The sequence below is a fragment of the Marmota flaviventris genome, chromosome 8, assembly GCF_047511675.1.
Source record: "Marmota flaviventris isolate mMarFla1 chromosome 8, mMarFla1.hap1, whole genome shotgun sequence".
NCBI lineage: Eukaryota > Metazoa > Chordata > Mammalia > Rodentia > Sciuridae > Marmota > Marmota flaviventris.
In genome coordinates, this window is record NC_092505.1 from 26,372,141 (window position 1) to 26,660,498 (window position 288,358).

At 36.1% G+C, this 288,358-nt stretch overlaps 1 protein-coding gene across 7 annotated transcripts; it reads left to right on the plus strand.

Annotated features, from left to right (window-relative positions):
* The first annotated feature begins 24,214 nt into the window (after positions 1-24,214).
* Positions 24,215-180,430, plus strand: Nrip1 (nuclear receptor interacting protein 1). 7 transcript variants are annotated; one of them, XR_011708305.1, is made up of 5 exons: positions 24,215-24,394; positions 41,949-42,030; positions 63,054-63,171; positions 174,066-174,136; positions 180,233-180,430. XR_011708305.1 is itself a non-coding variant. In XM_071615125.1 (5 exons), exon 5 carries the CDS (start codon positions 100,780-100,782, stop codon positions 104,251-104,253), a length of 3,474 nt encoding a protein of 1,157 aa, XP_071471226.1. In that variant the 5' UTR covers positions 24,215-24,394; positions 41,949-42,030; positions 46,414-46,484; positions 63,054-63,171; positions 100,438-100,779; the 3' UTR covers positions 104,254-107,704. The 7 variants fall into 7 exon arrangements, 5 of the variants coding, with proteins under 5 accessions (XP_071471226.1, XP_071471225.1, XP_071471227.1 ...); XM_071615125.1 differs by lacking the exons at positions 174,066-174,136; positions 180,233-180,430 and adding exons at positions 46,414-46,484; positions 100,438-107,704; XM_071615124.1 differs by lacking the exons at positions 174,066-174,136; positions 180,233-180,430 and adding an exon at positions 100,438-107,704.
* The last annotated feature ends 107,928 nt before the right edge of the window (positions 180,431-288,358 follow it).

Consider the following 288,358-nt stretch of genomic DNA (forward strand, 5'->3'; position numbering starts at 1 on the left):
GTAAATATTTGTTTTGTAAAACTTATTCAAATAGGCTTGAGATCAATAATGGATAGTACTGATATTTTAGGACAGCAATTATTCTAATTACTTAATACTATATGTTTATAATGCTTGATGGCTGATAATGTATTTTTAAAGTTGTCATTTTGACAGGTTTTTAAAACTTCATTCATTCAGTTTTGAATGGCTGTAGACTGCCAATCAGCAGACAGAGAGCATCCCATCTTTCTTTCTTTCCCCACCATACAAGCCGTCATATTTCTCAGCTGGATCACAAAATGCCAGGTCCTAAAAATTTCCTGTGAACAGAAAAGAAGCTACATTCTTTCATTTACATTGCTGTTGAAAAAAAAAATCATTCACAAAACTTTAATTTCTGATAACTGTAAATGAAAGACTAGATTAGTTCAAATGGAGTAGAAAATTTTTTTCTTACACACACACACATATACATGCACACATTTAAAGTTAAAACAATATTTATACAACTTTATACATTTGCATTGTTACCCAAGGTAAGATCACTTTTTTTTTTGACTTTCAATACACACATGGCCACCGCTCACTTATTAAGAGATATTAGTGTGCATTAAGAAAATCATAGCTTCTTCAAGGTGAGAAGGGAATTAAACATTGTCCAATTCAATTCCTTTCTCATCTTTTTAGATAAGAAAACCAAGGCCAAAAACAGTGACATGCTCAGATTGTGGCCAAAGATTCTTGAATTTTAATCTACTCTTCCCAAAACAAGCAAACAAAACACTCTTCCAAACAGTTGTGTGTGATCACCCTTTACATTCAATTTGCTACTGAGTCTTAGGTTGGTAATGCCAAGCAGATGCCACATTAGAGAAGCCAGCATGTTTAGGTGAAACAGACACCTCTCTGCATGCTTCTCTAACCAGAGGACCTTCCAGCTATCCAGTCCCCACTGCAACAGACTGAGACAATTTAGTTTGGACAGTAGGTGAATATGATGATGTAAAAGAAAGACATCACTTAAAATCCAATATCTTTCAGAGGGGCTTCTTTAATATTGAAGTCTACTATAAAATTGGTGATTATTGTATGTCATTATAGGACACCAACTTTTATGTGAAAGATCTATTTTGTTGATTAAATGAAATTCTTTCTTGTGTCATTGGGTCACACATAACATATGTCCAGTCAATTATTTTAGGAGTAGTTGAAAATTTCTCTTTTCACTGTAATAGTTTTTTTGGCAATCAATAGGGCTTTGAAGAACCATTTTTCTTGATAATGACCTACATCTTTTCTTTAGAAATTTTTCCCCCCAAGATGGATAGAGCTGGGTCATGGGAAGGGGTGATCAAAAATGCTTTATTGTAATTTTTCCAGAAAGATCAATGGTTTTGCAACCTGAAATGATAGCATAAAACAATAGTTTTTTAATAACTTAGAATGACTAAAAACAAATGTGGGTTTGACTTGACAGATGTCAAATAAAAATATTGATACTGAAGAAATAGCCATTCTTTTTCCAGGAAATTTCATCTCTTTTTATCTTACTAGATCAATAAGATAAATGTAAGCTATATGGTGGTCAATAATCTAGCCAGGTAAAAGACTCAATATTGGATGTTTGAGAATTTAGTTTCAGGTCTAATTCTGATGCACTAATATTCTGTGGAACAATCTTTAACTTTGAATCTCTTCACAAGTGAACTGTTGGCTTTTAGCTACCATTTATATTTTATGAAAAAAATTACCAAAAGAAGTATTTACATTATAGAAGGTTTGTGCCCAAATTAAAATAAATAGTTCAAGAAATGTTTTGATCTCCTCCTCAGTCCATACATGCAATTTACAGTAGTGACACTTTGTTCCCCAAGAGTTGAAGGTCTTACACTAAATGGTTTAACTAGCAGGCCCTTGTTGACATAAAGAATACTATTTACAATTTGGTTAAACACGTCTACCAGTCCTGTTCGAATATCATTGCGTAGGGAACCTTGCTAACCCTAATCTACCTTGGACCTTCCTCCTATTCTTCAAGCAAGTTACTGAAGGTTATAGCTGATCTTCATACTTGGTATGTAGAGACTGTGGCACTAAAAACAAAGTTTAAAGGTTAAAGACTATTGGCTGCAGCCACTCCTAGAATAGAAGTGGTCAAACTAGAATAATGGGCTACTTTGTGTGCATGCTTCTGATCCAAAAGCCACCCAGCTTACTGAGGAAAGGAGCAGTCCAGACCCTGTTTCATACTTCATCACAGCCCAAGTGGAGAAGAGAAGTAAATGTTCTGCATCCCATGGAATTAAAGCTAGAGGGAAGCCACATCCAATTTTGATCCTTGATGCACTTAGAGTCATGAAATAGCTACTTTTGGCAATCATTGATCCAATGGACCCAGCGATTTTTCTAAAGCAAATCAATTCCCAAGTGACTAGGCAATGCAATGGGGAATCCAGTTTGGGAAATATGATAGCACAAACTTACATGGGATCACTCTATGCTGGTGATTTGGCCTCTCACATGAGTGTCTCTTTAGCAAGTATATTAATTTTACATATTCAAAGGCATATAGTAAACTCATGAGATCCCATGTCACTCCTTTTGAAAAGGAAAGATCTGCTCATTTACCACATCTGCCATAATGAAATCCTTACCTATATACTAGGACCAGCTCTATGGTAGTTGGGGTCATTTGGTTCTTTCTGACTCCTGAGTTTTTACCAGCCAAACCCTTGATCTGAGAGAATGACAAATGGATGATAATTTTTCAAACTTTTAAATGCACTGTAATTCAATTAAGTGTTCCAACAGTTGACTCTAAGGATTCTGGACCAAACAGAATCACAAAAGTTGACACCTTTTGTATACATATCACTGAGCTTTCTTCAGGTTCCTGATTGGGACTGTTGAAAACATTCTATAAATAATCTCTGCACTAATATCAATAACACAAATTGAGTAGTTTGGAGGTGGATTTCCTAGAATGGCACAAGTATAACTAACTACTCACAGAAGGGAAGAAGAGTTGAGGGTCTTACAATTTCTGTGGGTTTATAAATATGAACAGTGGTTCACGCCCTACCTTTTTACTCTACAACCCCAGTAAAGATCTCTTCAGGAACTGAGATGGGTAATCTGTTCCAGGGACAAACCTGCAGCATTCCAACAGGTGTAAACTCTGACCCTTATGATGATATCATCTAACCTTCTACTAACACTGCAGCTGATGCTGCAAGAGCATCCTAACAAAAGACATCTCCATGCCCACGTTTCTAGAAACATCCTTCTCTGAAATCAACACTGCTTATAAAATAGGACATTCTAGCAACAGATGCCAAATTTCAGCCAAGTCTCCAGGCAAGTGATGGCAAGACACCTAAACACTGTTGCTTAAGAAACCCGAGGAAAGCAGGATTCTTGTAGATAGGTGAAGGGGTTTCTTTCTTTAAATGCTTCTACCTGCATATTGTCTCACTACTGAGTAATCAGTACCAAGCAGACACCAGGTCACAAAAAACAGCAGGGCCAATGAAACACAAATTTCTCTAAATACTCCTCAGACCTGAGGACCTTCTGCCCAGCCAGACCTTACTGCAACTGACCAGAACAATTCAGTTTGGAAAACATAGAAATGACTGATCACATCAGTGCCTGACCAAGGTACTACTCAGAGTCTTTCCCAGACTTTACAGGATCCTTATTATCTTAGAAAAGTGGCAATGTATCCCAGCAGAACCATTAACAACAGCTCCTTATTCTAGGCATGTCCTGGATTCCTGCCCAAGCCCTGATCTATTGCTCTGCTCTTTGTCTCTCTGGCTCCATTTTCTAGCTCTGGTATCTATAACCCTTATCATTTGGCAACTTTCCTTTTGGCATTTTGGGCCTTAGGTTCATTCTCATTGTAGAAAAATGAGGGAAGGAAACCAAAAGTGAAAATAATCCTACTTTTCCTTTTAGAGATAATAACTGTAAGCATTTCTGTCACATATTCTTCTAGACCTATTCCAGGTCTGTTGGTACACACACACATCCATACACACACAACATCTAATTCTGCGTGTGTGTGTGTAGATGTGTGTGTGTGTGTATGGGATCACACCTGACAGGTGTGTTATAATGACTGGCACACACTAAACATTCAGTAAACATGCTCTGTTGTTATATTTCTGATTGGTAACTTGGTTGCATCACTCAGTAACCTATAATGAATAGCCTCCATGTTGGTAAATATTTTTTATGTCCTTATTTTTAATGGATACATAGGATGTGCCAAAAAGGAACACTTACTTGTTAGATACAAGTTGTTGACATTATTTTGCTGTGGTAAACACAGCTACAATAAACATTACTCTAGTTAAATTTCTATATTGCAGGATAAATTCCTAACAATAAAATTGCTGATTCAAAGAGTTTGTATAGTACAAGTGATAAAGTATATAGAGTGATAAAGAGTATAGAGTTTGATGTAAAGGTGATAAACTCACAATGAGCTTATACCTGTTTACACTCGCCTCAGCTGCCCATCCAGAATATCAATTCATTTATTTATTCCTTTATTTCAGGATTATGAAAAGTGATATCAATATTTTTGGAACAAAACATACAAGATTCTTGCTTTCTTGGATAAGGGGAGAAAACAGATATCCAATCAATAACATAATAATCAATTAAAAAGTTCAAATCGTACCATGACTATAAAAAACAAATTCCTTGGGGCTGGGTTGTAGCTCAGTTAGTAGAGCGCTTGCCTTGCATGGGTTCAATCCTCAGAACCACATAAAAAAACAAATAAGCAAAATAAGGTATATTTTTTTAAAAGTTCCTATTGGATGGATATTGCATATATATCTGCATGTAACAAATTACCCTAAAGCATAGTGACTTAAAACAAAAATTATTTTCTTACCATTTATGTGAATCAGGAATCCGGTGCAACATAGACACATCCTCTGGAAATATATTATATATATATATATATATATATATATATATATATATATATAAAATATGTATATACCATGTAATTCATATATGAATATATATGAATAACATGGTGAGAATTAAGGAAAGATTAAATGTAGATGGAACAGAGATAAAAATCATAAATGATTCTCAGGTTTCAGCAATTGACCACATGCATTATAGACTATTACTGTTTTCTTGGTGTTATTCAAATTCATCAAGCTTTTTTGATAGCTAACAATGATTTCTTATTGGGTTTTAAATTTGTATTTCTTTTCATATGTTTATTATTCAACGGATGTTTTGGTTTAATTATTTTATGTCTACTATCATAGCCACTGTAATGTTATTTTTCCAAATGTTAGAATTCATATTAGAAACTTGGTCTTTGTTAGTAATTTAACCATTAGAAAATCTTAATAAATACTATTATGAGTAGCAGAATACAACAGTTACTAATATGGCATTATGTAAAAATGTGGATGTGTAACCGATGTGATTCTGCAATCTGTATTTGGGGTAAAAATGGGAGTTCATAACCCACTTGAATCTAATGTATGAAATATGATATGTCAAGAGCTTTGTAATGTTTTGAACAACCAGTAAAAAAAAATGAATAAATACTATTATGAAAGTAAGGTATCATAGTGTGCTTATAAGTACATATGTAATAATACATTTATGTTTGTAGATGTACATATATTTGCAAATGCTCTGATTGTTTATAGTAGGATACTTAAGAAACAGGTACATTTTTTCTGTAGATAACTGGGTATCTGGGAGACAGATTTGCTTTTCTTGTATACTTTGTCTATCTTTATATAATATTACATGCAGACATGATGTTTCAAAAACTGTATCTTACTAATAATAGGTATAGATAATGGTTTGTTTAAATGAATGGGACACACTTTATTACCCATTTTATTCTTATCTAATGGCTATTTTATCAAGTGAAAAGCAAAAGTATATTCAAAGGTTTCCAGACGAATTCATTTTAGATCATGCATTTTCAGAACCATGGATTGTTTTAAGAACTGAATATAAAAAGTCATTATTGGTGGATGGTAGCAGGTAACCAGAGACCTTTAGGCAACAACAGCATTTTGCTCTGTGTGTCGGTGTCCTCTGTTTATGTATTGTATATACCCATGTATCAATTATTTAGCACTCACTATTGAGCTTGTGCATTATCTAGACTCTTTGATTCACATCCTTAGCTCCTCTGCCACCTGCCACTTAATCATTTTCCTACTCATTAACAGCTCCAGTGGGCATGGTCATAAAGGGGAGGCAAAACTCAAATAAATTTATTTGTTATTTTTAATTGTGCATATAAAAAATGCCTTATGAAAAGGTTGAGTGTGGTGATAAAAATGAGTTGTTCTAATAAGTATAAGTAATTATTATTCTTTTCATTCTAATTCTTTTACATCAATGCATTCTATTTACTAATAAGAACCGGCTTTTCTCCTTTGCTATCCCGCCAAATTATCATCTGCAAAAAGACTACTTAGATGCTTACTGGCCACTCATTCAACTCTCTAACTTTTATCCTTGAATATGGACAATAAAAAAATGAAGAAACAAATGCAAAAGCAGGTGTTGAAATGTGGTCAGGACTCAGGATGTTAACCAAATAAACCAATGGCATCGAAAAGGCCAGATGTAAGATGACTGCTCAGAAGCAGTTAATCCAAAAGAAAAATAGACACAATTGTTTAACGTGCTTTTTAAGAGAGTTGGAAAGAGAAAGAGAAAATATCCAAAGATATAAAGGAATACAGTGGATAACTGAAATGGTACAACAGTGGGTAACTGTTGTTTAGTAGGTGCTCAATATTTGCTCAACCCATTTTGATTACTGTTTCCTATTTGGATAATATCCTTCATGTCTTCTTATGGTTTCTGTGGAGAAAATGAACCCTGAATGCTGAAGTTGAATGTGACCCAGAACTGGCCTTTTAGAGCATCATATTTTTTCTTTCCTTTCCTGTTTTTTTTTTTTTTTTTTTAATAGGATTTTTATTAGTGTGGGGCAGGTAAGGGGTGAGGCCTAGGGCATCATGGAGGGAGTCTATTTTTTAAGCTCTGTCCTGTAGGCATTCAGGAGAAGGTTGCTTTGAGTTTCTCCTTCACTTTGTTTAGTGCCTTGGAAAACCAGTTCCAGGTCTTGGCAGGAATGTTGCTATTTGATGTGGTCCATGGTGCCTGGGCCTTGTCTTCAGGGTATTTCCAAACTCCTTCAGCTTATCTAGGAAGTGTTCCAAGGTGCTGAAAAAATCGAGGGCAACCTGGGCTGGGGTTGGCCCTTCCAAGACCATGGACAGGACTACCATCAGAAAGGAGGGTGACAGGAATGAGCCTTATGGTGGCCGGAGGGGCACTCTGGTTCTGTGATGGGATGGCTGGGGTGACAGAGCATCACATTTTCCCGCCAACAGGAATCGGTTCCCAGTGAGCTCATGGCACAAGTAGGCCAATCAAAGCTAGTTATACAGATTTTGGAAAATTTCTGTTGAAATTTGAGGAATGAGATTAGCTCTTTTCTGCTGGACTAGGAATTTGGGGACTTTTAAGTTGGACCATGTTTCTTCCATCTTGTCTCTGTGAATGAAGCTGAGAATGAAGCTAACATGATGAAGAGTTGGGTCTTGCCACATGTACCAGAGAGAAGTAAGAATTGCACAACTCTATTTGAGATCTTGATGAAATCAGCCCTACCTGAGCACATTCCTACTCCTGGAATTCTCAGTTACATAAGCTAATTAATTAAAAAAAAATTTTCCCTCCTTTCAGCCAGTTTTGATTGACTTAGGACAGAGAAGAGTCCTAATAAATAGATTTTATTCACAGAAGGCACTGAGAGAAAGAAAGATGGTTTTGTTTTTATCTAACAAACTAGTAGATGCAGATAGGTTAGTGTCTTATGGAGGTCACTTGCCATTCGTTCCCTACACACAGCCTAGCTCTGTTAGGGACATGGGAAGCAGTCCTTTATATTGGGCAATAAATATTAGTGGTTTTACTTTCAACTTTATTTCTTTGGGATCTCTAAAAAATATCTGACACTGACTTATTTAAAATTGGGGGATAGGAAAATATTGACATGTGGAAGAATGTAGATTCTAGACTAAATAAAAAGGTGAATGAAGTTGGGGTAGTGCAATGAGATGTGATAACAAAATTCCTTATAGAAGTGTGGGAAATGCCAAATTATTTCCACCCTTAATATTATTGAAATCTCTGTGCAGGCAGTGTAACTGATGCCTGGACAACATGGTAAATTCCACTGTGACATTGAAACTTGCTGAACTGAAACACTTTGCTTCCATCACACTTTGAAATCACCGTCCTAGACTTGAACTCTTGGGAAAAGTTGAACAAGATCAAAAACTCTGAGTCACTTGTGTGATAACTCAATGCCAGGAAGCGATGACCTTTTCAGAAAAATGGGATGGTGACATCAGTTTGCAATGGGTCACTAAGTATTGCTCAGGGTGGCAAGTTTTTGTGCACTATCCTGTAAGATGCTTCTTACATGAAATATGAGACCTCTAATTTTAACAATGTTATAAACAAACCTGTGCAATTAAGGCCTAGAACATGACTGGAAGCAGAGATAAGCTAATAAGATTATGAACCAACTAAATAGATCCTGAAGCCATATGATGACATCATGAAATTTTAGAAGATACAGCTGGCTTCTAGTGATATTTTTGCCGTTGAAAATATGTAGCATCTGGTGTTTCGCTTATCATTCTTTGCTGAAGTAGTCGTCATCCTAAGTTTCTTTTTATCATGTAGATGTGTTAAGTATAAAAATAATGTTGGAAAATTTTGATAGAGCATGTCATCCAATTTCAAGTAAAAATAAGCAAAAATTAGTTACTGTTTCATTAACAAATTGTTTATAAGGATGGGCAGTACCCTGGGCCCTGGTTTTTGTGTTAACCAGCTTTGTGTCCTGGAAACACCATTAACCTAGAGAATGATTGGCACTTATCAAGTGTGCAGCATTCAGTCATTCATTCTTGTGTGTTCTCAGTATAATGAGGTAATACAATATATGGGTAAAGAACTCTGGCACTGGGTATAGGTTTCTTTGGCTCAAATTCCAATTTCATCAACTACTTGCTATGTAACTTTAAACAAGTTATTCAGTCTCTCAAGTTCAAGTTCACTTATCCATAAAATAGGAATAGTATTAATAATACTATTAAATTATACAATATTTATAAACTATTTTGCACCATGTCTGATATATATAAAATAAACCCCAAGTAAATATTACTTGTTATTAGTCACTCACTTAACAAATGTTTATTGAAGTTTATATGGGTCCTGGGCACCATGTTAATCCCCAGGAATACTTGGCCAAAAGGAAAGAAATAGTCATTTAACAATTAATTGGAGTGTGGGATATTCTCTGACATTTTAAGTGTTTGAGTTCCTGTTCCTCAACTAAATAGATTCATGGGAAATTATTTTTCTAGTTAGGATGAGGACAGATTGATACAAGGAAATAATGTCAAAGTGTAAACTTTAGTAATGCCTCTATGACAGTATAGATAGATATAAACGTATATATGTGTGTGTGTGTGTGTGTGTGTGTGCATATATATATTCTAAAGATACATAATTGCATGCTATAATCCAAAAGTCTATTCTAGAATTTGGCAGTGATGTGGGAGGAGACATGGAAATGAATTCTAGCATCTAAATATGTTCTTAATGCTGGGACCTAAACCAATGTCACTAACTGCTCCTCCGACTCCACTTCTCTTACATCTTCTTTGCTTGATATTCAACACTACCACCTCTACCACGGCCCATCGCATCTCCATTATGACACCTCAAATGTTGCCTTCATTATTTTAGCTTTTTCCGAATCTATCAAAGCCCATGCCTTAGGAGTATAGCAAGTGTTCAAAGTTAGCCTCAGCAACTTAGCAAAGCTTTAAGCAACTTAGCAAGACCCTGTCTCAAAATAAAAAACAAAAAGGGCTGGGATGTGTCTCAGTGCTTAAGCACCCCTAGGTTCAATACCTGGTAGCTAAAAGAAAAAAGAAAAAAAAAAGTTCCTGCCTTCTATGAGCTTACACTCCAACAAAACAAAGGGCATATTAAATGTGACCATATTTAAATCAATATGAACCAGACAAAGAAGTTTAGGAGACATTATACAGAAAGGAAAATCTTATATAGAGATGTTATTTGCACTGACTCTCCAAGTAGAAAAGATCTTTAGAGACAAAGAATAAAAGGAAGACCATCTCAGGCTATGATAATGGCAAAAGCTACTAAATAAGGTCACCACTCTGCTCTTCTTTTAATAGTACAAAAAACCAAAAGCAATGAAGGCTTTCAACATGACACCCTAGCTGCTCTATCTTCTGGAAGGGCAGATGCAGGTCATTTTTTTTTTCATACTTGTTCATGCGAATGAAGCTTTAGTTTTACAGAGTGGCTGAGAAGCTGAAGGTATGGCTTTTTATTTTTGTGTTATTTGTGTATACTAGCTACTTTCCTAAGTTGCTGTGAATGTTGGATATTGGCAAAAAAAGCACTTTGTAATATGTGTGTGTGGGGGGTATGCTATGTATACATACATTGATACACTCAAATACATATACATCATAAACTTTAAACAGTAGCTCGGAAATGAGAACCAATTTGATTTCTAAAACAGTCAAATTTTTTTTTTTTTTTTTTTTTTTTTTTTTTTTTTTTTTTTTTTTTTGCGGGGAGGTACTGGGACTTGAACTCAGGGGCACTCGACTACTGAGCCACATCCCCAGAGCTATTTTGTATTTTCTTTAGAGACAGTTATCACTGAGTTGTTTAACACCTTGCTTTTGCTGAGGCTGGCTTTGACTAGCCATCCTTCTGCCTCAGCCTCTCAGTTGCTGGGATTATAGGCATGTGCATCTGTGCCCAGCTACAACAGTCTAATTTTTACAAAATAATAGCATATTGTGACAGTGTAGGTTATTTCTAATTTCTACTGTTTGTTTTATTTTCCTCAGGGGCTCTCTACTAGCAAGCCACCTCCCCAATCCCTGTTTACTTTTTATCTTGAGACAGGGTCTTGCTAAATTTCCCAGACTGCTCTTGAATTTCTGATCCTCCTGCCTCGGCCTCCTAAGTAGCTGGGATTATAGGCTCTACTAGTACTGTCTACTGGATTTATTTTGTTTCATATCTTAGAAGTATTGTGTTTGTATATGAACTACCACAGGTTAATTCGAAGAGCATTTACACAGTATATGAACATTAATTACTGACGTTTTTGATGACTTGATTAATATCATTAATTGTCATTACTCATCTGAGTCATGGTACCTTTGATCCAGAAGATATTCAGAAACAGGGCATATGGAATAGGACAATGCAGGCTCATGGAATTTAGATATGCCAACAAGAAACCTTAAATACCACGACAATGATGTCACTTATCTCTCTTCACCAGAGTAGAATACAACAACAGATCATGAGAAATGAATATGCCCAGGTTTCAGCAGAGTCCATTACCATATTAGACTTAGTTGTGCTCAGTTAACTCTGAACACTCAAAATACAGGCAAATGATTCGCTGAATGCACTTTATTTCCAAATATTGTCCAAATTAAAGAGATTATTTTAGCAAATGTTTCATTAGTGTTTGACTTAACAGACAAACCACTATTTTCCTTGTGAGCATGTTTTCATCAAAATGGAGAAGGAAACAGATGCTGTTTGATAGTTTTCAAATCTATACTAAAATTTCTCCCACCCTCAAATGCATTTCAAGTCCTTTAAAGGTGATCTTAAGAATGCCTATGCCTAAATTATACAGCTCAGTTCGCTTCAGAGCTTTCTTGCTATTTTATGTCAATTCTTTTTCACACATCATTCAAACAGGATTAAATTATACATGCTTTAAACATACAATGCGTTGAAGTAATAAGAGTCATTTCTGGCTTCCTGGAAAGATTAATTAAGTGTATCAGCTCTTTCCTGGAGAGAAAAAAGTAAATTTGGTTCTTTGATACAGGGTTGAGCTACTCTTTCCAAAATGGGCTGAGAAAAATATTGATCACAGGTAAGCCAATCTTGAAATTAGAATGTCTTGTTCATATTATGTAATTGAGGAAATTTGAAAAAAAAAATGGCTGGCAAGAAATAACCCTTCCATTGTCTCATAGAATGTCTCAGATTTCTACTTTTCAATTCACTCCTTATGAATTTTCTAAGGACTCTTAATAAGGACTCTAACATAATAACTTGAAATTTTTAGCAGGGATTAGTGTATCTGAACCATTGGTATATCTGTTAACCTATAAGAGAGCAAGCTTCTCAAAGAGTAAATGAAAGCAAAGGTTTTAATTTGTTCAAGAAATAAAACAGTTGTAGCAAAGCTTCTTCTATAATATACTGCATTATTGCTCTGGTCAACTAAAAATAATTATATGTTGTTTTTTTTTTTTGTAAATTTGATAACAAGTGAAACAAGGTTCTAGTATCATAAAGTGGTAAAATAAACTAGGATTAAAGAAAAAACATGAGAAAAGTTTGGTTTAGAAAACAAATAGCTGATTTCTGCGCCCCCCCCTCCCCCCCCCGCAAATTGGGAGAAGATAACTATTATTTGATCTTAAAAAGCAGAAAATCTTGAAACATTTATTTAGATCATAGTTTGTGAAGTGTTATATTGCACTTTTCAATAGGTAGGAAGTTGAGAATTGCAATGTAATCTCTTTGAATTTCTAAGACAAATAATGACAAGGATCATACATATCATGAAAGATACTTCATGGTAGAAAGAGGCTGGGTATAAGTAAAATACTCCAGTATTAACAAGTAAAATTCCAGCTTTATACATTAACTTGTGTCTATCACTGGGGCAAGTTACTTACTTTGGGAACATTCAGCACTTCATTTGTAAAATGATAATCAATGCCTGTCTGTCTATCTATCCATCTATCTATCTATCTATCTATCTATCTATCTATCTATCTTACACTATTATAATGAGACTGAAGAGGCATAATGTACACAATGTGCACAATAACACTTTGGAAGTATTATTTGATGTCCCTCTTTGATTCTATGTCACATGTTATTGACTTATCATTTGATTTTTTTTTTTTTTTGATGTTGGTACTAGGATTGAACCCAGAGGTGCTCTATCACCAAGCTACATCCCCTTTTATTTTTTGAGGAAAGATTTCACTAAGTTGTCCAGTATGTCCTACCTCAGTCTCTTGAGTGACTAAAATTATAGGAATGAGCCACCATGTCAGGCTAACATTGTATATTTTAATATCTTTGAAATTGAAATATATATTATCCTCACTGTCTGTTGGTGACATCTCATGTGCATCTACAAAACGTAACCAATGGAGGTCAGAGCTTGGAAAAATTAAAATTCCAGAAAGAACAACAGAGCACTATTAAGAAAGTCTCTACCAACAACATTTTTTTTTTTGATGGAACAAATAATACAATTATGTTTAAAAACAGTAAACATTGATGAGTAAGTCAAAAAGTGGTCCTTAGAAGACAAACTCCATGTGAAAATGTTTTAAGAATACCTTTAAGACTGTCTTTTACTTATATTGTATTTTTACTTATACATCAGAGTGATATAAGATTAAAAATCTCTCTAAGGATAAGTTCAAGTGAACTTTTCAGTAAATATAAAAGTAGAATTATATGTGACAAGAAAATACTGTGTTATTGTTTAAATGATTGCAATCTCCTTTCTTAGGAGTCCATGAAAAAATTGGTGATATGTTAGCAACACAGAAAATTTGGTGCATAAATGTACAATGCTATCATGAAGCCTCTGGGCATCTAAAAGAATGTTGCACTAACAGTGAATTAGAAAAATGTATGTATTGATATTGATGGTAATGTTGGCACATTTCACAGCTTTGTCTAAGACTAATTTTGATACCATTGAAGAGACCATGGACATAACAACAACCACTACTACTAAAAACACCTGGAAAGTTCTGATGTGCATTAAGTCCTTGGGATATTAGAAAATCAGGCTGTAAGCCATAGGAGGGATCTGAATCTGCTTCCTATTGATCAATACCATTCTAGCCCTATATATGAATACACTGAGAACCATGAAACTTCCTGGTGCCGCAGTCTGGCTGGGCACAAAATCACAAGCCACTCACAGCCTTGTAGATTCAAACAGCAATGCTTTATTCTCGAACTCACACCGGCACTCTACAAGCACGTTCTGGGCAAAATCCACACTCTCCACAGGGCTCTGAATCCCAAATATTCTCTGAATCCCGCGAGAACTCAACGGGAACTCAAGGCACCTGAGGCAGCAGGATACGCCCTATTCCCAGCAGGAATCACCTTAAACCTGGAACCGCCCTAAACCCGGATTGCCCTAAACCCCGATCCGCCCTAAACCCTGATCCACCCTAAACCCGGATCCACCCTGGTCCTTGAGCAAGGTCACCTTTCATGCAAAGTCACTGCAAATGACCTGGGTCCACAATGGAGAGTCCTTCCTCTAAGCAACATGGGGTAGGCTGACAAGGAAATTGCCATGTGTTGTACCTACTTAGCTATGGCTCTCAGCATCCTGGAAGGGTAATAACATCTGAAAAATAGGATTTAATAGCAAGATGTTATAATTTGTGTATGAAAACTAATCAGCAATGACCATAAGAAGAAGAGACATGTGGGTAAACTCATCATTCGTGATTTTGTTCAAAAATCATTTACTCAAAGGAAGAAACTTTTCCTAGAATTCCCAAAATGTGAATGATGCTTCCTTTCTCTCTAATACCCATCTTTACTATATCTTCATTAAAAAAATCAAACAAAATATTAGCTGTCTCTACTTGCAGGTTTTTTTTTTTTTAATTTGATATCAAGAGAACTTGACCTGGTGTTTTTAGTAGGCAATTAGTAAATAACTGGTGAAAGAATAGGCATGTTTAATGTATTTTGTATACAAAATCATAAGCCCTAATTTACAAGCTGTTTGTAAATAAGATTAATGATGCTGTTACAGTGTCACAGTTTTTAATTGATGTGGTGTAGAAGGTAATGACTGTACCCGAGACATTAGTTTATTGATCTCCCACACCCATCTTACCCTTCTAGTTTTACTGACCCTATTCACAGACTTGGGAATGTCAATCCTTTGTACTAAGTGAACTTTTCCTCACCTCCAGTGGGATTGCTGATGAGAACAATCTGGACACTTGCCCATAAAATAAGAAGTCCATTGGCTGGGCAAGGTTCAATCAAATTTTCTTTTTCAAGTACTAACCAATAAACAGGGTCTGAGTAAATAAAGAATCAAAGTACATCATTGGTGGAGCACCAGGGTGAAAAGCTATGGTTTCCTAAGTACTGATGGGATAGTATTTCCTTCAGTTCCATGAGTTTTATACCTTAAAAATTATTATTTTCTAAGTAAATTGGCATTAGCCTCACTTTCTTACAACCCAAAGAGCCTATTCCAAGAAAATGTATATTTTTTTTGTACTCCAACAAGATCAATATGTAGTATACTAACAGCGTTAGTCAACTTTCCAAGAGCTAGAATACAATGAAACAAGTTTAATGCAAAATTTACCCAAGTTTAATGGTCCTTAGATGAGTTATTGTTCATATTACAATCTAAAATAATACTTGCTTTGCTTTAGAAACCTTAGATCTTCTTCTCTCTACTGGATACTTGACTTTGCATTCCCCCTTGATTTTGACCCCATGTTTAGCTCCAAATGAAATTTTTCTCTTGCTATCAGACAGTCCTGATCCTCATATATACATACCAGCTCCACTATGGCTCCACACTGTGGTTTACTCCTTAGGTCTCCCCTGGAGAAAGCTTGGAAGAATGGAATGCCCCTTATTAGAATAGAAAAGTATGGGAGTGAACTGAGCGGTTCATTTACCTGCAGGAGGGAATATATATCAAACATTCTTGAAATGTTATTAATGGCTTTAAAATATAAAGGTAAACCAAACAAACTGCAATAACAACAACCCCCTCCACATACACAGAAAATAACAACAACAATAACAACAAAAAGAACGAAATGAATCCTATGTGAAAGGGGAAATATATTGTCAAACTATTTTATGTTATTTATTAATTTTAGTATAAATGTTTTCATGACTTCTTCAAATTTTAGTATATTAATTAAAATGTAATTAAAACTCAGAAATAAACCTTTTGCTACTGTGACAGATACTGCAGAATGACATACTGAACAACTATCAAAACTCTTCTTATCATGCTTTCCTGGTTCTTAGAGGCTGGCAAGCTGAATGTTACATACAAACCTCACACTTAGTTGAAACTAAGATTTTTTTCAGGGAAACTGATTTCCTTCAACCAGAGGCACATACATAAGAGTGTGAGGCAGAATCTATAGTGCTGTTTGTCAAGTAAGATGGTTAAAAGTTTTGGGTTCTATTGAGTTGTAATGCAAGTCTCAGTGTCTGTATCTTCATTAGTTCTAGGTGACACATGGTTGGTGGAGTTTCTACCCTTTCTGTAGCTAGACTTTTCTCCCGTGTTTAGTACAAGCCTGATTGTTGGGTCCCAGCGAAGTTATGTATCTATGATGTTATAATAATCCCATTTCGGTTTTAAACTATCAAGAAGGAATTTTGTTTCTTACAACCAAGAACCATGGCCAATGTAGTAACTGTATCAGAAATGGGATGCTTCATGGTACAAATACCACGGATTTAGCGGAAACAGTTGGGCAGAACATGATGAAGGTCCCACTTTTTATGAGGTAGGTACCTTGAAAAACAGGCTGAAAGATGCTATAATGCTAAGGAAAATAGTAGAAAAAATTTGTAATGTTGGTAGGTGGGAGTTCACATTTGCTATTTTCAGCAGATTCGTATGAGTTAGATGTACTCTTACTATCCTAGAAGCAGAGGTGGAAGGAAGCAAAGATTGGCAAAGGAAGGTATTCTTCCTGCTAACTATTCTGATGGAGAGTCCAGTGATTTGGGCCTTGCAGTGTTAAAAGTTATCTGCTCTGTACCTAAAATTGAAGACATTTTGAGCTGTGGCCATGAAACTGCAGGCTTAGCAGGAGGTAAGACTCTTGCCTTGTCATAAAGCAGCAGTGATATTGCTGGCAGGAGGTGATAAATTGTATTGCCTCCCCCCGAAGTCTATTATTTCAGATGATCTCAAGGTAGCCACCATTAATTTAAGGGCCAGAAGGATGGGCGGAGTACAGAAACTATTAAATAAAAACTGAGAATCTGCAGGCTTTAAAACCATGTCTGGCAAGCCTTGCAACAATGGTAGCTTGTACATGGAATGAAATAGAAACAAACCAAGCTTGTTACATGCTTGAAGATATTGGCTTCTCTGAGAAATCTCAAACTTTGTCTGCAACAGTTGGTTATTGTTAAAACAATCCTGTGTTGCAATATTTCAAAATCCTTGAAGAAAGTTATCCTCTCCTGTGCCTACCTTCAATATGTTTACTGAGTCAAACTGTCAGGTTGAACTTCCCAAGGGCAGATCCAAGAATGACAATGGGAAGGCAAAAAGAAAATATTGAAGAGAAAAAAATCAAGGTCTACCAGTTTGGTCAACCAAAGAAATTCATGCAATGCTAGGACAGAGAGTCCTGGCTGTTCCTGCTTAGTAGGTTTGATAATTATTATGAAATGGTGATTAGTTTCTCCCTTTCCCAAATGGACAGGTTTAATGTAATGATTCTGTTCCTTCTTCACAACTTAAAATCTAAATGTGCTCATGGCTGAAAAAAAGGTAGTTTATTGGTTGCCAGTCTACAAGGAACCTCAATCTGGGCCTCTTGGAGAGGACTGCATAGCACTCAGGAATCTTGGGCAGTAGATTTGATGATATATTGGGAAGAGACTTAGATCTTCTTCCCTTGGAGAGGGCAGTGAACCTCTTCCATGTACAAAAACACCGGTATGTATGTTCATTTGAGAAACCAAAGAGGGAGGACAGAGCACCAAATGCTAATAGTCTTTGTTTTGTTTTGTTGGTAGGGGAGATTGAACTCAGGGGTGCTGTACCATTGTACCACATCTGGAGGCTTTTCTATTTTGAAACAGGGTTTTGCTAAGTTGCTTAGGGACTCACTAAGGTTGCTGAGGCTGACTTTGAACTCAAGATCCTCCTGCTTCAGACTCCCAAGCTGCTGCGATTACAGGTGTGTGCCACCATGCCCAGCTTTTTCATATTCTTCGTGGTATTCATTAAAGCTCAGATGCTTTATGTTTAAGTCAAGTATGCCTATTTTTTTCTTTTGCCACTTGTGCTTTTGGTGTCATATCACAGAAGATTTTGCCCACAAGGTAATGAGGACTTACTGCTATATATTCTTCAAAGAGTTTTCTAGTTCTTATATTTGGATTTCTGCTCCATTTTGAGCAAATGTTTGTACATGGTAGGAAGGACTACGGTGGTTTTGTTCTTTTACATGCATGTAACCAGTTATCCCTGCATCTTTTGTTATAAAGCCTACTCTTTCCCTATTGAATTGTATAAAAGTTAGGGATTGTGAGTGCACAGTTCTGTGTGCTCAAGAATATGTATATGTGTATTGAGGGTAAAGATAATTTTGGCTTGATGTTGTGAAAAGATATGTAAAATTTTTATGTTTCTTAAACAAATCTAAAATAGGTATGTCAGTGTCTCTATTTTTCAGTCAAACAATTTCACAAATAGTAAACATATACATCATCTTTCTCTATAGCTGTCTTCTTTATGGAACTCTGAGTAATTTGGAAATGCAGACATGTACTTTGCTTTAGTTGAAGACTATCTGAAAATAATCTTCAAAAATTAACAGGATCATGCTTTTACTGAATTGATTCATAATATGTATATATGTTGTTGAAATCACACACCAAAAAAACTTTGATATTCATTTTCTATTTTTTTTGTAGGGGGTGTTAATAGGGATTGAACTCAGGGGCACTCAACCACTGAGCCACATCCTCAGCCCTGTTTTGTATTTTATTTAGAGACAGGTTCTCACTGAGTTGCTTAGTGCATCACTTTTACTGAGTTTGACTGAATTCTCCATCCTCCTGCCTCAGCCTCCTGAAGGGCTGGGATTACAGGCATCTGCCACTGTGCCCGGCTTGTATTCATTTATGACAAGACTACTTAATGAGAGCTACATGCCTCATTTCTACATAGAAGGTTAAGGCCCACCTAATATTTATGTTCAGTGGTTTGGACATGTTAAACTGATATGTCATCAGAATTGACAGATTTTCCTTGCTTCATTTGGATTTCTTGGCTTTTTGAACCCCTTACCCATTCTGGATATTTCCTTGTTTTGAGAAGGAATGAGAAGACGTTTGCATTTCATTGAAGTATCTGGTTTTTTAAAAAAAAAAAAAAATTTTTTTTGCAACTTTCAACTGTTCATATGCAATCATTTTCAGACTTTTTTTTTTTTTTTGAGATCTAGTTCTAGTTTTCAGGATTTGTTTTAGTGTGGAAATCGAGTGCCCTGGTTTTGTCAGTCCTTGGCATTCAAATCCTGCTGAAAATAAAAAGGCTCCAATATCCTTAGGGGAAATTGCATAGTAACCTGCAGAGCATGTGTTTAAATATCTTCATTTTAGTTCCTTAGACCTTTCTCAGTACTGAGAGAGCTGCAGCACAGCCTTACTTCTATAGCTTCAGATAGGTGACTGCCTCAAACAAAGGCCGGGGTGTATTTTTGTTGTCCACAATAAGTGGCATGAAGAAATTAAAAAGCAATTCCCTGGGCTTCTACAACTCGAAAGATGCTCAACAGTAACTAGCATAGAGGTAGTTTTGTGTTTTAGGACTTTTTTTTTTTAAAGCTTATTCAACCCAAAATTTATAGCATTTTATTTCTGCCATAAAGACAGTTTACATTTACAGTCCACCACCAGAGTTAATAGAGATGGGAGTAGTTGTAACTACAGTATGGTTAATGAAGACACAGTACATAAAATGTAAACTTTGCTGATTCTCTAATTGGCATAAAAGCCTACATATAGCAGTAGGGCACTCGCCTAGCATGTGTGAGGCCCTGAGTTCGATCCTCAGCGCCACATTAAAAAATAAGTTAGTAAAATAAAGGAATTGTGTCCAATTACAACTAAAAAATAAATATTAAAAAAGTGGGCTTTTAAACATAGTATAGTTAAACACTGGTAATGGACACCAAATTTACTTTATAAGATTCAGATTTCATTTTAAAAAAATTTTGACTATCCCATTTCATATTTCATATATTCTTTATATTATTTGGAGCTGCACTACTCAATATGGTAGTCAGCAAGCACATGTAGCTTCTGAGTACTTGCATACTAGTCTAAATCAAGATGTTCTGAGTACAAAAGACACTGGATTTTGAAGATTTAGTCTTCTAAAGAATAAAATAATGTAAAATATCTAATTAACTATTTGTATGTTATAAACACATTGAAATATTTTGGCTATATTAATTAAAATACACTATTCAGATTAACACTACCTATTTCTTTGGACTTTATAAATGTGGCAATAAGAAAATTTTAAATGATGCATGTAGCTCATACTTGTGGTTCACTTTGTTTTTATTGAGCAGCACTACTCAAGAGACTAATGATAGCATAAGTATTATGGGGTTACTGGGGTTCCATTTGCATACAATCAATTATATACATCTTTTATCCTCAGGTGTCATGGTTCACTCTACAGTGTATAATGTGGGTTCAATCATTTTCAATGCATATTTTTATTTTCTCATACCTTTCTACTGTTCAATGGTCTATTTTCTGTCTAGAGAACCCCTTTTCCACTTTGTTTACTTGGCAAATTCTTACCTTTTAATAGCCAGCTAAAGCGTTATTTTCTCTGTAAAATGTTTTCTGAATTCCTTCTCCCCACATCCATACTCCAAATAGCAATACCCTGTCCTCAGGGCTGACAGCATCTTGGCCAATATCTACTGAATATCTCCTGTTACAGGAATATATGGTTGGAGAGATCCAAAAGTGAATAAGAGAGAAGTGGACCCTGTGCCTGTACTACTCACATTTTAGACTGGGATGGGATACTGACAAGTAAATAGTTTCAAATGGTAAGGAAAATGCCATACAGGAGAGATTTAGAAAACACATCAAAGTATATCTTTCTCAGACTCTTTGTGACAGGCATACTGAACCTGAACTACATAGCATCTGATCTCACAGAAACCACAGGCTTATAACAGTACTCACATATTTAAGTATACAAACTGAATGGCATCTTTTTCACATCATGAATGGTTCAAATGGGAGTTGGTTTCAAAATAAACTACTCTCTAGGCATTCTTATATTACATATATGTCTAAATATCTTTGCAGTGATTTTCTTATGCTGGAAATTTCAAGAACAAAACAGTCTCTACACAATTAACATGATTAAATTAAGATGAACTCTGCAAGGGGTATACAATTTACTTAACACTAATGTACTATCAAAAAGAGCTCAGGATTTCAATGATTGTATTTCTGAGAGGTTGAGAAGATAAATTAATAAGTGAGCAGCTTTGGTAAGCCATCTAACATATGGCAGTGGATTTTTAACACTAATGTTGGAAGGCAGTACCAATACTTGGCTTGGTGGGCAATCTCAATGATCCAAAAGTAGGTTAAGAGACAAGAATGCTCTTAAAATCAACATTTGAGAGTCCAAATAGTCATCCCAATGTCTATGCACCAAGCAAGGTGCATGCACCTTGCTCTTTGGTGAGCACTTCATTCCCTTACATGGAATCCATTCATTTTACTTTAGATAGAATGTGTCAAGTGAGGCTATCTGTATTATCAGAGTAGAAGCTGCCAATGCTAAATGTAACAATATTGTTAACAGAGAAAGGACAGCAGATTGTCAGTCAAGGGGTGGAGATGGGGAAGAACTACAAAAGGCAAAGATCATCAGTAAGTTACAGCATCTTGGAGTTCTTCAGTGCAGCAATTTATAGCTTATATACTGCCTGGGAAAGTCCTTCACACTTGGGAAGAAGCCTGACATAAAACAGGAAATCAAAGTATTTCTTGAGTCCACGATAGCCTTTAATTACTTTTAATGAAATTAACACTGATTTTTCAAGAAAATGCTAAATAAAATCCAATACACTGTGTAAGAAAATGTTAACATTTATAATATATCTTTGTTTAACTGTTAAGCTTTTTTATTTTTTAAAAAAGTTTGAGATCCCCATCCCACAGGGCCGAGTTCTAATAATGCTGATCATTTAATTGGACTAGTTTGCTTTGTATCAATCCTAAATAAATGACACACTATAGAACAGCAGCCTTTACTAATTTGCCTTAAGCAGATTTCGAACTGTGATATATGCAAATATGCTATTATATGAGGTTTAAACTATATTAGATGGCAACAGATTGCATAGTTGAATCACTAGGGTGATGTAAAAAAAAGTGTTTAAAAATGTGCCATCACTATTAAGTAAACTATACCTACCATGTGCCCAGCACTGTGCTAGCTAAGCTAAATTTATGAAGAATCAATTTGAAAAACTGCTTTCATGATTGAGAAAGCATTCCAAAAATCATTCATATTTTTAAAGGTTAAGTAAAATGTTTAATGCACAATACAGCCATTACATAACAGGCATAGAATACAGTTTTATGACTGGATAATTTTTGTTTTTTAAGGGCACTAGCAACTCTTATTTCCGAATGCTACCAAATGCTTAGGGTTATGAACACCTATATATTAAGAATGGAGCGCCTCATCCACTCGTTTGTCTCACCTAGTGTAAAACACAGGCATGCCATTTCAGAGTTTGGGGTGAGACTAAGCCTTACTTTATCGTTTTTGTGTCAAGCAAAAACAATTTCGGCAACGGAACTCATTTCCCCGGGTAATTTTTTTCATGGCGAGCTACCAAATGCTAGATGTTAAAGAGTCAAAAAGAAACCTGACATCTGGGAGGTGCTGGGGGGGGGTGTTAATAGTTGTACTTAGATGTTTGGGGGGCGCTGAGGATACGATTTTTAAAACTGCAATTACAAGGAGAAGAGGAAATTATGGTTTCTTAAGATTCTCTCCTCCCTCCACTTTCTCGCTTCACCAATCCGTAGCCCCCTCCCCCCCAATTTAGAGGCGGGTTCAGCGAGATCAGGCTGCAGGAAACCTAGAGGCTTCTTCGCAGCGCAGACGCCCCGGCCTCGTGATGTAATTGTTATTTCTTACTCGGATACCGAACCGAGGAGAGCTGCTGAAAAAGTAGCAGCCCTGTTCCTTTTGCCTTGTCTAGTTGGGTCAGATCCTTCCCGGGGATGGTGTAGATTGGCTGGCAGACTCCGCTGGAGGTTTCGCAGTGACAAAGCAGCAGAAGATAAACCCTGCTCCTGGGTCCTACGTCCGTCCAGGGAGCTTGAGCGGGCGCTCCTCAGGTCTCCTTCCTAGTTTTCCTCTCCGAGTACTCCACGTTTTTTACTGGGTGCCTACCAGGTGCTGTACGTGGAGACAGAGTGACCTAGCGTTATAGTGCCCGTGTACCCCAAGATTAAAGCAGGACACAGATTACAAGAAGAGGGATTTTTGTGGTGGGTGAAAGGGAGCCAAGAGAACGCGTGCTGTGGGGTGAAATGGGAGGAGGGAGACACTTAAGGCGCCAGCACCCAGGCGGGGAGGGAACCTGGAGCTTCTAGGGAGGCCAGATCCCGTGCCGAGCTCCAAACGCGTGCCTTTGGGCTTGTGTAAGGAGAACGATCGCTGGCCCCCAGGGAGGAGCTGTCCAGGCGGCTGGACAGAGCCAGGACCCAAAGAGGACGGCTCGGGCGCGCCAAGCACCCACCTCTCCCGGCCAACGCGGTCCCCTCGCTGCCTCTGGGCCCTGAAACCATGGCCAGCCATCCGTGGGGCGGGCGAGATAGAGAGGGAGAAAAAAAAAAAAAAAAAAAAGAACAGAAGGGGTTCCCCAGCTCACGCGAGCTGCTGGGACCCGAGAGGCTTCCTCCGGCCTGGGTGACAATGGGAGGGAAGGGAAAAAAAGGGTTAAGAAACTTGGCTGAAGAGCTGAATGGCGTGGAGCGGCGAGGGGAGGGACTGGGCCGCGGCGGACTCAGCGGCGGAGGGAGGAGCGCGGCTGCGGGCGGGCGGCGAGCGAGGCGCTCAAAGTCAGCCTCGCAGACATTGCAGCAGAGCCCCGAACTCGGGAGGCGGCGGCGGCGGAGGCGGAGGCGGAGGCGAAGGAGAAGGAGGAGGAGGAGGAGGAGGAGGCTGCTGCGAAGGCGGAGGGACGACCCGGCCCCACACCCGTCCGCCCGCGCGCACCCGCCAGTGGCCTCGCGTCTGCTGCTGCGCTCGGTAGCGCAGCTAGTCGGAGGGAAGAGCTAGCCGGGCGGCGGGGAAGGACGGGGCGGCGGGGCGTCTTCGTGGAGTGAGCCTGACGGAGCCGGAGGCTTGGAGCCGCGGCGGCCTCGGGTGAGTGGCGACCGCGACCGGGGGGGGACTCGGAGGAGCGGCCGCCGGCGCGGCCGGAAACGGCCTCGGAGCGCGGCCCGCGGCGGCGCTGGCGTTGGCCGGCAGGGCCGCGGGGGCGTCGGGGCGGCGAGGGCAGCGCGGCCCGCGAGGGGACCGAACGCTGGCGGCGGGGAGGGCTCGGCGGCGGCGAGGAATCGTTGGCGGGGAAATCCCGCCTCTCCTCCCGGGCCCTAATCACCCCGGGAACTCGGGGTCCGGGCAGCGGCGCCGCAAGTTGTAGAGTTAGCCCTGGGTTCGCCTGCCCGTGCGTGCCAGCCCTGGGCCGAGGGGCCACCGCCGAGTGTCGTTTGCGCCGTGCGCGGGGACGACTCGGGTGGCCGCGCCACCGGGCTGGGGTCGCGCCCCGCTCTGCTGTCCCTTTGGCCCCAAGTCCGGGCGCTTCTCGCCGCGCGGCTGCCGATCCTGCTGCCCAGCAGCGTCCTGGGTGGCGCCGGGCACAGCTCCCCGCCTTTCGCTCGGGTGCCTCCCTGCCCTGTGCCAGCCGATTCCCGGCCAGGAAAAGTGAATAGGAAAAGGGACATCGCTCTCAGCCTCAGGCCCGGCCTGCCGGCACTTGCTCGTCGCCTCCCGAGGGTGAGGCTCCCTGGACCCGAGGCCTCGGCCCTCGTTCTACCCTGGAGCCAGGAACCGGCTCGCATGTAGGGTGAGCCCGGTGGAAGTCCGGGAGGCTGCTTCTCTCTCTCCGGTGTCCTCGCTACTATTTGAGTATTGTAGTTTTAGGAATGGTTTCATGGAAAGATTCTACAGACTTTCCATCCTTTCCAAAGTAGTTCTTAAATTTTAATCAAGAGTTGGTGTCCAGTCTGAAGGAACAAAGGAATCAACTGTGTTTTAGAGGCGGACAAGCTGGGAGTCTGTGACACATGTTGATCTCTGAAGCATTCCATGAGTTTCTATGTTCTATAATGTTAGTTATTTAATTGGATGCCGAAGGTAGTTAGAAAAAATAAAAGCAGAATTGCAAATGCTTATACGTTAAAAAAAAGTTTTTAATGGGACGTTTTATTTTGGGAAAAATTAAGACTTAGGTTCAAGAACTTTTAACTTGGTGAAACTTGGGTTGACGATTGTCTCCTGTAGTGTAAATAATTAAGTGTGGGATTGTGAGGGAAAAACTTCTAGAGTAAGAGAGGCTATCTATAGGTGTCCAAAGTAAAAATAATTATGGGGTTACAGACACCTATGCTGATATACTTTCTATTTCTTGGGGGAACTTGTGAAGCCAGGGGCTTTGCTAATTCATTATTTATGAATTGCACTGAACCTGCTTATTAGTGAATCATGGGTTTAGCAAGTGGGTGGCATCTTCCAGATGAGATTATTCAATGTTTAATCATCAGTTGCTACCTTTGTTGAAGAGACAGTGAAATGAGTAGACTTTTTAAACAAATGGTGCTTCATCTGACTGGCCCCTAAATATGAGTTGCTGCCTGGAGCTTGTTGAAATGTTTCAACTTCCAAGTCAGTTGTTCTGGTTTTGCCCAGGAGATTTGGTAATGTCCATAGGGTTTATATGTTTTTAGGGAGTAGTGGCTACATCACCAATAGTTAACTTTCTCTGTTTGGACTTAGTTCCTGGAGACAAAGAAGGAGAATCAATCAATGAAGCAGCTACTACCCTTCAGGCTGTAGGATTGGTTACTTGAAGCTGTTTCATACTTTGGTGAAGAAATACTGCTTTCCAAATTTACCCTTAGAAGTGCCCTAGATATGTGTACATGCAGGTCTATATTTTTTAAAAAGGATTTTTCCTTGTTGTTTTTACACAAATGAGTTCTTACAGTGCCTTTGATGTAGTTGAAAGTCAGGCTTAATGCCTATAGGAACACATGACTGACTTAAAACCACTTCTTACATGCATCGTCAAACTCTGTAGAACTTGGATTTTCCTAATTTAAACATCCTAAAACATGTGAGTTCACAATAAAGACATGTGTAGAAGAGGCTAAAGGCCCTTCTGTCTCTTGCAGATAGAAGAGCAAAACAACGTGATAAAAAAATAACCTATACCACCACCTAGAGTCTGTTTGTTAGTTTATTGCTCCTGAAGTTTGTTTAAATTGACACGTCTCTTGTGGTCTGATATAGTAAAAAAATGGTTAGGAAGTGCAGGCTTTCAAAAGGCCATCCAAGAGAACAATTATTTAAGTAATAAATAGCAAGTGCCAATTTGAATTATCCATGCCACCTTTAGAATAGAAAAGTGTGACATACCAAGTTGAGTGGGCTATTCTCCAAAAGATATTAATTCAGAAGAATTTAAAACGGAATTTTCGGCTTGTGCTCCAAGGTAGCTCTGACTGCTCAAAAGATTTTCTGTGTTGTTATCAGGTATTCAAGAAATCTTACAAATTAAATGCCAGTAGGTCTTTCTGAAATCCAGGTAGAACAAAAGCTATGATAAAAATACAGGGGAGCGTTACAGCTACAGAAATTCTGGAAACTCATAAGGTTAGAGAGAATGTAAGCTATAAAGAGTTATGGTTCAGAGATTTAAGAGTGAAATCTGTGTTAAACACTGGAGTTATCTATTTTGCTGGTAGTTGATGTGTAGTTAAGCAGTCCGCTAAATGGAAGACCTCTGGGAGGCAGTTTTGTTGCCCGAGTGTCCAAGGAGGAAGTAATGTTCCTCCTGTAGAGTGTAGTCTCAGAGAAAGATGGCCTCCAAGATCTTTAATTAAATGCCAGTTGAACAGAGAGAACTAGAGCACTGTATTAATTCTGTCAAACATCACTATTTTAGAACATTGAGGACAACTAAAAATGAATTAACTCGTCTCTGAAAGCAGAGTTTTATGAAAGGTGACAGATGAGGCAAAATATGTCAATCTAATGGAACAAATAGGAAGATAAGGAGATATGTCATTCCTTGGCTTGCTAGAAAGATGAGTGGGAAGAATTTTATTATTATTGATTGTGCCGATTCCATGCATATTGGCCTTAAAAGGCCATGATGGACAAATAATTTTAAATTATAGTGGCGTAGGATATATGAATTTAAAGGGATTAGTTTTCTAATTTTAAAACATAAAGATTATTTTGAGTGTTCTGGAAAGAATAATAATTTTGTGTATCAAGTTAAAAAATAATTCTGTTCAAATTAAGTTTAAAACATCTAATTTTTATCAAGAAAATTGTTTAAATTGTGATAGGGTTAGTTTTGCTTTTTAGACTTTAGATTGTTTGACACAGCTTTTAAAGTGTAGGTTCATAGTGAAGAGTTTGGTTTCTTTTACCCCTTCCCTCTCCCACCTTCCCTTAAACAGCTTCTTTGGATGTTTTCTTCACTTTGAAAATTGCCTTAGTGTGTAGCTTTGCTTTTTGTCTATGGTGGAGTGAAGTTTCTTACTCATGTGTTTTTTTCATCTGCCTTTTGAGGTAATTGATACACAATCAAGAGTGGATTTTGTTTTTTAAAAAAGGATTTACTTTTGCATGGGTAATGACCAAAGAAAAAGTATTTGCTATTCTTAATAAAGACCTGTGTACTTATTTCTTCCAACTGGAGAAATGTTTTTATTTAAAAAAATCTTGACTACTATGGAAAAGATAAAATATTTTCAACAGACTACAATAGGGTAAATTTCCGGATGTTGGAATTTTAGTCTGGTTCGAATTGTTCAGGATTCATTTCCTAAAGTTGCAGTCCTTTCAGGGGACAGTGGGGGTGGGAGAGGAGCAAACTCATTCAGTAGGATTTAGATAACACAACAATTAGAAATATAATACCAGGATGGTCACCAAGACTTTAGAAGGTGAAAACCAGGAGTGTCAGATGATGAAGCCTACAGAGCAGTAGAATGGAGCTGAGGATTATGTTGAGAGGTTGGACTGAACAAAAAGTAAATGGAGGAGAGAGATCTTGTTTCCCTATCCTGTTTGCATCTGATGCTGAAGCGGGGACATGAATTGCTGATGGTAATAGATTCCTGCTTATGGGGCCAGCAATAGTATATAAATAATGGTCATTTGAGGGAGAGAAACAAGTACCCCACTAGTGCATAGCACACTCTATTTTCAAATATCTCAAGTACATCCAACGTAGAGGATAAAAAATGGGTACCACAATGAAACCAGGAGTTGGAAAAAGATGAATGAATATTAGATCACCTTTTCTTTGATCTGTTCTTTTAAAATCTGTAGTTTTCCAGGGATCTTTGTCAACATGGAAAACAGTGGAAGTGCTGAGGTTTGGGTAGTAAACTGGATAATTCTTTTATGGGACCTCTGATAGAGATAATTTGATAAACAACTACAGAAAGATCCTTTCTTTAAGAACATTATCTTATTATTATTCAAGGTAGGGGGAAAATTGAGACCTAAGAGACTCGTGGTCTTATTGTGTTTTCTTGAAAATATTTATATCGCTGTACACCTATTTTTTTCTTACTTGAAATTAAATTTTCAGTTTGATGGATACTGAAATATGTAGGGTTTTAAAGATTGGAAGTTTATTTAGAAGTACACTTTCATTTCATTTTGCTACAGCTATGAAAGTTAGTTTTAAGTTTTCTTTCAGGCCCTGAGAAGAGTAGAAAGTTACATTAATTTCTAAAACTTGCTAATAGTAAATATACTCAAGTCATAGAACCTTGAAATTCAAATAGAACTAATGCTTTCTTGCAAATATTACAAGTAAAGTATTCGAAACTTGTGGTATTATGGGTTATCAATACAAATGAAACATAATTTGCCTTAAATTCATAAAACAGAAGAAAAATTTTAAAATGTGATAATATTTTACAATTGCATTAGAATGTTGTTAAAATCAATACCTTGAATTATGCAAAGGATATTTAGCCTAGAACTTTAGCAGTAATATAATAAGAAATAGATTTGAAAAATTTCAAAAGTTGGCAACTCAAAAATGGAGGGAAAAAATCACTCACTGGGGTTATGAAAAACTGGTCCCCACCATATCCATAGTAGTCTTAAATTAAAAAAAAAAAAAAAAAAAAAAAAAAAAAAAAAAAAACTATGCCAGGTTTTAAGATGGTGTGTTCTTGAAGATGATAGTATAGATAATTATTTGTTAAATAAATTAAGATTCATCTTCTTTGTTTGGTTAAAATGATTTTTGGAAGAACATCAGCATATGTTGAAACTTGACTAGAAAAATGATTATGACATTTGTCCATTCATTTATTCTCCCTCTCTCCTTCCCACCCTTACTTCTACTCTCAGTTAACAGAGTTGGGGGGAAAAGGGTTTTGTTAAGACACTGGGAAATAGAAATAAATGCTTCTTTTACAGGATTAATAGTTGTATTTGAAACTACAAGCTTACCATGGTTCACTGTCCCCAGAAAATTTTTAATTTCTTATATCTCAGGGAATAAAAGCTCTGAATTAAAATCCATCTTACCTCTTTAACTTTTGTGTTATTTAGCAAAAATACCTTTAAGGATGAAAGGAAGAGATCCTTATTTGCCTTATATTCTGTGTGACTAAGCCTAGGGTTTCAAGAAATATTAAACTAGAAGCCTACTAGGAATTTGAGTCACCAGCTTAAGATACCATTGGGACAGAACAACTCTGATTGACCTGATGCTGGTGTTTATTCAGAGCTTTGGGGGAAAGGAGTCTCTTACCCTTGGACTTCTAATTAAGAAAGTCATTTCTCAGTCACCTGTTAAATGATAGTCAGGGCTATTCCTTGTTTTCAAACCCGGAATTTTCTTCGCAAGGGATTGAGGGCAACTCAGGAACTAAGGAGTTTAGAACTTATGTTGTTAGTAGTTTGTGTTGGTTATTTTACTTTATATTCTAACTGGCTGTGTGAGGGAACTGGATAAAGGCTGGTGATTAGCTGTAGACAGTAAGAGAATAGCTTAGTTAAGTCACATAGTGGCTAAACTAGCTTATGGTTATATGCTTTTAATTGTTGAATTTGCCTATACATATGTGTAAACATGTTCCATGTTTCTGTATTAAAAAAGCCAGATGCCAATGTAACATGGCAGTAGTAAGATAGGAAGTTATGTTTACAAACAGCCTTAAATGAGAATAGTATTGTAATGTTGTGGTGTTTAATGACCCAGTATGGTTGGATTCTGGCACATCATGGGGCACTACTAAAATTTGAGAATCAGAAGTTCAGAATAAAAATCGGACTTCTGTCTTGAGAAATCTTTCTAGAAATTGAGAGATGAAATGTTTAAGAGATGGTAACTGGATGGTGAAAAGCATACTTCCTTAAGTTCTTTTTCATTCATGAATTTATGAGTTCATCGTGAATCTATAATAGAGGGGTAGACTTACACATTGGGGAAAAAATTAAGGAAAAGAGGGAGGGAGGACAGAAGAAAGTGGAGGATATCAAGAAAACGTATTTGGAAATATATGAAACACTCCAAATGGGAAGTTAGAAATATTCTCAAAGGGAATTAATCCCTGTTGCAGTTTTTCCCCTAAAGGGAATATTTGCACAATGGGTCATGTAGGCTCAGGTTTGATTATTGAAAAACATTTTAAATATAGTTGTTTGTGGGCTGGGATTGGTGTTCAGTGGCAGAGCACTTGCCTAGCATGTGTTAGGCACTGGGTTCAATTCTCAGCACCACATATAAAATAAATAAATAAAGGTTCATTGACAACTGAAAATGTATATATAAAAAATAGTTACTTGTGTTTTGTTATTTCATGATTCTTTTCCTAGTTTAGGTTCTGCTACAAAATCAACATATACATAAAAGGAAAGTCTTTTTATCTCTTTGGGTAATAAATAACATCTGTAGAACGAGAGGGGTAGTTTCCTAGTATCATTTTCTCTAGTTTATAGATAAACCCATTCTGAAAGATCCCAGAGTAACTTGCCTGAGGTCACACAGCTACTTTCATTAATTTGATTTTCTATGAGAATATGCAATCCTTTGAAAAAAACAGTTCACCAACTGATTTTCAGGAAGTCATTAAAAAACTTTGCTTCCCACCTGATAGCCACAAAACTCAGGCATCCCATCCAAGCTTCCCAGCCTGGATTCTCAAAGACCAATTTCACTGGGAAGGCACCTTGTTGCCAATTGATGATTCAGCAGCATTTTAGTTAGTTCTAGCAGAGAGCTGTCCTATCTCCTGTGCCTGTGTATCACTAGAGGAAAACACGGTCACTAAGGGCACCTGTATGGATGTTTTTTCCTTCATTGCTGGCTCTTATAAGGTGTACTACAAAATTATTGCAGTGTTCTTTAAGGCAGTGAAAACAACTATGTTTCTTGATATAATTCATTAAAATAGCTTGCTGTGGTCTTAATTCAGGTGTTCCCAAGGCTAATTAGGTTTGTCCACTTCAAGAAACAGCAATTCAGAGCCATAGTTCTTCTGTTGAAAAGGTGCAACTCTTGACTTTTACCATTGTCAGCATGATTATTTTTTATTGCCCTGTCTTCACCTATAATAATTTTGTTAAAAACTATGCTATCCTAATAAACTAGTCTATACTACAAAGAAGAAATCAATAGTGCATTTGTGAATAGTGAAAGGAAGCACAAATAGAAAACTGAGGAGTAGTTGGCTTTCTTTGGGGAATAGACTGTGATGAGGAAGGAGACATTTGAGTTTAAGGAGGTTAGTGGCACATACTGTATTTTTAAGTACACACCAGGTATGTGTTTTTATTGTTGAGGCCATGAGAAGTGGAGTTATAAACCTCCCCACCTCTTTTTATTTGCCTCATTTAAAATTTATGGAATTTAGAACCCCAAAACCACTCTATTGGAGTGGTTCCCCAGATCCTGAAAAATACAAATTGAAACTATATTGTAGACACAAGTTGAATAAGCAGGTGCACATAAGTAATATTTTCTAATATGCTTTATATTTTGATTTGGCAAGTGCATTTTGGAAAAAAGAAGGATTCATATGAAAGCTGCATAGGAAATGTTTTGCTTCTATCTTTTATTAAGAGAATATATTATATTTTTGCCAAATAAGAAAGAAACTGTCCAAGTGAACAATATAGGGAAAAAGTCTTCTGTTTCAGATATGTATTTAAATGTGTATTTATATTAATTCCCTAGCCAGTACATGCCTTTAAAAAATTTTTTTTAAATAAACTGAATATACGTGATGCCAAACATAAGGGTTGAAATGATAATTTTGATTTACTATCTATCTGGTTCTTTCCCAGTGTCTTTCTGGTTGTTTATTATTAAGGCACAACCAAGGTTGTGCATGGTTCTCTTGGAAAGCTGCTCTCTGGTAATATTTGGTGGATCTGGATCAATGTCACATTTTCTTCATTTCCTTTTTATTAAAAAAAAAAAAACAAACAAACCTTGAACTTATTTTGCTTGAACTTTCATAAATTGAAGTAATTTTATAGAATCTTTTAAATTTTTCCAGTTGGAAGAGAAGTTAATAAAAGCTCTGCGTCTATGAATTTAAGCATACTTGTCTTAGAGGAATCCTGTCCCACTTCCTTATTATCAAACAAGTCATTTTATTGAGCCATCTTGCTTATGGAAAAGTGCCCTTAGTATATATTATAAATCAAATAGTGCTAAAATGCTAAAAAGTACTTAGAACTTAATGCACCATTTTTTTCCCTCTTGATACTCCTTCTTTCTCTATTTTTGTTTCCTTTTTACCCTGTTTTCCCTTAATTTTATAATTTATCACCTGTCTTTTTAAAATTTTTTTTAATTGCCAGGGGAATTCATGTGATATAACTAGGTGAATGATTCATTAAATTATATGCATTTTACAAAGGAGAAAATTAAGTCGTTGAGCTAAACAATTGGGTAGACCCAGGATGGGAATATTTGTTTATTTTGGTTAAGGCTGATTTAGAAAGAAAGGTTTGTGTACCAGGTGTTAAGGAATGGTCAATAACCTTTCTGGTGGATCCAGCAGTAAATCCAAGTTAAGCCCGGGGCAGGAACTGTAATAATTGGTACTGAGTCTTGAGAAGGGGAGTGAGAAGGAGCCTACTACATCACCCCTGTTCTGGTACCTAATTTTCTTCTTCAGGTCTCAAGAAGTCTTAGGATTCATTTCATAATTCTGGTACCTAGAACTGTGATATAATTTCTAGGCTGAGAATTTTAAAGGGGAATTTTATAGTATAGGTGTGTAAATGAATTCTGTTATGTGTTCTGTACATTTTCAGTTCTATTTTGAAAGCAGTGGGGGAACTTCCCATTTATAGATTAATTCAGTCAGGCACTTACAGATTATTGGAGTGACCAGAACACTTGCAGCCAACTCGACTTACTACTGACAAGTAATTTTCTAAAACTATAAATGGAGAGCTTGGTTCTTTTGGTTCAGTTGATAACATAATGCCTGCATTATCTTGTGGAAAGGTATCAATAAGATGAGGGGACACCACTACGTAGCACAGTGGCGATAATATGCCTCGAACCAAGTGTACCTGGGTCCACACCCCTAGGAAGAGAGCAAAAGGAAGGCAACCCAACTGCAGCCTTTTGTATGGGCTACAGACTGGTCATGTGCCTGACCTTGGTGAAGCAAGATGACAGGAATATTATTGCTCATGGGGCAGTGGGCAAGAATTTAGAGGCTTACTACAGTCTCCAATCCTCTTAACAAGATCATGTTTTTCTCTCAGCTTCATGTGCTCCCTGATTGTAACAGTTACAGTTGTATGTTTGATTTCCACAGTAGACTGTAAGCTTGGTGAATAGGAGCTTATTCAGCAGTATAGTGTTAGTGCCCAGTGCCTAGTGGGTACAAGGCTGTCTATAAACATTTGTTGAATTGAACTGTATCAATCCTAATTATTGGTAAAATCTGGCTCAGGGCTAGAACTTTTATATATTTTTATATAATAGCTATTGTTGTTATGTGCAACTTACAAAGGAGCTCTTCTACATTTTTCTTTAGTCTATTTAAATTAATACTTCCAAAAGGAATAATAATGCTTCCTTAAAATTTATCATTGTCTTTCCAGTCATTAAATTTTGAGGAAAAAAGTGAAACTGTTGGTAACATTATAATTAATTGGCACTTGAAATCATTTGTCTTAAAATAAATTTCTTCAAAAGTAAACCAGTTATATTAGATAATATGTTTAGCAAAATCTTTAGGGGCAATATTAATTGATTTATTTTTTTTCTTTTTGGGTAAGAAAATGAAACAAAACATTTCAGAGTCTTCCAAAAAGTTTCCTCAGTTTCACAAGTACCTGTTAGCTTGGTCCATTTAATTGCATTGGATTTTACCACTTGGGAAGGTGGGTGGAGACATCTTAAAATTCTGTGTGGAATTAATTTTGGTGTTCAGTAACCTTAGAAGTTAGAGGGTATCAAGAAGAACTGATGATTCAAAATCTGTTATGTTGTAGGACTTAAAGTAGTATATGAAGCCCGTTAGTTATATTTTGAAATTCAGAATTTGGCCTTCACTAGAGGTGAATTTCCTGTCTGTTAGAATGTCATCAATTTCAACTACATTAAAATATAGTTGGTAGGAGGAGAAAATAAATATATATTGAAATGGAGCTCAGAGATTTCTAGGTGAGATTTCTTTTCAAATGCTAAAAATATAAATTATCTGGATAAATACTTATGGCACTGATTTTAACAAATGCTTTTAAAATAAGTTAGCTTTCTGTTTTGTGAAGACAAAGATTTTCACCAAACATTACCTTATGTGTCTTTGTTTGAAAAACATCTCTCATGGCTCATATTGTTCTATGTATTCACATGCTTATAAGTTATAGCAAAAGAAGAAAAAGCTAATGGACTAATGTTTAAAGTAAAAGGGTAGAAAAGTGAGCACATTCATGTTTTGTGGTGTATTCTACCTTGTGCTTTTACCAGCTCTGGTGCTGAGTACTGGAGCTCCTTTCCCTTCATTGTTCATTAGTGTCTGCTCATATGTTATGAGTACATGAACTTCTGTGTATTAGTGTGATGTTCCGACCATTGGATTCCTCAGCAGGCACTCACATTTAATTTCTATTTTATACAACTAAAACTTATAACTAAGACATGATGTCTCATTAAACTACTTTGTAATGAAAAAGGTGAATGAGACTGAATTTGCGGTTGCCCTTGTACAAGTATTTGTTTAGCTCTGGCCAGTTATCTGTCTGCATCTTTCACATTGTATACATCCTTGTTTTCCTCCTGATAATGCCAGAGAATGCTTTTATTTAAAGGTATCATTCTAATAACATGAATTCATTCACCTTGATTTTAAGCTCCTGTACCCTATCTTTCAGACCCTAGCCACACCAAAAAATGTATTATTTTCTCTCTTTGGACCTATTCGTTATTTTAGCACAATTCTAGATGATCTTGCTTTTGCAAAATTACATGTTCCATATACTGGGTAAGTACCTTAAACCTGTAAGGTTTAGGATTGTTAAAAGAAAAAGCTGACAATATAGGTTAATACTGACAAGAGGTAAAAATGAGCCTTTGAGAAGTCAACAAAAAAGATAAAATTAAAATCTTACTTTAAGTCTTTTGAAAATCTAAACTTAATATGCATTTCCTCACAGCAGCCATATCATCTTTAAATTTTGTGTTATGATTCTTAAGTTGCTTCCTGTGTCATAGTAAGAATGGTAAATTTTTTTTAACTGGTTGTATGAAGTAAATGGAAAGAGAAAAGAATAGCATATGATATTATATCTCTGTGTTAATAACATGTTTTCACTACATTTTATAGTGAATGATAATTATTTTTTTAGTTTTTGTTTTTTTCTATATACAATCCATGTGTATATAGGTGTAAAGAAGACATATCTTGGAAATATGCACCTGTGAATTTGTCCTATGAGAAAATAAGTAACAAGCTGTAATTGCTTTCTGTAGCTTCAGTGAAACACCAGAAAGAAAATAATTCTGTTTGTACATATTGCCTTGTGAATGTTTCAGGATTTAGCAGTTTTTAATGGCTATGGTTATTTATTTATTTTTTAAAATTTTTTTTAGTTGTAGATGGACACAATATCTTTATTTGTATTTATTTATTTTTTCTTTTATGTGGTGCTGAGGATCGAACCCAGGGCCTCACACAAATGAGGCAAGCGCTTCACTACTGAGCTACAGCCCCAGCCTGGCCATGGTTATTTTTAAAAAGGGAAAAAGATGTAGTGTGGGGTAGAAAGTTTTGGTGTGTGGGAAGAGAAAGGAAAATTTACTTGTAAACTGTATTGAAGTCACCATTTATTTTGTTTTAAGCTTATTTGTGTAATGTATTCTAAAGGATGCTGAAAGTTAATAATTTATGGTAAAAATATTAGCTCCTTAATGCTGGGTGGTTGAACTGTTAATCCAGAGATACCATGGAGAATAAAGAATTAGAGCTAGGGATTAGATAGGTTTTAGCATGGCTTTGTTGTGGGAAAGCTATGAAATGGGCAAGTCATTTAATGTTTTCTGGCCTCAGTTTCTTTTGTAGCATAAGGAGGTTGAACTAAAATGACAATTTGGTTCCTCTTAACTTTGTACAAATCAGCATTACTGTAAAACTGAGGGTTTATTTTCTATTGCATTGAGTATCAGAGTGCATAGAACTTAAGGCTGGGAGGATATCCCTTATGATTTTTTGAGCTTGCCATTTAATATTTTACAGCAAAGTTTTTAGTTTAACATAATTGAACTTGTACTAGATAGGGTTAATAGGCTAGAACAAAAGGTCAAAGCATAAGGCATTAGGCTTAATTAAGGGAGAGCAGGAGTGGCAGGAGTGTGTGACAGTTAAATGGGTTTCCCACAGACTAATGTCGGTTACAGTGCAACCATGCCTCAACTTAAGTGGGTTATTTTGTGCAAAGGGCAGCAGTGATTAGCAGTTTGACATGCCAGACACTTCTGGCCAATCCCATCTGTTTTAGAGGTTAAAAAAGCACACCTTTATGAGCTGATGGATTGATTTGTGTGCCCGTCTGGTAAAGATTAGAAGTCCAAGGCCAATGCAGTAAATGTCAGTTATAGAATATTGTTCTTTCTTGGTTGGCTCATTGTTGTAACCGTCGACTGTTTTATAATGGAGGATAACTCCTGTTTATAGAGTTGAATGCAAGACGGGTGGGGGAACAGGTGAGGGAGGAAGAAAAATATTTCCCAGATGAAATTATGCATTAATATACTCTGTCGCAGGTGTTTCAAATTCTGTGGAATCTTTTTGACCAGTTCTTTATAGTTTGTGTCACTTTGTTCTTTTATGTTATCTGAGCAACATTGTCAGTCCAAGATTTAATTTTCTGTACAGAATTAATAAATTTATTTTATTTTATTTTTTGTTACTGAGGGTTGAACTTAGGGTTGTCAAGCTGATGGATACTTTAACTTCATATCCTTACATACATTTAAAAGTTGTAATGTTTTGTTCAGTTACCACCTGGGAAAGGGAAATGAGGAAATGAAGAGAGACTTGCACATACAGGCTCACATGTGTACACACACACACACACACACACACACACACACACACGATTCTGTGTTCTCTGTGGTTAGTCAGGTGCAATCACAAAAGGAGACACAGCGACTCAGAAAAACAAAGTTTATTATAATTTCTGGTCCTAGAAAGTATGCCATACCGTGCCATGCAGGGTGACATGGAAAAGCATTGGTGAGGAGGCACTAGGGAAGAGCCCAGGCTGTATCCTTTTTTGGAATCTCCTGGAAGAGTGAGGCAGTGCAGGGTCATCAAATTTAGGTTTTGACTAGTTTGAATAAGCTATATGTAGATGATAATAGTAATAAAATATTAGTATATAATAATAATACTTTTGAATAACTTACTATTAAACTAATAACTAACAGCTAGGTGTGGTCCATATTTTACTTGGTTCCTGGCCCTTGGATGCTGTGAAGGCAAAGGAATATTGCCCCCTAGGGTGTGTGAGCCAGAAGAAAGAGGTGTGGTTTGGGCTGGTTAGTTTGCATATCAAAGGCATGCTGGGGGCTGAGCCTTTTGCTGAATCTCCAAGAATTGTCTTGCCTCCAAAGGAATAGTCTCTACCCAGCCAGGAAGGTCTTTCAGATGTCAGAACATCATAATATACAGAAAATAAGAAATAAAATATATGAACAACACACATGCATACTTGCTTTCTAGGTGGGATTTCCTATAGTCTCCTGAGATTGAAATGTAGCTGAACCTAAATTTAGGCCTATTTCTTTCTTCATTGGAAGCTGTGTGATGCCATTAAAACAGTTTATTTCAGTTAAAGATTGTAGCCCATTTAAATATACTCAGAGACTTGATTGTGGTTATAAAAAATGACTTCAGATCTCCTGATATGCAAGGGAAAAAAATCATGATATCATGTGGATGAAGTAGAACTTCAGAAATTATCGTAATTGATGAACTCAGGAATATATATAAAGCACTCAGTACCTTGGGGTGGGCAAAGAAGTGCTTGTGAGAAAAAGAATATTATCTTTATCGGAAGAGTGTCTTCAATCTGAGATTTCAGTTCAAATAAAAATGTAAATAGTAACATTGAAACAGCAGAGAAGCTTCTGGTTGGCCCCACAGGTTCTTATCCTTGTCAAAGAATGTGAGCCAGGAGTTTCCTCTTACATAGTTACAAAGTTCCACCATGTCTGATTCTGAATTGCTTCTTATAGAAAGAAAATTAAAATACCTAAAGAAGATGTGGTCACTGAAAGTTGTACATAGATAATAATAGTAACTAGGGCTGGGGATGTGGCTCAAGCGGTAGCGCACTCGCCTGGCATTCGTTCGGCCTGGGTTCGATCCTTAGCACCACATACAAACAAAGATGTTGTGTCCGCCAAAAACTAAAAAATAAATATTAAAAAATTTCTCTCTCTCTCTCCTCTCTATCTTTAAAAAAATAGTAACTAATATTTTATTAACTATATGTATACATTTATTTTGAAACTAAGCTAGTTCGGAGTGTATTGGCTTGGTTTATAGGTAGAAATTGAGAGATTTGGGTTCTAATTTTAAAATGACAAAATAACAAGGTATTGGAGTTTATTTAGGAATATGTTACTTAAATATGTATTCATACTTATTGTTCTCTGGGAAGAAGCATCAATTGAAATGATTTTTGTCTAATACATAGTTACTTGACAAAAGTCTTGCCTTTTCTGTAGGGAGAGAAGATGAAGAAGCATAAGTTTTATAATATCATTGCTTCTCATTGACTAAATCATTTTTAAATTGCAAAAGATTGACTTAATTAATATAAAAGTGTTTGGGTAGTAAATTAAATATGGAAGATGCACCTAATTTAATGGACAGCGCTTCTTCAATGAATCTCCTGGTGATGTTGTATTAAACCTAAAATAAATACTTGAAGTTCTATATTTGTGCTAATACTATAAACATTTTTAAAGTACCGAAGATCATAGATCTTATGCTTTTTTGGTTTCCTTCCTTTTTCTCCAGTTCAAATGCCAGTGATATCTAGTTTGTGTTAGAATTGAATTTTATTAATGGTAACTTTTTATGCGGTTAACTTGTTTTTATGTGTTTTAATATATTTTGAGATTTCGAATGCACATTGTCCTCTGTGACACATCGCAATTTCTGTCAATCTGTTGTATTTCCTTTTTTTACTAAGGTGGTATTATTGGATTTGAGACATGTAAAGTATGCTTCCCTAAGCCAGTTCCTTGAACATAGGATTCTGTAGTCATACAAATGAAAGCAGAAATTCTTAATATGTTTAACATCTTGTGTTTGTAGTGTTTCCCTAAAACTGTAGCCTTATAATCTGAGTTCTAGTTTTTAGAATTTTTTTGTATGACAATGGAAAAAATAATAGCCCTATTTTGTGTTTTGATCTTAAATGCTGTAAGGGCATATTTTTTGCTTCTGTTTAGGCAGATTAATAAGAAAGCCATAATGTATATTACCTACTTATTGAAATATATTCTTAATGTACATGTTTATTCATATCTTCTCAATGTGTATGTAGATTTTTGTGTGTGATATATTTTAAATAGAGATGTCTGCACCTGTTGATTGCATTAAGCATTTGGTATCTTCTAATGAGGGATGGAAAAGGTGCTTCACACTGTGAAGTGGATCATTCCTCCTCCACAAATTGCATACATTCTACTTTTTTGTATTCAGTGACCTTGCAGTCAGTGACTTCAGCCCAGAATAGTTTCAAAGTCATGTAAATGAATGCAATTAAGGTATTGCTTATCATCTTACATAGTTCAGATGGAACCTTATTGGATAGCGAGAGTTGTTTGCTTTATGAGGAAGGTCAAAATAAGGTTAAATTTTATTACATAAAATGATTTGGTAATGTTTTTTATTTAGCTGCTTAAAAAGTAGTGTCCTAATAGGAAATGATAGTGCTTCCCCCCATCCCCCAATCACCTGGATGTCTTTTCAGAGTTTCTTTTTTTTTTTTCCTGTCTTACTAAAGAAGAACTGTGAGTGAGTGGGGACTTATAGGAATGAAGTAATTACAATAAAGACAGTTATTCTTCATTGTTTTTGGTCCACATACTTCCTTCCTTTCCTTTTGTGGTAATTGTTTTTACTTAAGCATGTTCTTTTAATTGAATTTTGCAGACATTTAGTAAGCACCAGCTATATGATTTGTACCACAGTAAGTATTGAGGGAATCAAAGAAGAATAAGGGCTCAATGGTCACAGGGAGAATAACAATCAGCATGATACAGAGCAAGCAATTTAGGTTGAAAAGCCTACTTGGCTGGGATGTTCAGGGAGCATAACTTTTTAAAAAAAATTGGTACCTCTCTGTGATTTCAAGGAGACTAAAGGGCCCTGGTAAAATGAAGTGGTAATAAAAAATAGCTATTTTGGGAGGTTAGATTCAGTTTTATGGTTTATTTAGTCAAAGCTATAGTCCTTGAGAACTGATCATGGGTTATGGGCTAGGAATTTAAGAGTTCTAGCAGAGTAGTTAGTACAAGCTGAAGCAAATGGAGTGTGCTATAGAGAGATCAGGGAGTGAGCATCACACCTTCCTTGTCCCCAGCTAGCTTTGCTGTTCATTGGCCTTTGATCAAGATAAAGTTTCCTCAGCCACCACAATATTAAAGTGTAGACACTGTCTCTGTCTGGACAAAAACTTTCATCCATTCTTTTTTTTCTGAACATGTAAACTTTCTTATATGTCAGTGTCATTCTTTATCTAGGAGGTTCTCATTCTGAGTTTGATATTTTCTTGTTCTTTTTGGTCTAGAGAAGAAATGTGTTTCAAACACTGTGATGACTGTCAGATAATCTGGGGACTCTTTCTCCCAAAATCCTTGAGGGAAATTTCTCTTTATTCTTGACATTAGCTTCTCATATCCTTGAGAATAGGTGACAATTGTTACATTAAGATAAAGACTGTATTTTTATGAATAATTCTTATAATACAGGTTGTTTCATCAGATGTAGTCAATAACTGTGCTTAAGGAAAGCATGTATAAGAATACTTTTTATCTTGAAATACATGTTTTTTAATGTTTTTCGTAAAGATTTGAGTAATTAAATTCCATTTTAAAATGAGCTGTTGAAATTCTTTGAGATAAGATTCACTTGAAGTAATGCATATTTCTCTTCATTTTCAGGGAATGTTTGGATTGTGAACTCTTTCAGAACTTTGTTCTCAGGACCTATTATTTTAACATTTGGGAGAAACACATCCAGAAGGTATTGTATTTTGTCTTATTGCTCCATTTTTAAAAATTCAGTAAAGCCTTTCCAATGATAGGAAAGTAAGACTTTTATGCCATATTGTGTTATTTATTTTTCTTTAGCTTTCAGTTCTGGATAAACTAGTTTGACATTTGTCACAGAGAAGAAGAATGTATTTTAGTCTTGACAAATCTGAATTTTGTGTAAGCAAGTAAAAAATTCTGATTTAGATCAAACCAGTTTTATCTATTTTAATCATCTAAATTGTTCATATTTTACCTACACTGAAAAGTATAGAACTATTTTAAAGAATGCCTTGATTTGAAAATGAAATGTGTTAAGTTCCTTTGTTAAGATAGTATGAAGTATGTATTAAACATTTAGGCAATCTTAAAATCTTCCTGCCCACAGTAGCTCTACCATCTAGTGTAGGGATCAGCTGCTACCTGTATGTCTATAGATCTATGTATGGGATCCATGGACAACTCAACCATGCCACTTGTGTCTGCTTCTGAAGATCCATGTACTAAGTTCTCTCTTTGCATTTTCACCATGTTTAGATTGGTGTAGCCTTATAATTGATCTGTTTGTAGATACTGTATTAGGTGACACGTAACTGGGAAGAAAGGGTATTAGGTGGATTGCTGCTGGGCCCAGTGGCACAAGCCTGTAATACCACCAACTCAGGAGCCTGAGGCAGGAGGATCACAAGTTCAAAGCCAGCTTCAGCAATTTAGCGAGGCCCTAAGCAACATAGACCCTGTCTCAAAATAAAAAATGAAAAGTACTGGTGATGTTACTCGGTGGTTAAGTGCCGCTGGGTTCAATTCCTGGTACCAAAAAAAAAGAAGATTGGTAATCAAGAAACTTACCGCTTTGTGCTTTTGACATTTGTACTTTAATGTGTAGTCAGCTATAACAAAATACCATAGACCTGTGGCTTATATACACTAAAAGTTCATTTCTTACAGTTCTAAGTTTATTTCTTATAGTTTAAGAGGCTGGGAAGTCCAAGATTATAGTGCTAGCAGATTCAGTGTCTGATGAGGGGCCCACATTCTTATAAATACCTGTCTTGTGACTATAACCTCATGTGGCAAAAGGGGCCAGGGACCTCTTGGGGCCTTTTATTTTGCTTTCTTTTGTTTTATAAGGGCACTAATGCCATGAAGGCAGTGCCCTCATGATCTGATTGTCTAGTGTTTTCCTTTTTTAAAAAAATACATTTATTTTTTACTTGTTTATTTATTTTTATGTGGTGCTGAGAATCAAACCCTGGGCCTTGCACATGCTAGGCGAGCGTTCTACTGCTGAGCCACAACCACAGCCCGTGCTTTCCTATACAAAATTACATACAAGAGGAAGTGAGGGGAAAGGGAAAAATAATACAAGGGGGAGAAATGAATGACAGTAGAGGGGGTAGAGAGAGAAGAGGGGAGGGGAGGGGAGGGGAGGGGAGGGGAGATAGTAGAGGATAGGAAAGGCAGCAGAATACAACAGACACTAGTATGGCAATATGTAAATCAATGGATGTGTAACTGATGTGATTCTGCAATCTGTATATGGGGTAAAAATGGGAGTTCATAACCCACTTAAATCAAAGTGTGAAATATGATATATCAAGAACTATGTAATGTTTTGAACAACCAACAGTAAAAATTAAAAAAAAAAAACTTAGGCAAGCTGTCTTGCTTGGAATAGAAATAGATGAAGACAGGAAGCATAAATTTATATAATAAAATAATGTATTTATTAAGGTGGTAGTTTTTACCTTATTACCTGAATATTCATGATTTATATTCACATGAAATAATACAAATCAGTTTTACAAATTTTCTTAATCACTTGCCAAACAGTAAGAATTTCCAGGATTAGATGAACATAGCTTTTCTTTTCTTTCTTTTCTTTTCATCTTCCTCAACATACTGTTTTGAATTTTTAGAATAGAAATTGTCTTTCATGTTCAAGATTTTTCACTATTGGTAAAACAGCACTTTCAAACTCTTAACAGTCATAGGAAAAAGATAAAAATAAGTAAGAAACTAAAATAAGCAAATTAGGACTATAATAGAACTTGTAGATAAACCCCAAATATTAGTTAAATTTCATTTTTACAAACGTACTTGATTTGTAAAGAAATTATATGATCAGAAATGCTGGATTTTGTAGTGTTTAAAGTTGTCTTTTTAAATTGAAGGTAAGTATTTAAAAGGTAAACATTAAAGCTCAGTTATGAAGAAGATTGTTACACTTTTAAATCCAGTGTAAATTATCCATTTATGAGTTTATCATTATCATCTTAGAATTAAGAGTATTAAACAGACAAATTCTCTTGTCTTTAAGTAATTCTTTTGGAAATATAATGTGTAAGACCCTGTAAAAATACTTTAAAAAAAACTTTTATTGAACTGTATGTAACTTTATGTAGTCAAATAGATACTCTTAACTGTATGTAAGTTTCAGTTATCATTTTATTTCAGTATTCCTATACATTTCTACTAAGGATAAAAAGCATCTTACAGCATTTCTTAGAAAGTCACGTATAATTTAAACTTAGTCTGGTGACCACACAATGCTATTTTTCTAGGTTTTAAGCCTTTAAATAGTGTAACCTCTTCTTACCTTGGCTATTGTGAAATGGAGGTATCCTGCTAACTTTCTTCTTCTTCTTCTTCTTCTTCTTCTTCTTCTTCTTCTTCTTCTTCTTCTTCTTCTGCAAATCAAGAATGTAATTTTGTACTTTCTTTCTAAATTTTAAAAATTTCTTCTAATTAGTTATACTTGATGGAATACATTTATGCACTTTGATAAACATAAACGGAGTATAATTTCTCATTTTTTCTGATAATACATGTTGTAGAATTACATTGGTCATGCAGCTTATGTACATAAGGTAGTAATGTCTGTTTCATTCTACTGTCCCTCCTACCCATCCCCCAACTCTCCTCTGTCTAATCTAATGTAACTCTATTCTTCCCTAGCTCCCCCTTCCTTATTGTGAATTAGCATCTGCATATCGGAGAAAACATTTGGACTTTGGGTTTTTGGGGATTAGCTTATTTCACTTAGCATGATATTCTCCAGCTCATCCGTTTACTGGCAAATGCCATAATTTCATTCTTCTTTAAGGCTAAGTAATATGCCATTTATATATTCCATTTATTTATATTATATAATTTATATATACATATATAAGTTTTATATATACATATATATGTATATGTGTGTGTGTGTGTGTATATATATATATATATATATATACATATACATATATATACTTTTTAATTTGTTCATCTGTTGAAGGGCACCTAGGTTGGTTCCATAGTTTAGCTATTGTCAGTTGAGCTGCTTGTAAACATTGATGTGAGGCTGGGGTTCTGGCTCAGTGTTAGAGTGCTTGCCTAGCACATGTGGAAGCACTGGGTTCCTCAACACCACGTAAAAATAAATAAAGGTATTGTGTTCATCTATAATTAAAAATATTTTTTTAAAAATTGATGTGGCTATGTCACTGTAATATGCTCTAAGATTTCATCTCACCCCAATCAGAATGGCTGTTATCAAGTTACAAATAATAAATGTTGGTGAGAATGTGGGAAAAAAGATACACTAATACATAGCTAGTGGGACTGCAAATTGGTGCAACCATTATAGAAAGCAGTATGGAGATTCCTCAGAAAACTTGGAATGGAACCACCATTTGGCCCAGCTATCCCACTTCTCACTTTTTACCGAAAGGTTTTAAAATCAGCATGCTGACTTTCTTTTATAGCATAACTTATGAAATGAATACAATAGTCTCCACCGGGAATATATTTCAAATCCCCGCCTCTGCCCCAGTGCATACCTGAAACTGATCTATGTATATCTTGGGATTTTTTTTTTTTCCTAACATATACAAATTAAATGCCTTTATCTTAACTAAGCAGTTCTCACGCACTGTGGCCATAATTTTTACAGCTTGAGGTGCCATAGCAAACCTGGCATGAATTTCTTTTTCCTTCTTCATGATTTCATGGATAAAAAAATCTGTTCTTACTATGCTTCTTAGCAACCTCAGCATATGATTGTTTTCTTCCTTATTAAGTAGAGAACTTTTTCTTTGTCACTTAAAAAGAATTACTTTATGGTTTCTTTGACATATACAAATTGCTTGCACTTTGGGGCTGCTAATAAGTAAAATAATCATTACTTGAATACAGGTACTGTGATATTTAGTAACTGATCTGATAAATGAGAGGGCAACTGCATGACTAATGAGCAGCTGGTACATACAGAGTGGATACTCTGGAAGAGGGGATGGTTCACATCTCACATGCAACGGAGTGAGATAGATTGAGATTTCATCATGCTACATACAATGACATGCAATTTAAAACATAAATTATTTATTTCTAGAACTTTCCATGTAATATTTTTGGACTTCAGTTGACCTCAGGAAACTGGATCCATGGAAACCAAAGCTTCAGGTAAAGGGAGTTAGTGAGTCACCCCTCATTATCCAAGAGTGTCCCTTCTTTAGAATTTCAGATACTCAAATTCCTCATATAAAATGGCATAGTATTTGCATATGACTTATGTGATTCCTTATATTCTAATTCATCTTTAGATTTCTTATAATACCTATGTAAATGCTTTGTTAAATAGTTGTTACACTCTATTGTTTAGGAATAATGACTAGAATAATGTTCAGAACATACACTTTTTTTCTCAAATATTTTTGATTCAGGGATGGTTAATCTTCAAATGCAAAACTCACAGATTAGAGGGCAGACTAGACTGTTTCAGTCTTTAACTTCTTGTGTAGACACTAAAAGTAGCCACAATGATAGCCACAGTTTAATACAGTTTATGCAAAATGCTGACATGAGAATACTAAGATTATTTGAGCCCTGGATCTCCATATAGACTGTTACCAAATCATTTAACCTAGGCTTCAGTTTCCTGATCTGTAAAATAGCGCACAGCATACGTCTTAGGAATATTATGCTAAAAAAAATAAGGAAATACCCAAAGTATATTATTATCATGGTACTCTTAGATAATGTGTTAATGACAATATTGCTAATTTGAATGCATTTTTAAAAGAATCAAAATAAGTTTTTAAACTCAGTAGCATAATCTTCTGTAAGTTAGGACTTTTTCTTCCACTCATTTTCTGTTTTTCTTTCTTTGCCTCTGCTTTTAAGAATTTTCACAAACCCCTTGTCCATGCTTTCAAATTCAGGTTTGAACCAGTTATGATCTGCCACCTACTGACCCAATTCTCCACTTCCTCCAACTCTTCTCTCCTCCTGTCTACTTGCACGTTATGTTTGTTGGGTGATTAAACTGGTTTTCATTGTATTTTTACAAAGATCTAGATCAGTACAGGGTCAGGAACAATAATTTCTGAGTTTGTTTGCACTACCAAGCAAGGGGGTGCATCAGGGTCAGTAATACTATTCATTCTTTCCCCCAGGGTAAACTGTTTTCAGGGAAAATAATTTGTAAAATATCACACAGACTCATTTTACCTCTCATTGTATGGCAGTTAATAGGTTATAAAAGTGATTTCTACCCACATATTGAGGTTTTAAAAGTTTTTAATATTAAGAGTAAGTTTGGAAGTGACTCAACACATATGGAACTACTTCAAAATGCATGCCCTTAACTACTATTTGAATTTTTATAGGTTTGAAGTTTTGCTGACTGCAAGAAAATAAAATGCCCAGTGCCGGTTCTTGCTGGGTCAAGATTTATTTTGAAGCATCAACATTTCCTCAGCTTTTTGATACTTAAAATGTCCTGAAGATTTTCCTGCAAAAGGTTTTCAAAAGGTTTTCCAGTAAGGAAAATTCACAGTGTTTATGCCCTAGTAGTAACAAAAGTTATGTATTTGGTGAATTTGGCACTAGAAACTGCCAGAGGCTAGACTACCCTAGAAATATATATCTTTATTTAGAGAGTCTAGTGAGGTCAGCAAGGACTTATAATTATATTTGTGTCTTTAGAATAGCCCTAGGCACGGAATATCTGACCAATGATTTATAAAGAGACTGTCCATTTCTCATGAAATGATCAGGAATCTGATTACCAAAGCAATTGGTGTGACACTGTGAAGGCTTTATTGGGTAGTGTTTGTGGAACGTGTTTAAAAAAAACAACAAAAAACACAATGACCTGAATTTGAATCCCAGATCTACCTGCAAATTACTCAACTTCTCTGAGCCTCATCTGTGAAATTGATTACTATCTGATTTATATATATAATGACTTAATGTGATAATGTTTGACTTAGTACTAATATTAATAACTGGTATTTATTTGCATCTACTTTATAAAAGCTAATTATAAAAACTGCAAATAACCTACCGTGTAGTTGTTTTAAAACTTATATTCCATGTTGCATCATCATTAGGGTACAGAAGTATATTTGAGGCCACTTAGTTTTTAGGACACCACATTTGAGTCAAAGCAATGTTATGTGTAAGTGGACTAAAGTTGACAAGGACTGAGACATTGTGGTGTGGTGGTTTTGAACAGACCAGACAGTTAAGGTGTGATCTTAACACTTCCACTTATTTATTATTGATAATAGGCAAGTCACTTTACCTCTCTAAGGGTTCTCCTCCGTAAAATGGGGACAACTTCATAGGATTGTTTGTGAAGTTTCTGGCCCATAGTATGCAGTAGTTTTTAATTATTTTTGTTATTCTCATGTCTTACACATGCATAGCTTTGACTGTTTTCGGGGGGAATGTAGTTATTATTATTATTTTTTGATGTCATGGTTACTGATAAAATGTTGGAATTAAATACTTTTTTTTTTAAAAAAAAAATGAGTAGTGCTTATTCAGTTGGTTTACATTAAGAGAAGGAAATTCAGAGATGTTCAGTTTAATTTTTCAGCTTTCCCTGTGACCCGTTTCTGAATTTCTAGCAGTCACAGAGACCAACTTATATGTTATAAAAAAAGATTTTTAAATCACATATATTTTTGGACATTCTGTGGCTTTACACTGTTAATACAGGCTTAACTTATACATCTTCTGTGCTTCTGCCTTATTTCCTGTATTTGTAGAACCCCAAAGAAGAAGCAAGGAGGAGGTAAGGACCAGGAGAAGGTAAGGCTTACACTTGAGATCAGTATATAGTCAACCTTAAGATGATCAGGTATCCTCTCAGGTAAATTGATCCAATGACTGTGTTTGAAGTTTTACCAACAGAATAATTTTTATTGCTTTCACTTACTGTTGGAGACTATGTAAAATTTCAAAGGAAAATCTTCCTGTGCAGAAGGCACAGAAGATGTATAAGTTAAGCCTGTATTAACACTGTAAAGCCACAGAATGTCCAAAAATATATGTGATGTAAAAATCTCCTTTTAGTAAGTTTTTTTCAGAGCCATAATTCATCCAAATAATTTTTAGAAAATAATAGCAAATAAACATTGATAATTATTTACCATATATTACAGATATTAAGTGTATTCTGTAGTTAAAATTTTTAATATTCTTTATTTTTGTCCTATTATTTCTAGAATATGTTATTCGATGATAGGAACATTTCATTAATAAATTTATAAGAATTTTCAAATTTGTTGGACATTCATGAAAAGGCATTATATCGTGTTAAGTTATACTGGGAACTTGAAGAGTTACAGTTTTAGACATTTACAGTTTTGACTTTGTTACTAGTAGTTTGAGTTAAAAATCAAAACCCTTTGACTCAAACCATCACTGACTCACTAGGACTAGGATTGCTTCAGAGTTGAAGGAGAATGTCTCAAGTGAATGGTATCCCCTAACTGCCTTCTGGAGTGTATACACACACAAAGGGAACATAATTACCTTTGTTTAATTCATCATCCCCTGAGTTTATTAGTCTTATACCCCCTTCCTCCCCTTTACCATCCAGCATTCTTTCTCCCTTCTTCCTCCCTTCTTTTTTTCTTTTTTTGGATAAGTATTTATCATTCTGCAGAGCATTGCTAGGCACATAGTGGTTTGGAACATGGTTTTACTGTTTAAATTATTTTAAACTTCTACACTTGGCTGCATTTGCTTTGGTCATATATTTCACTTCTTCCATTAAGAACAGCCACACTGTTCATAACATTATTACTGTTAGAAAATAGCTCAAAATACCTTGTTTTTATTGTGATATGACATATTCTATAGGCATACAGCATAAAAAAAAAGTGGTGGGCAAGGTAGAAGCACCTGACTTCCATCAGGTGAATGAATCCACCTTCAGTTTAGTTTGACATAACACATTAAAGGAAACAGAATGGTTGAACAGTATTTATATGTTAATTAAAATATAAGTAATAAAAGATGATACTTAAATAGTAAGTAATGTATCATCTTACCTACCAGAAAGTTTAGAGTACAAACAGTTAATTAATTGTCATAATAGTGTTATCAGGACTGACCCACGTGACATTTTCCCTTGTCCTTTGCTTGACAGTGGCACTCTTCATTGTTGCAAGGTGGGCATTTTACCATGCTGTTTTTTTTAAGTGAGGAAAACATTTCCCAGTAAACTTCACTCAACAAAATTATGTCATATACCCATGCCTAAGCCCCTTATGGTTAGAGTAAACATAATTGGTCAAAATGAGTAATTTGACCTAATCAGGATTCACCTCCTGAGGGAGAAGAGTGAATGTTCTGCCAGCAAATAAGAAAAGGGCTGAAAAAGTGTGTCTTTGAGGAGGCCACCACAGTGTCTTCACATAGCTTTGTTAATTGCTGCAAACTCTCTTGTGAGACCATGAAATGTAGTCATGAATGGAGTGCCTGCTGTATTCCAGTTATTCTTCAAGGCCCTGGGAATAAAATACTGAGTAAAAGAGTGATAGAGGAAGCATTGCTGCCCTCCTGGAAGCTTAATTTTATTGGTGAGATAGATACAATAAAGCAGTTCACTTTTATGGTGTCTTATTAATGAGTGCTAATGAAAATGGAAACAGAGAAGGTGGTATGGAAAATCTGTGGTAGGGGTCATGAAATTTTAGATTGTGTTCAGAGAAAGCTTCACCCAGAAGTGAAAACTGAGTTGGTATGGGAGATAGTGATGTAGATGTTTGAGAAAAGGAAGTATTTGAGATCCCTGTGGCTGGTGGGGGATGAGTACGAAAGAGCCATAGGAGATAAGGTTAGAGGGTTTAGGATGCCACTAGACAGTTTTGAGCAGAAGAGAACCCAAAAAGAACCCCTGTGGCAGTTGTATTAAATAGATCAATGGGGCATTAAACATAGAACGAAGAAAACCAATTAGGAGGCTATTTTAATAATCCAGGAAAGATGAAGATGACATGAATAGAGGCAGTAAGAAATAGTTGGATTCCCGATATTTTTAGAAAAAGCCCTGAGAATTTGCTGTCAAATTGGATATGGGGTGTGGCAGTCAGGTTTTTGGCCTGAAAGGAAGACTGGAGTTGATACAATCTGAGATTAGAATAAACAGGGACTCAGTTGTTGATAGGCTACATTTGAGATGCTTTAGACATCCAAATGAAAGTATCAAAGAAATATTTGTTTATATGAAGTATTTTTGATGATAGAACTACTTATTTTCAAAAAGTATGACAATGACCATTAATGATAGAAAATGACTTTTAATAGAATACAAATTAAAAGAATAATAATGAGAATAGAAAATAGATTAAGTGTTACACGGATTGAGTATTTTGTATTCCATTTAACAAATAGGGGAAATACTGAAAGTGATTTTAAAGTGTTCAAAAAAGCATTTATGCTGAATATATATTTAGTGGTTATTTTATTCTAGTCTTAAAATTGCATATTGAATATATTTATTCTATGAATTAATCCCTCAATTCTGAAGTCTTAAAGCTTATAAAAATATAGTAAATAAATACACCATAAAACCAATGGTATGGACTTCATTTTATGTTTGTCTTCACTATGGCATGTTGCTGTCACCCTTCTAAAGGATGCATGCAACTGCCAACTAGATGATCTACCTCACCTAGCTTTCTAATATTTTGCAGCATATTATAGCATTCATGCATATCATTAAATAGGAATCCAAGCCAACAAAATCAATTCAACATTTTTATGTGTGTTTATCAAGAGGAATTGCTTTTCTCTGACCTTTCTTTTTAAATAAGAAGTTTTAACCAGATTATTGTACTTCTTTACATTTGATAAGAATGCAGCATACAGCTAAGATTTTCAATCTGTGTGTAAAGTACCTTTCACGTGCTAGTTACTCATGAAATACTTAAATGGAAAGTAGATATAGAATATCATTAGCATTTCTAGCTATTTTTAATTTTTAAAGATAATTGTTCTGTATTCAGTAATTATTGCTTAATAATATGTCCACTACCTATAAAGCAGGGTTGTTGGTAAAATTGAATTGTAATTGTTTTTTGAGACAAAAGTAGTATATAATAAATATAAGAGATTATATTTATTGAATATAATAAAAGGAAACTGCTCAAGATGATTAGGCATTTCTCATCACACTTTGGCCAGTCATGGTTAGTTTATGATTACTGGCCTGTTTGCTCAGCTAGGAAGAAAAGCCTGTTTAGATTTATAGAATAAATGCAGTTCATTAAGAATCTGAAGCATATTGAATTACTCTAGCATACCTGTTTCTCACCTTAAGGGGTTTTTATGAAATGACCCATTTCCCATGAGACCATTCTAAAATTTGTTGGCAAGAAAAGTAAGCAAGCATTGGCGTTAGTTTTCAGGCCAAAATGATAGTATATAATGAATCCTCATTCTTCTAACAAGCTATATAAGTTTTTATCTGCAAGTCTACTTTCAGCTTATTTTGAGTATATGTCTGTATGTGTTCTCCTTTGTTTCTTATTTTAAAAAAGGAAAATGAAGAAAATGTATTGCCTAGCAGTTAGCATTTGTTCATATATGAAAATTGCTGAGATGCTTACCTAAACAAGATTCTTACCAAGTAAAGCTCCTATTATCATTATTATTATTATGTAACTCTTAGTGTAAACAAGAATATACTTGAGTGTCACCTCTATGAATCTTTAGATTTTGGAGTTTCTTGCATTTTGGACTATTTGCATAAACATTACCCAATTGAGCATTCCTAATCTAGAAATCCAAAATCTGAAACTTTTTAAGCATCATGTCAATGCTCAAAAAGTTGCAGATTTCGGAGTCTTTAAGATTTCAAATTTTCAGATTAAGGATGCTCAACCTGTATTTAAATTGTGAAGCCCAATATTAAATTGACCCCCTAAGAACCAACAGTAAACACAGAATCAGAACTTCACTAATATTGCATCAAATTGTGACTTTTCTTTCGAGTTTGTTTGAACCTGCTGCCCTCACCAGTCTGACCACTTTCTTAAAGTTTATGTTAGTCACTTATTTTCTTAATAATACTTTTTTTTCTTTCACGTGTATATTTGAGTAACATTATTTAATTTTGTGCTTTTAAGTTTTGTGAAAATGGTAGTATTCTGTATATAGTCTCCCAAGATTTGCTTTTTCATTCATGTTGGTTTAAAAATTATTATTTTTTTTCTTTTTGCTGTATGGTTACAGTTAATTTATTTTAATTGCTGGATAATATTTCATTGTGCATTTATTTATTCTTGTTTTAATGGACATATATTTTGTTGTTGTGCTTTTGTTTGTTGTTTTGTTTTTGATTATCTGTATTGATTCATTTATTATACATATATACACGATGTACTTACATTCATATATGTATATATATATATATATATATTTATACATACATTAAGTCAGCATTATTTCATGTGTTCTGCTTCACATGTGCAAGACTGTAGGATATATACCCAAGAAAAGTGTAGAACATATTCAATTATATGACATAATGCTAAATTGTTTTCCAAAATCATTGAACTTATTTACATTTTATTAGTAATATATCAGAAGCTCCTATTTGATATTTCAAATATTTCTCAATTTAATGGTCCCAAATGGCATCTTTTTATGATACTTAATTTGTTACAGGGTGATTAATAATAAAGTCAAACATTTTTTCATGTGTTTTTTTTTCACCACTGGCATTATTCTTTTATGAAATGCTTGTTCGTGTATTTTATCTGTTATGTCCTAAAAACTGTTCATTAAGTACTGTGCATGCAAATATGTAGTTTTATATTTTTAAAAATTTAAAACAGCACATACAGAAAAATTACAAATACAGTACAGAATTTAAAAATTAGAGGGCTTGATCTCCAAACCCTGTACCATACCATCTCTTCCACCATGAACACCTGCTTCATGCTGCTTGAGTCTGACACCTCTTTTAGAGTGACCTTTTGTGCATTTTATCTGCTTTTCAATAAAATGTTATAGAGTACACACATACATACATATATTCTGAATATTAAGGGTTTTGGGGGAATGGCTACTTGTATTGTGGTGTTGTAAATCATCTTTTCATTTTTCTTGTTGATGAATGGAAGTTTTCCATATTAATGCATTTGAATTTATTAATCTCTTGCTTTAAAATTAGCCCTTTTATGTCCTAAGAAAACCTTGCCCTGATATATTCTTGTTGTGCTTGGATGCTATCTCTGTAATGGGCTTTTGCTGCTCCATGGATGTTTTAGAATCAGCTTATAGATCGTCTTGAATTTTGATTGGTATAACTCTAAATGTAGTGTTTCAATTTGGGAATATTGTCCTTTTGTTTTTTATTACTTTATTTAAATTAGATTATATGACAGCAGAATGCATTTTTGATTCATTGTACACAATTGCAGTACAACTTTGAATTTCTGTGGTTGTACACGATGTAGTGTCACACCATATGAGCAGTCACACGTGTTCGTAGGGTAATGATGTTGTCTTTTTATTTTATCAAATATTTGTCATAAGAATGGCATGTCATTCCATTTAAATAGATTGTTTAGGATCCTTTGCTAACATTTTCCAATACATTTTCTTCATATAGAACATGTAATATTTACATATTTTGTTACTTTTGTTCCTTAGTATGTTTTAATGTTGAATTTTTAAATGTTATTATGTTTGTTAATGGTATATTAAAAATGCTTTACTTTTTAAAAAGTTATTTAGCTGCAATTAATTGAATACTTCATAAACTATTGATAAATGTGAAACAAGCTCAAAAACAAATAAGTAAAATCAGAACTCCAGTTTTTTACTCTACAAATTACTTTTTTATTTTTATTTTTATTTATTTTATTTATTTTTTTAGCTTTCGGTGGACACAACATCTTTATTTTATTTTTATGTGGTGCTAGGGATTGAACCCAGTGCCTCACGCATGCTAGGCAAGTGCTCTACCACTGAGCCACAACCCCAGCCCAAACCTTTTTAATAAATGTTTTAATAAATATCAGGTGAATTGTCTTCTTTTTAAAGTTTATTGATATATAATTCATATGTCATAAAATTCATCCATTTAAACTGTTTAGTTCATCATTTCTGGCTTTTATATGCAACCAGCACCATCATCTAACTTTCACAGTGTCTTGATCCTTAGAAGGAACCCTGTGCCCATTAGCCATCAGTCCCCATTCCCATCCTTCCCCATCCCAGTTCTGGGCAACCACTGATCTATCTGTGTTTATTTGCCTGTTCTGTGTGTTCCAAGTAAATCAAATAATGCAATACATGGATGGTTATTGGTAACTGATTTCATTCAGCATAATAGGATTCATCTGTTGTAGCATGTATCAGTACTTCTTTGCTTTTTATGGCCAAATAACACTTTGTTGTGTGAATTTATCTCACTTTGTTTTCTCATCAATTGATAGATACATGTTTGCACCTTTTGATTATTATGAGCATATGAGTTTTTATGTGACATAAATTTTCATTTCCCTACCATATATACTTTAGGATTGAAATGCAATACAATGATTCTGTGTTATTTTTTAAAAACCGCTCAGCTGTTTTCTGTAGCAGCTGTACCAATGTAGTACATTCTACCAACAGTATATGAAAGAGGTGAAGATTCAAGTGTGCAACCATTGTCACAGTCCAGGTTTAGAACATTTTGGTCATTTTAAAGAGTTCTTTCAGGGGCTGGGGTTGTGGCTCAGTGGTAGAGTGCTCACCTAGCACGCATGAGGCACTGGGTTTGATCTTCAGCATCATATTAAAAACATAATAATGTGTTCACCTAAAACTAAAGATACACATAAATAAATAAAAGAGTTCCTTCATACTCATTCACAAGGTCTGCTCCCATCTCCTGCAGATCCTGGAAGTGATCTGCTTTATCCTGCACTTTAGCTTTTCTAGATATTTTATATATAAATGGAATCATACAATATTGAAATGCTTTGTTATTTAGCTTCTTTCACTGAATATTATGTTTCTGATATTTGAGTTTGTTTTTATGAATAGTTTATTCCATTTGTTTTTTGTTTACTTGTTTTTTAGTTGTAGATGGACACAATACCTTTATTTGGCTACCACTTTATGTTCTTTTACTAGTTGGTGGGTATTTGGTTTGTTTACAATTTTGGCTATTGTGATTGATGGAGATATCACTGTCTGCATATAAGTTTGGGGAATGTTTTTATTTCTCTTGTTTAGCTATCCATGTGTGAAATTGTTGGGTCATTATATGTGTGTGTGTGATATATATTATATATGTATATAATAGTATATATAATATATGTATATAATATATATCACACACTCATATATAAAGATATATTTTATTATACATATTATATACATATATATGTGTGTGTATATATGTATGTATGTGTATATATATATATATATATATATATAAATATAATTGCCTAACTGTTTTCCAAAGTGGCTATGCCATTTTATGTACACACCAATATTTAGGAGGGTTTTATTTTCTCCCTGTCCTCCTCAACATTTTTTAAAAATTATAACTTATAGTGGATTCGTAGTGAAATTTCAGTGAGAACTTATTTGTATTTTTCTTAACTGGTAATGATGATGAACATCCATCTCTCTCTCTTTTTTTAATGTGTTGACTCGACATTCATATAATATCTCTTAAATTCTCAGCCCATTTTTTAAAAAGTGGTTAATTTATTCTTGACTTGTAAGGATTATATGTATATGAGTTACAATATTTTCTCCCATTCTGGAGCTTACTTTTCATTTAATGGATATCTTTTGAAGATTTTGATAAAGTTCAATTTTTCTCTTTTTTATGGCTTGTGCTCCTGTTATATTTAAGGATTTGTTCCTAACTTTTTGTTGTTGTTGTTCCTAACTTTAGTTCACAGATTTTCTGTTTGTTATAGAAGCTTTGTTGTTTTTGAGTTATTTCAGTTTTTAAGTTTGTTGCTTCAGATTATGATCCAAACAAATGTTGTTATTTTTGTAACTACATTTGTGAAATAAAGGTTTACACTTAATCATTTATTTACTTTTGCATGTGGATATTCAACTATTCAGCACCATTTATTAGAAAGACCGTTCTTTTTCCATTGAATTGCTATGGTACATTTGTCAAAAATAAAATGACCATGAATGTGAGAGTTTTTTATGGGGATTATTCTGTAGCATTATCTATTTTTCTATCTTTATGTCAGTATTACATGATTTTGGTTTCTCCATAGCTTTATAGTAAGTTTTGACCTTAATCTTTCCCCCTTCTGTTCTGGGGAGAACGTAGGGCTGAGCTCACGCCTGCTAGGCAAGTGCTGTACCACTGAGTTATATTCCCAGCCCCTCTTATTGTCAGATGGAGTATCCCTAAAGAGTGCAGGCTGGCCTCAAACTTGGCAGTCCTCCTGCTCCAGCCTGGAGAGTAGTGGGATTATAGGCATACAGTACCAGGCCTGGCTTAAAACAATTATGATGGATTTTGATAGATGAATTTGGGAAAAATTGACCATCCCTTGCCATGTTTATTTTTCACCTTGAGACAGGGTCTTGTGAAGTTGCCCAGGCTGGCCTCAAATTTGTGTTTTTTTCTGTCTCAGCCTCTGGAGTCGAGTGTGCCACTATTCCTAGCTATCTTGTACTTTAGAGTGTATGAGTTTTGCACATTTGTTAAACTTCAGGTGTTTTTTTGTTTTGTTTTGTTTTGTTTGCTATTATTGTAAGTGAATAAAATCCATTTCTGTTGCTAACATATACATGAAATGCTGTTGAGTTTTTTTGGTTTTGGATCTAACCAACCTTTCTTTCTTAACCTTCTTATTAATTTTAAAAGTTCTTATTTTTTAAAGATTCCTTCAAAGTATCAGCCCACAAGATATTGTCAATCTATATGTCTTTATATTTTTTGCTTTATTATATTGAGTAAGCCTCACCTCAGACATCCATGTCTTTTTTGTGATGTTAGGGGGAAAGCATTAGACTTTCACTGTTAGTGTGATATTAGGTAAAGGCAAATATCTTAGAAGGGAAGGGTTGCTTTAACATGGAAACTATTAATATACATTATTGCTAGAATAAAGGACAAAAACCACATGATCCTGCATCCCAGTAGATGCAGAAAAAGAATTGGGACAAGAGCTAGCACATTTGTAATGAAACCAAATGAATAAATTCCAAAACTAGGTGTAGAAGGGAATGAAAAACTACAGCTACTACCTTAATTATAAGTAAAAGACTGAATATTTCTCCCTAAAATTTGGGTACGATGCAATATACTTAGACCACTTTGATTCAGTACTGGACTAGAAGTTCTAATCCTGTTTTTTTCTTCACTGTAATATTTGTACAACTGAGTTTTGGGATGTGTGGGAAATACTAAGGAACAAAAACAAAACTATTCATCTAGAATTAATCAATTTTTATATTATGTTTTTTTTTTTCTTTTTAGTACTATGTGTATACCTTGGTGTTCAATAACGTACATGTAACATAAAACGGATTTGAGTTCACATTTTATGCTTACTCTAATCTCATTTCTTACCATTTTCTTCCTGGCTCATTGCTACCCACTGAGTCATCTTTCAGTTCTTAGAACAGGCAAGTACCATCCCCCATGTCTTTTGCACATGCTAAACCTTCTATTGGAAGTTTTCTTCACTTAATTTATTTTGTTTTTATGGTTAGGGTTTCAGATATTGAAATATCTTAAATGTTATTTCTTGGAGAAGCTTTCCCGTATCATTTTATGTAAGGTAGCTTCCTTTCTGTGTCTTGTTTAAATGCCTCTATTATTTTCTTAATTTTCTGTCTCCTTGTTTTTGTCTGTTTCTCATGGATGTACACTGAGGGTTTCTTTTTCATGTTGTAATTCCAGCACATAGTGCCTAGGCTTCTAATTTGTTTAACAGTAAACAAAAGTGAATAGTATCTTGATTTTTCAACATCACATTCTGATTGTTTTGCCATATCATTTCTATGATATAAGTATGACAGTGTTATTTAAACATTTTCATTTCATAGACGGGGTTTCTATTGTCATGATTCAAAACACATCTAACACATTCAGTTTCATTGACTTGTATGAGAGATTAAACTTACCCATTTATTAATTTAAGAAACATTGAAGTAATCTGTGAGAGTAGTTTATTCTATATTAACTTACGTTAACTTTTATTACTTAAATATTTGTAAAATTTATATCTTCATGAGGTCATACATTGAGCTTAAAGGCGAGGGGTATAAGAATGCTTTAATAAAGACAACCCATTAAATCCAACAATTCTAGAAAGTAGCAGAATAACAGGCACAAATTGTGAATATTTTTAGAATATTTTTAACTCCTTAGATGGAAAATGTAGACTAATGAGCTTCATCAAATACTGGTATCTAGTGTTTTTTTTTTTTTTATGTACCATGTAAATTGAGACCATTGTATATGCATAGCACTAGAGAAAGTCGGTTATTTGTCTTTCAAATAACTGCTGAGCCTGCTGCTTTTGTTTTTTGTTGCCAAGTAAAATGTTACCAGGGTTTGAATTCTACTTCAGCTCTTACTAGCTTTGTGATTTGGAGTAGCTTAAACTCAATTCCCCCATCTATAAAATGGGATAATAATAGTTCCCTCATAAAAGGCTTATTAGTATTATGTTTGGCACATAGTAACTGCTCAGAAGCGGGTAGTTATCATTAGATAAATTTAATAGTTCTTGGTCCTGGGAGTGTTTAAGAGTAGCAGTTGTAAAGGTTTCTTAGGCTTCAGGGCATTATCTGCAGGCACTGACCAGCTCTTTAATAATAATGTTCCTCTGAAGATGTTGGCAGCATTCTTCATTGAATGTGCCTGTTTACTGACTGGGTTTTTTCTATACCTATACCAAAAACGACCTAGCTGAAAGATAGTGAAGTCTCATTAAGTTAAATCCTACAAGAGGTTACTGTTTGCAGCATTCTTAAATGTAGTCATGTTTACTTTCTTGTTCCAACTTGCATATAGAAGGTAATATAGCCCAGTGAAGTGACAGAGGAATGTGATTCCAGCAGCCTAGAGGCTGAAGCAGGAGGATTGCCAAGTTCTATGCCAGCTTCAGCAAATTAGCAAAAAATTTTAAAAAGGTCTGGGGATATAGCTCAGGGTTAAAATCCCTGGGTTCAGTTCCCAGTACTGCCCCAAGATGATGATGATGATGATGATAATGATGATAATATTTTTCAATAAAGGAGGAAATGTCAGTGAAAATAGAACAATTCTAGAATTTCAGTTGTTTGGTAGATAATGTTGACAAGGGGCTTGCCTGGGGTTTGGCTTCCAAGGTTGGGGATTGGGAATTAAGGAAATTCCCAAGGTCCAGGCACTTTCCAATAGGAGTACTAATATAATTGCAAACTTGGATATTTTTAAGTTCATGTGTGAATCACTTCCTTCTAGGTATAAATAGAAAAGTGATTGTTTTCTACTTCTCTGAGAATTTCTATCAGAATTTTATAGTCAAGGTCCAGTCTGTGTCCAGGATCTTTAGTTTGGGTCCTTGCTTAGTGCCTGTTTCCCTTCTATCAAATGGGATAATGCCTTCTGTGCTTATTTTGCTGAGTGACAAATGTTCCTTGGCAATGGAAAAGCATGTAGCTTATTTAATGATTCCTCCCATTTTTTTTTCTGTTTTCCTGTATATTTTTTAGATCACTGGTGGAGATGGCATGGTAGCCCAGAACTACATCTGTCACGAGTGTTGCCTCTTAGAGGTGTTTGTTTTATACTTGTACGAAAGAGTAGACACTTTTAGATTATTGCTGTTCTCATTCTTTAATTTCTTTTGTTAGAAAACCAATACATGCTTATTGCAAAAGAATTAGAAACTATAAATCAAATGAATGAAAATATTTCTAAATGCATAAATAATCACTGAATTTATTTTGTATAATTTTAAAATAATTTCAACAATGCTGAAACTATATTGTTTCCTATTTTAATCACTTTATGTATATCATTTAATCTAACAATATTCTTCTATGTTTTAATGACTACATAGTATCTCATGATGTAATAATATTCCATGATTTACTTATTTATTAGTTTAATTGTTTTTTACTTTGACATTTAATGATATTTCTGATTTTTTGCGATTAGAAATGCTGTACATAATGAACATCCTTTTTTTTTTTTTTTAAAGAGAGAGAGAGAGAAGAGAGAGAGAATTTTTTTAATATTTATTTTTCAGTTTTCGGTGAACACAACATCTTTATTTTATTTTTATGTGGTGCTGAGGATCGAACCCAGGCGAGCGTGCTAACCCAGCCCCATAATGAACATCCCCAGCCCCATAATGAACATCTTTATAGCTAAATATTTCTACATATTTTCAGTATTATTGTTTTTGTTTGTTTTTGAGGCAGGGTCTCACTCAGTTGCTTAGGACCTCACTGATTTTCTGAGGCTGGTCTCAAACTTGTGGTCCGCCTTCCTCAGCTTCTTGAATCACTGGGATCATAGGTGTGTAATGCTGTAGTAAGCTCTTTTTCTTTTTCTTCTTGTTTTCTTTTATTTGGATAAATGATAGACTTGGAATTGCTTTTGCTATATCAAGGAACATAAAACATTTTAAGGCATTTGATCCATGTTTTTATTGCTTTATTGAGGTGTAATTGACGTACAATAAGCTGCTCATGTTTATGGTATAAAACTGGATAATTTTTGACATATGCACATCCATGAAACCAACACCACAATTTAAAACAGCACATATTTCTGATCCCCCCCCCCTTGTACCTCCCTTCTTCAGGCAAAACCACAGATCTATTTTCTTTTACAATAGATTAATTTGCATTTTCTAGAATTTTATGCAAACAGAATTGCAGAGGGTATGTATCTTCTTGTCTGGTTTCTTGCACTAAGGATAATTACTTTAAGAATCATCCATGTTTTTATTATCATTAATATAGCATAGTATATTGTTGTGGAATAGTAAAATTACATTGTATGGATATGCCATAATTCTTTGCCTATTAGTGGGCATACATATTTCCAATTTTTAGCTATTAAAATACAATAGATTTACTTCAGATATTGGAGTATGTCTTTGTACAGATATAAGGCATAAGGCATTTAATATTTCTAACCAGATTTTGTGTTGGAAAAGGTATACTGTTGGTTATTGATACTTTTCTCTTTTCTTTCTTGGTGGTTTTTTTTTTTTTTTTTTTTTTTTTGACACTGGGTTCCATGCTGTCTCCCAGGCATGTCTGGAATTCTTGGGCTTAATGTGATCCTCCAGCTTCAGCCTCCCAGCTAACTAGCACTGTATACTACCATGCCCTGTTCCATTGCTGGTATTTTGAAACTGAAAAAATATGAGGGAAACTATAGGTCTTTTTTTCTTCCTTTTTTAAAAAAAAATATATATTTATGACGGATTAAGGATTTTTTGAATGTAACAATTGAATTGATTTAACAGAACACTCTTAGAAATTTGAAATTAATCAAGGTTAGTATGCAGAACCTAGGAACTATAAACATTTATTAATTAAGTAAACATGTTATCTGAAAAGCAAGGATCTTTTGCTCTCCTTTGATGAACTAATGTTCATAAGTAATTTATATTTTTCTGTCAAATGGCTCCTTCTGCATTGAACTTGAACAAGAAGAGTTTACTGAACTTCACAAAAGATATTCCTGAATCTGGTGTAGAATAGTTTCCAAACTATCTTTTCCCTCTTCTTAAGATACACAGTTGACTGAAGGAGGACCTGAGAAGGCTCCAGATGACATCAGAGCTGCTTTTCAACAGCCTTCTTGATTTCCTTTCTCAGAAAGCAGAGGCTCAAACCTTGGAGACAAACGGTGAGAGTATTTTTCAAGAGTCCATGGGGCTTAACATTACGACTTTAATATGCTTTACATATTTTTTCCTTAGTTGTACATTAGCTTAAAATCACCAGATATGTGCTTTATCTCTGTGAAGTACTTCACTAGGAAATGTGGTTAAAATCCTACCTTTAAGGAACTTACAAAGAAAGAATAAATGAAAATAAATAAAGGTAATCAAGAGTAAAGGAGGTTAAATGCAATAAAAATATATTCATGAGAATTCAGTGAGTGAATTACTACTGGAGAGAGGGATTTTGGAGCTTGAAAGAAGAAATGGTATTTGTGTTGATGATACTTAATTTGTTTTTACCAAATCCACAGAAGATGGATAGTCAATATAAAACCTGAAATAGAAATCTGGTTTCAGATAAAAAGTTAATTATTGTTTCGAGGAAAAAAGAAACTTGTTTTATTATTGTGGATTCATTGTAGTGTAGGTGTGTGATTACTTTTAGAATTATGTAAAGTGGTTACCTCTTAAAAGGCAGTTCTGGGAAATGATAAAGCAATTGAATTAGCACAAGTAGGTGGGCAGTGAACTAGAGATGAGTGAGTAGTTAATTCTACTCAGATTAACACGCCCGTTTTCTAGTGTAGCTACAACTTAAATAAATTTGTCAGATTTTACATTCTTGAACCTTAATGCTTTTTATTCCTGGGCAGAAGCAATTCATGTCAATCGGGGGAAAAGGGATAGTGGTTGTTTATGTTCCCATAATTACTTGTGCAGAGTTACCTTTTAACCAGCTAACTGAAGACTTTGATCAGAAAAGAGATAACAGTATACAGCATCCTAAAATTCACTGTTTTAGTTGACCATGATGTTTCAAAAAGGGGATGGTAACTTTGAATCCAATTTGTTCTTCACCTGTAGCCATAATATGCTTGTCCAGTGACAAAGCTCCCCTTTTCATTACTATCCTGAACTATCCTGATTAAATTCAGAAAACCCAATAATAAATTTGTGGGTTTTGTTTGTTTTGTTTTGTGGTACCGAGGATTGAATCCAGGAGTGCTTAAGTACTGAGCTACATCCCCAGTCCTTTTTATTTTTTATTTTGAGATGGGGTCTCACTAAATTGCTTAGGGCCTCAATAAGTTGCTGACACTGGCTTTGAACTTGTTATCCTCCTGTCAGCCTCCCAAATTGCTGGGATTATAGGTATGTACCACTATGCCTACCTATGAAGTTATTTTAATTGCTTTCCTTAATGCTTATATCATCTTATAATTTCACCAGAAAAGTTTTTAAAATATTATTTTTAAAAAGACTGCCTAAATCTACTAGTAATTATTTGGTTGGTATTTGCTTTTCACATTTTCCTGTATTTTTTCCTCTAAGTCGGAACTTACATCAACTAGATTTATATTTGTAAATACTACAGGTTCATTGATTGGAGTATAATTATGCATTAATGACTTGCTGATAGTCTGAAATCTGCTTCTCATATATATATATTTTAGTTGTAGTTGGACACAATATCTTTATTTTATTTATTGTTATGTGGTGCTGAGGATTGAACCCAGCGCCTCACACGTGCTAGGCGAGTGTTCTATTGCTGAGTCACAACCCCAGCCCCTGCTTTATATATTTGATGAAACATAGTGAATATTAATCTCCTTTCTTAACTTTAAATTTGTTAAAGTGAACATTATAACAGCATGCATTCCCATGAGTCGATATAATTAGTTTGTTCTTAATTTGTAATTACCTTTGTTTTACCAAATAACCAGAATGGTAACTAACAATCACTTAGTGATGGTTGGATAAATAAATCATAGATAGTCATCCAGGAAAGATATATAGCCAATGAGTTGCTCTTAGAAAATAATCCAATTTAGATATTTCTTCTAGATAAAAAGGATTGTTTAAGACATAAAAATGAATTGATTTTTCTATATGCTTTATGTATATTCAAAATTTTTCAAGATTTTAAAAGCTATGAATATGTCAAGTGTATTTTTTGTAAAACGAATTTTGTTAAACGGTTCCTCATTTTGAATGAGGAGCCCATGTTCAAATAAGCATGGAAGATGTTGGGGCAAATATGTCTTCAGTGGGTTTTTTAATATTCAGTGAACTATGTCCCCAAAAGTAGGATCTGGTAGACTGGTTATGACAAATTGAAGACTTTGAACTAATGTGTTTTATGAGTTTTTTTTATAGTTTATTGTATTGTCACACTCTAAAAACACTCATTTTTAAGAACAGTAATATCCTTTTGAGTGAGAGAACATAGGGGAGGGTTGGGGGGAGAAAAAGAAAAGAATTTGGTTAATGAATATTACAAGCCATATAAAACATGAAGTGTTTACATAGCTTTTGAGTATCATGGGTAGCCAGATTTCCCTTGCTCCTTGTTAGCTCCCCTTGAAAGAAATAGTTACCTGTCTAGTAACTAACAAAATAATTCTACCCTTTATTTTATTTTCATATTTTTTAGTGCTCTCTTTGTTTCAGTGTATAATATTTATTAGCCAATGTTGACAAAAATTAATGACAAAAAAGAAGTGAATATGTTGGGTAGAATTAGATAATTGACCATGAATCAGTTTAGCTGAAACTCTTGAATATAATGATTTTTTTTCCCACTGAAAGGAGTTTTTATGGTTATGTGCCATAAGTTTTCACTGGGAAGAATTCCTTGGGGGGGGGGGGCGGTAATGGAGATTTAACCCAGGGGCACTCTACCACTGAGCTACATCCCCAACCCTTTGTGTTTTATATTTTAAGACAGGGTCTCACTAAGTTGCTTAGGGCCTGGCTAAGTTCCTGAGGCTGGCCTTAAATTTGTGATCCTGAATACAGACATGCACCACCACACGTGGCAGAGAATTCTTTATAATACTTTTTTTTTTTTTTTCCTAGCTTGTTTGTATTGTTGATAACTTTTTTTTTGGTGGGGGGGGGGTGAGGTGGGTACCAGGGATTGAACTCAGGGACACTCAACCATTGAGCCAGATCCCCAGCCCTATTTTGTATTTTATTTAGAGACAGAATCTTACTGAGTTGCTTAATGTCTCATTGTTGCTGAGGCTGGCTTTGATCCTCCTGCCACAGCCTCCCAAACTGCTGGGATTACAGGCGTGCACCGCTGTGCCCAGCCTGTTGATAACTATTTTAACAAATATCTTGAGTGTTAAAACTTATGTTCCACATAGAGTTATCTGTCTATATAAAGATAAAAAATAACCAGTGACTCAACTGGTTTTAACAGTTGTGTTGCCACATTGGTAAAGTCAAGTAAATGAACTCACGGAAATGCTTTCCCCACACTTTAGAAAATATTTCTCAAAGAACATGGGATACAATCCAAGCCCCCACTGGTTGTCTACAGCCACAGATAATACAGCATTCTATACCTATAGTTATGTTTCCTATACATATGTACCTATGATAAATTAGTCACAGTAAGAGGTTAACACTAACAAGAGTAAAATTGACTAGTTATAATAATATACTATATCAAAAGTTACGTGAATGTGTTGAGTCTTTCTCTCAAAATATCTTACTGTTCCGTACTAACAAGGGAATAAAAGTGTGGAAAGAAAACCACTGATAATTGGACAGTGTAAAATTATTTGTTTAAGAAATAGCACTTTTTAGTAAGTATTTAAACTTCTAACTCAAGTTTTCAGGGGGACCATGGTACTAGAGAAATCAAGATCAATCCTTAATCTTATTAAGTCACCTCTGTTGGAATTAATTGCCATAAAGCAAGTTGGCTGTCTCATTGGTGTTTCCCTGGCTTCGTAGACAACCTTGGTAAGAAAATCTGGATGCTTGGCTGAAACCAAGTGTTGTCAGTTTCCAACATTGCTTCCATCCCCTCCTAATTCCCTTTCTCACAGCCAACTGTCTTATTTCACAGCCTTGTGATTTCCTCTTAACTGATGTCCTTGCCCACATCTCACAGCCACCAGATTTTCCTAAAAGTCCAATTTATTTGAGTAACTTCTCTAATCAAAAATGATGTAATGCTTCCAATAGCAAAATGCACATAGACAACAGGCCTTCCTTAAGTCAATCCTAACCTACTGTTACAATGGGAAGCATTAACCTGATTGGCATTTCTTCACAATTTGGTATCTTTAAAGAATGGACTTTCCTTAAGTCTGTTACCTAATATTTAAATTAATCTAACTACTATTTTGGGTAGAAAATCCTTACTATACCTTCATTATCAACTCATGTTTTTTTCTCTTTCATGAATGGTTTCAAATTCAATAATTTAAATAATTAAAAATTTGCTGATCAAACTGACTATTCACTTTCACTTCTTACGTAGATCCTGGTCTTTAACAGTGGTAAACCTGAAAGGAAGGTCCAATTTGTGTTTGCATGTTCTTATTTCATTTCATTATTTTAGTAACTCATTATTTTTAGTAACTTTTAAAAAGTACACTTTTACTGTACTTTTTAAAAAGTACACTTTTACTGTACTTTTTAAAACCCTCTATCTATGACAGATTAGGAATTAAGCAAAAGACATAGAATGTAAGTCCAAATTGTTCATTAAACTCAACAGACATCAAATTACTTTGTCACATTCCATAAAAGTTTCTAATTACTGAAAATTTTAGTCCTGTGAGATTACAAAAAGTTTCAATAGCAAACTATGCTGCCATGCTTCCTCTTATTATTCCCCAATGAATGCTAAAGCTTCTTTTTCAGTTGGTGAAACCTTGATTGTTCCTCCAGTCAATTCACATGCCACCTTTGTACAGTATATACATTAAAAACAGTTTTCTGCCTTGTCTCCTGATGTTTTTCCTAAAAAATTTGTGCTTCATTTGCTTTCTTCATTTTGTTCATGTCTTGGCTTAAGAAGTATATCACTATGTTGTTGATTGTATTTTTTCCTGACAATATTATTAAATCCACTAAATGCTAGTTTATCACTTACCCTTGTAGCTGCTTCTTTTAACAAATTTGTAGATTTGTTATTTCTTGTATGGTAAATTCAGAATAGTGACTGTGCAAAAATGAAAGCTATTTCAAGTTGTCCTTAACCACCTAATCTTTTTGAAAGGTTAGTTGGGCATGGTGGCACATGCCTTTAATAGCAGTGACTCAGAAGGCTGAGGCAGGAGGATTGCAAGTTTGCAGCCAGCCTCAGCAAATTAGGGAACTCCAAGACCCTCAACAATTGAGCAAGATTATGTCAGAGAGTGGGGAGGGGAAGAGTGGGGAGGTAACCTTGATGGTAAAGAGCCCCCAGGTTCAATCCCCATTACCAAAAAAAAAAAAATTATTTCCTCAGCTGGATCCTGGGGACTTTTCTGTATTAAGAGCATTTATTATCTTGCATAGTTATAGTAGAAATTCATGAAATTGACAATTGTTTAAAGACAAACAAAATTATACTTCTTGATTATTAAATAGACCAAGAGCAATTCTTAAACTGTAGTTATGTTTACTTTCTTGTTCCAATTTAATATAGAAGGTAATATAGTGAAGTGACAGAGAAATGTGATTCCAGCAACCCAGAGGCTGAAGCAGGAGGATTGCCAAGTTCTATGCCAGCTTTAGCAAATTAGCAAAAATTTTAAAAAGGTCTGGGGATATAGCTCAGGGTTTTATTCTTAAATCATGGAGGATCCAAGAGCGTTTTTGTTTATGAGAGTCATTACCTGACATTGTTTTAGAAATTTAAACTGAGAAAAAACTTTTAAAAATTCAAGAATGCACAAGGATGCATTTCATTAGCCATCAAAGCTTGACACATTTATAACCTCCGAATGACTGCACTGTACCCTCATGAAAGAAAGATACCAAAAGAGCAGATAACATTTTAGTATTCTAATATTCTATTGTTGACCTCCTATGCCTCCTGAATGGATTGTGGGAATCTTTTGGGGTCCCAGGACCTTACTTTGAGACTTGCTGTTTTATAGCAATTCATTTTTTCTAATTGTCAGCAGAATCTTCTATATTTTTATTTCAATAATCTAGCTTTTATGTATGTAGATTAGTAATATTTTTTAACATCTTCAAGCCTTATCATATTACCCACTTTTCTATTAATGTCTATACATAGAATGTACTGGAACTTATTACTAGTGTTGGTTTTGCTTACTCAAGGAGAAGTCATTTTATTTGTGGATACTCGTAAGGTCATTCCTAGTTATGTTCTGTCAGTAACCCTAGCTTTCAAGTGCTAGCCCTTTTTATGACTTAGGAGCTCTAAATCCTTCTTTTGTGATGAGACTCCTTACTTCAGAGGTTTTGGAGCTTTGGTTATTTTTGTAATGATTTTACATAATGAAGTTGATATTTTCTTTTGGGGGCATGACAGGCTTCCCTTCAAGTCTGCCTTCAACTCTTTTCTTCTCTCCTTTGTGTGACCTTCCCCTCCACTTGCCTCAACCTGATCCCCAATGCTGGCACTCCTTTTCTGAGAGTACAGTCTGCTCTCTGGCAGATATTTACTTGGCCCTAGTGACTCCAGTTCTTTGTCACTCTCTACCCTTTTACCTTGGCTGATACTCTGTTAAATTCTTTGTGAGGTCTTAGCAGGACAGTCAGTCTCTAGGGTATTTAACGACTCTTCAAATTACATGGGTACTGGGTCTTCCCTGAGAGTTCTGGGAATGCATCGTGTACCTGTCAGCGGGATGGGAAAACCAAGATGGCTGCTAGTCAGACTTGATTTACTAACAACTCTTTTTATTCCTTGTCTTTTTATCATGATGATGTCATGGTGTGAGCTGGAATTTCAGGACTTAGTATCATTATAAGTGATAATCTAGCAGCCTGGTGCTCACAAAATGTTGGGAGTTTTTATAATTTAATTCTGTGTCCTAAACATAGTAGGCGCTCAGTAAATGTTTGCTGAATTAATTTTTTTCTCATTAGCATTGGATAAAACTCTTGTCTCTAGTGACTATATTATAACATAAGCCAGGCATCTTGCTGTTATAGCCCAAGGAAATAGCCCTCATACTATTCTGAAAAGGTAAATGTTGCTGTCTTATTAAGAAAACTCTCACTTAATACTTAATGAATATTGATACTTAGGATGTACAGACTTCAGATTTTAAATGAGACATGACTCTGTCTCTGTTAAGTACGTCTACAGTAATATTATTTTTCTTAAAATTTTATATTAAATTATTTTAACCATGTTTTATACATATAGACTTGAGGTAATTGTTTTAATAATTTTCATCTTTCCTTGTTAAATAACACCTCATTTAATAGCACCAACAAATTGCTTCATAAGTATTCAAACAAGCCTTCTTTGTTTCAGAGCTTTTTCTTCAACTTTCCTTCCCTTGCCTTATTTCAAATGTGATTTCTTCTCTGCATTAACTGGTTCACAATTTCTTCTCCTCTCTAAGCCATCAACAACCCCACAGCTTCTGTTTTTATTTTTAATATGCATTTAATCATATCATTACTTATAAGTCGTTCACTGCCCACCAGATAAAGATCAGCTCCTCGGCATGGCCCTGACTCAAAGTCCTTGGTTCCAGTAGTATTTCCAGTCTAATCTGCAGTCACATTGGACAGCCTTCCTTCATCACTCCAGCTCTTTTCTGTCCTGTAAGTGCTATTTCTATAGCTTAGAATAGCTGCCATTCTCTCCTGCCTGGCCAGCTCTTACTCTTCAACCATCACTCACTGCCACCTGAACATACATACATGAACTAAAACCTAGTTAGAGCCTACTGTGTTCCTAGAGCACTTTTTAAATACTCCATTCATAGCAGTTAGCACGATATATACTTCTTGTCCTTTTACTTGGTGACTAAAGAAGAGATCACATGAACTATGCATGCTCATGTATTATGTAGCCACTACGTATTTCTCATGCTACCCCTTTTCCTGTGCCATTTGGGAAAATATGTCCAAATAAATTCAAGTGTGTGAAAGTGATTGAAACTCAACATAATCTTTATTTGTTCTATTTTTTGAAGGGGAATATTTTGTAACCCAGTGAACCTTAATAAATTCCATATCTTACACTAACTACTCTTTAGAACTACTCATGATATACTTTGCCTCTGATGGTAGCAAACTAATATTATAGATGGAGACGCGCTGATTTTAGAATATTGCATTTTAAGTATTATAACTGTTTGTTTCACTGGACTATTTCTGAGAGTTAGGACTGTTTTATTTTAAAACTTCCCAACTGTAGCTACTAAGTTAATTTTTGAGGGCTTGCCAGGGAAGAATCAAACACCCTTGTCTTAGTCTATTTTCTGTTAGTATAACAAAATGCCTAGTGCTGGGTAATTTATAAATAATAGAAGTTTATTTACGCATGATTCTAGAGACCAAAATGTAGAAGCATGGTGCTGGTATTTATTCAGTATCTGCTGAGGGCCTCTTGCAGCATTGTAACATGGTAGAGGGAATCAGGTGGCAAAACAAGCTTGCTAGCCAGTTACTCTTCTTCTTAGGAAGCAACTAATGCCATTATGGGGGCCTCACTCTCCTGACCTTATCTAATCCAAATTATCTCTCTAAGGCCCCACCTGCAAATACCATTAACATGTAAATTTGAGATTAAATTTCTGACTGGTGAATTTTGGGAAAACATATTCAAACCATGACAACTTTAATCTGGCAGTAATACTTTCTCTTGGCCCATGGGTTGGAACTATAAAAACATAATTTCATTCTGATTTTTTTCATAATAAGACTGGGGTTGCTTTACTCTGTGGAGTTTCTGTCTGCTTTTGATATTATGATCATTTTTTCCCTTTATCAACCTTATATATCCATCTCATCAAGAATAGGAAATTTAGTAATTATGTGATATAATTTTACTTGTGATTTTAGTAAATTATATGCAATATGTAGGAAATTCATGATTTTACCAGCTAAAAGCTTATTTTTTAAATGAATTCTAGAAATTAATGTTTATAGGAGTATTTCCTTAGTCTTAACCTGTCACTTTGCTACAGATCTAAAAGATACAAATAGAGCTCTAAGTTTCACATTCACTACTCTAAAATATGGTTAAGAAAAAAATTCAACCTGAATTCTTTAATAAGCATAATGGAAGGGTTGTTTACTTTTGAGAACTAATAGCTGCCTCATCCTTTGTGATTGCTTGCTTACATAATTTGTTATGAAAGAATGCTTCTAGGTAAACCATCTCCCCCAAATGCTTGTAATTTGTTCTGTTCTGCTTGGGAAGGGTTAAGAGGAGACAACATCCTGTCAAAGACCTTGTTTTTAATTTTGCTTCTCACACTGGCACAGATCCTGCTAAGAGCAGCCCAGATTAGTTCGGGAAAACCTTTGAAGAGATTTAAGATGTCCTTCAGCCAGTTTGAAGGTTTTTGTCTTGCAAATCCAGTACAAGGGCGCCTGCAGGCATCTCGACCCTTGCTGTGCTGCTGATGCAGCTCAAGGTCACACTAACCCGCCCTGTGACATTCAACAACAAAAAAAATTATGCAGTGAAACTGCTTCAGCGGTTCAGCCAACCAACAACTTCCCTTAGTGAGGAACTGAGGAAAAAGTCTTTTTTTACCCCTTCCCTCTTTTTCTTTTTTTGGGGGCTTTGTGCATTTTTGCTGTAGGAAATAATCCCGGATTTCTGGTGTGTGTGATGACAAGGTCATTTCTTAATTAGAACACATGTAAAGAACAAAGCTAAATGGCTTCAAAACAGCTTTGTAGTTGATGGAGAGGATTTAAATTATTTAAAGAGATAGTCACCCATGTATGATGGAAACTGAATTCTAAAGGCATTAACTCCTTCATTCCTGTCTGCTTGCCATTTCTTTCATGTATTTATGTCTGACTTTAAAGGGTGGCATTGTAAGCTTAAGACAATTTTTACAAATGCCCGGTTTTTACCAGGGTGAAACATAATTTATAAATCGAATTCTCAGATAAACTTAATGGAGAAGTTTTCTCCCCATAACATTTATCTCCTGAAAATTTAGAATTTACTTAGGAACTAGGAATTACAGACACATTTTCCCCCTGGCAACTGTGATTTATTTATAATGTGTGTGTGGGGGGTGGGGGGGATGATGAGTAAAGTTCTTCTTTATCTCCTCTTCTTCACTTTAACCAGTTGGTGATTTATATGTCTAGTAGACCTGTTTGGCCCAGCCTCATTAGAAATTACATCACATATCATTCAGGTTTCTGAGTTTTCAAAGAATTGGTATAGAAGACAAAGCTTTTTTCCAAGGGGGAAAAAAAGCCATTTTAATTTAAAATAAACTTTTAAGAAAGTTGTTTCTGAACATGTGTGAGTTTCTTGGGCATGATGAAACATGTCCATAAACACTGGATAGCCTTGTGGGCTCACTGTGCTGTGGGGCATGTTGTTCCTCTTGTGGCCTGCTAGTGCTAACTGCCAAATACATTAGTTGGATACAATCCAAGTGAATTGGCTTTCTGTGCTTGAGACATAATGCATATCACCTCTGTAGGACTGGAGCTGAATAATCTGAGAGCTAACTTTAGGGTTCATATTTTCTTTATATAAATTATATGTAAAAACACACTACACTTATTTCTTTATACACAGAATCACATCATGTAGATAAATTTTACCACAACATTTTGATACTAGCTGAAAAATTTTCTCAGAATTCATACCTACTTGTTTTTTCAAGTACATATTTTCTGAAAATGTTATTAAAGTACAATTGGGTCAAGTACTTTATAAAGATGTGTAGTATTTTAAGTTTGATTATTTGATATTTTAAATTCATGAGCCATATTTTAAAAATTTAAGTCTGAAATGATAACATGATGGATTGTCTAAGAACGGTTTACTAGATTTATTATGAGGGATTTTCCTCTTGTCAAGAAACAATTTCTTTAGATCCATGGAAAGAAAAAGGATGCATACATTAAGATATATACTTTTAGATATAGGTATTTTAAAGGTTTTCAGATTTGCAGAAAGGAAATGTTGAAGGGCAAATCTATATGCAAGAAAATGGTTAGTGTGATTCAGTGCATCTTGCCCTTGCCTGGAGTCTGGTATGCCCTAAATGTCATGTATGACCCAAGCTCACCTGCTAGTAATTTCTAATTTACTGTCCTAATTCATCGATTTGTTATCACTAATTGTTCTTCATTTACTTCTGTGTAGTTTCCAGTACCTAAAGGGTTGAAAGGTTGCTGTAATTGGCACCCGCAGCTGCTCTTTCTTTTGACAGGGGATAATTTTGCAGCCTATGCTTTGTGTGACAGCTGCCTAATTGGGCATTCTCCCCTTGTAGCAAGCCTGCCTCCTCCAGCCTCCCTGCTGACAAATGGTGGTGGATTACAGATGAGGACACGCTGACCCATTCGACCTTGCTGAGACAGCGGGGAGGGGCCTCCTGCTACTTGAGGGAAGCTTTAGGTCATTTAGAGGACAAGGTCATGAGCCAGGTGGAGAAATGACATGATATCACATGACAGTAGCCTGATGACATGGTCAGTGTGTCAAGGACAAATACATCAGTATTGATTAAACATTATTGCAATACTTCATTGAATTTCCTAGTATTTCTTAATTGTTCTAACCGATTCTATTTTTGGTTTTTGTTTTTTTTTTTTAGAAAAAGGAAGAGTGCAGAATGAGATGTGTCATTTTAACAGTGGAAAGCAGTTGTTTACATGAAAATAGAGTTGGTCTAGGAAGCCTCCTAATAAGTTTCTTCAGTTAGAATGTTTTTAAATTATTGCTTAGTTTGCAACCTTTTAACTATCAGTACTTTTCAATAGTTTTTAATTTGCCTGTCTTAATTTCCAAAAATGAGATAATGTGTGATGTCAAAAAAATATTTAACTTTTCTCATCACACTACCTAATGATTGACATACCTTTTCATATTTTGAATGGAAGAAAAATAAGCCAAGTGAAATATCTAGTTGAAAGGAACCTCTAGATTTATTAGATCAAATATACCATTGTTACCCTAATTATAAAGTGTTAAAGATGCTTTTAAGATCATTTTAAGACCTGAAAAAAATTTTTAAATAGCATAAAATTACACTTAAATAAAAACTTCAAGATAAATGGAAACCTTTGTGTATTTTTTTTATGAGTAGTAATGAGCGTGCTTTTTTTGAAGTAGACTGAAGCTGTTATAATACACTTTTACACGTGAAGTCATAAGAATACATGCTGAGTCTATTAACCCTATATTCATACTTGAAAGCATAAGTCTATAAGAACTGTATTGAATATTACAATTGATACAAATGTCTTGTTTTAAAAATAGTGAATATTTAATTCAAAGAATCATGATTCTCATTTTTGGAAAAACAATTGTTGTTGAGTACTGTTGGATCTAAGTCTTTAGTTCAACAGGAGGTAATTTTATGCTTCTGAGATAAAAAACAAGGAGTAGTAAAGTGTGATGAATTAGTTCACTGAAGTAGACACATCTGTATTTTCATGGCATGTGTATGTATGTGTTTGTGCCTGTTTAATTTTGACCATGCTGTGCATGTGTTTAGCTGCTCTCAAGACTCAAGCTTGGTGGAGGTTTAATCCTGTGCCCTTGTACACGTATACTTGATTAGTAGTTGTGGTTATCTCAGCAGAAGACACACCGCCCTCCTCCTTGTATTGGTCGGGACCTGGGCATTGGGGAGTCAAGGCAAAGGAGAAAGAAAAGAGCTTTTGCATTAGTATTCTATGAAAGCCTTACTGTCTGCAGAACAAATTGATTGCTCCGGTGTACCTGTGCTTGGCACCACTGCTGTGAAAGAAAGGTAGGGCTGTAATCTGTTTTATTGTATTACATATTGTGACACTCCAGGAATATGTAAGGTGCACTTTTTCTATGGCACGTGCTCTAACTCTAAGTAAAGAAAAAGGAAATAAATGAATGAAAAGTATGTCAGCTGTGGGCTACAGCTTTGTTTACTTTAGTTCATGAGTTCATTTGAATAAGATAATTTTGCTGAAGGCGTCACTGGGAACATAACCTGATTGATAACGAAACCCTATAAAGTGTTCTGAGGCACTAATCTGCTTCCCTGCTTGAAATGTGTCAAACAGAGATGAAATTCATGCTATTATTGTAAGATTTAAACTACAAAATGGGAGATGTCGTGGAGGTGGTTATGGATATAATTAGTTTAGGAAATCATTTCAAATTATTTTTGTCGTATTTTTAAAGGTCGTACGTGGTACAGAGAAAGAAGAGATTTTCATTAAAAAAAGAATAGAGGTGGCCAGTGTACTACTTTATAAACTATATTAAGAAAATTAATAAATGTGTTGTTTACTTTATTTGTTGGTTATTTTGATTTGTATAAACCCTATATATTTGATTCTGTTGCAGTGAAAGAAATTGCATTCTTTTTTTTCATGTAGTTTTTATTTGTTTTTTTTTAATTCTGTGGATGTTTTTCAATCGTGTACAGTTTGGGGTTGCCTATTATGAATTGAATAAATATTTTAACATTTTACACAATAATTAAAATACCCGTTGTTGGAGTTAGACTCTTTACCATTTTTAGGATTTCTTAAAAGGTAATTGTAGCAACACTTTTTAGGTTGCATGTATATCTGTGCTGTGAGGAGAGAAAGAAATTCCTCTTGTCCAAGCAAGCCTCCTACCACATGTGAACTGCAGGTGCCCTTTGCTGCCTGTCCCCATCCTTTGATTACAATCAGAACACTTGATTTAAGAGAAAGAGCAAAATATCTCATATTAATATATTGATGGAATTAATGTTGTTTTCCATTGTTTATTTTTATATTTAAATTAATATATAACTGTAAATTGCTTAGATTAAATTTTGCTTTCATTTAAGCATGCACATGACTATTCGTTATAGAGTAATTATAAAGATAGGATACAGGTTTCACATAAGTTATGGACATTGATCTAGACTTACTCATAGATAACTTTTGTAGAAAATGGGCAAATAGAGGAGCCATTTAAACATTGGTTAATAACAAATACAAATATGCCAACCCTGACATAAAGCAGTGATTATAATTAACTATTTCAGGTCATGTTATCTATAAAGGATCTGGGTGTTTCAAAGAACTTTTGAATTCCAGTGTTTCAAATTGAATATAGATATAAATTTTGTAATGTTTAGATAACTAGTTTTATGAGGTTTTTCCCTTATTGGGGAAAAAGTATCAGAAAATGTGGAGGAAAATAGACCATGGAACTAAGAATCAAAATATTTATTTTATAAATAAAATTATTAAAATCTTTCCAGTTTTGTTTAGTTTTTAATTTTTAAAGTTACCCTAAAATTTTGAAAACCTTAGAATCTTTCAACCTTTCAAAAGAAATACTTGGCATGTGTATTTTGTGTGTATATTTGTGTGTGTGAGGGGTTAATTAACTAGAGAAAATAAAGGATAGAGAAAAATTTATATTTTTTTCTGGCTTTTTTTTTTTTTTTTATTTTGTGGGTGCAATGGGAGATGTTTTTAACAGACAAGGACTTTATTTTGTTTACCAAATTACCTACAATGCTTGACATTATACCTGGCATATAATAGTTGCTCAGTAAATGTTTGTCAAAAAAGTGAATAACAGATGCTCACTCCACTCCCCACATTTCTTTCCCCATTTATAACTTCAGGTTGTGCTGTGTGCATTTAAGTGAATTATGGGCATTGATGGGACAAGAATTCATTTTTTTAAAACCAACCTGAGAACCAGGTGTATAGACTTTATTTTCCAGAATAGTTAAGTGATTGAGCTTGAAATTGTTTTTCCTCCAAAAGTGTACCTTAAGAGTTCTGCACTTTCAATTGCCTCCATTCTTTTTGCTCAGATGCTGATCTATGATGCTGAGTTTTTTGTTTTAAAGCTATGAAATCTGTTTCTTACATTTTCATTTTGTGATGTTCGATCCATTATGCTAACAAATCAATATCAGCAGTTATTATAACCATTCGAGAAAATTGTATGTTAACATTAGTTAGAAAGATCTAGGTAGATTGAGTCTTGGAGAGATAAAACAAATATTTGATACGTTGGCGACTAGTAATCCATGAAGTTAAAGTTACCCATAGATAACAACTCTATGTGGGTGTCACTTTTTAAGCCCACTTAACAAGCAAACTTTTCATTGTTTGTTATTCCACATTAGTTAGGCTTAAACTTGGATCCTTTGAGCAGTAGGAACCTTGAAAATTAGTATCAATAGCTCATTTAACTGATGAGAACACTATATATGTTGATACTTTGCCATTTTTATAAAGCTGGTTAGTACCTGAACCAGAGCAAAAACAGAAACTTCCTGGTTTTAGGGAAACAAAGAAGATTATTTTTTCCCTCATAGTATCAACTCTATTTCATTTAAAACTTCTAAAATAACATTATGTTAACATTACTCAACCAGAACACCTGTAGAATTTGTATACACACACACAGAATTGTGGATTGTTTCCTGTGGATGTGGACTCAGTATTCTTTTGTGCCAAGAATGAGTGACAAAATATTGGATAATATAAAAATTCAAAAGATTTTTATATAGAATTACATTGTCTAAAATAAATTTATGAGTAATGCAGTCACAAATAACTACTTTAGATACTTATATCTTAGGGCAATATTCTCTTTATTAGTTTAGTCATGACTAGACTAAGGAAGGAAGCAGCTAACCATGGGGACCTCCCCCGGGGGGATACCAACTGGGCTGGACCTCTTTCAAAGATAATTAAATGCTGAATTGTGAAATTCAAGAAATATTCAGATTGTCATATAGGTATACAAGGAAGTTGATCCAGAAATCTAGTGCCCAGTTCAAGGGCTGACAAAATTAGTTGAGTGGGTCAAGCCTTCATCCACCTGGGCTGAAATTATGACTAGATTTTATTTCCAGGGAAGAAATGAATAAGGAGCTAGGGATCCTCTTAAAAAACCAAACCGAGCAAACATGGAGGCTGTGGGGAAACTAGTGAACTTTGGAAGTGTGGATTACAGGTGGAGCGTGTCTCATGTTCCACAACTAAGTTTATAAGCTTACAGGTCATAGGGATGGCAGTTAAAACTATTTCTAGCCCTTTCTACCCCATTAGTGAAAAAGATATCTCTAGCCCTGACCCTTTAGTTCAATAGTGGGCCACAGTTTACAAGCAAATTAACATCTCTACAGTGCAGTTTCTCCATATGCAAAATAAGGATGATTGCTATATCTACCTCTTCAGGTTTCTGAGAAGACACATACAGTACCTAGATCTATATGACAATTCTTTGTGGGTTCATGTGTCTGAGTATAAGGTAGCCATCTCCCTCTTCTGATGTGTTATTTTTCCTTTTATTAATAATAGAGGATTTGACTAAGTCACTATAATATGATGTACTAGAGGTGTTTTGGCATTTCAGAATTATTGATACATTCTTTCCATCTTATATTTATTATAGCATGGTAAATAAAATTCTTACTCCTGTTTTGAACCTATTAATTTATTCACAAGGTTTAACCTAACAAATGCTCTGTGGTTAATAATATGACTTTCTCTCCCTTAGTATGTACTATCTTGGTTAGTTATTTAATTTTTATTAATATTGAATTTATTTATATTGATTATAAAAATATGTATCAAACTGCATAATTTTTTTTAAAATTTTTGTTCTGTTTTGTTTGCATTACTGGGGATTGAACCCAGAGGCACTCGACCTCTGCGTTACATCCCATCATTTTTAAACTTTTAATATGAGACAATTGTCTGAAAGTCACCCAGGCTCCAATTGAACTTGTGATCCTCTTGCCCTAGCCTCCTGATTCACTGGGATTACAGAAACATGTCCCTGTACCTGACTCTGCATAATTTTCGTTGTCCACCTTTTCACCTGAAAGAGTAAAATGTCTAAATGAATCATGACTCCTCCTCTAGAATATAGTAATTGATTTGGAAAATGAGAGGCCAGAGCAGATAGGGTAAATTTTAATTTGTTTAAATTTTAGCTAAACTTTTTTAGCTTTCTTCAAGTGTCACTAGTTGTTTCCATATCTTGCTTTTTCCCTTTAATTGTAGAAATTTCTTGGCAATTATTTTTATTATTATTTATTTTTTGTAAATCTTTAGGATACTGGGGTGACCTGACTTCACAGGAGAAAATGTGAAATGGAGTAAAAGCATGATAATCTTTTCTGAAAAGCAGAGGAGGAATATTCAACATACCTTATGATTTGAATTCAGTTTAAACAATGTTTTAACTTTTTCATTAGATAACACTTATAATTTTAAACGAAGTAGTCATTTCTTTTGATATTTATAAGACATTTCTTAAATATAAAGATTTTTCAGTTATACCATATAAGCATTTTTATTTGGTTTACATAATTTATATATATGAATTGTATGTGTGTGTGTATGCCTGCCTGCCACTTGTTTCCCAATTATGTATATAAATAAGTGGTCAGACAAGGAACATGATTAGACATGTTGTTGAGCAAAAAGTTAATGGCTCAGTCATGCTCATAGTGAACAGAATAAAAGTAGTCCTTGTCCTCATGTAATAGGTATTACAGTCTATTGGTGAAAGATAGGTGATAAATATGTTTTTTTAAAAAAAGGAAAGAAAAGCAGGTAAACAAGAAAAAATAATTACTGAACGAGAGAAGTTTTGTGTTCTCTGGGTGCTCTGCAAAGAATGAACAGGAGGCTGGTTTATTAAAGATCATTGGGAAAGGTTTGTCATAAGTGACATTTAAACTGAGTTATGGAAAGAGGCAAAGGAGTCAGTCACAGGAAGAGCCAAGTATATACATAGGCCTGAGAGCACAAAAGCTCCATCCATGTTCTGGGATCAAAGGAAATCTAGGTAGCTAGAGTTGTGCCATTCAGGACAAAAGCCACTGGCCACATGTGGCTTTCCCTACCTGAGCTACTCAGAATAGTAAAATGAATACATGCCAGTGTACAAGAGAAATATAAATCATCATGAAAATTTTATATTGATACCATCACATTTTGGATAAATTGGGTTAAACAAAATATACTTTAATTTTACCTTCTTAATTTTTTTTAAGTGTTGCTACTAAATATTTAAAATTGCACGTAGGTATCTCATTGCATTTCTGCTGGGCATTGCCTGACTAGAAGGGTGTAATAAGCAAGAGACTGAATGCATGAGATAAGGTTGGTCAGATTCAGTAGAGACATTTAATGCCATGCCTTCTAGACCTTAGGCTAGAGAGGAATTCAGACTCGATTCTAAGTGAAAGGGGTTCACCATTACAAATAGCATTGGCTACAATTTGGAGACTGTGTTGGAGGGGAGCCAGTTAGGAAATTGGTACAATAAAAATATAGACACAGCTAAATGAGTGATCGCAGCAGTTGTCAGATAAAGTAGTCTGTCTTTTTTGATAGAATTTCATAAGCCATGGGTATATGCGTTGGTTTGGGTTTATATATATATGTAAGAATTATCTTTTTATCATATTCATGAAATATTAAAATTCTTATAAAACATTAAATCTCTGCCAACCATCTAGAACACTATATTTCATGGAAATAGTAATACTTTAAAAATCATTTATAACTTTAAAGATTTAATTTTAAGAGTTTTGACAAACTACAACAGTTTTTAATGGCTTGGTTCAAGTAATTATTTGGTATTTTGTTGTTTCTTTAACAACAAAATACCAAATAATTGTCATACAGCCCAGCCTCTAATCCTTCCAACTCTTCTCTGCAATAGGGTTTATTTTTATGTTTTATTGAAAAAAGAAAACAAAACAAAACAAAAAAACTTGGAGACTTTTAGAGTAATTAAGCTAAGGTACCACAGTAAATATTTTAAGTACTGATAAACCCTATGCTAAAACTCAAATCGTTCAAGTATATATTAGGATTTCTGCTTATCTGAATGCTTTTCATATTGTATGAATGTATGTATCTGTATATGCATGAATGTGACTTAAATTTGCCATTTTTTTATTTGGATCAGAGGCTGTATTTATAGTACCACCACTTAATTTAAAATTGGAATAACTGTTAAGTCTTCGTTTTTTGTTGTCGTTGTTGTTAATTACACTATTCTGTGATGATACAAGGTTTTGGATTACAGTACTACACCCCAATCCACAGTTTTGCTTTCTGTGTTTTCAGTTACCCAAGGTCACTTATGTTCTGGAAATGTTCCAGAATAATTCATAAGTTTAGATTGCACATTCTTCTTAGTAGTATAATAAAATCTTATTCCATCCCAAGTGGGACACAAGTTGTTTCTTTGTCCAGTGTGTCCACATTGCATACCCTATCCTCCTGTTATTCATTTAATAGCCATCTTATTTATCATATTGTCATTGTGTCACAGTGTTTGTGTCCAAGTAATCCTTATTTTGTTTAATAGTGTCCCCAGAGCACAGTGATGCTAGCAATTTGGGTATGCCAAAGAAGACTTAAAGTGCTTCCTTTAAGTATAAAATTGAAAGTCATTGATTTTAATAAGGAAAGGAAAAAATCATCCTGAGGTTGCTAAGATCCATGGTAAGTTATTATTATAAATAACTTATTATAAATAAGTTATTATTTATAGTGCCTAACTTATATTAAACTTCATCATGGATATTTATTTATAAGAAACTACCAAGGGATAATAAAATATATAACATGGTTCTAATTTAGATATCAAATTAAAACAGTTATATAAATCATTATAGATATTTATCACAGTAGCAAAATGAGGCAAAAAGTGAACTATTTTTCAAGGACCACTGTATTGGTTTTATTTCATCTTTTATTTTTACAACTTCTCTATTAGGCAAGTTGATATTGTACATACTAAACTGAGGTTCAGACAGATTCACCCAGTCACAAAGCAGGGGGATGAGTCCCATTGTTAGGTTTTTAAGTTCCTGTATCTTTTAGAAATGAAAATGTGGGAATTTTTTTATAGTGAAAATTGTTGGAGAGTATAAAATGAAGCTATTTCAAAAGTGAATCGCAGAGAATCTGAATTGTTAGATTTCAATTTTAAATTGTTAAGATTAAAAAAATTGTTCAGATTGACAATTGGTGGATTATAGTGATATCTAGTCCTGTGAGTAACCAATACAGTAAAATAGTTTTATGAAGTCAAGTGTAAGAGTTTTCTCAGCCCCATTTTTTTTGTTGTTATTACTGGTCTTGATTTTGTTATTTCTAATCTTTTGTCTCCAGGCTCATCACTGATAACATAAAGATATAAGTACTTAACAGTGCCAAATACAGAATTCCCCTCTGGAACTGCATAAGTGTTTTTCATATCAACAGTTTTATAATAACTAAAAATTGATTGTTGAACAGAGTTTTTGGTTGTTTTTTTTTAAGGATAGTTAACCATTTTTTTTACTCTTCTCAATTATAATTTTGCCAAGATTTGGCAAGTATCTGCCGCAGTCTAGCTGGGCACAAAATAACCGAGCCACCACACACTTTGTAGATTCAAACAGCAACTCTTTATTCCCGAACTTTCACCGGCACTCTACACGCATGTTCTGGGGAAAAAAATCCACACCTCCACCAGGCTCTGCATCCCAAATACTCTCTGAATCCCGCGAGAACTCAAGGGGAACTCAAGGAGCAGGCACCTGAGGCAGCAGGATACGCCCTATTCCCAGCAGGATCCACCTTAAACCTGCAAGCACCCTATTCCAGCAGGATCCACACCCTAAACCTGGAACCACCCTAAACCCGGATCCACCCTGGTCCTTGAGCAGGGTCACCTTTCTCAAACATTCATGCAATGTCACTGCAAATGATGTAGGTCCAAGGCAAGCCCATTTCCACAATGGAGAGTCCTCCCTCTAAGCAACATTGGGTAGGCTGACAAGGAAATTGCCATGCTTCATTCCTACTTGGTTAGGGCTCTCAGCAAGTATCGGCTATCTGCTGGCCCTTTTTAAAAAATTATATAGTTAAAAGTAGAGATCCAAGGCAAATTTTAATTTATGTGTGTTCTGATCTCATTTTTGTTCTTCCTTTTTTTCTGATTACGTAGAACTCCACTTAAGCCTTTTATTCTGAACAAAGGTTCCAACCAGTTCTACTTCATAATGTTTATGCTATTAAATATATGTGAAAGAAAAATATTGCCAAATTTAGGTACTTCTTTTTAGTATATACTGTAGATATTTTTAACATATCAGGTAGTAGTTTTTTCTCCCCTTTGTGTCATGCTTCCTGTAATACACATACTTTTTTCGAGGGAAGGCACCCTTCTTGATAAATCAACTTTGCTAATTATTTTATGGCAAACCCATGATTATTACTGGGATATTTTTATTGTTGTTTTAGAAAATAGTTAGCTTTTGATTGTGAAAATTTGAATGATACTCTTTTATATAAGTGGAAGGCAGAAACTTATCAACCATTTCAAGCAATAGATTATAAACCACACTCAAACTGAATTTATGGTTATGTTGTTTAAATGATATCCTTACCTCTGTAGTTTATTTTAAAAAATGGGGCTCCTTTAGGCTCTGTAAGACCTTCAGAATAGAGGAGAAAACATAGTCAAAGAAGGGAAAAAAGAAAAAAGTTATTGAAGGAAAAACAACTTTTTAATCCTAGATGTGGTTTCTTACCATCTTAAATGTAAACGGACAATATTTTTATAGTCATCTTCCAGTTTCATATTGGGGGTTATCTTTGTGAATCTTTGTCATATCTGAGCTCTTGGGATGTTGTAGGGTGGGTAAATACAATGGTGAACCCCTTGTCTCCTTTTATTTTCTCCTTTCCATAGAAAAGTATATTACTTTTATAGCCTGTTTACTTTTTGAAAATGTGATTGATTTAATGCATATATTTTAATTGATTTCTTTTCATTATCCATGGTAAAAATTCAAATGCAAACGAATCTGGAGTGACACTTGAAAATGTCTTTCTTTTTGTAGAGAAGAAGGAAATTGAAATAAGACAATCTACAGTGGGGATACATACTTAGTCCTGAAAGGAGCATCAGTCCTAAAAGGTAGAGCAAAGAAAGGCAGAGTGATTAGGTTTAGCTGTACTAGGAATATTCTCAATAAGGTCTTTATAATATGGTGGTAAAATAACTATAATATGGAGGTAAAATTACTGGAGCCCAGGATCATGCAGCAGAATCTTAATGAGGATCTTGCTGGGATGTGTGCATTCAGATGAGTAGAGTAAGGCACAAATAGAAAATCACATGCTTTTTTTTCTTCTTCTTAAAAATCCCTCACAGCTTCAGAGTGCCAAGAGTTGGACCGCATGGCCAGATTTCATCTTTCCTCTGTTGATCCCATCCCCATCCTGTTAATGACAAGAGGAAGGAACTGAGTGAGAAGTAGTTGTAGAACTACAGGAATAGAAACTCCTGCCTTTTTTTTTTCCCTTTATTATTCCACCATAGAATAATTAGTATTTCTGACTCCTTCCTTTAGGCCGTTGTTCAAACATTTTGGGCTAGGGCTATAATGTAGGACCACGATGGCCAGAGTTTAAGAAGAACTGGAGATGTGAAAACGCAGTGGTTTACAACATGAAAAGAAACAATAGAAGCACTAGAGGGCTTGGGTACAGCTGACCTTTCCTGACCCAGGGTCATCTCCTCAACCTCACCGAAAACTTGGATTCTACTCTGATGGCAGGCTGCTTACTATTAGATGCTATGCTCATTTTCTACTAGAATTAGGGGCTAGGGATGGTAGAAGTTAGCTAAATCAAAATCCACTTATCTAATATTTTGCAATCTAGCCCTCTGAGAAAGTACCATCCCGTCTTTGTTTGCTGGCCAACTTCAGCATTCACCCAACCATTATGCTGGGCTTCACTTAGTAATTCATTTCCCATAACTGCCCACATACCAGCTTAAATACTAACGTCTCCCTTAAGATGCAATCACCTCTTGTATGGTTCTTGCTGTTGCTTCCTCTCATAGACCCTTTTCTTCTAATTGGTTGACATAGTACTGAGGTTGTATATTGAGTGAAGGCGTTCTTTCTGAGTTTGCTTTTCTTTCATCCATTCATGCTCAAGGTTCTCTTGAACCCTGTTCAGAGCTGTACAATCTATTGCTGTATGATCAATCAGCTCTGACTCACCGTTGGGCATTTATACTGGTATTGTTTAAGTGCAGTCACACCATCTCACTCCACTGTACCATTCCCAACATAAAGAATTTGGCCTTCCTGACAGAGTCAGGATCCTTTGTAGTTCTGAATACCTGAAGTGTTCATAAGTAAGAGAGGTAGAAGTAATTTAAGCCTTAAGAATTAAAAGATGGAAAAAAGAAGAGGAAGAAATCAGGAAGCAAGAAGGAATAGTAGGGAAAAAATAAGCGCTTATGGGCTGGAGTGGCTCTTAGGCTAGTGGCACTAAAATCATGTTATAGATGTGCATCTGATTCTGATGTATTAAGAAGTATTCTTGAATTTAGTAGTCCATTAGTAGTCAATTAGCAAAATTACGAAGTGGGAGAAGTAAAGAAATAAGGTACCTGTGCTGTTTCACAGCTTATTTTTCCCTTGATTAACAGGAAGACCATTATTTTGTTGTAGATTCCATGTTTTTTTTTTTAACATTTCAGCCAGGTGCAGTGTTACAAGCTTGTAATCCCATCTGCTCAGGAGACTGAGGCAGGAGGGTGGCACATTCAAAGCCAGCCTCAGCTAGAGCGAGGCACTAAGCAATGAGAGAGACCCTGTCTCTAAATAAAATATGAAATAGGTCTGGGGATATGGCTCGTGGTCAAATGCCCCTGAGTTCAATGTAAAAAAAAAAAAATTATATATATATATATATATATATATATATATATATTTTTTTTTTTTTCAGACTTCATCTCCCCAGCACCCACTCGTCCCTATGTGCACACATGCACCCATGCTCAGACCATTTCTGTTCATGTATGTGTAACAACTTCATAATCAGTGATACTGCCGGCTAATATTGGAAATAAAAATTTATCTACATTTAAATTTAATAGAATAGAGGGAAAATAGTACCATAAAGTTCTTCAACAAGTCCTCAGTAAGTTTCACACAGCTGTAGGGATAACTTGACGAAAGGACATGTTCAGCCAGATGGCCTGTGCTGGCCTCCTTCCCATTCCTGCAAAAGATATGTTATTCACTCCCAGGGTAGCTCAGGGAAAGAGCTGATTATGGAATTAAAACAACCAATGTCCAATTAACCCCTGTTTTGGTCAATGTTTCCTACACAGTTTGGATAATTGGCATACTTTAGTTCCATCAAGGGAAGCAGCTGGTTTATTGGTTAGTGCAGGCCCCTGGGAATAAGAAATCTGAAATTCTGTTATCAGCTCTGCCCCTACAAACTTAAGAATGACCTTGGGCATTTTATTTACCTCTTCGAGTTTAGCCTACCTCCTTTGAAATTCAGAGATACATGTTGCTCTTTAACCATGACATGAAGTTTAGTATAGAAAAATTAGAAAAAAGAGCATTGATATTTACAGAGTTCTTTAGGACCATGAATAAAAGGTGCAGTTTAGCATGCATATTGTTAGTACAGAATCATAGTGATGTTGTGATGACATGGTCAGAAGCCCCCGCAAGCAAGCTTAAATACTAGGGGATACAATAGAGGCATGCAGCAGTCCCTTGACAGGCTTGACAGGAACCCAGTGACAGGCTTGCTCTGCACCTCCTCGAAAGCAGTCTTCCCCAATCGCTTGCTGCTCTTCTCTCTTTCATTTGCCCTCTTCATCTCAGCTTCTCACTGCACGCCTGCTTTCTTCTTTCCTCTCAGTATACTGATTCCTCTCTATCCTGCCTATGAAATGTCTCATTATGGCCACCCTTAATGAAGTCTTCTGTCTTTCTCAGAATTTCAGTTCTAAGGAAAAGAAATGACTGGTCTGTTTCAGACAGGTTCGCAAGGTTGATACAGTCCCCTGAGGGTCAGTGAACAGGTTCTTTGAAGTTATTCCATGCTTTAAGTTTTTCTGTCTCATAAGATTATAAAATTAAAGATTTAGCTAGTTTAAGTAAATTATTTCACATGCCCAAATTTTTTTTTAAGTTTTTCACATTATACACAGAGTGTACTAAATACTTAAAGTATCAGGCATAGGAATACAAAGACGAAAATAGTCTTAACCATCAAGGAACATATAGGATGACAAGCAAGCTGAAAAATGTTAAGAAAACTCTTTCGTCTAGTTCTATGTCTATAAATAACAGAATACTTAAATTTCATTAAGTGCTTAGAAAATGCTAGATATTATACATTTCATTTAATAAAATAGGTTTATGGGTAGATACTATTATGCCATTTTTACAGCTAAAGAAATTGAGTCCCAGAATGAAAAGGTAAACTGACCAAAATCATTCATTGGTGATTGAAGTGTCAGGAATCCGGAGGTTGTTCTTGTAACTACTGTACTTTGTGGCCTTTCTAATAAAAACAAGAGACTTAAAATAGCAGAGACAAAATTTTAGAGTATGAAAAGTAATCTAAAATTCTCAAAGTTCTCCAAACGTGTGTGATCTATCAAATGTTTTCAAATCCATTTTTATTATTGTCTGTGGCAATTTAATAGGAAAGACTAAAATTCAGAAGATCATGATTTGGTTTTGGATCAGCTACTTACTGGATGATTAACCAGTCACTTAATTGTTCTGACCATTAATGCCCTTGTTTGGTAATGAGGAGAATAAAAAAAAAAAATTAAAAAAAAAAAAAAAACATGGTATTTCATTTGAGGAAGGGTTAAGGTTTAAAGCACCCATGAAAAGGCAGAGCTTTCTAAGTGCATAGAACATTTAGTAGGAGTCAGCAGTCTATGCAGAGAGCCCCCAAGAGGTTTTATAACCAACAATTTATATCTTTGCAGCACCTACCACAGACTAACCCAGGAACATTTGTCTTCTTTTGTTTGCCCTTTGCTAGGCTCCTGTCAACGATGGGGTTTTACTGTCTTATCTATACCTTATGGTGGTGCGAGAGCCAGTTAGTGGAACACAGCACCTATGTTATAATGTTTGAAAGGCAACTGAAGTATTTGTCTTGTCTCCTAACTCCCCAAAAGGACCAATAATCAGACTAAAGAGACATTGTAGTTCTGTCCAAGAAAGAATTTTATATTGTTACAGTTGTACAAATATAGAGCAAATTCTTTGAATGAGGGACAACCCTTATTAGCACTGTCCTGTGCCCAAGCTGTATAAATATGGTCATATACATTCCCTAGATGGTTGTATGAAATAAGTGTTCATTTTTGTGCACTTATAGATGATAAAAACTTTAAGAGTAATTAACTTGCCCAAGTTAAAGTGATTTAGTCAATAATAGAAAGAGCCAGAAATTGAACCCAGAACCATTTTATCCCAAGAGATAACCACCTTAGAAGACACTTGATGGTCACTATAGGTTTTCAGAAATAAACTGGGCAACCAGAGTTAGCAGATAGGTTATGAAGGGGAAAAAGCATCATTTGAGATAATTGATTAATAAGAGATTGTCTTTTACCTCTCATCTAACCTTTAAATGGTGTGCTTTTGTCATACTTGGAGAATCATTTAGTAAGCCACAATGTTATGAAAATGATAGGTGACTATAGACCCGTTAGAGGAAAATAGATTTCACTCCATAAGAATTAGCTCTTCTACTGGGCATGGTGGGCCACCTGTAATCCCATCGGTTCGGGAGTCTGAGATAGGAGAATCATAAGTTCAAAGTCAGCCTCAGCAACAGCAAGGCACTAAGTAACTCAGTGAGACCCTGTCTCTAAATAAAATACAAAATAGGGCTGGGGATGTGGTTCATCAGCTGAGTACCCTGAATCCAATCTGCAGTACCAAGAAAAAAAAAAATGCCGTTCTTAAATTTTATACAAGTCCTACAAAGTTGTTTATCTGGTATTCTGGAGGATGGGATGTTTGTTTAGCTTTAAAAATGAATTATTAATCCAAGTGAATAAAGTACTTACAAATCCGTTTTATAATGATAGTTAAGGAATATTGATTTGATAGCCAAATGCTTAAAACAAATGCCTAAATAGCTTCTGGAATACAATAAGAAATGTTTTGTTTTTAATACATATTAAAGAGTGTCTTGCTATACATTTTAGAAAACTGAGTTTTCTCAGTCTTATTCATATCAAAAGTTAGATCTCTTCCAAACCCGTATGACTTCTTAGCTTTCTCAGACCTGAGAAACACTAATGTTTAATACCATGACAAGAACTAAGAGTGCACCTGAACTTTAATTTAATACAGGTCAAAGAAGTGATTTCCCTGGTTTTATATTTCTGTTGATGGCAACACGCCAGCATTGTAAGAAGTAGTACAAAAGGCATGGCGATATGTTGACTTGTCCTATGTTAGTGTTCAAGGCAGACCTACATGGATTACACTTGTTTTTGTTGAATTTGGCTTGAGTCTTTCAGGTTTAGTCTTCAAAAGATAATTACAGCTAGGTGTAGTGGCTCACACCTGTAATCTCAACTATTCCAGAGGCTGAGACAGGATTACAAATTTGAGGTGAACTTCAGCAACTTAGTGAGATCCTGTCTCAAAATCAAGAATTTAAAAAAACTGAGGATGTAGCTCAATGGTAAAGTGCCCCTGGGTTCTCAGTCTTTAGTATTTGAGGGAGAAAAGAATAAAAGGTAATTTGATTACTTTTACATATTCTAATTGGATCACTTTAGTTTACGTTTATTTTTATTTAGCCATGAAATGAAAGCTTATACTTGATGTCAGCAACAAATGTGGGTTCAAATGAAAAATAATCATGCTAACAATAGCTTTAACTAGAATTTATCACATAATATAAAGGGTTGAAGATCTTTAGTGCACAATTATTACCTGCTATCAATTGTGGTTAATACAGTTTAAAAAAAAAACAAAAAACTTTATTTCGTAAAGGCTTACATTCCTTGTTTTATTATAATTATTTTTTAAAATATGTTTGGTTTTAGGGAATAATATATTTTGATGTGATATTTAATTTCTTAATATAACTCCATCAAAGGAAATCTTCACAAGGTAATAATATTTCAGTGTTAAATATGTGTTACCTGTCTTCTTTATAGAGGAAGTATATGAAAAACTTAATGGTAACAGTATTTTGAAATATACATACTCATTTTTTAAAAAAAATTTTTATTTGTTTTAATTAGTTACACATGACAGTACAATGACCTTGACATATCATACATTTGAATCAGATGGGATATAAATGTCTGTTTCATTCTACTATCCTTTCTATCCCCCCATCCCCTCTCCTCATCTTGATACCTTCTCTGTGTGTACTAGATCTCACTAACCTTGACTGGGAAAACAGCAATCAAAGGAACTAAATGAATATGATTGATCCTTTATAAACAAATGTTAAAATAAATGTCTCTTACATAAACATATAAAATCCTTTAAAATATGCATTTTTAAAATACAGAAAATCTTTTAAAAATATGTATTTTTAAAATAAATCTTGTGTTTTTCTACCAGAATATTAGGCACTCATGTTTTCTAAATCCATAGAACTTCCTATAGATTAAAAAAGAAACTTTATTACTCTTTAATTTTGTACATTTTTGTTAGTTTTTAGTTAGGAGAAAAACATATCTTAAGTTTAAAAGCCAAACATTAGAAATAACATCATATCAGAGGTAAGTCAGAGGTGGTGGCACATATCTATAATCCCAGCTGCACCCTGAGGCAAGAGGATCACAGGTTTGAGGCCAGCCTGGGCAGCTTAGTGAGACCCTGTCTTAAAATAAAGGGTCTCAGTGGTAGAGCACTTGCCTGTCATGTGTAAAACCCTGGGTTCAATCCCCAGTACCACACACACAGATAATCTTGAGCTACCTTAGGATCACAACCCCTCCCCTCCACACCTCTTTTGTAAACTAAGGCTCCAAGAGGTTGAATTCCTGCATGTTCTACTGGGAATGCTACGTCACCTGTCCTGGGCTGTAAAGATGACAAAGACTTAATTCTTGACCATAAGGAGTTTACTCTGTAGTCAGGAGGTAGGCAGACAAAAACCAAAATGCACTTTTGTAAGTGGAATGATTGAAAGATTCCCTGAATGCTATAGAGGCACAGACAATCTACCCCTAGTCTATAGTTTGGGGAAGGCTTCCTGAAGAGGGGATGTGTCCTTAGCCAAGACTTAAGAAATGAAAAAGACCAAGCAGCTCAGGAGGCTGAGGCCGGAGAAGCGCGAGTTCAAAGCCAGCCTCAGCAATGGTGAAGACACTGAGCAACTCAGTGAGACCCTATCTCTAAAATAAAATACAGAATAGGGCTAAGGATGTGGCTCAGTGGTTGAGTGACCCTGAGTTCAATCCCCGGTACCAAAAACAACAACAACAAAAAAGGATATATCTTAGCTTGATTGTAAGTGAATGGGATTTAATATATCAAATCATGATATATTAAATCATTCTCTAAGCATTTTTTGTTCTGATATATTTCATCAAATGATGATAATGATAGGGATTAGATGGACAAATGGGAGGAAGGCCAGTAAGTAGATGAGTCTACTTCTTCATCTGTATTACCCTGTTTCTCTCGTTTCTTTCTTACATCCTTACTTACCATTAAAATATCTAGATATAAGTCTAGATATTCATTTTATATAAATGCTATAATTGAAAATACAGTAAAGAGCAAACGGCAAAACAAAGTATAAACAGAAAGAAATTGATACAAGGATTTAAATAATTGATATTGAGTTAAACTACTAAGCAGTGTATTGATCAGTATAGTGTATATGTATACTTGCACACACCATCATTCTATCTCAAAAAACTAACCAACCTGGAAAAGTGATGCGAGATTTCTTCAAAGCTAAAGTATTTAGTTCTTTTGTATTAAAATGATTTAACTTTATGAAATTATATGAATAATAGATACTAAGTATTTGTTTTTGATGATTCTAAGTGTTCAAGAAAATGTTGTTCTGAAGTATTTTTGGTCCAGTGAAGTCAGAAAAGCCCTGACCTATGTTACTTAGACTTCTGCTGTTCCTGTTTCTCCTCCAGTTCACTGGAGTCCTCCTCTTAAGCTCCCAACTACCTCATCTGTATCTCTGTGTCGTGGGTGCCATGGCAAGACCTGTGGCAAGCCATCACTGCTGTAGGGAGTGAACATGTCAGACCTGGACACAACAAAGCTGGATCTCTGATTAACAGTTACTTCTTCAGTTAAACTGAGTTTATTACTTCAAACACTTGGTTATATACACAGGTGAGCAAAAGAGAGGTCAGGGGAAAGTGTGCATGGAAATTTCTTAAATATATGTGAAACCATTTAAAGTAATGGCCCAGTGATGGTGTACCAGTAGCTTTATCTTCCTAATTGAAGAGCATATTTTAATGTTATCTGCTAATATTTAAAGATACAGAACTTGTGTGTAGAAGATTATTTGTTTGTGTTTATTAATTATCTGTAGTGGGGTCTTGTCATTTTTATTGACTTTTTCCCTTTACAGATATTGTTGCTTTGCCCATTTGTCTATGGATTATGTCTGTAGACACTTATCTTTCACATCCTGCTGAAAGTTTTGATCTAAAAATCTGTTCTGAGCCAATACTGGCAAGAGTGATGTCACATAATGTTTATCATTTCTGGAAAATCAAAGTACATGGTCCATTCATAGCAAATCAGCATTTTCACCCAGATAGCAGCAAATAAAGAATATTTTTTGTCAATTGATAAGTCATTCCTCTAAAAAAAGAACTTTAATATAGTGTATTTTATAAAGAATTATGTTTGTTTTCAAAAAGAATGTCAATGGAGTTTCTGATCAAAGTTTAATGTACAGATTATCATCCATTTTCCGTAATTTCAGTATACCCACAGTCTACTTCTGCATAGTAAAGGAAGTTTCTTTCTCATGATATTTAATTTGGTAATTTGATTTGATATTTTCCTTTTTATTTTGAGAACATTTACATGTCCATGTATCATAGGTAATTTGCAAATTACGTAAAGTATAGCAGGTGATAGTTGTTTAACAAGGAAAGCTTTTATAGTATAAATTTGCCCCAACAGTATTATTAATCCTTAAAATAGTTTCTTTATATCAGGGGATGCAGCTCAGTAATAGAGCATCTGCCTGGAATGTGTGAGACCCTGGATCCTATCCCCAGAATCATGAGAAAAAAAAAAAAAAGAAAAAAAGGAAATGATTTCTTGATCAGAATGCTTCAGCAAGAACATTTATCATACAGTGCAACTTAAAATAAATTCATTATCTTGTTTGAACACTGCAACAAAGGCATGGTTTTGTTAGCTAATTGAATTCTTCAATGATATATTCAGTTAAAATCACTTATTGCTCTTGATCCCTTGATGATAACTGAAGTTTCTTCCCCTATGTGTATGGTTTGGAAATTGTCATGGAAGACTGTGGATACAGCATAAAACTTTTCTGGTTGAACCAGGACTTTGTAGTTAAATCTGTATGTTTAGGAAGAAGTTGTAACATACTATTACTTTCAACCTCAACTGAAGCAAAGGCTTGAAGATGTGAGAGAGTATGGTCTATATCTTCTACAGATCTATAAATTACATTAATTTCAAAATTACAACATGGCCAAGAGTATTTATTACAAGTGCACAGATATGGATAGCATGCACATATGCATAGCATGCATACATACATATATAGACACACATAAAAATTCAAAATTCTAACAAACACACAGGTCTCTTCTTTTTCTATGATTCAGAACTAGCAGAACTCACATTATAATAAAAAGCAATGAAAATCTTTAAGGTGGGAGGAGTATTTTTAAAACAGAGTGTACCCTATGAGTAAATGAGGAGTGTCTGCTAAGTGTACTAAAAACCCTAGGAGCTTTGATCAAATGCCAGCTGTTACATCAGTCTGCTGGTAATCTTTCTTGATGATCTGTGACCTTGACCTTGGGCTTCTGTCTGTATGTCAAAATCTATTTTAGGGATAGGGAAACCATAGTTGAGGTTAATTGGATTTATTCACCATTCAAAGAATGTCCCTGTATGTATATACTATAAACATTCAAAACAATTCCAATAGAAGAAAGAACCGTTTTCCATTATATTTTTTATTTTAATAGACACTAGAAAATACTATAATTTTGAAACTTCATAGAAAACAGCTGTTAGTTTTAGATTTATACTGTATTTTTCTTTTACATTTATGTACCACCAAAATAATTATTAATTTATATTCTTTCAGAGAAACTATTGTTTAAGAAAAGAAAACAATGAATAGACACTAATGCTAATGATGAATCTCATTTCTCTTCTCTGTAAAAATTAGTTTTTTCCTGGATTTAAAAAAATTATAGTTAAAATTAATTCTTTTAAAGAAACTATAAAGGCAGAATAAAGCAAATAGTATATTTTTTTGAATCTGTTGTGTGTACATAAGCCTTTTGAGACTAATTCAGATCAAAGAAGCCCTCTCCACTTTTATTTTGCTATATCAACTATAAGGATATTTGTTTCTTTCACCAGGACAATTATTCCATCTTTCTTTTGCATTTATCTATGTCCTTAAGGATCCCAATTCTTTACTATTTCCTTGTATTTTATTCAGTATACAGTCCTTATGAAGTAAGCAAAAGTACCAGTTTGACTGTAAGTACATATTTAGCTTTTAAATAAACATGTACTTAAAATTTTATGACCTACTTTAAAAAAATAGTGATGATAAGTAACTTTTGGAGGATTGGGCAGGTAAGGTCTATAGCTATTACAAAACCAGTTGCTTCCTCTAGAATTCACTAAGAACACAACAAAACAGATTGATGAGGGTTCTTTCCACAATTCTGACAGTATATCATCTTTCTGGTTAAAATGCTTGTCATTTTTATAACTACGGTTTGCCAAATTGGAATCATGGGAATAAAATTTTGGAGTTGAAGAGATCCTTATGTGTTTTTGTCCCTTTTTTGAACACTTAAGTCAGTCAAGCAGTAGTGTCTCCTTGTCTTTTTTACTAGGTTGTGAGTGGCACTGTGTTACTCCTGTGGTAGCAGCTGATAAGCAAGTTAAAGCTGATGGACTTGGAAATTTAGGAGCATATTTTCCCCAGGGCAAAAATATGTAAGTCCCTCAGGTTGGGATGGAGAGCAATTGTGTGGCTGCCTTACCTGTTGCAGCATCAATCAGTGGTTTCCATGTTACCTTCTCTGCAGAGTATTTATATACCTAAAATGAGAGCCCCTGGGAGAGGGCAAGGAACTTTCAAAGTCTAATTTCATATTGAGACCCTAAATTGAGCAGAATGTTTATATATTAGTTAGTTGGACACAATACCTTTATTTTATTTATTTATTTATTTTTATATGGTGCTGAGGATGGAACCCAGGGCCTTACACGCGCTAGGCAAGGGCCCGGCCACTGAGCCACAGCCCCAGCCTGAGCAGAAGGTTTTTTTAAATAGATCCATTTTTGTGGTACATTTTACTTTTGATGAAGGTAATACTGCAAAGATAGTTAATACATTGGAATAATTCAAATTCTATCAAAAGACATACTAATTTTGATTTATTTTTTCAAGAAATCAGAAATATATTCTAATAAATGAAATTTCAGTCTTATTCTTTTGCTCATCTGTTGTGAGTCTGTTGAATAAGGAATTCACTGTAGTCTTCACTTTTGGGGGGTGGGGGTAAACAGGGGTTGAACTCAGGGACACTTGACCACAGAGCCACATCCCCAGCCCTGTTTTTTGTATTTTATTTAGAGACAGGGTCTCACTTTAGTTGTTTAGCACCTTGCTTTTTGCTAAGGCTAACCTTGAACTCACAATCTTCCTGTCTCAGCCTCCTTTGGGGATTATAGGCATGAGCCACTGCTCCTGGCAGTCTTCAGAGTCTTTATCTAAAATGTTACTTTTCCTTTCTTCTAAGAAATTGAAGTATTGTTTTTTAGGTATTCTAGTTTTTCATGTCATTTGGTTTGGAAAGCTCATTCTTCCATTTGGGTAAAATGTTTGGTGTTATATCCTGCTGTTAAATTAATCTTGAGTTTGTGTTTCCTGTTCAGATTTTAAAACATCAACACTAGAGAACGCTAAGCATTCTCTAAAGTTTTTACCTGGATCTCTATTATTTAAATAAAAAGTTCAATAATTAGGACTTTGGAATCTACTTTATACTTTAATATTTTCCTACTAATATTAAGTGAAATCTCTCGGTGTCTTTCTTATATATAAAAACATTATATAAAAACCATCCATGAAATAATCCACAGGATAGGTGGGTACTAGGTTTAATGCCAGTACCTACCCCCCGCATACACACACATATAATATGTAATATTGCCCAATAGGAGTTATTATTGAGTGCCACAATTAAGTGACCCTTCTGATTTTTTAGTATTTTAAAACTAAGAATCCAAATGCTCCTGAAGCTGCATTGCTGAAATCCCTTTAAACTTATTATGCAAAGAGATATACTTGATAATGCAGAAAAAAATTGGGGAAGATTTCATAGAAACAATTGGAAGTTGTGAGATATTCCTCAAACATTCCAAGTGACATCCTTTAAATGTGTTTTTAAGGGAGAATTTGATTGCAGGTAAGATTGAATCCAAAAGCAGCTAGAGAAAAACCTTTGTTATTATTTACCTATTCTCAACCAAAACCAATCCCACATATAGTAATTCTAGTAAATGTATCTTTCATTTATCTAAGTAAAATCTCATTCCTTAATAAAATATTTCCAAATAGGAAATAGTTGAACTAGTTTAAAGACTCATAGGGCAACAAACTATTGATATGCAGATTATTTATGGATTTAAAAAATTTTTACACTCCAACCTAATTTCATACTTTTCAAGTGCATATTTTTTATATTTTTAAGTGCAGCTGGGTGGGGTGGCTGGCATTCTCATAATCCCAGCCACTCCAGAGGCTAAGAAAGAAGTATCACAAGTCCAAAGCAAGATAGGCAATTTATAATATCTTGTCTCAAAAAAACTAAAAGGACTTGGGATGTAGGTTAGTCATTGAATGGTTCAAGTACGTACCCCCTGACACACAGAGCACCCCTGTGATAAATACACTCTTGTAATCAAGCTGATTACAGGATGTTTAAGATTTAATTTTTTTAAACTAATCTGTATATTGAACTTAGATTTTCCTAGAATCTGTCTATATATGGTCAAGATTACATAGAATTCTTTTATTATTTGGTTTCTTTAATAAATGTCTCACCAAACATGCTTCATGCTAATAAATCAGTAAAATCTCAGTTTTATCAAATTTAAAAGATTTTTATGCTTATAATTTAAAACTAATAAAAGGATTTAGTTTATAATTTTCATATTGTTAAGTAGTTAGAGATGAATTATCAGGGTTTCTTTGGACCTTGATATTTTAAGAATTTTTAAAAAGAACATTTCTAACTGGTAGGAAAGATCATAATATGTGAATTATTTTCTTTTGAAAAATTGTAGTGAATGTGTTTTTAATAGAATAAAACATTGTATCTTGTTATTACCATATATGTCAGAACATTTTATAATTTGGAGGAACTTTATGGAATTTTAGTGGTCTTATTTTTCTTATCTCTTTAAGCCATTTTAATTTTTTGGGAATCAGTCCATCACTTATTTCCAAGTGCCCTAAAAGAGACAAAAGTAATTGAAGTGTCTACAAAGATGACATAATAGTGAAATAAGTCCTCACTATGATGCCATCTTCAGTGTTCTTTTTGCATATTTTACAATGCTGCATCAACTTTCAAGAATGTAAAAATAATATGGAGGTAAAGTCTAAATTTTGTTTTTATTAAATACAATTGAGTATTCACAATTTTTCATTTTTTGTCCAGAATGTTAGAGAATAAACTTGACATGGGGAGCTGTTTCAAACAGAAGGTGAATGCAAAGAGACTAATAGCACTGTAGACATGAATGATGACACTGCCATTGACTTGTAAAAGCAGCATAGCTAGGTGTTATCTTCATATGACAGTATCCTAAATGGATTTTCTCCAGTTCAAGAATTAGTGAGAGAACAAGATAGGGTTTTTTGTTTGTTTGTTTGTTTGTTGGGTTTTTGGTTTTGTTTTGTTTTGGTTTTGTACCAGGATTGAACCCAGGGGTACTTAACCACTGAGCCACATCCCCAGCCCTTTTTATATTTTATTTAGGAACAGGGTCTTACTAAGTTGCTTAGGGCCTTGCCAAGTTCCTGTGGCTGGCTTTGAACTCATGATCCTCCTGCCTCAGACTCCCCAGTTGCTGGGATTATAGATGTGTGCCACCATGCCCAACCCTGATTGCCCTTTTTAACTTGAATGATGTATGAAATTATTATTTCATCCTTTATGTTGAATACCCAAATTTAAGTGAATCTGTTCATAAGTACAAGTACTGACAGCAGGTGTAAAGAAGATTGTAAAGAGAGAGGTGATATGGAAACAAAATAGTTCTTGGATCTATCACTGTAATTGATGTTCATAAATCTAAAAGTGAAAAATATTTGGCAATTACAGAACAAAGAAGTCTATCCTCTCTTCAATGTAAATTATGATCTCATTTTCAAAAGTAACGTATTTTGAATTTCAAAAGTATAAAAATAAGAAACAGAAAAGCTAGACGCTTTTTGGTATTAAAAATTGGAACAAAATTATGGGGTTGTATAAATAATTATGTAAGTTATTTATAAATAATTATGTAAATTATTTGTACATTGACTTAAGTATTAAGAAAATATCTGTTGGGCCCAGATATTCACTGGTTATGTCTGAATGAGCTTCTTAAGAATCACTCTCTTTAATATTAAAGTCATGGTAAATACTATAAGTATTTAAACTTGTGATTATATTATAATGTTCATGTATATGATTAAGACTGTCATAAGTGCACAGGCCCACAAAATAATCTTCAACTTCTTAATGCTTCCTTCTTTTTTTCTGTTTTTGAACAATTCTAAAAATTAGTTATTCATTGTCTGGTGTGTTTGGGGAATAATGTCAGAAGTGAATGTGTTCTGTTGGCCTCAGCCACTCATCAGACTTATCAGATGAGTCCATATCACATACATCTCTTTCTTTTCCAGCACATTTGCTTTTGTTTCTTCCTAAGTGCATAGTAATGTAAGGACACTAATTCTAGCTCCCTAATGGAGGTATAAAATTTTAAAGGAAACTTAGCATTCATATTACTTTGCAGAAAGGTGCATATGAAAAATCAAAATCTTGGCAGACTTTAGAAGACAGTTATAAAACACTGAAGCATTAATTACTAAAGAAGCAACTATAATGCATATATGTGCATATTATATAGGTATATGTGTACATATAAACTTTTAAATGCTATATTCTTTTCTTATAGGTATTATAGCATGACCTTGTCTTTGCCTCTACTTAATGATTTTTATTTTTATTTTCTTAGACTACTGATATTTGCATTTAATGAAGAACAAAAGATGAAGATGGAAAAGCAATATATTCACTAAGAATTGTCTGCTTGCTTGCTACTATAGACCTGTGTATTGAGTAATTCTGCTTCTTAGAAGTTGATCAACTCTGGAGAGACTGCATTGGAATTTACCTGCCTTTTATCTTGTCATTGCCAGAAGAAATCTTGGTCAGAATGTAACAGTACCTCTCTAGCTGATTGCTATGGAAGGTGATAAACTGATACTCACTTATTAAAGTTGAATCTCACTCACCTACAGAAAATCATCCTTTAAAGTAAATAGAAACCAAGCCCTTGTGAACACTTCTATTGAACATGACTCATGGAGAAGAGCTTGGCTCTGATGTGCATCAGGATTCTATTGTTTTAACTTACCTAGAAGGATTACTAATGCATCAGGCTGCAGGGGGATCAGGTACTGCCGTTGACAAAAAGTCTGCTGGGCACAATGAAGAAGATCAGAACTTTAACATTTCTGGCAGTGCATTTCCCACCTGTCAAAGTAATGGTCCAGTTGTCAATACACACACATACCAGGGATCTGGCATGCTGCATCTCAAAAAAGCCAGACTGTTGCAGTCTTCTGAGGACTGGAATGCAGCAAAGCGGAAGAGGCTGTCTGATTCCATCGTAAATTTAAACGTAAAGAAGGAAGCTTTGCTAGCTGGCATGGTTGACAATGTGCCTAAAGGCAAACAGGACAGCACATTACTGGCCTCTTTGCTTCAGTCATTCAGCTCGAGGCTGCAGACTGTTGCCCTGTCACAACAAATTAGGCAGAGCCTCAAGGAGCAAGGATATGCCCTCAGTCATGATTCTTTAAAAGTAGAGAAGGATTTAAGGTGCTATGGTGTTGCATCAAGTCACTTAAAAACTTTATTGAAAAAAAGTAAAGCTAAAGATCAAAAGCCAGATACCAATCTTCCTGATGTAACTAAAAACCTCATCAGAGACAGGTTTGTAGAGTCGCCTCATCATATTGGACAGAGTGGAACAAAGGTCATGGGTGAGCCCTTGTCATGTGCTGCAAGATTACAGGCTGTTGCAAGCATGGTGGAAAAAAGAGCTAGTCCTGCCACCTCACCTAAACCTAGCGTTGCCTGCAGCCAATTAGCATTACTCCTCTCCAGTGAAGCCCACCTGCAGCAGTATTCTCGGGAACATGCTTTAAAAACACAAAATGCAAATCAAGCAGCAAGCGAAAGACTTGCTGCTATGGCCAGATTACAAGAGAATGGCCAGAAGGATGTAGGCAGTTTCCAGATCTCAAAAGGAATGTCAAGCCATCTCAATGGTCAGGCACGAACATCAAGCAAATTAGTGGCTAGCAAAAGTAACGCTACAACATTTCAAAATCCAATTGGTGTTGTTCCTTCTTCTCCCAAAACTCCAGGCTATAAGAACTCACTGGAAAGAAACAACATAAAACAAACTGCTAACAATAGTTTGCTTTTACATCTTCTTAAAAGCCAGACCATACCTAAGCCAATGAATGGACATAATCAGAATGAGAGGGGAAGCATTTTTGAGGATGGGAGTACTCCCACAACTATTGATGAGTATTCAGACAACAATCCTAGTTTTACAGATGACAGCAGCGGTGATGAAAGTTCTTATTCCAACTGTGTTCCCATAGACTTGTCTTGCAAACACCGCATTGAAAAACCAGAATCGGACCAGCCTGTTTCTCTTGATAATTTAACTCAGTCCTTGCTAAACACTTGGGATCCGAAAGTCCCTGATGTAGACGTCAAAGAGGATCATGATACCTCAAATAATTCTAAGCTAAATTCACACCAGAAAGTAACACTTCTTCAATTGCTACTTGGCCATAAAAATGAAGAAAATGTAGAAAAAATTACCAGCCCTCAGGGAGTACACAGTGATGTGACAAAGTTCAATACTCAGAATTATACAAGGACTTCTGTAATAGAAAGCCCCAGTACAAACAGGACTACTCCAGTGAGTACTCCACCGTTACTTACATCGGCCAAAGCAGAGTCTCCCATCAATCTTTCTCAACACTCTCTGGTCATCAAATGGAATTCTCCACCATATGCCTGCAGTACTCAGTCTGAAAAGATGGCAAATACTACATCTAACCACTTGATGGACCTTACAAAAAGCAAAGAATCACAAGGAGAGAAACCAGCTCAAAATGAAGGTGCGCAAAATTCTGCAACTTTTAGTGCCAGTAAACTATTACAGAATTTGGCACAGTGTGGAATGCAGTCTTCCATGGCAGCGGAAGAGCAGAGACCCAGCAAACAGTTGTTAAGTGTAAACACAGATAAACCTGTGGGTATAATTGATAGATTAAATAGCCCTTTGCTGTCAAATAAAACAAATACAGTTGAGGAAAATATAGCATTCAGTAATCAACCAGCAGTTTCGGAACCAGGACTTTCTGGTTCTGAAATAGAAAATCTGCTAGAAAGACGTACTGTTCTCCAGTTGCTTCTGGGAAATCCCAACAAAGGTAAGAGTGAAAAGAAAGAAAAAATTCCTGTAAGAGATGAAAGTACTCAGGAACATACAGAGAGAGCTTTAAGTGAACAGATATTGATGGTGAAAATAAAATCTGAGCCTTGTGATGACTTACATATTCATAATACAAATGTGCACTTGAGCCATGATGCGAAGAGCAGCCCATTCTTAGGTATGAATCCGACCACGCAGAGAAGCGCAGCTGCCTTACCAATGTCTGAGGACTTTAAATCAGAACCTGTTTCACCTCAGGATTTTTCCTTCTCAAAGAATGGTCTGTTAAGCCGATTGCTGAGACAGAATCAAGAGGGTTATCTGGCAGATGATCTGGACAAGAGTCACAGAAATAGTGAACTGACACCGCTAGAATCAAAGAATCTTTGCATGGTCCCTAAGAAAAGGAAGCTTTATACTGAGCCATTAGAAAGTCCATTTAAAAAGATGAAAAATAACATTGTTGATGCTGCAAATAATCACAGTGCCCCAGAAGTACTTTATGGATCCTTGCTTAACCAGGAGGAGCTGAAATTTAGCAGAAATGATCTTGAATTTAAATATCCTGCTGGTCATGGTTCAGCCAACGAAAGTGAACATAGGAGTTGGGCCAGAGAGAGTAAAAGCTTCAATGTTCTGAAACAGCTGCTTCTCTCAGAAAACTGTGTTCGAGACTTGTCCCCACACAGGAGTAACTCTGTTGTTGACAGTAAAAAGAAAGGACACAAAAACAATGTGACCAATAGCAAACCTGAATTTAGCCTTTCTTCTGTAAATGGACTGATGTACAGTTCCTCTCAGCCCAACAGTTGCATGGACAACAGGACATTTTCATACCCAGGAATGGTAAAATCTCCTGTGAGCCCTCCTTTCCCTGAGCACTTGGGCTGTGTGGGGTCTAGACCAGAATCTGGGCTTTTGAATGGGTGTTCCATGCCCAGTGAGAAGGGACCCATTAAGTGGGTTATCACAGATGCGGATAAGAATGAATATGAAAAAGACTCTCCAAGACTGACCAAAACTAACCCAATACTGTATTACATGCTCCAGAAAGGAGGCAATTCTGTTACCAGCCGAGAAACACAGGACAAGGACATATGGAGGGAACCTTCGTCTGCCGAAAGTGTCTCACAGGTTACAATCAAAGAAGAGTTACTTCCTGCTGCAGAAACTAAAGCTTCTTTCTTTAATTTAAGAAGCCCTTACAATAGCCATATGGGAAATAATGCTTCTCACCCACACAGTGCAAATGGAGAGGTGTATGGACTTCTGGGAAATGTGGTAACAATAAAAAAGGAATCAGAATAAAATGAACCTGCCATCAAGCTTTGGATCTTTTTAAAACTACTTAGTATGAACTTGAGATCTGTATAAATAAGAGCATGATTTGAGAAAAGCATGGTATAATTGAAACTTTTTTTCATTTTGAAAAGTATTGGTTACTGGTGATGTTTAAATATGCATACTAATTTTTGCTTAACATTAGATGTCATGAGGAAGCTATTGAACTAGCAAACTGGTAACACTTCTGTATGCACCAGATAACAACTGTGAGTAGCCTATGAATGAAATTCTTTTATAATCATAAATAAGAGGCATACATTAAAATGTAAAATTCCATCCATAGTGGATTAATGCATTTTGCTGCCTTTTGCCTTCATTAGGGTACTTTATTTTGCATTTCAGAAGTCAGCTTGCATAACACATGTTTTTAAAGTTCAAACTCTTTAAAGGGTAATTATTAAATAAAAAAATAGTGATGATTCACATCTCATATCCAATTCAAAAATAAGTCAGAAAAAATATGCTTAACATTTTTCACTTTTTGCTAAAAAACATATTTATTTTTAAACACTTAGAAAGGGTTTTGTGTCTGCCCCCACCCAGACCTTTTCAATATACATTTCTTTAAACCTTGTACTATTTAGTAAAAATTGATTAAAATTGAGGGAAGTTTGATAGATCCTTTAAAAAAAAAGGCAGATTTCCATTTTTTGTATTTTAACTACTTTACTAAATAAATACTCCTTTTACAGAATTAGGAAAGTTAACATTTATCTTCAGGTGGTTTCCTGAATAGTTGACTATTTAAAAATTTTTTTTAACAGAAGCAAAAAATGGCTTTTCTTTGGACAATTTTCGCCATCTCTTGTAAAAGTTGATTCTCACCATTTCTGTGGTACCTGTGAGTCTTATGACCAGGATTTCTTAAAGCTGGACTCAGAACACCTGCATTAGAATCATCTAGAGCACTTGTTTTAAAATGCAGATCCATAGGCAGCATCTTGGACCTACAAAACAAGGATCTCTGCTGAGTGGACTTGGGATCTTCCATCTGCATCTTAACATGCTCCTTAGATGTTTGAGAACCATTGCTGATGACTTTTCTCAGAACATGAGTCTGTAAAGAAACTATCTGATGCCTATATTTTCCCCAGTAGTCATATGTCAACTCAAAATTTGCAATATTGTAGTTCCTATATTGCCGTTATGTCTTTGGAAATCGGGTTCAGAATACTTTTTATGACACAAAAATTGGGTGGAGGGGACAACTTTCATATCTGGCTCAACATCTCAGGAAAATCTATTATTTATGTGTTCTAATGAGTAACATCTACTTAATTAGCCTTAGGGATGGAATAACAGGGCCACTTACCAAACTCAGGTGATTCCAGGATGATTTGAAAACTTCTCCTGAATACATCCTTATCTTCTATTAAAATCATTGTCCTAAGAACAGTGCTGACAAAGATTAAAACATTTAGTTCAAACCCAAGAAAGGAACTAAACGCAGATTGACTTATTAGCAAAAAAGTACAAAAGGCACATATCCATGAAAATGTATACAATAACTCCATTGGATTTATTTGTTATAAATAGTAATTAAAAGCAGATATCCAAAAGGGTTTTGGAAAGACTTAATATGTAGTTGAGCCAATGGGATGTTAGTCTTAAAACAAGTCTTATTTTTTTTTAAGTTCAGTTTTCATAATCCACAGTTCATTCACCAGGTAATATTTTTTGTTTTCAGTTGTGAGCCAGGTTAGCAACTAACCCATCAAAAATTACTGTATAAAAACTATTAATTAGAAGGAAATGTATTTGAACTTGTTCTACTTGAAATTGTTTCTAAAATTTTTGTATTAAAAAGGTTGTTATTTCCTAATATGTTCTAAAATGCTAAAATGATTATTTTTTTCTCAAAATGATTTGTAAATAGTTACTGGATATATTATACAGTAATAGGAGCAAATACACTGCATCACAAGGAGATGAAGGCATCTGCTTATTCTGACATGAAGATTCCACTGGCCAGTGAATATAGTTAGTCTATTCCGTATCCGTTCTGTGACAATCTCATTGTCTACACTTAGAAACAAACTTTTCAGCAAGTCATTTTTCTCAGGCATTGTGAAAGGTCTGGAACATTAGGTGTATGTCAGAAAAAAATGTTAATATTCTCTCTTAGTTAGGGAGAATGGACTTTTTACAAGGGAGTGACTTTTAGGTCAGGGACGAGCATCCAGAGCCAGCATTGCTGTATTTTTTGTTTGTTTGTTTGTTAGTTCTTTTGTTTGGTTGGTTGGTTGATGGGTTGGTTGTTTCTATTGTTGTTAACAAAGGAATGAGAATATGTAATACAGAAATAAATATGACTACAAAGAACACTGTTCTGATTTACTAGAGAATGTCCCCCAATTTGAGTTTAGAATGATTTTAAAGAAGAGCAGTAAGAAAGGGCATACATCCATAAATTCAATTTATTTATGCATATATAAATACAAGGATGCACATATACACATTTTCAAGGACTATTTTAGTTATCGAGGCAGTTTCTTCCTAATAAAGTCATTTGTGAAAGGGTACTACAGCTCCCGTTGACATCAGTAAGGTAGCATTACCTGTTTATTCTCTACTGCATCTTACAGAAGAGTAAACTGGTGAGAGTATATATTTTATATATATATATATATATGTAATATGTATATATATATATATTGACTTGTTACATGAAGATGTTAAAATTGGTTTTTAAAGGTGATGTAAATAATGATTTCCTTAATGAAAAATACATATTTTGTATTGTTCTAATGCAACAGAAAAGCCTTTTAATCTCTTTGGTTCCTGTATATTCCATGTATAAGTGTAAATATAATCAGACAGGTTTAAAAATTGTGCATGTATGTATACAGTTGCAAGTCTGGACAAATGTATAGAATAAACCTTTTATTTAAGTTGTGATTACCTGCTGCATGAAAAGTGCATGGGGGACCCTGTGCATCTGTGCATTTGGCAAAATGTCTTAACAAGTCAGATCAGATGTTCATCCTAACATGACAGTATTCCATTTCTGGACATGACTTCTGTGGCTTAAGCTTTGTGAAAGAATGTGCTTTGAATCCAAGGGTCTTAAAATTTTTTTTTTAATCGAGTCAACCACTTTTCAACATAAAGAATTCACGCAACTACTTTCATGAATTTTTAAATCCCATTGGAAACATAATATTATACCAGGTGTCTGCCAGTGATTGTTAATACTGGAATACAGGCACATTACCGTTTATGGTAAGAATCTGGGGTTTACACAGCCAGCTTTGATGCAACCTGCTCAGTAATATAATTTGTCATTTTTATTAGAAATTTAATTTCTTCATGTGATGTCATGAAACTGTACATACTGCAGTGTGAATTTTTGTTTTGTTTTTTAATCTTTTAGTGTTTACTCCTGCAGTGAATTTGAATAAATGAGAAAAAAATTCATTGTCTCTGATTTGAAATGATTGTTATTCTGTTGACTTTCTCTGGGTTTTAGCTTTTTCCCTATACAGAAAAGTTCCAGGTCATGAAACTGACAGTAGGTCTTCAAAGATGTTTTGCCCTTTTTAGAAAACTAAGTGGGGAAAAAAGACAGTGACTGGGAGGTTAGGGCATTTAGAAACAGGACAGTTAAAGCACACCTCAAAATGACAATCAGGGGCTGAGGTTGTAGCTCAGTGGCAGAGCACTTGCCTAGCATATGTGAGTCACTGGGTTCGATTATCAGCACCATGTATCAATAAATAAAATAAATGTCCATTGACAACTAAAAAAAAAAATTAAAAAAAAGACAGTCAGCCTATAGCCTCCCATTATCCGATATCTGAATGATCACTAGATATTTTTAACCAGAAAAGAATTTGTACAATATTTAAAAGTAAAGTTGGTTAGACATACTTTGTTTTAAGATAAGATTTTATCAGACGGCTTTTTATCTAATTTTCATAGTGTATAGTTTTTAAGTAGGAGAAATAGTCTGTAATAGTTTTCCAAAATGAGTGTGTGTGTGTGTGTGCGTGCGCGCGCACGTGCATGCCTGAACATAATACACATATATAAGTAATGGAGACTGTTTTATTTAGGGGGAAAAAAAAGCCTGTATACGTGCTCTGATAGCTTAGGACCTTAATATAACAAGAGGAAGATGTCCCAAAGATGAGTTCCATTTCCTGGCATTAAAATAGGCCCGTTATAATCCATGCAGGTTTTCTCAGCAGGTTTATACACATCTAAAATATGATCAAATACACTGGCGCTATGGCTTGGTGGGAAAGCACTTGCCCTACATGTGCAAGGCCCTTGATTTGATCCCTAAGATCTCAAAAAAATAAAATGTCCAAGTAATAGAAATATAGTCCACTGTAATACATTATGAGCATGTTGGAAAATTAGATCCTCCTATATGTACATATGCACCATCAGAATGAGGTGCACAACTATATTTCTTTATATGATAAGGAAAAATGACAAGTACATCAAGTAATGCATTTCCTGTGAGGGATTTTTAAGGAAAGAATTAACAGCAATTTTTGACTATAAAAGTGTTATTGACGTTAATATGCAGAAATTTTAAAAATCAAATCAGATAATTCCTCATGCTATGCAGCCCATTAATCCAATGTGGGGATTTCATCAACAAATACTGTCTTCTATCATTTGGGATCAATAGGTTTGAAGTGCTCACTTTTAGGAGTGGTTTACTGCACAAAGTTTTAAGACAAGGTTTCTAACAATTCTTCACCTTTTAAATATTAATATTAATAGCATTAATTTAATACTCCAGTTCTCTTAATGGTTGGTTCAGTAATTTTCAAGATGCCCTCTTTGTGGTAAGTTTAAGACCCCTGCTTTTAAAAAAAAAATTTGTATACTCTTGTTGATGGCAGAACAATTGGAAATTAAACCCCACAAATTCTGTTGTACTTTTAGGGGCTGGGGATGTGGCTCAAGTGGTAGCACGCTTGCCTGGCATGCGTGCGGCCCGGGTTTGATCCTCAGCACCACATACAAACAAAGATGTTGTGTCCGCCGAAAACTAAAAAAATAAATATTAAAAAATTCTCTCTCTCTCTCCTCTCTCTCTCTTTAAAAAAAAAAAAAAATTCTGTTGTACTTTTAAAGCCATCTCATGCGTGTCTACAATCTTTCTATCAGTAGCTAAAATAGTATAGTTCAATAGAAAAGGATTTTTGATCCATTTTAAAGTATTTTTACAGATTCTGTATTGACAAAAAGACCTAGTTTTTTAAGTTATTTTTCCTCTTATTTTGCCAAACTTAATCACCATGGGCTCCAAACTTTGAGAAAAACGTGTACAATCCCTTTGGACCATATGTTTTGCTCATTTTTGCAGAAAAATGATCACCTCTAAGAATGCATGTGGAAAAGGAAGTGCCTGAGATTGTATATTCCCTTAGTTAATTGATAAGATAATACAAGGGAAGTAGTAAGACCATTTTCTTGTAATTAGAAAACTACAATTTCTCCCACAACTGAAGGGCTGCCTCTGTAGCAAATCAAGCTGAAGTCCTTGGCCAGCCATTGGGTGTGCCAGCCAGCTCTACCTGCCATTTTACCTCTACCTTGATCTAGTAAGTTTTCTTACTACCTTGTTTTATATCCCCAAGTCTCACCTCTGTAAATGCGTTCAGCTAAACCTTGAGGGAATAAGTGGGAGACATCCTTTTTCCTCTTCATAACTTTATAATCCCCTTCAAAATCAAAGTGTAATGATAAGCATTTCCTCTGTTCTAAGCTTTGCTCTTCCCTTTTAATTCCCTTTCTTTTGGGGGAATTGTCATCCATTTAAAAGGTATTGAGAGTGCTGGGATTTAAATGTGAATACAACTGGGCCCTTTGGGACTGAAGAAATAATACCAGTGGGAAGAACGCAGCAACTTATCAATAAGCTCTAGATTTCCAGCTAAGGCCTTCCTCCATCTTTTCTCTAATTGGGTGCTTATTACTATTAAACATTTACCCTCACAATCCCATGCCTTTCCTGCCCCACTTCTACAATGAAGTGTTTCTTTAGAGGTATAGTGGTCTTTTCATACATCCATTAGAATCTGGCCATTAATTCACAAAGACCATCATGAAGATCTTCCAACATGAGCATGCAGGGGAGGCTGTGGAACTGCTTCAACCAGCTCTTTCTATTAAGTCAGGTCCACCTGCCAGAGTAGCTGGCTCCCTGAAAGAGAAATTTCTTGCGGTGGTCCACTCTGATGTGTCTATTTCGGGAGTAGAGATGCTCAACAGTGCTTCAAACTTCCGACCTATCTTAGTGTTTTGCTGGAAGGTATAATAAGAATATAACAATCACTAGAAATTAGAATTGCTCAAAAAATGGGCAAACCTGAGTCAGAATTGGAGCAAGTCCTGCTACTACTTTCCCTTCTGGCCTGGGTAAGTCACAGACATGTGATCTCTTTGGTTTTTACCACCCAATATCTTTGAGTCATATTCATAATGCTACATTCCTATTGTCTCATAACAGGTTCTTTCACCATAACTGTGTTCTGCTATTACAGATCCCTCTTCTTTCAATCAACATCTTTGGCAATACTAGCCTGTCTTCCCACACCCCATACTTTAACTCATATTCCTTCTATTTGTCTAAGTGTCCTTTTAATTGTCCACTTGCGAATATCCATCCTGTCCAACTACAATATCTGAATTTTAACTTGTCCTAATTTTGAATTCAGTACACATTCCCCCCCCCCAATTTACTTCATGTTCTCTTTGTTGGAAGATGCATTCATTTCTAAAAATTTTTGGTCCCCAGCAGACTTTATTATGGTAGCCACTATCATCTGTTGCAAATTTCCAGCTCATCTGTGCCTTCACTCAGAGCTTTATCATACCTCACCTCTGTTCTTGCTCCAGCATCTACTTGGCCCACCTGCCTTTTGTCTCTCTCCTCCCCAATTGTAATAGACACCGTTGCTGGAATAATCATTCTAAAGTACGAGTCTTGTCAAATCTGCCTCAAATTCTCCAGTGACTTTTCATTGCTTATGAAATTCACACTCAGATGTCTTTCGAGCCTGTCAAAGTAGTAAAATGTGTAATACTTCTTTTGGAAAACTCTAGGAAATGATTGATCTACACGGAGGAGCTAAAATTATTCTAATTAAAAAAACAACAACACTGATATGTTATTGATGTCTAATTTGAATTCAGGCAGTTAATTCCATGTTCTCCAAGGTCTTCTTGCTCTGCCTGCATGTTCACATTTTCATCTCATTTCCCACCCTCTAATACCCTTCTGTCCATCATCCTCAATCATGCAAATAAGAACCTTTGAATAAGAACTCACTGTTTTTGTGTACACCTGCATTCTTGGCGTGGGTGCCTTCAGTCATGCAATGTTCTTTGCCTGAAGTGCCTCCTTCCTTTGCCTTCCCTCTTCCCATTCTTGGCTTAGTAAACTTCTATTCACTTTTAAAATCTGACAGGTATTAACTCTTCAAAGAAGTCCTTCATGGCTCACTGCTAGAGAACACAATGCGTTGCTCAGTCCAGAGTTCCATGATGCTTTGTGGAAGTCACTCTTACTACACTCATTAGAATGGCTAACAATTACGGTATTCCTTCTAAAGGCAAAAAGGATGTCTTCTTAATCTCTTTACACTCAAAACCTAGTACATGTCTTGATTCACAGCAGTTTGTAAATGGATGTCCAGAGAATAAAGAAAAGGTGTTGTCTACTCAGTTAAAAAAAAAAAAAAAAATCCCAACTTCTCCTTGGTCTGTGGAAGGAAACAAAGTAACTTATAAGGTCTGGCTTCATCCATTTTCCAGAAACAAGACCAAATCTCCCCAGCTGCCTCTAGTCTGGGCCTTCAAATCTACCTGGGTTAGCACAGGTATTTTCTCTTGCTTTCTCAAATCTCCTGCAGAAATGCAATCGCTACTTAACATTTCTGATGAGAGGTGCTGGTTCTTGAAAGGGGAATGGGAACTTTGGAGATTTTGTCCATAAATATCTAATTACCTACTGTATCATTCTACAAACAATAGCAAGAACATCTTGCATGATTTGCCCTCAGCAGGCAAATACCAACCTTTCCAACCACCATTGTGCTGAGAGGCTGAAGTTAGAATTCAGGGTCACTCTTGACAGTTGGCTTAGGAATATGTCATGTTTGGCAGTACTGCAGTCTCTCAAATGATCAAGAATCAAATTCAGTTAGAATATACTTTCCTGGTGAGCTTGGTAAAACTCATTTCTTGATTGTAAGACCCTCACCATTGTTAGAAGTTGAAATTAGCATTAGGCTATTTCAGGTCTCTAAAGGAAATCTAGGTCCCTGAGGGTATGGAAATCCAAGAAGCCAGTGCCAAATATTAACTAGGTGTCCAGTGTGAGCATTCATTCATTAGAGGGCTTTGAACATATAACTTACCTACTTTGACCAAATCACCAGGTTTTGGTGATTAAATGGATGTGAAAGTGGACACGCATCTGTTTTTTATCTGTGGAGCTGGGCTGACAGATATAATTTTCTTTTATTCTGATGCCATAAATTAATCACAAACATTTGATATTTAAATTATTACATTTTATTTATCTAGGGAAAAAAACTCATTTCTTTTTTTGGGGGGAAGGATTGAACTCAGGAGCACTCACCCACTGAACCCTATTTTTTATTTTGTATTTTATTTAGAGACAGGGTGACAGGGTCTCACTGAGTTGCTTAGTGCCTCGCTTTTGTTGAGGCTGGCTTTGAACTCACGATCTTTTTGTCTCAGCCTCCCAAGCCACTGGGATTACAGGTGTGCACCACCACAACTAGCTAAAATCTCATTTCTTATCCCTATCACCCAAGAGATTGGTTGAAATCACTCTTGTACTCTAAATCTTTTAAAATGGCAATGAAGATTTTAAATCTAGAGCCTTTTCAGGATAAGGAGATTGTTTGACAATGGGGATGAAATAGTGCTTTCCCTAACCAAGTAGTTCTGATAAACATGACTCACTGTGATTTCTACCCGGTATAAGGCTATGGGGAAAAAGGAATTTAGGGCCTTGACTTTATCAAAAAGCAGACATTTTTGGTCTGTGGATATAGTTCAGTCGGTAGAGTGCTTGCCTTACATTCTCAAGGCCCTGAGTTCAATCCCCAACACTACAAAAAAAAAAAAAAAAAAAAAAAGCAGACATTTTCAAGAGGGTATTTATTTAACTAGAGGGTCTGTGAAAACAGCTAGATGTATTTCAGAGGACAGGGAAGTTTGAAGTACAGTGTCTTTATTTTTGCTGAGGGTAAAGGGACTCCTAAACTGTTACATTTCTGTAAGCACCTTTCCAGCTTGAGAAAATCAAGGCATCTAATCTTAACGACATAGAGGGTAATCATACGTTGAGTCTCACAATGACAAGAAGGAGTTTGTGGTGAGCCTAAATATTTCAAATCAGATTTACTTCCAGCATCTCTTCACACTTGGATAAGGGGCAGACTTGCAGAACTGTGATGTGAAACCACAGACTCTATAGGAATAACAGGCTTCAACGCTATAGTTTAGATCTAGAAAGTGTCCAAAGGCCCATGCATGGTTTGGTCACAGGTTGGAACAATTTGGATGTGGCAGAAATTTTAAGAGGTGTGGCCTAATGAGAGGCCTTTAAGTCCTTGGGGTCATACCCTTGAAGGAGACACTGGGTCCCCAGTCTCTTCCTCCTCTCCCTCCCCCGGCCCGCCCCCGGGCAAAAGAGGTATATGGTTTGTCCACCAAATGCTTTCACATGATGAGCTGCCCCAGGCCCAAAGCAATGTGACTGACTGCTCCTGGGCTGAAACCTCAAACTATGAACCAACATAAACCTTTTCTTAGCTTTCCATTGCTGTGACAAAAATGTGCCATAGACTCTCACTTTTTTTTTTGGGGGGGGGGGGCAAAATGAAGTACATTTTTTTCTGATAAAATGTTTCTTCAGTAGCTGTCCGTCCTTAGGAAGTGTCCTCAGTGTTGTTTATTTTTGTTAAATTCTCATCAATTACCTGTTACTCATTGGAATGGATTTGCTGGGCTCCTCACACTCCCAATTTCAGAAGTGAATCTTCCCTGCTTGTCTCATTGCTGATCACCAAATAAGTGTATGCTCAAAGCCACATTCCTCCAGGGCTACCTGCTTAAGCAGTGTTGTGATTTGGCATTATTTTTGTCCATGGACTGGCATATTTCTGGCTTCCTGATCTAAATCACATGCTACTTTTAAAGCCTATTCTGCCTCCATCTTATCACTATGTGAAAGTTCCCTGAATCTTCTGTTCTCCTTTGCTCAGAATTTTGTTCATCTTTTCATTTGCTCTCCTAGATAATATTAGATTCATAACTCTTTGTGCTCATCAAACATTCCACAGCTGAATGCTCCAGATCAACTCTCAATGCAACAACCTACTGGTATTTACATATTCACTTTGAAAATCGTTCTTTATTATTTAGTACAGTGAAAGCATTCTTTTTCTTTGTTCCAGTTTATAGAAAAACTCAGGAGAAAGAGCAAAAATCTCCCATACACTGTTTAGTTACTCTTGTATTATTAATATATGGATTAGTGTGGTGTATTTGTTAAAACTGATGAATCCATATTAATATATATGAATATATTATTAACTAAAGTCCATTTTTTACATTGGGGTTCTCTCTTTATATTATACCTTGTGTGGATTCTGAGGAATGTGTGATGTGTTCCCACTGTTAGAGCATCATATAGCACAGTTTCACTGCCACATAGCCCTGTGTTCCACCCACCTCTGCTCTGACCTACCACAAGTACCTGCCAAACATTGTTCACTCTGCTGTCACCATAGTTTTTTTTTTTTTTTTCTTTTCCAGAGTGTTATATAATTGGACTCCATCAGTTCACTATGTAGCCTTTTTGGAGGAACTTTTTTCCCTTAGTGATATGCATTTAAGTTTTCCCTGTGTCTTTTTGTGGCTTACTAGCTCACTTCTTTTTAATTGCTAAATAATAATCCATTTATGAAACCCATTCACCAAGTGAAAGCCATCTTGGTTGCTTCCAAGTTTGGGCTATTATGAATAAAGCTTCCACAAACATTATTGTGCAGATTTTTGTGTGTATATAAGTGTTCTTTCCTTTGTTTTTATCATTTTCCCCCTATAATTTAGACTTCCCAACACTCTTTTACTCAAGAAAAGCTTAACCATCATTTTCGAACCCATACCTTGCTTTGGCTGCATCCCTCAGGATAGGCTGTTACGTTGCAGTATCACACAGTAAACTCTCAGGGAGAACAACAAGGTTTATTTTATATTCTCAGACCTGTCCATCTTGAGACCCTCTGATCCACCTCATCCTCACTCTGTCATCCAAGAGGGTGGAGACCCCAGTATCTGGACATGTTTATCATTCGAGCGGGGAAAGAGCACTGACTTTTGAAAGACTTAACATTTCTCACATCACATTCATCAATGGAAATGTCATTATGGAGTGTACATGGAGAAGGAAGAATCCAAAATATTGAATAGCATTTAGTATTAGATTCTTGTAATATCTGATTTTATGGCACATAGAATGATGATCTTTTAATCACTAAGTTACACAATTGTTACTTGATTATATTTTAATATTTGCCCTCCCTCCTCAGACTATAGACCATAGGTTAGAATCTAAAATTAACTAGTCTTATTGATTCAAATGATATTTACTAGTCCAGAAGGAAAGGCTTAGTTTGTAAGATAAGCTCTATAGAGTTACTGGAAGGAAAATGAGCAGGAGGTCTAAGTGATTGCTAGGGTTTGGCATTGCTGACGCTGACTGAGGATGAGTTGTTTTCATCTAGGCTCCAGTGTAAGACTATTATAACTGTACATATCCATTTTATTAATTGATTCTATTGTTTTACTTTATTTGATTATTTATTTTAAATTTTATTTCTGAAACAGGATATTCCATTTGAACCTAAATATATCCTGAAGCAAATTAAAACTCAGAAGACAATTTTGGTTGAGATCATTTTGATTCATTTAATTTCTCTTGCATTCTTAAACTAAATGGACACTTTTTCTTCAAGATTTCTCTTCTTCACATACTTTTCTGAATTTCCCATAAATTTTATATACATTTTATATTATAAACAAATATAATTTCTGTGACTGAAAATCCAACCTTCTCAAAATTCTATATTTATGGATGAACAGCTTCTGGAACTAGGTATTCACTCCTTGAATAGTCCATCTTGAGAAACTTCCTTGCTTAAACTGTTGACTGTGAGAAAAATTGTTCTTGCTTCCTTTTTAATTATTTATCTTATCTTAGTGTCACTGTGGTCAACAACCTAGACCCTACCTATACTATTTGAGCCTGTACTCAGCAGGACTCTGAATTGTCCTGGTACTCCTTATATTACTTGATGAGAATTCTCCAAAGTTCCTATCTCATCTTTCTGTATTACTTGTTGTCTGCCTTTCCTTTGAGCCTTTTCAAAGGCGTCTACAGGGCTTTTCATTCTCCCTCTTCTCAACACCTACCTCTGGGGGGAAAAAAAGAGGTGGCATGAAAAGTGAGGAGGAATCCTCTTTCTATGACTGTGGGATGAGGAACAAGATGGCAGAAAAGATTGTCCAATACAGCATGACACACAGTTTCCAACCCATTTTTAAGGAGAAACCATGGAAACTTGAGTACAGTAGAAAACAAGACATTGGAATCGAACTCCTGGCACTTACGGTCTAGAGGCATGAGCTTGTCTGAGTCTCAGTTCTTGGTCTGAGAAAAGAGTTCAATACCCTCATTGACTGGATTGTGGCAGGGATCACATGATGGGTTAAATATGAGAGTGTTTTATAAACTACTATTCACATATCTCTTTTCTAAAAAGTTTGTTTATATTTTTAAACCACAACAACTACATTTGCTCATAAAATTTATGGGAAATTCAGAAAAAACACAGAAAAGGGAATAAAAATGTTCTATAGTTCTAATACCAAACACAAATGTTGTTAGTTATCTTTTTTATTTTTTTTTATTTTACTCCCTCCTTTTTAATATTTATTTTTTAGTTGTAGTTGGACACAATATCTTTATTTTGTTTTTATGTGGTGCTGAGGATCGAACCCAGGGCCTCACACGCTCTAGGCAAGTGCTGTACCGCTGAGCCACAATCCCAGCTCAGTTATGTTTATTTATATAAAATGCTATTACTTCTTCTAATGTTCTAACAATTATTCATTTGTGTTTAACATTGTCAGGATTATGGTCTGTATGTAGTTGTATCTTTATGTGGCAGATTCTATTTTTCAAAAATGGCCACACACTATTTCTAGTGTCAGAATTTTGCCTCTCCATACCAGATCAGGTCTTATTTTTCCCTCCACATATAATTGGTCAGACTTTGTGATTGCCTTGACGAATAGAATGAGGCAAAAGTCACATTGCCAGTCTCCTCCAACTAGGTCATAAAAGGTGATGTGGCTCCTATCTGGCTGTCACTCTTAGGAGACTGACCCCTGGGAACATGGCCTTGGTCACAGCTCAGTCACAATGAGACCCTGTATGTAGATGTTCTTACCAACTGGCATCAGAGGCTGTACATTTGAATGAGCTAGCCTTCAGATGACTCTAGCCTTTAAGCTGCTTTAGGTGATGTCAACTCTAGTAGAAATGAGTGTCTCAAACAAGCCCTGACAAAACTAGATTTATGAGTGAAACAGATATTCCTATTACTTCACTGAGGTGCTATATGCACATTTTTTATGTTTTTAATAATTTTATATCAACAACTTGATCAAATTATGTTATGTGCATGTACGAATATGGCATAATGAATCCATAATGTATAATTATAATCTACAAAAACACAAAGAATAAAAACCTTAATTTTATATCAACTTTATATGTGGGACATCATACGTAGCATAAATTTTTTAATGTTGTTGCATATTCAAGTTCTTTCTTCCCATCACCTTTTATGCTATGGTACATGTTACTAAAAACATCTTTACACACACATTTTGAGTTTTGCACTTCTGATTATTCCCATAGAATAGATCCTTAGAAAACAAAAGTAATGATTTTAGGCTGGGATTGTGGTTCAGTGGTAGAGCTCTTGCCTGGCACATGTGAGGCACTGGGTTCGATCCTCAGCACCACATAAAAATAAGTAAAATAAAGGTATTGTGTTCATCTGTAATTAAAAAAAATTAAAAAGTAAGCGATTTATGTACCTCAATTCCATCTAATGAGCTTCATTTAGTTTTCTAGAGTAAAAATCATCTTAAGTATTATTGTTTCTCTAGAAAAGGGACCTAAAATCCAAACTTGAAACAACTGACTCATAAAATTTAGAACAATTATTTTTCAAGTCCAGGAACGCTCTCCATGTTGCTTTCTGGATCACAAGCTCAGCTTGAGATTTTTATTGAGCATGATTCTTTTTAGCATAGCTTGTGTCTCTCATCTTCGGTTTCCTTTGAGTTGCTGCACTCCAGAAGACGTTTTCTTTCACATGGCCTTCACCATCCACAGTTGACTGTCAAGGCAAAGGTTCACTTTGGTCCAAGTGGACATCCATCTTCTAATCCCTGCAGCCTGTGAATATTACTTAGATGGCAAAAGATAACTAGTAGATGCGATCACATTTAGGATTTTTTAGATGGGGGAGATTCAAATGCAATCATAAGGAAAAAGCAGTGAGTATACAACCAGAGATATGAAAAATTGGCTCTATATGTGTAATATGAACTGTGTAATACATTCTGCTGTCATATATAACAAATTAGAATAAAAAAATTTTTAAAAAAAGAGAAAAGCAGTGAGAAGTTATGCCAGCAACCAACAGAAACTGAAGAAGCAAGGGACAGAGTGTCCTAGAGCCCCTCAAGGAGTGTAACCCTGCTCACACCTTGATTTTGACCAACTGAAACTAACCGAGGAAATCTGTTCTCTAGAACAGTGTAAAAATGAGTTTCTGTTGTTTTAAGCCACAGTAAATTTCTGTTGTTTGTGGCGATGTATTAAAGAGCCCTAGAAATCTAAAATGTTCTCACTACTACGTAGAAAATAAATGAACTACAGAGGAGTCCATTGTAATGCTCCAAATATCTTCCTAGGGTAGGTATAGGCTCTAGGAAACATACACAAAATATATTGGACATATTTTGTCTTTTTTTATGTGTGTGGAAAAATTTGTTAAGTATCAAATGTTTACTGTCCTGTGGAGAATAATAAAGCAAAGATAAGATCCTTGCGCTTGAGGTATTTATATTCTAAATTGGAACACATGCACACATGCCATGCACACACACACACACACACACATCTATATCAACAGCTGGAGCAGAGTACAGAGCCTTGTATTTCCTCAAAAGCCTCCCTGTGAAATGCACTTTGAAATATGCAGGAATTCAGAGCACATACACATGAAAGTATAGTTTGACTCTCCCCCCTTTGGAGGTATAATTGTAGTCATGGAATGGAAAATAACAAGGAGTCACAGATAAGAGAGTCCCAAAGATCCTAAAGAAATAGGTTAATCTCACTGTGGCTCCTGGCATGTCATAAAACATCAGTGTGCACTAGCTTCTCTTTCCCCTCCTTGGTTAAAACTGTCCCTTTATTGTCAAGGTCTAAAAAAAGGCAAGACATAACGAATGAATCTGCAGTGATGTTTGAAAAATATGCCCTGACACATTTGGAACATACCCACTGTTCAAAATCTGCCAGCTAAGAGAAGCTGATTAGAACCCCCGATGGCCTGTGGGGAGCCCCGTCCAGGTGCCTGTTACCTGCTGCTGTCAGCTCTGCCTTGGGCCAGCATGCAGCCAGAATATCCAGTTGCCTCTCATCTTTATGTAAACATCAGACCGGAGGCAGCACTGCTGTGGATATAAGCGTGAAGGGAAGCCTCTGCTGCCTGGACATGACGAGATACTCTCTTGTCCTTGCCTTTAGACTTCAGTTAGGCCTCTTCAGAGATGAAGGCATCCTCATTTCCTTTGGAAAGAGCTTTGATTTTGGTAGTTTTTGTGTATCTCTTCATTTGGAAGCAAAAAAATATCTACTCCGCACCTCCCCCTTGAAGCTTAGAACCAGAAGACACTTTAAATGACCAGCTCTGTCGGTGTGGGAATTTAAAACCAGAAGCACAACTCTAAGGTTGTTATTCTATCACCAAAGGGTGGATTTTAAGTGGATACTCCCATTTCCTTTCTGAGTGTAAAAAGAAAGGGTGGGGGGGAGGAACCTGCCAGATTTCATTTAGCATATATCATTTTTAATACTTCAATACATTCTGAAATAAATCATTAATGTGATTATAAATAATAAAGCATATGAAAAGTTCTCTAGGAATGAAATAAGTCAAAATGAAACAAATGATGTCGTAAACCATAGACAAAGCAGCCATGGTCCGTGGTGTAGAGAAATTCTAGTTAGAGGAAAAGCAATTCATACATATATTCATTCATTGGAGAAAAAAAAAATTATTAGCACCCACTCTATAACAGCATAGTGTAAGGTTCTAGAACTACAAAGAATAAAACAGGTCTGCTAAATGTTCTTAGAATTTAAAATCTGATTTGTTTACAGATAATAGGGAAACTTGGCATGGTGGTACATGCCTACAATTTCAGCTCCTCAGGAAGCTGAGGGAGGAGGACCACCAGATCAAGGCCAGCCTCAGCAATTTAGTGAGACCCTGTCTCAAACAAAACAAAACAAAAACTGGAGGTGTAGCTCAGTAATAAATCATTCCTGGGTTCAATCCCCAGTACCCACCCCACAAGAAAATAGACTAATGGGGAGAGAAACTGCCAATTTGTGCTCTGAAAGGGTGTGGTAAGAAAGCATCTACCACCCAAACCTGAGTGGTAGAGGAAATAATATTTTCCTTAGAATTTTGAGTATGGAAATATTAGCAACCGTTTAGAAGCAAGAGAGAACCTCAAACATTAAAATAACTGAAATCGTATTCACAGTGCCTGAGATATGAGACTATAAAGGTAAAAAGAGACCTCTTGACATGAATCTTGTGGATAAAGACCATGAAAATTATTTGTGTTAGTCAGCTTTTGGTTTCTGGGACAAAAATATCTGAGAAAAACAACTTAGAGGAGGAAAGATTTATTTTGGCTCATGGTTTCAGAGGTTTCAGTCCCAGGTTGGCTGGTTCCAAGGCAGAAACATCATGGTGGAAGGGTGTGGCAGATGAAAGCTACTCTGCTCAGGGCTGCCAGAAACAAGGAATGAGAGGAAGGGACAGGGAGCAAGGCCTATCTTTCCAGGTCGTGCTCCAGTGACCTACTTCCTCCAACTAGGCCTCACTTCCTGTATTTCCACCACGTCCCAACAATACTATGGATATGACCCCTCAAGGGATTAATCCACTGATGGGGTTAGAGCCCTCATGATCCAATTTCTTCCCTAAGCCCCCACTTCTGAACACTGCTGCCTTGGAGACCAAGCCTTCAACCCACAAGTCTTCAGGGGAACACTTCATATCCAAGCAATTACATTATTAAAGGTAGAAAGCAGGTTAGTAGCGTAATCCGATTTATTCAGAATAAAGCTCCTTGTTTATAATGTAGGAGGCAGCTATTGGAACCCGAGATGAGCAGTGGTGGTGGTAATGACAGTGACGGTTAAGGTGCAGACAAGTGGATAATATGGGATACTTAGGAGAGATATTTGTCAGTCTCGATGATTGAGAGGAAAAGTTGTGAAATACGAAAAGGATTATAATAAGGATGGCTCCATGTTTTCCAGATGAATACACTAGGAGGTGAAGTTAATGAGCTCAAGTGGAGACAATTGTTCAAAGCCAGCCTCAGCAATGGTGAGGCTCTAAGCAAATTGGTGGGACCCTGTCTCTAAATAAAATACAAAATAGGGCTGGGGATGTGGCTCAGTGGTCGAGTGCCCCTGAGTTCAATCCCTGGTACAAAAAAAAAAAAAAAAAAAAAGTGTTAAAGAAATGAATTCAATTTTAAAGGTTATATTCACGTTTGGAAAACTATTTCAAATATGAATTAAACTTGAATTTATGAACTGAGTCAATAAACAACATCTCGCAATTTGTAATCGTTCACTTTTTTCAAATAAAACCTCCACTGGTAACATAAAATGACAAAATCAAAATAATTTCTGTTTCTTTGTCTTTACAATCTCTGCACTGTCATTGTTTATTTTGAATCTACTGATTAAACATGGGATGTTTACTGCAGGATTGTATACCACAGGGTTGGAGACAAACTGTGCTCAAAGCCAACTTGAATGACTCTGAATCATTATTAATTTACTTTTGAAATGAACACATGTGGCCAAGTCCCTGTGTGTCTAAGGGTAGACTGTGAATGCAAGTTCCCGAAATTCACTTTCAGGTGTATATTATGTTTATTCAGGGAATAATAATAAAAATGTGCGTACTTGAAATTTACATTTATGTATATACTCACACATACATATGACATACACATATAATAATATTCTTAAAATGCAGCAGTAACTGTAGTGATTGCTTAGAATATTGATCCACAAAAGAGTTTTGGGAAAGAGTTTTTTTATACTCACGTTGGAATTGCTGGTGTATTGCAATCAAAAAAAGATGATCCACTTTGTTAGTTTTTATTATTGCTTTTAAGATATTTACAGACAATGCACCCTGATATTGGCTGCACCCAAGATAGACTGTTCTTGCTGCCCAAACTTTGAGTATAACGATGGTCTAAATGATGAGAAAAATGAAGCCTGAAAATGGCTCACGTAGTCACCAGAATCAGGTCAGCAGTAAGCGCGACCAAGGACCAAGGGCATTGCCGAGAGTGGTGGGGGTACAGCATGTCACCCCCAGAACCAGTGGGCGGATGAGCGGTCCGGACAGAGACTTGCCGCACTAGTCTCAGTTCCTCCTACTCCCAGGTCACCCATTCATCCCCTCCAGCCCTGCTGGTCCCACTCTCTAGGCATAATTTCCCACTCTTCTCCGGGTGCTTCACCAAGACTTCCAATGCTAATGTGCCTTTACAACTTCCATTCCCCTGCTTGGAATTCCTGTCTTGCCTTTCTACCACTTCTCAAGGCCAATGACCCAGCACAGCCTGCCCAGCTCTCCTGGGTGAAGAGACACTGGACCTGCAGTTCTGCATGGGACCTCAGGAAGGCTAAGTGGATTGGCGATGAACCACAGTCACAGGTAGAGTTGGTCGTGAGCAGATGATTAACTAAATCCGAAAAGTCATAAATAACACCATAAGTAATCAACTGTGGTGCTAACTCAGACCTTTAGGTTCCCAGTGCCTTACCTCTGCTGGATTTTCTCCGGCTTCTCCAGCACCAAAACCAGACGGGCATTTTAATTCTGTAGGTGAAAGGAAGCAAGGCCAGGGTTCTGCCAGAGCAGTTTTGTCACCTCAATCTAGAAAATCACGTGAGCTTTAAAGCAGGAGTTATTGTTGCCTTAATCAGTCCTACTTGTCCAGGAAAGGCTCTGCTGGGTTTTCAAAATGAATGAGTCAGTTGTATCTCAGGATTTACATTTGTTTGGGAAAGACTGGAGATTTCAGGATGTAATTTGATATATACCTTTTCCCCTAATACCTAACCTTGCTTTTCCCTATGCTTTGTTACATGGTCAATGACATGTAACCAGGTGGCACTTGACACTCTAAAGAACTCTAAGCAGGTTATTGTTGGCTCCAAAGTCAATTATTTGCCTGAGGTCAGGAAGGGAAAGTGGGTTGTGATTTCATTTCCTAACACTTCAGACTTAGGGCTTTCCTCCCCCTTCTCTCCACCTTCTTAGTTGATGAGTTACTTCATTTGTTAAATTTAAAATGGGACATCTCCGTGTTCAAGCACAGACCATGTGAATTTAGAGTCTGGTCGATAATGGAACTGCTTGAGTCTGGTGTCCCCTAGTTAAACTGGGCTCTTTATTCTGAATATTTGCTTTCAGACTGTACTAGTGGAGCTCCGAGCCTACTTAATCTGACTCACTTTGACGCTAACAAGAGCCATTTAAATATTTGCAGTGCAGTTCTCTTCAATGAGTTCAATTGAATGAATAGTTGAATAAACAGTGAAAGATCAATTTCATTGGAGGAACAGTAATGCTCAATAATATCTTTTTTAAGTATAGCCACCTTTATGACTTTCAAATATTAGAAAATCTTAACAATGTACAGCTGGCAAATGAATGTGCCCTTTTGATAATTGAATATTTTTTTCTAGGGAACAAAGCACTTTATTCAACAGCTGTCCCATCAACAGTGAAAGATACACTCAGCTGTGTAGACATTGACTATTCTTAGCCAAACCCCCATGAGTGTGTTGATACATGTCTGAGCACTCTTCTTTAGCATGGTTTATCCAAACCTTGAATAAATTTTTGTTACTCATTAGCAACTCAGCTAGAGTTGCACACGATAAGGTTAGGATGAAAATAATAGGATCTTGTTATTTGGTGATAAATATTTGGCAAGGGAGGACATTCACTCTAAAATGAAACTTAGAAAATGTACTGATGTAATAGAAAGATCTTGACTCTTCAATCCTGTCTTAGCCATTAACCCTATCACATAGATTTAGAAATCAGTTAACATCTCTGGGCCTCAGTTTCCTCATTGTTATAATGCAAATATTGGGATAGGTCAAAGGTGTTCAACTGCACCCCTGAAAGCCTTAGAGTCTATGGGGAGATATTAAATGACCTGCAGTTTGTCTTCTTGGTGCAGCTTAAATTTTGCAGCTTAAATTTCCTTAAGGGCTGGTATAAAACTTTGCCTCATTTTATTTTACTATGTCATTGATCAATTTGAATTTTGTCTCTATTTGGTGGCGTTGATTTCTCTCTTTTACCCTCACCCTACTTTCAACCCCATGTCCTTCTGACTTGGCTTCCCCAACCCAAGGACAAAGTCAACCTCTTCTGCGACACCTTATATTAACTATCTCAGACTCATTGCTTTTTTTTTCTTTTCTCTGAACTTCAATGCAATAAACACTTCCTATCCTCTTTCATAACATTTTATTTCTCTCTCTGTGTTACTCTTAGCTCAATGAATAGATTGCAAGTTTCACAGTAGAAATTGTCTCCCCACTGTTGTCCCCTTAGGCACAACTTAGTAGAAACCTTGGTCCTGTTTTCATCTGAAATTTGATTCCTGAGTGGTTTAAACCAATATAGGGAATTCTGTTGCCCTTTCTCAGGCTCTTTGTAACTGAGGTTGACCCCTGAGATGGAGTTCCAGTCAGTGAAATTTAAGCCATTTGGAAGTCTGCAGGAGAATTTAAGGGAAAGAAAGTATTTATTTTTTCTTGGGCAAAACCGTCCTTTCTCATTTCTCATTCTTTCTGCCCTGACCACAGATAAGATACCTGGAATAGCAGCAGCCATATTGCAGGTATGAGGCAATGAAGACGAGGGGAAGAACAAGAGAATTTCACAAAATTAGTGACATCAACTTACCTATGGAGTTATGTTTTGTGAAAAATTTTAAGTAATGGTTAGACTTTTAATACGTAATAGGTCATTGTCATTTATTCATTCATCAATAAATATTTATGATGTGCTGTAATATCCCATGTGTAATGCATGAAATATATGAGAAAATCCAAACATAAGAAGTTTCTATCCTCACAGAAGTATACTCAGTAGGGTAGTAAATAAGATAGAAAATTATCACTAGCCTTAAAAAATAAGTAAATTATAAGCAGTATTAGAAAATATGAAATTCTTGGGAGGAAGGAAGAACAGATATAAGGACTAGGAAGTTCAGTTTGGGGACTCAAGTGAAGTTGCAAATTGGAGAGTAAAGTTTGAGAAAGCGACATATGAGCAGAGACTTAAAGGCAGCGAATCACATGGTAATCTAAGGGAAGAACAATTCAGGCACTGGGTGTGACCCCTACAAAGACCTAAGATAGGAGTAATCTAATTTGCCTGAAGGAGACTAGTGTGGTTCAGAAGTGAGCTTGGAGCAAGAGGGAGATGGGTGTGTGTGTGTGTGTGTGTGTGTGTGTGTACACAGTGGATCATGCAGGACCCTGTGGTCAATGTAAGAATTTTGCCTTTCTTTTGGGTGAAATCAGTAACTATTTGCAGGTCTTAAGCAGAATTATTTTGTGGCCTGTCTTAGCATTTAACAAGAATACCTGACTTTCTCTGTTGAAAGTGGACTTATGGGAAAGCACGGAGCAACAGGAGGTCCTTCTGGTAATCCAGTGGGAAGGGATTTTTGGTTGGATCCAGATTGTAGCCATGAGTGTAAGGGAGAAAAGCTTTGTTCTTCTGGAAATATTTTAAAGGCATCAAAAAGATTTCTTCATGGATTTGAGTAGAAGTTATCAAGCCCTATCATTTTAAGATAGTAAACACACATTAAGGACAAAATAGATATCACTAATTTAAGCAAAATCAAGTTCATAAAACTTTAATATTCACATACAGAAGAACATTTCATCTAACACAAAAATGTAATATAGGAAGCAATAACCATATATCAAAACAAATGTTTATTGATTTTTGAGATGTTATCCCATTATCCTCTTTTAATCCTCTCAGAGTCACCTCAAGACAGGGTTGTGGGACTTTGCATGACAAGACTCTATTAAGGCACAATTTGTAAATATGCTAGTATGAAATGAACTCCTGGTTCTCTTTTGCTATTTTCCTAAAACTAATTTGACTGAATCTAAATGATCTTTTAATGGCAATAGCATTTCTTTGAACAAAAGGTGAAGGAAAAAAGGGAGCGCTCATGTTAATAATTCCAGGTTCAAAATATCTGTTAGTCATTTGGATTTGAATTAGAGATTTTACAGAATAACTATGAAGATTTCATAGCATTCCATAAGGGGTTATTTTGAGTTCATAAGATAATGATACTACTAAATGTGTGTACGTATGTGTGCCCAAGTTTAGCATTGGCAAATCAAATTGAAAGAAGTGCTATAAAGTGTAGGTATTGGTGAGACAAGGGTGTCCGTTGAAAAGATAATGCATTAAGTCCAGAGAGCATTTAAATTTTTCATTATATTGCATGAGGTTGGTCTATAAGAGTAAGGACAATGAGGATGTATTTCCTCTGTGTAAAGTGTCTTTATTGCCTACTTTTAGTCTTGAGTGAATATTATGGCTTTGATCTTAAATGTCCCACAAGGCTCATATGCTAAAGGCCTGTTCACCAGCCTGTGATACAATTGGGAGATGGTGATCCTTTAGTAGCACCAAGGGGACCTTGAGGAAGAGAGTGAGGTCATTGTGGGCACACCCGTAAAGAGGATATTGGAATCCCAGCCCTTTCCTCTCTCTCTCTTTTTGTTTCCCAGCGTCCATGTGATGAACACTTGGCCCCACCATGTGCCCTGGCCATGATGTTCTGCCTCACCATAGGCCCAAAGTGATACGGCCACTTGACTGTGGAATCCTGAAACCTCTGAAACCCTGAGCCAAAACCAAATGGTTCCTCCTTTCAACTTGATTATCTCAAGTATGCCGCAGTCTGGCTGGGCACAAAAATAACCGGGAGGTCACGAGCCACCTGTAGGTTCAAACAGGAACTACTTTATTGCCAGAACCCAACGGGAACTCTCTAGAACTCCACGGAAACTCCGCGAGAACCAACGGGAACTCAACAGGAACTCCAGGAGAACTCAAAAGTAGCGGGCACCCAAGGTAGCAGGAGCCGCCCTATTGCCAGACAGCAGAGGTCTACACACACAACTGAACACACAGCTTGTCTCAATTCAGCATCATCCAGCCACAGCAACCAGTCATCATCCCAACAATTACATACAGCTTAACTTAATCACCATCATCCCAATGGCTCGCTGGCTTTACCTCTCAACCACTCCTTCTGGCAAAATGCCAGGCGCCATCCTGACTTGGTTGTGGCTCCCAACACAAGTATTTTTGTCACAATGATAGAAACGTGATTAATACAATGACTTAAAAAAAAAAGTTTCAGAGACAGAAAGGTTTTGCAAGCTTTTTGAAATTAAATGTTTGAGAGGAAAAAGGGATGATTATCAGATCTTTCTCTGAAAATGTATAAGCTATGAGATAAAATACTTCTACTATTCCCCCACTTAGTGATCAAAATGTGGAACTTTTTTCTGAGAAGATTTTTTTACAGTTAAATATTAATATGACATTTAAACATTAATTTTACATTTCTGACGACTTAATGAATATTATTTTGAAACCACCTACTAAGTGCTAATTTCTGTGTATGCAATAGTGCATAAGTTGGATATGGTCCCTACATTCCTGAAGGTTTTTGTTTTGTACCGGAGACTGAACTCAGGGTCACTCAACCACTGAACCACCTCCCCAGCCCTATTTTGTGTTTTACTTAGAAACAGGGTCTCAGTGAGTTGCTTAGCATGGTGCTGTTGCTGAGGCTGGCTTTGAACTCATGATCCTCCTGTCTCAGCCTCCAGAGCTGCTGGGATTACAGGTGTTCAGGTGTTCGTCACTGCGCTGGCTTTTTTTTTTTTTTTTTTTTTTTTTTAATTCTATTAGTGTTTATAGAATTTATAGAAATATTGACACAGGACACATTATCAGCATTTTAGATCTGGAAGAAATCCCTAGTTTTCAGATGATGACGCTGAGGCACAGAATGGTTAAATGATTTGGCCTAGGTCATATTGTAGCAGAGCCAGGGAAAGAGTCCAGGCTTTTCAAACTTCTGTGTGTCATAGTTAACCAAAAAGTCCCAGTTGGTTGGAAAGAGAAAGTAGCGATGTAGCAGGGAGTATGCATGTGTGCAAGGGTGCTCTTAAGTTAATTAGCTAATTTTCTAGCATGACAGATACGATTTTAAAGATTGAATCTAATGAATACATAAAAATTTAAATGCATCTTGGAATAGACCCACCTTACTTTGAGAACCAGTTTTAATGGTGTAACCTAGCATAAATAATGTGGATCCTGACCAGGCATGTCCCACTGTCACAGAACTGTCCTCACCCTTCCTCAGAAGCAAAGTACAGATCCTCCATCTGGCAGCTACTGTGACACCGAAGTGGCTCCTATTGTGGGAAAAGCCCAGTCTTGATTCTCATCTTTTAGTTAGAGGAATAAATTAGAGGATGTGTTTCTGTCATTTCACAATCTTGCTGAGAAGCAGTTCAGCACACTGAGCTATTACAGTACACTGGGCATGAGTTAGACCCTGAGGCCACCTTCTGAGTTTAAAATTTGACTTTCCACTTACTAGTTGTGTGAACTTGAACAAGTGACTTAACCTCTCTCTGATCCTTAGTTTCATGGCATACAAAAATTGATCATAATAGGGTCATTGTAAAGCCTGTGTTAATATACTTAAGTCACTTCAAATAGCATCTGATGTATAGTCAGATCCAAATAATTGCTCTGCTTTAGAGCTATCACCAGAATTTGTGCAATATAGATTTGGGCTGCAAATAGACGCTTAGGAGGCATCGTTGTGTTGTGCGAGTTTGATTGTGTGTGTCTGTGTGTCTGTGCATGACACATTCAATGTCTGAGATGAAGCAAAGCCCTATAAAAGAGAAGTGCTTGAGTGCATTCATTTCTTTCTCAGTTTAACCCTCTCACCTTTCTATTAGATCTTAAAAAAACAAACCTTTACTGTGTGCAATTGGTCTACTCCCACACATTAGTGGGCCCCATCTAGAGTTTCAGCTTTCCTTTTCTACACAGCAAGAGGTCTCAATGTCTGGGATTGTTTGAGATATAATGCTGAATCCCCCAGTCAGTCCCTGGGGCTACCAAAGAGAAATCACACGTCCAGGTCTCTATGTTATGTTAGACAGTGCCACCCCCTATGTGCCCTTATTCTCTGAAGGAATTGTTTTCTATATTTTAAATGTTTTGGCACAAGAAAAGGGGGGATCTTGCTGGAAGCATCCATTAATAAGTCTGTTCCTAATCTTACCTGTTTTTTTTCCTCTTAAAGACTGGATTCAATATATGATGAATCTTCTGTTACAGGGTTTTCTGTGAACTGTCTGATTAAACCAAGAATTTGCCTCACTTATGCAAACTCTGTATTCTGTTTTATTTAAATAACGTAAAGCTTTCCCAGAAGAGAAAAATCTAGAATTGAGCATTAGATTGATTTCATTGACACATTCGTAGCAAGACACCACCAATCTCTTCAATTTCTTATATGAAATCCACTGCAGAGCTTTTGTTCTTATTCCATTTGGATTTAGTGAAAAATAATGCAAACCTGATACACAGGAGGAAAATACCTTGCCATTCACATTGTAGGTGAATAGTCAGTCAGTCAACAGTTAAATTTACTAAAATATCCCTAATGGTCTGAAGTTAACTTCAAAAGCATAAATCTGTGAAATAGTAACCATCTCTCAAACCTTTAAAAAAATTTCTCTAAATTATGTCATTGAGCAGAAAACAAAAAACAAGGAAAACTAGATCTAGGTAAAATGCTTGAATAGTATCTCTGAGTACCCTAGATGTCCAGTTTTTCTTTCAAGTCCACCCTTGTGGCGTGACACTTGATTGGACAAATTGAAAAATACAAGCTAGTTTTGTCTATGGCTGCATATTTGATATGCTGCAAATGAAATTACTTGTGATTTTCCTTTGCTGAACTTGTGTGTGTTTGTGTGTGCATGTGTGTGTGAATGAACTCAAGAGAAAACTAGTTTCTGCATAATAGGATACATGTCTTATCCAGGGAAATGCTTTTCAGTCTGGAGATTATACTAGAATGTGTGGACTGAACAAAATCTGGATGATTGTGTGAGTAATGAATGGAACGGGTGCTTTATAGAGGCTTTTCAACTGCATTTTGGTAGAGCCACTGATTAAACTTGATCAGCTTGAGGAGGGTTAAAGATCGGGTAGATCTAATAATCTCCTGTAGCATCAGAGAATTGTGAGTTGTCAGGGAATCCTTGGCATTATTTTACAATATATATTGTAAAATAATACACTAATAGACAAATAGCTAGAAAACATTTCAGCAGAGATAGTGCATTCTTGGCAGAAAATGACCACATTTGGCATCAACCTCAAAAGCATAAGCGAAAGAATGAAAGCATGATCCTTTCAAATTACTATGTTTTTCTAAGATCCAGTTTTTGAACATTGTGATTTAGATGCTATCAATAATTTTCTTCTAATACCCTTAAATTTTTATCACCCTTTAAAAAATTATATTGTTCTATTGCTCTTTAGGCCTAATTAGTACCCACTAACCAAATAGGGTAAGAATCTCTCACTTTCCATTTCTTCTTCTTCACTAAGTTTACCACATCTCAGAGTGAGTTGAACTGCAAGTTTTGTTCCCAGTGCTATTTATTTTTGGCTGTGTATTGCATATTGACAATCAATCATGTGGGTCCTCCACATCCATGGGTTTCATTTGAAAATGAAACAAAACAAAACAAAAACAAAAACAAACTGCTACCTTTTTTCAATATTCCCTAAGCAGTACAGTCTAACAATCATTTCCATGGCATTAAGCATTATAAATAATCTAGAGATAATTTAACCATGTTGGAGAATGTGTGTAGGTTACATGCAAACACTATGCCATTTTATTTAAGAGACCTGAGCATCCGCAGATTTGGGTGTCTACAGGGGATCCTGGCACCGATCTTCTGCAGAGACTGTCTTGGGTGCTACTGTGAATCTGCTTGCTACTCTTTTGTATACTTCCTACAGAATGATGCCCTTTCTTGGAGTGTTGCATATTTGTTGGTATCCGTCTGTTAACAATGGTCCGCTTCACCTTGCTGCTTATCTTAAAAGGACGGATTTTTCTATTTTCTCTTTTCCCTCTTCCCCTCCCTAACTTGCAGGGAGGGGAACAAGATTTCCTAGAGTTATTAGTCCTCCACAGGAAGGAGATGTCACCAGAAGGACAAGGAAGTGACTATCTCTCAAATTAACAAGTGAATTTTACACAAGATCAGGGCACACCTGGAACCCCCAGTCGGGGCACACCTGGAACCCCCAGTCGGGGCACACCTGGAATGTAGCCTTTCAATACCTTCCTCAAAAGCCCTCTGTTTTTCCGGATGGGTGGAATCACAGCCTCTGTGACTTGTGATTCCTTTTCTGCTAGCAAAGCAATAAATCTTCTTTTCCTTTTTCTCAAATCAGTGTCCTCATTATTAAATTGGCGTGAATTGGCAGCAGGGACAAGGACGGAGCTTTCAGTAACACATCCTCAGGAAAGTCTTTCAGGGATTGCTTAGCTTGGTAAACACTGTGAAGCTTTGCTTGTCTGAATATGTATTTATATTCTCTTTCACTTGAATGCCAGTTTGGTTGAGTATAGAATTACAGGAGTTTCTTGATGTACATTTCACGTCACTTAACTCTATGCTTATATTTTCTCTCCTCCTTTGGTCCATATGTTTCAGCTCAATATTTTAACCAACTCACTACAAAGCATTATTATTACCCAAGTATTGCCATTCTCGTATCTATCTTTATATATTTATGTATTTATTTAATTCTAAGAGCTCTAGGAGATACATTTATGTAAGGAAATCTCTTTCAACTCTTTCAAGTACAACTAAACATATCATGACTTTTGGTTAACTTCATTTATTCTTTCCTCCTCCACAGGAAGGAGATGTCACCTGAAGGGCTACAAAGTAACTGGTGAGGGGATTCATTCTTTTTGCCTAGCTTCCATATTATTGATTCTTGTAAAATGTTGAAGTCTTCTTGGACATCTACAGCTTTGATATTTGAGACTCACCCTTCATGTGCCCTTGGTGTTAGCATAAGCTACCTCCAAAGAATGGGGGAAATATTTGGAATGGAAGCTTCTCTTCCAAATGGGAGAGTTTTCACCTCTCTTCCAAGTGGGCACTGTGAGTCTTCTCCACCTTCAATACTCTACTGTAGTTGTTAAGCCTTTATAGCACCAAGATAAAGGAAGAAATAGACTGGGCTACTTCTCCAAAAGGAACTTTCCAGTGCATGCCTCTCTAAATGTTTTGGGGGTTGCTCTTCACTCCTGGAATTGTGGACTTAGAGACTTTAAAAGCTCTTGCCTCAAAAACAGGCTTCTTCTGCAGGTGTTTTAGCGTATAATTTCATCCAGTTTTATCTTGCTGAACACGTGATTATATGAGATCACTCTCTGAAATTCCACAAAATATGTTGTACATTGATTCCACTTTTTATAGGCACAAACTATTTTGTTACTTTGTATGATTTGGAGCAAGATGGAAGATATAAATATACACTCAGTGTATCTTATTATAAAATTCACCCTTATGAAAAGAATTTACAAAAGTGAATTACCCCCATCAAGTCTGGGGGAAATACTGTAATTCAAAAGCTATTTAGCCTTCAGTATAGGACTTTACAAATATGGGCATGGTAAATCATATACCACAAGCAATCTTGGACCACATTTTTTTTTTAATGTCTTATTGTGAGATAATTGTGAAGAGAAGGTGCCTTCAGTTTTTTGGTTTTTTTTTTGACCTTATACCCCAGCTATTTTGGGATGTTTCTTCCTAGCAATGTTCTCATTATAATAAAGTTTAACCACAATAAAAGCAAAATATCCTTCCAGTTTATTGTAATTGGTTAAGATATTAATTTTTAATGGAGTTCTCATGAGGACAAGGATACATCCTCTGGGATCATGTGGTAGTTTTATCCTTAGAGAAGATGAAGTCATTTCGAGTATAGAGAGAGCATCCCTTCACATGCTTAATGGGATCATTGACCAAGAACTTTCTATCAGTGACCTGACTTGACTCCAATGCTGAGTTGTCTGAAATATATGCACGACTGTGACATTTAATTACAACACAGTTTTCAGAAATAGCATCATTACATGTTAGCACTGGATCTTGTAGTTTTGGCAGTGGATATGGGCTAATTTCAACAGTGTAAACTTCTTTGTTTAAACCACAGTAATAGAGAGCGCACAGGAACTCTCTGCCCAATCTACATGGCTATACCTCTAGGATAATGAATGTGAAGCTGATACCTACCGCCGGTTATGGGTGAGGAGTCCTGCTTTCCCACATGTTGAAGTTTGAACATTAGAGAAGCAGGCCAAGACAAGCATATAAAGCAGGGTTTATTTAAAAAGGGGTAACATAGACTTCTCCAGGGAGGGAGAAGGGGGCCATAGATGATATCCTGGTATCCCCAGAGGCGAGGTGTTCTGCCCTTTTTTTGTGTATCCTAGGCTTCCTTTGTTCTCCTGCCTCTTCCCTTTATCTGTCTCCTTCCTGAGTAAGTGACTAGGCCCGGGAAATGCTGGGTGGGGTGGCCAAAAAGTGGGAAACAGATTTGCTGAAGGGGGAAGGGCAGGATAGTGCAGCCCCAGACACATTAATTAACAACCTTAGAGCTCCCTTGTAGGGAGAGGCAACTCCTGGGACAGGTTACCTTAGCAACAGGTTGGAGCAGGGGCAGGTTTTCGATAAGGGTGGAGGAAGGGCTCTGAAGGAATTAACATTTCAATCCTTCAAGGGACAATCTCCAACTTCCAGACTGGCTCAACATTGGCCTCCTAGATCCAACCTTTCCCTATCTATGCTGACTGCCTGTATAATTCTGGCTTTAAGGCCATTGAAAGTGGTTGAGAAAGTAATGCTGCTAGCTCCACAGCCCTCTCCTTCCCTTCTCTCCCTCCCCGTCCACCTTTCTTGGCAGCTAAACCACAGATGTTGTGAGTTTACATGCTTTCTGTCTTTCAGTATCTTACTGCATTAAAGCATCACATTTTTCAAGATTCCGGAGGTCACTAGGAAATTGCAAAAGTAAAATCATTTTCAGGAATCCCTATGTTTTTTTTAAGTGGTGTTACTATCCTGTCTAATAAATAAGACCTACACAATACTTTTTTATTTATGAGGAAATTGGCCTATAGTAGAAAAATGAAACTTTGATGATTTAACAATTGATTCAACAGTTTTGGATTAAAAAACACCCAATAATAGAAAGAAGCCTAAAAGTAATATTTGATTTTCCTGTCAAATTTGACTGACCTTCATATCCATAAACGAGAACATATGTGCTGCTCCTACATGCATTCTAGCTGTTTAGTTTTAGATTATTCCTTAATACACATGGGAGTAGTGATTTTTATTTTATTTCACTGATAAGATGGAAGAGTTCAATGAGGTCCCTCAGGTAGTACAACCAAGACATTCAAAGGTCCATGGCTAAAATTCAGGCAACCTGGCAGAAATGCGAAGAGAACTCTCAAAGACTCAAAAGTATAGTATATTTATACATAAATAAACAAAAGAGGGTTGGGGCCATGGCTCAGTGGTAGAGCGCTCCCCTAGCATGCATGAGGCACTGGGTCCAATCCTCAGCACCACATAAAAATAAAATAATAAAATAAAGATATTGTGCCTATAACTAAAAAATAAATATTTTTTTAAAAAAATAAATAAATAAATAAAAGAGATATCCCACGGTTCAGAAATATGGAGACTAAATAAAAATCACAAAGAAATATTCAGAGTAACACTGATGCTGAATTACCCAACACCATTGAAAAGGAATTTCTGATTCCATTCTCACATCATTTGAAGCCAGAAGTGAACTGATTATAACTAAACAAGAAAAAAATCTCCAAACACAAGTTGGTTACAGTCTAAGATTAATGTAGCTCAACACTCTTGCACTCAGAAGACAGGGCATAACAGGGCTTTTTTTGGTGTGTGGAAAAATGTTGTTTTATTCTAGTCATTATTGTTCCTTTTTACATCATACAATAAAAAGTTACTAGACAAGTGATTAAAGACAAAAATATAAGCCATGTTAAAGAGAAGACAGAGTCAATAGAAGCAAATACAGATGTTTCCAAAGTGTCAGAATTATCAAACAGGAAATTTAATATGATCAATATGTGGAAAAGTTAGGTAATAGATAATATAGGGAGAATTTTATTAGAGACAAACATTTTACAAAAGTAGAATGCAAATTATAGAAATGAAATACATGATATGAGAAATGAATTCATTCAGTGTGTTTATTGATGACTGAACTAAATAGAGGAAGGAATTGGTATTCTTAAAGACTAAACAATAGAAATTATCCAAAGTCAAACACAGAGGGTATGATTAGGGTATGTAAGACCTAAGGGACAAAAATCGAATGATCTAAAATGTATGCAATTGGAATCCCAGGGGAGGAAAGAATGAGGTAGAAGAAATATTGAAAATAAAATTGGTGAAAAATTTCCAAAGTCAGTGAAAGACACTGACATGCAACCAATCCTCCCTACGTAGAGTTTATGAAAAGAAATATCTACCTAGTTATAACATAGCCAAACTGCTGTAAATAAAAATGTTTTAAAATCTTAAAAATAGACAAAAAGAGACAATTACTCTAGGGGAACAATGATAAGAATAATGACTGCTTTCTTATCAGAAGCAATGAAGTCTAGAAAAATTGTCAGCCTATAATTTTATGTCTTGTAAAGATATTCTTCAAAAACGAAGATGTAATAATTTCAGAGGAAAGAGTTTGAGAGACTTTGCCTGCAGCAGCTCTATGCCACAAGAAATATCAAAAGAAGTTCTTTGGACTAAAGAGAAATCATACCACATGGAATCTAAGATCTACAGGAAAGAAAAAAAAAGCATAAGAAAGGGAACATCCATGAGTAATACATGTTGTTGCATGTATTCAACATTGTTACTGAAGAATTGCTGGTGAAATGAGGCTAGAGAAAGAAATTGGAGGCATAAAATTTTAAAGAAACACATGAAAGTGTTATTATTCAATGGGGTCATATTTGTGTGCATAAAAAAATCCATGTACTCCACAGGCATACAGTAATAACTACTGGAATTAATAAGTGAATTTAGCAAGGCCTCGGGATATAGGATATTTCAAAATTAATTCTATTTCTAATTGCTAATAATGAACAACTGAAAAATGCAATTTAAAAAACTACTACTTATAATAGCACCACAGACTCTTAACTCCTTAGAAATAAATCTAACAAAGATGAACAAACATTTCTAAGTGAGATTTTTTACTGAGACTTATGAAACATTACTGATAGAAATTTCAAAATACTTAAACAAGTATCATATTCACAGGTTGGAAAGCTCAATATTATTAAAGTTCTATTTTCCCCCAAAATTATTTATAGATTTGATGCACTCCCAATGAAAATCTTAGAAGCATTTTTTTTTTAATTTTTAACAGTGAATCTAAAAATGCAAAGCATCACCCAAACAGTTGCTAATAAAGAAGAACAAAGTTGGACTGGTGTTGTAGTTCAGTGGTAGAGTGCTTGCCTAACCTGTGTGAAGCACGGGGTTCAATTCTGAGCACCACATATAAAAAAATAAAATAAAGGTCCTTTGACAACTAAAAAAATATTTTTTTAAAAAAGAAGAAAAACAAAGTTGATGGATTTATACTACTTGATTTCAAGACTTAATATAATGCTATAGAAACAAAGTCAGTGTAGATTGGGCATAATAATCAGAATACAAAACCCAGAAATAGTCACCTAGAAGTATATATAATATATGCATATACATATATGATATACACACATATATGACATACACATACACAGATTTATTGATAACTGACTAAAGAGGCAAATTAAATGAATGGGGAACAGTAGTAGAGTAAGCTTGCCCAGCATGCAAAAGGCCTTGGGTTTGATCCCTAACATGCAAAAAATAACTAATTAATGGAAAAGAAATCCGTTTAAACAAATGATGCAGAAGAAACTAGATGTCCATTTAGAGGAAAAAAAATTGAACTTTGACCCTATCTTACCTGATACACAAAAATTATTTGGAGATAAATTATAAAGTTAAATATAAAGTCTACAATCAAAGCTATTAGAAGAAAATAAACAAGACTGTCTTTGAGACCCCAGGGTAGGCAAGGATTAGACAGAATTGAATAGAAACCACCTATAAAGAATATTTGAAGTTCATCAAAATCAAAAATTTCTGCTTATCAAAAGAGAATGAGTAGGGCTGGGGATATAGCTCAGTCTGTAGAGTGCTTGCCTCACATGCATAAGGCCCTGGGTTCAATCCCCAGCACCACAAAAGAGAGAGAGAGAGAGAGAGAGAGAGAGAGAGAGAGAGAGAGAGAGAGAGAATGAGTAGGCAAGCTACAGATTGTGAAAATATTCTTATGACTTATATTTCATTAATAAGTCATATCCAGAAGATATACAAAAAGTTTTGCAAGTTGACAATAAAAAGACAACCAGCCCAATAGCAGAAAAAGAAAAAGAAAAAAAAGCTAAAATCTTGAACAAACACTTATCAAAAGAACATTTGAGAATAAGACATCCTACACAGGATGAGGCCAATGAGCACATGGAAAGCTACGGAACATCTTAAGCCATTGGGGAGATGCAATTTAAAATGATGACCAGACAGCATTTCACACCCAGTGGAATGGCTGAGAGACTGACAATACCAAATACTGACAAGGCTGTGCAGGAACATAAATATTGACACCGTTGCTAGATAACATGCTACCACTATTTTGTAGAAATATTGTCCTACTTTAAAGACTATGTATATTTCCAAGTGATTTGAAAGCATATCTCTATACAGAGCTTGTGTAAGAATGTTCAGAGAAAATCTGGTAACAACCTTAATGTTCATATCCAGAAAGGTGGATAAGCAAACTGAGGTATATTCAGACAAATCAATATTACTCTGCAACAAAAGTGACTACATGACCAATATGATTCTGCAACATGTACACTCAGAAAAATGAAATTATATCCCATCTATGTACGATATATCAAAGTGCATAAATGCATTCCACTGTCATATATAGCTAAAACAAATAAATTTTTTTTAAAAAAGGAATGAGCTAGTGATACATGCAAAAACATAACCAAATTTCTAAAATATATGGAGAACAAAGGAAGCCAGACATAAAAGAATATATATAGTATATTATGTTCAAAGAAGACAGTAATATACGGGATGGAAATCAGAACATGGAGTTTGATTGGAAAGGAGTATGAAGGAAATTTCTGGAGTGCTTGAAATGTTTTAGAGTTTATTTGGGTGATGTTACATTGGTGAATTTTAAAATCATACAGTTTTAAAAAGTATAGAAGGAAAAAAAGAAAGTACAATATTTTCAGGCACTGTGATATGAAATGTTATCTACACTTGGATTTCATCGAACTGTGTTTTAAAGCCACACTCTGATGGGGAGTGCAGGATTTGCAGGGCTCTCTGTGGCAGAAGGGTTGGGTCAGCACCCCCTGTTTCTGGCACTCTCCTGACCAGACACCAGATTGCCTGCTGGCTCATTCCAGCTTTTCTGAGCGAAGAGAAAGCGTCAACAATACCAGGGAGCCTTATGCTTACAAGATGGACACCATATGTTTTCTCTACGGTTTCGTAGCTGTTCTCATCTGTCTATTTCCTTTGTCCTTTTAGCATCTGAAGTCTGGTGACCTCAAGAAACTTATTGTAAGAAGCCACCATGAGTGAGAAGTTAATATTTTGCATCAAACACAAAAAGAAGACTTAATATGTTTGTACTTAGGCTCTTCAGTTGTCCAGTAGCTGTTACTTATCAACTTACCATCAAAATCTTCAAATTATGTCTTAAAATGAATGTCTATGTTTTACAAGGATATTTGTGGAAACAGACTAAAACTGCTGCACATATTATTTGAAAATGCCACTTACACATGATAGAAGTTATAAATAAAATATGTTAAATTTCAGGAAATAGCAACATGTGGCAGAATTTTCAGAAAAAGAAACAAATTAGTATGCGATACGTTGACACTGGAAAATTGCATTTTTAAGGTAGGATTATGGTGGATTATTGACCCATGTCTTTAATTCTCCAAAACCAACAAATTTGGGTTAATCACAAAATGATTTACATATAAGTTGAGATTTCAAAGATTTCAAAGAAAAATTTCTTTTTGTTCCATTTGTGCATTCCGGAAAATTGATCAGCAAAACACAATGCTCTTGGTGGCCATAGGAGTCTCTTTGCAATTTCTTAACCTGGAGCTATTTGAAGCATCCAGAGGAAGAGGCTGGAAAGGTTTTTGTGTGAAGGGTGATAGGGAGTAAGGATGGGCACAGGATTGCAAAATTGGAAGGCTGGTTTGTGCAGGCGGGAGTGGAGCATGTTTTGGAATTTAATTCTAAATGAAGCCCCAAATGACATTATCCTGTGGGCTCCATATGTTCTTTCAAACTGCCCTGAACTGCCCCCTTGTTGGTGAAGCTAATTTCTTCCCAGCTACTAAAGGTTATTGCTCGCGTTTTGAGCTGTGCTTTGTAGTAATAAACAATGTAATTTACTTAGGAACAGAAAAGCTTTAATACCTTTAACACCTCAGTGAATGCCTAGTTTCAGAAGTTACCAGAAAAAATAAAGAAATAATCTATATCCAGCTTTCCAATCTACTGCCCCCTTTAGTGTGGGAACTTCATCTCCCCCAAAGCCTTAAGAAATAGCTTCTCTCTCCTACTTTAGACATAAAAATTACTTCTTTTCCTCATTATTTTATCATTTTATCCTATCTCCTACTCTAACTCCTACTTTCCTTTCAACCCACTCTTACTTTCAACTTTTTGATGTGTGTGATTATAACTATTTATAATGTGCAGCTTTGGATCAGTGTGTTCTTAGGTGGTTACAAAATATGCCACATCCAAGAATAATTAGTAAAAAAAAAAAGGGGGGGGGGGAAGGTGGGTAATGCCACATGAAAATAAATACTAGCTGGAAAATAAATATCAGGTCAGTGAAAAAAGGTTTTCAGGTCTCCACTGCAGATAAGATGGGATTGTGATTCAAATGAATTAGAGTAAAAAACCTAAGCAGCTGGGGAGCATGTGGGTAGTACCATCTCTTAGGTGTCATGCCTCTCCAACAGCTGGTTTGCAAAAGTCATCCTGTGCCATGTAGTTTGCTTTCACTCACACTCTATTACCATATTCCTAATCTTTGACAAAGCAGGATACCCCTTTTGCCACTTTCTCCAGGAGTATACAGTTTGCCAGGATTCACACATGTAGACAACTTTGGTCATTATGGGGCCAATTTTCCATTCTCAAGGCCCCATAAACTTTGACCCCTTTAGTATGTGTGTAAAGGTGTATTTGTTAAATGTTGAGAGTAGAAAAACTGGTTTTACACTTGGAAAGCTGGAGTGAGTTTATCTGTACTTGGTCTCAGCATGATTATCATCTTTATTATTTATTACTTGCAAGCATCAAGCATATGTATGAGTTTTGAAACTCATTGGTTGCTTATTTGGTTGACAGGGAAATTGGAAGGCAACTATGGGTTCCTTTATTCATTTTTTTTTAATTTTTATTTTTTTCCCCTTTTTTTTTATTGGTTGTTCAAAACATTACAAAGCTCTTGACATATCATATTTCATACATTAGATTCAAGTGGGTTATGAACTCCCATTTTTACCCCAAATACAGATTGCAGAATCAGAGTTTGTTTATTATTCAAGATTTTCCTTGCTCTGGAATTAGTTTTATATTCCATAAAGACTATACTTCTTGGAGTGAAATTTGAAGTTCAACTGTTTTGTCAGTTGTCTACTAAAAGCTATGCCTGATCAAAAATAGATCTGAAACTTCTGCTGGCCCTAAATACAGTCAGCCTGGTTCTCAGAGCACTTGAGGTATTACTATGTGCTTACTGGGTTAATTTGGATTTGTGCTTCTTGCAAATGTTATTTGACTAGTGATGCTTTAGCCGCCTGGAAGGAGTGCCTCCGAAGTCTGATTGAATGTTTCTTGCTTTGCCTTGGCTCATAATAATCCATAAGTATTTTGAGTGCTACTTCCCCCATGGTAATTCTGACCCACTTATCCAACAGCAACTTTTGTTGCTGTGAACTGCTGCAAATATACTTTGGGATGTACTTTACAAAGTTAGTAAATGCTATATTTGGCCATATTAAATTTTTTATTTTCTATAATCAGTACATTTTTCTTCTTGTGAATATTTCAGGCAACTGTAGGGATATGGTTTAAAAGAAACAGGGACATACTGGATAAGAATTTATATTACATAAATTGGGATATATTGCCTTGACCTTAAACTACTTGTACTAAAACTAAAATAATGTGACTAATAAATGACAATGATGTAAACCCCCTTCTTTAACACCACTGTCAGAAACATTCTAAAGATTGGTATGGTTATGTTCAAGTAGTAATTCTCAACTAAGTAAGAGGGATGGTGGTTTGAGGGGGAGTTTTTGTCCCCCAGGCCACATTTGGGTATGTCTAAAAAAGTTTGTGATTATCACAGTTTGGAGGAGGGATGTTAGTGTTATCAAGTAGGCAAAGACCCAAGGTGGGATGCCACTAGACATCTTACAGTTCATAGCACAGAGCTGCTCCCCATAACTCTACATGTAAGCAAAGAATTATCCAGCTTCACTTTCAACAATGCTGAATAGAGAAACACTGTTTTAAAGATTATTTACCAGAGAAATGACTACCTTGTATTTCTTTTGGGAAAAATAGCTACATTAAATACAAGAAAGAAAGAAAGAAAACTTGCCCCATAGTGCTTTTTCTTATTGCAACCGTGTCTATTTCTATGCTAACAATTGACCCCTTATTGCATATTTTTATCTTATAATAATCGTAGTATCTCTACAACTTTGGACTTTGACTTTCAAAACATATACTCTATATTTTAAAAAACAAATTGAAAAAATATGAGACTCAAATATGTACATAATAAAGTTGAAAATGTTGCTAGTCATGCATCTCTTTCTTTGGAACCTTTATAGGCAAAGGCTGATAGGTGCTCTACCAGTGGTATGCTTGCAAGCACGCACATGTGGAATTTAGAAGGGACACTTCTTTTGTAACTAGATCAACATAATATTGTGAAGTCTTGGAAACATCCTTAGGTATTGATTCTGGAAAAGGGTGTGGTACTGATTCAGACCTCATGGAAGCAATGGAGCCAGATGATCCAGTTTGTGTTGAAGATATCAACATCTTTCTTCAAATGAGCAGAATTATGCATCTGAAAATAGTATATAAGTCTCACATTGATAGCCTGATGAAAGAATGGAATCAAAAGATTTTGGATTTTGGAGTAGAGATTTTTCTCTCCTTTGAAAGTAATAATCTGAAAATATTCTAATTGCTTACTTTAGAAAATATTTTCCTCTTTGTAGTAACAATTGAGGATTATAGAACACACATGCTATTTTCTAAAATAATTTTTTCTTTCGGGAAAAGGAATCATCCCTTTTCCAATGCCCCTCTCTCCTTCTATGTCTATTGTGATCTTACTTCATTCAAGCTTCTAGCTCCCTTTCTTCTCTTTTAGCTACCATTTTGCAAGTCTTCTGTTCTACTGGGTCTCTCCTGGTTCACCTCACTATTTGGTAGCACACTTGGAATCAGTGGGCCAACTCGGATCTTCAATCAGAAAATTATTTTTCTTCACTTCAAAATTTTTGCATTGTATATACTATGCATAATACCAAATGATCTAAAATTACATTGTTTTAAAAAATATATCTCTACACACACACACACACAGACACACACACACACACAGAGAGAGAGAGAGAGAGAGAGAGAGAGAGAGAGAGAGAGAATATTACTCAGTCTTAAAGAAGAATGAAATTATGGCATTTGCAGGTAAATAGATGGAGGTGAAAAATATCATGATAAGTGAAATAAGCCAAACCCCCAAAATCAAAGGCCAAATGTTTTATCTGATAAGTGGAAGCTGATCCATAATGGGGAGGTGGGGCTAGGGAAGAATGGAACTTTGGATTGGGCATTGGGGAGTGAGGGGACGGATGGGAATGTGGGGGTGAGAAGGATAATGGAATGAGATGGACATTATTACCCTAAATCCATGTATGATGGCATGGCCAGTGTGACTCTGCATCATGTACAGCCAGAGGAATGAGAAGTTGTGCTCCATTTGTGTGTCAAAATGCATTCCGCTGTCATGTATAACTAATTAGAACAAATAAAATAATGATAATTTTAAAATTACATTCTTCAAATACATTATATTCTTGCAGCCCATCTTTTTAATACACAAAATCTACTAATTCTTTTAATGGAGTTCATGACTGGTGATTATTCTGCCATTTTTGTTCTTTCTTTCCATTCAAGCCTATTTCATTTGTTTGACAAGGTGGAAACTTTCTGTTCTCCATATTTCCTGTGAATTACATCACATGTCATTTAACCTAGTCAGTCTGAAGTTTTACCTTTAGTTCAGCACATTTTCATTCACATTTTTGGCAAGGTAGGAAGAACCCTGATGTTCGTCTTACTGAAAATACAAAAGACTAAAGGTGACTCTGTATCTCATTTTTATTAACTAATGTAGTCTGGTGTTCAAACAGAGCAAATGAGAACAGCTTTTGGGATTCAGCAATCCTCCCAGACATGTATTTACATGTATTATTTGCATCTGGAGAAGGGAGGAGAAAGAAGAAAGGAGGAAGTTTTTTTTTTTCTTTTTTTTTTTTTCTGTCTGAAGGCCTGCAGGAAATGAGAACATAGGAAATGCTGAGAATAATATGTTGTCTCCATCCTGAATGGGGTGAGGGCAAATAATTGTTCTGAGCCCTACAAACTGAGTAATTTTTATATTTTCCCCATTTCTGAGCAGAATCTAGTGTGTTCCTTGCATGGAAAAAAAGATAGTGTCATGAGGGTGCCTCTGTGCTGTGTAGTGCTGGGGACACAGGAGCTTTCCTAGATAAGATAACATTCTCCTTAAAGATCCATGGCCTAACACAGCCAGACACCTGATGCCCCATGGATTGTGGCAAAAAAACAAAGAGTGCCTGAACCAGCAGGACCAGCTGGCTTCTCAATACTAAAGGCACTCTCTAGAAAATGCCACAATTTCCTGGGGGTGGGAGAAACTCCTCAGGTCCTAAGGCTCTTGATGAGCAGGTGATGGTGGGGGGCTTTAATTTCACTTGCATATATTAAAGTGCAGATAGGCCTAAGAATATTGGCGTTCCATAGTTAAGGAAAGAAGGAGATAGGTCTGGAGGTGTAGAACAGTGGCAGAGCACTTGCCTAGCATGCTTGAAGCTCTGGCTTTGAACTCCAGCATGAAAATGACAATAGTGTTGGGTCCATTGCAAGAGGAAAGAGTCTGAGAAAATCATATCAATCTACAAAAAGTCCACAGAAACACATTGCATATCCACTTGTCCCAGTTTGAAATTGGATTTCAATTTCTTGATCCAATTTTTTAATAGTTCTAAATTTTCAAGGATTTTTTTTTTTTGTAACTTCTACAGGTTGACTTTTTGGCGGGTCAAATTTGATGTGTTGTAGGAAAAGTATAGATTTAATTGGGTTCTGTTAATATATATAATCATTAAGCAAGACATAAGCACCCATTTTTTACTGTAGCATAAATTTCTTAACCTGCTCAACCTTTGGGGAGTTTTGTTTTGGAGTTGTTTATTTTTATTTTTTACTTTTTTGGATAATTTTGTTGTTGTTTTGTTTGTATCCCAGTGAGAAACTTTACAACCTATTGGTCAAACTGTTTAGTTGAATCTCAGTAGAAGAAGTATTCCAAAAATAGAGCTACCAGAGTTCTGTTTTCTACAAGTAATGAGGTCACAAAAAGATCACTTAAATCTCACTTCCTTTTAGCCTGTCTCATGGCACTCTTAAGAGGTCCTTGGTTCTCACTCAGACACTCCAGGTATAAATAAGGTCTCCTCACCAAGCATGTATTCTGGCAATTTTTCTTAATGAGATCTTCCAGGAGCAAAGAACAGTAAGCCACTGGGAGCAGAGTTAGGGTGGCTTCTTCCTGAAGTGACTCATCCTGTTTGGTCTTGTTCCAAGTATTCCTGGGATAAAGGTTTGGGTGTCCTACAGAAAACTGCCACTTCAGATTACCTACTTCATGTGACTGAGATGTGCAGAATGCACCATACACACCCCTTGGCAAACAAAACAAACACAACACCCACCAGCCCAGAGTACCAGGGGTTAACTTTCAAACATCAGAGCCCCTAAACTGTTTCAACAAAGCACAGAAAGAAAATCACCCAGCAGTTTGATCAACTATGTGGAACAAAATTATGCTCAACTTTGTCCTTGCATTGTGAACATAAAACAAACAGATAGCTATTTTTTAAATACTTTCTCAATGTTTTTTTGTGCCTTGTACAAATGCTAATTTTGCTAAGTACACAGAAAATCTCCTTAACATTAACAAAATAGTTTTTTTTTTTAAATATTTTAACTGTTAAATCAAAACATTTTCTTCAAAGTTCCAGAAAGCATTCCAATACTCTTAGTCTGGTTGATAACAATTTAAAATTCTTGAATTTTAAAATTTGAATTGGGTAGAAACTCACAAGAACTGTACATCAATCTTTTCTCTTGCAATTCTTGTGAAAGTATGTGAGCCCTTTTAGGGTAACAAAATAGCTAAAATGACTTTTAAAAATAACTTCTAAACCAATATTTATGTTATCCAAAGATAGGAAAATGTGAATGTTGACAAAATACAATGGAAAACAGAATATTACTCTAAAAAGTCTTTGAATTGGGCTCTTTTAGTCAGAAGGAATAGAAATAGCTCTAAGTAATTTGAGAGAAAAGAGGACCACAGAAATTGAGATGAAACTGAACACCAAACCCACAGGCTAGGATCAACCCTTCTTTCATAACTGACTTCTCCTCTTCCAAATTGTCTCGCTTTTCAGGACCATGATTTTTAGACTTTGCTTCCTAATTTGCCTTTTTTTTCCCCTCATAATTTGCTTTTATTCCAACCCTTTATCCCAACTGGCTGCTTCTGCTTTATTCATTATTCACAGGACCCAGATGGCTGCTCCCACCCTTATTTTGCCTGGCCTCAGGCTCCAGTGCTAACAGCTCTTTGGCCACAGTTCTCTGAATCTTTTAGAATTAATTCCTAAGAGGGAGAATCTGATTGGCCAGGCCACAAGAGTGAGGAATTGCTGTCTGTCTACAGATGAGCTGTGCTGTTGGTCATGTGTTTCCCTCATGACCAATCATCTATGGTCAGGGTGTGATGTCAGTCACATTTCACAGATTATAGATATTTGGATTCCAGTGCATGTAGGCACAAGTGCCTTAAAGATATCAGATGTTTTAAGGATCTGGCCTCTACTAGCAATTGTTAGGTTTTCATTCATTGATTCATTAGTCAAATATGTACTGAAAAAATATAATGTTTTAGGCACTATGCTAAGTACTTCTGAATAAGTAATCTGTTGTGATAGGATGGTATCCATCCTCCCCCATGCTCCCCCAGATTTTGCGTGTATCGTCATGACCTTAAGCTTTTATGAAAACTCACTATTTCTCCACACTGCCCTCTCCTTGTTAAAAATATTGTAGAAATGGTTTTCTGCCTTTGGAGAAAGAAGTTAAACACATTTTCCCCTTCAAGTGACTGACACACACTAGATAACAGTCAATACAGAGGAGCGCCAGGTGCCATGGTACATGCCTGTAATCCCAGCGATTTGGGAGGCTGAGGCAAGAGGATTGTAAATTCAAAGCTAGCCTCAGCAATTTAGCGAGGCCATGAGCAACTCAGCAAGGCCATGAGCAACTTAGCGAGACCTTGTCTTAAAATAAGAAATAAAACAAGCTGGGGATGTATCTTGGTGGTTAAATGCCCCTGGGTTCAATCCCTGGTTGAAGAAGAAGAAAGAAGAAAGAAGAAAGAAGAAAGAAGAAAGAAGAAAGAAGAAAGAAGAAAGAAGAAGGAGAAGGAGAAGGAGAAGGAGAAGAAGAAGGCCTGTACAGCGGCTCACGCCTGTAATCCCAGTGACAGCAAAATACAAAATAGGGCTGGGGATGTGTCTCAGTGGTTGAGTGCCTCTGAGTTCAATCCCTGGTACCCAAAATAATGTGAGGGATAGGAACTAGGGTTCTTCTATTTCCAATTTCATTTCTGTCCTATTAAAATAACTTTCTGTTGTCCTTCTCACAAGTTATCCATCTTTTCCCAGGATGCTCCATTTCTGCTCAGAGGGATGCCACTGTCATAGAAGCCCCAGGAAGCTCCCAGCAGTGCTGCTGGCACAGGGGCACTGATTAAGAGTAGAATCCCAGTCATTGGTTACATTTTACCATCTGCTTGGTGACTTTTGTATTGCTAAGGTAAGGCCAGAAATGGGGCATGCATATTAGAAATTGCAAATATCCCTCTAAAATCTTGACTTAAATAGTTTTCCGAACCAGGTTTTGAAGATGAATTTTGTTTTTCTTCCTCTTGACAGTTACATTTTGAGGCTATTTCCAAGACATAATTCTTTCCCCCTCTACTTTCTGAAGTATTAGCAATTTAAATATTTTGCAAAACTCCGATGGTACAGGTTTTTAATTTTTAGCTCATTTTGAAATCAAAAAGAAAAAAATGTTGGGGATTTAGAACTATTAAAAAGAAATAGACTTTGAAGACTGGGATTCCTCCAAAGAAATGAAAGACACAGAAGATTTGTATCATGGACACAGTGATAACTTGGATTATTGGTGTTGCAGACCTGGCATCTGTAAAAGAATTTGACAACTGACTGAAGCAATTCTTAATCTTGAATGATAAGACTCCATTCTTCAATTCATTCTGTAAATTGCAAAGTTACAGATGCATGGTCTTACCAACAAGCATTGAGTCTGATAAGGTGCCATATTCTGAGATGAGTGCTTTATATGCAGTATTTCATTTAATTCTCATAGCCTTCCTATAAGATATATGCTATTATTTCCTTTTTATAGATGAAGGAAATGATATGTACAGAGATTTAAAAATGCAATTGAGGCAAGAACTAAAGTCAAGCTCAGATATGAACAGAGGCAGCCTATTTCTGATTTCCAGTCCAGTATATTTCCTGATGTACCAAAGACCCTTACTGGTTGGAATTTCCTAGAAACAAAGAACTGCTCTTATCCGAGTCTATTTCATGGGATTTTATAGCTTTTGGAGTCATTCAAAAGAACTACAGAGATTATTGGTATTTAACGGGGAAAATGTTGATATTTGCAAGATTTCTTTGGCATCAATTTTAAGTTACTGTACTAAATTTGTTCTAGTCATTCTTCTTGAAAATTGTTCTTGTTGTTTTCTTTGAAAATCCCAAAGAGCAGCACACATTATACTTAGGAAGTTGATAGAAAAAAAAAATCTCCCAAGATGAGAATTTTGATTGTACAAAAGAAAAAAAATAAAACATTTGTGACCTAATTGTGAGTAATTGAAACCAGGGTGTTATCATGGAAATTCTAGAAAGTATTCATCTCTGATGTAATTGTTACTTCTTGCATTATGATGTACTATTGCCATTTTTAATAGATTCAATTGTAAACTATAAACTTGTGGGCAATCTAGCCCTACTAAGTAGTTTTGTGGGTCAAGTCTCCAAGACTACCAATGTTATTTGGAAAACAGGTTGAAATGAAATATATGTAAAAATAATACAGTATTATATCTGAAATCTGGCTCTGAAATTAGGCCAAATTCTGTTCACTTTCAGAAGAGTTTATTCTAGTCATGGAAATATTATGGTGATTTTTTTTGTATTATACACAGCATTAAGAGTAATGTTGAGAAGTTCATTGCACATAATATTTCTCCAAAACCTCCAAAGTTCTTCCTGAATATTTACTCTTTATTATGAGGAGTCCTCTCTGTGGAAGAGCAAGTGTAAAATGGTATAGATAGGCTCCAACTGCAGAGTATAAAGTTCTGAGGCTCAGTGCTAAAATTATCTATCAAGCAATCAAGTTATAGTTTCAGCCACTGCTGAAATTATTTATTCATAAAGTACATGTGGAGCATCTATTCAGTCCTCAGCACTGTTCAGAGGATATAGCACTGCTTAATAAGCTCCTCATGGAGCTTACCTCGTAGAAGATGAAATTCCAAAGCTTTTCAGAAAAATGCATGATATATTTTGACAGCTATTCCAAAATCAGATTTATTTTTTTTATAAAACCAAGCACTAATCCTCTTATTCATGTTCAATGTCCAATCTGTCTTTTAAAAATTATGTAGATTTTTATTCATCTCTCATATTGATGAACATCTATTTTTGTTTACTAAGTCCTATATACTCTTTTAAGAAATGCAGCTTTAATATGGTTCAAAGAAAATCCATATCCAATTATGGTATTTGTGTTGGTTTTCAACTTCTATTCTCATACTTCACTAAAACTTGGAAGCCAAGAGTAAAGAAGATGAATATTAACTTTCCTTAAAATTAGATCCTGTATTTCTTTGACATATATTTTTATTTTTATGTTTTAGATTTGGAGTGTAATCTTCTCTTCATCCCTGAAAAAAAAATGAAATATACTCAGAATCTTATAGATTAAAAAAAAAAAAAAAGTGTCTTGTGTTGTTGGTACCCAATGTTCTCTGTCATCTAGATTTTAAAAAAAATTTACCTCTGCCTTCTTGGGTGATGCTGGATCTTCTGTTCAGCTCAGTGTCTCCAGTGACCTTTTGTGGTGTCTGTTCCTCCAGAGCTTTTGTGATGGTAACGTACCGTATGCTGTGTTCCGTGTCATGTCAGTCATTACTCTCTTTGACTTTACTTGTGTTCTCAAGTCAATATGTTCCAGATTAATGAGGCATTTGTTCTTAATCAAGAAACTATTTAAGAATACACTTTTAATTTTAATGACTTGTTTATGATTAATTGTTTCGACATGCTCTCTCATTCTTGAGAATGCTTCCAAGCTGCAACCTTTTCCCTGAACAGTTCCCCAACCTCCAAGTACTGGTAGTTGCCATGACCCAGGGATCTCAAGGGACTGAGGCGAGTTATTGATTTCCTTGAGAAAATCATTCAGGCAATTCCCTTAAACTAAAAATCACTTTGAATAATAATAGTAAAAGCAGCTCTTAAGCAAAAATTGAGTGGTTACACATTATATATTTTTAATGTCCCCTTTAAATGTATATGTATCTAATGTGGTCTCATTGTTTTAAGAGGAACAATCTTAGAAATAATTTGTGAAGTAAACACATTTTCCCAACTGATCTATACCATGCCATTAGCAGATTTAATTAAAACTCATTCTGTTGATTTATGTTTTCTTTTTTATTTAAATAACCAGCTGTGTGTGTGTGTGTGTGTGTGTGTGTGTGTGTGTATGCTTTATTTGAAGCTACAAAACCAAGTGATCCATGACCTCATAATCGTAACAGCTAACATTTATTGAGTACTTATTATATTCTAGGTTTTGTTCCAAGTCCTCTAAAACTATTAAGGCATTTACCCTTCACAACTACAACTTGTGGGGATACTCTTTTCATTCATATCTTGCCAACCATGAACCTGGAGGCTAAGTAACTTGTCCATGGTCACCTAGATGGTAAGTGAAAGATCAGAGTCCAGAAAGGTAGCCATCTGCAGGAATCCAACACTGTGCTCCACCACCAGTATACACTAAGAAGCTCCTGGCACCAAGATCCTTTTTTAGAAACCTTAGTTACTTTGTACTACCAGAAAGATATTTTTAAATCTCATTTTTTTTTTTTTCCTGGGAAGATGATGTTAGCTACTTTGTTTCTTAATCCTTCTCTTACCGGAATGAAAAGTGGAACAGATGAGTTACATCCTTATAGTTGTTTATTTGCTACATATATGTTCCCTTTTAAGAGCAGATAGTTGCAGGTTGAGGATTATAGAAAATTCAGGTGAGAAATGGAACCCAAGACTGGTAGAACTCATTCTGGGGCTGTCTTTTGTGCCTCTATAATGGACTTGAGCTTCTGAAATAGTAATATTGACCTAATCATGTTGGACTCACCCAAGTAACTGACCTCCATTTAGGTTTTTCATAACATATTTTCTCCATTCCAAAAGACTGTAGGAGAAATATGGCTCCTTTAGCTTTTAGAGTGAGCACTCAGTGTAACTGTCTCCCCACTGCCCCCCCCCCCCTTTTTGGTCTTTTTTGAAACCGAGGGTCGAACCCAGGGCTTTTCGAATGCAAGGCAGATGCTTCGCCACCAAGCTACATCCCAGCCCAATAACTGTGCTCTCGAGTCCACTCAGGATTCCATGTGTAAAGATCACTTCAGGCTCATTACTTTCCTAGTATAAAGTCTAATGGGAATGGTGCGTTTGATCCTTTTTGTCATTGATGATAATAGCATAGAAATAAAATTAACCAGATTCTTTCACAGGTAACTGGTTAGCATTTGTTTTGTAAGTTACTTTGTACATATTACTGATCTTTTTGAGACTTAGCCTTGCAATGAGTTAGTTTAGATGGTAGAAATTTTGTTCATTAGGATTCATTGGCTAATGTGCAGTGGAATCCACATAAACTAATTTAAGCAAACTTTTTAAAGCAAAGTCAAGAATTTAGAAGGCCCAAGGCTAGAAATGTAACTGGACTTGAGGTACAACTTGAACGAGAGGCCTGGCACTTTTCCTTTTGACTGCTTGCTTCCACACATTAGGCATGGATGCTGCTGTTTTTCTCTCATGTCTATTTTCTGAATACATGAATATTTTTCTTATTTCCTCCCCATTTCTACTCCATATGACTGGAAATGAGGTTACCAATAATTAATTTCTTAGTTTTACAATTACAGTTCAGACATCTAAAGAGTGGTTGTCAGTTCAAAATGCAATATTCCCAAGATTGGATTCCACTTTTCCCCTTTGTACCAGGACTGAACCTATAAACTTAGGCTAGGAAATGGAATCCGGGGAAGGAATTATAGAGGTCTTCTTGGATCCAGTGTCTCCTCTTGCACCAATCAACAGTGACTGCAGAATAGCTTCTATGATAACCACATAAATATAATGAGGAAAACAAGTGATTTCCAGATGAAAACTTTGGAAAGATATCTTCATATGTGTTCCGGATAGTTAGCTCCTTGCCTAAGCATAATAATAGGCTGTTTTCTTTCTTTAACCCTATATATATATATATATATATATATATATATATATATATATATATATATATATATATGACTTAAAGAAAATAAAGATTTACAAGAAAAAGAAAATTATTCCATTGAATACATATTTTGGAATTTATATTATTTTATGTGCTTAGTTAGAATTGGGTTGGATACAATCTGATGAGCATAAAACATAACTTTTAGCTCCAAATTTATTGTGTCTATATGGATCCTTTTATAAAGCATCTTTGTATTTTTTTCTGTAAATGGTTATATCTTTGTTAATTGACTAAAATTTGTTTCTTGGGGTCTATGCATGATAACAAGAACATCATAAAAGGGATAAAAATTGAAGGGAAAGCAGTTTAAATTGTGGGTTATTGTTAAGATAGCAAAATAATAAATTAGAAGACTTGGAGCCAGGTGTGGTAGCTCTAGGGACTCAGAGGCAGTGGCAGAGGATCACAAATTGGAGGCTAGCCTCAGCATTAGCAGACCCTGTGAAGCTTATTCTCTTCACTACCTGCCCTGTACTGTAGGATTCTGATTTCTGCAACAACATCTCCCAGGCTCCCTACCTGGGTGGCTTCTGTTTGGGTTTTACTGATTGGAGACTGACAACTCTCCTGCCAGGAGATTAGAAAGCAGGAGAGAGAGGTCATAGTCTTTCTGGCTCTCTCCCAGCTTCATGGCTCCATTTCCGGAGGTAGCTGTGACCCGAGTTTCTGTGATGTTCCACTCAAGTCTCCAGTTTTCACTGGGCTGTGACATAAATCTTTCCTGCCCTTGCTGGGTCCCATCTAGGAGTAGTAATGGTTCCCCTCTGTTGCTAGCAGCTGGTCCTTCACTTTCTTTTCTTTGTTTCCTTAACCCTGTTGACACTCCTATCCATTATTCCTTCATTAAAGAATATTCATTTGAAATCTTGGGAGTAGATTATTTTTGCTGTTGGAACCTTATCATTTACAAGTGAAGGAACCAAGGGAAGTGTGTGAGTGTGTGTGTGTGTGTGTGTGTGTGTGTGTGTGTAGATAGAAAGAGAAGATATAGATTTATGTTGATAATTGTCTTATGTGATTGTGGGGCTGGTAAATCCAAAATCTGCAAAGCAGGAAAGATAGCAGGCTTGAAATTCTTGGGCAGGAGCTGATGTTTCAGTCTTGGGGCAGAATTTTTTTCTAAGGGAAACTTCAGTCTTCCTCTTAAAACTTTGAATGAGGCCCACTAACACTGATGAGGACAATCTCCTTTATTTAATGTCAGTTATTGTAAATGTTAATCACTTCTACAAAATAGCTGGTGGGTAATGGGAAAGAGAGATCCCTTTTAAAACAATTTATGATATCTAAGATGCAGAATGCAGGATGATTATTTTCAAGTAATTATCTGTCCAGAGATGAGGTAACTATATCAAAACTTCATACTTTTGGGCTGGGGATATAGCTCAGTTGGTAGAGTGCTTACTTCATATGCACAAGGCCCTGGCTTCTAATCCCCAGCACCACCAAAAAACAAACAAACAAACAAAAAGACTTTATGCTTTTTCCAGTGGGGCTTTATGACACTCAAGGATATGTTAGGACTTTAAAGGAGAAAATCTAATAGGAAATTTTGATACCTGCTAATTCCCTGGTGGCAGGAGAATCCATGGGAAATCCATGTCATCCTGCACTTGACACTTCATTGTACCCTGCTCTCAAAAAGTTTTTATAATTTTGGGAAGGAGACCATACATAACTCACAGAGGATCTAAGGACAAGGCTGCAGTGTGGGCAGTTTTTGTTCTGGAATTTTCCATTAGTTCAGCATCATCTGGTGTCTGTCCAAGTTTGTGTTTGTTTGGTTTTTTTTTTTTTTACTCTTTCTTGACATAGGGGTCATGTGTTGTAATTTGGACTTTGGTGTACAGTTCATGATATATCATGCACTGTAAATTCAGTCAACAACTCCTGATTGAACAGAAAGCACTTTGAGCAATGTGCGAAGAACTCTGAACCAAGTATTTTAATTGGGAAGGATCACTGATTAGTGGAATAGCTCTAATCTTTATGGGCTCCAGATTGCTCTCTCTGCCAAGAGTTGTGTAGAAGGAGGTTGTAGATCAAGGCCTGGGAAGGTTTCAGACAAAACTTGTTCCAGAGTTTCTGATCAACAGACATTTAGAATTCTAGGTAAGCAACACAGATGAAGGAAAAGAAACTGAGCCAGAAGAATCAGGAAACACACACACACACACACACACACACACACACACACACACACACATTGATAGACGTCAGCTAGAAAATTACATTCAAGAACCAGGAAATAGAGAACAAGGGGACCCTCCAGTTTCAGGGCTGATGACTTTGGTGGAGTCTGGAACTGAGGTCAGCATGACTCTTTTGAGGTCCTGGAGGAGATAAGACCTCTTAGTTTGCCTGGGGACTCAGGGGTATGGAACAGATTCCATCCTTAAGTTCCCTTTACAACTCTCCAGGCTCCCTCTCAGTTCTCATGTTGTATTCAGAATATTTTAGATAAGCTTTGTTAGAAATTCATTTGAACTCTGACCAGGGTTGATACATTGTCCTACCCCTTAGAGCATTTTTCTTTCTGAAACAGGAGGTATTTCTGAACCATCACTTACAGTTGCAGAATAATTGAGATAATGGTTGCAAATACTATGCAACGTACTGCCATGTAGTAAATACTCAATAAATGTTAGTGATGATTATCACATGATCACACAATCATGTGGTTACTGCTTCTTTTTTATGCTTGCACTCACACTGTCAGTCACATGAGAGTCAATTGTTTGTGGCTCACACATTCCTTCTCATTATTTTAAAAGCGCAGATGAATTGCATTTTTCTCAAACACCATATTTCAGGTAATTTCTTCTCATTGGCCTAAGTATACAATGTAAATGATTCAAATTTCTTATAGACAGTTTTAGATCCAAGAAATCATTTGTTTCTTAATTCTCAAATCTTTTGAAAAGGCAAATTCATGATGCTTCTCTACACTGTTATTATCAATAATGGAGATGGAAATCTCCATTCCTGCAGAGTTGATGGAAGTGTTGTCAAGTTTCAATCTCCAGATTGTATTTAGTATTGGATTCAATAGTTTGGGTTTTTTCTTTGTGTGTGTCTTTTTTTTTTTTACCCAAGCAGCAATATCCAAGTCAAAGTTCATTGTCTGAATTCCTGGGATCTTTTTTGTTTTCCTTAAAAAGAAAAACAAACAAAAAATAGGCACTGTTATAAATGGGACAATCTTCACAAACCTGTATTTCACTACACAATTGTCATAGATTTTTATGCCAAACTCTTTGGTAATAAGGTGAAGTGCAACCATTATATGAAGTTTTCAAAAAAAAATTGTGCTGTATTAGGTCAAATCCATGTATTACTAAACTTTCTTTGGTGCAATTTTAGTGTACAGGAAATACTTGTGAATGTATGCTAATTGTGATGGCGATAATTATGCTGTGAACTATGGCTATTTTACAGGTAGTCTAGGTCCTCATCAATTTCTGCTATTTCATACCTTATTTCCTTAAGAGCACCCAGTTAAGTGCCTTCTGGCCTGAGAACTTTATTACACTTAGTTTCCTTCTATTGCAGCAATGTCTTCTTCATTGGAAACTCTAGTATCAGTTTTTCTTATGAAAAGTGTTCTCAGAAAGTAGAATTTCCTCATCACTTCCTGGAGTCTAGGGATGCCAAAGAACCAAACAAAAACCCTCACTGGGCTTTCATCCCTCTAAATTTCTTATTCCCTCCTGGGACCCACATCACCCTATAGTTCCTATTCATGAGTCTATTCTCTGGCCAAGCTGGATTTCTATTCTAGATGTCTTTTATTCACAAATGTTTTATTATCTTCTAGTCTTTCATTTGTCCACTTAGATTATTTTCTGTGAGATAGTTGGGTCTCTGTCCCCCTGGTTGTCCACTTTAATGAACAACCAGTTAATTTGTTGGATTGGTATTTGGGGCAAGAAGAAGTTGAAGATATTTAAAGTGTGTTTTGGCCCCAGGAGGCTGATTCCCTCCTCACCCCACCCCCCCATTACTGAAATTAAACTCAGGGGCACTTTACCACTGAGCTACATTCACAATCCTTTCTTTCTTTCTTTCTTTTAATGCTGAGGCTGGCCTTGAACTTGCTGTCCTCCTGCCTCAGTTTTCTGAGTCCCTGAGATTACAGTCATGTGCCACCACACCGGCTGAGGCTATGATTCTGTAACTTCTCAGTTGACATCCTTTTATTACTTCTTTCCAAATAGTTTTGGTTAAATAGGAATAACACCACTGGTAATTTTATATTACAATGCTAGTTTATCATATCAGCCACGCTGCTTCTTAGCAGCATGCTACTGGTTGAATTGTTTAAATTTAGTTTCTTTGTTTGTACAATAATACAATTTTCTTCCGGGATGTTGTGATAATTTATATACATTTTACAGTATAAATTAATCAAAATATGCTTTGGAGGTGCCTGACATGTGTAGCAACTCTTTTTTTTTTTTGGTACTGGGGATTGAACTCAGGGTCACTTGACTACTGAGCCACATCCCAAGCCCATTTTTGTATGTTATTTAGGGACAAGGTCTCACTGAGTTGCTTAGCACCTCGCCGTTGCTGAGGCTTGGCTTCTATTTCAGCTTCCCAAGCCGCTGGGATTACAGGTGTGCACCACGGTGCCCAGTGAATGTAGTAACTCTTATATTCTGTTATTACCCTTGAGTCAGAGGATTTTAGATTAGTTACAATATCAAGTACTACATCTTACCTGTCTTCAGTGAGCCTAGAACTATGTCCCGGTGATGAAGAAAAGGTGCTGTATACAAATGTCAGTAGGAGATTAGGTATATCTCACAATATTGCCCACATGGGCTATGGTCTAAGAAAATGTGGGAGAGAAAGCATGGGAAAGTCATTTATCATACTGATAGTGAGTTCTTAAATATGTTTACCTCATACAACTTCTTAATATTTTCATCATTGAAAATATATACACTTACGTCTTTTTATTGCATAAAATCAAATTATGGAACACTTTTGAAATGATGCTCATAGTTACATATGAATATTAAACACAAGTTTATTTATATAAATTAAATTACTTTTAATTATTACAATTATCTGACATATGGTGACCTGATGAAATATTGAGATTTTTATCTCAAATGATAATTTTAATATACAATATGCTGTATTTTAAGATTTCAAATATTGGACTACTTAATTATAAAATATGATGACACTTTTGATTACTAATTTGTTGCCAAAGGATTATTAAAAACAAAAAATGTGGGCCATAGAACAATGAGGCAGTGCTAGACAAATTTTAGTCTTGCAGTGCCTTAACTGTTAGCATTCTGGCTCCAGTGTATTAATTAGGGTTAATGGACTTAATTTTAGTATTCAGATGATCTAAATTTTTATATTTTGGAGAAATGCAGTCAAATTTTTTTTTTCAGGGCTAGAGCTATAGCTCAGTGGTAGAGTGCTTGCCTCACACTTGTGAGGCACTCGATTTGATCCTCAGCACCACATAAAAATAAATAAATAAAATAAAGATATCATGTCCATCTACAACTAAAAATATATTAAAAATTTTTTAAAAAAAATAGTGTTTGGGGTAATTTCATAATCTTCTACTCATTCTATATAACTCTCTAATAAAAGTCTATGCTTTTCTTTTTTCCATGAAAAAAAAAAAAGAAAATATATACACTTAAAATTAGATATATACTTAAATATTTGGATGAATTGAAAATAATTTTCTTCTGGACTGCTAAGCATGTCATTCTACTCTGTAATTCTTTCTGATAAGACCGATAGAACTTATTGGCACCAAATCAAGAATTTTGCCCCGTGGTTGCGTGGAAGCTCATGGAAAGAAGTCATACATAGCCACCTGTGTCTACTTTTGACCCCTTCTCCTTTGATATAGGATCTCCGGTTACGTGGAGGCTTGTGTCCTCAGTCTTGAAGGTTGGTCTTGTTCCAGCATGGAGTGAGAGAGCAAAGTTTTGAGATAGTGTAGCTGTCCCACATGGATCATTAGAGTCTTGAAACTAGATGAGACAACCATTATGAGGATGATCCATGTATTCTGATTCATAAAATATGTATAAACCAGTCAAATATACACTATCAAATGCATATAATATAAAATATATAATCACAAAATGTAAAACTAAGGTTGCCAGTTTGGTCCATAGGTCTAGGATAATTTCTAAATTAGCTTAGGTTTCTGGCTAAGGTTCTGATATACTGTGAGCAATCTTATGATGAGAGATGAACTAAGTTGGGCTGCCCAGTCTTGCCCCAAAGCTGACATAGTGAACTCTCTTCCCTGTAGTTGAGATAGAAAGGCCGATAACTTTTGAGGCAATCTCCCCAACTCTTTCCAGGTTCATTGTCTAATATGAAAACTCATATTTAATTGAGGAGTGAATTAGATTGTATTCATTTTTGGTTAAAATATAACTTGAATGATTGCTTATTAAAGTTGTTATCTATGTAAAGTACACAGTTTCTCTTCCTTGAGTTAGTTTTTCTTTCTTTGGTTAATAACAAGAGGTGACTGCATTATTCAGCTTGGGCTTCTGTAACAAAACAACCATAGACAGGGTGGTGTAAGCAGCAGCCATCTCTTTTCCATAGTTTTGGAGGCTGGGGAGTCCCAGATCAAGGTGCCAGCAGATTTGGATCTTTGAGAAAGTCCTCTTCCTGGCTTGCAAAAGGCTGTTTTATGTCTACATTCTCACATAGCAGAAGGAGGAAACTCTGGTGTCTCTTCCTCTCCTTATGAGGGCTGACCTCTCAGGACCACATCTAAACTTGATCTCTGCCTTGTTTCTGAATATGTTGGAAAGTCAATCCCCAGTATAACAGTGTAGAGTCATAAGACACGTGAATATGATTAGATCAGGAGAGTAAAGGAATTATTGCCTTTATCTCAGGAGTGGGTTTGTTACTGAATGAGTCCTTTTAAAGGAGGGATTCAGTATCCCACATTCACTGGACAAGATGATCATGTATGACACAGATGTTGGCTCCTCAATGTGGAGACTCCAGGACCATGAGCTTAAATAAATTTCTGTTCTTCATCAGTTGCCCAGTCTCTGTTTTGTTCTGGCAGCACTGTATGAAATAAAATAGTCTCTCTTAATACATTAGGTATTAAGGCTTCAATATATGAATTTTGGGGGAATGTAAACATAAACATCCATAAAAGCAACTGCAAATATTTAATATTTAGTTGTGTCAAAGATCTTGAAATCTTTTGCAGTGCCAACTCTGAAGCTTTTATATTGAGAATCATGGATATTTGTCTTCTCAACCCTTTTGTGAGCATTTGACCAGTATTAATATTTTAATTAAACATAGTATTTTGGACTTGCATTGATGTCTAAACATCACTAGAGTAGACTTTCTCTTTGCAATGTTTAGAAAGGATACCACCTGGTCTCTCAGGCCATGGGGAGACACATTTGTAAATACAATTGCTCAAATAGTCCGGACAATCAGTTACCAGGTGGATAATCACAGAGTTATGTAGGGCCACAGGTTCTTTCCATCTTCTTGCTCAGCTCCATTTGGGGTATTCTCATTTGCATGGTTAAAGGTGGGGAATACCATCTCCACCTAACCATGGGTCTAGATGAAACTCTACCACCATAAAAAGGAAGAATCCCTTTGTAAAAAAAAAAAAAAAACCTAGGCACCCAAATGTGAATTTGTTTTTTTCCTGTAGTGAAAATTCTCAATTGCAACTTCTATTATTTTAGAAGTACAGATTAACTTTCCCAGCAAAACAACTGCAATGTCCTAGTTGACCCTCTAACAGGATTAAAATTTGGCTATTTGAGGAACCCGTTGTATTAATTAGTAACCAACTTACCTTGGACAAGGAAAAGCAGGAAAAAGTTTTATATTCAGATGCCTAGAAGAGAAGAGGTAGGAAACAACAAAGATGAGGGCATTGGTTTCCCCCAGTGAGCCTACAGGGCTGCATTGACGCTGCAGTTGAGGAAGGAGTTTACGTACACAGCTGAAGGAGCTGTATATGCCAATGAACAACCAAACTGTTAGCAGTGAGAAGGGTGAAGATGAAAATAGTATCTATACTATCTGCTGAGTGCTGACCAACTCCTGATATGTGGCTCCGCACCTGATAATATGATGCAGTATTCCATTAAATCCTTAGAAGATTTTTATAGGGATAGATACATTTCCATCATATTAAAAAGTTAAAAAAATAGAAATCCAGGTTCAGAGAAGTTTTGTATGTTGCTGAAAGTCAAAGAAATAATAAATGGGAGAGACAAAGTCAGAATCCAGACCTGATTTTCCACCCAAATTTAAAGCACCGGGTTAAAATGTTCTGGGACACTAACAACTAAGCACAGCTCAGAAGCTGTAGGAGGGTCTTTCTTTTCTGTGTTTTTTTAACATCCTTTCTTCTCCAACTCCCATTCTTTTCTCCTATTTACCTCCTTAAAAAAAAAAAAATACCTGAATCAGCCTTGGAGTTAGAGTCATCCACAGGATGGGAACACACAGGGAACCAAAGTAGGGACTTGGCAAGCTAGGGCCCTTGAGGAAGAGACCGGGGACAACTGGGCACACATGTCTTTTCTGAGCACACATGTCTTTCCTCCTGAGATTTCCTGGAGCTAGAGAAGACATTAAGAAGGTCCCAAGTTACTGGATGATTTGGGTATGAAGGCTAATGTGGCTTTATTAGTCAACTGGTGCTGCTGAGGCCCAAAATCATCCATCTGGTTAGAATGGTAATGTCCATAGACTGTGCATTCTCCAAACTTTCCTCAGGTGCTTCCAGATTTGTGAAATGGTAGGGATGGGATGGGATGGGATGGTCCGGTCCATATGGTGGTCTTTCTAGCTCTAACAAACTATGAATTCATAATTCATTTTCAAGCTCCAGTTGAAACCCTCCCTAATTGGAAAGGATGAGCAAATACTTTTATACTGATGTGATTCTGTGAAGAAGAATCCAAGGCCAGTATGAGGGGAGGAAAGAACAAAAGGAAGATGATGTGGCTTAGGGCTAAGCAAACAATTAGAAAGGTAGCATTTTTTTTTTTTTTTGTACTGAGGATTGAACTCAGGGGCACTCGACCACTGAGCCAGACCCCCAGCCCTGTTTTGTATTTTACTTAGAGACAGGGTCTTACTGAGTTGCTTAGCATCTCACCATTGCTGAACTCACGGTCCTCCTGTCTCAGCCTCCCGAGATACTGGGATTACAGGCATGTGCCACTGCTCCCAGCTACGAAAGGTAGCATTTAAAACTTTTAAAACACAACATGACTAGAATGGTTTGCTTCTATTTATTTAGAAAATCCTAATACAACCAAAGAAATTATGATGGTAATCATTTTTCCTGGGGCCACTTGTCCTGGTCTGGTGTCTCTGATGGCCTGTAATTGGTTTCCAATCTCTGAAAGATACTATATGAAAGACATTTAAGAAAGTTGTTGTTCTACTTCTTTAGAGTGGAATACCATGAATCCTATAGATATTAGATAGTTTATATATTCATCTTTCTGTTCATTCCACCATCAATACATTCAGTAGCCATTCGCATGGAATAATGTGGTACTGGGAAAAAAGAGTCCAGGAAAAAAAATAATTTTTTTTTGCCCTTGAAACTTAAAAAAGTACTGTGTAACTATTAAATAGTACTTAAGTAGTAATATTAAAAGAGTTACTAAAAAGTTCTATGTAAGTATTATCATTGGAATATTTGTGTCTCCTAAAAATTCATTCATAGGTTGAAATCTTGATTCCCAAATGATGGTGTTAGGAGATGGGATCTTTGGAAAGTGACTAAATCACAAATGTGGAATCCTCATGAATGGGATGTATGTTCTTAAAAACAGTCCTGCAAGAGATTCCCTTGCCCTTTCTACCAGGTGAGGACTCAGTGAGAAATTGCCCCTGAATCAGGAAAGCAGTCCTTAACAGATACAAAATTTAATGAGTCAAATCTCACCTCACTAGTGGGAGAAGGGAGATCAGTGCAGATGGTGGGTAAGAATGTTTTCTTACACTTTGGTCTGAACTTCCCAGGCTCCAGAATTCTAAGGGATAAATTTCTATTGTTCCAAGCTACCCAGTTTATGGTATTTTTGTTGTAGCAGCCTGAATGGACTGAGACAGTCAGTAGCTTCAATGTACAGTTGGTTACAAACTGAGTGGTAAACCAAGTTGTGTGTATCACAGAAAAAAAAAGTATTTTTTAAAATCAGTGGGATAAAGAAAAGCATCCCAAAGAAGGACAAGTCTGAATTGGGAGTATGAATTACCAAGCAGACACATAAATAGGTATGGGGAAAGATTTGTATGGAACACTTGCCTCTAGCAAGCAGTTCCACATGACTCAAACACACAAGATATTAACGAGGAAGAAGAAAATGCTGGGGCCATTTTACAAAGAGGATGGCATAGTGTGTCAAGACATTTGCTTTTATTGTGAGGGAGCGGTTGAATCAATTCAGATGGGAGAGTCATTTATTCTGCATGAGAATTATGAAAAGTGAGAGGTCCTTAAACTGGTAGGCCATTTTTGAATCCAAATGCCAATGTTGACTTTGAGTAGTCATTTCCATTTAACAGCATCTTCCGATACACTGGTTCTCTTCCTGCAGTTCTCATCATCCCCACTATCCCCTGGAAGCATTAAAAAACCTTAATGACCTCACTCTATCACAGTTGAATTAATTCAAAATTTCTAGAGCTGAGACGTAGACATCAAAGATATTTTAAGGTGCCAGGTTATACCAACAAGTTGAGAAGTGCATTCTGGCAGGACTCTGTGAAACCTCTTTGTCATGTGCCCAGTTGGGTCTCAGATCTCTTTTCCTATTTCATAAAGTATCCACTAAATCCCTTTCTTGTCACGTTTCATTCTTTGTTTCTAAGGAAGGTCTTCCCAGGGAATTGCATGACAATACTCTCCCTCAATTTGATCACAATTTATTGTTGGAGGAAGAAAAAAATTAACTAAACATTACAACAGAGTAGGATACTCTGTTATTACTCCTTAGACAGTTGCTGGAAGAGACAGAGAGGAAGAGGGATGGAGAAGGAAAGAGAGGTGAAGTATGAAGGAAGAGTTCAGGGTCCCAGGGATCAAGGACAAGAGGGTTATTCCAGGAAGACATGGCAAGGACTCAGGCTCTCATGGCCCTTCATTCAGAGGTCTTGTCGTTCTTTCCCCACATTGTTGTATGCAGTTCATTGTTTGGAGGTCTAGTCCTATTTCTATCCAATGGGGACACTAAGGGTAAGTATGCCTAGAATACAACATAGTCCTCACCATATAATAGCTTCACATAAACGCAAGTGGTTTGCAGGAAAAGAAAAATAAATCATAGAGAATTCAGCCAGAAGGTTGGAAACATCTAGTTCACAAAGAATATAGTGACTTAAAATTTAAAAAGGAAGGAACACAAATATTCATGGATAAATATTCAGAAGATGAATTGAGACCAGAAGTTATTCTCATGTAACACCAGCTTAAGTGTTTAAGTAGCATCCAAATTCCAGTCACCTCTTTATTAATCTACTTTAATACTGGGTTTTCCCTGAACCCTCTTGGATGGAGTGACTTCCTGTTGGTCAACATCCTAATCAATAAGATCATGTTTCTCACATTTTATCCCATACTTTGAAATCACACTTTGACTCATAAGGAATTTCCATCCTTCCTTACAGCTGTTCAGGGGAGTCCTAACAAGAGGAAACAGCCCTGTGCTCTCCCCATGCTTCTTTCCTGGTTGTGTCATTCCTGGGTCTCGGTCATCCAGCTGCATCAAGGAATCCCAGAGGATGTGATCATTACTCACAGTGGAAATGGATTGTGGAAATGGATATAGGACACGGCTTCTTTAGAGCTACATCTTCTAGCTTTGATTTGTGTTAAAATGAACTGACACTGTCAAAACTGACTTGTGTAGAAAGTATTATGAATGTATTTACAAAGATTCTCTCTGATCTCTCATTTCATTTTTAAAGTTCTTCCCATTTGCTGTGGTTGAGTATTCTTATGAACCTATATAAAAATTACTAACATGGGAAGCAGGTATTATTGCCCTCTGTTCTCATTAAGATAGTAAGTTGTGACAAAAACTTTCTTGAAAATTTTTGGAAACAAATGTTGATTCACAGGTAGAGCATTTTTTTTTTTTTTTCTTGCCACTGGAAGAATGCCCACGATATATTGAAAAAAAAAAAAAAAAAGGACAGATGTGTCACTTTACTGGAAGAGGACTCGGTTAACTTTCAGTTAGTTGATGGCTTTCCTACACTTCTCACATTTGCTATTATCACTTCAAGAAAAGTAGCTTTGTCACTATTAAATACCTATTTAGAGTTCTGTGGTGTTTTCTTGGCTTCATGTTCGAGCTTTAATTTTTGGAAGGTTTCAAGTATGATCTATTTCTTCATTGAGCTCATGCATTCATTTTTTAATGTTCTCTGCATCCCCCACCATTTTCAACAAACACTGGTTAATTCCACAGTACTTTTCATTTCTCTGATTTAGGTCACATTTTGTGGTTCTTGAACTCTCCTGTGATCAAAATAAATAAACATGAATGGTGTAGGATTCTTTGTAGAAATTGCCTTAAGGTAAGACTGTAAACACAACTATTTAAATTTATCTCTAGTTTATCTTTTCTAAGTAGGCCAATCTCAAGGCAGAAGTAGGTGAGGAGAGAGCTAATGGTGATGGCTCTTTCTCTGAGATTCAAAAAATAAGAAAACAAATTCTGATGTTCAATTCTAAGGCAAGTGATAAAGATCAAAGACTCATTTTATTACAATATTTTCATTTTTATTGAACAGATTCACTTTGGACTTTGGCTCGCATTTGGAATGTTTACCTTTTAATAAGTGATCTGTTTAAATGAGGATCAGAGAACAAGGGTTTCTGTTTTACAGTTCAACTTTTGACCTTGGGGGATGAATGGGTGGAGGGTGAGAGGAAAAGTCCACTGTGTTTCTACTGAACTTTTTACCCTAAAAAAAAAAAAAAAAAGAGCAAGTTTAAAGTTCACATAGTGCACAAGAGGTCTCCACTGGGGATTTCTGGTATTATTAACTTCCTGACCTCAGATAATTAAAAAGGAAGAGCAGAGCCACCTCAGACTGTGACTCAACTTTGAACTTTTAACCTCCCAAGTAAAGTATTTAAATTGTAAATGGTAGACTGTGGAAGCTTTCTTATTGCTATTAACTTCCTTCATCTCTGGTCACCAAGTTCTGATCTGGACTGAAAGCATAGCCTGATCTTTCCTTTTTATTTACTTAACCTCTTTTAGCAGAAAGGACTGAGAACACTATTTACCTAGAAATGACAGGTATTCTGGTGAAAGAAGTTAAGCTTCAAGGGTCATTGAATTTTGAAGCTAGAAGTAACCATAGATTACCTGTCCAGCTCCCTCACCTTGGAAAGAGCATACTGAGAACCAGTAAGTTGAGTGACTTCCTTAAGGTCAGATGATTCACAGGAGAACAAAAGAGTTTCTCTCATACATTGGCTGCTTTTGTTGCAGTGGAGAGGGATTTAAGAATGATTGAGGGTAAGAAATAATTCCTTACCAAGCACAGGGGTTTGAGGATCTGTGCTTTCTATTTTTATATTAAATTTCATAAAGGGGAAAAGATCACTGGATGGGGTCAGGAGATCTGAGTCCTAAGTGCACCCTCTACCTTGTTGGTTGTATAACCTTAGTGATTCAGTTAACTTTTCTAACTTGTGATTTGTTTGATTCTGAGATGGAATGTGACTGAGAGGAAGTAATAACCATCTAAGACCCTTTGCTTTTTGGGGGTCAATGGTATTTTTGTCTCAAGAATCCCCCACCCCAGTGCTGGGGATTGAAGCCAGGGCTATGCACATGCTAGGCAAGTCCTCTACCACTGACCTACATCCCAGCCTACCCCAAGAATCCTTGCAGGTGTTCCCAATTAAGCATTGTACAGATAGACAATTCTAGGCAACACAATAATATGGAGGATAAAACTAGACGGCAGTGATTTTAGGGTAATTGGCTACGTCGCGCTGGGCTTGACATTGACGAGGAAGCTCTCCTTATTCTAAGAAAAAAATAATCGCAAAGGAAAAGGGGAATGTGATGTTTGGAGGCATGAAGGACAGAAAGAATGACCAAGAGAAATGGCATCAGTCAGAGGTGACACAGAGACGATGGCCTCTCAGTTGGATAGGGACCCTGCCAAGGCTTATGACGCTGACAAAGCCGGTGGGTACGTTGTGAATCTGCCTCAGCCACATGCTGCTAATACCGGGGCTTAGGGAGGCAGCTCTCGCTGGCGCTGGTACAGCACGCAGCACGTAGGACAGCCAGTCTGCGGGCCGCTCTGCCCTCTTGCTAGTTGATAACACCTTTATTGCCTCCAGTTAGTTACTCACACCAGCCTCATTCCCATCTGTCGAGGAGAGTTCCCTTCCAACATTCTGTCCTCCTTTTTATACACAAAAGAAACCCTCTCGGTGTGGCTGTGAAGGTGGAGAGATACTGGGCTCTGAAATGAGGCAAATTTGGAGAGGGATTAGCAAAGATTCTCTCTGATCTCTTGGTCCCAAGAAGCAGGGGGATGGGCCTATGGGAGGCTGTGTGGGACCCTTATGCAGAGACAGCTGGACAGGGAAGGGCAGCAGGCGGCTGGCTGCAGGCCTGTCTGCATTGCCCTCAAAGTAGGGCATCCCAGGTCACTGCCTAGCAAGGTGGCAAACATCTGTTTTGGCTTCTCTCACATCACAGATGTTTACCCACCTATCCGGCAACCATTCTCAACTGCTCTAAGCTAGGTTGCTTCAACTTTACAGACTTTTGCCCCACTCCCCTGAGAGCTCATCCATGGCAAGTGACTTCTATTTGAGCAAGGGACTGTACGAATATGAATATGTTTGATCAGGCAATTGAAGTTGCAGACCAGTGGGCTGTAAATAACTGTTAATTGGGGTTTTTGGTGGGCACAATTACCTGGCTATTTTCTCTGCCGGGTAAACTGTATTCATTCACTAGATTCCTCCCACAGTTTCTGGCCTTAAATACATTCCTTTCAGTGCAGAGGTCCAGAACACAGTAACATTAACCTCTGGATCCCTTGAGGAGCGAGGTCAGGGGTCACCAAGTAGAGCATAACTATCCTCATGAAACAAGTCATATTGTCTCAGGGCACTTACCTTCAGAAAATCTAGAAAGAAAAAAAACAAGCTCTGAACTTTGTCTGCCAGCTACCCCTAGCATGGAAGACATCACAATGTAAATTTGTTATACTTGTGAAATTAAAAAAAGAAACTAAAAGTTTTTATGCCACTATTCTCAGTGATGGGCTAATGCAAATTCCAGGTGGCTCAGCTTAGAACCATGATGATGATTCTATTGATTTTATTTACTTATTTGGCTTTTTAAAGAATTTATACCTTAAGGCAATGAAAGAACAAAGTGTTAAGCACAACTTAGCTAGTGCCAATAATTTAGTATGTGAATTGTCCTCAGTGAAGACTCTGCTAAAGCTGCGCCCAATAATCCTCCCTGCAGGTGGGGGAGTCTGAGGGCTGGGAAGGGCAGCCAAGTGCCTCATCCAGTTTCTGAGCTGCTCCAACCCTGTCCAAGGGAAGTGGAAATGCAAAATGCAATAAGGAGCCTTTGCTGACTCTACCTAAATGCACCCCCAGATTGGGACAGGGGTACAACCCCAACTCAGCTATGAAGCCAAGACCTTGCTTCTAGAAGCAGCCAAGGATTGATGGATTCTCTGCAGTTGCCTATTGTCCCTGGCAATATTACCTCTTTTGGCATGAATATTTGAATTGACGGTAAAACCGAAATTTTTTTTTGCAAAATCACACCAGCAAAAAGCCCCTCTTCTCTGTTTCCTTCCTCCATACACTTAGATAAAACAGATCCCCTTATATTTATCTGATATTACTTCTTTGGTTTGATGCATCCAGCTGGCAATAATAAGTCATCTTTGGGGATTACATTTAGTAGAGTATCCACGCAAGTGCCAGGAGCTCCAGAGCCCTTAATGGAACTCTGGCAAGCACAGCAGCAATAATTGTACAGCAGGTACAATGGAAGTGGGAGGCTGGTGCTGTGAGGAGCTGTAATCTTCTCTCTTCTTTTTCTCAGCAGTTCTGAAAGTGAACTAGTATCTAAATTAGGTGTTATTTTATATTACAACTTGTCACACTTAATAGAAGTGACATGATCAAGCTGGCACATGCCATTTGGAAATGTGTTGGTATCTAGGGATGGCAATTGTTGGCTCCTTTATTCATTCAATCTGTCATTAAAATAACAGGTATCATGCCCATCAGAGGGAAGTGTCAGTCTCTGGACATAGGAATCTCTTGGTGATTTCTGAGACGTAAAAGAACGAGTTAAGAATTACCCCTGCCAAATGCCTGTTTATCTAGTACTGCTAGACAGAGGGCATGGCCCAGAGAAACTGATGTTTTGTGAAGTATTGCTCCATACCCCAAAGCCTTCATTTAAAAACCAAATTTTATTCTCATGGAAGATCAAAGAGACTAGCCCACTTTACTCTTGAGCGGAAACCAAGGAGACTTCCTGCAGATTTTTGGTAGCTCTATAGACAGACCTCTCCCTTTTACCTCCCCTGGACCATGTTTAGTTGAGGCAGGTCCTGACTCACATATTAAATGTCTACCAATACAAGGAATAATATGGAATAAAAATGAATTAAATGTGAACTTTCTTGACTTAGAGAAAAACCTTTTTACACATAATTGCAACATAAGGGTAATTCTGATTATTACTATATGAGAAAACAGTTTATGATAAATTATTCAATAAGAATCCCATAGAGGTAATCCCAATGGCAGGGGGATTGTGAGTTCAAAGCCAGATTCAGCAACTTAGCAAGGTGCTGAACAACTCAGCAAGACCCAGTCTGTAAATAAAATATAAAAAAGAGCTGGAGGTGTAGCTCAGTAGTTAAGCACTCCTTGGTTCAATCCCCGGACCAAAAAAAAAAAAAAAAAAAAAAAAGCAAAAAGAATCACATCAAGAAAGATTATTTCAGGAACATAAAAGTCGTATTTAAAGATATATTAAAATAGTAATAATACTATTACTAATATAAATTTAAAAAGCAGGCACTGCTTTATAAACACTGGAAGCCAATTGAGACAAGAATGTTAAAAATTGCTTCTTGAGGAAGCAAGATGGACTAATATAGCAAATAATAATTCCTTAGACCCTTGAAAAATGATAATGTTTGAGTTTTTATTTAATTTTTTCTTTTTGTTGAAGATTCCAGGAAGCCAGAGACTTCTGGGTAATGTTTTAATCATTGGGAATTGATCTGACATTTAATGGCGAACATTGACTCTCTAATGCCGAAACAAGGTCAACAGGTTAGGAGACTTCCATTACCTAACTTAGCTGACCTCTTTCCATGGCATATCAGAATATTGATCAAAGTTGTTATGCAGGATTGGGCAGAAAGTTCTGTACCCTTCTTTTAGTATTCTTTAAAAAATGGGTCTAGATAACATATTTTGCTGTGATCTGCATTTCTCTCTGATCCCAATGAAGAGGTCTTATTTATCCTCCTTTCTTAGGGATGAGGGCCTCACTCCTACACAAAACTTCTCTTAATCTGAACACTGTGTATCCAGGGTCCACTCACTGAAGGTGGCTGCCCCACCACATTTTACCTTCAAGTTTCATTGATTTCCAAACTTCAGGGTTGGTACCAAAGTGGTAGTCGTTGCAGTGTTTTGAGTTGTAGCTCTGAATAATCAAAAGAAATGAGCTGTCTATGTTGTTAAATCTGCCTTTATTTTTGTGACTCTTTATCAACAAAGGGGTGCCAGCTTAACTGTGACATGAATTCTGTTCTACATTATATATTTTCTCTTTTTTTCCTATTGAAGTGTTGATTGCTTTCTCTATTTACCTATTATCGTTATCTTTTATTTGATTATGAAAATGTCAGGCCTAGCTTTCTATGTTCAAATTATTTTTTTTTCTTAGATTTGAACACTGAAGGAATCATTCAATTTAATTTCTAACACTACAGAAATATGTAGTGCTTTTAGCTTTTCTAATCAGCTTTCCTATGTTTTACCATTTTTTCCTCTCAATGCTTCTGTGATAAGACATAGAAAATCACTCATAAGGGATCCTTAACTCTTCATCAAGCAACTGCAATGTATTTCCATTACAGTTGACTAATATAAGCCATAGGAATATCTTGTTCTACAAGGGAGTCAGGACAACTGATCCTTGAGCCTTTATCTCACCTTCATGTTCTTAAGGTGAGAAGTGCTTTATGGTGAAAGGTGTTTAGAGGGTAAATTTGCATCCTACTTCTTCTGTTGGAAGATTGAATTGTGACGGGGCAAAGCTACCAGCTGCAGACTATATTTTCCTGCTTCCTTTGCAGCCAGTTTTGATCATAAGACAAAGGTATCTCCTGTGAAGTGTGAGCAAAGGTGATGGATGCCATTCAACCTGGCCTTGAAAACTTGCAGCCTCACTTCAGCTTTTTCTACCTTCCCAAGGGCTAAAGTGGTGACAAGAAGATCACATGGTGATGGTGGTACTACCCTCATTCTGGGTTTCCCAATAGCTGAGTGGAGCAGTAGAGCTTCCTCTCAGGTGCATGCGTGCTCGTACACACACATGCACACACACACACACACACACACACACTGACCTGAACCTCCATTTAACCTTGAACTGTGACTTGAGAGATAATGCTGCTTCTCTTTTATCTGAGCTATTACATTTTGGTCAATATTTGCTTCAGTAGTTCAGCATACCTAATTATGATGATTTACTCGGGGTGGGGTATCCCTCAAGAGCTTTCAGCTAAAGGTGGAGAGGAGAATGAAATTTACAAAGCTTTGGAGAAAAGGGGAAAAAATAAAAGAGGGGTAGGTCGAGGATCATCATGGCTCTGTGGAGGTGGGAGGTGTCCCACAAAGATGTTCACACTTCCCAGAAATGAATGTGGAATGAAAACACTTAAAAAATGGAAACAGCACTTCCCCCCTCCATTTTTTTTTTTTTTTTTAGCCTCTTTAAAATCCCTTATTGACTATTCCAAATTCATTGATTCTTGTCAGGTAATGAGTGCTAACTCCTTGCTTCTTACCTTTATTCACTGCAATGGACAGAACAGTTTTCTTTTTTCTTTTTCTTTTTCTTTTTCTTTTTAAATAGTGAATCCAACACAAGAGTGAACAAGGATTCTAAGATAAAAATTAGAGAAGAGTCACCTTGTACACATAGGGCAGGAGGTGACCTCATTTGTTTCTTCTTGATTCCTTTCCAAATAAATTGTGTGTTTTAAAGATACTTGTCTCTTAGATATTTATCTTAGTAGGCCATCTCAGAGAAATACAGAGATATGCATCAGCAACATCTATCAGTGAAACAATCACTTAATATCCTCCAGAGGTGCTCACACATGCAAATGCACATGTAAGCAGACTGGATGGAGACTTTAAGGGATCTCATAGGAGGAACCACAGGGATGGTATGCTCAGTAACCCACAGTCATCCCTGCCTTAACAGTGTCTGATCTGAACCTGGAATAGTTTCAGAAAAAGCCATGCATTCAGGCTAAATCAAGAAGGAGTAAAAAAGGACAACTTGCTTTCTTCTAACGTGGTAAATAGGGCATGAAGGTTTTATAGTTGCTAGTAGAACCAGTATTACGAGTTCTTTACTCACCCATGGGGCCAGCCTTAAGGAGGAAATGTTTTTAATTCAAAAAGGATCTGAAGACCTATAGTAGAATGTTTGAATTTGATGTGTAGAAGTAAGAACTGACTGAGATTAGAGTTGTACATGTGATGTATGAGGACCAAGTTGGAAAGTGGAACTATTGTATTTTAAAAGATTTTCATGAGTGCTATACTTTTCACTTCTGTTTTTGGCATGAGGAAGTGATAAAAGACAGTGTTCTACTTTTTAACCTGTTCCTGTGTTCCCTTCTTATTAAGTTTTGGGTGATTTCTCATATTTATTCACATTGTTTCCTCGGATTATTTGAGTGTTGAGAAATGATCATCGATTGAGTGGTTCCAGGTCTTCTCTCTTCAGTTTGGACAGGAAATAGCTATGGCTTTAAAGTAGGAAATCCCCACAAGTTGTCAATATGAATAACTTGTTTAGGTGAGAGTGTGTGTGTGTGTGAGAGAGAAGCAGACAGCTAAAATCAGAGACTGTGACACAGAGAGAAGGCAGGTAACCATGATGTCTTAAGGTACTAAAATGATTTGCAAAGTTACCGAACAATAGTAGGGTATTTGCACATTTTAGATCCCCTTACCTTTCAAGTTTCAGTGTCTCTCAACAGAGTCAAAGTGGTTTCTCAATGTGGCTGCTACTGCACACACAAAAGAGAAGAAAAGTAATGTAGGTATCAAAGTTTGTAGGTTGAGTTCACCTGCTTTATTCCCTCTCCTAGGCCAGTTAGTGGCAAGTATTCTGATACTGTTGCTTTCATTTAGCAACTTGTCTACTTTGATAAAGACAAATCAACTTCAACTTTTTGTGGCCCTTAGGGAAATATTCTAGTGAAGCTGAAATATTCTAGTGGTGAAGCTGATTGATTTTATTATAGCCACTGTGCAATCTCTGCTGAAGGAAGAATATTATATTTTTCTTCACTGAAGATTGAATAAGAGAAAATAGTCTGAATAAATATTATATGCTATATTCAATTTGAAAATTCATAAATGGATAGGGTGTAGAGATTGCCTTTAAACTTCTGTTTGGAAATATATATATTTTACATGATTGGAATTTGGATAAAGTTATTTGGACTTAACTGAGTGGTTTTTTTTAAAGAGAGAGAGAGAGAGAGAAATTTAATATTTATTTTTTAGTTTTTTCTGCAGACACAACATCGTTGTTTGTATGGGTGCTGAGGATCGAACCCGGGCCGCACACATGCCAGGTGAGCGCGCTACCGTTTGAGCCACATCCCCAGCCCTAACTGAGTGTTTTTACCTATTCACAAATTAAAGTTTTCAGTACATTTGAACAACTCCTTACAAGCCAAGAACAGAGTCTTCCCTCCCTCCGTCCTTCCTCTCTTCTTTCCTCCCTCCATCCCTCTCTCCTTCTTTCTCTGCCTTCCTTCCTTCTTCCATCATTTGAGATACTCCAGTAAGTTCCCATTCTTAAGTTTTTGTCTTAAAAGTCTGGCTGTGCACTTTATAATTGGCTTAAAAAGATACCCTCACATCCTCTTCCCCAAGAACCTCTGATGTTTGAAGCCAATCTTATGTAGAAGTTTTGAAGTTCTTTAACAATCAAAGTTTTTTTTTTTTTTTTTTTTTGTAATGGTTTTGCAGGACTGTGAGAACTAAGGTGTGCCAGAGGTGTTTGAAAGGAACAAGAAGTACAAGTAGTAGCTTTGTTCCATTCAGATTAGCTCTACTGCTTTTTTTCTGTCCCCCACTAGTAAAACCTGCTTCTCTAAGTTTTTTCTATCCCCCAAACTCTGGCAAAAATATGTGATAATTCTGTCCCAAACAACTCACATTTTGTGTAAGTAAATGGAGAAACATAAAATTGATTTTTTTTTTTTATTACTGAAAATAGACTGTTGTCAGTATAAGTGACCTAGTGTGTGAGAAGGATAAATTCAGCCTGTGGCCACATCATTCAAGGGGGGTCTGCCAGCATAAAGGTTAAGGGGAGTCTAGTTGAAAATGAAGGTTCATTCCTTTCTCTTTGGTACTCAACTCTTCTATCAACCTCTGCTGGAAAGGAGAATGTGCTTTTCCTTCTGAGCAAAGAGCAGCAGGGGTCATCTTTTCTTGGACAAGCTAAAATCTGTCTCCTTGTCAGAGGAGACAGACCAGGTCAGAGAGGACTCTGCCTCCAGCAAAAAGAGTGCAGAAGCCATGATGCTGGATCCTGACAAGAATGAGGGGTGCTTGGGGAGAAAGCAGGTGCATCAGTCTTGCAGCACCATGAACTGCAGCACTAATTTAGAAATGATACATGTGACTTTTTGAGTCATGCCAAGAACACTTCTCATATTTTAGTGTCACTAATGGTTAGTATGCTATGTGTGACAATTTTTTCAGAGCCACAAATCTATGCAAAAAATAGATCATAATATGGTCATGTAGGGACACCACTGCTTGAAAAGTAAAAGGGCAGGTGTATGAAACAGCAGAGATTAAGAAGAGTCAATCATCTGAAGCAGAATGAACGTGATTGGGTGTTTTTGTATGTTTCTTTCTCCCAACTTTTTATTTGAAAAATTCCAGATTTATAGAAAACTGCAATCATAATACAATAAGAGAGTTCATCTGCCCCTCATGCAGATTTATGCCGATAGGGTAGTCACTACCCACATGTGGCTGTTGGCCACTTGGAAAGTAGCAGGTTCAAATTGAAATGTGCCTTGTTCTGAAATATAACTAGTTTCCTCATTTTTTTCTGAAAATTGAATAGACACTTTGGTCCTAATCCAAGCACATAAAAATTGAGTACAAGAATAAAACAGATGTAACTGCACACACACGTTTATATACATGCATGTGTGTATCCACAAGTCTAGTTTTCAGTTTCAATAAATCATGCAGGAAAAAAGTGGGATTCAGGGTTAGGTAGGTATCCAGTTTTTAAAACATTTTGATCTTTCTTCTCTAGTATGGTAAGGAGTAGATCCAGGCCTGATGACAAATTTATGTATTCTCATTTTAAATATTTAGTAAATTAGGAATACCAGAATCTCTTAATTTTCATAAAATAAGTAACAAGTTAAAAATGGAAATCTTGAATGCTAAGATATTTCTTCTTGGTGACTGATTTACAAGCCAGCTTGGATCTCAAACTAATCTGTTTGAAAATTTCATTGTTCCTCTACCTACTCCAACGAAAACGTAAGTATAAAAATAGAATTGTCAATAGTCTAAAAATAGGATTGTCAATAATTATTTGGGATTAATTCCTATCAAATAATCAATATTCAAAAGTTCACCATTCGTAAAACAGTGAAATAATTTTTTAAAAAGTTTAAGAGCCAGCAATCGGTGACTTTGAGTCTCTTTCAGTCTCCTCCTGTGTAATGAGATGGGACTGTTTAATAAGTAAACAGAACTTATCCCAATGGCTTATCTCCCATCTGTCATGAATGGTTTTTGATCGTTAGCCTATTCCTATTAGTATCCATAGCAGTGATATGTCATGCACCTTGGTAAGTGGATATGAGTTTTCACAATGACAAACTTGTTTAAAACTAAGTGGAACATTCAGATTGATCAAAATACCAGCTCAGGCTACTATAACATGTTATCAACTGAGAGGCTTAAACAATAGAAATCACTTCGAAATTCTGGAGGCTAGATGGAGGTTCTGATGAGGGAGGGTTCCTTCTGAGGGCTTGCAGCTTGTCTGAAGCAGCCTTCTCAATGTGAGCTCACATGACCTCTTTGAGTGTTTTTTTCTAAGGACACTAAACCTATCATTTCAGAGCCTAATTGTTTCTGTGAACCCCTATCTCCGAATTGGTGCTTTGGGGGTTAAGGTTGCAACATATGAATTTGGGAAGGACACAATTCAGTCCATAGAACTAACTTGAACTTTTGACCCAAGAAAAGGCACTGATTAGGAAGAACAGTGATAGCATTATACATATGTGTGTTTATGGCTTAGATAAGCTCTGATGAGAGTTTCAAATATATTTTATGGCTTCCCAGTACTGTTTGAAGTATGTTAATCAATTTTTTTCTTTTCTTTTTTTAAACAAAGTAACATTTGCTTTGAAGAAAATTTCTAAAGTGACAAAAGAATAAAGAAAATAAAAATTATCCTATTAGTCTTCCTTCAGTATCCATGAGATATTGGTTCCAGATATTGGCCCCTTAGCCTCATGTCAAAATCTACAGATACTCAGGTCCCTTATATTAAAAGGCATAGTAGTTGCAGAATAGCCTTTGCATTTTAAATAATCACTAGATTCTTTAAAATTTATAACATAATGTTATTTATTTATTTTTTTTTGGTACCAGGAATTAAACTTAGGGGCACTTGACCATTGATCCACATCCCCAGCCCTATTTTTGTTGTTGTTGTATATTATTTGGAGACAGGGTCTCATTGAGTTGCTCAGCACCTCGCCAGCTGCTGAGGCTAGCTTTGAACTTGCAATCCTCCTGCCTCAGCCTCTGGAACGGCTGGGATTACAGGCATGCACCACCGCACCTGGCCTAAATGTTTTAGAAATAACTGTTAAAGTGGTTTATTTAGGGAACAATGGCAAGAAAAAGTCCATATACATTCATTATAGATGCAATTTTCAAAAGGTATTTTCCGTCTGTTGTTGGTTGAATCTGCTGATAAAAGACCCACAGATATGAAGGGCTGACAGTACTATTAAAATTTTCTGAGTGTCCATTTCCTAGTCACATTTCTCTCTGTCTTCTACAAACTTGGAATCATATATCTGAATTGGTATTCTTCATCTTACTATTTTCCACTTAAATTTGTATCATGAGAGTTTTCCAGATGACTAAATAATTTATGAAAACCTTCCCTGCTGAGGAATTTTTGTGGTTTTCACTTTTCACCACTGAACATAGGCCATGACTTTGTTCTTGCTTTTATTTATTCTTTGCACATAAATTGTTAGTGTGGGTAGGATTATTTTCTCATGATAATTCCCAGGGAGTAAATTACTGGGTCAAAAGGTATTAATAAGTTCTAGATCCTTGATTCATATTGCTGACTTGCTCTCCAGTAAAATTGTATTAAACAAAACTTTCACATGATTCTTGAGAGGGACAAGTCCGCTAGCCAACACTTGTCATTCTAAAAACATCTTTCTCAATTTACAAAGCAATCTGCATCTGGTTTTTATTTTGCAAGTGAGAATTGACTGTTTTGTTTTGTTCTTCATTTTCTTATTCATCTTTTTCTTCTTGTATTGTCCTTGCTTATCCTTGGCTTACTTTTTTTTTCTTTCTTTCTTTCATTCTTTTTTTTTTTCTTTAAGGGGGGGAGGTGTCCAAGTTTTCTTACTGATTTGTTTTCCTCTGGATTCTTTTTTATTCAATCCTTCCTCATATAATATAGTAATTTTTAAAAATCAGGAGTTTTTTGACTTTTGATTATGTATATTTTTATAGGAATTTACACACTTTGCCTTAAATCTATTACTATTATCCTTCCTGGTAGTGATTTTAAATGTAATGTACATCAGAGTCTCGTGGTGTGTTCATTAAAAATCAGGTTCTAAGATCCCACCATCAGAACATATTATTTAGTACTGTTTTGGAGTGGCTTTGGCAACTGTTTTTTAGCAAGTTTCCCAGATAATTCTATTATTATTATTATTATTATTATTATTATTATTATTATTAAAGAGAGAGAGAGAGAGAGAGAAAGAGAATTTTTTTTTAATATTTATTTTTTTCAGTTCTCGGCGGACATACCATCCTTGTTTGTATGTGGTGCTGAGGATCGAACCCTGGCCGCACACATGCCAGGCAAGCGTGCTACCACTTGAGCCACATCCCCAGCCCCCCAGATAATTCTAAATGAAATAGTTAACTACACTTTTAAATACAGTTAGTTCTCTATATTGATGGATTCCATGTATGTGCATTCAACTAACCATGCATCAAAAATATTCCAGAAAAAAAATAATTGCACCTGCATTGAATATGCACAGAATTTTTTTTGCCATTGCTTCCTAAATAATAAATATTATTCATACAACATTTATATTGTATTAGTTATTATAAGTAATCTAGAGATCAAAAAGCATACCAGAGCATGAATGTAGGTTATATGCACACACTAAGCCATTTTATATAGGGGACTGAGCAATCACAGATTGTGGTGTCTGCATGGGTCCTGGAACCAATTCCCTATGGATTCTGCTTTTTGTTTCTTACTTTCAATTATTAATTCAGCTAGAATTTATTTTACTATATATTTTATTCTAAAACACAGAACCATTTTCCTAGCACAACTGAATGAACACCAACATGTTTCCCTGATAATTTACAATTCCAACTTCATAGTTCACTGCGACTTTATAAATATTTGAGTCTACTGCTAAGTTTGTTTTTCTTTTTCATTGTTTTGTCTATTCCAGTATCTTAGAGTAATAGCTGTATCTTTTGAATATATCTGGTACTATGAACAAAGTCCCCTCCCTATTATTATTCCTACTGAAAAATATTTTGGCAATTCTCACTTGTATAATAAAAATAAATTTTATTAAAATAGTTCATTAATTTTTTTATTGAAATTGTATTTAATCTCTAAAATAATTTGAGGAGACTTCTCATGTGCCATGTTGTGGCTTCTCACACTAAAATATCACATTCTTCTATTTATTTATATCTTCTTTTGTGGTTTTCTTTAAAAAATTCTAATTATTTTCATGTAGGTGTTACATATTTCCTAAGTTTACTTTGGGTATTGTGTGATCAAAACATTTCTATTATAAATGATAAATAGAATATTTCCTGTATTGTTTATAAAGGACAATTTCTAGTGTATAAGAAAGCTTTTCATGCTTCTTAATTTACTCATAATCGGGCAACTTTTCATCTCTTGTATTTTCAGTTTCTAGGTCGAATTCTTTAGAGATTAAAAAGAAACCCAGTCATATATTATGTGTATATAATGTTAAATTGTCTTTTCCTTTCTGAAGTTGCATTTTTCTTTTCTTGCCTTATCAAATTGGCAAAAACTCTCATAGTATCAAAAAATGATGATACTAGCAAGCATATTTATCTTGTTCCTTACTTGAATTTTACTGCCTTAAACATTTTAATATTTAATCAGAGTTAAGTACCTTTTTGGCTGTTGATGTGAGATAAACATTCTTCATTATGTTAAGGAAGGCTTCTGCTTCTTGATTTCTTCATATTTGATTAGAGATAGTAAATCATTTTTAAATATTAACCTTACTTTGTCACTGCATTTTTTCTTCATTATTGTTTTAGAATTTATCAAAGTGGTCAGATGGTATTTCTCCTCTAGTCTATTGATGTGATAAAAATTCTATTTATCTAACCAGGCGCAGTGGCACAAATCTCAGTGGCTCTGGGAGGCTAAGACAAGAGGATCACAAGTTCAAAGCCAGCCTGAGCAAAAGTGAGGCACCAAACAACTCAGTGAAACCCTATCTCTAAAAAAATACAAAATAGGGCTGAGAATGTGGCTCAGTGGTTGAGTTGCCCCTGAGTTCAATTCCCTGTACACTCCCCCAATTGTATTTACCTATATTAAAATTACTTCAAAAAATAAAATTAAGTCTTGCAATGATTTGTTATTTGTTAATATAGTAGTTTTTACTCTCGTGTTGGTATGTTTTATATTATACCCTGTCATAAAATATTGCAATAATTGCAAATAATTTTTAAATGTTAAAAGCTCAGCTTTCCTGATTGTTTACTATTTTTTTAAAAAATAAAACATTTTTAAATTTGTCATTTGCAGTCTGATTTGCTTTTTGAGTGACAAAGAAAAAGATTAGTGCTGTGGCTAAATTTCAGAAGTTTGGAATAATAGTAGATGAGTCATATGAAGGTTCCAAATCATGTGTCTCACAGTAGAAAAATAGTTGAGATATTATCCCAGTTATAGTTTCATAGGATTGTATCACAGGTACAATAAGGGTTATATTTTGTGGACTTTGTCAAATTTATTGTCATGGTCATTATGCATGTATATCTAGTTTTAGCATATGTGTTATTTTTGTAACATTTAATATGATATATGTATATGTGTATGAGTGTGCACATACATATGTATAAAAGTGTTATACATTTAACAGCTGTATAAAAAATAAGTCTCATGACTTCAATGTAGTACCATTTTGATATTCTAGCAATGATCAGAAACAGTAAGAAGTTTAATAGTCTTCTCTTTTAGAGGTTAAATTCTTATTTAACCTTTGTTTAACTGTATTTTATATGAGACCCAGAACTTATCAATTTTGCCTTGGCTTTTATAAAATTTTGCTGTTTTTCATAAAATACTATTTTTTTCCCTGGCTACCAAAATATAGAAATTTTTTTCCCTTTAAAGTTTTTAATTGGTTTTTGGAAGCCCTCATAAAAGATGTTTGATTTTATCCCAATACTGTGATTTTTAAACAAAGTCAAGATTGACAATTCCCAAATAAAAATGTGTCCTTGTTTTTCCTTTATCCATTTATGAAAGAAGATTCATGAGAAAAATTATAAGTAAGTGAAAAAATATTTTTCCTAATATTTCAGAACTTTATTATACTGTTAAAATTATCCCAAGGCAAGATAAAATTTTAGTTTATAGCTGCAAAAGACAAGTGTCAGAATGTGAGCAGAAGTGAATCCCTTTCTCATGGCCTCAAGGACAGATGTCCCCTGCTTCATTCTTGTCTCCTCATCTGAGGGGCTTCCCAAACGCATGTCCAGCTGGTTTCGTTCCCCTCACTTGGGGCCCAAGTGAGACATGGAAAGCCTTGTTCCCATACCGAGGTCCATTTGGAAGCAATCCTGGGCTACAGAAGTTATCAGACTCTGTAGTCAGACAATGAGAGGACTGAGAGAAGAGAAAGGGAAATCTTGCCAATTTAGTCAGCGTTTTCAAGACTTGTCCAACTCATCTTGGGGACAGAGATTCACAAAGCTGTATTTCTTGTTTTTAAGAATATTATAAAAATAGAGGAAGTGACAAGTCTCACTGCAGACCTCCCAGGGGAACATTAGCTTTAGAGGTCTGGATGAAAGAATGGTTATTGACTCCAAAAGAGTGGGAGAGGCTTCTGAATGTTATTGACTGGAGAGCTACAGGGAAAGATGACCGATAGGTTGTCCCACGAGCCTTGGAGATGCTTAAACTGCAGATGTATACTTGAAGCCCTAAAATATCTGTGATACTCTAAGATTGTTAGAGGTATTTTAAGGAACCTCAGAACATGAGGGAGAGAGAAGAGTCCTGTGAATGGCGCAGCAGGGTTCCTGGAAGAAGGTTGTATGTATAACCCTGTGGACAGGAGCATTTTTAAAAAAGTGTGTGAAGTACTGAGTAAAGATTTGTTCAATAGTAACTATTAGTTTGTTGGAGCTTCCATATAAAAATACCACAAACTGGGTGGTTTAAGACAACAGAAATTTATCGTTGCACAATTCTGGAGGCTAGAAATCTGAAATTAAGGTTTTGTAGCATCAGGCTCCCTCCTAAATCTGTAAGAGAATCTTCCCTGCCTCTTAGCCTCTGGTGGTTTGCCAGCAACTTCTGGTGTTCCTTGGTTGTGGCAGCATAATTTCAGCCTCTGTTCAGGGTGTCACATTGTGTTCTCCCTGTGTATGTGTCTTCAGATAGACTCCTTCTTATAAGGACACCAGAAATATTGGATCAGGGGCCAACCGTACTCCAGTATGACCTCATTCTATTACTAATTACATCTGCAACAACTCTATTTCCAAATAAGGTCACATGCAGCGGCACTGAGAGTGAGGACTTCAACTCTTTTGGGAGGGACACAGTTCAAATTATAACAGTATCAAATATTATACAAAGTATAATGGGCACAGAGAGAAGGTCATTTTTTTTTTTGCATTTAGGAGATGATCAGTAGCTTTTGAGAGAGCTGAGATCAAGATACAAGCCAAGTTCACAGCAGTTGATTAGTGAGTGTGGAATGGAGAAGTGGAAATTTCAGCTGTGAGAGGCCAAGGGAAATTTCAGAGGGAGGCACAAGAGAAGGTAAAAACCTCTGGAAATCAACATGTGGCCATCAGTACATGAGGAAAAATTCTTGAGTCAGCAAGGATGTCAGTCTGTTAAAGTATAGACTAAATGCTCTTATTCACTCAAAAATTATATTTATATAGCTATTAAAATTCTACTATCAGGGTGTATTTCCTATTTGTATTAATTCCTGGGTGATTCTTTTTTTTTTTTTTTTAGAGACAGAGAGGAGAGAGAGAGAGATAGAGATTTTTAATATTTATTTTTTAGTTTTCGGCAGACATAACATCTTTGTTTGTATGTGGTGCTGAGGATCAAATCCGGGCCGCACGCATGCCAGGCGAGTGCGCTACTGCTTGAGTCACATCCCCAGCCCTCCTGAGTGATTCTTAACAGTATTAAAATACTAATACTGATATAGATTTATTAGAATCTATATATAAAAATAATATCCACATATATCCATATATGTGTAAATATATAAATTTTTCATACCATAAACTGTTTCTCAAGATTCCTAATACTACCTGATTACTAAGGGAAGTGAGTCTGTCATAAGATGGAGGTCTGAGAAAGGCATTTACAGTTTATAATCTGATATATTTGTTTTTCTTTCAGAGTCTAAAAACTAATTTTATTTTTCTGTGATTAAAAGCTGTTTTTATTAAAATTAGGGACTGGGAATATAGCTCAGTGGTAGATGGCCTACTTAACATGAACAAGGGTTCAAACTCCAGTGCTAAAAAAAAAGAAAAAGAAATTGCATCCCACCCCCAAATTTATCAGAGCAATAAAGATCTTTGAAAGGAAGGTTTGAGAGTTTTGTCTGCCAGGCACACCTCTATATGGAAATATTTAAGCTATATATACTCTAAAATACAAAGGAAATGTGCATTATTGTATGTTAATGAATATTTTGATTAAACTGATATTAAAACTGTGCATCAACTTTTAGGGTTGTTTGATTCAGAACAGCATTTGGTTTCAGTAATAACCTGAATCATGAAAATTACCTACATATGTGATCTTAGTTTCTTCTCACAATCTCTCTGTTGAAGATGCATATAGGGGCTACAGTACTGGTTTGCTCCAAATTGGGCATGGGGACATTTTTATTTTTAAGTCAGTGAGGTCCTGTCTGAAGGCTGTGGTGTTCCGTTCTTCATGCACAGGAAAGCCACACATAGCCGAGAAGGGGACATCCCTGACTAGGTTCAATGTTGCCCCCCTCAGGAGCACCTCTGCAATGAAAAGTTTCAGTTACCACTGAACAACTTCAAGAGCAGGATAGAGTCAAATCAGAGACAGTAAACTTCTATTTTTAAATACAGATAAACAAAAGTAATACAGAAATCATCATTCTCTCTCTACACCCAAGGCTCAAACAAATCTTCCCTGGTTCAGTATGCAGATTCTGGCTCCACCCCTGTGCTCTTCTCGAAGTGCTTTCCACACATCTGTGAAGCAGCACCACCTCTAACAGTGTGTATCAGACACAGGGACTTTTCCAATTGCCTCGGGACTCTTAGGTGACCTTGCTTTCTTGTTCAACTTTTATCTGGGCTGGCTGTAGTCTTTTTAAGTTTAGTTTTGGGAATCACTCCCTAGTGGGCTTCTGTTGATGGGAAAACTTCTGGACTTAGGAAGGGGAACTGCTATAGTTGGCCCCTGAATGGACCCTGGACTTTGGAACCTTCTGGATGACACAGTTGGCTTACACTCTTGATATCAGTCTGAAAACATCATTCAATTATCTGTTTCCAGTCTCCTGACTATCTCATGACCAGGAGTTGAAGGTATTAGGCAAAGCTCAGTCTAGAAAGATTGTCATAAAGTTGTTGACTGGAGTCCATCTCAGGAAAAGTTTAGCATGTTCTGGCAAGATTTATGCTCACACCACTAATTCTGAGAGATAATGTTCTTAAAATTAGCTCAGGAACACAGTTCTGTGTGGTGGTAGTCTCAACCTTGGTTCTGGAGGGAGGATGTCAAATGGCCAGTCCACACTTTTTCTCAAAGTCAATGACAGAAGGATGAGGAAGGGGCTGATCAGGTAAAGAAAGCTTGAACAAAGGTGAAGTCAACACCACATGACTGTTAGTCTCCCCTGCACTTTTCACAGGTGCCAAAATGTTCCACTCAGCAGGTACTTGGATAGAATGAAGATAAATGCTCTGTGTTGCTAGTCATCACAGGGCACATGTCTCCATGAGAATCCTTCTGTTTCATTAGTCACACTTTCTTTTAAAAATGCGACAGGCTCAATGTAAGTGACGCCAATTTCTATTATTGCTTTTGCCTTGCTAATGGTCTTTAAATATTTACCCATGTTTGGTAGATGCTAAGATTTCTGTTAGATATGAGAAAGAGAGTTATAATAGATAATGTAGTAAAATGCTTGCTTTAGGGAAAGAGAGAAATATTCTGTCATTTTAATTTACATTCTTGAACAACTTGGGTCAGGAGTTCTATTTTCTAAAAAAATTAACTCTCTATATTGACTTCATCACAGGATCAAATTATAGTGTGAACCAAATACAACCTCAAGACTTTCACTAAGTATAGTACTGCTAATTTTCTAGAATAAGGAAGGACAAATATTATATATTTTTTTGGACAAAACTCTAATGTTATTTAAATTTAAAGAACTTCCTGAGTTTAAGATAACCAAAGCAAACTTTTTTCCCCTCAGATTAAGATAGAAATAACAAAATATATCTACTAGTATTATAATTTTAAATGCAACTTTAAAATAAAATATGCATCTTGAAAAGTGATTTATTTTTTAGGATCAAAGACAGACAAGTTATAGAATTGCCTTAAGGAACTTATTTTTGAATAATGAACTTAGTTAATGAGAAATGAAAGAAATCAAATTCAATGATAGAAGGATAAATTATGTCTTAAATATAGATAAGGTAAGAGGATTTTTAATTTTTTTTAAGTAGCAAATAGGGCAGAAATTAGAGTGGCCAGCAGGGGGCTTCTATTAGACGTCTTCTTTGCCACCTTAACCTGTGACCAAAACTGAAATGTATTTCACCCTTTAGTTTTATAAACAAGGAATGAAGGGGAAAGTCAGGGTTGCTAGATTTGCATTGCTTCTGCTAGCTAAGCAAAACATATTTTCCTCCTCTTCAATTATCTCTCTCTTCCTCTTCTTTTCCCACCACTATTCATTCTCTGTTGTCCTAATTGGCAATGCAGCCTCTTTCTCCAACCCCAATCAAAATTCTGTCTTTGAAAACTTTCCAAGGAGTAATTGAGTAAAGGGGTCCCCACCAGAAAACTAACAGTTAATTAAGAACCAAGGAATGTTTTCCAGTTTGATTAATTAAATGATAGTTACACAAACCTGGTTTTATTCCCAACCTCCACTTTGGAGGGACTTTCTGAGATAATGGACCTGTGTAGTGACATGAAATGTAGCGAATGGTCTTGTTATGATGACATTTTAAGAGTGTGGTGATGTTTTCCCAGGACTTTAGGCGTGTTTAAAAGGCCTTCAGAACTTGTGAGCAGATTCTGATCATTTTCAGAATTTAATTGCAAGTTATCTTCTTGTCCTTTCTTATATACATAAACTTTTACCTCTTTTGTCTTTATCTCTGTTTCCATTTTATAAATGTAGGCTCAATAACTTTCATGATACGGCAAAAACAATTCACCAAAAGGCGAATAGAAGGTAAAAAGGTGACATATTTGATTTTCCAAGTGGAATCTCAGTGAAATTGAAGCTGACCTCTAGAATTTTTCAAGTAAGATTTAGGTCCTGATAGAGAAAGCGAGCAATGTATCTATAATGAGTGTTGAAGTTCCGAATAATTCAAAAGTCAGGAATTCCAAGTTTAATAGGCAAGACACAAAATTATATTAGGATTTTAACTTAGAGAAAATGAAATTTCAGTTGCTGGAATAATAGAGACAGTAGAGAACAGTAGGCTTAGGGTCAAGTTTCCTGAACTGGGACACATGACCTTGAGATAGAGGTTCCTGAAAGCAAAGGATGAGGCTGTAGCTTCAGCACGTGACAGTATTCATGCAGATTGGGGAGAAAAGAAGATTAGCAAATTATCTGGGAAATAATTCTTTTGTTTTTTGCTACCTTAAATAAAACCATGTTATAAAGTAGGATACAAAACTGAAATGATGTGTGTTATAGTATGAATATTTATATCCCTCCCAAAACTCATATGTTGAAATCCTCATGCCCAAGTGGATGATATTAGAAAGTGGAGCCTTTGGGGGGTAATTAGGACATGAGAGCAAAAACCTTTATGAATGGGATTAGTGCACTTTTAAGAGGCCAGAGAGAAACCCCATAAGCTTTCTACCATGTGAGGACATAGCAGAAAACTACAATTCATGAGCAAGAGCATAGCTTCTCATCAGATATCAAATCTGCCAGCACCTTGATGTTGGACTTCATAGCCTCCAACACTGTGAGAAAGAAACTCTTATTGTTTATGGGATACCCTACATAGGATATTTTGTTGTAGCAGCCCAAACAGACTAAGATGATTCATTTAAGATGAGCCTTTTAGAAATTTTGTATATGCAAAGGCCAGCTATTACTGCACTCCTATAAGTAGATTAGTTAAACAAATGCTAAGACAGCCAAACTCTCAGATTTCTTGTCTTGTTGGAATAGTTGACTGATTGACCCTTGGCAAGTTATTTAACTTTTCAGGCATTAATAAAATTGGTTACAGCTTTTAACCCAATTGAGAAATTACTAGAAAATTAGGATTATAAAGTTGAACATTACTTTAAACAATTTGTATAGAGGTACAACTATATCAATATTAGTGTGTTTATTAAAAAAAAACTTGAGACCTTCCCTAAGAGGAAAAGAAGAAAGAAAAGGTTAGAAGCAAAGATATCATGACTTATTGCAAAGGCAAAACTTTAATTTATATGTGCTTGCATAGCTTTGTTCATTACTAAGCCTTAGTTCTCAGGGTTATTCTTCAGAACAGGGAAGAAATGCATTTTATTATTGGATGATTTAACCAATGAGCAAGATTATGCCTTATGACTTTGGATTTTAAGATTGTCTATGGGCATAATTTGAGGCTGAAATTTAATAGGTTCCCTCACTGATCCTAAAAGAAGAGGTCTATAAGGAAAGAATTCCTTTATCTAGTTGTGGTTTATAAGAGTTGCTGGGAATGATATTATGGTGCAACTTACTTGATCCAAATTATTGCTGACTATGAGTATAACTACCCCCAAGGAAAAGATGCCCTTTGATATTATAATGGATCCCTGATGAGCATTAATGGAAATGTGCAAAATAAAGCCCTCAATATTCTTTCTTTTAAAAACTACTATATTATCCTTTCTTTCCATTTCCCCTTTCTTCTGCTCTTAATATGAACAAGAATGAGAAGTGAATGTTAATATATGTAGTCATGTATTCCTTAAACATGGTTATTCTTTGAATTTTCCTTGCCTGATTATTATGTTGTTTTAAAATTTTTTAATAGAATAATAATATTTTGGAAAATGAATGATCAGTCAGTTTTATGGCACTCATTAAATATTTTTGGGGATATAGGCTATTCAATGCCAATTGCACAGAGCCTTATTACCAAAGAAAAGGTAGCTGATTTTCAATCTCCTCCATTCCCTCTTCATCCTCTAGTGTATTTTCCAGTATTGTGTCCGGGAGGCCTCTTAAAATAAAAAACTAACAACACTACACTCATCCAATTGCATATTAAAAGGACCTTAAAGATGATGATAACATGAATGTATTAATGTATCTAATTGCCTATGCCTCTGCATCCACACCCTTTCGTTAGTGACCTTCCCATGCTGACGCTAGCCTGTTTGACTTGCTCTGATCAATGGGATTGAAGCAGAATTCATACAAGCAGGAGCCTGAATGCTTCCTTTTTGTAGACACCTGTCCCTGCTATGGGCGGAGGCCCTTGCAGGAGAAATGGAAGAGGAGTCTAGTGAAGGTCAGTTTTCCCAGTGATTCCATAAAAATCAGTTAACTACAGCTAACTGCCTGCTGAACGCAGGTGCATACATGAGCTCATCTGAGGTCAGGTAAACATGGTCCAGAACTTTAGACCTGCTCAGCCAAACCACCCATTGAAAGAAAATAATAAGTGGTTGTTGTTTTCAGTCATCAATTTTGCAGCGCTTTGATTACAGCAATAGGGATTGGTACAGAGTTCCCATGTAACAAATGAGAAAAACTAAGGCTGGGATTTAAATTTTCTACAATTTCATAAAGCTACTCTTTTCCAATTTTAGAGTTGCAAACTCTATTTTTAAATAATGTAGAAGCCCAAAGACCTAATTATCAACAAACTTCTCAATCCTTACTTGCTAATTTCAGATAATAATGTGAATGCGTAGTACAATAATTTTGATCAGTGTGACTTTTAAAGTTAAAGTTTTTGTTTAATTAATATGTGTTACTTTGTAGAAGTTGTCTTTCATTGGAAGTTATTCTTTCCTGCAAGGGAGAAGCTTCATTTGGAGTGTTGAATTTGTAGCTGCTGTTGATGTTTAAAGGCCTTAGTCCTCTCTATAGAGATTAGGCTGGATTCCAATTGATTTCAAGTTGCAATTCAAATTGTTGTCTTTCACCTATAACAACTACAACGTGTCAATACATGAGCTCTCAAAAACCACTGGAAATAAAATTCTAACTTTTGAAACTAGAGTAAAGGTTACTCTGAAATATATGTAGGGACGAATTTATATGGGTTAGGAGGGTTCCTTTAAATTATGACTGAAACTTTTGGATCTAAAATATGGAGCTTTTTGCTGTATAATATTTTTCTCATGGCATTGAATTTGAACTGAGAAGTGTATAGATTTGGAATGGCTTTCTGTTCCAGTGGTTTGCTGATTAATATGACTTCTTTTTATTAAGCAGAAATCTCATTATCTTTAAAATGCCTTAATATCTTGATATAGTAGATTATTAAGGATGTAACATTTTTTAGCATTTTTTTTGGTCTCATAGATAGGCAATAATTAACAATTCTTAAATGCATTTTCCCCTTTCAATACAGACTTGCCTTTAGAAACCATTTTTATTTAAAAAAAAAATATACGGCATTGGAATTGATATATTCTAAATTTTATTTGTTTATTGATTATATACATTTATGCCAGTTTTATCACATTAACAGATGATTAAAATAACTCTGTCTGTGCTCTGAAGAAAGTTGATTTCTCTAATATTCATCTACCAGCTTATTTTTTTCTTATGTGATAAGGTTTTAAGACTTAAAGGTGTAAAATATTTTTAAAAATTTGGACAAAAGAGATATGCTTAAAAGTTTAAAGATAGGTGTAATTCTATTATCAAAATAAAAAAAAAAGAAACTATGTGGACATTATGTAATTATTACATTGTTTGTAGACATAGCTGAGTCTTCATATGAGAAAGCAATCTATGCTAATTGGTGTAAATCTAACAAAATCATCCCAAGTCTTTATCACAAATCATGATTATCCTTCTTTTTAAATTTTTTTTCCTCTGAAACTTTGTTATTATTTAGGAAGACGGGAACAAAGAGAGTTTTTTAATAAGGATGCAATAAGCTTTGTGTGTGTGAGTGTGTGTGTGTGTATGTGTGTGTCTAACTCACTTTATTTAATAGTTCATCTCTGTAAACTAAGGTGTAAATGAGATTGTATGTGTGTGTAAATGGAGAAATTTGTAGATACGTTTTGGGTGAATATTAATGTATTGATTCAAGAGCAACTATTTTAAAAAATAAATCTCTCAACCTCTCTCTCTCCCTCCCTCTCTCTCTCTCCGTCTCTACTTGTGCAATGCTGGGGATCAAGGCCTCTGGGTTTGGGCCTTGTACATGCTAGATAGAACGTGCTCTACCTCAGAGCTACATCTCCATCCCCAAGTGTGTGTTCTTGAAAATTAAGAAAAACTGAATCTGCATTTTACTATTGCTCATACCATCTTATTCTAAAATTTCCATTTGACTTTTTCTTACTATTCCTGAACCTATTAGAAGAGGAAAAAGCAAACATGCTGGAGCAATATATTAAAAAAAGAAGAAGAAAGAAAGAAAGAAAAGAAAACCCCTCAAAACAACCCCCTGGTGTATTTGTTATCAGTTGTTATGAAATGAAGTGCCCCAAATTTAGAGGCTGTAGGCTGTAGCCACAGTGTCTTCTGGGGTTGTGTGTGGCCTAGTCTCAAGGCTTAATTGAGGAAGGCTCGCCTTCTGGTTTCACTCATGTAGTTATCAGTTGAATTCAATTCATTGGGGTTCTTGGTAAGGGTGCCCAATCCCTTGCTGACTGCTGACCAGAGGCTGGCCTCATTTCCTTGCCACATGGCCTCTTCAACATGGCAACTTGCTGCACCCAACCCTCCAAAATGGTAGATCATCTGCAAGCCTGTGAAAAGTCAATTTTTTAAATCCTAAAGACTCAGAGACATCCCATCACTTTTACTATATTCAGTCAATTAGAGGCAAGTCAAGAAGTCCAGGACATAATCAAAGGGAAGAGATAACCTGCAATTATACAAAAGGCAGAGGTCACTGTTGTGTCAATCTTAGGAGTCCACCTACCATAGCTGTTAGTATGGCCTTAATACATTTTCTTCATTTTAAATAATCACTTCTAAAATAATTTTTCTTATGGGCCACACTTAATTATGTACAGAGTCATATCACATCCAAATGAGAATATTTTAAGATACACACACACAAATCAGATAAAATTTGCATTAAGTAGTTAAACATTCCTTTCTTTTGGGAACTCTCCTGGGGTTAATGTTTAACAGTGTATTGAGGCACTATTTTCAGGTTTCACCTACTTGTGAATTGTTCTCTCCTATAAAGAGAAAAAGTGGGTTATCTCTTCTCTCTGCTTCAGTGTGGGGCAAGTATTATACAGAGCACAATAAAGCTGGGAAGTAAAGAGATGTTAAGGACTAGCATGGTTTCTATTATAAGTGCTTTTTCACACACTATCAGAAAAACAGACTCCTTAATTTTTTTGTGAATAGCTTTGCAATAGCTAGAGATGAAGAAAGTTAATGGAGATTTTAACATGTATGTGTGAAGAGTTTCAGATATTGAGAATTCTCTGTAATTAGCAATACAAGAAATAGATCATTCCAGCACAGACTGGCATAGAAGGTATACCTGAAGCTATGGAAGAGAAGAATCTATCTAGACCAGGGCAGGTGAAAAACATTTCTCTTTATCTTTCCTGACAAGTGTGAGGCTAGGTAGACATCTCCAGAGCTCACTGATATCCAGTTATTTTTGCCTCCCAAACTTACAGGAGGTACATTTCCTAGCTCCCTTGCAGTTAGACAGGATCATGTGACCTTCTGACCAGTGGACAATGAATAGAAGTGACATGTGTCATATTCTAGACTGGAGTATAGAAAAATGAGTCTGAGATCTCCATGTACTCTCTTTTTCCTGCTCTGGCGACCTGTGATTTTTCAGGTCTCAATGAACCTGAGTCTTTAATTGACTGTGTAAGGAAAAGTCTCTGCCATTAACCAGTGATGAACAAGTGGGAGTTTGAAAATAGAGAATCTTTTTTCATGTTAAGGCCCCTAATCTTAATTTCCTATTGAAATATGATAATAAATTACAACAAATTGGCTTAAAACCAAGCAAATGTATTATCTTAAAGTTCTTTAAGTCAGAAGATTGGGGAGGACCTGTTTCCTTCCTTGTGTACCTTTTACAGGACACCTGCATTTCTTGGCTTGGGGCTTTTCCTTCATCTCTAAGTAAGCAGCTTCTAATTGATCTTCCCTTGTAGCTCTCTGCTTCCATTTTCCTATCTCTTTCTCTGACACTGACCCTCTTTCTTCCATCTTATAAGGACCCCACTGATTTCATTGGACCTGCCTTGATAATCCAGTGTAATTTTTCCCATCCCAATATCCTTAACTTACTCTGCAAAATCCCTTTTGCCAAATAAGGTAACTATTCACAGGTCTTTGGGATTAAGACACCACCATTAAAAAACATGGTTTTGGCTTATCACTTCCTTGGATTTAGATGCTTAAACATACTTTTAGTTATACAGAAACCACTGGAAGTTAATATCAGAACTTTATTAGGCATTAACTATGTGGTTATGAGAAGCTTAAATAACTATTAAGTCCAACAAGCATCAGCTTTTTTTTTTTTTTTTTGGGGGGGGGAGTGTCCAAGGTGTCAAATGAATGACAAACCTGCATATGAAAGATTGGTATAAAGTGCTTACAACAATTATCTATCACTATCATTCTTCTAGCTTCTAGGATTGTCAGGTAAGGTAAACACCAAATGAACCCAACACATGACTTATTCTTACTTGGATGTTTTGATGTAAAAAGATGAAGGAATTAAAATAAAGGATGTTAGGATAGTATGCTTCAATGGAGATATTATGTAAGTTATCTGAAATAAGTGGAAATAGCTTTCTGAAGTCTACTTAATGATAATGGTTATTTCATTAAGAAACAAGTTGTTAAGAAATAGGTTATTTCTTATCTGGACAGAAGACTTTTCATGTTTAATAATACAGGTCAATCATCCTTAATCGAAAAATCTAAGATCTGAAATTTTGTGCAGTGATATGATGACATAAGTAAAAAATTCCAGACCTAATCTCCCATGACAGGTTACAATCAAAACACAGGCACACTAATAATATTGTATAACATTTTCTCCAGGTTATGTGTATAAAGTATAAATTAAACACCAGCCCCAAGATATCTCAATGTTCCAAAATCTCAAAAATAAAAAAGACCTGAAACACTTCAGGTCCAAAGCACTTTAGATAAGGGATATTCAGCATGACTCTTATGCTTGGTACTGCCTTATATAATTACCTTCAATTGTATTATTATTTTATGTTCTAGGTGGACTCTTATGATATATAGATACTCTTATTTTTTTATTTTTTAGTTAATTATTTATTTGTTATAATTATTAATTTGTTATAATTTATGTTATACATGACAGCAGAATGCATTTCAGTTCATAGTACACAAATGAAGTACAATTTTTCATTTTCTCTGGTTGTACACAAAGTAGAGTCACACCATTTGTGTCTTCATACATGTGCTTAGGGTAATGATGTCCATCTCATTCCATCATCTTTCCTACCTCCATGTCCCCTCCCTTTCCCACTCTCCCCTTTTCCCTATCCAAAGTTTCTCTATTCCTCTCACACTCCCCCCACCCCCATTATGGATTAGCATCCACTTATCAGAGAGAACATTCAGTCTGGTTTTCTGGGATTGGCTTACTTCACTTAGCATGATATTCTCCAGCTCCACCCATTTACCTGCAAATGCCATGATTTTATTCTCTTTTAATGCTAAGTAGTATTCCATTGTGTGTGTGTGTGTGTATAATATAAAATATACCACAGTTTCTTTATCCGTTCATCTATTGAAGGACATCTAGGTTGGTTCTACAATTTAGCTCTTGTGAATTGTGCTGCTATAAAGATTGATGTGGCTGCATCACTGTAGTATGTTGTTTTTAAGTCCTTTGGGTATAAACTGAGGAGTGGGCTATCTGGGTCAAATGGTGGTTTTATTCCAAGTTTTCTAAGGAATCTCTATACTACTTTCCAGATTGGTTGTACCAATTTGCAGTCCCACCAACAATGTATGAGTGTGCCTTTTCCCCCACATCCTTGCCAACACTTATTGTTGCTTTTACTCTTAATAACTGCCATTCTGACTAGTGTGAGATGAAATCTTAAGAGTACTTTTGATTTTCAATTCTCTAATTGCTAGAGATGTTGAATATTTTTTTCATATATTTGTTGATCGATTGTATATCTTTTTCTAAGAAATGTCTGTTCAGCTTCTTAGTCATTTTATTGATTGGGTTGTTTGGATTTTGGTGTTAAGTTTTTTTTAGTTCTTTATATCCTAGAGGTTAGTGCTCTTTCTGATGTGCATGTGGTAAAAATTTGCTCCCATTCTGTAGACTCTCTATTCACCTCATTGATTGTTTCTTTTGATGAGAAGAAGCTTTTCAGTTTGAAACCATCCCATTTATTGATTCTTGATTTTATCTCTTGTGCTTTAGGATTCTTGTTAAAGAAGCTGGGGCCTAATCTGACATGATGAATATTTGGGCATACTTTTTCTTCTATTAGGCACAGGGTCTCTGGTCTAATTCCTAGGTCCTGATCCACTTTGAGTTGAGTTTTGTGCATGGTGAGAGATAGGGGTTTAATTTCATTTTGCTACATATGGATTTCCAGTTTTCCCAGCACCTTTTGTTGAAGAGGCTATCTTTTCTCCAATATATGTTTTTAACACATTTGTCTAGTAGGAGATAACTGTATTTATGTGAGTTTGTGTCTGTGTCCTCTATTCTGTACCAATGGTATACAAGTCTATTTTGGTGCCAGTACCATGCCGTTTTTGTTACTCTTGCTCTGTAGTATAGTTTAAGGTCTGGTATAGGGATGCCACCTGCTTCACTCTTCTTGCTAAGGATTGCTTTAATTATTCTGGGTCTTATTTTTTCAGATGAATTTTTTGATTACTTTTTCTATATCTATGAGGAATATCATTAGGATTTTGATTGGAATTGCATTAAATCTGGATAGTGCTTTGGTAGTAGCTCTTATTTTTTAAAATGAAGCATTTTTTTGCATGTATGTATGTTACTTAACAAGCAGATGGTTAGAATATATGCAGGAAGATTATAAATAGAGAAAACTTGTGGGTGTGGATCTTATGCTAATTTTTTATCGCTGATTAATTAGTTAATAAATCTATTCATCATTTCAGCATTCCTTCAGTACCTCCCACCAGGATGATTCTTTAGTTCATTTACAAGGCTATAGATTTTGGAGATGGATTATCACCTACTTCTCAATCCCAGCTTCATTCCTTATAAACTGGACTGAGTTGAGAAAGTATGGCCTTTGTGACTCTTGTTTTTGTCATTTATAAGCATGACACACTTATAGATTATAGTGAAAATTTAAGATAATATACAACAAATAGCTGGTATGTTATAGGCATTCAACATATGATGATAGATATTGCGGTTGTATGCCAGAAACCAGAATGCAAAAATGAAAACCACATAATGTTTATCTCCAAATAATTAAAGAGGGAGCACATGCAGAATGGAGTTTAAGTGAGTTATAGTTCAAACAGAAGAGTATACTTTAGTCTTATGAGTGTCATGAGAGGTTCACATGGTACTTTCTGCTACACGACCAGCGTGAGCTTCATAAAAGAAGGTTCGATGCATAAGAAATTGCTAGTGAGTTTTAAATTAAAGAGACAGACCCTCATTTACCTTTAAACCCCAGCTCTGAGAGGGCTTCTCCTAGCTCCCACCTCCAGCCACCTAATGCAGTGGCAAGGTTTACAGAAGAGACTAGCGAGAAAAATTCCAGGGAAAATCCCATCCAATGAAGGTTAAGGGGGGCAGCATCCCAGGGTCAGGACCAGTGATTGGGTCTTCAGGTCAGTGGCAGGCATGCCTCCGCACGGACAAGCCCCTGGGACCTGGGAAAGGGTATGAGATGGCTTTAACACCGCTGTATCCAAGCGCCTCTCACGCAGCCAGGGAGGTAACTCAAATCACATGCGAGGATGGCCTCCTACAGTACGTGACTTTTGCATTGGTTTAGTAGAAAGGAACCAAATGTACAAGAGAGAGACATTTTAACTAGCAGAGTGATATAGGAATTTTGAAGGATATAAGAAACCCCAAGTAATTTGGTTCATCTAGATGAAACACAGGGCTTTCCCAAACTCTCCCTTCCTCAACAGTTTAGTGCACCATCATCTGCTCTATTAACCCTTTCCTAATACAAATGCCTCTCCTGATACGTAGAATTGGGTCATGTCTCAATAAACCTGCTGTAAATTGAAAATGTTGTAAGATGAAAATGCTTTTAATATGTGCTAAACTTTCCGAGTGTTGAGTATTAGCTTACTAAAACCGTAGGCTATGAAGTGTGGTTGTTCACTCCCGGTATGTGAGTCTCAGCTTGCTGCTGCAGCCCAGCATGGTGACAGTAGAATATAGTGCATAGTATTAGTTCTGGAAAATTCTAAATTCTATGTCTGAAGTATGGTTTCTACTGGATATATTTGTATATTGCTTTTGTGCCATTGCAAAGTTGAAAAATTATAAGTTGAACTATTTTGACTTGGGAATCATCTGTGTTTCTGTATCTAACATAATTTTCCTAAGTACACATATGAAGACACCTAAGGTACTCCCACCATTGTGCCCACCACAGGAATGAGGGCTTAATTAGAATAAGATATATTGCATGCTTGTATAATTTTACCAAAATGGATTCTACCATCATGTTGAACTGACCATCATGTATAAGGAGAATCAGTTAAAAAAAAAATTGGAAAAAAAGTCACTCATTCTTTGTCTTATATACATACCACCCCCAAACACATGGTTTCTGCTACTTTTGTAATATTTTGTTTGCTCGTCTTTCTTTTCCATTAGTTGTAAATTTCACAAATTTATATACCATAACTTGCTCATCATTATGTTTTTGCCATTAAGTAATATTAAGGAATAAAGATTTCTTTAATGAATGAGTAAATGGTAGAAGAATAGAAGATCGAGTGATTCTGTTTTCATTTTTTTTTTTTCCTGTTTGGAATTCAGAGACATTGTCAAGGGGGAAGAAAGAATTTAGGAACCAAGGGACTGAGTTGTGAGGTTTCACAACTGTCCAAGGAAAGTGCTCAGGGAGAATGGTAGAGACCAAGGGCAAGAGACATATTCAAGACAAATTTATGACTTAGAACAGACAAATCTTGGAGTTTTTTGGTAATGGGAAAAATCTTGAGGTTTGAAATTTCTGCTGGCGAAGAATATTTAAAGGAATGTTCCATTTGAATGGGTTGAGTTTAAAGTTTCCCTAGAGCACCTGTCAAGAAGGAGTTGTACTCATTTTATAGAGAGTAACTGCGTTGCAGAGAGAAATTTGGGGACATAGGTGAAATAAAGCCTGTGAAGACAGTTGCTATCACCTAAGGAAAGTCTGCAGACTGAGGAAAGAAGGGGGATCAGGGAAAGAACTATGAGAAACAGCAACATCTAAGAGAGAACAGAAGAAAACAGCTAGAACAGGCTGAGAAAGGAAGAGGAGAAGGAGGAGAAAGCTGGGAGTGTCTTCTGTAATTGAAGCTCCATGACTGCCAGGCGGATAAGTATAGCTAAGTTAAAAAAAAAAAAAAAAAAAAAATTTAAAAATTGCTTGAGTTTTGAACAGTTTTTTCTTAACAACTACGAAGTTTAAAAAGTTTGTGGTTCTCTCAGATGCCACATTTTTTATTTTTACTTTTGTAGATGTAAGGGCAAAGATAGATTTAAATAAGTTAAACAGTTGCTCAGAAAGAATATTATGAGTACAAACCTCTTTCTAGAATACACCAGACTTAAGGATGAAAATGAGGCAATGCTGTAAAAACCAGGAAGAGTCAAATGTGGGTCATTTTTTATGTAAGAGACTTGACCATAATTTTTGCCTGAGGGGAAAAGACAGTAAAGAACAGTGATTGAAAATGCTCAACAAATAGAGGATTATTGATGGAGCAAGTTCTAGGAAGCCATGGGGCAAGATAAGTGGAAAGATTGGTGTCAAAGCTCTGGACTTGTCCATGAACATGGGAGAGAGAACTGTCCACTCAGCATTGGGTCTGAAGGGGCCACAATATGGTGGCCTTTCTGTGACTGAGTAGGCCCTTTATCTGGAAATGTGACTCATTTTTTTCCACAGCCATTTATTGAGGAAGAACTATGTAACTAGCACTGAAATAGAAACTTTCACATTTGCACCCTCATTTAATCTGAAGATGGGTCTTTGATCCCAAAGAGAGGTTTTGTTTTAACAGTGGGGCTAGAAGGTCAATGTGGACATAAGTCTTGGGACACAGTCTCAGCCTGTGTCAGATGGCCTGGCCTGTGTTTTGACCTTAGGAAATGACAGGCCCCCTGGCACTTTGTGTGTCTAGTAGTAGTGAAGGATATGTGGAATACTCATGTTTTGTGGCCTTAGGTCACAGCAACTGCATCTGCTTTAGAGATTTAGACCTACTAGCTCTGTAAATCCAAGGTGCTGACTATATCAGGCTGGACCTAGAAAACCAATTCATACCGTCAAGATGTGTTGTAAAACATAGACATTCACAATGAATAATGCATGCACTGTATAGATGAAGGCCAAGGGCTTCTCATTTCAGGATCATAATTCTTCTGAAGGGTCATGGTCATCTCAAATGAGATTTAGTTTGAGCCTGAAATTAGAGAGTTCCAGTTCATATGGGAAGTTTCCTTAAGATCATGTAGGAATACTTATGATTTTTTTCATCCTACTCTTTTGAAAGGAAATAAATACTGTCATTAGATGAGAATGTTATTTCCTAAATAGTTTTTAAGTAACATTAAGTTCTCATTTCAACACTCACTTTTCAATGATCTATGGAAGAGATGAAATTTGTTTTAGTTTACCGAGCCTCACCCTGCATATTTATTTACACAATGATTAGTCTGTTGGCTTTTGCACAGTGATTAGTTTGTAAGTTATGCCCTGTCTTCTTTAATACCAAAGAATGCTCTTTCTCTCTTGTCCTTTTAACATTTCTCCTCTGTTCCTTTGCCTCTTTGTCCTCAGTAGGCATCTTTAACTATTTTGTTCTCTTTAAATTTGCTGGTCCCACTCTTAGCAGAACTGAATGCTAACTACTGTCAGGGAATAAAAACTCTTCCCATTTAGTGATTGAAGCAACCAGATCAATCTGACAAAAAACAGATTAGCTAGACGATAAAAAATCTCTAAGTTTATTCATATGAATATGGGAAAAGGCAAAAAAGTGGCCAATTGGAGTTCAAGGCTTACAATATGTAACTTAAAATGGGAAAAGGAAGTGGGGAGGGGTTTCTATGGGAAGAACATGTGGGTTTCTTTAAGAAATATAAATGGATTCCTGGAGGAGCAAATGGGAGATAAGAAAGTTTAGGATCATGTTTATTTATGTAGGTGCAAGTGGTCTTTTTCCATTTTCTTCATAGCCAAAAAAGTCCCCCAGAGGGAATTTATGATAGTTGGATTCTTTTTGGAATTTCTGCTATTAGATAGAAAAGGGAAACTCAGAAAAAAATTTTATATCATTACAATAGTATATTCTGGATCCCATCCTTTTCTCCATCTGAAACTATGCAGGAAGTTTCATAAATAAGCAGTTGATTGCTTCCTTGCCCATATTCCACTGAGTCTGTGCTCCAGTCTGGAAATAAGTCAGTGCAGTTAGAAAGTTGTGTCTCATTCCAGGAAGTGGTGGTATGGGTTGCGGTAGAATATAATCAGTCATTTTGTAACAGTGGTCCACTTCACCTTTGGAAGAGTCCTTATTGCTTATTTTAAAAGGGACCTATTTTTCTTTTCCTTTTCTTCCTCTCCCACTCCCTAACCTTGGGGCAGGGAACAAGATTAGCTTGAGGTATCTGTCTTAGAGCAAACACCCACCATAGGTAGCAGATGTCAGCCAGAAGATCTAGGAAGTCACATTCTCCCGAATTAACAAGTTGAATTCTAACACACCAGCATGCTCACTTGGGAACCCCTACTTGGAATGCAACTTTTGAAAAGTTTATTTAAAAGCCTCCTATTCCTCCTGAGGGGAAAACCACGGCCTCTGGGACAGGAGTCCCCTGGGCTTCTCCTTTGATAGCAAAGCAATAAACCTTCTTTTCCTTTTTCTCAAAACTGTGTCCTCCTTATTAAATTAGCATGCCTTGGCATGGTGACAAGGACCAAGCTTTCAGTAACAATTTAACGAGGGACATTTCTGTAAAACAAAACAAAAGCAAGGATTAATTTTTGGAAAAGACCATAGCCCAGGGTCTGTTTGCTTTGTTCTGTTTGTGAGTTGAGAGTAGTCAATGGAGAGGTTTCTAGATATTGGGCATGAAGTTTGCTTAGAAGGGAGAAGAGGATGCTAGTGTGGTAGTGGTGTCAAAATTACAGTGAGTTCCTGGAGCAGAATATGGAAAACATACTATTCTGGTAAACTTTGAGTGGTCCATACTATGTTGCTGATAAATCCTTGGAAATTCTATCAAGTTACACAACTTCAGCTTGCAGGGGTTCAGGAAAAGAGTTAGTCTCTCTGATGCCAGATAGGGAAAGTGGGAGACAAATTAAAAGGTTAATTACTGAAAATATGCTAAAGCAACAGGAACCAGTTTACAATGCAGTGAAAGTATCTCAGGCATTAAATGAGACTGAATCTGATGACCCATAAGGTGAGCTGTGGATTTCCATTGAAACATTTTTTTCTCTGTAAATAATCTCCATTTTAATTCAAGATAATTAAAGCTAGATGACTCTTGTTTACAAAATAAGTCTAGTTTCATGACCTGATCATTTACATAAATACACAAAAAATAGTACTGTGCCACCTAGACCTATTTAAGTTTGCTTTCTGGAAAGTTTATAAAGAATCTTGCATTAAATTTTAAAAGGCTTTTGAGGCTAGGAATCCAAGGTAAGACCTCATAATCAGACTTCACTTGTAGTACTAAAAATTTGGGTGAATTCCCATCTTCTTTGCCGCACTGTCACGAGCAGCTTCTCAGCCTTGTCTGGTTACCAGGAGTTCCCTTCCGGATATCTGCACTGGACCCCGGACCGCGACGTACGCGAACACCAAGCACGAACTCGATTGCCTTTTGAAATGCTGGTTTATTCGCACACCACACAAAGCAATACACGAGGTGGCTGTCACACAACTGCACGATCTTACTCTCAGGCGACGAGAGTTAGTTGTGGGCAATTACATGGAGTTTCCCCCGCGCTTATATACTTTACAAGTTGTTCATACCTAACTTATCTAACATAAGCATACTGCCTGACTACTTTATCATCCTATGACCACAACTTAGAAGGTTACATCATCCACACTCAAAAAGGTTACATCATCCACTTATCTAACATAGACACACTCTCTGGTCATCTTGTGACCAGTACTAAAAAGTCACTGAGTTACTGCAAAGTCCAAACAAGTCCAAACAAGTTTCTCTGCTGATCCATGCTGACCCTTCATTCCTGATGTTTTACTCCTGTCACGCAGTCTGGCTGGGCACAAAATAACTGGGCCACCACAACAGCAATTCTTTATTCCCGAACTCTCACTGGCCTCTACACGCACATTCTGGGAAAAAATACACACTCCCTTCACCGGGCTCTGCGTACCAATTCTCTCAGAACCCCAAGGAGCGGGTGCCTGAGTCAGCAGGATACACCCTATTCCCAGCAGGATCCACCCTAAACCTGAAGCCACCCTAATCCAGCAGGATCCACCCTAAACCTGGAGCCACCCTAATCCAGCAGGATCCACCCTAAACCTGGAGCCACCCTAATCCAGTAGGATCTACCCTAAACCCGGAGCCACCCTAATCCAGCAGGGTCACCTTTCTGAACAATTTCAACCCAAAAATGCCATGTGTCCTACTTGGCTATGGCTCTCAGCACTTCTTCTTTTTTTAATTTATATATGACAGCAGAATGCATTACAATTCTTATTACACATATAGAGCACAATTTTTCACATCTCTGGTTGTATACATAGTATATTCACACCAATTTGTGTCTTCATACCTGTACTTTGGATAATAATGATCATCACATTCCATTATCATAATAATGCCATGCCCCCTCCCTTCCCCTCCAACTCCTCTGCCCTATCTAGAGTTCCTCTATTCCTGGCATGCTCCCACTCCCTATCCCACTATGAATCAGCCTTCTTAAATCAAAGAAAACATTTAGCATTTGGTTTTTTGAGATTGGCTAACTTCACTTAACATTATCTTCTCTAACTCCACCCATTTACCTGCAAATGCCATGATTTTATTGCTAAGTAATATACCATTTTATCTAGGTTGGTTCTACAGTTTAGCTATTGTGAATTGTGCTGCTATAAACATTGATGTGGCTGTCTCTCTGTAGTATGCTGTTTTTGAATACTTTGGTTATAGACTGAGGAGAGGGATAGCTGGGTCAAATGATGGTTCCATTCCCAATTTCCCAAGAAATCTCCATACTGCTTTTCATATTGGCTGCACCAATTTGCAGTCCCACAAGCTGTGTATGAGTGTACCTTTTCCCCCACATCCTCGCCAATACGTATTGTTGTTTGTCTTCATAATAGCTGCCATTCTGACTGGAGTGAGATGAAACCTTAGAGTGGTTTTGATTTGCATTTCTCTAATTGCTAACAATGATGAACATTTTTTCATATATTTGTTGATTAATTGTATATCATCATCTGAGAAATGTCTGTTCAGGTCCTTGGCCCATTTATTGATTGGGTTATTTGTGTTTTTTTTTTTTGGTGTTTAACTTTTTGAGCTCTTTATATACTCTAGAGATTAGTGCTCTATCTGTGATGTGTGAGGGGTAGAGATTTGTTCCCAAGATTTAGGGTCTCTATTCACCTTACAGATTGTTTCTTTTGCTGAGAAGAAGCTTTTTAGTTTGATCCATCCCATTTACTGATTCTTGATTTTAATTCTTGTGCCAAAGAAATCTTATTAAGGAAGTTGGGGCCTAACCCACATGATGGAGATTAGAGTCTACTGTTTCTTCTGTTAGACACAGGGTCTCTGGTTTTATTCTTAAGTCCTTGATCCATTCTGAGTTGAGTTTTGTGCATGGTGAGAGACAGGGGTTTAATTTCATTTTGTTGCATATGAATTTCCAGTTTTCCCAGCACCATTTGTTGAAGAGGCTATCTTTTCTCCAGTACATGTTTTTGGCACCTTTGTCTAATATAAGATAATTGTAATTTTGTAGGTTAGTCTCTCTCTCTCTCTCTCTCTCTCTCTCTCTCTCTTTTTTTTTTTTTGTAATCAATGACTTTTATCTTTGAAAATGGAAGCAAGTGTTTTGACAGAACACTATGGTGTTCTATAAGAGCCGATCTAGGAGTAATTCACTGTCCTCCTCTGGGATGTCACAGCATTTTTTAAAAAAAGAAGAAGACGACAAAACAGGGAAAATAATCCACAATGCTTCAGGCACTCCTTGGGCCTGGATGGGCATCCATTCATTAAATAAGCAGAAGCTACAAACTAAGGTCAGGGTGAAGGTGCCTCGCCCTCCCTCTTCTCTTCGAATCACCTTTCCTATAGGGTTCCACCAACCACAAAAATTCTTTACTTAATTTGATATCAGAACCTTAAAACATTTCTGAATCTTAGAAATGAAGGTCCTTTAGCAGATTACATTGATAAAAAAAAAAAAAAAAAAAAACAATGTAAGTTTGACTTATGTCCTTGTGATGACTGTTTTCTTTACATCTGGTTATCCACTTCTATATTAAAAACACACGTACGTACACACAAAACTCAACATTCAGATGCCCTGAAATTGTGGAGACAGCAACCCCAATACTGCTGGTTAAGAACATGGTACCTTTTCTGCTGGGACAGTATCAAGTGGGGCCAGGCCTTCCAACTGGCTGCCACCATACTCTGCCTCATCCTGGCTCCCTGGCCACACGGCTTCCAGTCAGCCCCATACCCACCCCAGTGCACGCACACGAGAGGGTGGTCCCCCCACGTCCCCCGTGCACTCCACTGCTCATTCAGGCACACTCAGCCCTTCCAGAACAGAGGCTTGTCAAGTCTGGTTTCGCAAACATGCAATTGAGATCATGGAAGTGCAGCAAAGTTCCAGCTAGCCTAAGAACGGACAGGTGACTAGCACTGGTCTCTGACTCACTCCGGGTCCAGGAAGGCTCTGCAGCCCAACACAGCTGTGAGCTGGAGAACTGGTTTGTGTGCGGGGGCGAAGAGGCATGTCCATGCACGTGAAAGCTACGGCCCAGCCTGCACTCCCTCTTCTGCCTCGTTCTAGGCCATTCTCCTCAGTCTCAACACTCAACAGCATCTTCTGGACTCATTTTGATGAATGTGATTAGGGCTAAGGGCAGGAAGATGGGCAGGACTGCTGGGCCCCGAGGGACATGCAGCAGACAGAGGAGGGAGGGCAGGAGCTCTGTGGGTGTAAGGAGAGCTGCTCCTTCTCCAACATTGCTCAGGACAGTGGCAGGCCACCAGGGCTGCTCGTCTCCAAGCTCCCTGCCCAGCACGTCACAAGAGCCAGGTAAGCTGCTGAGACAGGCAAGAGGGGACACTCAACAACATGCGCACGCTCTGGTCCGAGTGCCCCTGTCAAGTACGGACCGCAGCCTGAGCAGTGAGGTGTGGAGTGATGAATGTGACAGAGCCTATGTGTGACAAACTGCAGGGACACGTGCTAGTTTGGTTAGATTATAATCATCTGAAGCACAGAATCAAGAAGCAAAATTCCATTCTGGTACAACCACCCAATTTCTAGAAAAGAGAAAGGAAAGAAGGGAAGAGATACGATGTACACTTTTTTGGATCAGAAGACTCAACGGAATGAGAGGGTAGTGAGAAGGTCCACATGATTCTTCAAGTCTTCCTTCCGCAGTCATTAAGATGACCAGGCTTGTGCTGCCAGTGGCTACTGCTCTGATTGTTCTCAGATGAATGTTTATACAAAATAATATCTTCATCTAGTTTATAAACATACACAGTGCTGTCCCTTTCAAATTAAGGAAAAAAAATCACACACAAATACTGCAAAGTAGCAAAATATAAAGAAAAAAAGCTACTTTTGGTTTTGGTAACATTAAAAAAAGAAAGAAATATAAAAAGCAATGTGGCATTGGTCCCTATTCATTTAAAAAAAAGTACTTGGGCATGACACTGAATTGGAATTGGTTTGTTTTCTAAAATTCAGAATATCTGGGATTTTAAAAGTAGCACTTTTGTCTTTAAGAGTTCAACAAGTCACATAACACTTGATCCTGACACAAGTATCATTTACTTATGTGGAAAGGGAAACAGAAGTATTCGCTACTTTGAGATCACGGATGAATCCCCATATGTCCACTACTTCAACACATTCAGCGGCAAGGAGCCTCAGAGAGGCATGGGTTACATGCCCAAGAGAGGACTTGACGTTAACAAATGTGAAATTGCCAGATTCTTCAAGCTGCATGAGAGAAAGTGTGAGCCCATTATCATGACTGTTCCCAGGAAGTCTGACCTTTTCCAAGATGATCTTGTAAGGGTAAAAGAAATTGAAGTTAAAGCGTAAAAGTTAAAGGGTAAAAGACTGGGTGTTGTAAAAGTTTCTAAGCTGCAAGGTCTGAGTTAAAATGTAAAGGAGGTATTGTTAGGTTTCTATGTTACCTGCAAAACCTGAAATTTCGGTAGCTGTTAAGACAATGCTTAGAACCGCCCAGTAAACATTTCCCCTGATTGTCTGGTTGTTTAATAACTGAAGGGGTCTGTGTGGTTGCACGCAGGCCTTGCAGGGCCTGAACCAATCAGTTTGAATGTGTACTCTCCTTAGGAATGACCTATCACTCCAGCCTGACCTGTTCCCACCAATGAATGAACTAATCATGTTTAGGAGTTGTTGTTCAATTTTCCCGCGCCTCATGATGATTTGTTCTGTTGTACACAAAGCCCTCCGCCCTCCCCCAAAAGTGTACTTAAGCAGTGCTCAGCCCCTGCTCGGGGCTCCGGGCTGCTTTCCCTTCTTGAGTGGGCACGGAGCCCCAGCATGCTGGTTCAATAAATCCCCCTTCTGCCAATTGCATGAGTGGTCACTTGGTGGTCTCTTTCTCCGACGTTTCACGGGACCCTTACAATCTGTACTGAGACACGGCAGGCCCCGAGGCTGCACTGGAGTCAGAAGAGTGGTTTGAAGGGAAGAATGCTGACCCAATCCTCATCTCCTTGAAGCACGGCTACATTCCAGGCAAAAACAGGGATCTCAAAGTGGTCAAGAAGAACATTCTGGACAGCAAGCCCACTGCAAAGAAGAAGTGTGACCTGATCAACGTCCCCAAGAAAACCACAGACACGACTAGTGTGCAAAACGAAGCCAAGTTGGATGAAATTTTAAAAGAGATCAAATCTGTAAAAGACACAATCTGCAATCAAGATGAGCGTATTTCCAAGTTAGAACAGCAGATGGCGAAGATAGCAGCCTGAAGGTCCCTCCCACCCTCCGGAACCTGGAACCTGGAAGTGAGAACTTGGGCTTTGGTAGCTGGTTGTTGGTGTGGACCCAGGGAGGGTGGAGGGGGAGGCACTGCCATTGGGAGACATTCCATTTCAGAGTTGTCAACCAGCAGCGATAGGCCACATTCCAATAAGAACTCCAGCAACTCCCAAATTTGCAAAAAAAAAAAAAGGAGAAAAGGAAAAAAAAAAAAAAAAGCTGAGCTTTTTATCAGAAAGCTTTTTTGATGAGCAATAGTATCAAAAACAGCATGGTATTGGCACCAAAGCAGACTAGTAGACCAATGGTACAGTGTTGAGGGCCACAGCCAGGTCAGGATGATGTATGGCATTTTGCCAGAAGGGAGTGGTTGAGAGGTGATGCAGGCTAGCCATTGAGATGATGATGGTTATGTTAAGCTGTGTATTCAATCGTATATAGACCTTTGCTGTCCGGCAATAGGGCGGCTCTTGCTGGCCTCGGGTGCCCACTATTTTAGAGTTCCTGTTGAGTTCTCGCGGGGTTTGGAGAGAGTTTGTGTGTGTGTGGGGGGGAGGCTGGGAGAGTTCCTGGGAAGTGTGCGTGGAGTGCCCGTGGAATTCAGGCAATAAAGTTTCCTGTTGTAACTTTTTCCCTGATAGTCCTTCTTCCTTTAAATTTTCTTCCTCTGTCTGACTAGCTCGAGAGACCTTCTCTTTTACTTGATCTAACATGTTTTCTACCATAGTCTGAACCTCTAACAATTTACTTAACACTCTTTCGGTTTGTTTTTTACTAATTTCTGATCTACTATAAAGATAACGCAACCCAACAAGATAAAACAAAACCGAAACAGAATGAAACAAAAACGGAACAAAAATGCATTGTATCAATTTTCCTATTTTCTTGAAATGTATATTTGTGGTCTAACATTATCTCTTCTTCAGGGGCGAACAACTTCAAACCTTGAGCCAACCATTTTCCCCAGTTTGCCAGAGAAAGTTCTAAGGACAGGCAACTTGAAATAAAAACAAAATAAATCAAAACAAGAACACATTGTTTTTTGAAATGGTCACCCATTCTTTCGCTCTCCTTCAGGGGCGAGCAATTTCACTTACCCCCAAGCTTCAGGCGTTCCCCCGCACAGGCCACCAAATGTTGCAGTCTGGCTGGGCACAAATAACCGAGCCGCCACAAAGCACTTGTATGTTCAAACAGGAAACTTTATTACCTGAACTCCACCAGCACTCCACGCACACTTCCCGGGAACTCTCCCAGCCTCCCCCTCGTTCCACGCGCACTCTCTCTGAACCCCAGGAGAACTCAACGGGAACTCCAAAATAGCAGGTGGGTGCCCAAGCCGCTCTATTGCTGACAGCAAAGGTCTATACACAATTGAATACACAGCTTAACATAACCATCATCATCTCAATGGCTCGCTGGTGTCATCTCTCAACCACTCCCTTCTGGCAAAATGCCATGAGTCATCCCGACCTGGCTGTGGCCCTCAACACTGTGCCATTGGCCTACCAGTCTGTTTTGGTGCCAATACCATGCTGTTTTTGATACTATTGCTCTGTAGTATAGTTTAAGGTCTGGTATTGTGATGCTACCTGCTTCACTATTTCTGCTAAGGATTGCTTTAGCTATTCTGGGTCTCTTATTTTTCCAGATGAATTTTATGATTGCCTTTTCTATTTCTATGAGGAATATCATTGGGATTTTGATTGGAATTGCATTAAATCTGTATAGTGCTTTTGGAAGTATGGTCAAATTTCCATCTTCTTAAAGTCCCTTAAATGTCTAAAGGTTTCTACATTTTCCAGGAAGTAATCTTTCTTATTCATCTGTACTGCTGATGCTACACTTCTGATCTGAACTCTTCCCCAAAGGTCGTTGTGTTAAAAGCTTGGTCCCTAGTCCATGGTACTATTGGAAGTGGTGGAACCTTTAAGAGATGGGGCCTATTTAGGGGAAGTCAGGTCATTGGGGGTGTGTATAACCCTAACCCTAGGCTCTTCCTCTCTCTCCCTTTTGCTTTCAGACCACCGTGAGGTGGGCAGCTTTGCTTTGCTTTGCTATGTACTCTCACCATGATGTATTTAATATCTTGCCAGAGTCCCAAAGGCAAGAGGACCCAGTGAACATGAACTGGAACCTCTGAAACTGTGAGCCAAAATAAACATTTTTTTCCCCCTTATAAGTTGATTAGGTATTTTTTTTTTCATAGTGACAGAAAGCTGATTGTCATAGCTAGGAACTCTATAATCCAGGTTCTAGTAGTTTTTCCAAGAGGATTTTATAATAATTGACTTCCCAAGTTTAGTTCCTGGTTATATCTGATTCTATACATATCATTCTCAAATATGGGGGGTGAGACTTAATAGAAGTGTTTGAGTCAAAGAGGCACTGCTTGCTTTCTTAAATGGATTATTGTAGTCATCATAGGAATAAATTTGACCCCTCTTGCTTTCTCTCTCTCTCTTTCACCTTCTCTTTGCCCTTCTGCCTTCTGCCATGTGATGATGAAGCAAGAAGGCCCTTGCCAGATCTGGCCTCTTGATCTTGGGCTTCCCAGACTCTAGAACTATGAGGAAATAACTTTCTATTCTTTGTAAATTACCCAGTCTTGGGTTTTCTGTCATAGCAGAACAAAATGGATGAAGACATCCTTTGTTTATAGAGAGAAGAGATTATTATTAAACCTACAAAAATAATTATATTGCCATGAATTAATACTCAATAAAAGTTTTCAAATTCTGGAGAGATCAGGTAAGGGAAACTATAAATGCTTCAGTTTTGTTTGCTGAAATATAATATGCAAAATTGTTTTGATTTCCAGGTAGCTTAAGAGAAAATAAAAAAGGTTAAGTTCAAAAAATAAAACATTAAAGAACCAGCCACATTCCAAGAAAGAGTCATAAAAGAAATCATAATCATTCTTTATCAGTTCATCCAGTCTCATGTAATTAATTCTTGTTCTGCTTGATCTTAGGTTCATGGTTTTATGAACCTATCATCATCTCCATTAGTTCTAATGGAATATCATCAGTTTTTAAGCTCAGTGATGATATTAAAATTATTTTGGTAATGTCATCAGAATGCTATACCCCAGAGTACCTGTCATATTCTTTCTATGGGACTCCTTTCTCTTTTGGGGAAGACATGGCACTTTAGCCTGTATCTGATTTCAAGAGCTTTCTAAAAATCATCAGAGTGAAATAGTAACTTTTTATGAATGACAAAAGTCTTAAAAATAACTATTAAGGATCTAATGGAAGTCTATTATAATGCAATTAATAAGGAAATTTAGTTATCTCTGTGGTGTATAGCATTTGAAGATATTAACTGCAATTCTAACTAATAACCTTGTATCAGGATATATCATAGACAATAAAGATGTTGTCAATTTCTATGAACATTATGCAAGTTCTTAAATACTTATATTAGTAGCATATATTCATATAAATATAACTTAAAGAAGGTTAAGTATCTCTTTTTATTTGACAGTGCTTCCCAAGCAACTTAGCATGTGTGTATGTGTGTACGTGTATGTGTGTGTGTGTGTGTGTGTGTGTGTGTGTGGGTGTGTAAATATTTTCATTCCAAAAGGGAAAAATAGGGGCCTAAAAGAGGGATGGGACCCAAACAAGACTAAAACTCACCTACACAAACATTTTCTGTAACTCCATGTCTGTCATCTGAGGCATTTGGTGGCAGAATATGATATCCAAAGGGCTTGGGAAGTCCCACCATTTTGGCCTTGCTGCTTGCAGTCCATGTGGTCTCTGTTTTAGACTGGTTCTATCCACAACCAGCAGGTTTCCTTGATGGTTGTTCCATGTTACTGGCATATTTTAATCCATGTGGTCTCCATTCCAGCTTCATCTTCACCTTCATAACTATATGCATTATTCTCCTAGGGGCTACCCAAAGGGATTTGGACCCTGCTACATTTGTGTGATGATCTCACAGACTTTCCTTTGAAATTTTAGTGGAAGCCTCCAAGACCTCTTAACTCCAGCACCCTGAATTCCTGCAGAACAAACACACATGGATAACACCAGGGTCTGCCACCAGCTTGAGCAGTAGTGGGCCCCCTTAGATCACTGTTGCAGTGGCCTCTGAGAGACTGAGTTGCTGAACTGCTGAAAGAAATCCTGGGGGAAGTATCTTCTTGGGCAACCCTGTGAGACCAGGATTTGCCCATGGTCTCTTTTCAAAGGAATTTTTATTTACACATTCCTGATCCTTGATAGGGTATGGTCCTGCTGATCCCTAAGATGCCCTTGATGTTCTTCCTATTGTCCCTGTGCAAAGTACATAGCTTCTATTTAGTGGAGATATTGTCTTCAGCAACCATATTTTCCTTGGCCCCAATTTTACGGGCATTTTTCTGGTTAAACTGCAAGTTTTAAAGATCCTTCTACTCTCTTTTATTTTTCTGATTTTCACAGTTAGCTTGGCTAAAAGCCACGAGCAATACTCATGCCAACATCTGAATGCTGTGCTGCCTGGAAATTTCCTCTGTCAGATTACTTAGTCCATCGCCTTTAAATTTGGCCTCACATGAAGTCTCAGGACATAGGCAAAATGTAGACAAGTCCTCTGTCAGAGTGTAACACAAATGGCCTGTAGTTCAATTCTCAGTAGAATCCTTGTTTCCCTCTGAAATATTATAAGCAGAGTTTACTTTCTTCATTCTTATCAGCATTCTGGTCTTCTGAGCTCCTACCAGAATCACCTACTAAGCTTTGCCTTTTCCAGTTTGCATTTCCAAACTTCTCCCATGAACCAGTTCCAAAGACTTCCAAACCACGTGGTCACATTAGTTACAGTGAGTCCACTTCTCAGTACCAATTATCACAACAAAAACTTGATTAAGTTAAGATGAAATTTATAAGTTTTGTAATTGTAAACATGTAAAAGATGTAACACAAACTTGACTAGTAACCTCAGGTAGAATGAAAATTGCACAACTGTACTATGTGTATTGCTGACAACTGTACAAATTTCAGGGTTTTTTTTAATTTGTTTGTTTGTTTTTTTTGGTACTGAGGATTGAACTCAGGGGCACTTGACCACTGAGCCACATCTCCAGTTCCATTTTGTATTTTATTTAGAGACAGGGTCTCACTGAATTGCTTAGCACCTTGCTTTTAATGAGGCTAGCTTTGAACTCACGATCCTTTTGCCTCAGCCTCCCTAGCCATTGGGATAACAGGTGTGCACCACCACACCTGGCTCCTGGTTCTTATTAAGACAATAATATCAAGTTTAGTTTTATTTACCAAAACTTTTCCTAAACTGTGTGATTTAGAAAAAAAACATTTGGATTAGTTTCTATATTTCTGAGAAATTTGGAGTTAATTTATAAGCAATTTTTAAAAACAACCCAGACATTTGGGTGGAGGAAGAAGGAATAATTTAGGTTAAGAGTAAAGATTTTGTAGGCAAAATGATGAGACGTAGTTGAGAGTTCAGAGGAGCTTGACTGTGAGGAGACCTGTGGTCTGGGACAACTGTTGTCTAAGTTTTTCTTTTCTAAGTATAGAACAGTCATGTTTCTAATGTCCTGGTTTCTTATAGTATCTACAAATTTCTTGAGATGAACAGGGGGAGCTTTGTGGTTCACAAGAAAGATGGGTAGGCTTTGATTTATTCCTATGGTCATATTCCTATTTTTTCAAAAAACTTAATATTTAAACAAGAATTGTTGATTTTAAGTTCTCACCCCCCCCCCTTGTTTTCTTGTAAACTAACTTCAAAAATTGGGTGGCCACATCAATAATAGCATTGACCTGCCCATGCCACCACATTTAAAATGAAATTGTTTCTTTACATTGACGTCAGGAAGATTTCCAACTAAGGTGGAAATAAAAGGGCTTCTACATTTAGATCTGTGTATCTTTGGAGTCTGTGTATCAATTATTTGACAAAGACTTTGGGATGTTTTCCCTTCTTCTGATTACATAGTTCCACTTTAGCCAAGCTAACTTTCAGCAGGACGGCCTCGAAAACATCCCTTATCAGGCCCTGAACCTCAGCCTTTAAATGGCCCAACTTCTTATTTACAGGACTGCTTAGCTGAGGGCCTAGCCATTTGTCAATCTTGGTGAGGAGGATATTCATTTTTTTCAGGAGCATGACTACTGAATAACTGTGTGTGGGAGGGTTCATGGTCTCTGTGAGTTTTAATTTTTGCTGTAAATCTAATTAATTTTGCTAAGGGATGCTTTTAGGATAACCATAACACTTTTTGCCCTTTTTTGCAACTTGATCTTTAGTAATACAAATAGACATTGTTTAGGGTAAAGCCTGTCTAAAAATTCTTTGGGAAAATAAAAGCTTTTACAAATCAAATGATCTGTTAATTGGCTACTGATGATTTAGCATCTCCAAAGGTGTATTTGTTTTAAAATGTGATTCAAAACCAATAAGCCTTTTAATGACTTAAACATGAACACAAGAAAAGATATAGCCCAGAAATCCAAATTCACTTCTAAAGATGGTTAAAGGGAAAGAGTGAGTCTTAGATAATCCCCTGGAATTTGGTGATGGTTGGTACGATGCTAGCTACAAATGGGGTGCCCAGGCAACCCAGATTTCTGTTCTGCTGATTAGAAATTCTTGGCACCTGCAACCTGATGGTTGGCTGTCTTTGAGTACAGACCCTACAATGTGCACACCCTGGGAGGTGAAAAACCTGAGAGAAAACATTCTTACTAAATCCAAGCCAAGATTTCAGTAGACAAAACCAATGGAACTCAAGGGTTGTTGTTGTTTGGATCTGGATTGTTCTCAAAGGCTCATGTGTTGAAGATATGGATCCCAGCTGGTGGTACTTCTGGGAGGTGGTTAAAACTTTAAGAAGTAGAGCACAGTTGGAAGAGGGGGTCACAGGGGGCATCAGTTTGAAGGAATTTTGCCCCCTACCACCTAAGAGGAGAGGAGCCTCCTCTGCCACATGATAATGGTCCTGTCACAGGATAATCTGCCTTGTTTCAGGTCCAAAGCAATAGTCAGATGACCATGGACTGAAGCCTCTGAAACCATGAGCCCAAATGAAATCTTTGTTCCTTTGAGGTTATTTTTCTCAGGTATTTTTTCACAGTGATCAAAAGCCGACTAACACATGGTTATCCCTGGGAGAGGAAGGATCTGTAGCAACAGTAGTCAAACCAGGAGTCACCATACTCAAAGAATTGTTTCCTATGACTGTTTTCTCCTGCTAATCTTGGAAAGAAAAGACAAGGAAGGTCTCTTACTGCTTTCATTCAACTAAACATGGAGCAGAGGTCAGGGAGTCTGACAGTTAAGACTTCTGGATTGGTCACAGGTCCTGAGAGCTCTTTTCATTGCCAAACTGGTAGAGAGGAAAAAATTTATTTGGGCCCAATTATGTTTATGATTTGGAGTCCTGAGATTAAACTGACGAAAGATAGATTGTCAACAGAAATAAAAAACAAAGTCTGTTCATATTTGTGTTGGAGCACACAAAAACTGTGGCTTACTAAAATTGCTAAAGTTACAGGTTGATATACCTAACTTAAAATGGTAAAGGGAGTGGGGAGAAAAGAGTTCTTTGGGGAAAACACTCTAGTGTCTTTAAAAAAGATGAATGGAATACAAGGGGAATAAATGGAAGATGAGAATGTTTGTGATATTGTTTGTTTATGCTGGTGTTTGTGTTTTGTTTTGTTTTTTCCATTTTCTTCATGGTCTTAAAAATGCCACCAGAGAAGGTATTCATGATATATGAATTCTTTTAGGAATCTCTGCTTTTAGGTACATAATTGGAATTTAGAAAAAGACTCTTCACTCCTATTTTGTGGCTTTCTTCCCCTAGGTGTTCCTTGCTATATAATGTAAGACATAATTTCTGAAATTTTCATAATTAAGGATAGTGATGCCTGGTATATTATCAAACATAGTACACATTATGCATTTTTTTCAAAAAGCTATGGGGTAGTTAAACTAGTTAGGTTTTCAGTATGTTTATTTATTTTAAAACCTTTGGGCTGGGGTTGTGGCTCAGTGGTAGAGCACTCACCTAGCATGTGTGAGGCCCTGGATTGGATCCTCAGCACCACATAAAAATAAAATAAAGGTATTATCTCCATCTATAACTAAAAAATAAACATATATATGCATAAGAAAAACCCTTGTGTGCTATAAATTATACATGAAAAAATTCAGAAACCCTGGCTGACATTTCAATTTCTTGGAAAGCTGTGTGATTATGAGACTCTTCTTTGAAAATGATCTCTTCCTTATATAAAATGAGTATAATAATAGCCTTCTTAAAGGATTGATGTGATATAAAGAGAGAAAGAAGACGAAAGAGCTTGTCAGACTGCTTGGTGCATAGTAGGCATTCAGCAAATTTCAGTTGAGTTTGAATCTAGTTGAACCCAGCTTCTGGTGATGACAATGAAATTAGCCACTTTAGGTTTTCTACTTATTTCCATTCCCTCTTTTTCTTACTTTTAACACAGTTTAATCAAAGTAAAGATGCAATAGCATATTCTACTTCTTTTTCACGAACATCATCCAAGGTATTTTTACAGTACATTAACACTATGTTATCCCTTTTAAGGTCACTATGCCATGTTGTCACTAAAAATCAGTCAAGTGGAATCGCAGCCATTTGCAAGCACTTGATATTTGTTTGGCAAGGTGGAAGCCTATACTTTTAGATCATAAATTAATGGCTAAGTTAATCTTCCCTTTTTAATTAAGAAAAGTCAACCAAGCATAAATGTTGATTAAACAGATGATGGTACTGAGAGCCGCATATAGATAATATATGTTACACAAATTAGTTAGCCTGTATCTCTTCATGAAGAGTAAAGATGGAATCAAGGTGATTGTCTGAAATAGGCATAAAATCTAACAAAACAATTTTACCACAATAACCACCACTGTGAATTTTTTACATAAATCATTTCTTTGTTTCACTAATTCACTTCGCTCTTTGAAATTTTATCTAAGTCCTCTTTGTTTCAACAATTAAAAACGATTATTCTCCCCTTCCCTATTTTATGTGTCAAAATTGAGAAGGTGATGCACCATGTATTCAATTTTTTAAAGGAGGCACTGAGAATAAAGGGAAAATGCAAATATAACATTTTTAACTGTTCACATCACTGAGATGGAGATTTTCCTATGGCTCTTGATCATTATTTCTTAATCTTATGAAAAAACCTTAGGAAATCAGCATCTTAAATTATTAATATTAATATTACAGTATGAATTCATCTGCTGCTACTCCAAATACATAATTTTTAAAGAAAAGTCTCTATTGAAGTTGACAATTTAAAGGACTAAATGGCACCTGAAACCCAGTGTTTATTTTTTGGTACCAGGGATTGAATCCAGGGCCACATCTCCAGCCCTATTTTGTATTTTATTTAAACACAGGGTCTCACTGAATTGTTTAGGACCTCACTTTTGCTGAGGCCGGCTTTGATCCTCCTGCCTCAGCGTCTGGGATTATAGGCATGAGCCACCATGCCTGGCTTAAACCCCCCCCCCCCCCCCCCCCCCCCCCCCCCCCCCGTGATCAGAGTACAACCTCTCATTCCTATCCTCTCTGTTTGAATTCAGCTGTGAACCTCTAAAATCTTTGCTTCTTTTCCTCTCACCTTCCTACTTGTCTTATAGTCATAGAGGAAAAGGACATAATGTTTATGGTCTAAGTGCCAAGCATAAATTGAATTGTTTAGTGGTTCAATTCAGACCAAAAGAAAAAGGAATAGAATAGAGGCACATAGTTTCTCTCAAAGAACAAAATAGCTTGTACTTCATTCATTTAGCATTCTACTCCATTTGGTAAGTACTGTCTTCCTCTTGCTTTCCTGTTTATGTTCAAACATCTAAATGCATTTATCAGGTTTCCTTTAGAGTCTGCCTGTGAGCACAGGGATTTGCATTCCCTTTCAAAGATCACAGAATCTTGTTATAGAAAACATTCACACTACTATGCTAAGCAGCAGTTTATACTTAAAATACACAAGTGTCACTTGAAATCTAAGCTGTAAAATAAGAAGGAGGACATCTGGTCAAAGTCCTTGTGTTCCTTGTCCTACCACAGTCGAGGAACTTGCAGGAAATTTTCTTAGCAAGTCACCCAATAACTACTAAGTACAATAAAACCTCTCTAATTTACGTTCTATTGGTTAAAAAAAATGCAAAACAACCTTAGAATATTGAAGCTTAGTTTAGTGCCGTTGATCCTATAATACAAAGTTGGATGAGTTTAGAAAGTATGAGTGAGGTGTAAGTGAACAATATCTTTGAAGGACTTGCAAAACTTCCAAGAAAATGGAATAGTATACAATATTGTAATGAATTTATAATTCTGACTTGCTCATTAGTTGACAGTAGACTTCTTTCCCCCAAGCCAGTGTGGATCAGTTCACATTAGTGAAGGATTTTGTTGTACATGCAGTTTTCTGTAAGGGCATTATTCCCCCAGAATCTCATGTGACTTGCTTCATTATTTTTCTTGAAGTTTCCACTTGAATATTGCCTAGATAACACAGCATCCCCACTTTCCCCAGGGCACAGTCTGACCTTGCTTGTTGCTCACCTACCTTGTTAGTTTTTCTCTTTTCTCTCACCATTCATGTGATACACTATATATTTGTCTATCTCTGGCTTTTATTCGTACAATACAAACCTTAGGAGACCAGGAAATTTACTGATTTTTGTTTATGCTTTTTTCCCCCAGTGTCTAGAAGAGCTGCTGGCATACAGAAGGTGAATAATAAATGTTAGTACAGTGAAGGAACAAATGGGATTTGCTTGATTCTGATGTGAAAAAGAAATGAATAGGAAAAAAAATAAATTGATAAATAACTGGTTGATTGGTAATACAATCAGAAAATGGACCCTTTCTTTTCATTTTGATGTCTCCAATCTATTTTTTTGTTGTGGTTTTGGCTGGGCTAGAAATGTAGGCATTCACCCAGGAGGCTGCATGCTGACTAATGAGAGAGAGAGATACAGACCTAGCCCAGCAATATTCATATATTCTATCTGCATTCATTTTTCTCTAGTGACATTTTAATATATTTTGGTGAAGATATTCCCAAGATAATGAAGATATGTTGAGTGAGCATTGAAAGTGATGAGTCTTTTTTCCCATTATCAAAGACAAATACAGGTGTGTAATATATGCGGAGCATTGAAAGTAGGAAAAGAAAATGAGAAAATCCCAACGAAAAGAAATTAAAGCTCTCCAATAATTGAAAGAAAGGCCAAACTGAAAACATAAATCTCTGGACTCAGAGAGGATTTATACCAGGGTGGAATGAGTGGACCAATGGCTTTCATGATGTGATTCATTTTGAAAAAATAATCTCATTTTCTTTGCCAAGTAGAGCTCATGGTTTAGTGAAAATTTCATCTTTATTCTAATCAAATGAGCCAAATTCTGACCCTCTATGTTCTGAAATGAGGAATGAACTTTCCCTATCTTATTTGTGAGATTCAAAGCATATTATCAAGGAGGGGGTAGTCACAGCAAAGGTGAAATCTTGGTAGATTTGCATTAGACCTTATGCTATAACTGAAATTTCCTTATAAAATTACATTAAGTGGCATAAAGAGCATTTAATTCAAATTTGGACTTTGTCCAAATGTCAGAGAAAGATATCAATTCACTTATAACAACAGCCTGGATAGTCAGACCAAGGGTATATGATAGTGAATCATTTTCAGCAGACCCATACAACAGGAAAGCAAGAAAAGTCTGGACAGCTCATTTTGAAGCAGGACCAAATCTGAGTCAGCCCAGAGAGAGATCACCAGAATGGGGACGGGGCTTTAAAGGACAACTCTAACCCTGATTATGCAATAGCAAAATTAGGGCAAGTAGTGTGCACAGTTTGTACAAAGGTGTTTCATACTTAACATGAACTCAGCTATTTTATTGGGATAGTGGGGAATCTATCTGAAAGATAAGTTAAGCAGTTAGGAGTTAATTCAAATAATATTCAAAATTGTGTGTGTCATTCTACATTTGTAGATCTACTATCTATTTGGTTCCACATAGTATATAGTAAAATTTTTACCTCAGTCTTTTTTCAAAAACTCATTGATTGGGCTGCTTAATTCAATCCTAAAATAATGGATGCATAATTCTTCTATTTGAGGTGAGTATAGTAGTCTCCCTTAGTCACAGTTTTGTTTTCTGCGATTTTACTCAATTATGGTCTAAAAGTATTGAATGAAAAAACTTATTACAGAAATTAACAAATAGTCATATTTAAGTTGAACCCCATTCTGAGTAGCACACTAAAATTTCGTACTTTCTCTCTCTGTCCTGCACAGGATATGAATCCTCCCTTGGTCCAATGTATCCTTAATGTATAGACTACCCACCCATTAGTCATGTAGTACCTGTCTTGGTTCTCAGATCAACTATTGTGGGATGGCAGCATTCATGTTCAAGTAACTCTTATGTAATAGCCTAATATTATGTTGTAAGGTCTATGTTATTCACATCATCTAATTTCCTAGGAATTGTATGATCTCACATCATCATAAGATGGGCAAGTTCAATAAAATAAGACATTTAATTTTTTTTTAAATTTATATATGACAGCAGAATGCATTATAATTCTTATTACACATTTAGAGAACAATTTTTCATATCTCTGGTTGTATACAAAATATTTTCACACCAATTTGTGTCTTCATACATGTACTTTGGGTAATAATGATCATCACATTCCACCATCATTAATTACCCCATGCCCCCTCCCTTCCCCTCCAACCCCCCTGCCCTGTCTAGAGTTCATCTATTCCTCCCATGCTCCCTCTCTGTATCCCACTATGAATCAGCTTCCTTATATCAGAGAAAACATTCGGCATTTAGTCATTTGGGATTGGCTGACTTCACTTAGCATTATCTTCTCTAACTCCATCCATTTACCTGCAAATGTCATGTTTTTATTCTCTTTTATTGCTGAGTAATATTCCATTGTGTATATATGCCACAATAAGACATTTATATATATATATATATATATATATATATATATATATATATATATAGAGAGAGAGAGAGAGAGAGAGAGAGAGAGAGAGAGAGAGAGAAGTGCGGAGGGCACATTCACAGAGCTTTTTTGAAGTATATTGTTATGATTGTTCCATTTTATTATTAGTTATTATTGTTAATCTTATATGGTGCCTAATTTATAAATTAAAGTTTATCATTTGTATGTATGTATGGTGTTCAGTACTATTCATGGCTTTAGGCATCCACTGGGGGACTTGGAATGTATTCCCCAGTTAAGAGGAGACTACTGGAGAGGAGAAAAAAATGGAGGCCAGAGAGTAGATGTATTTGCCTTGTTGGTGGCTATTGTCAAGCTAAGATTTAGCTGCTTAGAATAATTTCAGATGACAACAGCCATCTAGATGGTCTTCTGTTGAAAAATCATCCGTATAAACATTTGGGGGAATGAACTAAAGCCACGAAGTTGAGTCAGCACACTTTCCAAAACTCAGCCAGTAATGCTGGCATACTCAACAGGAATATGTTTTTAACAAGATTGTTACAAGTCATGATGTCACCTACTCCAGAGATCCTCTAGATATTCTAGCTATGTGTCTGCTTCCAATTCTCTTAATTATTTTTGAAGATTCACCCAGGCTTGTTTTGTTTGTTTACTTACAGAAAATGACTCAGACACAAACGGACATAGGAAAATGTCACTCGTTACAAGCTCCAGCCTGGACTGCATTTTCATTTGCTCTTGCCTAAATTCTCCCAAAGTGGTCAACTTCCAAAAGCAGACAGAGTAAATAATGATCTGAAATACAATGCACATTTAAAAAACTTTTTTTTTTTGTAAAGTGGTATAAATTTGCCAATATATCTAGAATAAGTTTTCAAATATTTATTATTTTTGTGGTACTGGGGATTGAATCTAGGAGTGTCCTGCCACTGAGCTATGCCCCCAATTATGAGACCGACCAGGTGTCACTAAGTTACCAGGCTAGCTGTGAACTTGTGATCTTCCTGCCTCAGCCTCCTGAGTAGCTGGGATTACAGGTGTGTGCTACTGTGCCTGGTTCTAACATATATTTAATTAATATGATATTTTCCATTTTTGAGATAAAATGAGTTTAATAATTGGACCAAATTATAAATAATACAGAATAGAAGATAACATAGTTAGATCTCAGTTACCATCCAACATAGTTTTCTCTAACAGTTACATATGAAAAGAAAACAAAACACAAAAAACTCTCAAAGCAACATAAAGACTTGTTCTACTGACACAACATCTATTATTTTTATTTGAATTAAGTTCAGTGCTTTAAAGGTTATGGTTACTGTACAGTAATTAGTATCATTATGGGAAATTTGTTATTGCTATGCATTTGACTTCCCCAATTACACAACTGTATTAGTCCATTTTTCATTACTATAACAAAATACTGAGACAGGTTGCTTTGTAAAGGAAAGATATTAATTTTGGCATATGGTTCTGGAGGTTCCAGTACAAAGGGTTGCATATGGTGATAGTCAGAATTCTTGCTGGCAGTGTCTCAAGGTGGGCCAGAGCATAACATAGCAAAAGATAACAACATTCATGTATGTGTCTCTCTGATTTCTATTCCTCTTCTTATAAAGCTTCCAGGGTAAAATCATGAAGGCTCCACACTAATGACCTTTTCTAATCCTAATCATTTCCCAAAGACCACACTTCTAAACTTTATAGTTGGACTGAATATCCACTCTCTCAGAACTTCACAATAAGGATCAAATTTCAATGCATGAAATCTCTGGGGACAATCAACTCATAGCAATAACTAGAGAATCTCAAAATGTCAAAATGATCTCTTTGATCAAATGTGTGACTTAATTTTCTGCTTATTCTATATTGTAGGCAATGTAATATTGTATTGTCAATTTGCTTGCTATGAAATGAAAATAAAATCAGAGCTTGTTTTGCACAATTCCAGGTAATTCTTGCTTACTTTATATAATAAGTAGAGATTTCAAAGAAAGTGGCCCTCAAATTGATATAAAATATCTACAAATACTATTAGTTTCCTACCTGATGGAAATCAATTTTCATCTAATTTATAATTATATTCCCTTCCCAAAAGGGAGACTAACAAATTTCAAGTAATTTTATTTACCCCATAACTATCCAGAAATTCTTTGTACATCATTTTTTTCACTCTGAAGAACAAGGCTAAAATACTCTTTTGGAATAATTATCCAGCAGTTTTTCATTACCTGACACGTAGTTACAGACATTCTATATGGAGACTCTATTTGTCTTTTAACTTACAATTAAAATGACATACTCAATTTTCATGTTTTTCAAACACTGCTCTTGTAATATTTAAAAAAAGTTATATTTGAAACAAACCAAAAAAGAAAACTCAATGTTGTTTATGTGTAGACCAAAGCTACACAGATTAGAGTTCTCACCCTGACTATAAATTCCAATAAAGCAGAGAGTATTTGAAAAATTCAAAAGACTCTGTAGGGCACAGCAGTGGTCTGGCCAGGAACCTTATCAGAGTCAGTTCTCTGTCATTGGACACTTTGGTCAGTGTCAGGTATTGCCACCTGGTTAATTCATCTAATGGTAATGATGGTAATAACATCGGGTATACACTCAGCATGTACTGAGTGCTTTACATAAATTAACTCATTTAATTATGACAACAAACTCCTTATAGTAGGTACCATTTGTCTCCATTTCACAGGAGAGGAAATTGAAGCAAGATATTCTATGATCCCAGGGAAGTAAGTAGTAGATCTAAACCCAGACAACCTGGCCTCAAGATAAGTCTGTACTCCTGACCTCAACAGAGGAGGCAGACATCATCTGAGGTTTACCTTGTGACTATCTTAAAGGACAAACTTTATCAAGAAAGGCAAGTGCATAGTTGAAACTCAGACTGTCCAAAATTAACAGCAAGCCCTTAGATAGTTCTTGCCTTATGCCAAGCACTTCACACATATCAACTAATTCAATCTTCATAAGACACCTGAAAGATAGGCGCTCTTTTTATTTCAACTTACTGTTGTGGAAAATGAGATACAAGGAAATTAAGTAACTTGCCTGTGACTATTATAGTAACAGTGACAAGTGTTGAATTCAGGCAGTATGACTCTAGAGTCTGTGTTTTTGTTTTTATGAGATATTTTGTCCTGTTACATAAACTTAAGACCTAAAGTAATTTATAGGCAAACTCAGACTAAGGGGGTATCTATATCTATATCTATATCTCTTTATTTGTTTTCTAACTTACAATTAAAATGACACTCAGTTTTCAAGTTTTTCATATACATACACACATACTGTAAATGACCATTTTACAGTAACCTATATTCATCCTCTTGTTTAAGGTATTGCTTGTTAAAGATTAAATTGTACCACTATCTCACACAATCTTTGAAGTTCTAGCCATAATACCTCAGAATAGACTCTTATTTGGGGGATAGTCTTTACAGAGGCAATTAAGTTAAAGTGAGATCATTAGGGAACATCTGAATGCAGTAGGACTGGTGTGCTTACAAAAAGGAGAACTTTGGACACAGGCATAGAGGGATGTCAAGAGATGTAGGGAGAAGGCCAATTACAACCCAGAGAGAATGGCCTGTGTTAGTCAGCTTTCTCTTGTTTTGAAACACTACATGAGGTAATCAACTTAAAAGGAGGAAAATTTATTTTGGCTTGTGCTTTAAGAGGCAGTCCAAGGTTGCTTGGCTCTGTTGCTTTTTGATCCTATGGAGAAGCAGAATGTTATGGTTTGTATATGAGGTGTCCCCAAAAGCTCGTGTGTGAGGAAATGCAAGAAGGATCAGAGGAGAAATGGTTGGACTTTAGCCTTAACCTAATCAGTGAATTAATCCCTGATGGGATTAACTGAGTGGTGTCTGGAGGCAGGTGTGATGTGGTTGGAGGAAGTTGCTCATTGGAGGCATAAATTTGGGGTATATATTTTGTATCTGGTAAGTGGAGTCTCTCTCTGCTTACTGATCATCATGTGAGCTGCTTCCGTCTGCCACACTCTTCCACTGTGATGATCAGCCTCACCATGAGCCCCAAGGAAAGGAGTCTGCCTCCTATGGTCTAAGAACTCTGAAACTGTGAGTCCTCAAATAAACTTTCCTCCCCTAAAACTGTTCTGGTCAGATCTTTTAGTCACAGCAGTGAAAAAACTGACTAAAACACAGAACATTATGGTAGGAGTGCGTGTTGGAGCAAAGTTGCTCACCTTGTGGTCGCCAGGAAGTGGGTGGGTGGGGAAAGAAAGAGGCTGGGCCCCAATACGTGACCTTTGGGATACATTTGAGATCTAAACTAAAACAGCTTCAAGCACTCTTTCCCTCACAGCCCTCAGAAACCATAAACCTTGCTGAGATTTTTATTTCAGATTTCCAGCCTCTAGAAATGTGAAACAACAAATTTCTGTTTTTAAGTGACCCAGTTTACGGTACTTTACTATAGCAGCCCTAGCAAACTAATGCAGTACTTGTATATGAAAATTACAGAAATTTAATTTCAAACATCATAGACAAATCAATTTTTTTAAAAAATGGAAGAACACTGGGACACCTTACAGAATCTGGTAAGGTCTGGATGATTAACCTGAAGTCCTATGCAGAACTGGAGAGTGCCAGCAACTCAACATTTCCAAGTCTCTCTCATTGTCTTCATTCTCTAGCTACATTATCTCTTCTTATTTTTTTTTCTTTCTCTTGCAGTCTGTCTTCAATTTTTCATTCATGTGACTGTACCAAGGCCTTCAAGGGTAAAGGTCCCTACAAACTAACAAATATTTACTAACAAGTTGAACACTGTGTTTCAAGTTCATATAAGACAGAATCTGATGAGCCAGACTTAGGTCAAAAGTCTACCCCTATTGCAGTCATCTGGCTGGGGAGTCAGGGCCACATAGGGCACACATGGTGCTAGAAGCAGGAACACATTATGAATTTTATGGTCCCTTGATACTTCTGTTTGCTTAGGTCTTGTTATGGTTGGATGTGAGGTGTCCCCCAAAAGCTCATGTGTGAGACAATGCAAGAAAGTACAAGAGTACCTTCTCATGTTGTGACAGTCTTAACCCAATCGGTGAATTAATCCCCTGATAGGGATTAACTGAGTGGTAACTGAAGAGGTAGGGTGTGGCTGGAGGAGGTGGGAATTCGGGCGTGGCTTTGGGGTATATATTTGAATTTGGCAAGTGGAATCTTTTTCTGCTTTCTAATCACTACGTGAGCTGCTTCTCTCTGCCATACTCTTCCTCCTGATGTTCTGCCTCACCTTGAACCCTGAGGAATGGAGCCTGCATTCTATGGCCTAAGACCTCTGAAACCACGAACCCTCAAATAAACTTTTCTTCCCCTTAATTATTGTGGTCAGATCTTTTAGTCACAGCAGCGAAAAAACTGACTAAAATGGGTGCCATCCTTCCTAAGAGAAAAAAAAGAAAAGAAAAAAAAAAATCAACCAACCAACCAACAAAAACCTAAAAATTAGACTGTATGGTTGCATTGATAAAAAGATTAATATATTAAAACATTTTTTTACATGAATATTTATTTTACTTTTTTCTTTTTATTTTAAAGAAAGTAAAAGTAGTATGGTCTATGCACTGGTCCTTCTATTGTGCTTAATGTGGCTTTTTTGGCCAAGTGGACTTTTTAGAGAAAGAGAATTTGCCAGGATAGCTACACATTTCTATTAGTTAGGCTTTCAAAACCCTTGTTTATACATTTTTTCCATGAGACACTGATAGCTTATGTTCTCAATCATGATATAAATAATATTGGTGCCAGAGAGAAGACTTATCTGTTCTCTGTCTAAACACCTCTCATATTTTTAACATAAAATTGTTGACTTCCATTGTCAGATTCCCATATGGTCTCAAGATTATAGAATAACTTGGATGCATGTTATGGAAAAGGCTTGGGATAACTTATTTCAGCTCCTGGACAAAGCTGAGTATTTTTCCAAATCATTTCTGAAATAATGCAACATTATATTTGTGATAATTTCTCACAGAAATTTATGCCATTAGTCTATTTTTTCATAAGTAAAATAAATCAGGATGTCCTTCTTACATGTATCTTGCTTTCAAGAATAAATTTATTTAAGAATAAATTTGTAGGTCAAAATAAACAATGATGGGGGTTGTATTTCCTGTTCTAGGGACGTGTAAGGGACTTCTCAGACTTACTCAACTTCCACATTATTTGGCACTTTTGTCACCTTTAATCTGAGCTAGTAATAATGATAGAAATGAGACAGCAAGGGAAAAATGACAAGTCTGCAACAATTTCCTGAGTTTCAAATCTAATAGGTTGGACATGTAATTATATTGAGTATAAGCATTACACCAAGTGACTATTTCAGGGCACTTTCAAATGGGGTTGCTGTCATATGATTTACCAAGTAAGCATACCTTTGGGGAAGAATCACAATATGTAGACTTATAGGTTGCAGAAATAACAGTAGTTTCACAAGAAATTGGGTGGCTTATTTTGAGGAATCAAAGCAAAATAAGGCTTTGAATAATGACACTGCAAGTTATAGGTTGGGCCCTATACTCATGGGCTATGCTAATGCCCATTATTTCTTCATAACGTTTTAGGCTATGCACGAAAATGTGCATTATATTTACTCTGAGAAATGCCATCTTTGAGAGCAAGGGTTCCCTTTCTACATCAATGAAATATATGAGATGGTGGGATAGGACTGTCACTGGTGTGGGACTCATTCAGTCTGGAAACCTGATGGGTGTGATGGTTAATTTTAGTTAACGATTTGATTAGGCCACAGAATGCCCAGATATTCCGTCCAACATTATATTGGCTGTGTTTGTGAGGGTGTTTTTGGATGAAATTATCATTTGAATTGGGTGACTGAGTCCATTACTCTCCCCAGTGAGGGTTGGCCCTCATCCAATCAGTTGAAGTCCTGAATAGAGCAAACAAAACAGGTGACGCTCCTTTGATTGGAATGTTTTGAGCTGGGACCTTTGTCTCCTCTAGCCTTTCGACTTAAACTAAAAAACACAGGCTTTTCTTGGATATCAAAGCCTTTTGGCTTTCAGACTGGCACACGCATTTGCTTTCCTGGGTCTCCAACTTTCTCACTGAAGATTTTGGGACATAGCCTCCATAAACAGTGACTCGATTCTTTTAATCTGTTCAGACGTTTTGTTGGTTCTTTTTCTCTGGAGAACCTAATATTAAGTACAGCTCCAAGGGGAACTCAGGCAGCAGGATACGCCCTATTCCCAGCAGGAATAATCTTAAACCTTAAACCTGGAACCTAAACCGGGAACACCCTAATCCGCCCTGGTCCTTGAGCAAGGTCACCTACATGCAATGTCACTGCAAAATGTCCTATTTCCACGAGTCCTTCCACTAAGCAACATGGGGTATGCTGGCAAGGAAATTGTCATACCTACTTGGCTAATGGCTCCCAGCACAGCTCCAAGTTCCTCCTTTGTAATATCAAATATTTACCTTTTAGAGATAAGTTAGCCAAATTGAAACTAGCACATTGTAGGCTCTCAAAAGGATTTGTTGCAAGGTAAGAAAAGTATGAAATAACAAATAATAAAGTTATGATTTCTGCTAGGAGGTATTTTTTTCCAGAACAAATTATTTTATTCCCATCTCGTTATTCTGAGACTGGAGTAGCTTGGAACTTTCAAGCAGTGAGCAGTAGCACACTTCTGTAAATAAGTGGGCTACTATAAAATGTTGAATGGTAAATGGTGGAATGCAAGGGGCTTCTCCATTGTACTCAGCTTTCCCATTATGTGGCAGCTTTTGTATCTTTTAATCTAATTATAGAAATGGCAGAAGAGTTTATATGGGGTAGGCAGGGCCCAGGCACTGCTCTAAGTCTCCCCTGGAAGCAATGCCCCTTGTATCTGGAAAGGGGAGTTTTGCAGACCCAGGAGCCATTGTGTCGTGCTCCACCCCACTACAATATCCTCCTTAATGAGAAGCTGGTCAGCCAGCTGAATGAAAGAGGCTGTTAGTGTAGTGGTGCCTAACACATCCTGAAACTCTGTGTACAATGACAGTATGTGGGTCTTTCTGGGAGGGCTGAACTGACAGAAGGAAATATCCTTTGTGTATTCTTCCAATATGAAGAGATTATTCACATTAATTTCGTACAGGACAGGTAGACAGGGAAGTCTAACAGATTCTGTTTTATCAACGATGCAGACCAGAGGAGTACAGTTTTGACAACTGACAATTTTAATGAAATCAAGATCAAGGGATTAACTATCCAAGTTAATCTTATAAGCAACTACTGCTCTCCTTGGGATATTTGCACCAGAAAGCTCTGGGAGAAGGTGTTTTCGTTAGTTTTTTTTTTTTTTTGGTGCTGTGACCAAAAGATGTGATCAGAAAAATTTTAGGAGAGGAAAAGTTCATTTGAGGCTGAAGTCTGCTCAGATACTCATATTTTGAAATGAATTATGATGTGTAACTAAGAAGAATCAATGAAAAAAAAGAAATGAAGTGTGATATTTAAAATGTTATGAGGTAGAATTTGTTAATAAATTTAAATTTCTGTAAATAAACAGTCTAGGGAAATATTCTCTTAATATGTGAATATATGCCTTTTTCCCCCCACAGCTTTTAACATACTTGCAATTTGTATGGCTTGTTTTACAAACTCTTCCAAATATTGATGTCTAAGATTTATTTAAGAGTATTGTCCCTTTAGTGGTTCACCATGTATTCACTCCCTTCCTGTAGTATCCTGCATAACTATTTCTACTTTATGTGTAACAAGATGTGCAAAAAATTAGAAGCCCCGGACTAAATGATCTCTATGATCTTTTGTACCTTCTTAGACCCTATTGGGAGCATTTCATCCAGCAGAGTGGAAACTTACTACTATGATACAGTTTAAATAAGCTCTAAAAATATTTAGATATCTTCTGCTATATTGATTGATGTATCAATAGTAATAGAATTTTCTCCCCTATTATAACTTTAGCTAATGATTAAGTCAAGAGCAAAAGATATTCTTACGGAAAGTAGAATCAGTTGAGCTACATGACTAATCATTAGGATTAAAAAGAGTGTTTCTGATAGCATGTTGTTGTTATTCTTTATATCTATGCACACATATATACATTAATTTCAAATCTAAGAAACCATGATTTTATTCTCTCTCACTAGATGGTGTTTTATATGCTAGGAATCTTGGGATATGTAAAGTGATATAATAAATTTGGAAATGCATAACATTTCCTGGATTCTGTTAGTGTTTGATGTTTGATTGATGAGTGATTCATTCCCATTTGTACTTTCAGATTCTGTGTATAGACAGAATAGCATATGTGAACTAGCAAAGGTTGTCACTTAGGATAGAACCTTAAGCCAACCTTTTGGAGATTGCCTGTCCATTTTAAACAAGGAAAAATCTTGAATGATTTTGAAAGTGTGACTTTGGGCCATTCTTTATACACGAAATCTATTTGGTTTAAAGTTTTTTTTGTTTTTTTTTTTAAAGCAAAACAAAATAAAAAAGAAATCAAACCAAACTTCTACTAGTATTGCACTAGTATATGCTAAAGTTGGCAATACTGTGAACAATAACAGCTTTGCTAATCAGCATTCATTTATCAATAGAAATTTCTATAGTATGCATTTACTATAAATTTTAAAGATTTTTCCTTTTTAATTGTGATTTTTAAAAAAATCACCAAAAAAAAAAAAAAAAAAAAGAAAGAAAGAAAGAAAAGTTTTTAATCTACTTATCACAACTTAATTATTTTCATTTCCTCACATTTACTTCCAAGCTTTGCCCACATGGATGCATATATTACATCATTTCAGACTTTCATTTATTTATTAGTTCATTTGTTAATTCAATATTTTACTTAAGTTTTACCAATTACCAGGTACTGTAATATAGTTGGGGTTACAAAAAATATACACTATACCACATTGTCTGACCAGAGTAGATCATGATATAGTAAAATAGATGCACATATAAATGAAATTAGATGTTGGTAAATTGAGATCTTAAATTAAAAGGGGACACAGGAGAGTGAATGAAACAAATGAAATAAGAAAGCCCTGGCAGGCAGGGATTCTGGTGAGTGCAGAATCTAGGAGAGAGAAGAGTAGGTTGGAGTGAGTGACAGCACAGACCATCATGCATCACAGTGAGGACTGAGGTGGTTGAGAAAATGAACAGTACAAGGAAGTTCTTGCCTCTACACAAACTATTTAAACTTCTCTTACTAAAAAAAATATTTTTTTAGTTGTATCTGTTAAGAAATTTATTTATTTATTCTAATTTGTTATACATGATAGCAGAATGCATTTCAATTCATAGTACATATATAGAGCACAATTTATTTCCCTGGTGAGAGAACATTGCACAATCAGAAACATGTTGTTGAAAGACCATATTGTGGGAAAGTTGAGCATAAGTTACATTGGGGAGGGACTGAGACAGAGAAATGAGTAGGGAGGCAATTTTAGTTGTGTAAAGGCCTGGTGCAGGGAATAGAGGGGGACTCAGGATTTTGACATATATTTTATTTTTAAAATTTAAACAATTTTAGGGGTCAAGAAAAGACTCCCAAATTTCTGACCTCAGAATACAAGAAGAGGAACAAAGTATGTGGGATGTATTTTGTGTGAGTGGGATTAGAAGAATGATAGGGAAGAAGTGAGAAAATGGTGGGTGATAGCAGAGGAAGTTATTTTGCCTCTTACTGGAAATCGATTGAAGTCATAAGTTAACAGTAGCACAAAATTGACAAATTAGGGAACAATGCGTGGCCAGAGTGTGAGTAGTTTCTAAGAATTAGCTGGAGAACACCAGATAGAACTGTTGCAGAGCTGGGGCCTTTGAGAAACTGAGGCCCTCTCTTCAAACCCTGATTCTTGTGCTCCAGTCAGAAAGATTTCAGACACGTCACTCAGAGTCACAGGAATAAGTTTGTTGAAGGGATAGGAAAAGGAAAGGGGACACTCTCAGTGGAGAGAATGAGTCCTCGCAGAGAGAAGAGGGACAACATGCCTCTCCTGCACTCCAGTTTTATTAGGTATCCCAGGGAGGTTTCCAGAGAGTCCTGCCCAGGTCCACCTCTTTCTTGCCTTTTGATGGACAGCAGGGTGGCATCTGACTTTCAAATACCTTTTACCTTGACAATACTAGGTTCCCTTAGCCCATGCTGAGCAGTTCCAAATGGATTGCTAATCATTTTTACAGGTTTTGTGGTTAGGAGGCATTATCCTTATCTTCCAGAATCTTGTCTGTGAAGAATCACAAATGTCTCTCCCTTCAAATTATCTCTTTTATCAATGTTATTTCCTGCCTGGACTTCCTTGTAGATAACAGGTAGTTTGCTAAGGAATGTGACATATCCTGCCCATTTAGGCCAGGCAGGGGTGCAGCCAAATTTCTGTTTGGCAAAGAAAGCATGTGGGAGTGAAGAAAGCATGTGGGGGTCAGTGCAGTGGGCCCATTTTATGGAATTCTTATTCTTTTTTTGGGGTACTTGGGGTTAAACTCAAGGGCACTCCACCACTGAGCCACATCCCCTGCCCTATTTTGTATTTTATTTAGAGACAAGGTCTCATTGAGTTGCTTAGTACTTTGCTTCTGCTGAGGCTGGCTTTGAACTCTCTGTCCTCCTGCCTTACCCTCCTGAGCCACTGGGATTACAGGCATGCACCACCACACCTGGTTAGAATTATTCTTAACTTCGTTTTCCCTCCACCCTCATCTGTCTGTCCCCTAACAGCACCTTGAGGTGAACAAATAGAAGCAACAACTTTGAATGTTGTCTTTTTCTTGTTTCATATAACAACATATACCTTTCCATAGTTTTAAAAGCAATGTCATATGCCCTGTAATCAATATAGCATAGCTTGACAAGCATGTAGAAGTATTTACCCCTTAAAATAGTAATGTACAGGACACAATTTTACATGTTTGTTTTGATGCTGTTGTTTTTTGTATTATTTCTGTAGGCTAAATTCTTAAGAATTGAGAATATGAATATTTTTCCTAAGTCATTTATCATCATTTACATATGTCAAGAAATTGATTTAATCTTAAATCTGGTGAGTGAAATAAAATAACAGAATTTTGAACTGAAAATGGTTGGATATAATTCATTTGGTCTGATGCTAATCCTTTTCTCTAATATCATCTACCTGAAATGAAGGTGGTTCTAGAGTTAATGAGATTTCAAGTGAAAGTTTATTACTTGCCTTCATAATGCTCTTGCTTGAGCAGTATAATAGTTTTCTTCTTATTTAGAATTCTTATAAAGGAAAGCAAAGTTTTGTTTTAGAAAACCTTGGGAAAGTTAAATTTTATCCTTCACTCCGTAAGGTTAAATTGAAATTGATCATATCTTCATTGGTAGAGTCTTTAGTGGCTGCTTTGATCACTTCACAGTTGAGCTACCTCTGATTAGAAGAACAACCAGTTATGGTTTTGATGCTTTGTACTGATATGAAGGAGTCCATTGGTTGTCTCAAATGTGTGACATAAAATAGCCAGAGAGTCTAAACTGAACACAAGTCACAAGTTGAATAGTAACATCTAGTCTCAAAGATGATCATTTTACAAGAATACAAAGTTTGGGGTGAATCCATTTGGTAAAATTTGATAATTGTCCTGAAATAATGATGTTTTCTTGACAGAGTCAGTGTTGATTTTGTTGTTCTTTTCTCCAATGTTTTTGCTTTTTCAGTTTGTACAAGAGAAAGAAGACACATGATATGCCTTTGGCTCATGTCTGACTATGGCTCCACAGGGAAGGCTTGATACAGATGAAACTATTATTTTTTTAGAGACCTTTTATTTTGAGTAGCTTCCTTAATAGTGTTCCTCTTGTTACATCACATGAGATATATCTCTGCAATAAGGAGACAGGAAGGCATGGCTGAGCAATAGTTTTTGAGTAAAACTTAAAATTGCAAAGCCAATAAGAGATAGATGTTCCTGATGTTGTATTTTTATAGTGACAGCCACACAATTTTCTTATCCTCGTTTTAAGGCATTCTTCTCGCCCCCAAGGTTTTTTGTTTCATTCACATAGTCACAGTCTTTCTTCGCCATGGGCTATTGCACTTTGGTTTAATAATTTGAGCCCTTATCCAAAAGCCATCTCAAAGAACTCATCTGCAAAAATAGATTCGAGGGCCAATCACTCTGAAAGACAATTCAATACTTCCTTTCTTTTCATGCCCCTGTACATAAATGAAGAGCTGCAGTTCACTGACTCTTAATATAATGTAATATAAGGGATAAATTATGCTTGTTTATCTAATTGTGCTTAACCAGAGTATTATACTAGAGTCAAACGACAGCTTTATTTGTGAGGTGAGGCAAGATGTGGCTTTTAGTCTGTTAATATCCAAGTCATTTGGGAACATAGCTGATGACAGGGTCAAGTTCTTTCAGGCATTCTTTCCTAGTGCCTTTGAGTTTAGAAATCCATGGGTTCTCTAAAAGCAAAAGTAGCATAGTAAAATGACACAGCACTCTCTCAGCCACATTTACATAATTGCAATAGATATGATTAATGCAAATTATATTAATTGCGTGTTTTACTGCTTATGGCTGATTGGCTGAATTTACTAGTTGCTTTGGTACATTCAAGAAATGATCCAAATTATATTTTCAATTCAGTTAAGGAACTAGTCAGAGAAAATACACTTTGATCTGTCAACAGGCAGAAATTCTCCCTTACGTGACGTGACAATCTTTGGCCTTCTACATTAAAATCTAAATAAAATTGCAATGTATATTTTTATGCTTTGCTTTATTCAATTCTTTTACTGTTTAACTGAAGGTCAGTCTTTGATCATAAATACACAGAATATAAAAATATATTGAGCTTAGGAGTTGGATCTGCTCAATAGGTGAGGACTTCACATTTTCCTTTAAAATAAGTTTTAAAGAAATAGAAAATAATAGCTGTAATAATGCAAATTGATATGGGGAGAAACCCAAAGTGCAACTCTGAAAAGATAACAGTTATCTCCAATAGTCTAACCCAAAGGCTAAGTAAGTGGAAGGAATGTGACCTTTCTTTTTTGGTTTGGTTACTGGAAGGAGAGGGAATTAGAAGAGGGTGGCCTAGAGAATCCTCCTCTGACAGGATTTTCCTTTGGGATCTTCTTGAAGCCATATTTGCTACTAAGAAAGCTTTATAATGCCATCTCCTATTTAAGTTCTGAGAAGTCTGATATGTCTAAGTAGGTTTGAACATAGACTGAGCTTAGAGAGGAATAAAGTCTAACTCCTCTACAAGGAATAAAGCCCAGAGCGGAAACAGATTTTAAGTAGTTACTTCTCAGAATTCTACTTCATTTGATTTTATATGTAGTAAGTAATATTAAGAGTAAAGGTTTTATACTTCCAGCCTCTTAACATAATGTTGTCATAGAAATGAGCATGTTTTTTTTTTTTTTTTTCGTCCTTGGTGATTTTAGTTAGTAATGATTAGCAAATGGCATGCCAATTACAGAAATATTGAGTACCAATAATAAAGCCTTCTTTAAAAATGTTAAAGAATTTATTATATAAAGGGTTTCTACATATTCTATTGTAATTTTCTTTCTATAAGGCATTTGACACATCTGTAGCCTATTTCTTCAGCTACGTTGCTGCATTTGTTTCCAAAGCAAGATTTTTCAATATTTATGTTGCCCCCAATATAAGAAATAGGTCATTGTTAACGTTGAAGTGTTATTGAGATTTCAAAGGTGGAAGACATTATCTTTTCCTATTTTTCTTTATGATACAGTGTTTGTATTGTAGTTTTCCTAAAGTAGTAAGCACTCTTTTGGGAAATAGGTTTAGGGAATAGTCAATTAACTCTCACATAAAATAGATAAAGTTAGTGACATCTGGGCTAAGCTATTAAAAATACCAGTACAATGATAACTATCCAGTTATTGGACCAGTCAGAGCTTATCCATTTTTTATTCACTGTTCTAGTGCACTTTGTGTGAAAAGAGGGATTTACTCCCTTTTTCTATTGGTAATGAATATAAGTCATCACATTTTTTTTTCCTAACTTTCATCTTAATGGTTTGAAATAAAGAGTCAGATGCATAGCTTTTCAATTTCTTTTACTACTTTATTTTATTACTTGGTTATTTTAAGGTCAAAAGATTTCCATTTCCAAAAATACATAATAGAAATAAAAAAGCAGTAAAATTTGGACTTAGATAGCAGGGACATTTTCCTTAAAAGTGTCAACATGATTTACAAATTATTAAAAAGGCAATAAAATTTGAATTTGTGTAGCATAAACTTTATCTTAAACTGTCAGATGCATGATTTCAAAGTTGTTTTATTAATCTATCACTAATAATTATTTTTCTCAATAACACAGAAAGTGAAATAAAACCCATCTATCTAAAAAATCATTAGAATTGAAAACACTAAATGTTCTAATATTATATAATTTATTTTCATGTAGAAATATTTCATATTTCTTCTATGTTTATTTGAAGTTATTTGTATTGTCAAACACTTCGGGAAAATGAGGTTTTCTAGTTGAATCAAACTCCACATATCATTTTATATAAGTTATCTGAAGAAATGACTAAAGGTGATTTTTTTCAAAAGCTGTCTCTAGGAGATAACTGCATCAATTTTTCATTTATCTAGAGTGATCTTGAACATAAGGTCTTCTGTGGAATTTCTCTTCAAGGTAAGATTCCCAAATTCCTGCAAAATCAGTGTTCTACATGTATACAATATACTGTTTTCACAAAAATACTGTCATAATTCATTTGGAAAATAATACCTTTGCATGTCTAAAATATATTTTTTTTTCACAGAACGAATGTTCTGTAAGGAAAAACAATTGGTCTATCCCTTGAAGGAAATGCAGATAAATAATGTGTTAAGGGAACAGATAAATATCTACCTTATCTTTGTGATTTTCAACATAAATTTTGGTCAGAGAAGTCTTTTCAAAATAGAATAGCATCAAAAATAATCAGTGTAAGAAATGGTTCTGTTGAGGCCTGTTGCATGAAGAGACATCAAAGGAGGCACTCATCCAACTTGCAATACCCTTTTCATCTCCAGGAACCTTGTGGCATTTGTTGTTTCTAGAAAGCTACAGCAGAAGAGGTGCTGGAGGGGACTGTGGAGTTTGCTAGCTGATTCCTTTATTTATTTATTTATTTTAAATTTTTAATTTGTTTTAATTAGTTACATATGACAGTAGAGTACATTTATGCACTTTGATATATCATACGTAGATGGGATAGTATGCCAACTCTTTCCTAATGCCAACTGACCCCTTAGGAAAGATTTGAAAATTTATAGTGATGATGGCATGTTCTATACTTTATCACTTTGTTACCCACACTTGGTGTTAAGTATACATGAACAGTAGTCAATGGTGATGGCAGTTACCTTATTAGCACCTGTAGTCAATGATCTTTGGTGAAAAATCTGCACACAAACTTTCCCCTTAGGGAACAACTGCAAAAGGTTCCTTGTAATCATACCACTGTTTTGAAATATCTTTGACCCTGCTCATTCCAGTGGGAGTACTTACATGGCAGAAGTATTTGGGCAGAGTTTGAAATATTAGGACAAAATAAAACTGGTTTTGAAATATTTTTTGCTCAAAATACATTTGTTGCCAGCACATTCCCAGCTAGCCATTTCATATCCCATGCCTGGAGTATTTAAAAAACTGTGATACCAGTTTCTGATTCCATGTTGGGCAATTTTGAAGTCCTGGTGTCAGTAGAAAATGAGTTGATTAGTAGAGTGGCTAGCTTCTGTGAGCTCTCCTTTCCTCTATTGACAACTACTTTCTAAAGCAAATGCCAATCCTGTAGGATAATAATAAAGATTGGTGTTCCCTTGTTCATTAGACAGGCAGCAGTAAAATGGGTAATTAAGCTTTAGAAATGTATTTGTAATATAGTCTGTTTGCACAATTTGCATACAAATAATGCCATCTCTATTTATCGAGATTAGTAATATATAGTGGACTATTCATAGCCTTTTGTAGGTTTCTGTGACCTTTAATTGGCACTGAAACAATAATTGACACATTAGATATCGTCACCCCCCTCTTTTGCAGATAACTTTCAAAATTATTGTCTCAGCACTTTGAATATTTCCACATTTCTTTTGTTAACTTTAACTTTTAGTGTGATACCATTATTTACCTGAGGACTAACCATGTTGGAGATTTTCAATTGCTTCTCTAATAATAAGAATTCTTCCCCGGAAGAGGTCTCATTTTATCAAGGATGCCAGAAACAAGCAGAAATAAACGCAAATGTGTTCTTGCTTTTGGAAATGCATTAGTGACATGAATGCTTATCAGTAATAATAATATTAACTATACAATACTTCCTATGTGCCTGGCATTGTTCTAAGGGCTACATAGATTTTAACACAGAAGCTTTGGAAGTAGGTGCAATTATTAATCTCTGTTATTCAGTTGAGAGAGAGGAGAGGGAGGTTAAGAAAATTTCTGTAATCATCTAGCTAGAAGGCACTGGAGTTAGAACTTGGCCCCTGGCAGTCTGGTTTGAAGATCAATCCTCAGTCATATTTTATCATCAATCCTCAATCATGTTTTATCTCAGACTTCAAGCTATGGTGTCTTTCCTCCAGGCTTTTTATTTGATTGTTTTGTCTAACTTTGTTATTTTGGGGGCAAACATTTATATGAACTTTTGTATTTTTTGATCTTTATTGGGACTTTAAAAACATTTTTTAATAATGTAAAGTTGCAGTTGCTACAAAATTCCCATGAACATCTGGCTTCTGAGAAGCTCTTCCAAGCCTTCCTTTGTTTCAGACTTTATTCTGAATCATGAGTCACAAAATCTAAAGAATGCTGATCTTATAATATTGCCATTTCCCAGGTCTTCAAAACTAACCATTGTAGGACACAGCCTATTCTTCTTATGGATTCCTTTGAAGGATGGGCTCAGTTGCTTGTATAAATCATTTTATTTGTTGCCTTCTTTAATGCTGTTTATTGGCAAATCAAAAAAGACTATATTTTTTACGGTGTTGCTCATAATGAGCAGACTTTGTACATGCAAAATGTGTTTATATCTTAGCACATTGTCTATAAAAAGAAAACCAATAAAAATTTGCCACTTTATCACTATTTTCTAAATTGGAATTATTTTCCAAATCAATAAATACTGTTTTAATGGTCTACCTTAAAATATATATATATATATATATATATATATATATATATACATATATATATATATTTATAAAAATTGAGCTAAGGGATCCCGGATATATTTAGAATTTAGTAATTGGCAAAGGGAAAACTTGACCTCTTGATTGTTAGATCAAATGCAGTTGAATTTTGACCTGTATGTGTCGGCCTTGTCCATTGTCAGTGACTAAATTGATCTAATTTTTTGTTGATTTGGGTTTTTTTTCCCCCTGACTTGAGGATCAATTTTTGCCTTATTTCTCAGGTTGTCATGTAGTTTTTTTTTTTTTTTTAATTTTGTCACTGAAGGATAAAGAATTGTATAATTATTAGCCAAAATGTGTCTGAGATAAATATAGGTAATACGGACACTAGATAATTTAGTTGAAGAAATCGCTAATGTTGAGAAAAACAACATGTTTGTATTTTCCTGAATAAGATTGACTATTATGCTTATTAAATTTCATAGACTATGATTTGCCATGCTAATTCTTACATGACTTTTGCTATATGGTAATAATCTACCTTCCATGCCAAGTCAGGCAAAGAGTCTCATAACTTTTGGTTTATAATCAGGGACAGACTAGAAAGTACAATTTAAAATATAAATTTAGATAATAAATATATTTACATGTAGATAAAGACAGATACCTGCATGTTGTGTTAAGAACCATTTTAGAGTGTTTAAGAAAGGATGTTAGGAGGAGGTCATCCTGCCTTCCAGCTAGTCAGAGATAATTCATTGATGGGTATATTTTCAAGAACAGTTAGAAAGAGAAGGAAATGGCTGGTAGTAGGCTTTATCTAAGATAAGAAAGGCATTCTACCACTAACCTACTGCATGGGAAAATACAGATGTGGAATGCTAGCACTGGAACAGAGTAAAGTATGGAGCCAGCACTAAGCATAAATAATCAGGCGGTGGAACTAAACATCAAAGCCTTACCTTTATTCTCTGAAATACAGTAGTCTTTGAATGAAGGTAGAATGCTATGAAAACCCTGTTTGCACCTGGAAAAATGCATAAGATGTGCATAAAATGTGTTAGTTTAAATTAAAAGATTCCATCCTGTAATAAACTCATTAGGCATATTCTAGAATCGTCTCCTAACCTGTGTCTGTCCACCTGGAAAGCATTCATTGAAATTTCATTTATACTTGGTGATAGGCAGATCATTCCCTGGAACATTGTCTAAATGCTTCTGAGAGATGTAATTTGACTGGTAAATTAATGGTTTCTGGTGATCTTAATGTTAACATAACATTTGGAGGCATTGCTCATCAGGGGTGCAATATTGTGTTTCACAGGATGCATGAGACAAAGACACTTAATGAGTTTTGGCTGTGCTGCCCATATTGTGCACAATTCTGTTCAAACTGTTACAGGCTTCCTGCCAAGATATGTAGGAGAAATTGCTTAAAAGATTAGTAGAAGAAATGGTCTCATTCCTTGTTGTGTACCCTTGTTATTGGTTTGTCAACAGTTGCAGAAAATTTTGGTATAGGCAATAAGCAATTAGTGTCAGTTCAAAGGAAAGCTAGTCCCCTCAATAATATTTATGGATCTCGAATGACAGTCAATCCTCAACTTACATTACAGTGATATCCAGATAAACTCATGATGAATGTAAAATATTTAAAGTAAAAAATGCATTTAATACACTTAACCTACTGAATATCATAGCTTAACCTAGCCTACCTTAAATGCACTAAGAACACTTAACCTACAGTTGGCCAAAATCTTCACAAAACCTATTTTATAATAACTGTCGAATATCTCGTGTAACTTATTGAATACTTGTATTAAAAAATACTGGCAACACAGTAACTGTAAAGCATAGGTTGTTTTCTATAATGATCACGTTGCTGACTGAGAACTATGGATCCCTGTCACTGCCCTGCATCAGGAGAGGCTACCATGCCACATATAACTACTTCAGGTAAAGATTGATATTCAAAGTACAATTTGTATTGAATGCAATTGCTTTTGCATCATTGTAAAGTAAAATAAATATTGAACTCAGGATTGCTTACCTACTGAACCACATCCCCAGCCCTCTTTTGTATTTTATTTGGAGACAGGGTCTTGCTGAGTTGCTTAGGGCCTGCTAAGTTGCTGAAGATGGCTTTGAACTTGCAATCTTCCTGTCTCAGCCTCCGGAGCTGCTGGGATTATAGGTGTGTGCCACTGCACCTGGATTTTAGTGGGTTTTTTTTTTATTTTTTATTTTAACTTTTTTACTGTATTACATAATAGTGGGATTCATTTTGACATAATCATTCTGGCATGGAATATATTTGTTCCATTTCAGTTCCCAGTACTCCCCCTTCTTTCCCCTCCTCCTTTCACCCATTCCCTTTCTTCTACTGGTCTTCCTTCTGTTTTATTTATAGTCTTTAGAAATTAGTGCTTTATAGATACACATAAAACTGAAATTCAGTGTGGTATATTTATATATGTACACAGCATAATTTGGTCAATTTCATTCCACAGTTTCTCCCTCTTCCCGTCCCTCCTCCCTTCCCCTGAGTCCCCTTCCTCTGCACCAGTGATCACCCTTCTATTCTCATGGGATTCCAGCCCCACCTTGTTCCTTATTTTGGTCTGATAAGTTGACTTACTGTCAGTTGAATGAGGGCACCTGTGGTGATGCTAATATAGTATTTCCTTTTTTTTGTAAAAAATTATGGTTCTAATAGGTAATGGCTACTCCCAATATTCATATTCATACTCATTCACATTTTACATAAATATTTCCTGTGATAAAGTCCCTTGGATATGCTTTTGAAAATGAGATGGCTAGATACATTGCAAGTTAAATATTCCATTTTTGTATATATAGCAAAAATTGTAAATTATTCATATCTTCATTAAATTTTAAAAATAAATAAATAACAATTAAAATGGTTGCCTATTAATAATCTGCAAATGAAAAGTGGCAACGGCTGATATCCTACGTGGTCTACTGCTTAGAGGACATACATAAATAAATATTATTCCTGTGTTACAGAATCATCACACAATGGAAAAATAAATCACCTATAAAACTTTAAAACACACATAACTAAAATGGTTTTTATTATTTTTTTGTAAATTCTTTGGCATATTTCTTTGCTAGTTATTAACATTACTTTTTGTAGGTTATTTAAAAAAATAACCATTCATACTTTGTCAGTAAAATTGTCTTATGCAGTTAGAAAGTTTAGGGTTTTTTGTTTTTTGTTTTTTTTTTTAGTTGTTGTTCTACCATTATAGAACGTGTAAGCCGACATTTATTTGAAAGTTTTCTGTATGCCAGGAGCTATTCAAAGTGCTTTATATATAAAGCACTATTCAGAAAGCTTTCTATATACTAACTCGCTTAAATCTCACAAAGATCTCATGAGGTAAATTACCATTATAAACATCATTTTATCCAAAGAAATGATATGATATTGAGAAATTAGAAAACTTGCCCAACATCCAGAGCTGGAAACTGATAAAGTGAGAACTCAGTCCTGGTAGTCGGAATACTCAGGCCTTTTGACCACCATGTCTTCTATCTATTCATTGTCTGGAATGAATGTTTGTGGTGGGTAAAATTGAATTAGAGAATATTCCACAATTAAAGTATATTTTTTAAAAGCTCACATGTTCTATTTCAGAAAACATAATAGCTGAACTAAGATTAGAAAGACCTTTTTTTGCATTCAATACTATTTTGAACCATCTTAGCCTTTTTTAAATAGACACTTGGGTGACATTAAGCATATTCACATTGTTGTGCAAACATCACCACTGTCTATCTCCAGAATGTTTTCATCATTGCAAACTAAAATTTAATGGATTAAATAGTTACTCTCCTCCCTGTCCTCCCAGCCTCTATTCTACTCCCTAATCCTTTTCTACTCTGTCTTTATGAGTTTATCAATAGTGTTTAAGCTGTTTGTAGTCATTTTAAATAGGTTAATATTTTAAACATCTTTTCAGTTTTCATTTACAGCACAAAGGTAAGTTCAACTTAGTCTCTGTCTGGACTACCACAAATTCTCTATTAGGAAATTTAGAGTAATGATCCTTTATTAAGAATTTCGAACTGTTACCCTTCTGCCAGTGTTACTTGTTACTTAGATATTGATAATACCACTTGAGTGTTTGAGAACAAGATAATTATCATCCTACGGCTTGTGACGACCTTGAGAAATACACCATTAAGTCTGGTGAACCTTTAAAACTATTTTGAGGTTCTTTTCAATCCTCTTAGCCTTTTAGATGACCAGCTAGCACACGGATTACCCATCAACAATCAAGCAATGGATGTCAGGGATTTCAGCTATCTCCACTGGTGTGCTTCAGATCATCTCTTTTTACATTCTTGTTTTCAGAAAGGATGGGTGCTGGGGAATAGAGAAAAATGTTTATTTTGAATCAAATAAAGCAAGCAATAGGTTTAGAAATTACTGCCTCAAATAACCAAAGACATCCTTATTCTTCTTAAGATTACAGTAATAAGGAATGACAGACATCAGACGAATTCAATTCTCAATAAGAAAGCTTGGGCTTTCTCAAGTAGTCCATTTAGTGGCCCTGGGAGTTTGCTACATCCCACATGAAACCACCATGTCCCTTTGGAGCTGACACAATAACTGTGCTACATAATCTTTATTATTTATATAATAGAGGATTGCGAAAGCAAAAAGAGAAATATAAAGATGTTTTCCATAAGTATATTACTAACATATCTGTAGAACATCACTTATGATAATGTTTCATAATGAAAAAAGAATACATAAATAAAATTATAGACTTAATGTAGCATCATCTTTCTTCAGAGCTTTGTTGGACTACAAGGGGGGCATTTGGATGGTTGGGTTCATCTAAGATCAACCACCACCATTTGAATGGCTCACTATTTCACTATTGCTTTTCTTCCCAAAGAAAAATGCCTTTATGGTGCATGTGTGTGTGTGTGTGTGTGTGTGTGTGTGTGTGTGAGAGAGAGAGAGAGAGAGAGAGAGAAAGAGAGAGAAGGAGAGCATGCACATGAATGTGTGTGTGTGTGGGTGTGTGTAAGCAATTCATAGAAGGAGGCAAAAATGGAAATATTAATGAAATATATCATTGATTCATATCAGAATTCCTCTCATTTTTTTGTGTGCAATGTGTGTGTTGATAGAGCTTAGGAAGTTGGGATATATATATCAGAATCAACTGTGAGATATTTTCAACCTATTTATTGCTATTTCTAACTTCCATTTTCCAGGTCTCAACTATAATGTTTAGGAGGTAGAAGTCTGTGTGATTCATAAAATCCCTCATGGTGGCTGTGCTACGCCACAAACACCACCCTCAGATGCTCTTACACACTGACACCTAGGCACTCATGCATCAGTTGAGAACTATTACACTTATTAACTTCCTAACGGGGAAAAATGCAAGATTAGTCAGTAGCAAGCATACTCTAGTTACTTTGATATATGCTTGGAAAGATGAGAAAAATGAAACTGGGAATTCTAAATATGTTTCCACGAAGAATCTTATATAGTAATGCCAAGACATAAAGAAAGAACTGGTAGCTATGAAAAAAGAGGACAAAATGGAAAAATGCATGGAGATGACTCAAGAGGGATAGATGGGCCAAGGACTGAGGCCATGAGGATATAACCTATGGATTTATCAACATAAATTTAGATTCCATGAAAATAAGTAAAAAAATCAAGGTAATATGTTTAAGACAAACATTTTAAAGAATTTTTATTAATATTTTCAAAATTGTTTAATTAAAATAGATTTCTGAGTTTTGTTAGAGATGTATGCCTATGTCATCACCTCCCCCTGGTTTGCCCAGGAATTTCCAGGTTTTAGCATTGAAAGTCCCATGTCTCTAGAATCCCTTTAGTTTTGAACGACATAGAATGGTTTACCAATCTAAGTTCAAGTCACAATATTTATGATCATAACTGCATGATTTTATGATACCCCTATTGATAATATTTTATTCTGTGTGTTTTGCCTGTTTTCATCTTCATCTGTAAAAAAAAATAGCAAACAATAAAATAAACCTTCCTTTGATCTACACAACTATAGTTTTAAAGCATACATTTTTGCTTTCAAAGGAAGGAGGCAAAATGTTATTGAAAAAGGTCACATTTAATGCTTAAACTGATATTTTCTAAATTGGATGCCTGGCTGGTGACCAGATGTTCTAGGAATGCATCTTAATTGATTATAATGTCTGGCTTCAAAATACACATGCATATGTTTTTAAAATCTATCTTTTGGACAAATTTGTCTTCCTTAAAAATAATCCATTCCGGTGGAAAGGAAAAGGTAACAGGTGTTAGGGTCATTGTTCTTATATAATAGATTGAAGATTATTTCTGTTTTCGTTTTGTCCTCTCTCTCTCTCTCTCTCTCTCTCTCTCTCTCTCTCGGTACTGTGTATTGAACACAGAGGTCCTTTACCAATGAGCTACATCTCTAGCTCTTTTTATCTTTTATTTTGAGATAGGGTCTCACTAAGTTGCTTATGGCCTTGTTAAGTTGCTGAGACTGGCTTGGAACTTGGCAATCCTCCTGCCTCAGCTTTCCGGTTTGCTGGGATTACAGGTGTATGCCACCATGCCTGGCGCTATTTTCTAATGTATGCATCACACATTTTCCTCTAGCAATTTTATACATTTTGGTACATTAAATTTTCATTTTTTTTTCAATTTAAACTATTCTAATTTTCAGCCTGACCTATGAAAATGTGATTCATGAAATATTCAGAAATATTCTGTTTAATTTCAAATATTTGGGGTTTTTACCAATGTTGTGTTTATTGATGTCTAGTTTAATTTTGCTATGGTTATAGAAGACGTCTTGTATTGTCTGGCTTCAACATTTAACTTTTAAATGTTTAAATTGATTAATAAAAGCATAAACATTGTACACAATAAGGTGCCATGTGATGTTTCAATACATATTTATTGTGTAATGTTTACATCAGGTTAATGATATCTATGCCCCCAATCATTATTTCTTCACAGTGAAAATGTTCAATGTCCTTTCTTAGCTTTTTGAGATATATAGTACATAACCATTATCCATAGTCACCTGACTGTGCTATCCCACACTGCAATTTCTTTCTCCTACCTAATTGTAACTTAGTATTCATTGATTAAACATTTCCCCATCCCTCCCCTCTTTGTTTTCCATAATGCCTGCACTAATGTATATTCCTACCAATATTGTAAAAGGGTTCCCTTTTCTCCACATCCTTGCCAGGACTTTTGTCTTGTATTTTTAATAATGGTCCTTCTTACTGGAGTGAAGTAAAATCTCATTGTGGTTTTCATTTGCATTTCCCTAATGACTTGTGATGTTGAGTGTTTTCTCAAGTACCTATTGGCCATTTGTATATCTTCTTTTCAGTAATATTTATGGAAGTCTATTTCCCATGTTTAGGCTGAATTATTTGTTTACTGCCATTGAGCTGGGGTTCCTTTTATATATTCTGCATTCTCAGATATACAGTTTGCAAATATTTTCTCCCATTATGTAGATATGTTCTCCTCATTCTGATGATTTCTTTTGTTGTGCAGAAACTTTTGCAATTCCATTCGTGTATTTTTGTTCTTGTTTCCTGTGTTTTGGAATTGTATTCAGAACATTCTTGCCCATTCCAGTGTCCTGAAGCACTTCTCTTCTATTTTCTTCTAAGTAATTTCATAGTTTCAGGTTATACATTTAAGTCTTTTATCCATTTTTATTTTTATTTTTTTTGTGAATGATGATACATAGGGTTCTAATTTTGTTCTTGTACATGTAGATACCCAACTTCCCCAGAATCATTTATTGAAAAGACTGTTCTTTCTTCTATGTGTGTTCATAACCCCTTTGTCAAAAATCAGTTAGCTATAGATGCATATGGTCATTTCTTGGTATTCAATTCTGTTCTGTTTCTCTTTATGCCAGTACTATACTGTTTTGATCACTGTTTTCAGATAGTGTGATAATTTTTTTTTTTGTGGTATCATATGAGTTTTAGGATCATTTATTCTCATTTTGTAAAGACTATCATTGATATTTTAATTGAGAGTTTGTTTTATGGCATAGATTATTATCTATCTTGCTCAGTAACCCATGTCCACTGTGTGTTTTTAACTTATTAAGTTTGTGGTATTTTATTATAGTAGCAATAGGAAACCAATACAGAAGTGAAAAATATTTGCAGTTACAATGTCAGGTTTTGTACAGATGGTACAGTAATAAAAATGAGTAAACTTGGGGCTGGGCTTGTGGCTCAGTGGTAGAGTGCTTGCCTAGCATGTGTGAGGCACTGTGTTTAATCCTCAGCATTACATAAAAATAAATAATATAAAGGTATTGTTTCCATCAACAACTAAAAAGAAATTAAAAATGAGCAAACTTAATTTATAAAAGTGATTATTTGATCTAGATGAAAAATCACTTCATAGAATAACTCAAAATATTTTATGCAAATGGTCATGTGAAACTGTCATCTTAGAATAACAACTATTTTCAAAAATCATTCTATTGAGTTACAGTTAGCCAATAAAAACTGCACATATTTAATATCTACATCTAGAAAAGTTTGGAGATAAGTATATGAAACCATCACCACAGTCATAAACATAGGCAGGTCATATATATCTAAAACTTTGTCAATGTCTTCAAGATTTTGCAGTGTATTGCAGTACATATTTTCAAAATAGTTTCCAGTTATTTTCTTCATTTCAGAAGTGTTTGTGGTGATATTTCCTTTTTTATTTCTACTTTTTTTGATTTGGGTCTTTTCTCTCTTCCTTTTGATTAATTTGTCTAAGGTTTTATTAATCTGATTTATCTTTTTGAAGAACCAATTCTTTGTTGCCTCTATCTTGTGTATTGTTCTTTAATTCTCGATTCATTAATTTTAGTTGTGATATTTATTATATCCTGTCTTCTACCTATTTGGGGGTGACTGTTCTTTTTCTAATGCCTTGAGATGGAGCATAAGCTCATTTATTTGAGACCTGTCTATTTATTTTTATTTTTATTTCTAAATGCAATAAGGCACTCAATGCAATAAGTTTTCCTCTTAGTGCTGTTTTCTACTATTCTACAGATTTGATATTATTGTATTGGGGTATATCTAAGATTTAATGTCAAGGAGAATTTTTTAAATGTAATTGTATTCACTGACACTTGGGGCATATATTTTTATTATCATTATATCTTCTTGTTGGATTGTTCCCTTTACCAGATGTAATAGCCTTCATTAGCTCTTTTGATGAATTTTTGCTTGAAATCAACTTTGCCAGATATGACAATGTCTACTCCAGTTTGTTTATGGACTGCATATGCAGAATTTTAAATTGAAGAATTCCAGTAATTGGGGTTTTAGTCAAGGTTGGACTTTGGAATTCTGTGGGTGGGTGTTTGAAAATTGCTTTATACCTCCTGTTGGCTCTCTAGGGTCTCCAGGAAAACCTACTTTTAGGACACAGGGAAAAAACCTCCACAGATTTCACTTTCACCCCTGTAAATATGAAATACGGGATATATGCCTTGGTACAGAGGACACTTTTGTGTGTCCCGTGCAATTGCAGCAGTAGTGGGAGATTTCTCCCTTGTGATCCAGAGTATGAATGGTCCAGGCAGACTTTCCTTCGTAGCTATTTCAGTCTCTCTGCATCAGGAACCTTCTGGGAATTTTTTGGTCAGCTGCAGGGTTCCCTGATTTCCTGTTTCCGAGTGGCAGGAACACGGGTTGGGGGTGGTTTCAGGCACTGGAAGTGTTGCAGGACCTCTCCTGCATGCTCTTTCCCTGGCCACATGATTGCAGGGGATGGCTGTATTCTCTGGTAGCATGACCAACAATTCGCTGTGGGAACTGAGATGCTGGTTGCTTTCTCTGGTGTGAATGCAACAGGCGGCCACCTTCTCTGGTAGGGCGAACACATTCTTTCATTGGAGCAGCTGTTTTCCCAAGGAGCCCTGCAGCCGTTTTGGGGGCCCCCAAACTTCCCCTCCCATGTGAGTCATTTTTTAGAATTGCTTTCACTGATTAGCTCACTCTACTTACTATGTGCTTATCAACTTTAGCCTTCCACTCTAATCCTCAGGTTTCCCCTAGTCAATTTATCTGCTGGCCACACCCACCTCCTTTGTCTCCACTGACCCTCCCCTTCATTCGGCCTCTGGAGCTTCCTTAATGTATTATTTCTTAAGCTTGCATTTATGAATTCTGTGAATTCACACTCACACACACCCCCACATATACAAATACATATACGTGTATGTGTGTGTGTGTGTGTGTGCACCCTTTCTCTGATCTGCCATCTCCACTCCCCCAATGCATGTATAATTCTTATAAAAATATTTGACAGGCAGTGTATACTAAAATATGATTTATTTTCAGATATTTGGGAGTATATTTTAAATAGTGTATGCTCTAAAATATTATGTGTGAATATTATTAACTTTTAGACATATTTACAACTATCATTTTTGCTACTAAAATTATTTATAATACTTTTTTCATCCAATTTTCCAGTTTAATCATTATTTATGGAGGGTCTTTTTAAGGATAGGTACTTTAATTTTCTTCTTTTAATTCTGCTTATTAGTCAGGTCCACATATCATAATAATAGATAGAGAAATAAGCTTTGAACTCGGCTTCTTGGAAGACTGAGATCAATAGGCATCTGAAAAATCATATAAAAGTAATATTTTACTCCTTCAGTTATAGATGATTTACATTTGAATATTATAATTAGTTTTTGTCATGTTTTGTGACCTTGACTTTTTGACATCACTGCCAAATACCCCATCATTACTATATAGATTTCTGTCCTTGACATATATCTAGTAATTGATCTGCTCTTTATTATGTTTAACCTATTTGGATTTAGAAGGATGGGCTTCTTCCTAATTAACCTTAACTGTTAGGATAAGATTATGTTGCAGATTGACACTGGCAATTTATTTTATGACATTGTTTATTTTGTGTTTAAGAAAGCACTTCATCATTAGTCTAGTAAATTATCAAATGACAGATTGTTTAGGAGGACAGAATATGGATTTGACAGTTTTTAAAAAAAACCCAGATTTTTATACAGAATTAGAAGAATAATCATGGAAATCATTGAATACCTAGGAACCAAAATCCTATAAATAGCATAGAGAACTTTAGTCAGCCATTATATAAATGTCATAAAATTTAGTTTTATACATAGTAATAAATTAGTGAAGAAGATATCTTATTATGGGGAAAAATACTCTTTCATGGTAGAGATTATATAGGTGACATACATAGGTTCAAGAACATCGGGAAAAGGGAACTAATGACGCAATCAATAAAAGATTCTAATGTGGAAACTAACATTTTTGTTTTCTTTTAAATTAATGTTCATAGAAATTCTGCATATTTATGGAGCTGCTGCTTCTTTCTCAGGCAATGAGAAAACACACATATCAAATACAGCCCTGGATTTCAGGGTTCTTATAATTATATAACACATATTTGTATGGGCTGATAAAATAAAAAAGATGTCTCATTCACCACCTTAATTTAGAAATAAGGAGATTGTGTGTTCTTTCAGCAAGTTATAGAGATGATAGATTTTATGGAAGTTTGCTTTTTTTAAATCTTAAAATTTATTGTTCTTTGTATACTAAATAATAACTACCTGTCACAAGCCATCCATGGGTTGCATGTGGGTCACTGTGCATCGAAGCCTAGTGGTTAGAAACATCTTGTGTCTGGGAATGACCAGTGAACATTTTCTCTGGTCAATTGCTCAGGGACATTGTGAATTTCTATCCAGCTCTGCCATGTCCCACACAGCACCTGAGATGGGTGTGACCTGCCAAGATGCCAATCAGCCTGCTGACTGCCAGACATCAGGAAGCAAGATTCTGCCCTTAAAACCTTATCCCTGCCTTTGATGTACCCCCTTAAATAAACCATGGGAGCCATCTTTCCTTTGTCTAGTTCCAGCTGTTGTGTGGACTAAATGTATCCGGGGCTCTGCTTTTGTAAATATATTTCTGACTCTTTGTCTTTTGTTCTTCACTAATTATTTTAGACTTTACATTTTCAGGTGGTTTACACCCAGCTTGGCAGGGAGAAGACCACCCCCGCCCCCCAGTGAGATGCTGGCTGTCGCCCCTGTGTTGTAGTATCTCACTTTCCCTTTCTTCAAATGGGCATACTAATCATGCCGTAAAGAATTTCTCATTGTTGTTGTGAGGATGAACTAAATAAACAGAAAGGAAGGACTAAATTTTAAGGACATATGAAGGATTCAATATGTCCTTAAAATTTCACCATAATTGTAATTATTTTATCATCATCACCTTCATCATCGCCATCATGACCATTATTTTAAGTCCAACATTACCTGTTAGGGTCTGTAAAATGTTAGGGTCTGTAAACAAGTCTGGATGGCTCCTGGCATTTTGCCAGAGGGAGTGGTTTGTGAAGTAACACCAGCGAGCCATTAAGTGTGGAGATTCCTTATTGGTTGACTGATGTATCTAGTTTATGTTAATTAGATAAGTTGTGTGTAATGTATATATACCCCTCCTGTCCTACAATAAACGGCTCCCACTCCTGCTGTATCAATGTACACAAGTTGCTCGTCATCCCCCGGTTATTTTGCTGCAGCCGGACTGTGGCAATTACCTAAGTCTGTTCACGCTACTAAAACAGAATACCATAAACGTGAGTAGTTTATAAGTAACAGAAATATATTGCTCATAGTTCTGGGGGTTAAGAAGTCCAATATCAAGGATTCATCAGTGAGGACTCACGTCCTGGTTCATAGATGATCAACTTCTCCCTGGGTCCTCACAGGGTATAGGAGGTGCAGGAGCTCTTTGGGTTTTCTTTTATTTTGTATTTTATTTATTTTCGTAATGGCAACTAAACACAGGGGAGCTTTACCATTGAGTTGCTTCCCAAACCCTTTTTATTTTTTATTTTTGAGACTGAGACTCGCTAAGTTGTTTGGGGCCTTGCTAAGTCACTGAGAATAACCTAGAGCTTGCAATCCTCTTGCCTCAGGTATCCAAGTTGCTGGGATTACAGGTGTGCACCACCACACCTGGCAAGGGTCTCTTATATGAATATCAATCCCATTTGTGAGTCCACCTCATCACCAAAGCATCTCTAAAGGAGCCACCTCTACGTATTGAGAATTCAGATTTAGCATTTGAATTTTAGGAGGCATAAACATTCAATCTATTACAAATCTAGAAATATTTATTTAGCATCATAGGAATTAAAATGAAAAAAATGACAATGAAGAATGGAAAAGCATATCGTCATGTCATTTAGTCAGTCACAGGATTAGTCAGTCAACTATAGTTAACCACAGTACAGTGAGGTAGTTAAACTAGAGATTCTAGAACAAGATAATTTTAATGTAATCCTCTTTATTTTTGTTAACAATAGAACATGGTCAATTTGATTATAATTTTAACAGATTCTGTTTTCTCCAGTTTAAAATAATACTTGAGCTTAAGTGTATCAAGTACACAAACTTGAACATATTGTATGGACTTCTATATTATTGATAACCCAATAATTTGCCAAATAATTTGCCAGATAATTTGCCAGAGGAATCTGCCAACTGACTAGTCAATTCAAATCATCGTAGCCCGAGGATAAACATTTTCAAGCCACTTTGGATTATATTTGTAAAGTTTAATTCTCAAATTTTAATAACATTAAGGTTTTTCTTTTTTCAAGGCCATACTGAAATCATAAAGACACCTTAATAAAAACTAAAAATACTCATTTTTGCCATTTCATTTCCATTTCACTTTCCCATTGTTTTTTTTTTTTTTGTCTTCTATATATAGATCTCTTAGTAAAGTGTATTTTTAGTATAGAATAACTACTGAATAAGTGCTTTTCGCTTTAATAAGTTATCAGTGTGATTAGGATCAAAACAATGTTGAAAAAAATCACATATGTGGTGATGATGTAAATATTGTACTAGATTTTCCTTATTACAATTATTTAGAAATTGGAAAAGTTTATTGCCTATTGTGTTAGTCTAACAGAAGCAACAGAAACATTACCTTATCATTACATATTTCCTTATTCATTGTAGCAAAATGAATTATGTATCATTAAAAGTAGGGTTTTAACCTTTCATTGTACAGAAGGAAGTTTTATATTGTAGACATTCATCTAGATATATTATCAGGGTTATATATGTTTGTGTGTGTGTATGTAAATATGTATGTATATATTCTAAGACTTTTTATAAAAATTAAAAGATACATATCATAATACAATGGTGTTAATTTAATTCTAAGGGAAAATTGGAAGAGTAAAGAACAAGGGAAAAAGTCTTATTGTTTTCTTGTCTTTTGAATAATAAGATCCAACAGACACAAATTTAATAGTGAAGGTGTATTGCATATCTATTTAAATATAAATACCTAGAAAACTCAGAACCTTGAAGCAAGAAATGTTTATTATTGCATAATGTTATTATCTGGATCTGAAACATCCCTGAAAAGTTAATATCTTAACCACAGAGTCCCCAATATATCAAGGTGCAGAATTGGGGATTTTAGGCAATGATTAGGGTTTTGACCTCATCGGTGGATAGATCTATTTGCTGGATTAATCCATTGCTAGCTGAATGAATCACTGGGTTATAAGTTTAGACAGATGGATGTGTTTATAGAAGGTAGGCCAATGGAGGAGTGGCCCAGGACTATATAGGTCCCTGTCCCCTTTCTTTCTTTCTGCTTCTTGCTACCATGAGCTGAACAGCTTTCCTCTGCCATGCCCCCCTGCCATGATGTTCTGCTTCACTCCAGACCCACAGCAATGGAGTTTGCTGACCATGGAACTGTGAGTCTAAAATAAACATTTTCTTTCTTATTTATTTATTTATTTATACCAGGGATTGAACTTAGACACACTTGACCACTGAGTCACATTCCCAGCCCTGATTTGTATTTTATTTAGAGACAGAGTCTTGCTGAGTTGCTTAGTGCCTCACTTTTGCTGAGGCTGGCTTTGAATTTGTGATCCTCCTATCTCAGCCTCCCTGAGCTGCTGGGATTACAGGTGTGCACCACTGCTCCTGGTTTTTAACTGATTCTTAACAGATATTTTAGTCACAGTGATGAAGAGTTGACTAATACACATATGTGTTTTGGGCAGGTCCAACTCCAGATTTCTCAGGTTGTTTAAATCAAGATCTTGGTCAGGGAACCATTGTCATCTAGAGGCTGGACAGGGATGAATCTGCTTCTAAGCTCATTTACATGATTGCTGGCAGTACTTGTTCTTCAGACTGTTGGATCGAGAACCTCATTTCTTCGTTGGCTGTTGCCCAGAGACTTCTCTCAGTTCCCTGACTTATGGGCCTCTCCACAGGGCAGCTCACTACGCAGGGGCTGGTGTTCCCAAGAGTGAGGGATCAGAGAGAGAAGGCCTCAAGGCTTAATAAGCCACAGTGTTTTATAACCTAATATTGGAAATGACACACTATCACTTATGCCATATCCCACTGTCATACACATCCATCCTGGTATCCAGCAGGAGGGGACTTTACCCATGTGTGAATAGAGGAGTCAGTAGTCATTGGAAAACTTGCTACTAGTGAGGGCAAGTGATTTTTCCTTAATTTGTAGTCAAGAAAAAATTGCTGCTTTACCTTTTTTGTTAGGCTTTTAGGCTATATCCCCTGATCTTGGATGGTGATTTCTGTGATACTAGCCTAGAGACTCAATAAAATTCTTACCTTACCAATTGGTGTCAAACTAGAAGATGCTAAATAAATAAATAAATAAATAAATAAAACAAAGTAAAAGGTGTTTTTCCAAACAGACATTTTCTTCTTCTTTTTTTTTTCATGGCTCTTTCTAGGGTACTTAGCCTATTTGGTCAGCCTTCCAAAGTTCTGAATCTCTCTATAAAGCAAATTGGAAGGAGGCCTTATTGAGAATACTAGAATTCCTTTTATGCCATTCCATCTCTAGAGCCTACCATTGCAAAGCTATTCATCCGCATCCAAGCTGGCCTTTAAATTGGTTCTTTGCAATTTAGGACTCAGATCTCTTTTATGAACGAAAGAGGAACTGGCTAAAAACTGGCATCATTTTCAATAAAATCTTTAGGGTAGGTCACAGTGAGTTATCTCTCTGGTGGGTTATCATGTGTAATAAGATTTGGGGACTTGTTGAAAATCATAATTTTAATATATCTATTATAGATTATCAAAGGGATCACACTGGCTAGGTCGGGGGAAAATTGTTTCATTTAAATTACGTACACTTTTTACTCAGAACAATTAAATTAAACAGTATTTAGGCATTCCTCCTGATTCAACCAGGTTTTTTTTCATAATTCTTGTTTTTGTTGTTATTGTTTGTTTTTCCACATCAAGGCATTAATCCTTGCTGTGTAATTGATTCTGGGCATCTGATAAATGGCAGACAAGTTACAACCCCAAGGTCTTTTTCTAGAAATTGCTATACCTCTCTGCATATCTGTTTATCCTACACTTTGTAGTTGAATTTAAGGACTTATGCAAATATATCAAGGGAGTAATTGTTGCGTTTTCTGATTCCTTAAGCTGTGGTAGGCTTGAGACTAACAAGAGGCTTGCTTTGAAGAATAAGCCTCTTCTTTTCAATTTGGTTAACTGTGTGTGGTGAGTTTTATGGTTGTTCCTAACTCTGTGGTCTTCCCAAGAGGTAATGACATCCCTATGCCGTGTGACTACCTGTACCTTCCAGTAGGCAGAGTTTGTTCCCATGTCACTCTTAAGCTTGCTTGTGTGATTTTATTTCTACAATAGGATGTAAATGAATATAACATAAGCCATATTTTAGCAGAAAAAGTTCTCCATCAGCCTGAGTCCCAAAATAAGATACATGAAGCTGGGATGAGCAGAGTTTCAGCAATCCTCAAACCATGAATGGAAAATATATGTATGTTACAAAATATTGAGATTTTAAAGTTGTTTCCATAAATAAATCTGATTAACATATCTTATAAACCATGACCCTATCATGCGCTATGATGGACCATGTCCACACAGGTCAAAGTTGTTGTTTTAGTCAGCTTTTTTGCTACTGTGACTAAACAGTGGCCAGCACAACTGTAGAGGAGGAAAGGTTTATCTGGGAGCTCATGGTTTCAGAGGTCTAAGTCCATGGACAGCCAACTCCATTCCTTGGGGCTTGTGGTAAGGCAGAACATCATGGTAGGAGAGTGTGGCAGAGGGAAGCATTTCACATCATGATCAGAGAGCAGAGAGAGGTCTCTGCTGGCCAGATACAAATATATACCCCAAAGCCATGTCCTAATTCCCAACTCCTCCAGCTACTCCCTACCATTTTAGTTTCTACTCAGTTAATTTCTATCCGGATCAGTTCATTGATTGAGTTAAGACTCTCACAATCCAATCACTTCTCTTCTGAACCTTCTTGCATTGTCTCACATGTGACCTTTTGGAGGACACCCACATCCAAACCATAACAGCTGCCAACCATAGAACAGGATGTCTCCTTGTATTCCCTGTAAAGGAAGAACTGCTGACACAGTCCCACATCTCACACACTTCAAAGTAATAAACAATAGTACTTTTAATTGTGAAGAATATCCATAAATGAGTCATTGTGAGCAATATGTGCCCCAGAATCAAAGGTGAAAGAGTAGGTGTCACTGTTAAAATAACAGGAGACAATCAGGTTCTCAATGGAGTCCAGAGAGTTTCTATCTCTCTATAAACAACGTTTAATGGCCTAGATAGTGGTGAGTAGCTTAAGTTAAAAAAGAGAAAGAGAGAGAGACAGACAGACAGAGTGAGAGATAAGAGAGAATGAATATAGGTGTGGTACATGTTGACCTACTGTAAGGATTCAGTGTTAAAAAGTTCTCAGTAAAATGCCCATTAGAAGAACCATGAGACCTCCATCAACTCATTCATCAATTATTTTTCACAGGAGGACTAGGAAGACAGTAACAGGAAGGGGCATATTTTTGGATTTTAGAGTAGCAAACATATAGAGGTTTTGGAAATTCTGAGTAAAGATCTATAGGAAGATAAAGTCTAGTGATGTATTCTGACCCATCTGGGGAACGCGGTTCTGTACAATGATTCCAAAGGCAAATATTTAGCATTTCCCACAGATTGATTGAGATAAATCTTAGAGCAGACAGTATATACTAGTGGCTTGTAAAAATTTGGTAACTACATAATTTTCTCCATTCCTGTTTTCTCTTTCCTTGTAGTTAAGTCCAGTAAAAATGAGAGTGGTGAGAAGTATATGTATGTCAGCTAAATATTAGTGAGGGAAAAGGTAAGAAGTCTATATCCTATATCCAACTTTTGAGATGGGTCTGGGTTTAGAGGTGGTGATGAGAAGATTCTAGTTTAGAAGTGCAGGGTGGCTTATGGAGAGAATAAGTTCAAAGAGCAAATACCAGGAGCAAGTGAGGAGAGAGCACATTTCTGGGAATTGTTTAGAACCATGAAGAGGGAACTAGATGATCAGACAAATTAGAAACAAAACAAAACAAAACAAACAAAAACCTAGACTTTCTCTTTTACCCCCTTGAAATTTTATTGAAGTATAATTTACAAATGATAAAAGGTGTCTATTCTAAGTGTACACTATTATGAATTTTGACAACTATATAACCTATATATATCTCTCAAATCAAGACAGAGTACCTTCATCACTCTCCAGAAAGTACCTGAATATTACTTCCAGTCAATTCCCTTTACTTCTGCCCACCGACAATGAATGACTTGTTTTTCACAGTAAGATTGTTTTGCCTTTTCTAGAACTTCATTTAATGGAATTATATTTTATGCAGTCTTTTGTGTTTTACCTTTGCTCAGCATATTTTTGAGATTTCATCTATGTTGTGGCTGCACCAGTAGTTTATTCTTGGAATGTATTTTGATGATGGAAGATTGTCAGTATATTCAAAGATTGTCTTGGCACAAACTTTCCCCAGTAGCTGAAAGCTTCTCTCTTCCTCTCTTTCTGTTGCTTGGACTGGTCCAATGGCTCTTATTTCTTGGCAGTATATGGATCATAAGATAAACCACCCTGTTGCTGCTATCCAATTCATCATTGTACATGGAAATGAGCTTGAAAAAAGAGTCATTGTGAGCACTGTGAGCCCCAGTATCAAAGGTAGAAGAGTACGTGTCACTGTTAAAATAACAGGAGACAATCGGGTTCTCAATAGAGTCCAGAATACCCTCAGGGGCCCTATGATACCCACTTCACCTGCTTCTTGAGGTCATGATACTTGGCAGCCTTTTCCAGGTGGCAGACTAGATCCACAACCACTATTCTATGGGTCGGGATACTCCTGTAGCAGAGAACTTTCTATATAGTTTAGGGATGACCTTGCCTATAACCTTTCCAGGTTTAGTTGATGCAGGGATTGTATTCTGGGGGCATCCTCTTGCTACTAGCAAATTTCCCTGTAGTTAAGTCCAGTAAAAATGGACTGTATTTTGCAAAGGCTGTCCACAGTCTTATGCTGTCAGTAATGATGTGGACTGTGCTCCTTTCATGATGCCAGAATTATCCTGGATTATTTTTGTGAGGGAAGCAAAGCAGTTGGTGTTTTAGGAAGCATCGCTGACAATCCTGAGGGGATTGCCATACTTCTGCTGCAGAGTTTCGGGATGAAGGCATTGTTGAAGTTGGGTGCATTACAAATATGGGGGCATAAATACAAGGGACATGGATAATGACCCTTTGGGTTCTGTTCATCAGATAAACCTGAGGACCAGTAACTCCAAAACATATTCAGAACCAGCTCCAAAACATATACCATTTGACATCTGCAGCATCTTGCTCTTGGGGAAACAGAGAAAGAGAGAGAGAGAGAGAGAGAGAGAGAGAGAGAGAGAGAGAGAGAGGGAGAGCACTTGCTTTCTCACTGTTGACAATATTGTCATTCTCACCTTGACTATGCCATGAAGTTGCTATGGGTGAAATCATATTGGAACATGGAGGCCATGTAGTTTATGCAACAAACAAGTCATTGATGATGACAGACTTTTCTTTATTGAAATTAAAGCAGCTTTATGCTGAGGTGCCCAACATGGACAAATCTGACCACAAGGACCTGTACCATTATGTCTCAGTAATGTGATTGGCACTATGTGAGAACACGTGGCTATCTGTGGGATACGGAGAAGCAGAGAACCAATTATGTTTTAAGAAACTTAAAATGAGGACAATCTTCTTTAATACTTATTTATATATTTATTGCTTTAGTGTTCTTTATTCTTTTGTGTAGATTCAAGTTTCCATCCAGTTTAATTTTCCTTTGCCTTAAGAAATTCCTTTAACATTTCTTTCAGTGCAGAACTACCTGTGAAACATTTTTGTAGCATATGTTTATCTGAAATATTATTAGTTCAACTCTTCCAAAGGGTATTTATGCTGTGGTCCCAGGGTTTTAGCCAGCAGAGGGTGCTGTACCTCTCCACAGTTTTGGATGAGTATGAATTCTGAGATGCTTCCACTAGACTTCCTGACCCCTGCGGTCTTGGCAATGATTTTGAAAAAGAAAAGAAAACAACTGCTTGAAAAGAAAACAACTGCTCTCCACAGTCTTCTCGATAATTAAAAATATTACTACAAAGTGATAAATTGTTTACATGAAATAGGTCACCAGGAATTTGTAATGTTATTTGAATATTGAAATGTTTTAGCAAGAAATTTACTGTGACAGAAGTTTCACCTCCTTATTCAGAAGATAATCACCACCAGAGTGGTAGAAGGAACAGACCTTGATAGATCTGCTCTAGTACATACTGGCTTAGCAAGGCATTGGATTTTTCTAAACCTCAGTTCCCTTTTCTGGAACATTGAAGTAACCATAAAATTGAGCTCATATGTTATTGTGAATTTCTTAAGATAATGTGTATAAATTACTCAGTATATCTGTCACATTTTGACAGAATAAGTGTCAAGGATTATTTTAATTAACTTTAATGTTTAATGAAAGAAATACATAAAATTGAGTAAAGATCATTGTGTCTTCTCCATGGTTTTCTACTTTAATTGATTGTCCTGCAAACTCTGATATAGAGAGAATGCATACACATTCTTGAAGCTTTCTTCAAGGACTCATGATATGATATAGGAGGAAGGCTATTGGGCTTTATATCAGGGAACTTTGCTTTTTCTTTACTCCATTATTTCCTATCAACTGTATTTTGCAAAATACTCTTCTGGGACCACTTGACAACAGTGAGAACACTTTTGAGGTTCTGTCTGGGAGAGCCCGAGGTAGTCATGAATAGGTAGGACTTCACTCCTAAAGTAATAGAGCCCTTCCTGTTGCTGTGTGAATAGTGTTTCCCTCAAATTCCTACGTTGAAATCTTCACCTTCAGTAGTTCAGCTTTGTAGATAGGACCTTTAAAGAGAAAACTGGGTTAAATGGCATTACTGGGATGGGCCCTAATTAGATATGACTGCTTTCCTTTTAAGAGAAGATTAGGGCATAGACATAAACAAAGGAAAGATGATATGAAACTATCATAAGATGGCAATCTTTAAGCCAAGAAAAGAGGCCTTCAGAAAAGCACAACCCTGCCAACACTTTGATCTTGGACTTCTAGCCTCCAGAACCGCGATAAATAAAATTCTGTTTTTCAAGCCACCCAGTTTATCATACTTTATTATACCATCCCAGGAAAACTAACATCCCACCTGTCCCTTGACACCAAAACTCCTTGATAGCATCACTTCTCCAAGGGACTGGGGGCTCTGCTATGTGGATAATGTTTATAAACTTATGAAGAATCCCCTTCATGCTTCCCTTTTGTAAAAAGAATGACAGGTGTCATCTTTATCTGCAAAGGGCAAAGTTGCTAAACGGAACTCACACTTGAAAGACTCCATTTTACTGTAAGCATTGAATTCTGACAATATGTTACATATTAAAGTCTGCCAAGATATAGCAACGCAGCTCTCTGTGGCTTTTGTCTGAACTCCGTGAACCGAGTCTCTTTTACATACAGAGATTCCTCTGAAGTCGGAGAACAAAGAAAAGAGACAAGCATCTCTTTCTAGCTCCCAGAGATATGTGCTGCTGTCTAACCTATAAAGAAAACCAGTGTGCCCTTAAGACAGATGTACTGAGGGAACGCTTGCTTTTAGAAAGCCAAAAGGAGAGTCCAGATATTCTGTTATGTTACAAAAGCTTACTAGTGAAGACCTCATGTTCCAAATGTTAAATTGTCAATTAGTTCTTTCGCTGTCAAAAGCAGCAAATTAAGTTCCAAAGTGTTAACTAGAGCAGCATTGTGAGTTAATAATCAGTATTTATTTGCTGCTGCTATTGTACCAAACCACCACAAATGTAGCAGCTTAAGACAGTGCCTATCTATTCTTTCACAGTCCACTAGTCGGAATCCAAGCACAACAAGATTGTCAACTCAGCACTTTCTGAAGACTGAAATCAAGGTGTCAGGCAGACTGGCTCTTATTCTCTGAGGGTACTGGAGAAAAATCTGTTTCCAAGCTCACTGGCCATTTTTAGAATCCAGGGACTGCAGTCATGGGACTGAAGTCCCCATTTTTTTTACACATGGCCTTCTTAATTTTCAAGCCAACAGTAGTCGTTCAAACCCTTCTTGCTCCTTGAATCTCTGACTTCCATTTCTACTACCGGCCAGAGGAAGATCACTGATTTTGAGGGTTCATATAAGATTTGGCTCACCTGTATAATTTTCCAATTTTAAAGCCGGCTGATTAGTAACCTTAATCATGTCTTCTGAGTGAAGGAGATATGTCTTCACTCAGATTAGTAACCTTAATCATGTCTTTCCGTGTATTCCAATAAGGTCCAGGAAGTAATGGGGCACAATTATGGAGGTCAGAATTCTGCCTACCCACACATCCTTAGGTGATATCCTCTTAGTTTACTTAAATGAATTTTTTAAAATTTTGAAACTGTTATAAACATGCTGTAATATCAAAATAATAATTTTTGACTCCCATATAAGAGTTTATCTTTGATTTTGTATTTTTTTATTATTAAAATCTTTACTTTTCTCTCTGACTTATAAATCCAGACCTCATTCAACTTTTGGTACCTATGGACAACTACCATAGTTATCTCTGGGCTGCTGTGCATCAAGTCTGTAACTTTGGATTTGGTCATGAAGTGGGGCTCTCTAAATATTGCTAGGTATTTAACACAGGTAAAGATAATGTACCAATCCCATGTAGAAGAAACCCTATTATGTCAATGGTTCACCCGGAGAACTCATTAATATACAGCTTGCTTGGCTGCACTCCTCAACTTCTGATTCAGATCTATGACATGAAGTTTTGATAATTTTAATTATTAATAAGTTCCTACTAATGTTGTTATTACCCACAAAGTGTCCTCATTTAGAAACCAATATTTTAATTCTATTTTCTCTGCTTATGATAAAGCACAGATTTGCTGCTTCATGTTTTCAGGGATACCTGCAGTATATATGTTGCTATAATTACTTTATATTACCTTGTCAAATAATGTGCATAAAGTGGGAACCTGAAAAAAACTATGACAGGAAATAAAGGAAGCATGATCATTACTGATACTGAGGACATTTCCTTATGAGTTTGTTTTTAATTCCTGATTGGCTTTTATGTTTATCTAAATATTGCCCTATGGAAATTAAACATAAGATAGTAACAGGAAGGACAAAAAGGGAGATCCAAAGATAAGAATGAACTGCTAATACTCAAATGTCTCCAGTGGAAGTGAAGTCTCCCAGAAGTTGTTTTATTGAATCTCATTTAAACCTTATCCCTCATCTAGTGAGCCACACATATTCAGGAAATATTTGCTAAAACTTTCCCTTGAAGTATAGTAAAGTACTTTGCCAGGGGCATAATTGTCAACATCGGATAGGCTAATTTCCATTCTAAAAAAATTTTGCTTTCCTTTTTGTGGCAGAAGGTTTACCAGAAGGTATTTCACAGTGAAGGTGAGGTATTTCTCAGTGAGTTAGGATTTGTTTCTTGCAGAAGACAATTATTTATTTCATGTTACAATATTACTATTAATGGAAACCATTGCTCATGCTAGCAAAGATAACATTGATAACGTGACTACAATACTTCATCATAAGGAAGGTAGAAACGGAATCTAAAACTGTCCTAGTTGTTGAAGGTGAAGAATATGGCAAGGTTGTATATAAAATGCCCCAAGAATGGGGATTGGGGGATTAGGAATGTAGGGGAGAAGGGAGAGCTCTGATCAAAGACAAAGGAGAGATGACTTCAGTGAGAAGGACTAATTTGTCTTTTCCCAGTGATATCACAGTGGGTACCTCATTCTCTTCTCTGATGCATTCTCTTTAACATAGGTCTGACGGGCTGCTAGCTTCTCAGAACCCAACAGGAAAGGTAGAAATATATATTCTTTAACACCTCTAACATTCTGCTTGGAGTCCTTTGAATTCCAGAATATCTGCCTCTTCAGTAAGTTCACTTCATGCTTGTTAAGACAGAAGAGCACCAAAGACCACAGGGGAGGGCAAATGGATTTTGCACATTGAGATTTTAAAGACTTTTCTAGATTCTAATTGAATTTTTTACTACTTTAATTTTTTAATTCTTAAAGTTTTGAGTTTTAATAAACTGAAAATTATATTTAGCACCAATTTAGGGCAAGTATAGACCAAAGAGCAGCAGCAAAAGTTAATCTAGAACTCAATATGGTATCAGGCTTAGTTATGGGGGGTAGTTGATAAGAGAAGAGGCAGAGAGGTGTCTGTGTAGGACAGGTCATTTTTTAATATAGTGTTAACAATGAATTAGAAGAAATTTAACAAAATTTCCAGTTAGTAAACTCTGGATTTGCCTCTGATCCTAATGATTTGTGGATTCTGGAATAAAAACTGCTTCAAATCTCCCTTACCTCAGTGTGTGTGTGTGTGTGTGTGTGTGTGTGTGTGTGTGTGTATGATGCTTTCTTGGGAAGTTAGAAATTGGAAACAGCACCAAATACCACAGTGTCTTTTTGTACAAGAAACCAGAACCAAATTTGTGGCAGGTGCTTGATTTACAAATTGTTTTGATGAATCCCAAAACCAAACAGCAATCGTACACTGTATTCTGAGATTAAGTAGCTGATCCACCAATGAATGAAATATGCATATATAGAAATGGTTTCCAAATCAAAGTATAGCAGCATGTGGGTCTTACATGAGATGGAAAGGCCAAGAATAGGTATGTAAGATCTTGCCTTATAAGTTCGGGATTCCTTCGTTGCATATATGATCTAATGTAGTTTCTAATTATCTCAGAGGTGCACTCCAGTTTAAAGGCTGCTTTCTGGGGAGAAAGGAGGGCTCTTCTTAGATTCGCTTAACCTCTAAAGGACATGGGAAGAGAATAGCAAAGGTGAATGAAAGAGATGAACGTGCCTTGGAGTTGGAGAATATTTCATCAGGAAGAAGTACAGCAATATTCTTTCCAACATCTGCATGAAATGTAATGACTGATACTAAGGAAGTAGAAATGCTAGTTTAAATTGCATTTGGTATTCCATGTTCTAGGCTCGGTGTCTAATTAGATTATAACATCAACTGATTTGGAAAACTGAGATTCAGTTTGGCAAGAAGACTGTGAATGGATTGTAATTTTGGTAATATCTAGTCCAGAACCCACTCCACACACCAAGTTGCTACTGAAATCTTACTGGATCAGCCCCAATGAATTAGGTGACTTTTGCAAAAAAACAGTGTTCTCCTATGTAAAATAGTGAACCAACTCTGTTTATCCTCAAACTTCTGCAAACATGACTATCTTACTAGAAAGCAAAAAACATTTCCAACAGAACACTGGAAAAAGTCTCCTCTATTATTTTCAGGCTTAAAATTTCCCCAACTTTGTCGAAACTGTCACACTTATTTAGCTTCAGTTTATGCAAAGTCCTTTGGGTGGAAACAAATAAGATGTTTTAACAAGGTAATTCCTTTTAGAAAATAGGTAATATAACACATAACAGAAGAATTACCACCAGGAATAACTTTCTTGGTTTTACTTATTGTAGATTGGCTAATTTATTTTTATTCCTTAAGATGAAGTAAGAAACATTGAGCATGACTGTAATTAAGGTTGCACTGTTAGAGAACAGACAGGTGAGGATGGTGAGAACATGAGGTTAAGACAATAATTCTATAAAATGGGTCCACTCTGCTGATACCCACATATTTTCTTTTCCAAAATGCAATTTCCCTGCAGCCCTGCTTAGCCTAAATGAACAGGACATGTCACATTCCTTGACCCTGTTAAGTGCAGGAGAAATGCAGACCCAGAATAATGTTGATAAGAGGAACCCAAGTTATTCTGAAGGGGGAGAACTCTGGGAGATAAAGATAGTACCTCTTAATGATAAAATCTGTAAGAAAGTATGGTTAAGAATCAAATTAGAACCGGTCAGCATGGGCCAAGGTGACCTAGAGTTGCTATGGCAGTGGGTACTTGAAAGTCTGATGTCACCCTGCTGTCAGTCAAAAGTCTGAAATATTGGGCTGTGGGTGTGGCTCAAGCGGTGGCACGCTCGCCTGGCATGCATGCGGCCTGGGTTCGATCCTCAGCACCACGTACAAACAAAGATGTTGTGTCCACTGAAAACTAAAAAATAAACATTAAAATTCTCTATCTCTCTCTCTCTCTCTCTTAAAAAAAAAAAAAAAAAGTCAGCAGTGTTACTGGCTGGGACTCTCTGGAAACTTCCCTGGGATTCCCCCAATGAAACTGGAGTTCAGGAGAGGCATGTTGTCTCTTCTCTCTGAGAGGACTCACTTTCTCCTTTGAAAGGGCTCCCTTTCCCTTTCCCTATTCCTTCAACAAACTCATTCCTGTTATTCTGAGTGACATGTCTGAAATCTTTCTGACTTGATTGCAAGATCAGGATTTGAAGAGGGTGTCCTCATGTTGCGTCAGTTTCTCGGATGGCCGCAGCTCTGTAACATCACCACAAGTGTCATAGTGAGTTAGACCTGCTTTGAAGTCTAAATGCCTGTTGCAAGGATCTAACAGATCTCACCTCTGCCCATCTCTCCAGCTCATCTCCCACCACTCCAGGATTTTCTTACCCTTGACCTTCTTATTCTCTTTGTCTGGAATGTTCTTTCCATAGACATTTTCATGGATTATTCCACTACTTTTTTCCAGATGTAGACAAAAGAATATTCTACATCATAGTGGAGATATTTGGCCAGACCATCTAAAAGTGTGTTCCATCTGCCCTCCAACTCCTATCCTTTTACATTTGTTACTTTTTGTTCAGAGCACTCACCTTCTTTTTTAAATTAATTAATTCATTTATTTTTAAATTTTTATTTGTTATATATGACAGCGGAATGCATTACAATTTATATTCCACATATACACATTACAACCTTTTTCATTTCTCTGGTTGTTCACAAAGTAGAGTCACATCCTTCGTGTCTTCACTTCTTACCTTAAATGATGTTGCACTTTTATTTTATTTTTGTTTATTTTCTCCCTCTCCCCACTGCCCAGATTGTAAGCTCCCAGAGGTTAAGGAGCATGATTATTGTGCTTTATCAATCTATTTCCTCCCCTAGCAATACCCTGGCTGTATCACTGCTCAATAAATGCCACATTTGCTGAATGAACCAACAGAAAGTGTGGTTTTTAAGAGATTCTGGTATAATGGGATGTGATCTGAATGAAGCATCTCACGGAAATTAAAATGCACTAAAGGGTTAATCAAATTATTATTTCTTCCTTTGTCTTTGCCTTAAGTAATAGCCTGAAAAATCCCTGGGATGGAGTGAAACACTGAAGCTGGCATCAATTTAATTAAAGAGGAGTCATCTTAAACAGCAGCGTCATTTTGACCCAGTGCTAATGAAGGGAAACTGACATCACAGCTGGGGCTCCTCGCCTGGCTGTGCTGCTGCTGCTGACCAAATGTGGCAGGAGCATGTTCCACTGGACCCAAACTGCTGCTGTGATGGCAGGTGGTGCCATTTTTCTGGGCGACTGGGGTACCTCCTGTGCAAAGGTCAGCCGCACAGCACTACTAACTTGACAACATGGGGGAGTCTTCTCTAGAGCAGGTCTGCAGGAGGAAATGTATGAGGGTATCACAGCTCAGAATTCAGATGTCCCTTCTGTCCCTTTTTGGCTCCTGTCCTCTTGGAAAGAAGGTTTCCTGGGATGCTTCAGTGAGCCTGAGATTCACTTCCAACATACAGGTTTACTCTCCCAATTTTCAGAGTATGCTGTGAAGAAAATAGTCATTTACCTTAAGGACATTTTTTTTTCTTTTTCTTTTTTTCAAAATGGACCATTCGTCTAACACACATTTTTGAATGCCTACTATACGACAGTCTTTGTGCTGAGAACTGAGGCCCACAGAGTGTAATAAAACATGATTCCTCTCCACAAGGTGAAGGCATGTAAATGATGTAATAAATGCCATGCGAAAGATGTGAACAAGATGTTATGGGCTCCCCAAGGAGACTATGTCAATAATAGGGGGAATTAGGAAGGCCTCTGTTAGAAGGTGATATTTGAATTTGAAAGATAAATGGGACTTTTTTTCAGACAGAAATGTCAAGGAAAGGGCATGCCATACAGAGAAACAATATGTATCAAAATAATGGTTAGAATTTGGTAATGGCAAGATTTTTGGTTTGTGTGTGTTTGCCTTGCAAGCGTGCATGCACACATATATGTATGTGTGTGTCCACTTAAGAGAGCATTATAATATCCTGTGGGTAGTCCATCGAAGTTTGTTCAAGAAAATTTCAGTATTCTTTCTATATTGCACATGTGAAGTATTTAGTTCAGGGAATTAGAAACTTAAACTCATTGCAAAGCTTTGCAAGAGAAAAATACTTTCTCAGTGCAGAATATCTATGAGGTAATTCTCCAGTGCCCACTGAGAATGTGCTTCAAAACTCATGACCACCCAAGCATCTGCTTGTAATATCTGGGGAATAATACCTTCCAAACCTTGTGTGATGTCTCTCAATGGTAGAGTCTAACACAAAACCACACAGGGGAGAATACTCCCAGCATCCTCTTTGTGGACATTCGCTTTGTTGCTATCCTCTTCTCGGTAATGGAGAGCATAGCTTAAAGGGGTGATGGTGGCACTGGATTGATGGTAGACACTCAACTCAGTGAAAAACAGGCAAGGTTGGCTGAGGTCCCATTGTCCAGTCTCCCATAGTGTGATATATAGTTGTACTTCCTCTTGAACTCACTGGGGGAATGTCGAATATCTTATCCCAGGGAATGAAGTAATGAACTGAGTTTTCCAAAGATTATTCTATTATTTCTATTGCCAGAAAAAATGATTTTATAAATTTAAAGAGAGGAAAATAAGGAATAAAAAAAGAAACATCCTTTTGATAATTATATGATGTTTGAATTAAAGGGGAAAAAATATAAGACAGAGAAGCCAGTTGTTTCCCAAGCATTTTCTTTTCCTTAACAGGTAAGAAAAATTTTGATTCTGTGAACAGAATGCCAGTGTTTTGAGAAAGGTATACATCCTGATGGTCTCTATTTTTATTTTTCTCAGTCATTATTCAACTAACTAAAGATAAAATTCTATCTCTGAAAAGGTCACCCATGAACTTCTGTGATAGAGACTGCTAGTTAGTTGTCTATCAAAAAAGTTCTGTTTTGCACTTGTAGAGGTTGCTAGGAAAGGACTACTCAGCCATAGACTACCATTCCCAATTCCCTCTTCTCTAGGTAAGACTGTGTCACTAAATTCTGTTCTGGAATGTGAGAAAAAAGTGTACCAATCCCAGAACTGATAACGTCTCATGTCACTCTTCAGACTTTTTCCCCATTGACTTACTGGTTGAAATCCCTATGGATGACAATGGACATCACTTGGTAAAAATCAGAATCTCTAAGAACTTGGGTCCCAGTAAATCTTAAAATGCACACACTACACTCCTATCACCACTGCCAAGTAAACCTTATATAAGCAAGAAATAGAGGTCAATTTCATTGAGCCACTGGAATTTTGGAGCTTCTTATTACCGTAACTGGTAGTACTTGTCTTTATGCTTCTCTACAGCAATAGATACCATTTCCTTATCATATGATGCCTGCAGGCATTTAGCTGAAATGGCCTTCTGAGTATTTGAAAATACAAATAAGAATGAGAAAACAGAGTGAATCAGTCATATTTACATCATTATAACAAAATATCTGAGACAAACTACTTATGGAGAGAAGACATTTGTCTCATTATTTCAGAAACTTGAAGCTTAAGATTGGTTGGCTCTATTGGTCTGGCTTTTGGTAAGAGAGAGGCAAATAGCATCACATATGTGATGGCAGAGGGCAGAAGAAAGCAGTCGTAACTGCACAAGGCAGCAGGGAGAACTGGGTAGGCCAGGCTCAGGATTTTATTACAGTCTTCTCATGGGAACCACCAAGGGTTCACACAAGAAGCCTCCATTGACCTAGGTCTTCCCAGTGGATGTCACCTTTTAAAGGTCCTTGCCACATGGAGAACCAAGCTTCCAACACATGAAACTTCAGGGGATGCTCAAACCATACCTATTCATACCATGGCAGAATGTCAAAGAAGGCATTTTATGGAGTTGAGCAGAAAGGATGCAGGCAGAGGAGAAAGCAATGGTGAAAAGTGTAGTCAAGAGGATAAACTACATTCTGTCTTAGAATTCACAAGAATTTAAGGGAAAGAAGACTATGTCAAAGGTTAAGGATATATAATGTTTCAGTGATGTCCAGAGAACAGACTGTGGGCTGGGAAGTAAAAAGAGTAGTGAAAGTAGAAAAAGAAACCACAGTTGATTCTAGAAGAGTAACAGTAAGGCAAAAGGGTAGATTTCCGAGTCAGAAAAATGATGAGATGGATTTTAAGCATGAGGATGAATTGAATAGGCTTTGAAGCTGAAAGAGACGAAGGGGTGGGGGAGAGGATAAATTGAAGATTTTAAAAAAGGCCTTGGAGATCACATAATAGAATGGAAAGTCCACAAGGAAGGGATTTTTGTCTCTTATTTCACACCATATCCTCAGTCTTAGACTATCTTGGCACCAGAAAACACTTAACAAGCATTTGTTGAAGGAATGTAGGAAAAGAGACGAAAAGCAAGAGAAGATAAAGTCGAGAACACAGATAAAAGTGTTTTCTTTGGAAGACACGCTAGACATCCTCTGGGACAGAAGGGAGGGAGGGAAAGCTGGGCACATGAAGATAATCTAGGAGGTGGAGTTTGTGACTGATGGCTAATGGTTTCTCTGTGAGGTAGGAGGCTCAGCCATCTGTTCAAAACGGGTGGGTAAGTCCAGCTAAGGGACTTAAGAAGAATGTAAAGGTTGTAACAGCTACTGGGATGAATAATATGGTTATTTAATTGAACTGAAAATGTTAGATTATACTAAGACTGTGTGCATTGTGAAAATGCATTCACTTGAGATTGTTTAAAGAAAGATTCGCAAACAGTAAACCACTAGATGCACTGAAGCTTTGAGAAAGCCGAGGGTTAAGACCTAAATATAAATTTGTTTGTAGATTATCCAGGGCGATTTTGTGTATTTTACTATCTCAGACACTGAGTCTTTCTCCATGAACTTTAAAGTTCTTTCTTCATATTATATTTGGCAGCAGTGACTTCATGTTTTGGGAACTGTGTATTTTGGTTAAAATTATGGAGACAAGCAATTGTCTTTAATTCTCTGATTTAGCTACTAAATTGTAAATAGTGACTATTAAGAAGAAAATATAAGTGAATAAATCTTATGAATACTTTAATAAAGTTTATAGACTGAGACTGGCCTTGAATATGGAGATATCTTAATGTTGAGCAACATGAAAACTTCTATGGCAATAAAAGAGCTGTTTGCTTAGCATTTTAATATACTGTTGGGCGTGTATTTTTTGCTTGATTTCCCCTTTCCAAACTGAATCCAGACAACCTTGAATGCTCCTTCATTCAAGAAATTTTTATTGAACACTAGCAGAATGTTGGAGACAATAAAAATCTGAATAGCATGATTTTCCTGTCTTCATGTTGAAGAATAAGTGAATGTTTCCATCAGCATAATCATAATTTATTCCTAACAATTCCCCAGGGATCACAATCTCCTACCTCTAAACAGTTTATGAAATAGTCCCTAGTGAATGGGATTTGCTAGTTATTTGCCCATATCTGATTTTGCCGCGGGTACCCTAGAAAAAATAAGGGTGTGAGTAAGTCAGTTATATTTGTTTGTAGGATTCCACTGATAATGTCAATATTACATGGTTTATTTTGGGCAGAAGTTAGTGTGAGAGAAATGGAGAGTAGACCCCACCTTTGATGAATCAGTAGGTACTTTAAAAAATATTATTGGTGCAACCATTATGGAAAGTGATATGGACTCAGAAAATTTGGAATGGAACCACTATTTAACCCAGATATTCCACTCCTTAGTTTATGCCTAAAGGACTTAAAAATCAGCATACTATAGTAGTGATGCAGCCACATCAATGAAAGGATAAAGAAAATGTGATATATATATATATATATATATATATATATATATATATATATATACACACACACACACACATATATATATGCGCAGTGGAATATTACTAAGCCTTAAAGAAGAATGAAATTATGGCATTTGCCAGTAAATGGATGAAGCTGGAGAATATTATGCTAAGTGAAGTAAGCCAATCCCCCCCAAACCAAAGGCCAAATGCCTTCTGATATGCAGATGTAATTCACAATGGCAGGGCACAGCTTGGAGAAGAATAAAGTTACTTTGGATTAAGAAGAGGGGAGTGAAGGTAGAGGAGAGGGTTTGGGGGTAGGAAGGATAGTGAATGAATCAGACATTATCACCCTATGTATACATATGATAACACAAACAGTGTGATTCTGCATCATGTACAACCAGAATGAGAAATTACACTCCAATTATGTATGATGTGTCAAAGTGCATTCTACTGTCATGTATAATTAATTAGAACAAATTTAAAAATAATTTTAAAAAGGCAATGTGAAAGTGTAAGTACATATAAAAAAAACAATACCATGCAGTACCCAGGTTTATCCCCTACCCCAAATAAAACAAAGCAAAAAACAAACGAACAAACAAACAAACAAAAAACAATGATATTCCATGAATATACACTTTTCAAATCCTCTTCTTCAGGCTGGGACAATCCACAGTCAGAACAAAGAATATCCGTATCTGTGGAAGTCACTTTGATTATCCTTGCACTATTATTTTTATTGTGATGTCACTCCCTTTGAGGAAGTGAAGAAAATATGAATCTTAGTTTTAATGATGTAATCCTGTTTTTTATTTTAGTTCAACCTGGCCTTGGAATTTTGTGAGTTGAAAATTTTTACTTATAATTTTATATTCTTATTAGAACATGGGAATTAAAATTAGAAAAATTTCTTTTTTTATTATAGTACAAAAATCAGTATTCCATACTGCAAACATTCATATTAACCAAGATAATTTCATTTTTCAATGGCTATTTTGTTTGTCTATTAACTGTGTATACAAATAAAAAAATACTATAGATCCAAAGGTTCTGTTGCATATACAAATAAGATAAAGAAATCTTTTTTTCTGTGGATGCTACAAATAATTTTTTATATTTTGATTGGAAAAAGGTATAACAGTGATCTATCCTCAATAAACTTTAGGTTAGTGGTACAGTATTGTTAACTATAACTTTAGCACATTATCACAGCAGATTTCTAGAATATTTTAACCTTTTTTTTTTTTTGTACCAGGGATTGAACCCAGGGATACTTAATCCCCCAGCCAAATTATAGCCCTCTTATAATTTTTTTTTTTATTTTGAGACAGGTTCTCACTAAGTTCCTTAAGGCTTCACAAAATTGCTGTGGCTGGCTTTGAACTTGTGATACTCTTGCATTAGACTCCAGAGCCAATGGAATTACAGGTGTGTGCCACCGCACCTGGCTAGAATTCTTTCATCTTGCATGAGTGCAACTCTATATCCACTGAACAGTAATTTTCTGGCTTGTCCTTTCCTCTAGTCCTGGAAACTATTATTTTACTTTCTGTGTCAGTTAATTTTCCCTCACTATAACTAGTAGCTGAGATAATCAAGTTATAAAGAGAAAAGGTTTGTTTTGGTTCATAATTTTAGAGGTTTCAGTCCATGTTTGATTGACTTTGTTGCTTTGAGTCTTTGACAAAGATGCACATAGAGGCATCAGTACATGGCAGTCCATCATAAGGACAGGAAGAGAAAGAGACAAAGAGGAAGAGGCTAGGGATCCACTATCTCCTTTAAGGTCATGACTTCAGTGACCCGAAGATCTTCCATAAGGTACCCTGTCTCAAAGGCTTTATAGTCTCCCAACAGTGGGGAACAAGCTTTTAATACACGGGCCGTTGTAGTATGCTTATCAAAACTGTAGCATCATCTAATAAAAATAAATTGATTTTACACCAAGATGGTCAGGAAAGAGGGTATTTTCATTTCATTCCTATGTTTTTTTTCCCTCTTTCCTCTTCATTCCCCATCTTTCTGGTCTTATCTCTTATCAGTCCATTTGTGGCTCTCTCTTTCTGTGAGTGTTTTCATGAATTTTATATTGTCCCTGTAAGAATGTCTTGTAGGTATTACTCATTAATTTTGTTGATCTTCCTTTTCCAATAGCATCATGTTTTTCTTTTTATCTAACCCTCTCTTTCTCTTCTTTGGAATAATTACTTACTGCTTACAAGGAGTGCCTTGAGTGATAAAGCTACAATTCAGGCACTGATTTTTAAACAGAATCCAAAGGTTGCCGTTGAGCCTGGCCTGACTGTGTGTCTGCCATATGCCACTGAAATAATCTATTGTTTATCACTGTTTTATTGTGCTCTTCTACAGCTTTACACTGTTTGGGTGTGATCTGGCACTGTTAGCTTTATCCACTTCAAAATTAACCAAGCCAGCTGGAGGAGTATAATTTAGAGGAATAGCACATGGGTTTGTGAATGCTGACATCTTGATTGTGCTCTGAGGGTGTCTCGTGTTTCTTCATATCCCAGTTTCACCCAAATAAAGCATGCAAATTATAACACACATTCACACTCACTCCCCCACATACACACAAAACTCTTTGCATTGTTCAGACTTTACTGAAATATCAAGAAAAGGAAAGCAACGATCTGGGGGGAATTCTTTTAAATCATAACAGTTGTGTGGTATTTAGATATATTCAAGATGTTGTGGTATTTAAAGAATTCCTTGATGGTTTTCCCCAATATATTTTCCCCCATTTTATGGTCAAATTATTTTATTTATTATTTCTTTCCTGTCTGATTTTCTTTCTCTCTTCCTTTCCTCTACAAATACTTATGAAGCATAAACTGTGAGGCCAGAGTCTGAGATTTCCGTGATGAAGAAGATAGGCAAGGAGATGTTTCATAGAGGGACACACACAGCATATAAACACATAAAATAGTGAACAAGATATGATTTTCTATACTAGCAAGTTTCATAAAGAAAATAAGTCATAGTTATGATAGAGATTGATGGACAAGAGAAGAGTAGCTATTTTCTTCTTTTTAAATTTTTTTATTAGTTGCTCAAAACATTACAATGATCTTGACATATCATACATTTGATTCAAATGGGGTATGTATCTTAATCTTATTTTTCCACGTGTACAGATTGCAGGATCACATTGGTTATACAGCCACGTTTATACATAGAGCCATACTAGTGTCTATTGTATTGTGCTGCCCTTCCTATCCCCCCTCCCCTCCCCTCTTTCTACCCAATCTACTGTGACACGTTTTTCTGTCCCCCTTTTTTCTTCCCCCCTCACAACATCTTATATGTAATTTTGCATAACAATGAGGGTCTCCTACCATCTTCCGTGAAATTCCCCTTCTCTCTCCCATTCCCACACACCTCTCGTCCCTATTTAATGGTAATCTTCTTCTCATGCTCTTCCTCCCTGCTCTGTTTTGAGTCACCCCCCTTATATCAAAGAAGACATTCTGCATTTGTTTTTTAGGGATTGGCTAGCTTCACTTAGCATAATCTGCTCTAATGCCATCCATTTCCCTGCAAATGCCATGATTTTGTTAAGAGTAGCTATTTTCTAACATGAAGTCAAGGCAAATATCTCTGAGGATGTGGCGTTTGAGCTGACACCTAAATAACAAGAAATGGCCAACGTCAAGAAGAACTTAGGTTCAGTGTTCCAGGCAGACAAACAGCAAATGTGAGCTTCACAGAATTTAACAAAAGTACGCCAGGCAGGTTTAACAAATGAAAGCAAAAGGTAAGGATGTGAGTTCAGAGGGGTGGGCAGGATACTGTTCATGTAGGAGGCTGAAAGTCATGGGGAAAGGGCTGTTTGGTTTTAAATGTAACAGAAATTACTGGAAGGATTAGGCAGGGATGTGATATGATTTGAATTACGTTTTACAAAGATCATTATGGCTGCTGCATAGAGAATGAGGACTCCAAAGCAAGAACTGGGAAACCGGAGCATAGATAAATTGTTTTGTCCTAGACCACATAGTAAGTCACGGAACAAGAACCCTTGTCTCCCGACTCCAAGTCCAATTCTCTTTATCATTTTACCTTGTGACCTCATCATTTTCTATTTATTTTTCCATCATTTTGTCCTCCAGACATGATCTCCCTTTGTATCTTCCCAGACGATTCTATCAGTTACTCAATTATCTTTTTATTTATTCTTCTCATGGGTTGACCTTGCTGGGGTACAGACGCATGTTGTATTGCCTTTATTAAGAAATGCCCTTTAGTGAGACTATGCTTAGTGCATGTGCTGTATGTGTAATTGAATGTAAAAATACAGTTCTAGGATAAAACAAAACAGATGAATAACTTTCCTATAGAGGTGAAATTGAGGGAAAAATGTAATAGTAGAAGGGAACAAATTCTTAGTGTCTGTAAGTACTTTTCATCATTGACTTTCACTGATTCTACTGAATTTTTCCAGGGGAAAATGATTACTTTTGTAAAATTAATTCTTGTCTACAATAATTTAATTTGGGGGGAAATAATTCATAAATAATTTAAAAACAATTTTTTGATGAAGAGTGAATATTAGGTTTATGTAATAATTTAGACAGAAGGGTACGGAATAAAAGTGCTGCCATCTCCTCATTTGTCATTTCCCCATTAGTTTGTTTCCACTTCCATTACTACATTCAACAAGTCTTCATGAGTAATTTTTGAGTGCCGGGTGGACACCGAAGTGTTAACTAAAGTTCTGACTTCTTAAGTGCTATTCTTTCTTGATTGTTTCTTTTCTTATTCCTGTGGATAATTTACTTCTGATGCCTTTATGTGTTCTAGCAATTTAGTCTTTTTTTTTTATGGTGTCCAGCTTGGATATCTTGGCAAGATTGAACATCTTAACCATGTTTTCCCCTTATCAATCCTTTCCTAAGCTTCCCTGGACCGCTTTGCCCATGTACTTGTCTTTTTCTTGGAACCACCTGATCTTTACCTGCATGTTTAAACCCAGTACATTATTTGGAATTTGTCCTGCCTTCCATTTAAGGTTATTTAAGGAGTCTTTATGGAGTGACTCATGGGACAGGACATCACAAGTCATCTTTGTTGCTAGTCTTGCTTGTGGTTCTTTGTCTCCTGTTTTAACAATGATGCATTTTCTATTTTTTCCAGGGACCCTTTTTACTTAAAATCCCGTTTTTCCTCAATGAGGCATTTTGTTAGGCAGGGATTCTATCTAAAACCTCCTTCTGAAATAGACATCCATTGATGTTGCCTACTTTGAACACTTTGATCTCTGTTTGCTTCACCTTACAGGATATTACCTCAAGTGATGACATTATCTCCTGCCTGTATTAATTGAGAAAGATTCCAAGGCCTTTTCAGATATCCATTTTCTCCTCAAACGAAGTCACTGTAATCTGTTCATTTTCCCAGTCACCTCACAGTCATACACCAATATCACTAAGCTCACTTATTACCTTCTGTTTGGCATATTTGATTGACATTCATCAGAAACCTCTTTGTTTGATTCTCTGCACACTTGCCTTCTCTAACCCAGTTTTTGTTGGTTCTCATCTCGTCTCTGCCTTCTTCATGGTCTTGTTCCACTCAGTTTATCTTTTTGGTGTTTATCAGATATCTTGTCTTTGAGTATTTGTCATTTTTAATACCTTGAGGAGTGATGTCTCTTGTTTAAGACACCAGTGTGGATGTCCGTGCTCTTGCTCAACTGCCATACAACCTACCCCACATTCCCACGCTCTGGCTTAATATGTACAACTTCCTGTGAACCACCAGTCAACATCCTCACCCTAATATTTGGAAACTTGAATGTGTCATCTTCCCTCTAAATTGGTCCTCTTCCTACATTTCTGTATAATCATCTCTCTCAGTGTTTTATATCCATCCAGCCAGAAGTTCTGACAATTTTCATGCTTAAGTATTTTCTGCCCTTTCCCCTTTATCCCAACTACCGCAATTCTGGTTAGGTCATTGCAGTGCTCTCTTAACTAGCCAGCTACCTCTACTTTTGTTAAAACCAACCTTCAACAGGACTGTCAGAACTATATATGATGTCAGTATCACTAATCTGGGTTGCTTCAGAACCTTGTTGCAACTTCCCAGTGTCCATGGACTGCATTTCAGACTCTTCAACAATACTTACAAGCCATCCATGATATGCCTCCATTACATCACCAACTACATTCTCTTATCTCCCTGGGCTTTGAACTCTGGTTCAGCAAAACTGAACTACTTGCACTACAAGTTTCCCCCATGCCTGTGATTTTGATTCTGTGGTCTCCCTTACTTGGAGTGTTTCTTCCCTCTCATTGATCTCCCACTTGCTCTTGTACCCATTACCAGCTGTTTGCTCTCATGTTTCCAGCATATGGGGTGAGGACCACGCACATGGGGATGGAGATCTACTTTACTCAGTCCAGTGATCCAAGTGTTAATCTCATTAAACAGACAAACAAACAAACAAAAAACAAACACTTTTACAGAATAATGTTTGACCAGGTATCTAGGCAACTCATTCCACAGTCTGGTTAACACATAAAATTACCATCACAGTGCTTATATTTTTAATTAGAAAAAATTGCTTTACATATTCAGATGCTTCAATATTGGATACAAATATATTTATAATTATTGTGTCCTCTTGATGAATCAACTCCTTTATTATTATAGAGTGACTTTGTCTCTTGTAACAGATTTTTACTGGAAATCTATTTTGTCTGATATAAATATAACCAACCTTTTGGTTTTTTGTTTATCATTTGCATTAAATATTTTTTTATCCTTCCACCTCCAGTCTTTGGGTGTTCTTAAGAGTAAAGTGTGTGTTTTGTAGGCAACATCCTGTTGGATTTTATTTTTTTAATCTATTCAATTATTCTGTCTTTTTATTAGAGAATTTATTCCATTTATATTTAAAATAATTATTGATTTGTAGGAATTACCATTATTATTTTGTGAAGTGTTTCCTGTTGTATAGCTCTTTTATTCTTTTTTTCCAATTTTGTTATCTTCCTTTGTGATTCATTAAATTTTTATAGTGTAATGCTTTGATTCCTTTTTTTTGTTTGTTTGTTTTTGACTTTTCGGTATCTACTGAAATTGTTTTCTTCATGGTTACCATGGGGCTTATATAAAACATCTTGTTATAATTCTGTTTTAAGCTAATAACTTTACTTCAACTGAATAAAAAATTCTAAATTTTCACATCTCCCCACCCTCATGTCTTTTATACTATTGATCTCACAATTTATATCTTTTAATTTTGTAAAACCATTAACAAATTTTGCAGTTTGAGTTATTATTAATACTTTGAAAAATTATTTTTCAAAAATAATTTTTCAAATATAATTTTTGAAAAAATATTATTGAATAGAGCAACTTTCTGAGCAAATTTCTCTTTCCTCCAACTAAACCATTTGGTTCATTGTCAAATAGAATCAATCAGCTCTAGGCTCTTCTGTCCTGGAACACTACAGTTCCTTATTATCTCCAATGAGTGTTGTATTTAAAAATAAACCCAAGGGACATTTCTGCATTATTTTCTCCTCCAGACTGTGCAGAATGCTGGTGGCAGAGTCACTTGGTGTCATTAGTTGTATAATCCTTTATTACCTAGTTGTTCTAGTTTCTGTGACACTGCGGATGTTCAAGAGGAAAGACTGGTTTCCCTGCACCTCTGCCACCCCTTTTCCTCAGAGTTTGAGGATATCATCCATTTAAATTTGAATAAAGTATTTTATGGAAGAAGAACAAATAATGCACCTAATAATTTGAGAATATCGTTTTCTATTTCTGAGCCCTAGAAAAGAAATTTTGCAAAGCACTTTTAGTGCCTTTTCAGGGAAATTATGAAGTTGAGTATCTCACCCTTTATGCTTCCCTATAGCATGTATATAGGAAAATATATAATAATTTTTATTTTTAATTCTACATAATGTTCCTTGAAGAAATATCCTTTGACTCTCTGCTCATCTCTAGAATTTTAAATGCTCAAACATAATGCTATTTTAATGTAGGTTTTAGGAATTCTGCAGTACTATAAAAAGAAAGCAAAAATAATATAACGAAATGGTGAAGAAAATGGAAACAGGCTGGAGATAAAGTTTGTGTGGGATGTGTAGTAGTAATCTCCAATAATCTAGCACTATAGTTACATGCAAGTTTAATATGTATGGGTGATTAGAAACATCACAATTTTCATTAACCAAGAAAATTAAATACAAATATGCAATTGTTTTCTCTTCTTCCCTGTGGATGCATATAGCTATAGGTAAAATTGGAAGAAAAGAGAAGGAAGAAACAGGGGGAAAAAACTATCCACAGTCCAATACTCTGTTTCTGCTTATTTTAATGCTAACTTTTGTAATTAAGTTAAAAAAAAGTCAAGACCCTGAAATGGAAATCAGGAAATCATTTAGCTATTTTGTATCTAAGTTAAAAAAGGTAGGGTTTCTTTTTAAATTGATTGCCTCAGGAAGGTACATTCAAGAAAATCACAATAGGGCAAATATCTTCTTCACGAACTCAGATTTGGGCTCTTTGGAAGCTTGTCAAAATAAACATATTTTTGTATATCACATTATCAGTTGGAAAAATTTAACATTAAGAAATAGCCTCTTTTAATTGAACTTTCAGATAAAAACAAATGATTTAAATATAACAGTAAGAGAGAGATACCCTGAACCTACTTTCAATTTAATTCAAATGCTTTCATTCACTCATTCAACATATTTGAAAGTTATTACTTATTTATCATCTAGCATTTTATATTTTGTTTAGTTTTATTAATTCTTTAATATGAACTTTATTTCATTATTTGAAATATTAGAGGTGGGGAACACTAATTGGAAAGTAGATTTAAGTGTGATTACTAAGGAAAGTCCTTGCTAACACACCAAATATGGCCCACATGGTAACAAAAACTGTGCATATATACTTCAGTCATAATAATTGCTTAGATAAACAGAGATCAGAGAAAAAGCCCAAGAAGTTCTGTAATTAGGTCAAATAAGCATTTTTTCCCTATGTAATATCTGCTGAGACATGAAGTAACTTTATCACATATGGAATTATTATTTTTAATAAGAATCTCAAGATTTATTTATTTATTTATTTTTGCTAGAACACTAGAAATAAGATACAGAAACTTTTTGTAACTTGGAACTAGTCAAAGTATCTTTGGTTTACCCAATGTGTTCTTTACTAAATGAGTGCCTACTCGTGGTGGCAATAACACCATGAAGTAGGCATTGAGAAAGCTAAGCCAGAGAGCTTAATTGGAAAAAGCAGCAGGGAGTAATTGGGTAGTTTGTAATTTTTTTTTTTCTCTGAATCAGTGTTTTTCAAGTATACCGTGCACACTACCTGAGCATCTTGTCACATGGCAGGTTATGATTCAGAAAGCCTGGGATGGGGCTGAGAGTCTGCATTGCTACCATCCTCGGTGGTGCTCATGCCACTTTGAGGGGTGGCTTTGGGAGAAGTTCTAGGATTTAGAATTGCCTGCCTCCAGGGACCAGGGATGGAGGAGGGAGAGGCCCAGAGACAGGACTGATAAAGTTCTCTCCCCTTTTCAACAATAACTTTACTTTGATCTGATCACATATTAAAATTACATATGGAATTTTATTTGAAGATTTTTGTTGTTGTTGTTCTTACTAACCTTTTGTTTTCCTTTAGCCATTTTCCGTTAGCCATCCCCCCTCCCAATTCTTGGAGGGGGAGGGGGGGAAACTCTGTTAAATTCCGATCGTGTATCAAGCAGTATCTATACTCAATCTCACTGGGGGTGCTTGCTCTTCTTTATGTGAGTGAAATTGAAGACATAATTTCCAGGGTGACTATAATTTCTATATCATTTGCAAGGTAATCTGCTAGTAAGTGGGAGCAGAGGTTGGACCCAGATCCTACAGGTCCAGGGCCCTTGTCACTCACTATACTACATATTTATTCAGACATTTCTAGAAGTCAGAAAACAAATGTGGCCTTTTTTTTTTTTTTTCATTATAAGTGATGGAGGAATTATTGGTTTTGCTATAGGAGTGTGATAGTACATGTTGAAAAGAGAACGTGATCAGAGACGGGAGAAATACCCACCTCACCCTGTTTGTAGGTGATCCTTGGGAATCTTGGGAAATGCAGGATCAATCAATTTTAGAATTTACACCTAGATGGGGTCTGGAAGATTTTCTAATTTGAGTGTATTATTGTAGTCATAGAAGTTAAGTTACTAGTCCCAAGCTTACCCAGTTAGTGGCCAAACTGGGACTGAGCCTTATTTGCACATATTCCTCTATGAATATTTCTGTGACCTTTTTTTTTTTTAAGTCCTATAAGAAACCTCCCACCAGCACTAAACTGAAACCACAGTAGTGGGCTGATCATCCATTTTGTTTCTTCCTTCAGCACTGCCTTCAAGTCTCCTTCCAGGCTTATCAATTGATACAGTTGATAAAAATAGAAGCACAGCAGCAGAGAGTGTGACAAAGAGAGGCCAGAGAATACACACTAGGGAACCAAATGTCAATCAGATTGCACAAGACCTGTTTATCTTTACTGCAGAAATTGTCATCATCATGCATACTTCAGATTCTTTGGTGCTTTTAGTGCACTCTAGAATTCATCAATTCATCATTGATACACTGGGTAAAAGGGTGGAATTTCAGGATAAAGTGATGTGAAGCCGAGAGAGAGAGAGAGAGAGAGAGAGAGAGAGAGAGAGAGAGGCTTGAAGTAGTTTTTATAAATACAAAATGATATTCTGAAACAAAAAATTGTTAATACACTTATAATTTAGCAGAATATCCAATATTTATTGAGAACTTAATACAAAATACACATTATTCTAAGTGTTCTTTATATTTCTACTATATTTAAAGCCTCAAATGCATCCAAATCTTAAGCCAGCAAGTTGTCAGAGTGATAGTAAATAAAGGATGGAAAAGAGAGTCCACCAATAGGCTTCTGTCATTACCAGATTGAATTTTCATTGAACCAGCAGTTGTTTGACATAATGCATCAAAGCATGTGATTGATTAGCCTATTTTGTCTCCCCAACCTCCCCAGATATCATATTTACTTAAAGTCCTGTTTATGACTGATTATATATAAAAATGTTATATTGTCTTAATATCCTATTTAGAGGAGAATGTATTTTCATTATTAATGATAATAAAGGTATATAAGGTCTAGATAATGATTTCCAACCTATTTTAATGTACCTGTGTCAAATTTGTTGAGATAGTTGCTGAATTGATAATTTGGGACTTGATGGGTAAAGCCTTCTGTGGGTAATTTTCTTGGCCAGTTTGTTTAGACTTTTCACTTTTATCAGGTCTTGGGAAATAGTGCTTGCAGAGCTTTCAAGTTCAACGTTTTCTTCACAAGATACTTAGAACTATTTAAATGTATTAATATTTTGTTTTCAGTCTATACCACTTCAGGAACAACAAGCATTAAATAATAAAGTACATCTTATTTTAGGCTTACTATTTTTTTCTAATTTTCCATTCAGTTCCCAGCCGCCCCTCCCCCAGCCCCGGCCTCTACTGAGGATTGAACACAGGGCCTTGTGTACTAACACTGAGGTACATCCTTAGACCTTTTTACTTTTTATTTTGAGATAGTCTTGCTAAGTTATCCAGACTGGTCTCAAACTTATAATCCTCCTACCTCAGCCTCTCTAGTAGCTGAGATTATAGGCATGTATCACCATATCTGGCTTCAAGTCAATATTTTTTCTTTAAATTTTTTTTTGTAGTTGTAGATAGATATAATAACTTTATTTTATTTATTTATCTTTATGTGGTGCTGAGGATGGAACCCAGGGCCTCACACATGCTAGGTGAGCGCTCTACCACTGAGCCACAACCCAGCCCCAATTCAATATTTTTAACATCAGCATTTGAAGTGGTCTAGATTTCATTGGTTTGCATTAGTTTTTGTTACTTTTAGGAGTATTGAGCCTCATTTTAAAGCGCTGAATATAGCAGATTATCTGCATATGACAGATGATCCTCTTCATGGAGATATCTTTTTCATGGAAAGACAACCATGATGACCTTATTGATGTGGGTCACATGGTTTTATTTATTTATTTGTTTGTTTGTTTGTTTGTTGGGTCACATGGTTTTTGAGGAGTCCTCTCCTATTTCCATCAACTCTTTGATAAGAAGGTATATCCTATTTTCTACAAAGAAGGCTCCTGAAATATTATCAGTTAGGCTTGTTCAGAATTTAAACTTTTTTTTTTTTTTTTTTTTTACTTCTGGAATGTCATCTGCCTCTTTTTTAGAAGAAATTTTCCCACAGTTAGATTTTTAAAGTTGCTAAGGGTAGGGATCACCACATACCTTGTTTTATTAAATTTTATTTCGTAGTTTTTACATACAATAAAAGTATGAAGATAAAGTGAACACCACCACCCAGCTTAACAAACAAAACATTACTGTACATGTGAAGTCTCCATCCTCTTGGACCATATCTTACTTCTTCCCTGACTCCAAAGTAAGTTAGGGGTGTTTATGCAATGTGCTTCCAGTATATTCATTACATGTACCCCTAGGCAGCATATAATGTTATTTTGTGTATTTTAAGTTTATACAAATATATTATAGTGTCCTTTGTTCGTTCTCCTTTTTTTTCAACATTTATGTTCATGAGATTCTTCCATATTGATAAGCATAGCTATAGTTTATTCTTTGTCTCTGCTGCCTAGTATTTCACTATTTGAAAATGGCTCAATTTATTTATTCTTTCCTCTGTTTGTGGAGATTTAGGTTTATTTGTTGGTTCCTTTTTCTAATTTTCTACTCTTCTTAGTCTTTACGTCCTTTATGTCTTGTGGTAAAGATGCAAATGCACTATAGGATTTTTATTTCAAATTATGTCATCTTGTATGCTCTTGTATATTACTTTTTTTCTTATATGGAGACGAATTCGTGTCATTTAGTTAACTGTATGATTCTGTCTCAGTACGCATTCATAGTGAGCTGCTATAATACCAAGCTCAGTCACTTTCCTGTATAGTTTCTAATACTTAGATTTCAGGCTGAGATCACAAAGGGGAAAGGGCTAGAGATACAATTTTCATGCTCATTACAGGAAATGAAGGTCCAGATAGAATTGGATGAGGAACTTTGTTGTGCCTAACCAGTAGTGAAACACTGCTATTGAATGTCCTTTAAGCGCACAATGTTGCTTAGTTTGTATGTTTCAGCATCACCTTCTGGATGTGAATTAACTCATGTGTCATTTATACACGAATCACAACTTTCACCGCCAATTTTCTGTAAGGAATCTTTCAGAATTGCTTTAAAATGCAGCTGTCAGCTCATGGCTAATATTCAGTGATCTAGAAGACAGGCTCCCATGGATGCTGAAAAGGAAGGGAGGCTTGTGGCCATCCCACTGGATATTAGATGGGTGTATGCTGGGCTGTGCTGGCACAGCTTGATTTAACCTACTGGGCAAGTCACCTAATTGGCTTAAGTATGTTAGAATCTTTCAACACTGAGTACAAATCTTATAGAAAATATTAAAGTGCTAAGAAAAGAATAGCCTCATCAATGACTGCTCTCCCCCTTCCTCTACATTTCCAAGTTGTGCTGCAAACCCAATGGATAAATGCAGAAATTCAGATTCCTGTATGATTTTTGCTTTTCTTCTCTGGCATTTATCTCAGCAAATGAGGGGATGATGTCATATCACAAGAGAGGTGTGATGATAAGTCTGAGGACAAGGCATCCCTTAACAAGGAAGATTAATGGGCTGTTCTAAAATGCAACTATTATACATGTTGTTTACTCAAAAGAAGTATGAAAAGTGAACAAATGGAGCTGTCAGACAAAGTGCTGAGGACATACAAAATACTGAAATAAGCAGCTGATGATGCATGAAGCATTGAAAGACACGTTGCTACTTCTGTGGGCTCCACTACTCATTTATTTCCATGTTATTTTTCCTCTTCTGGATGTGGTGTGGCCTTTGCTCAGATTAGGACTTCAGAGTGACTGTGAGCCAGAGTTGGGCAATTTTTTTTAACAATTATAAATTAATAGAGATAAATTTAAAAGAATTTGAAAAAGATAAGTCAAATTAATTATTATAGTTTACAAGGAACCATCCTTAACCGCAAATTAATTGTATCAGTCAGAATGCTCATGGAAGGGTTAAGCTACCAGCTCAGAGGCCTGTTGCTTTTTTCTGTCCACACAAGATAAATAATTTTTTCAGAATTCTTTTCAGTTGAGTTAGGCCCATGCACCTGTTCACACATGGACACTGTCAATAGAAGTGGTGAAAGTCAACTCCAGGATTAGTGCCTAAAATCTCCCACGAGATCCCTTGTTTGTTTGCTCCATGTATCTGGAAATAAAAGACTCCAAAATGGCAGAACCTCAGAATGAAAGAATTCATATCTGAGTCCTTGTTTGAAGGAGAAACATCGAAGAAAGCCATCCAATGCCCAGGGACTTTCTATGAGCAAGAAATAAAACTTTGTTTAAAACTGGAGTCTAGGTGTTCAATAGAGCAGTAAGCATTAGTATACTCTTAGTATACTCATCAAATAAAGTTCAAACTCACACTTTTGCCTGAGACTGATTTATTAGATTTCTTTTGTTAATAATTTTAATTGAATCTTCCTACAGTTGAGTGGAATCAAATCCTAAGTAAAACACTTTTTAAGAGAAATAAGAGATGAATTTAATTTAAGAAAGAAGACACTATGCACCTGGGTGTTTTGATTTCTGTTTTTCAGAAAACTATCTCATAATTCAGACCACATTTTGTAAATATGTCTGAAGTTTTCAAATCATCTTAGCTTCTAAAATATAGCATATTGTTGAAAATGAATGCTAGTTTTAACAACTTTTTCTTATTGATAGAGGAAAATGTCATGAAATGCTTCAAAATGGGCCAAAAAGATTATGTCAAAAGCACATCTGGGCTGGGATTTTGGCTCAGAGATAGAGAGCTTGCCTGGCATGTGTGAGGCACTGGGTTTGATACTCAGCACCACATAAAACTAAGTAAATAAAATAAAGGTATTGTGTCCATCTACAACTAAAAAAAAAATTTAAAAAACAAGCATATCTTCTGGGTTATTTATTTGGCTAAAAATTTTCAGTGCCTTTGTTATTTTAGAACTATTGTATAACTCAATTGTAGAAAACTAATAGCAGTGCAAATGACTCTTATACATGGATATGTGAAAGAATTTTTCCTCTGTAAATACATTTGATCTCCCTGTCTGCATCCCTTCCTCCCAGTAATAAGGCAGTTTTATATTCATTGTAAATTTATTTCAATATTACTTATTTTTTATGTGTGTAGTTCTTTGATTAATCCTTAGAACCACTTGTAACATGGTAATATTACAATTAACATTGTAATATGGGTTCCCTCATATTTGATAGATTAAATAAAATCTTTGACATGTTCATTTTATATTTGATGAGAGTTGTGGTTGTATCATCTTTTAAGAAATGATGTTTTAGCAGTTTAGGAGGTTCCACGGAGATGTATGATGAACTTCCCTGACATGGTCTGGCAATCTGCATGAGAAGTGTATCTCAGGACAGCCTAGGTTCAGGCACCTCTCCTTTTGACTCCTAGAGGCGAATCAGAGGTGCAACAAAACTAGGAATTTACCTAATGCCTGCTTCTGTAGTTCTTTTTAATGTTGAATTGATTTTGGGTTTTGTTTTTTATTCTGGTTTGTGCATGGCCAATGAGTTATGAACATTGGTGGAAGAGATAATGGGATTGTGGCTTTGTGGTCTATTAGTGATCTTTGTAGATGGGAGTTAGAAATAAATTCAGTTGGGTAAGAAACAAGAGAGGATCTGGTTTATTAATCTTTTTATTTGTGGAGTCGTCTATTTTTGTGCTCAAATTACTTGAGAATTTTGTGCTCACTAAACACAGCTTTTTGCTATCTGAACTGATTTCTCCATTTATTTGACCTGTGACTAAAATTTTAAGTTCGAAGCCAAATGCTCTAAGTCTAAGGATTTTACCTCTTTGCATTGGTGTAAAATGTCATGTTATCTTTAGAATAAATTTAGTAAATTAGATTATAAAGTTTCGAAGCGTGAAGAATCTCTATTCTGTTTAGATTAAAAACACATTAAAAATGGATATCACTAAAATTCCTAGAAAACTAAAATAAACTTTTAATATTTTAAACATGCTTGACTTAAGCAAAAAATTCTAAGTTAATGTGGAAATGATTTAAAAATTCACCTTTACACAATAAAGGCAAATAGTTGGTGAATGAGACTAGACTGATAATTTTTGTTTAGTAAAAATATTAAAGTCTTCTTTGATTTATCAATGCTAAGTAAAATATAAGCATGCATTTATTTGTTTTTCCTAAACTTTCTCTAGTTTTTGGATTGAAGGAAATAATATAACTATTGCATAATGTTTAAGATCATGTAAAAAGGTTAATTTGTATTAATTTGAACTAATTATTCTAACAAAATTTTATTTCAAACAATAATTGTTTTATAATGTACCAGCTTAAAGAAAATCACAAGCTCTAAGACTGGGTAGATTAGATTAAATTGGTTACATTGTAAGGATAATCTCCAGACATCTGGAAGATTTCTAAGAAATATGGAATATTAAAATAAGAGTTATTAAACAACTTTTAAGTTCATAGACATTTTTCAATATTTGTGTGCTATACAGAGGCTATCTCTTGGCCTTGTTAATGAATGTGTTCATTTTTCCCAGTTAAGAAAATATAAAATATATTTGTGCAACTGTAGAAAGATTAATTATTCTAACATGTGTGTCCCTTGGCTTTGTTCATTTGCTAAAAGAGTTATGCATGACACACAGTTGTAACTGAGCTAACTCTTCCACCCCAGTATTCTCTGTAATAGGTTATTTGTTTAATGTTATAATTAACATGACTTTTTGAAACTACACTGGGAGCAATGGTAACAAAAAAAAAAAAAAAAAAAAAAAACCCTCTGTATATCCATTAGTTTAAAAAAAATGAAGGAAATTTGCTTTAGTTTTAAAGGTAAAACAGCACTTTTAAAGTAGCAATTCTCAGGTATTTGGAACTCATTAAGGCTCTCAAAGAGCTTTTACTTTGTGAGCTATAAATATTAATATTTACCATAACAGAAATTAAAACAAATTTTAAAAAATGTTTATAGAACCACTTAAAAACACCAGTGATAATGCACTACATGCTAATAAAATATATTGGTTTATTATAAATTAATTTTTTACCTCATGAGGCTCTTGAGATTTGTCCTAAATAAAATGTCAACCTGTTTCACAATATGAAAGAACATAAAATTTGAAATGTGTATTATTTTTGCTGTGGTTTGTAATACTTGAGTCTAAAAAGAAACTATCAAATACATTGAAAATTTGGCAAAGTTCACTCAGTGTTGATGAGTGTAATTCCTTAGATTACTGATTGTTTTTGGTTTTGTCTGCAATATGAAAAGCTATTCTTTAGCTTCTGTGAAATACAGGAGTTAGCAAAGATTCCTTATTACACCAGCATAATTTTCTGTGCTTTTTGTTAACTTAATTTCATTATTATGTAAGACAAAAGCTGAAAGAACAAAGTTTTTCACTTATAAAAGAACTAAGATTTGTACAATGATGCTAATTTC

What these genes read in the sequence shown, in the direction of transcription:
- Nrip1 (XM_071615125.1), top strand. Translation starts at nt 100,780, where the DNA reads ATGACTCATGGAGAAGAGCTTGGCTCTGATGTGCATCAGGATTCTATT.